At 38.7% G+C, this 243,793-nt stretch overlaps 1 protein-coding gene across 1 annotated transcript; it reads right to left on the bottom strand.

Annotated features, from left to right (window-relative positions):
- Window positions 1-1,880: 1,880 nt before the first annotated feature.
- On the bottom strand, window positions 1,881-150,310 carry MAN1A1 (mannosidase alpha class 1A member 1). Its single transcript, XM_067293796.1, has 12 exons — window positions 149,726-150,310; window positions 113,367-113,463; window positions 102,545-102,660; window positions 91,262-91,342; window positions 64,501-64,595; window positions 32,064-32,187; window positions 30,304-30,397; window positions 26,174-26,289; window positions 13,544-13,763; window positions 12,576-12,748; window positions 6,998-7,113; window positions 1,881-5,520 (listed from the first exon to the last, which is right to left on the bottom strand). Exons 1-12 carry the CDS (start codon window positions 150,308-150,310, stop codon window positions 5,394-5,396), a joined length of 1,944 nt encoding a protein of 647 aa, XP_067149897.1. The 3' UTR covers window positions 1,881-5,393.
- Window positions 150,311-243,793: the final 93,483 nt, after the last annotated feature.

The raw sequence follows: 243,793 nt of genomic DNA, 5'->3' as shown, positions 1-243,793 counted from the left end.
CACATGGCTGAAATGACTTTGGGCTCCTCTGCCATGTGCATTTCCTATGATAAGTCTTTTTTTTTTTTTTTTTTTTTTTGCTTGAGGTGCTCAAGAATAATGGTAGCTTGGTGCTACTCTGATTGATGGTGTGAAAGCAATGCACAATTTAAGAGTGTGTGCGTGCGTGTGTGTGTGTGTGAAAGATCAATAGTGAGAGAGGTCTTTATCTTCCTGTAAGCTGTCACTATCTATCTGAACTGTGGAAGGCAAATAACCATTTACAAATCAGCCACAAAGTGAGTGTAGAGAGTTTGAAGAGCACAGAAGGACTTGCAAAAGGAAGGTTAATGATGGTGGCTTTAATCACAGGATGAGAGCTGGTGCAGATTGCAGAGCTGATACCTGAGAAATGAGGGCCAAACCCACAGCTTTTGAAGGACCATTGGACCATACAAACACCCTCTTGTTATTCTTTAACTGGAACTGTTCTGCAACCATGGGACTTTCGCCATCCACCAATCATGTAAGTAAAAACAAAAACAGAAGGTAGCAAACCCCTGCATTTTATGTGTTTTTTTCCAGTGTTCAGATAGGCACTCTGAGTCTGGGAGCCCATTTCCTGGGTTTGGTAGACTGCTTTTTTGCTGCAAAATTTTTCCTCCAGCATTTGAGATAAACCAGGACAGACTAATCCTAAAATTAGATTAAGGCAGATCAGCTGAAGGGCTGTACCTATAGCAGAGGGCATCACATGAGTGCTGAATTACTCCTGTGATAGAGCAGGTCCATAGAGCAATACAGACAGCGGGGCAAATCCTCATTTTTACTTCACCTAGCCATTCTCAACTCACTGCTAGTTCTTTCCTCCCTGCAGAAGAACAAACCAAAGCATCCAATTACTGCTCAAGCAAGAGACCAAATGTGCATGTCACTGTTTAACTTCTAATCCAGACTTGTATCTACATCTCTTGTGAATAATGGACTTCACTAAGACTTGCATTAGGTTGTGTTTAGTTTGTTTAGTACCACTTTGTGCAGTCCTGAAAAACAGCTACCGTGAAGGGACTGTAACCACTAGAAGGATTGCACTGTATAGCTGCACACGGGCACATACGCTCAAAAACTAGACACCACATCTGACTAATCACTACTGTCAAAAATTTTCTAAGCAGGTCTAATGAGTAAATCCTTTGACAGGAATTGAGACTTCTGAAACTGTTCTGTAAAATCACAGCAGTTTGTTTCACTTTTATCCTTGGATCTCAGTGATGCTCTCTACTAAACATAAAACAAACAAGCTTATCTATGAAATGGGGCTGTCAAGTCACCGTCTAGATCAGAGATTTTAATGACACATCCTTGTGTCACAAAATGTAGTTATAGTTCCTATGACAACTATTCCTGTCTCCTCCGGAGCGTGGACTAATGGTAGTGTTTTGTTATGTGGCCATGTAACAGTGGGCACTGTGGCAGCCTCCTCATCTCAGCCCCAGGGTTTGCTCCTAAATGGCATTTAGCTGAAGCCCACGTGTCTTGTGTGGAACGTGAATTTGAGTGACTGACCTTCGTTTTGCTTATGGCTTGCCACCTCTGTCTTCCTGGTTTCCTGTTCTTTATTAGTAGGCTTACTTCTTACTAAAATACATTCGGTAGGGCTACCTTTATTAGTAAAAATTTCTAGAAATTGATCTCTGTGATAGTAATTCTATACACTATGTGACAAATGTGAACTGACTATTAACAACAGTATCTTATCAAGTAAACAGAGTACTAATCCATATTTAAACCAATCTGCTCACCAAAATTCATGAGAACAGAGGCCAAATGGGACTATGTAGCAGATTATTGCAGTTACTTCTGCAACACATTCACGAAAAAATTATAACAAATTGAAGAGATATATTAAAAGACTTTATTCACAATAGAGAAATTTTTACAAATATAAGTTCTTAAAAATTAAGCATCTTGATCTAATATGTATTCCATAATTTCAGAGTTTATATAAAGGTGAAAAGACTAAATGGACTACGTACAAATCAAAAACAATTTAAATGCATCATAGAAATGGATAGTATGTATGATGAAGTCACCATAGAAACAGTGAACTATTGGGCATTGCAAAAATCTGTGTACAACCAACACATATGTAATACTTATTTCACAAACTATCAAAATGGTGGTGTTGTTTTCATGAAATAATATGGGTGTCATTTAAAATTATTCACCTCTTAGGAGTTAACATATGTAGATTTACCTGCATTATTAGGCTACAAAGAAATGGAAGAAGTATAGGCAGTGTGTTCCTGCAAAGTTTCCCTCCCTCCCCAACCAGTAAAGCAATTTCTCTCGCTTTTATGAATGACTAGGTACATAGAGTGACCATCACTAGCCACTTCCACACAGCTGGTTAAGTGAATGGGAATAGACTGAGTGTTTTCTCAACAATCGAGCAACCACTGCTAAGTACTGACTGTTTCAAAAACAACTGTTCTAACTTTGGTGTTTTAGGGTTGTTTTTTAAAAAAAAAAAAAAGAAAGAAAATCAATATATTCTCAGTTTATGAAAAGATTTTTTTTCTTCTTACAGTCAGCAGATCTACACGCTGTACAATCTTCTCGTCTACTTACATTAGTTTACAAAAAGTACAGTATAGTGCAGTTTGTACATACAACCTGAATACCAATACCAGTCACATCAAATTTGTGCTCTTGCAAATCATAACTCCCAAATTAAAAAAAAAAAAACCATACTGAATGTCTGTATTATGAGGAAACAGTCATGACACTTACTTATATATCTAAGTACACAGGACCCAATGCATACAAGAGTTTTGTGTTTGCCTGCTTTTTGAAACAAGGAAAATAGGTATCTGGTTTTCTATTGTTTCTCTTAAACTTACTAAGTGAGCACAAGATCACTAGACACATCTGGGGGAAGCAGACTGTGGTCAAGAAAACCATATAAAAACAGGCTTACAAAACACATTTCTCAAAGATGATTTTTTCTGAGCTATTGTAGTTATTTAACTGATGTGAGGCCTATAGCAGCATGTGCACAGTTGTGGTAGGCAGCAGCAAATGACCCCAGAGATAAAGATAATTAAGACAAAAGTAAATGTTACTACTTTCTTTTGTTAAAGGGGGAAGAGAATTTAGTTTTATTCCACAGTGATAATTTCTCTGCGGTACCTGGAAAAAAAAAAGCTCCCTTATAAATAGTTTTTGAAGAAACACCAAGAAATATGATAGTCCTCCAATGATACAAATTCTGGAATATCAAAATAAGCAGGAGCCCTGCTTTTCAACAGAGGAGAACTAAGACTTCATCCTCACGAGTTCTCAAACTGTTACTGTGACATACATTGCTCTCATTCCTTTGAGAGAATCCATACTTTCTTCTTTTTTTTTTTTTTAAACTAATCATAGCACTACAGCAAAAAAGTCCTATGTCCATGTGAGCAGGCGGATGCACATGCACTTGTATCAGTGCTCCCTGCTGTGGGCTGCGCAGGCTCCGCCAGGGTCCTCTGCTAGTCTCCAAGGGTGAACGCACAGCTCTGCTGGCCCTGCGACAGCAGCAGCGGTGCCACACCAGCCCCCTACATAAATGCCCCCTATATATGTGTTTTTGGCGCTTACGTGGTGGGTGCTACCTGCTCTGCAGTGGAATGGGGTGGGCAGTGCTGTCTCTGCCCATGCCAGGATGGAAAGGTTATGGGCCAGCCTCCAGCTGCTCCATGTAAAACTATAGTCAGTCATCTTTGCCCTTGGCTTCTACCTAAGAAAAGCCTACACTGCAGACCTCTACCACTACGGAAAAAAGTCGTATTAGCACTCTGTAAAATGCATTCTGTAACACCTAAACAAATGTGCTTCCGCAGCTGTGACTGATTAGCTACACTGGACACGTGAGCTCTCATTAAATAACTTTGAAGAAGACGTTCAGAACCATATTTGTTTTGCTGCAGTTGAATCAGCTGCTAATGTGCTTTCTCAGGATGGGAAGTGAGGTGTTATATCCTCCTACTCAATGTATAAAAGTCATCCTGTCACTAAATGAAAATCTACATGGATGTAAAAATCATGTAAAACACTCTAAGCTGCACTTAAATAGAGAAAGGAATTAATTGTGCCTGATTTTTACCCTTTGGTGATGCCATTAAATAGAATATTTTTGGCAAAGCTGTTACCTTTCTTAGTAAACTGGGCCTCTAATCTAAGGAATATTGTTTAACACACTGCATTTCTGTCACTTCGAGAAGGCACAGTTAGTGCTTTCAAAAATTTTTATTCTGTGCTGGAGAACTTCCACAATGAATGATTACATTTTTTTTAAGGAGATGAGTTTTCTTCAAGGCATCTGAACTCTAATTTTTTTCATGTAAATAAATACAATAAATTACTTTGTGACAATAAACCAACAGGGCTGGTGTCAGTCTGAACTAATCTGAATGTTTGAGAAAGGTACCCAAATCCAAACAAATTGTCTCTGGAATAATTCTCAGCTCAGTTTTGAGAAGAATGTCATTGAGTTTTTATGTTTTTTTTTTTCTTTTTACTCTCCAACCATATGAAAGCTACTGGACTAAATTCATAAAGAAGAAAAGACTCCCTTACTTATTGAGAAATGGCTATCTTATTTTACTCAGTACTAGCCTGACTAAACAGATGAGAATAGCTCCACTTACAAAAGGGAAGAAACAATTCAGCCTATAACAATATTCTAATCAAACCCTGAAAACCAAGGTCTGCTAATGAATGTGCTAAGTTCATAAAAACTGATCTAGAATAACTTCAATGTATACTGCAATTTCTAAGAGAGTTGTGTCTGCATGAGATGAAAACAGTCCAATGTAGACTTCATTGACAATGAAATACATCAGATACTTTACCAAATAATGATAGACCCGCATAAAAAGAGGCTGTCACAGTCACAAGATTTGTCTGGGATGACACACAAACAAAACAAATTAACATAGAACAAACAGAAAAAAAAAGCTCTTTATACTTAATTCAATATGGCTTTTTGCAACATGGCAAAATATTACAGCTTAAAGCAGACATCTCCTCACAGAGGAGGAAAGAATTTTGCAGTCAAATCAAAAGCATAACAGGAAACAAGTAACATGCAGACCAAACCCTTCTGTCCTTTTTGGCCAAGGTGACACTGCAGCCTAACAAAATCTGGAGAGATGTGATGTTGCATTTCTTTTCTAAGAAGTGGTTCAGCTGGATGAGACGAATGAAGATTTATCGTGAGTCTGGGTCCATTCATAAATATTTACTGGTAAAGAAAACAGACTGCAAAACACTTGATTTAAAAACTTAACTCAGAAATTTAAAACCAAATCATGTGCCCAAGTCTTGGAAAGAAATATAAGGAATGAAACAAAATATAACTTAATCATGATCTATTTCTGGTTTTCTTCTTTATTTCCATCATCTTTGTGAAGAACAGGGAGGGGATGAGCCTCTGTGTTGAAGACCCAGTGTTCAAATGGAAGAAGATCATCCTCAGAAAACAGCAAATATAAGTACCTGGCAAGAAAAAGCAGGTAACATGCCTACATCAGGGAGGTGAAACTAAAATAGTTTTCAGGCAAAAATAGACATTCAACTTCTATAGATGAATGTATCAGTGGAAACATGCCTGAATTGACCATACACAATACTTTAGCAAGTCCTAGCATCATAATGGTCAGCACAAAGCGCTGGGACTGCAACTCAGACTAGACTCAAGGGCAATAGCAACTGGAGACCTATGAAAGAACTCTTCTAGCCTCATAGAGGACAAAGAAGTAAAGTTTAGGCTTTCAGTGTTAAATATCACTTCACTACCATTTCATCCTTAGTAAATTTTTTTACCTATTGTTTTGATAGTATAAAACCATAGCAAGTTTTTTTTTTTCCCCCTTGAATGTCCACGTATATCAAGTTGTGGGAGTGAAAATATTGTAGTCCAATCCTGTCTTACTTCCGAAAGCAAGATCTGGCTTAGGATAATTAAAGAATAAAACTAGCATTAGTCCAGTCTTGGATAGCCAGTTACTAAGGAGGACTAGGTCTATTAAAAACAGTAATAAACAAATGCAACATTTTCTTATTTTCACAATACAAAGGTAGTAGTTACTATAGCACTAATATAGAAGTCTGCTTAGGAATGAAAGTCAGCGTAGCAAGTTAAAGTTTATTTTTTTTCAGTCACCAACCTTTTGCAGCTTTAGAGAGTGGTTTCAATCTGTACAGCTGCAAATCAGAAACCTTGCTGGCTTCATGATATTTAAAAGTAAAATCTAAAAAAGCCCTGAGGGCTTTTTGCTTGGTCTAATTCTGATATGGCAATGTAAAAGATATATTGGAGGCAGGTTATTGTCTGCACACTCTAAAAAAATGCCATGTAGGTACATGTATGTATTTCATACATCCCATTTACTTTAGTAATACGCTTTCTGTTGAAATGGCATAATTACTTCTTTCTGTGCTTTCCAGCTTACTGTTGCACAGTAAAAAAGGGAAGAGATCAAGACAAAATGTTCTCTATTTCATTAAAAAATTAGGATACAGTGATAGAGAATGAAGGCTTTTCTTTTTCTCCCCTCTTATCAGGCTGTGTGAGCTTACCATGCAAGCTGACTCCTTTTTTTCTTAGTCTGTAGTTTTAAAATGAAAAATATGCAATACAAACCTGATAACAGTCCTCTGTCTACTAAATTTGTTTCACTAGTGTTGGTGTATGTAATTAGATCCTATCAAAGTTATGATATGTAATTTCTCAACACAAAGACTATCTAATACCTTTAACAGAAGTGAGAATAATTTCCAGAAGTCATAGAATTTAGTTTATTAATATAGAAAAAAAGAAAGGCAATTTGGCTTCCTGTCCCTGAAGAGGAGCTCTACTGTTCAAGTCAGATTTTGTTACCTGAATGTCAAGGATACTAATGATAAGCACTTATCCGTAAAGATGATACACAGAACTACTTTACATTAATGAAAGTCAACTTTCTTAACTTACTTGAGTGTCTCTGAAAGAAAGAAACTTTGCTGCACATCATCATGGCTTTGATGATTGTTATAAACATCTCTGATGCCAGAATAGCCACCATCTACTCTGCAATATTTTTCCAGTGCCTGAAGAGGGATGAAAGGGAAAAAAAACTCAGCAAGTTTAGCAAAATGAATCATCTGTCAGTTTTCCTTTGTTTGACAATAACCTGTAGCTACAAAGAATCGTTCACAAACTTTTTGAGAACTTGAAAATTAGATAAAACTATAGATATAAATTTATTTTTTTTAACGACGCATATATGTTTAATTTCACATTTAGGAAGAGAAGCAAAATGATAAATTAAAAAAAATGAATGAACACATACCAGTTTTCAGAGAGGAACACATCTGGATGTGATATTTTAACTTATTTAGTTTTCCTCTTCTTAGTAGGGTACCCTCTCTATCACAGGCTTGTCTACACACCTCAGAGATCCTGTTACATTCATCTTCCTTGGTCATATTTTATTGCTTAAAAATTACCTTGATAGAGTTAAATGCCACTATAAAGTCCAAAGATTCTTAATACCATACATCTTTGCCTTTAAAAGAGGTAATGATATTGGAAAAGTGATAGCATTTAGCTTTTCAATTAAGAAGTCTCCCACCTTTGCCAATAGTAGTGTGTTGGTCTATTTAGGCCTTAAACACCTTTCTCTCAAAAAGCAAGTGCCCAATTTGTGAAAATTCAACCCTTATGAAAGTCAGCTCTCAATTTGCTGTATAGGTTGTTCAGTTTCCCTTCCTAATTATTTTGTCTTTCAGTGCGAAACCTCTGGGCTGTGACTGAGTTTCTTCTGCAGAAGGTCCTATTTTTTTCCTTTCTGAAAAAGCTTTGTCTATGTACACAGAAGTAGACAGAAAGGTAATATCTGGCTAGACTTAATGCAATAGGTTTTAGATGTGAGAATAAGAGTGTTTTTTCTTTAACTAATTTCCAGATTCTGTATTCAATTAAAAACTTGTAATACAAATGATGATTGATTTCTATTTTACAATAACAAAGAGCGCACACACTGCCAAAGACTCAGGTACACGGACCTTCTCACAAATATCATTTCTGTTCTGCTCACAGAAATCTTATTATATATGACCAGCTAATTTTGAAGGAGAAAACAGATTGATGAAGGGAGTATACAGAAGGGCAAAAATAAGTAGAATACGTATCTGGTGATAGCATAGTAGAAGACATACACAGTTATACATTTTAATATACTTTGCTGTTTTTCTATATTTATATTAGAAAGATGTTTGCATTAGAAAAGTGGTATCTATATATGAGTCTAACTTCTTTAAAGGAGACTGCTACCCAATACTTTATTTGAATGTTAGTTCTCTTATCGCTGCTCTTTGTTTAAAAAATATTCATTCATCTTTAAATACTCTTCATTTTTCTTATTCTGTTTTATAATAAGTATCTGATATGATGCAATATATTAAAGGAAGCAAGAGTATCTAAGATGATTATATTCAAAACACAACTCATTATTCAAAAACAAATCCAGGAAGTGATCTTTAGCCCTAAATTATTCCTCACAATGAAAACAACAGTAAGCATTCTGGATTCCTGCATTTACTCAGGACCACACTGCTCTGTGACATGCTGCTTGCTGTGCAGATAGGTATTAGAACAATAACTTTCAGGCAGAAATAACTGGAGCTGTATCAAAACCCCAACAAAGAGATGAGAGGCTCTACTCCCATGAGACAACTAGTTCCTCCTCTTCTGAAGTTTTTACAAATATCACTGAAGTGATTACAGGATGTATAGCCTTTATTTAGAGAAAGATGTTGTGTTTCAAGCCACATATGGTAAAAAACTATGAAAAGGCAGAAGACAAACAAAGAGGCAGAACAAGATTTTTTTTTTTTTTGAGAGAGAGACAGGAATAAAATAATGATTACTGAGGTATCTTTCACCTTCACCTCCTCTAAAAGATGTTGAAGATCTGTGTCTTGCTGTGAGTATATATCCTATGCTTCCTCATTTTTGCTAGAGTTCCTGTAGCTACTGGCAGATATTTAGCTTGCATGTCAGGCTCTCCATAGTTTTTGCTGGAGAGTAAGCTGCCTATTGTATATTTAAAAGGAACTTTTCTCCAAGAGACATCCTTTTTAAAATATAACAGGCCTATTTGTCTTTTCTTGTGTGTCTTTAGCTTCTCTAATTTTTCAGGACACTTTTAATGAGTGACAAATATACTTAAGGTTAAACAAGTAATTTCCCCTGGCCGGTACTCCTTTCCTCTCATCTACTTCAACCTGCGATGAATTCAAAATGCTGAATCTGTGTCTAGATTTTCAATGTCAAACACAAGATTATGTTTTCCAAGGCACAGCAGAAGTAGAACTTGAACTTGAAGGATAAGGCTTTTATTCAAGGAAACATCTGCATTCTAGTCAGGGTGAGGAAAAATAAAAGCAAATTGCTTTGGGGTTTACGTGCTCTAACATGTAGTTAGAGCCTTCTTTATGAGGATCACTGGAGTTCATTCTAGAGAGATAGACTAGAAGCACCTGAAAAGACTGCTATGTTTTAAACTAAGAAGTTAATTTGCACCATGTAAGCTACTCAGTGGCATCTACCTGGTGCAAACGTGAAGCACCTTGACCCCTCAGAGCTATCTTGCACTTATTAAAGGAACATTCATGTGTGGTATTAGCGGACTATAAAGGCTGTTGGGTATCACCCTCCTTTAATTGGCAACAATGTCTTTTTGTCTCCATACCTTCAATCTCAGAATATGGTAATTTTCACACTTGGAGTCGGGGGGTGGTGGTTGGGAAGAAACAATAAACCACGATTTAAATTAGTAGTTTTCTGAAAATGAGGGTGACTAAGATCAGTTATGCTAGTGATGGAACACATCAAATGGAGTGAAAACTGGCTGATCACAAAGGAAAAAAAAACAGTGCTAAGACTTCAAAATATGTGCCACATTTATAATGCAGAAAGGGAGACTTTCATGAGCTGAGCTGATAAAATCTTTCTGACTCAGTTACAGTGGATATTGATGTCGGTCATAACTGCATTTTCTCCAGCTACTGAAGTGCAGCACAATCTTGGAATTGAGCTAAAGCAGCAAAGCAAGTTTCCAAAGGAAAAATTTAGAGGAAAGAGCACCTAAAGAACAACTTTTTCAGACAAAGGCAATCAGTCTGATTGTTTCCGCTTTATTCTTGTTTCAGTCTCTGCTTCCTCTTCATGAAACTGGTGTTGGTAATTAAACCCCCCCTATTTAGAGGTCAGAGATTTCCCCAGTAACACTGGGATGAGGTCGTGTCTTCTCTGGTACAAGAATAAGGAGGACGAGAGAGCAGAATTTATGAAGTGGTCTTGACATGCTGGAACAAATAATACAGTATCATGTGGAACTGTACAGGCTACAGAAGACATCAGGGATGTCTTCTAAGAGCAAAAAAGAAAAAAAAGAAAAAATATTTGAAGCCTACAACTGACTCTATAACATCTGTGAATTTGCAGGGTTTGTTTTTGTGAAACACTCAGCTGCAGATTAGGACGGGGAAGATGGGAATGCACAGAATGGGGCCAGCTGCATCTCCCACACATGGGCTCTAATCCATTACATTAGAGCCAAACTAGAGTAACTACAAGAATGTTAAACAAGCAACACATGGAGAGTGCTAAGAAGATAAATGAGTGTATGAATGTGAATTAAGTACAAACAAACTGAACCAAAAGAGTAAAGAATAATAACAAGAAAAACATTCAATTGTTTATAACACTGTTATCAGTGTGGGCAGCAAGAATGAAGCAGGAAAACATCTCCTAGAGAAGAAACGTACTATAGCTGGCATTACTGAAGCCTGGTGGGATGACTTGCATAAACAGAGATTTTAAACATTCCAATTATAATCTGCCTGGGAAGATTTCAATAGTAAAACATGTGCCTATGCATGGTGTCAGCAAATAAGAAACTAAGGGAATAGCACTCTAAATCGGAGGGTTTTTTTTTTTTAATTGTTTTAGAATCATTAGCTCAGAACCATGTGGTTTCAGGGCAGATAAAGCCAATACCCAAGGCAAGTAAGATGTCCTAAATAACTACAGTCTACCTAGCTGAATATGGAATACTGAATACTGCTGACAATATTTAAACAATGAAGAGTTAAAGAGTAGAAGTATAGTTAATGCCTTTTTTTTAATAGAAAAGCAGATTTTACTATAAATGTTATTCTTCAAGGGTATCTGATTACCAAACTTACAATGTTCTTTATGTCCAACATTCAACTCAGTATCTCGTACTGTGATTATTGAATACAATTACATATTTTTGTTGTTGTTGATGAGGGAACCAGGTAACTGGCAGATGTCACGCAGTCAGAACTATGAACTCTTAACCCAGTAACAGCTTTCTAGTAAGGTTTCTCAGGGATCAGTAACTGTGTGACAGTCTTCTGCAACTAGTGGACAAGGACCACTCAAAAAAAAAAAAAGTATAATACATGCTCCTAGAAACAAGAGGTGTTGGTCAAACCAAAAAACAGGAATTTTTTTAAAATCCTGGAAAGCAACAACTCTGTAAAAGAGTGAAAGGTCACTTTAAACCAGCAGAAAATAAGGCCACAAAATAAAACCAGTTATGAAATACTGCACAGAGTTCTGTTTTCAGTTTTTTTGTGTTTTTGTTAAGGACGAGAACTCCCCCAAAATGCTCTGCAGCTTCCTGGATCTTACAGTAAGAGCTCAGTCTGCTTAGAAATTCCAAAGGAAGAATGAAAGGTAGATAAAACAGCAACGTGAGAAGAAAATGAGGCTGTGTGAACTCTGGGAGTGTAATAAGAATCCATGCCGAGAGGATGAAACAAGGTAAATCCAAAGCCTCTCAGCTCTAACAATAAGAGCAATTAACCACTGAAATAAGAGAACCGATGGATTTTGCATGCCAGTGTTTTAGTCTAGGGTAGTTGTCCTCTTGGAAGACTCATGTTAGACAAACACAAATTGTTAGATTCAACACAGCTAGTTGAAACTCACAGGCTGGTGGGATACAGAAATTCAAAGCCAGATGAGATTGGTAGCATTATTGGAGTTCAATCCAGATGCCCTAGGCTTTTTAAAAGTGACTTATTCTCAAAATGTTAGGTGCTACCTAGTCACTTAATCTTGGCCCTAATCACAGTAATTAAAATCGCTTTATTGCAATTATTGTTGAGAATATGCTTCATAAAACTTATTTCTGTGTCCAAGGCTCAAATTTGACGCATGTTTGCACCTTCTGTTCACATGTAGCAATACTCAGTATCTTGAGCAGTACATCCAAATGTGACCCTGATCTGAGAAGTATTTAACAAGGAGAAATCACAAGGCGTTTTTCTAAAATACAGTATCAGCAAGACTTGATTTAGTCAAAATGATCTTATTTAATCTATTTAGTAAATGAATCTCTGGATATTTAAAGATGATCTTACTGATTTAAAACAAATATTTATGGTCCAACTGCTAAACAACATCCAGGTATTGTTCAGTAGCTCACTTAGCAAGATATTAGGACTTAATAAGAAAACAATTCTCAAAACATTACCTCTACAGCTTCCCATCCCCACTGCCTGTACTTTGGGTCATGAGTGAGCCTCCACATGTACATGTAGGTCTCTATGACTTCTGGCCGGAGGATGTAGTATTTTTCATTCTGCCTTGTAGCAATGGCCTCAACACCACCATCAAATCTGAAGGCTTCTGGTCCCAGCTTCATGCCTACTCAACATAAAAATAAAGGCAAAAATACAGGCATTAAAAAAAGTTTTAAATGTCTAACCTTCCAAATCAAGTGTCCTTTCATGTGACACCAGCCATGTTATCCAAAAGGTATGTAATTTTTGAAAGGTACTGCTGCATCTCCTGCTTTAATGTTTTGGAAATAATTCACAATGGAAAAGAGCTATTCTTCATCAATGCCTCAGACTGCAGTTCCAGTTTGAATAGTGATGCTAACATTTGCATTCTCAAAGACTTCATATAACAAGCAACATATTAAATTTTGCTTAAAAGATGAGGATATTTACTTTTCTATATCAAACTTGAAAATACACTCTGGGACCTGAAATGCTGCCAGGGTTGTTTTCTTGAGAAGATGAAAGAATCCAAAGAAATTTCCTGCACAGAGTTCCACTTTGTGCAATTCTATTGTTTGCAGCATTGCACCAACAGAACTGAGAATAAAATACTTTTTTTGTGTGGGTAAAACGTGGTTAATAGGTATAGTGATGCATAAATGAACAGAATCCCTCTCTTATTTGTATTAGGCTATATAGAAGTTGACAAAGTGAAATGTTAATTGCTGCAATGAGTAGATATGATTCCAGTACAAAGAAAATATTTGTTAACAGAGCAATCATTCTTAAAGTTACTCGTGGAGCAAACAGTATTTTAAAAAAAAGGATGAAGAGTTTTCAGCATAATAAAACTTTCATTGACCATTATGCAAAAAATACTGATAGCTGCCTTTACAAAGCAGAATTATGAAACTAATCTCCGTAATACAGTACTTACTTGTACGATCATAGGATTCATGACAAGTCCTAGCAATTTCAGCACCAAGCTCAATGTGATGGCCTGTCTTGTCATTAGGTGCTCCATCTGCTCCTAGAGCAAACATGCCTCCAGCAAAACAAGTCAGATGTCCCATCTTGTGTTCAAGCAGTCCACCCTTCCACTCAGCGATGTAGGTCAGCCCCCCGCTTGATTTCCGAATGAGGTGGGTCTCGATGGCCTGCAGAAATACATGGTTTCACACCAAAGGTACCATTTGGTAGAGCATGAAGGACAAAGATGAAAATCAGAGCAGTCTGAAAACTGTCTTACAGGCTGGCTGGCTTGTTTCTCTCAGTATTGGCTTTGCTTATGAAGCAAAATGGGTAATATGAGCTAACATAACCTCACAGAAAGTACAGGCAAACCAACACAGATTAACATACATCAGTAATGATGATTAGTTCTGCTGCAACTCATTGCAACTCACCCATACACCTTGTAAAAATATTGAAAAGACCTAAAAAAAGAAAATCCATTAAAAAATTCTTTTATTCCTTTCCCTCTCTACTTTGAGCAATTTCAGGTAAGGGAGATGCACTTTTAATAGTGATGCTGCATTCAGCTTCCATATTTTCCATTTATTTTAATTCTTACTTAAAAGATTTGGTTATTGATATAATTTAATGTCAGTCATATGTGAACATACTTCATATTCAAAAGATCTGACAGCGTACTGAACACTGTTAGGCCTCTGAGTCTATATGGCATTCCCAAAAAAGTCCAGTGAGTTTTCCCCCCAGAAGAATACCTCCAAAATTATCAATCAAAAGTAGAGCCTCTTCAAGATTTCTGGAAAAAACTAAGCAGAGTAAAAATATATAGATCTCCTAGTCAGAAAGTTATAAGTGGGTGCAGCAAGGTATGGTCACTGATGATTACAAAATTCAGGAAAACAACCATACCTTATGAGAGGAACAGAGTTCAAACAATGAATATGATGCAGAGGAGCACATTAACTAGAAACCCACACAGAAAGTAAGCTATTACTCTTGAAAGGGTATTGGAGAGGAGATGAACAATGCTACTACGCACTCAGTTATCCACCAGTGTTCTGGTTTATTCTATTGGGATCATGAGATCCAGAACCATTAGTGAACATGCATTATGCATGAGGAAAAAAAAAAAAATCAGTACAGAGAACTATTAACAGATAAGCCAAAATTAAAAAAAAAGTGTTAGAAAGTATTGATGATAGTTATTTGTTCCCATTTAAACATCTGTAAAGGTTGTTTTAGAAGCATGAAAAATCCTCTGTAAACTAGAAGCAGCAGCAGCAGAATTCTACAAGTTTTACTCATTAGGTAGTTTTTTGGTGACAAGAACATCACCTTGAAAAAGACTTACACTTCCATTAATATTAGTGCACAGCATTTAGTAAGGATGTTTTTGTGCCTGCCTCCAGAACCTATTATTGGCTCAGAAAGCTCCTTGGGCCCTTTGTTTCCTTCCTGATCAAATGGTTTTAGCACTGGGTACCAACCAAAAAGCATACCTAAATTGTAAAGCAGCAATAAATAATGAAAATACCTGTACTTCAAACTGTACTTTAAATAAATCCCACATAATTTATCCTATAAAAATAGGAATTAAACATGAAGGGGGAAAGGGTGGGGAAAAAAACAAACAGTTTCTTAAAGCATCCAAACCACAGACCCCACTGTGGGAAATGAAAGAATTACAGAGGCTGAGTAGATGTCAAGCAAATCTGGGGGTTGCGTATTCCAAGTTAATCATAAAAAGCTTTTCTGTCATGTTGGGAATCTAATAGTGGAATATCTGAAAAATGTTTTTAAAAATAATGCTGCTTATAACATGTTTTTTCAGTTACCCATTTGGGTATAAAATATTTGAATTTATAGTTAAAGAAATGACAGATCCAGGTTCAAAGAACCTGCTGTAAAATGTCCTGCTGCACAAGCATATGAAATTTATCAGAAGATAGAAATAATTGAAAAACTTTCAGAATATTTCAGACTGCTTTTTGTATTCTTATAAAACTGCTTTTAGATTATAATAGGATGCCTTATTGTTCAAAATACACAATCATTTAGTGGGAAATAGCTTTCAGACTATTCAGGCATTGTGAAAAATGAGCTACCTAAAACCAAGTTCAGAAAGCAAAAACTTTTAATTTCATCATTTTTGGTATTCCCATCTAACCAAATAAAAAATTCTGGTAATAGTTGGTAACTCCACACGTCACTTAGCTGTTGTGTTGGAATTTATTTAAAAATAAGTAAAAATAGATTATGACTAAATTAAAGTATATAGCAAAATTTTTTTCAGTAAAGAGTTAATGAAAGACAGAATGAAGTTTTACTGTACCTGTCAGAAATAACAGTGAACCTGCACCATTAGAACTATAGTAGGTGGACAAGATTTGATTGCTGAAGCTGACTTCTAGTATGAAAATGGATTTTGAGATACCAATAAACCTTTCACAATTTTTTTCTCTTCTGGCTCAAGATTAAATTTCAAGCTGAAAAAAAAGATTACTTCTACTTGGGAAGTTTTAAGTTTAATCTAACTAACCGATGTTAAGAAACGAAGAAAAATTGATGTTAATTGATGTTAACAATTGCACAAAGTAAAAATATATGTTTCTAAATTAATTTTTCATATTTAGTAAAGAAAAATATCTTGGTTTTATAAATAGGCCTTATTAAGAACTAGTGCATGAGTCTATTTAAAGTTATTTTTATTATATAAGCATTTGATGTGTTATGGACTCTCAAACTGCCATGTCATACTTTGTACAATCACAGGTCTGAGTGCTAGATGAGTGGATATATCTGTACCTATGTATAAACATAAAATTACATATAAATCTACTGGAAATTCACAGAAATTGCTATTCAAATTCTTAATATTTTGACTGGATCTAATATAATGGTCTGTGCTTCTGTGAGCAGCATATCAAAATATTTTTCAGTGAGAATTTCACAAAGGTTGTAAGTACCATCAGATTGGCCTGTACTTTCTGAATAACATTTATTTTTTTAAATAAGCTTGATCAGGCCTAAATCATTAGCTGGAATATATGGGCAATTGTTTTAAGAATAAAAAGATTACAGAGTTGAAAAAATAGCAGGATGAGGAAGAAATACTACCAGTTTAATTGAAGATATATATAGGAGACTCTGAACTGGAACAGTAGTATAAAAGATAGAGCTGCAATCCCATATTGAAATGCTAATTGCTATCTGCAGTGCTGTGGAAACAGTTGTGGCAGGGATACTACCAGAAAGTATACTAAAGATACTAAAACAAACATCTTATAAAAGTAGACTGGAGAGTACAGTGATAAAGATCCACTCAAATGAAAAGTTCCACTTGGTAGAATTAATTTTGAATGTCATACTTAGAATCAATTTACTTTTATTTTGATATAATTATCTACAGATCTAAAAAAAGGGATTTTTTTTTTTTTTAACTGCTGCTCTATTACAACTCAATCCCTACCTAGGAATAATTCCTTTTAAGCTTCATGACTTGCAGATCAGGTAGGTGTCATATTTGTCACTATAGAGATTATTACTTCATTTTACCATAATGAAATATTCTCAATATAAGCCAATATATAACATCTACAAACAATCAAAAAAGCTAGAAGCAAGTGGTCTTCAATTAGCTGAAAATACGTTATTGATGGATAATTGTTTGGAACTGGTACAGTTTTCCTTTTAAATAAATGGATTTTTTTTTTTACTGTCTTCTAGAATATATTTCTGCAATGCAATTAGTAATTTCTTTCTATGAAGGTAATGCAAAGAGACTGTGCAACATGAAAGGTTGCAAAGAAAAAGTAGCTGCAATGTATGCTCCCAAAGGGAGTAATAGCAAACACTACCTGTGAGTGACTGAAGGAAAAATGAAATGAAAGAAAAAGACAGCTGAATTTAGGCTGTAGTGGAACAAAAAAAGGAGAGGAAGGAAAGGAGACTAAAGGGAAATGAATGCTATTTGCCAGATCTATTTTAAGAAATAAATTTACTGTATGTAAAGCTAACACAGCACACAGTTTGGAGTGGTACTTGCAAGCTCTTATAGCTTGACTAACTTTTATAGATGAAACAATTCCTTGCAAATTTTTTGTACTTTCATGTGCAATAGAACAGGGCTCTGTTTACAGTTCTCACTGCCCAAAATGCAATAAAACCTTTGATTAGATTACCTTTTTTTCATCTTGTGGAAAATTATTCCTTCTACAGAAAAACTGTAATAACGCCTGAACACTCATTAGAAACAATAAGAGCTCCCTTTGCATTTTGAATTCTGATTCAAGTGCACCTTGCATTACTTCTGGCGTCTTCTCAGTTCATATGTTAAAAAATTTGCCCTTGGCTATCTGTGATGCAGCAAGAACTGCACTGAATTAAAAAATTTGAATTTTCCAAGGTTACAGCATTCCAAATTGCACGTGCGTGCAATCTCCATTAACTGACAGCAAAAAAGCAGAATGGTCCAATTTTTCCCAAACTGATTTTCTGCCCCTTCTGCTCTTTTTTTAAGGTAACATATTCTGTGTTCGCTGTTTAGCATTCTGCTTCTGAGTCTTTACATTACATTGCCAGCCCTTATATTTGGAAAATTAAGCAGAACTGGTCCCTCTCAATAAATACCAATTTCCTCAGTGTATTTCCTCATTCCTTTGGTACCTGCCCTGGGGTCACCAGCAGAATCTGTATTTCAGGGAGTTGGGACCCTCTTATGCTACTGGGTCAGGTCCTCTCAACCTCCAGGGCTTGCGAGGGACAAAAAACCAGCTTAAACACTGTCTTCACTGCTTGCCTTCCTCAATCCCTGACTTGACTGTGATGGGAAAAGTCCTTCCTTAACGCTTTCAGTTGTTTAGGACACTAAACTGGATTACTTAGAGAGAAGCCATAGAGGGTACAGCCACTGAGGTCATCTGAGAGTCCAAATGAGGAGTAAAAACCTGATCAACAAGCTTCTTTTTAATACAGAGTATTGTCTTGGTGGATTATGCTGACAGGTAATAAAAATATTAACAAAGACCCCTTAGACAGTTCAGAAGCAGGCTTCACATTAAAAATGTTCTGCACCTCAGAAAGTCGTTAAATTTGAAACAAACATGCACCATAAAAAAATTAACTTTGCTAAAAGGGCAGGGATAACAATAAATTACAAACCTCAACATGCAGTGTACAACTGCAGTTCTACTTCCTCTAGTGCTTATGCATTTTAACTCTCCTTATACAATAACTGTTTAATTATGATTAATGAATTTCAATGATTACTTTTATTTTAAGAACAAAAATCAGGCATTTTATTTCCACCCTTCAAGACCTCACTGTAGCTGGAGATAAAACTGTCTTGCAAGTCATAATTACACACTTCTGTTCCTTAATTTGAAACTTTAAAAATCTGATCCCAGCTCTAAGTCTCCAGGGTTTATAATGTTTGTTTTGGGGATAATTACAGTACTGCATGTTTCTTTACAATGAAGCACAATAAATTATCTCAGTGCACACTTCTGATATATTTTTCTTTCTACAAGAATCTTCTTCATGAAAAGTATTTTGACAATTTAAAGCAACAGTGAACATGACAGAGATATCTACCATGTGATATTTCCAATGATTCAAAGATGTAAAATGTTAGTTGCTTACTTTTTTTTAATATTCATGGATTGCACCAATACATTTTTATTGCTTTGAATCAGCACAAACCAGACAGATCAGGATTACTGTGGTTTTGCAGACTGTGGGGTTTATAAGCGAATGGCTTGCTATCTTGACTTGGAGTTTCTTCCCTCATGTTTTCTCTGTTGAGTTGATCTAATGCCACAGATGCATTTCTTTAGCCATCTTCATAATTCATCAAATTTATCCTTTGCCCAAAATTCCAGTAAGTTTATTATGAAAAGTGTAAAATTTTCATTGGTCCATTATTACAGCCATTTTATAGATGGCAGAAAAACGTTCACAGACTTTTTTTTTTTTAACTTAATTACTAGTTGATTGTGTTTTCTTGGATATTTTCATACATGTTTTAAATATGTATTACAAGACCCATGCATCATGCAAAATCATATTGTTAGAATAACTACAATGCAGTAATTGAAATAGGCAGCTCAAGCTTTTGTAAAAATGTATTTAAATATTTCTGACAAAGAAAAGTGTTATCTTCTCATCCTGAGATACTAACTGCTTACTGAACTTGGCTTTTCTAAGATCAAAACAGAAATTTGAACATGGAAGGTCTCTTACGTTTGTTTAAGCACAAAATATATAAGAAACATTTTGAAAGCTGTTAGGCACTTACTGCTTCTGGACTGATGACATATATATATATATATATATATGATGACTATACAGACAAGCTTACATGTGAAATGAAGTAAGAATGCTTATAATGGAAATATCTAAGTTTTTAAAACAGAAATGTTGGCAAGCCTTTAACTACCACAACACCTACCCCTCCATTCATTAAAAAGATCATTAAGTTCTAGAGGAAAGCTGATAAAAGCTGTCTGAAAAATCTGCTTGTGTTTTTTTTGCTGTATAGATCTTACTGGTACCCGTGAGAACACTAAATGCTCTTGCACTAAATATACTAAGTGCTGTCTGCTACCAGAAGGCTAAGTTTATCCATATTCTTAAAACAGTGTTAAAGGAATAGCATGAATCAAATGGTTACTTAGACAAGTCACTGTCAAAAAAGTTACATTATGTAATTCACAAATGTTCTAGAAGAAGTATATATTGATCCTGACAAGCTTTTTGCAGCATTAGCCTTTGTGAAGGAAGGGGAAATCGCGCAGTAAGTAAGGCTGCTCAGACAGGCAGGACGTTCCAGCGACAACAGCAAAGCCACAAGCAAAAAGGAGACAGTTTTTCTTGTGGGACTTTTCTTGTTAGTGTCCTCCTTAAAGTGTTCAGGCAACTTTACAGCGTGCTGCTTCTAATCACGATCCACAGACATGCAAATTTTTTATTAAGTACTTTCTATAGCCCAAAACATAGAGACTGTGTAGTTATGAATAAATCATTATGGACATAAAAATCTGCAGAAGTCTTGAGACTTTCTGTACGCAATGGTAGAGACCCTCAAACCTCTTCCTTTAGTTCTGATAATAGGGGAAGTATATCTAAGAGGACAAAAGGGGATGACAAGTCTGGATGTTGTTCTGGTCTGTTAAGGGTAATGAATCTTGTGTTTCTACATAATACAGCTAATTCTATCTCCATGCACAGAACACTGCTGCAGTAGTGTGATAAATATTTTAAACTCAACAGCTGATGAAATGTGTAAATAAGCTGTGTGTTTACTCATTCTTACACATCTAAGGTATAGACATTCACACTATACACATTTTTGGGGGGTAATGTTGGGTCTACAGCACCATTTCCTTCTAAAGATCAGCTCCTATTGCACCACACTACTTGCTAATGCAGACTTATCCTATCATGTATTTTTCAGGATGCTACGAAGTGCTGAAGTACTCAGTGTTCAATTCATTAATATACTACTGGCTTTACACAATATGACAAACTAATCTAATTGAGTTGTTGCAGTTCTGTCATTGTTCGCATTAGTTACGTAGTTTTTAAGATCACTATAATCGCAAAGCAAACCATTTTAAACAACTTAATGGGAACTGCAATCAACACGGACCAGCCACCAGACTGTCACCACAGTTAAATATACCCTTATGAAACTCTGGAGATAAAAAGGGCGTATCTGCCAATATCATGTTTTCATTTTACTAACAACACGTTGTTCTCTCCCTCATTTCAATGAGAAAGGACTCTGCAAAGATTCATTTTATATATCAGAAAGGCTGAAATATCTACAGCTCTGAAAAATATTCACTGACAGTTGAATATTCCTTAAAAAGAACCACACCCAGCTTCCCACAGCCAAGTACAAACTAAGTATATCAAGGCTAGTCTCAGATGGTAGCAATGTGCAAAAAAAAATTTAAATAAAAGAGACCCTATGCATTTTTTATGTGAATACTCAAAATTCTGATGCAAAACAAGATGGCTTTTTATTTCTTTAATGCCCACAAAATTTTGCTACATTCCTTAATCATGTAACCCAGTCTAGCAGTAGACTTTTGGCAGTGCTGTTGAGATCTGGTGGAGAACAGCCGTGCTAATGCTTCACACCACCTTTTTTTTTTTTTGGTATTTATTTCCATTGTTTCTACCTCCATGTCATAGGTGGTCTGGAGATTACTGCTCTCAGGTGACCATGTTCTGAGCAATTGTTACCAGGTAAGAAAAATTAAGAAAAATCTAGATGACTAAAAATAAACTACCATTTTGCTAAGGTAAACTGCAGAAAGGCAACTGCTTTACCTCTCTGCTACCACTGGTTGGCAGAACTGAACAAAGGTGATCAGGAACTGCTGGTCAGGGAGTCTCTCCTTTTCTGCCAAGTTCCTCTGGGGTGAGTTACTGCTCTCCTTTAGAGCTTTTAGATATGCCACTTCTCTAGTAATACACTGAGGAAGGGATGGAGACAGTGTCAGAGAGAGAGAAGAAATGTTTAAGATCAAGAAAGTTTGCAGCAATGGCCATGAATATGTGCAATATGAAAATTAGGAAAAAATAACTAACCATCAGAGCATCAAGAGTGTGGGACAACCTATCAACAGAAGTAGTGGAAAAATCACCCTGCAACTTTTAAAATGAGGGCAGACTCAAGAGGGGAGGATTTGATGTGGTTGCTTCTGACACTGCTCTTGCTAGACTAGATTTAAGTGAACCCAAAAGGTCCATTTTTGGTCTAAATTATCATATTCTCTTACTAAAGCTGAACTACTGAATTGTCCCTCAGAGATCATCTGTGTTAACCAAAACCAGTAGAATCATTCTTGCACATGATGCTTGCAAAGACTGAGAATTTATCCTATAACCAATTACATTCTCAAAACAGGTAACATGACAAAACTGAATACATGCGTGAATGTGTGTTCTGTAACTAAATGTTGCATGCTATCCATTTAAACAAGTTTAAGAAGATCAGGTATTCTTACTTCCTGAATTATGGGAAACAAAGGACATTATATAAAATGCTGCATTGCTTTTCAAAAGAGAGAAAAGAACTTATGTTAGAAATACATTCACTTGTCTCTGTGCAAATTCTGGAGTTTATGAATCTCTCTGATTGCTTTATAAATACATTAAGATTCAAAACAAGAATATCTGTCCCTTCTCCCATTAGAAATAAATTCTTCAGCATCAGCCAAATATATGCCTTATTCATGACAAACAGAAAAAGTTTTTAAATATAGCTTGACATCTTAATTATTGCTTTTAACTTAAGCCATAAAACAATCTACAAATGTTACAAAAATTCTAATAATTTTTTGTTTTTAACATGAGTTACTGAACAGAGTAAGAAATATTCCTGAAGCTTTAAATATTTCTAAATAAACTTCAGCTTTTTACAGTGAAGCGTAACTCACCATACATTTTCATTTGTGGTTTCTGGACAGCAAAAGATATTGAATTAGGCATCAAATCTTTACATCTCAATTTTAGAATGTTGTGGGTATATACTGGACAGAATGGATAGGAATAATCATGCTATTCCCTTTGGCATAGTCTTAGATTCTGAAGAAAGCATCAGGGGAAATTTATCTAAGAAAATATGAAGCAGACTCAGAATGCCTCAAATGTGTAGGCTGTAGTCATAAAGAATGACTGCGCCTTGTGTAGACACTTAAATTGGCTTTAATTTAGATAAGTAAGGGATCAATAGCAATAAAGCCAAAATCAGCATGGATTTCAAAACAGGCTAGTAACTTTGGTGAAGAGCTCAGCATCTCAGTTGGGCCCAAACAGTCTGCAATGAATGCCATGATACTGCAACTTCCCTGCTGTTTTTAATCTGAACTAGCTATATTACAACATCAAGCTATACCTCCATGTGCACTTTCGACTTCGGTACAGATGTACATTGGTATAGAAAATGGAGAACATGAATGAACACCACTACTTAGGACACCCTGGAAGTCACACTCAACCAGCAACATGGTGAAGCCTAGCACATACTGATCATCTGATCCTGTCAAACACTGATATTCTGGACAGACATGATGCCTGGACTGTCTGAGAGTGATCACTACAATATACTAAGGCAATGGGTATATTGTATCTAGTTATATATAAGCAGAGATCAAGCCCTGTCATTGATTTTGCTACATTCAGTGACTGCTCCTGATCATGCAGTTCGGCTCCCGCAACTAATGGCTGAACGGGGAGAACTGGCAGAGCCATTTGCTGGAGGTCACATCTTCCACTCCCTGCCAAGATCTTGGCGTGCTCCTGCAGGGGATGGTTACAGCTTTCGTACATGAGGAGGTTGTTACCCTGACATAGCTAAGGTGTGAGTTTAAACAAAGCTGTGCTGTCACCCGCCTGGGTGGACACACCTGGGAGCTCAGGGTCCTGCCTGTCAAACAGGCTGCAGTAACTGTGCGGCCATTCCCGGCCCTTTCCCTGCATGACCAGGTAATGCGATGAAGCTCGTCACCTAAGTTGCACTGCTGTATGATTTGGGCTGGCTGAGGAGTAACCCAGGCACGCTACTGATGTGTAGCCAACTCCTTAAACCACTTGTGATTCAATGGTCTCAGTGCTTGTACTGTCCTATACGGGAGATTTTCTAATTCACCTTAATCTCCCTTGAGAAGTGAGCTGGCCAGCCCAACACCTCCACGCACATTACGATAAAACTGTCTACGTGGGAATTCCTCTCTACAGTTTAACTAATCTGTTTCTTTTCTTCTGAGGAAGCAAGCCTACATTCAAATACTTAGATCAGGTTGCCAGGGGACAGTGAAGTGATGCTATGGATCAGCGTCACCACCACCCATCTGCAGGCAGAAGAAAGCTGTGCTGAAGCCAGGGGAAGGTGAACCTTCAGCCTCAACAAAAGCAGCCGAGTGTCGGCCATCAGGAAAGTTAGCCATCTTTCACTCTGTGTTATGGGCTGGAATTTACTTGTCCCTGCTGATCCCTGGCAGGGCAGGACGCGATGTGCCTACAGTCTTGGCAGCAAGGGTCATGAGCACCACCATGTTGGAGATATTCCACCTGCAGCAGTTTCCAGAATAGCTATATTAGCAAACCCTCATTTTTTAAGGCACGTGTCTATATACCAACTCTTACCCTGTCTAAGAATGTATTTAAAAGAAAAACTGGCATTATTACATCAGTGAAAGTCTTCTAGACTAGAAGCAGCTTTCAAGTGGTTCAAAATGCCTACCACGGTAAGATGAACTGATATCATATTATCAGACACTTTGTTCTCTCTTTTTGGCTGCCAACCTAATGGCTGAGCTATTACAATATCACTGTTCTTATGTTATAGCCTGAAATGTACTCAAGCCTAATTTAAAAATCCACCTTTTGCTCTGAAGCTGAAACCATGTTAGCAGTGACAATGAGGCTCACTAAATCCAAATCGTCACTTACAAAATTTAAAGGCAGGATTTTCTTTGCATCAGATACACTGTCCCTCGAATGATCACATGTGACTTTTCTCTCTAATGAAAGAAAATAGGCCCAATGAGTCAGGGTTGTATTTTTTTAATGCTATAACTTTTTGCTGCGTGGGAAGTAAAAGACAACTTTTGTCTCTCCCCAGGGATGGTGTATTTCCAGATGTATGTAAGAACAAGCAGATATTGCTTAACATCTCAAAGCATTGTCTACAGAGGCTCTGTACATACATACAGCTAACAAGAGAGAAAAGTGCTGGCCCTGGAGAGCTTACAGTCAAAACAGATGAAAGGATGGGGAAGAAAAGAAGTAATATTATCCTCTCTTTTATATATGTGAAAGCAAAGAACAGGGAAAATAGGTCATTTGCCCAAGACTGCAAGGAAAGCCTGTAAATATGGATTTAAACTTAATACTTCCCAAGTATCAGTCCAGTGTCAGAAAAACATTATTTCTCCAAAATCAGTATATTAAGGAAATAACATCAATAATGAAGCAAACTGCAAACCAGAAGGATCATAAATAGAATACCACATAAAATGTGATTATGATAAATTCCGATTTTTGAAAACTTTCTCTCATGTCCAATTTAAACAATTGGCTGTTTCATAAAAGCTGGAAAATATATCCTTGTTGTAAGAAAAGGTGATTGCACAGCAATAACCTTCTATTTTCATTTATAATTATCTACCATAATATATTGATCCCTCTTTTGACCACAACCAAAATTGACTGAAATAATGTGGAAATACAAAGAGAGGAATTCTCTCTTGGATATAGAGAAAAAGGACAAAAAGTATCTATTTATGGAAAACTGATGAAAAAATTTGAACTTCTATCTAACAGCTTCTTGAAGATCTTTTGTTGTTGTTGCATATTTTATACTTTTCACCCCCAGTATTAGAAAAGACTGACTGTATTTCAGTTCAAAAAAATTTAGCTATACTTTAAGACACTCCCCTTTTCAACAGTATCTGTCTTTTAAAAATTAATTCACTCTGGTAGCAAAGACATAAATCCCTCACACTGTCCCCAGAGCCTGTGTCTTTAGGATTATTACAGATTAGATTATTATGGCAAGGAAGATTTAAATCATCTCATTTACCTGAACAGCGTCATAATACATTTTCCTGCCTTCTTCATCTGTCTTGCCCGACATTAGCCATGCCTTGAGCAAATATTCATAAAAGCTATCCCCAAGCCCTCCAATGGAGACGTGATCTAAAAAGGGAGGGAACAGATTCAACAGCAATTTTATCTTCAATCTGGGCAATAAAATACAATTACTGTTCGAAACAGCGGTAGATTAATGCATTTAAACATCTCGTCCTACAGCAATCTTGTAATAAATGTAATCTTGGAACCTCAGAAAAAAACCTTAACTGGTATACAAAGAAAAATTTTTTTTAATTGATTACTTTTTCAGCAGAATAAAGCATCATATTTATTTAATGTCCATATAGTGCCACAGGACATAGGAAAGAAACTTAAGAATTCATAATCTTAGCATCTAGTTCGTGTTTATACTTTACCCCATAAAAAATGCGTTAACCCAAGTTCTTTTTATTTTAAAAATAGGAAACAAAGTAGAAAATGCACTCTAATTTGACAATTTCTTTCCCTCTTAATTGGCAGGCATTGCTTTTATTTGTTGTTTTATTCACTAAAACTCCATTTAAGTCACTTCATAAAAAAGCCAACATGTTTTAGCTAATTACTGCAGAGTTGAATTTCAGGTTTTTAATGGCATTTGAAAAATTCCAATGCATATGTTTAAAAATAATATTACATTTTTGAACATCTGGCTGGTCTTAAAACTCAGCAGTGGCTCTAGAGAAGAAAAGGATACATCAACTCTGCCACATTTATGCGAGATTATTGCTGTCACATTCCTTTATATGGCCCTATGCTTACTGTATGAAATGATCTGGTACTACAAATGCTGTGACTATTCAACTGCACACATTTAGGACTTGACACTGTGAGCAATAACTACACACAAGTCAGGCCCTTTGATGTCAGCCAGACCACTCACGTGGAAGCTATTGATGATCTTAGCTGTTGGCACAAATTTGCACAAACTTGGTGCTAAAAAAATTCTTGGCAAAATTTTAATGGTCTATCATATGACTTTAGCATAAATCTCCTAAATACATAAAATATTACAACTATAAATTGTGTTTCTTTAAATTCCATTAAACTGAGAACATTAGTTAAGGATTTCCTTTATCAAGTTGATACTGCCTGCTAAAATCAAGGTACTTGGCATTTATTGCATCTTCAAGTGAAAGGATTTCCAAGTGCTTCACCAGGGCTGCTGTTTAAAAGTGTCAATTTTACAGTGGGAAAGGGCTCCACTAATTCCATCTCAGAAATCCAGGATGGAGATGTGGGCACATATATTGCGCAGCAAGTCAGTGAGTCATACAACAAATTTCTGGGCATGAGAAAAGGAGAACACGTATGGGGTGATCCAAGCTGACAGACAGAATGAGATGCAGATGTGTTAGTTGAAAGTCCATGGCATAGCTCATGTCTCCTAACATTTAATTCTGATCTTAGCTCCAAAGTTATGCCTCTGTTGGTGGAATTCAAAAGAAGAGAATTTATTTTTAAAATCCTTAATATTTTCTCTTCGTGGAATACATCCTTTTGCCTACTGTGTGGATTGGAAAGCCATGCAAATGTAGATGATGTACTTTTTTCTCTTAAATCTTGACTACCAGTGTTTTCTTTCCCTCCACTAGCCTGTAGCATACAAACAACAATTTAGTTTTCCAAAGGTATCCTTTCCCTTCACCAAACAAATACATTGCATCATCAAACCTGGATTATAAACAGCTCTTTTCCCTCCTCTTTTGAATGAGATTTATTAAATTTCTGGAAAGAATAAACCATTTATTTAATTAAATGTTCATGATTCAAAAGGAAAAGAGGCTTCTTAAAAAAATGAGAACATTTTCTATGATGGAAGGCTGATCTTTGAACAGCAGCATTTAAATGACCTTTATGGTTTCCTAAATAAATTACCATAGAAACCTCTGACATTTGCAAACTAAATAGCACAAGCACAGTTTCATCAATAATAAGCCCTGTTATTATATACATTATTGCAGTAGACAAATCCAACTGACGCATGCTGCAGCAAACCACTGTCAGTTTACTGTCAGAATAACAAGGACTAAATGAATTTACAGGAACAGTGGCAGTGATCCAGCAGTGTCCTTCACAGTTACAGCATTGCTAGATAAATAATGTTCAGAAACTGCTCTCCCCTCCCACTTGATGTTTGAGGGATAATACTTCTGTCTTGTTCCAATTAAGGGTCTGGGTTTTTTTTCTCTGTTGTAATCATCTGAAAAAAAGACTAGAAAAGCAATCTCAAATAAAACATCCTTCAAGTCTTATGTTCCTGATCTTCTACTTTGAAAAAAGATCAATATCTTCAAACAGAGGCAATTGAACTCAAAGAGGCACAACAAGTATAGATCAAATTTGCTCTTGCTGCTTCAGCATGCTAGGGACTGACCAGCATCAACGTTGTGTTCATCATTTGCACATGCAGAAAGCTAATTTCTATGGCAATACTACATGTTATTGGAAAACAGGGACGGTATAAACTTTAAGTTTTCCTGTGCTTGCCAAGAAAACCTGGTGTTTAATGTAAAAGAGGAGTGCATAAGACAATAATATTAAAGATAGGAAGATGTCAAAGGCCATAAGACTGAGCTGGTATTTGACTGCTTAAATAAGGCAGAGACACTAATGGTGTCAACCACTAGAAAAATCAACTCTCATTCAGCTCACCAAATAAGTTACTGCAAGACCGTATAACTAAGCTTAATGCCAGACTAAATAATGCCCCAGTTCAGCCACATGCATTTGTTGACTCTCAATACTGTTGCATGAAATAAGGTAATTGGATCCAAATTTCTACTTGGGGAAGTTGTTGGCTAACCTACCTCCAAAAAGTTCATTTTTTGTGGCTGATTAAAGCCAAGGAAGTAGGTAACTGAAACTGGTTGAACATGGGCTCACAGACTCTATGGGGGCCTTCTAACCAAATCCAGTGCCTTTTGCTTCCAATGAGAAGTTTTAATGTTTTATAAAGCCATGCTAAGCCAACATAGGTAAGCAGTGGGCAAACGTCTTTTAGATCTGTAAATGTAAATAACATAGCTTATAGAAACAGGCCAACTGGAGTCAAGTGGTCATACATACTGAGTTGCCACCAGCCTGGTGGCACAGTGACCTCAAAGAAGCCTCAAAGTGTAGCAGATCACATTTTTTTTTAAATGAAGGGGACACTTCTAATTCATAAAGGAAATGGCCTTAGTCTTGATGGGACAATACAACTGAGCATCACGACCTTTCTGGACATCTTTTTTCTTTTTTTTTTTTTTAAACTCATAGACTGATACACAGCATTCAAAAAGTATTTTATTCAATAGAACATTTGTCCTTTGCCTTTGCAAAAACTATCTAATATATCCAGACTGCAGCCAGTCCCATATAGACTTCAAAACCTCACTTTCAGCTTAGGTACCTCCTAAGCAAATTATTATATTGAAGAACTTCTCAAACCCTTCCCATCTCTGGTATTTTGTAACCACCTCCAACACTGCTATAATGTTGTTGTAATGTATAATAAGAAAAGGGTCAGTGATCAGGAAGGAGCTAAGCAGTTCAAGTGCTCAAAGCATTTTATTATACCCTTTCCCTTCTAATTTTGGTGTGTCTGATAATTGTTCCAAGGGAATTAATGCCATCACTGTTCTGTTCAGTTTGCTTCCTTAATTGTTTGCCAACAGCATTAAACTTCAACAGAACTCACAGCTGGTATTAACTGGAAAGACTTCTTTAATGTCCGTTGGGCTACGCTAGTCTAAAAATATGAAAACCAATCCAGATAAGCTGGTAATGTTTCCTTAAACAGCTGGTTTAGAGAGCATTTTAGACTCTTCAATAAAAGACTTCCTGGAAAGGACTTTGTAGACTACAAAGCATGCATATTCAGACATTTCCCCATTTATATAAGCCATATTGAAAGATCAAAAGTACATTAAAATACAGCAAGTAGAATTATTATTTTTAAGCATGTAATATTTTTATATTATACAAAAACTCAGAGATAATGTGAGGAATCAACAAAATATGTAACAGGGATAGAAAGAAGTTAACGTCTAAAAATAGCATACTGATATGTTCATAGTACTGAAGAACTGATCTACTTACGCTGGCCCCATTGGCCACTACTGGGATTCAGATAGTTGGGGTAGAGGCCTTCTGGTTTATCCAGTCGATTCAGAACTTTTCGGATGTTCATTACCTATTAGAAGGGTACAAAACACTAAGCACTGATCCAGTTTTCCAAAAAATAAAACAGCATCAGTACAAAAGTCTTAAAGTGCAAATATCCCTTAAAATAAAAATAGTATAACTCAAGACATGCACTGTGTGTCAGAATACTTCTATACACTCACATGATTTTTAATAAAGATCCTCTCAGCTAATGTCACCATGTAAACAAGTTCTGCAAAACCTCCAGAGTTTCTGTGTCAAGGGTTGGTAAGGAGACGGGACACTAGAAGCAAGCTCCAGAATATCTTGCCCCACCACAGGAGACTGAAATTCATGGCGGTTAGTTGCCTTAACTAAGCACAGCTACTTCAGCATTACGTCCCTCATATATCCAAACTAGAAACGGTATTATGTTTTAAGGCCATCACCTAGTTTAGATGCAGCAGTGACCTGGAAAGCTGCTATGACGGGAAAGCAGAGCGCTGCTGGAACTGGGCTTCATGCAGCAACCCTGCCCAGCAAGAGCTGATCGGGCTCCAAGATCTCCCCGGCACCCTGAGGGACCCCGCTGCAGGGGTGGCCCAGGGACACGGTCACAGTCCGCATGCTCTGTGGCTTGACTCATCCACCAGCACAGTTCATCGCAGAGCACATGAAATAATTTAGACTGAATTTTAATATTCACAGAAAAAGCAAATTTAGCAACTTGGGAGAATGAAGATCATGACAAACGCAAACCAGAAATCTCAGCAAAGCTGTTCAGTCCTTTAGGTTGGTGTAAGTAGTATTCATGTTAGTAGCATTCATTAGAAGTAGTATTCATCACTGCTTTTAGAACTACTACTAAAAATTTGGAATCTCAGTATTAATTAGATTTTTAGATAAATAACATGGGCCAGAAGGCATAATATGTCATGTGTTACTTGGAACAGGACTACAAAACTAAAACAAGTGCAAGTTGAAAAGCGAGAAAGAGCGAGCAAGGCAGAGAGAGAGGCAGAGAGAAGGAGAGAAAAAGAAAAGATGTAGCATATTAAGAACAGGATCGACATACTATTTAAGCACCAAAATGAAAAAGTAAAATTTGCTTGAGAACTGAGGGCCGGGGTCAGAGGGGATTAGTAGGTATTACAACTGTCTTATAAAGGAGTTTTTTATTCTCTTTTGTTCTTTTCCCCAAAGAACGTTTGGAGCACATTTTATAAAAGACAATTCAATGGAAGGGCTTTCTGACCTCACTGACAGCAATGACGTCATCTTGCATTTTAAAGACAAAACTTACTGCAATGACGGCAAGGCAGCCCTGGCCCTTTGCTTTCTACAAGTATCACACGTTATCTCCAATATAACATTCATTTTTATTTTCAACACATTCAGGAAAAGTGCTGAAGAGAACTCCATGGTCTGACTGTTTAATGTAATATTAACTTACAATATAAACAAAAGTGATACATGTTATGGGGCCTGGTAAGTGCTAGATACAAGAAGATGCATCACAGTAACTTTGGAACAGGTCTCTCTCTATATAACTAACATAAAAATGCAAAATTGATTAGGGTCTGCCTAGAAAATATCCACCTCCTGTGATGAATATTTACAACTGAGGTAAATCCAAATCTCTCCCCAGGGATATTTAATCTCCCTCTTAACATGTGATTTATCTTTAGATCATGATTTTTCCTGAACAGTCTAACCTTTTCAGCAAACAGCGGGTTTCCAGACAGGTGGCTCAGGTGTATGAACTCCAGGTGCAATGTTCCAAACTCTGCCAAAATGCTGCTGCCGCCAGAGGCCCACGGCCAGTTTCGACCGATCCCACTAAAGCAGGGGTGGAGGGAAAAGAGAAACAGAAAACAAGCATGAGCATCTATAAGGCAATGCTAATAAAATAAATCATGTAATGGCTATAATTTATTAACAGAAGGTAATGAATTTAAAAAGTTTTCAATATCTGCCAAAAGAGTCATGCTTCGGCAGCCTTCCGTGACTTTGTAACAGGACCTTGGACTATTTCAGTCCGCTTCTGCTCTAGGTTTATAAGACCACTTCTTGCAACAAGCCAGTCTTTTAGTTCATGAATAGCTCTATTACACATATCATTGTATCAGTTATGACATCATATTTAAAGAAAATATAATAAAAACATTCTCAAACCTCACCTGCTTTCCCTGCATCTAGCACAACAAACTCCAGTCCTAACTGTCCCCATCCTTCTACAGGGCAAGTGTTTATTACCTTAAAATACGAGATCTTAAGGGGAGTAGAATTCTTAGGCATTGTCTGACAGGGCATTTTTATCAGGATGAGTAATTTCAATTTTAATTAAGACCCAAGGATACTTCACAGCAAAATTAATCCCTGGTTTTGTGCTTAGAGGAGAGAAAAATGAATTTATTGCTAAATCCCCACTAGAAACTACTTCTGGTTGAAATTCAGGAGAAAAACTTTCTTAATGTTTCATTAAAAAAAGCTTTTTTCCCCCTTGAAATTTCCATCAGCAATATTCAGAATAAAAATGAAATTAAAGAAAAGCTAGCCAACTTTCTTGAGCATCTGGATGCACAATGACATATCAGAGCAGCACATTCCTGCCATGAGTGTTAGAAATAAGTAGACTTATTAAATGCTGGAATGTCTTCCTTTTTTATAGTTCTAAATAGCATTAAAAAGCACACACCCACACAGGCACATATATATGCATGTATATGAATTTCTTAATACTAGTTTTGCAGACAAGCAGTCACTAGAGTCATAAGTTAGCACTTACACAAGTATGAAAATAAGGTATTCTTCCCAAGTTAAAATGCGATTCATATTTTGAAAAGAAAAAAAAAAAACAAGAAATCCAGCTTCAGTTCATTATAGTGGAGGTTGTCAATTCTATTAAAATTTCTTCTTCAAAAGGTCAAATATCTATGAGTAAATTTCAATCGATACAAAGAAATGAAATCTCCTGTAAAGTTATTTCCCCACTAGCCATATTAATACATTATTTTGAAATTTCTATCATACACAAAAAATAAAAACATATCATTCAACTTTAAAAGCAAAGTAAAGACTATGAATAAAGAACACGTTTGTGTTTCTATGGCCTGGCTTTAATCCCTGCATTGCCTTATGTCTGTCCAGCCTTGAGCTGAAGGTGCCTTTGGAACCCACTAAGGTACTACCAAAAATAAACCTAGAATATTACCTACTGATAGATGTACTTATATCCTATTTCTGAAGTACCTTAGCATCTGTAAAATACTCCCCACAGGTATACTATGGATTTTCTTTTTTCTAGACCATAAAAAGCATTGAAATGACTAAATTTGTTTTGAGTGCTGAGTGGTGGTGGGAACTTGGTGGAGCAAAAGGAAATACATCTGATGAGGCTCCTCTGACTGCCCACAAAGGTTCAAGAGACTGACACACGTTAAGTCCTCAGATACAAATGATTGCCCAAAACTCCAAAGGAGAATAACCTTTCTAATCTTAACTGAAAACAAAATCAATAATGAACTGAAGGTATTGCAAAGACATACACAACCCAACTTCTATATGATATTTATATGACAGAAACAGAACACAAGCTTTATGGGATCTAAATATCTCATTGATTTAAAAGCAACCTCACTGTGCTTTTGACATTTGATGCAAAAAAAAAAGTGAAGAAAAAAACGATCTGTCTTACAAGCTGTCTGCACTTTAATCTACCTTGGGTCAGAATTTAACCAATTGGTGCCATAAAGCCTTGAATATCATGGAAAATAAGATCAAGGTGAGTACCACAGACAATGTCTGGAAACCTCCCATCTATGGATTGGAGAGCTTACATCTACAGACTGGTCATTCACCCAAGAAACAGGTACAATTTCTGGGGCGTACTGGCCAAAATCCTGCCTAACTGCTGACTTCTGGAACAAATGATTTTAGCTTGTCCTCAGGTCATCTGGGTTAAAAGAGATGACATAACACTCTACTGATAAACAAAGCTGCTTCCCCTCTCCCCCTCCCCCCCAAAGTGAAATATTTCAAAATTCTGAAAAGTTACCATGTTTTGGTGCAATAAGCCAAAACCCAGCTTTTTTTTCTATTAAATTGCTCAGTAAATCTCAAATTGGAAATATTGAGCTGTTCCTGCAGCAATGCACCAACCAAATTTGGCTGAAATTGTAGTAAGTTCCTACTTCGCACTCCATCAGATCTTTTGTTGATATCAACGTATTTTGTCGGAACATTTTGACGTACTGCATTTTGGCAACCAGAAGAATTTCCAAACAGAGCTATTGAAAGGTTTTCTGCATGCAGCAATGTATTCACTACAAGTTTTACTATAAGTAGCAGGTTCTTCTTATGTAGGATGGTGTGAGAAGGTAAACTTGCATTCTTTACTCTTAGTACAATAAAAGTAGGAAGAAACATCCATGCTGCATCTATGTACTTTTTAGGGTGGTTTTTATTGCTTTGATTGGGACAGGTGATCAAAAAGGAAAAGCATGGACATATTTCTGGCAACTCTGCAAAATGATTATGACAAGGTTAGGAGAAACCTGCTGGTTTTGACTCATGGGCGTTGTAAGTCAAAATTGGCAAGCTTGTTTCAACAAATGGCAGAACCAAAGAACTGAAACTTCAGTGTCTTTAGCTGTTTTTCCTGCAACCTCAGCTGTGCAGGTCTGCTATCCCATCACATATTTCATCTTTGGGAGCAGCAAAGCAGCCAAGTTCTCCATATTCCCTCTGAATATCTGGAGGGGTGGAAACAGCAGCCACAGTGCTGCTTCTGGTTCCATTCAGCTCTATCTTTATTTTAAGGTGATATTCCAGAATGCAGGACAATCCAGATAATCAGCTCCCAAAAAGACTTTATGAGACCCTGGGAGATATTCAACAAAGCTCTCAAACATACAGAATAAGAGAGATTTCAACCTTTTCAACCAGGGAAGGCAGGTTTTTAACAGACTCTTTGGCTTAAAGAAAGGAAACTGAAGATGGGTGCTTTTATTTTTTTAAGTGAATTTTCCTAAGTACTGCTGTTTTTTCCAACTTTGTTTCTATTACAGAAATTCATATTAAAGCATGACCATCACTATTTCATGATGAAATTTCCTATTTATTTTATAAACTTTGTTACTGAACACTGGGTTCCACAGACTCTGAAATACAGTGTTTCTAAATCTTTTGTGGTTCCCTCTCACAGCAAATATGAGACCGACTGACCTTGGCTGCTGGTAACTCAGCCAGTATTTTCCTAGTAGACCAACGTTGATCCTTTCGAATGTAGGAACAGAAAGTATGACTGCGGAAGCACTTCTAAAATGTCCAAAATATATGTGGAGAGGGGAATCACAGCGGAAAAATATTTAAAGTTTTTTTAAATTAGAAGTTCAGCAGCACAATACTTACAAGATTTTTTAAAAACTACATTACAACTCCTATATATAACAGCAGCTAATTTTTGTGTGAAAGGAACAGGAACTCCTGGGGGCAACTGAACAAATAGTTTAAAGGGTCAAAACACTTACGTGTCACAACACTTGTTCCTGTCTCTGTGGACAGCGTGTTTACCACCCCCAACCTTTTCCAGAGGGTGTCAGGATGACTCCACCAGCATGAGACTGAGTCACACAAATAGCAGAGGATGCTCTGCTTGCACTTGGCTGGGGAGGGGAGCAGACTTCAGAAAGTCAGTGTTTAATGCAGAAGGCAGAAGCAACTTTAAGGGTTGATATGCTTCTGCAGGCACAGCCAGTATACAAGGTGAAGGGCCAGAAGAAGAGAGACCCACTAGCAATAACTGGAAGCATCTGTGAGCTGCCACTGTCAAAAGTTTTAGTATTAAATATGAAAATAACACTATACAATCCTTTGGGGCTTTTCTAACGCTGATCTATTTTTCAAAAAAGCTACTCAAACCATGATGGTGGCAAAGTGTGACCCTAAGAAGAGCCTGTTTAAATACACGAGTCACGAGACTCAGGCTGCAGTAAGTGGGTCGCGCCTGGTGCTGCCAGGAGTGCTAGCGAGGAAGGCAATCCTCATGCAGGAGAACACCACTTACAGCGGCAATTGGCTCAACTTAATCCTATTTTAGTAGGAAGCCTCACAGACAGAAGGTCACCTGGCCCATCCGATGGCAGCGCCCCGTCCCTGGGCCACCCGCCGCAACTGGGCACTGTCCCTGAGGGAGGCCAAGGACACATAGCCACACAGAGGTTTTCCTGAAACTTTTTGAATCTTTTTTTTCTCCTTATTCCCCCTCCTGCTTCCCTTAGGGTGTATTTCATGCCCCTCCTTGTGGCTCACCCCCAAAGTGTGAGTATCTTTTAAACAGAAAAAAAGTAGAATTATTACTTTTTTTTTTTTAATGAAAGAAAGGATCCCCACCCCACCCCCTGCAAGAGAGACCTGAATTGCCATTCGGTCTTACAGCCATTTAGTAGAAACTACTCAGATAATTCTGCAAGTATAATATGACCGTTTTTCCAAATTTTAGCCTTAAAATTTTAACACCGCAGGACTAAAAAGCACGGCTCATAACCAAGGCTGCATAATTCAGCATACTGACATTGTGTATCCACTGAAGGACTGACCATAACCGCAGACGTGGAAATGAGAGAGCAGAGAGGGTATTCACAGAAACGAACCTCTCCAGGGCTCCCTTGACAAGCAGTGCAGAGAGAGAGCGGAATTAAATCACTTTTTAGAGGAGATTAAGCTAGAGATGGGCTCTTTCCCTCTGCAGAGCAAACCTAGGGAGACCAGACTCACCTACACTTAGTCCTTTCGTGATGCCCAAATCTCCCCAAGATTTCTGTTAGCTTCTCAGATATCAGATTAATTTTATGACTCTTTAAAAAGTAGATATGGAGATTAACACTTTATAACATTATATTTTTAATTCTTGAATTATAAAATAAGATTTTTCCTATCTGAGATTTTATTTTTAATGCTCTCTTTTTGAGCAGGCCACACTTACAATGACATTTATTTAAAATATTGCAAGAAAATTATTGAGAAGATTAAATTAAAAAAATAAAGAAAATCTTTCTGCAGTACTGTGACATAAAAAACACCTCCAAGTCTATGAAACTTGTACACCTAGCCAGTCACAGGCACACAGATGGTGCCATAGGTTGCTCATTACAGTTCTGAATTAGTAAAATAAACAAGTTAACACAATGTGTTATGAACATGTCAGACATTTCCATCATAGATGTAATACATGTCAGTTTTATTATTTCCTCTGCAATATTTCAGTCCAGTGAGCAAAATCTGCAAAGGGACATTCCATTTTGGCTAAACTGGTGATTATTTCTATGCATGGCTCTCTTCTTCTTCTTTCGAAATAAATGTCTTCCTTTTATAAAAGTCAGTATATGTACATAATGACCAGTCACTGCATTTCTAATAAAATGCTTATACAGTATAAAAGCCTTCAGTCTATTTCTTATCTGCCACAACCATTCTTTTATAATAATATTTTAATTAAATTAAGTCAACTAAGTCTCCTTAAAATAAATGAAAGGATGTCAGTACAAAGTCAGGTTTTCACCTATATGCTCAATGTCTATTTCTAATTTTAAACAAAATATATTTAAAAGATTAAGTTTCTACAGAAACATAGATAGCATAAGATATGTCAAAAAGATAAATAAAACTTAATTGCTTTCAGCATTTACAAGGCAAATGAATGGACTTAATAACAAACAATTAGTATGTTCTAAATATATATTTTGTGACACATACTCCAACATAATAATAAGTTAATAATGGGAAAAAATATTTCATTGGTACTATAGTTGCATACTGTGATTCCCTGAGGAATACAGCTGAGGAGTCACTAAGGCAGCCAAAAAGATGGTTCTTGGAGGCCGTTTTCATAGAATATCTAATGTTTCATACATTATTTAGGATTGCCACCTCTGAAAATGCTTTCATAAGAATGATCTTTTTCATCTTGCCCTGAATGGAAGCATTTGTCAATATATATGTCAATTTGTCAATATATCATAAAAATAAATGAAGATCACCAGAAACCAATGCTGATCATTAGACACACATCTCTTGCTAACAATTTGCTAAGAGAGAATTTAAATCAAAAACCATACACCAAACCAGGGAATTAAAGGGTGATCAGCTGTTGATAGTCTAGAGAAGAGGTTCTCTGCAAATGCCAGTGCTGCGTCTTTGTCCTTTTAATACTGCAGCTACATAATGTTAATCATGCACGGTTTACGATTTAATTTATAAAGAAGCCGTGATGAAGAATAAAGTTATTTCATTAGAGGTTCACGCTTTTTGAAACAAACAAAAACAATGCCCATGGAGCACACAAGCAACGCCTGCTGGAGTTTCAACTACTGCATTTGATAAATTACATCCTCAGAAGATATTTCAGAAGATGGTTCCCTTCACACATTCCCCCAAAGGGTACAATATAGGAGATCTTGCTGTAAGGGACTGTTTTCACAAGCACTGAAATCGATCATTTATTTGTTAATGCCTCATAGATACTCAATGTATTTCTGTTTTCCCCATAGCTGGACAATCCCCTGAGCCCATATTTTATGGAGGAAATATGGGAACACCAAGATCTGAGGTGTGCCCGAACCACAACTCAACTCTTCCACCCTAGCCTAGAGGCACGTGCTGTCAGCACAGCACCTTGTGTGCAAGGTCAAACAGGGACATCCATGACGGGGCTGGCACTCTACCTGTGTGCTTTTAGTCTCAGCACCAACTGTGAAACACCTTCCCGTCCAGCTTCCAATAAATTGCAATTAGTTTTTTGCACTCCTCTGTGAACCCTATCTCCCCCCAAACAGCATCAGCCAAGGAAGGCAGAACACCTGCTGGTGTTCTGACTTTTCCACGGTATCTCTTTTCCTAGAAAGGAAAATTATAATAATCTGGTTAAGCATTTCTCACACAATGTCTCAACAGCTGGAGACAGCACAAAAAGAAACTTAAATCAGTCAGCTAGCCTACACAGTAGTTTTTTGATGTCTGCTTTATTCCTCTGTTTTGCTAGAGTCTTTTAGGCAAATGCTAACAGCTGGTTAGTTTTTCAGCTGTGACAATGAATGCGCAACTCCCGCTGCCCTTGCCTAATCATTGCCCAGCTGGTAGCTTCCTGCGCAGCTGAGCTGCCCTCTCTCAACACCAACTGACACCAGCAATTACCTGGTGAGGCCATTTCTAGAGATGCTGACTCAGCAGGAGGAGGCAGCCAGTGAATTAGTATCATCAGCAACTGTGGGATGAGGACTAACGATAAAAGTGGTTACTCAATTTTACAGTGCTACAGGGAATGAAAAAAATTCTGTGCTGTAATGTCAAATACAACGCAAATGGTTTGCATACTGTAACAAATGAGAAAATGAATAGGTATAGTCCCCAAAGCTATCAGTTTGAAAACATTAATTTTGTCTATTTGCCTAGTCATATTCAGTGTCATCACTAATGTACCCTGATCTCCTGGCAACTTCAGTTCTGCCAGTACAGGAGATTCATCAGTTTGTACTGGAGGCACATGCACATCACCTGTGGACTGAGGACTAGAAATGAGAGTAGGAAAAGTCAGATTACTGTGGCTGACCTTTCGTCATGTGGGAAACAATCAGGACAGCTCCATACAGAGAAGCTAATAGGAAATAGCTCTTAAAAGAAGATCTCCAACTTTTCTTCATGAGGTTCGTCACGCCTTTCAAAGCTAATGTACGTGGCACACTTTCCAGTACAGACATTATGGGGATGTCTGTTTGTAATAGCACAAGAGAAGAGCAAACAGTTTCCTTGTGCCCCCATTAATTTTAGGGAGGAAGATGGGACCAGTCAGAATACTTTTCAGATCCTTGAGGATGAACAGTTGTTTAAGAGACCTAGGCACATCAGTCACATTGCCAGAGATTAAATTTTCCAAGAACAAGTTACCCTCTTGCCAACTTTTTTGCTTTCACCTTTGTTAGGAGACCTGTGAAGCAACCTTCAGAGATCTCCTAGAATGGTCACTACTTTCTCATGATACTTGCAGGCAAAAAATGAAAATGCTAAACAATCATGGAATAAATTTCAAGTGGCCTGATCTTGGTCAAGATGACAAGTCCTGCAGGCAGTTTCTCTAGAAACTGGTCTGAACAGCAACACAGATTGAAGAGAAATGTTTATGTAAAAGCAGGAAGGAAACAGAAGGTGCAGTAAAACATTAATTTGAGGAAAAGAAAAGAAAATACAAAACCAAACCAGGATTAGTTCTAGCTGTGGGAAAGAAAAGAAGCTTAAGGCAACCTGCAGTTTTCTTTTCTCTGCTTAGGTTGTTACATCCCTAGTATTTGGTATACTAAAATACAAAGCAGAAAACAGATGGTGCACCTGTGGAGTCAATGAGAGGGAGAGTTGGCCGTGAAAATGCCTGTACGAGGGGAAGGGGCTCTATATTCACAGGGATGGAGAAAAAAGTATGAAATCTCCAATAACAGCCTAGACTATGGTCTTCACCAGGACAAGTCCCCACCTCCCAGAAGGATCCAGTCAGTGGTGAAGGTGTTGGAAGGGTGTGTGTATTTAAACACATAGAGAGGAGGCTAGAGAGTTATCCCTGCTCAACGTCCAAGTCATAGTCCATGAAAACCCACTAAGCACCCTTAGCCCAGTAAAACGTCACTGCTCAATACCATCCCAAAACTTATGGTCATGACAATAGCACCAGTCTCACTATGGTGAAAACTACTTGCTCACCCTTAGGTCAGCATGGTGGTCCCGGGGAAAATACTCAAGTGAGTGGACACTGAAAGGAATGGAAATAGGAGAGGCAGAGGGAGCAGAAAGAACCAAAAGATGGGGGGAGACCACAAGGCCAGCAAAAAACAAGATAAGAGGAGACAATCTCACCTGGCCATGGAGCAGAGCCCAGCGACAGTGTCTGTGGGAAGAGCATGCTTTACCACACACATTCAAATCTGCCAGCTGCTAAGGAAGAAAACAGGACACCTTCTCCGAGGGCTCTGAAAACCATCAGGCACCAACAGATACTTCTTTTGTGATCCATGAGTTTTGAACATCTGGATTTGGCAATACTGTGTTGCTTAATGCTTAAAGTAACTGGAGTATCTTAATCTTACCACTGCATTCAGGCTGTTCAGCTGCTTTGTTTGTGTCAAATTTCTGTAGCATTTCTCTGTGGAAATATAACTGAATCTCTTTAGGACTTTACTGGCAGGGCTTTACAATCACTTCTGAGTGGCTGTCTGCCCTGTGACACTTATAACATTAATGGTACCCAAAAGGAGGATCAAAGCTTGTGGAACTGCCACCGTGAAGCAAACTAACAGAGCAGAAAGCTTAGGTGTATGCATCACATGGAGGACTGTGAGAAGGAGGGACAATTAGTAGCCAAGCAGTACATAATTTAAAATGTCATTATTAGAAGTGGCAAGTGTATAAATGTATTTTTCAGTGGCACCATCTAAAAATGTACTAAAACTGTACTTATTAATGTAATCATCTCTGATAAAAATTATCTATTTAAGCAAGGCACAGCCCTACATATTTCTGCTGCAATACACTAATGAATAAACTAAACAATTCATGTTTCCTATTACTTTATGCGCTAAACGTTTAATTAATCAATTTCCAAGGGCTAAAAAAGCAGGAGGGAATACAACACAACAGAGCAAGGTTCGAGATAGTAAGTACCAGCATGGACTACTTTTAATCAAGTCCCTGAAGTAAAGTGAAAATAACAGGAAATGGAAAGTCATGAATAGAAGTCTACAGCTCTGCCATCCAAGCGATAATAAATTAGATGGTGTAAAAGAAGGTGGTATTAGAATAAAATTCCCTACAGTAACAACTTTTATAATTCAGTGTAAGTAGGTTTAGTGACAGCCAAAAAAAAAGAAAAAAGAAAAACTCACAATCCTGTTCTGGGAAGCCAATGAAAAACACATTCTAAACAGATATTTGCTGATAAAAAAAGTTTTGAGGGAGTCCATAAAAAATACCACTTATATATGCTCTCTTCCTCTCTGACATGCCTTTTAGTACTAAAAAACAAACAAGTGAAAAGTACCAAGGCATGTTTCTATGATGCAGATTCTGCACCAGTGATGACTTCTAGTTCAGGCTAAAACCACTCCTAATCAAATCAAAAATTATAGTGTAATGGAATATCGTGAAAACAATATCTTCTTTATCAGAAGAGCAGGAGTCACACTTTCAAGGAAAGTCACTACTGATCTTCTGGACAGGACAAAATCCAAGTATTGGGTCTTTCTAGTTTGATGAGGAGTCTTTCAAAGCATTCGTTCAAATTTATTGTTCTTGGTATTGCATGTGGCATGACTGAATGTTTGAACTGGGAATCAAAATTATTGCACTAACTGCATAGCTCTGTTGTTAAAAAGAGTTGGCTGATAAGTTGCAGAGATCTGTTTTAAGCAGTTTTGAAGCTACCATTCATATTAAGGCTTCTATGCCACAGACATTCTGACTGACAGTCAATTATTTCTTGTTTTAATACAGCTGTTGTGTCAACAGTAGTTTTAGATACTGGACAGCTTGTCACAAGACTCACAGCTGTGATACTCTTATGATATAACATCGACTTATAAATGCCATAGATTACAATGCATTAACAATGCATATGCATTAACAGCTATGTAAGTCAATCTAAATGCGTATAACAGACACCATTGCTGTCAAAAGAAGGCTGCCTCCAGTATCGACTTCACAGATTCTGCAACAGCTGAATGAAACACTGCGAAAATGGCATTCTGGTTCATCAAAAGGGACAGCTTTTCTAGATATGAAAATTTGAAGCAGTCTTTTTCAGACTAGGGTTTCTAAAGGCATAATCTGTTTTGACAAATGCTTTGAGAAAAGTAAATCGTTAAGTTATTCAGTTGTGGTTCTACCAACCCCTGAACTTCACCTTTGATCTATTTATAACTGCTTCAAGCAATACTTTTACACACTTGCTCTCCATCTTACAGCTGAGCTATTTAAAGGAAATCAGTGATGGTGACTCTCACAGATAGCTAGACACAGCACAGGATAGCTTAATTCTCAGAGATGCAGTAAAAATTGTGGTCCAGGACAACCTGATTATACCATAATGAGAAAAAGAAAAAAAAAAGGACAAACATTACCCCGAAAAATCACTAAAGTCAGATTAGGTAGGACATGTATTTTTAAAGAAAATTGAACTTTGTTCCATCATCTTTTTGCAATAATCCATGTTTTAAATTAGGATACCAGGATACTTTAAAGTAGTGAACATCTTAAAGAAGGGAGTTTTCCATTCAATTACCAAATAATTCAGTAGAGCTGAAAAAGGTTGAAAGACCTATGTTCCCTTGGCCGGGCAGAAAAAATAGTAAGTACAAACATTTCTTGTAAAAGTAATTCTGAAACAAATAATCACGATCCACGCATTAATACTTATGACCATACTTAAGATTAAGATATTTCTTTCAAGACTTTGTAAACTAGATTATTAGATGATAAAGAGGATGGCATTAAGTATTGAATAAGCTTTTCTTAAAAGTAATGAGGCTATAATCAATACAATGAAAATACAAATAATAAGAGATGAAGTGAAATCAGCATGAAAGGATTACTATTTAAAATAATTGATCAAAGGCTCAGAAAACACATTTCTTGAATCCTGCTGAAGACAGTATGTGTATTTTCTTTTCCTGCATCAGCACACACTGTTTCATTAACCATATTGAAAAAGTTTCTGAATATGTAACAGTGTACATATAAGGGAAGCACGTTGCCTTTTTCTTTTAATTCTTGATGAGATCAGTGATGCCATAGTTTTATAAAGAATTTAAGAAAAACAGGTTTCTCTCCTAGTTTGAGAAAAACATTCAATGAAAGTTTTTAAACTTTGTTTGTAATCTGTCACTCCAGTCAACGGCTTAAGCACAAAAATCTGTACTTTAAGCTTTTTTTTTTTTTGCTTTTTTGATTTACAGATGTAAAATAGAATAGTACAGCATGAATAGTAAAGGATCATCTTGCAAGATGTGCATTACTTGTTTTCCAAACTAGAATGAAGACCTTTTCCGGAACAGAGTATATTTTGAATAGGTATTGCACACTGGTTCCCCCTGCACAGGGGAAATCATGCCTATCCAACCTAATAGCCTTCTATGATGGAACGACTGGCTGGGACATGAAGGGAGAGCAGAGGATGTTGTCTACCTTGGCTTCAGCAAGGCTTTCAACACTGTCTCCCATAACATCTTCATAGGCAAGCTCAGGAAGTACGGGCTACATGAGCAGACAGTGAGGTGGACTGAAAACTGGCTGAACAGCAGAGCTCAGAGGGTTGTGCTCAGTGGCACAAAGTCTAGCTGGAGGCCTGTAGCTAGTGGTGTCCCCCAGGGGTCAATACTGGGTCCAGCCCTGTTTAACTTATTCATCAGTGACCTGGATGAAGGGACAGAGTGCACCCTCAGCAAGTTTGCTGATGATACAAAACTGGGAGGAGTGGCTGATGCACCAGAGGGCTGTGCTGCCATTCAGAGAGACCTGGAGAGGCTGGAGAAGTGGGCAGAGAGGAACCTCATGAAGTTCAACCAAGGCAAGTGCAGGGTCCTGCACCTGGGGAGGAATAACCCCAGGCACCAGTACAGGTTGGGGGTTGACCTGCTGGAAAGCAGCTCTGCGGAGAAGGACCTGGGAGTGCTGGTGGACACCAAGTTAAGCATGAGGCAGCAACGTGCCCTTGTGGCCAAGAAGGCCAATGGTATCCTGGGGTGCATCAGGAAGAGTGTTGCCAGCAGGTGGAGGGAGGTGATTCTCCCCCTCTACTCAGCCCTGGTGAGGCCACATCTGGAGTACTGTGTCCAGTTGTGGGCTCCCCAGTACGAGAGAGACATGGAGCTACTGGAGTGAGTCCAGCAAATGGCCGCAAAGACAATTAAGGGACCGGAGCCTGCAGACTGTTACCCTGAAGTCTTGTGGCCCTACCCTGAAGGGAGGATGTAAAGAGGATGGGACCAGACTTTTCAGTGGTGCCCAGTGATAGGACAAGAGGCAACGGGCATGAACTGAAACACACAGGAAGTTCTGTCTGAACATAAGGAAATACTGTGAGAGTGACTGAGCACTGGAATAGGTTGCCCAGAGAAGTCATGAAGTCTCCTTGACATAACTCCCTGCTTGAGCAGGGCGGTGGACTAGATGATCTCTTAAGGGCCATTCCAGTCTGAACCATTCTGTGATTCTGTGGTTCTGTGAAGACGACAGTGCACAATTGTCTTTTGTGAACCAGAGAGACTTTGAGTTCATAAGCCATCAAAACCAACTATTTTTAAGTTTGTTACCAGTAACTTAAAATAGGTGTATCAAGTCTATCAAAACTATTCATTTCTTGACTTTTACAAAATTACAAATTTTGGAATATGAGAGCAGCACCTGGCCCAAGTCAGAAAGAAGATGGCTCTGCTTTCGCAGCCTCATCTCTTTTGGGTAAGCAGATTGAAAAGGGCAGCCTCAAAGGCCAGGAAATCTCAAGGGCGCTATCTCGATTCTGAATCATCTTTGCTGTGCGGGTGAGGGCTAGGCTGGCATACACAAGGCCTCTCTTCCCCCACTGTAGCAGACAATCACAAAGCACGATCTCTGCAACAGCTGCTATCTCTGCAGACAGCAAAATGTCTGCTTCTGATCCTCTGAAGTGTGTAAGGCATGTTTAGTCAATATGGAAATCCAAAGCACTACATGACTGATTAATGAGAAACCAATCTGGCTCACACAAAAGAAGCTATACAAGTAAAAAGGATTGAAAAAGGATAAGAAAAAAAAAAACCTGATTGTTTGCTTCAGAAAGACTCAAGAGATTCTGAAATATAAAAACTCCCATATCAAAGGATTAAGTACTGAACTGTTCTAGAACAACACAAAATATAAGTAATGGTGATGCCATGGTTTTGTCCAATGTTCATTCTCTCTTTCTGTTGCTCTTGAAGGACAGAAGTAAATGGATGTGATTCTGAGCCTGTGCCAAAGGGCTGAATCATCAGTTGCTCTGAGAAGACAAGTATTCTGCTAACTCAAAAAATATTTAAAAAAAGAGGTTTGGAGAATTCATGAAGTTACCTAGTATCAGAATTTGCAACAACTGAACATGTAACGTATTCATGGAACAATTTTCTTGTAGATCTTGAAGAAATGGTTTGACAAATATCCATCTGGAAAATCTCAGGTGTAGTTGCATCACTGTCAGAACAGATGGACTAAATATATGACTTCTGCCTTTTTTTCTACGATTATTTCATTTAGGATATGACTCAGAAATCATCCAATAAAGCAAGAGAAAGCTAAATTTTACATTCCTGATGAATTAAGCTTTTTAAAAGTAGTAGTAAAAGGAATTTTAGAGTTTCTCTATGCATTATAGGGGGAGGAGGAAGCAAGTAAAACCCATAAACATCCCTCGTCTTATTTTTAAGGTGTGCATTATCAAAGCATCTGTGGTATGTGATTCAACAGAACCGGTCTATTATGTACAAAATGAACTGCTCTTTAGCTCAGAACTAAACACAAGTTTAGTTCACTGAGAACCAAGCTTGTGAACTTCTACTACTCATTGGTAAACCTTGGACACTAGTAAACCTCAATTGTATAACAGGCTGAATACTAAAATGGCAGCTTTAAGTCTTCAAAGATAGCTACAACAGCTACTAGCTTTTAAAACAATGATGATTAAAATATAGTTATGCAAAATTCTTTTTACAAAGTTCTGAATAGAAGATAGAGAAAATAGTTTGTTTATGGCCTCTGTAGAATATCTTGACGTGATTTGACAACACTGCTGAAAGACTGCACATTCTAATACCCCTTAGAAGATATTAATTTGAAAATAATTAAAATTCAAATGAAACACCTAAAATCTTCTTTGCTCCAGCAGATTTTGCTATCTATAAAGTAAGCAGAACGACATGAAATGGACAACTTGAAAGGTCAACCAGAAAGCCCGTCAGATTTGCTGCACCTATTGCTATTTGCTGGGATATATTTAAAACACACAAGTCTCACCAAGGCTAAATGTTGAATCAAGACATTTACATTAATGGGCCTTTGACAGACTAATACTCTATTTTTTTATACTACGCAGAAACCGCACAACATGAGCACCATTACAAGATATATAGTATATGGTCACCATTAAAGCTCAGTTATAATGAATACTTGCTCATTTATTCCTCTAAGCACTGCTGCAAGGAATGTAGCAGCAGTTTCACAGATGTCAGCTGGAAATAGTAGCCTTTCATTTAATTTGCTGAAAGATTGTTCCCTCCTATTAACTTCCTCATAAAGATATGTCAGTGTTGTAGCAATAAAAATGTAATTTTAACATGAAGTTTAAACCAATGAAGGCAAATTTCTGGAACAAACCGCTTAGCTGGCTCGCTGGCCTCTCTTCATTTCCTTCTCAGTAGCTCTCAAACTGTCCCACAGTTGTATAAGTCTCATTTTGTCTTTTCCCTCTGCTATTCAGATTTCTACAGTGACATCTGTGTGTCTACGGCAGTTACTGCTGGGATTTTATTACAGCTTGTTGGTGGGCAGCGGACTGCTCATTATAGAGCAACTGATTATTCCAGTAAGTCTTTAAAAATTACATTCAGTTATACCATATTGTCTAAGCCAGGTCTACTCAGTTAGGTAACAGTCTACTACAGCGAGCAAAGTCCCCTGATCAAAAAGCAGTAAACATGAAGTGGCTCATTTTTTAATGCCAGACTACAGTAAGAACATCGGAGACACCACGTTTTGGTACATCCACCTAAACCAACATACGGAACAGAGCCTACATAAACCCTCCAGACTAAGGAGGGAAAGGAAAGACTCCTGGTTTTCCAAAACCAAAAGACATGAGTTCCCACTCCTTTCAGCACTTACGCAAGTCAGCTTTCAATGAGCTAAAGGTCAATCAGACCAGAATATAATAATGGAAGTATTGCTCATTGGGTCACTCATTCTCAGGGCTGACCAGCCAGGCATTAGCTCTTACTACAGCCATTCTACATTGTATGGCAATATTAGGGAAAAAAAGGAGATTCAGCCTATCCAGAACCTAATATTCATCTTAACACAGGCAGCCTCCTGTAGCAAGAGGCATACTGACTTGAAACTGTCTTGCCCACCCATAACATCAATATGATTATGCCATACTGTCAGTATGAGTAGACATAGCATTTCCTGCACCAATGAATGCAAAAAGTATAACAGAAAATCGAGAACAATCTCATCAGATGAAGATTCTTTGATAATCTCTATTCCTCCCGATAAAAGAATTCAGCAACTTCTTTTACAGTTTCTTTCTCAATATGAATATCATACTGGCCATCATAGCAGAAAACCAAAGATATGGCAGAGGATAAACTTTCAAAGTTATCTGTACAGGCATAAATGCAACTCACCAGCAATCAGGTGATTAAAAAGAAAAACCTTAAAAAACAGAAAAGAAAATATAGGCCAACCTAGCAAAACAGAGCAGAAAGATTCAAACTTTGTGGTTAACATTCCATACTTTTTAACACCATGAGAAATGACCACACACAGCTACAAAAAGCCCTGAGGCATTTATATATGGCTGAATTTGCTTTTGGAGAATCTGTTGGACTTCGCTACCCAGCTCTGCAACCATCTATTTTGTCAGCACAGCTGAATGAATTACAGCACCTCAAATCGCTTAGGGTTATATTTTATCCTCCATATCTGTGGACTAATTTTGGAACGTGTGCTCTGTTATAATCATAAGATCTGGTAATACATGAAAGCACGCAAGGAAAATAAAGCTGACCTAACTGAGAAGTTACAGTATAATGGAACTGATTTAAAGTACTGGAGTGCCTAATCTACCACAGATTGACTTTGAAGCATGCATAAAAATGTCTTTTTCTCCAAATTAGCTGCAATTCATGTGACTGTTCTCATTTTGCCATGTGCAAACTGCACTACTATGAATGCTCACAAAAATTTAGTGCTACCATGATGAGTGCAAAGAAAACACCCAGCTAGTAAGAAAATAAAACAATGCAAAGATAGTGATAAAATGGCTTGAAGAATACAAAAATATGGAAAACAGAAATTGTCCACAAACATGTGTCTAAATGGGAAGAAAAAATACCCAAATTTGCTATGTTCTTTCTTCATTTGTTTTGTTTCGAAATGAATAGTTCCGCTCTTTGCTTTTGAGGGTGTGTGTGTGTTTCTGGGAGTTATTTATAAACCAAAACCAACACAAGCGCTGCCTTATTTTCAGTATTTCTACCACAAAAACAGCTGCGTTTCCTAGTAGGTTCTTTATAAAACTCCAATGACTAGATGTAATAAACTGCATTGCTGCCATTTTTCATTTTAAAATATGTCAACTTCGTCAATGAAAGATTTTTGATTTGGATAACACGATGGAATATTTTGAGATCCTAAAAACACTGACATGATGCTGGCTGTGAAACACAAATTAGTAGAAGCTCTAAGATGGTGAACACCATCATGCAGCATTAAGGTCATTAACATCAACCAACAAACATCTGCCAATTTTCAAGTTCTGCTCTTTGCTTTTCAGGACTCTGCATGTGCGTGTGTGCATGTGTACGTGTGCGTGCATGTGTGTGTCTGCATGCATGTGTGTGTTTTTCCTGGGAGTTATTTATAAATCAAAACCAACACAAGAGCTGCATTATTTTTAGTATTTCTACCACTAAAACAACCAAATTTCTTAGTATGTGCTTTTTAAAACTCCAAGGCTTTTTTTTTGACTAGAGCCTCTGTAAATCCCTGAAAAACAACCCTCCCCTCTGCAAATACCCATATACATTTTATCATCATTAAGGAATAATCAAATATTTTTGCGTCTTTCTAAAATCCTGGATTTGGCTGGCTACCTGCTCAACTTGAGCTAGATCAAACAAAGGATGTAGAAGGTTTTGCTTTGCTTTAGGTATCTAAGTCCAGGTTTATGATCCCAATATGTCCTGGAAACATGTACACTAAAGGTGCTGAACTAATATCTCTTTTAGGCAAATTCTGTTTTACCATCAATGTTGTAGACATCTGGATTCTCCTTCTGCATGCACCCAGAACTGCGCCTCAGGAAGCCGGCACTCACTGCCTACGTCCACCTCAGCGAGCAGAGTGGACCCATTAGAGCAACTGTGTAGAGCAAAACAGTTGGGGCTCAGGACCCAACACCCATGGTTTGAAGAGTTCACTTCAGACCCATTCTAGTCTGGTTTCATCACTGAATGCCCGTTAAAGGTTGGAGCACATCAGGTGCACTCCTGAGATGCAACTTCCAGTTTTGTTTCACCGATGAAGAATTCAGTTCAATTGCTCCAGGGCCGCTTGTGATACAAACTACAGCATAGCAAGTGGGGATGACTGGGAGAACAACTTCAGAAGCTTACTCCTGATCTGAACTAACCCGCTAATACAGACAGCCACACTGATTCCTTGAGCTTCATTTTTCACAAGCCTTAAATCATAACATACATATGCTTAAAACATATCCACCGTCCATCTATCAATCAGATCAAACTGCCTTCAACTCTACAGCTAATGCTTTCTTTTAAAAGAAGCAGTAATATCTAGGGAGCTAAAGCACATGTCCAAGCAGCGAGAAACCTCAGTTCAATTCTCTTCCCGCTAAAGGAGTTCAAACATCTGCTAAATTCCAGGAGAAAATCTTAAGTACTGGACAAGGAGCTATTCTTGGCAAGGCTATTCTTTTTTCCTCCTGTTGAAATTATGTCACAAAATGACCATAAGGAAATATTCACTGTGCTGAATACAAAATACAAGAGGGAACATATAGCAATGTATGCAGTATAGCAATAAATAAAGTACTAGCCTACAGGATAAAAAAAAAAAAAAATCTCCTGGGCTTTGGTCACCCAGAACAATTTCTCTAATGTCTTCCTAATGAACACTTAAACAAAAAAAGCCCTAAAATAATACAAGAAAGAACATAAGTCTTATTTTAATAAAGCATTTTTTAAAATTATCTGTTCACTGCCACTCTAAGGTTATTGAATAGTTCTGCACAGTTTTCAGATTCTAATTTACATACATGCTTTGTGTTCCCTTCTATTGTTACAAATAATAACAAAGATAAACCTTATTGACAAGATTACAATATTTTGTTCCCCAGTGTATTTTAGGAGATAGAATTGGATAGTAACAAAAACAGGCTGCTTAAGAATATTTTTTTTTATCAATTCCACTGCTAGGATCCCAGTTCTAAGTTTTGTCCAGTAGCATTTGGTTTCTTAATAGACAAGACAGGAAAACTGTAAGAGACAGAGTGTGGGGTGATTCACAATAACCTTCACACCTCATAAAGGTGGCAAGAAGGGTACCAACACTTCCCCATTCAAGTCACCTTGCCATGCTAATTCAATACACCTAGGTAATTTCTATTTCCTCTTTGTGTTTCTGAAAAACGTGCATGGACAGGTTATGAAAAATGCCAACTCATATAACTGCTACAGTAATTGCATTGGTTAGGTTTATTAATTTGTCACAATTAAGTCAATAAGAGTTTTAGGAACATCATTATATTACTTGATTAGTTTTGAAAGTGATTATCCTAAGAACTCTATTTAATTGGAAGCCTCTCAATTTACAAGGTACATTAAATTCGCAGTAGCATTTTAAGATTATTCAATATATGCAGGTCAATTACCAGTAATCACTGTTTCTTACAGCTGCTTCATAAGAAACTTCAGTAAGACACTGAAAAAGAACAGAAGAGGGTTCTAAATACAGCTGAACTTCAGTTCACATTATTATAATAAAAGGGCAAACCTACCATCTATACTGTGAAAATTGTTCTGAAACGGGAAAGGCAATAAAAATTTGAGCATAGATTAAAAAACAGTTGTCTACCTTAAAACAGATGATGATAGTTTGTCAGGACTGCCAGATCACTGAATTGCACTAACTGCACTCATGCCCAGCTGCACATTAATTACAACTTTCTAATCTGGTAATTAATTTTCTTAATATCACTATATTGTTTTTCTTCCTTGAGCTAATAAAAACAGATTGCAATCAATCATTGTTAATTCACGTTGCAGAGCAGTGCTGTAGCTGTTTCCACATGTGAAAAGCATCGTCTGCATAGTTCTTGGTATAATACCCTGTCTAAAACCTGTATCTTTTGACATTCTAATAAAGTGTCAAAATAAGTCCAACCTCCAAATTGGAGGTTGATGATCTAGATGATCTCCAGAGGTCCCTTCCAACCTCAACCATTCTGTGATTCTGTGATAAGACAAATAAATTATAATTTGACTTAATATAGTTAGTAGAAAGACAACACAGACTTGAAAATGGATTTTAAAGACTCTTCTAATGACAAAATTCAGAGATAGAAAGTATTTCACATAATTTCAAGTATAAAAGAGGTTTGACATGTAGTTACATTATTTGAAAAACTTCTCTGCCGTGATTTTTTTTAAATGATTAAACAATAGTCAAAGTTAACAAAGCGTTTCTTCACCAGTTGACTTTGTCATTAGAAACCACTAAAAGTGTTCCATACCTGTCTGGCTTCATATAGCACAAACTGCAGTATCTATAAGAACTATTAAGGGGAAAACAACTTTATAGAGATATAGACTACTGTACAGTTAAACAGAGTTTTGATCGAGAGTGTCCAGATATAAATACTGCAAAGCTAATTATTGTGAACTATTTTGATCGAGAGTGTCCAGTTATAAATACTGCAAAGCTAATTATTGCAGTGTTCAAACAGCATGAATTTTTCTTTGTCCATATCTGTGTTAGTATCAAAAGGTGGTTTATAACATGGAAAGGATTATTCAAGTATTCTCTTGTGAGGAAAGAGAACTGAGTAAAATGAATGAGACTTTTTTTCATTTTGCATTTATGCCTGAAAGATGTTTTATTTCTCCAGCCTCATTTCTGCTTTAAAACTATTTCTTTGTCTGTCCTTTTTTTCCCCTGCTTTGTGAAAGACAAGACTGAGGGGAGGACCCCTAGAATTGCAGTGTGACAGTTTCCAAAGAGCAGCACTCCATTTTACTCTGAATCATACAGAACTCTTCATGTGGTCAACTTAGATGTCAGAAAGGGAAGACTGGATATTCAATGACTAATGAAGGCTGAGGGCGTGTTCTCTGTTTCTTAGGTTTTCCAAGGTATGGCAAAAAACACAGTTCTATGTTTGAGAGAAACAGGAGACAGGAAAAGAGATTTTTTAAATACATAGCCTTCAGCAGCAAAACCAAGCACAACCCTTTTCTTTTTTTAATCCTTTCCCCAAATTTCCTAAAGCAGTCCAAAGTCCAATCTGCCTTGTGCTTCTAAATTTTTTATAGACATACATATACATATATATACACACATACATATATATACACACACATATATACATACATATACATACGTGTGTGTGTGTGTGTAATGTGTACTGGATTTATGCCCAAGAATAGCTTGACTATCAGAGACAGCAAATTACATGATAATAAAGTAGTAAAAGCAAGATTGGTTGATCTTCAATAAAGCAGTTTGACCTTATGGCATCAGCTGGATTATATGTTCAGTTTTGGGGTTCAGTTTTGGGGTTGATCTGAGAAGCAGATCAACTAGACAACCTCAAGAACAAAAACATCAATGGTAAGAGGGTCTGGGAAAAAAAATGCAATGAATGTTTGAAAGACCGAGGTTTGTCTCTCTTAGAAAGGAAAAAAACCTGATGAGACTATAATCACCCAATAGCAAAAGGGGAAGAAGGAAGGAAGGAGGAAGCTGAAAAGCAGTCAGCCCAAAAGCCTGAGAAGGCATATATGGGACAATACCCTGCAGTTCCCAAATACTAATTTGCACAAACCATGAAAGTCCTGCATAACCACGTTCTACAGATGGACCTCTGAAAAAGGAATCAGAGAAGCAATCTCTAGGTCTGGAAAACGTGGTGCATCTGGGATTTCAGACTTCTCTTATGAAATATGCAGGTGTGTTGTGTGGGGGAAATCACAGTTCAGTAGAACAAACTTCCATCAGAGCTGAAAATCACCACTGGTGTGTTTCTCCTCCAAAGTAAAAACAGATTAGAAAAGGGCAGCAAGCATGGAAGTGGAGTAGCAGTGTTAGAAAATACATAAATTAGACAGGACTAAAGATGGATTGCATTAGTTACTGATTTACAGAGGCCACAACTAAAAGGCATCAGACAATCTTAGAAGCTTGCAATAAATACCAAATACTACAAAGAACCACTTGCAACTTGGATTAGGGACTCAAACTAGGTCTCGGTGCTGCAGATACCTTGCACTAAGAGGAACAAAATAGCTGTGTGAAAACAAAAGCTGCACCATTACACTGACCATCTCTGGGACACCTGAAAGTAAGAGGTACAGCACTTCAGCTGTCTATATTTAATGCTGAGATTATTATTTAACAACAAGGATGTGTTCTGTATTCAACTGGATGTGTGAAGCTGATGACAAACCTGAGGAAATCCAAAAAATAATCAGCAATTATGGAAGCAAGGAAGCCAGTAATCTTTCAAGCATTTTAAGATTCCCCAAAAGAAAGGAAATGTCACGAAAAACCTCAAGTGCTAAACCAGTGCTGGACAATTAACAAATAATAATCTTTAACTTCTGAGAAAAAAAAAAGAAAAAAGAAATAGATTCTAAAACTGAACATTGATCTGCCTGAATGTTCTTAGTACTCTGCAGTTGAGTGACTACTCAGGAAAAATAGGGAAAAATTCAGGTTTAAGAGTATTAATAGGATTATGAAATACTGTAAAAAGTTTAAAATTCAGACAAGTGAAATAGTTATTTCTGATATATGCAGCATCTGTAGTGCTTCAATTATAGGGTTTCAGCTATTCAACTGGGAGCTTATGGTCTGCAAGAGGTTAGGGAGAGATCCTATCATATGATCACTAACAAGAAAGCATACAATCATGAGTAAAGATTTATCAAATATATATTATATATATATACACACATATACACACACACATATACATGTGTGTGCGTGCACACACACACACACATATATAGATATCTATCTATATCTAAATATATATTAAAAATACTTAGAGAAGTTTTGTATGGAGTAAAGTCTTTTTAGTGAGGAAAATGTAGACTTCTTAGAAGGGCATAGCAGCATCTGTTCTCACTAACGATTTACGAAAAAATGTAGTTACCAATTCTTCACACTCACTATTTTAGGACAATTTGAATATATAGTAACTACAAATATTAGTCACCTATTTAAACCAGTGCTTATTTTAGAATCTAAAAAGTACCCTTATTTTTGATGCCGGGGAAAAACCTTGTTCCTCTAGTCTTGTAACACTGAAAGATATCATCCTCTTATTTATGTCATCGCCAAGAGATAATTCAGACTGCCCAAGAACAAGGTTTGGTAGATCTTGATCCTTATTATCTACCACATCATAAGGATACTTAAACCAGAGCAGAAAAATAAAATAATTAAAAAAAAAAATCCTGTTCCTTCTGAAAATAGTATTTTTACGAATGACCTGCTCAATTTGAAAATTTATCCAGAGAGAAGTATTGAAGTAATTCTAAACAACAAAAGCAAACCATACTTTATAAATGTCCCCTTTCCCTTTTCATTGCTGTTTACATAGCTCCCTAATGAGAAAGTAATGAGAAAGGAGTGATGGATTTTGCAGGCAAAATCATGAAAGTGAACATACATAACTTATAAATTTCTTCTCAATCTCATTTAGAAAATTCTTAGGTACAACAATTCTAACACAACTATTATTTTTAGGTGGAGTGTTTCCCTCAGGTGACTTGAATTGTGGTGGAGATGAAGGAGTAGTGCATGTGCTCACTTTTTGATTTATTTAACAAAACATGAAGGCTATGTGAATTGATTCCCTTCCTTCCAAAGAAAGGCTTTTCCGACTGTCACATCTTGCCTATCATAAGATTATAATTTACTAGACACAGATTAAAATTAGGATATTCATGATACAAGCAATTGAAAGGGAAATGATCTCTAACCAATCGGAAGATGAATGTGCCTACATTTAGGCATCTAATTTCCCACCACAGTCATTGTGGTCAGCCAAGGGCAAGTCAGCTGGCCAGGCACTGCGTATTTACTCCAGGACATGACGACTGCTTTCTAAGCTACTTTGTACTGTCAAGCTCCCTAATGACTATAATGGGAGCAAATGCCAGTAAAACATATAAATATGTCTAATCTTGAACTGAACCTCATCCTGTGCATCTTAATATTTAACTCCAACTCTCAAATATATCTGGCAACTCAGTACTGCCTTAGAGATTGAAGGGCCCCTTTGTTTCTCCCAGGCAGCATGAAAGTACCTAATACAAGCAATTCCCAATTATCTTGACTATATCAAAGTGATGGCAGCAATAATCCAGCTAAAGCAAAAACACAAGTAACACCAGACAGCTGTAAACTAGTTTATAAAATCCTGTTTTCAATAAATGCAATTTCAAAATCTTGCAGGCAGATTACTTTGGGGAGCAGGAACAGTTTTAAACAGCAGGGAGCAAACTGAGGGCCTGATGCGACTTCCCCATGCTCTGCAGGTTACCTTCCATGTCACTGCATTTCAGCCACAGCTGGTAGAAAATTCAAAGCACCTGGTTGATACATGATACACTCATTGGTACACACCATTAATGACCAGGGTGAACAGACTTGATATTCCTGATACCTTCTAAGACAAAATACAAAATAGTACAACCTGCTTGTTGTTCCTGACTCAAGTCCCTCCCTTCTTTTCCCAGCCCAGAAAATTTTCAAGTCTTCTTTACAAATAACACACAAAAAAAGCCATTTCCCATTCTTAGCAAGCCATCAAGATAGAAATTCATGATATCCAAGGAAGGTATTGATACCTTGAAAAGAATGTCTACTTTGGAGGTGGCCAAATACCATGAAGCGAAGACTAATGTACACTCCTGTAACAAGCTGGCTTCTGCGGGACTCTCACAAGATTTGTTTTGCTTTATAAAAACAAATTACCTAGTATTATCACCACAGAGATCTCTAAGTGATTGTGATCATACATTCACATGCTGAGAAATCATATTACTGACTAATATTTACATAGCGTTTTACACAGATAAGTAGTATGATAATTCTTAACTTGCAAGGATTTGTACTCATTTTATAGTGCATTGATAAACTGTGGGGAAAGAGTTAGTGTTTAAACTTAGAATTTTGGACAAGAAACTCTCTCCTTTGGCTATGAAAAAGCACTTGAACTAAGAAAGATTCTTTGCAGTAACAGCAATAGGTCACAAATCCTTCCCATGTTATTGCCAGAGGGCAGCCTCCCACACAAACTCGGTGTTACAATATTGAATTGAAGCTGCTGGTTGAATAACACAGCTTAACCTTATGGGTTATCATTGATATATATATATATATATATATGTATGTACACATCAAATATATATTTTTAATATATAAATATATAAATAAATATATATATATTTTTTACACAGCTACGTTTCTCAAACTATATAGCTCATGGAATTTTTCTTATATTTTATAACTTGAGATTTTTGCATTGCCCAATGGCAAATCAGACGTCATTGCAGGTCAGAAGAACCCATCCAGAAAAATGTACTGATGTGCGTTGATATGTAGACTCAGAAAAATCTAAATTTTAATAATACTCTCAGACCAATTTATTTATTTTTAGGTGTGATCATGGAAGAATTGTGTATGATACCTTAAAGGAGCAGAGGAATGCTACTTTTTTCTTTTCAAAGAAACCTAATTTTAGTATAGTTCATTTGAGTCTTGTTGAACAAAAACCACCAGTCACGTACTATAAAACTGGCTACTCATTTCAAATAAGGCAAAGACAGGGTAAGCAATTTACTTACTATGAAGATAACATAATATCTAAAACAATGAAACAGCCAATAAGATGGCCTATAACATGATGAAATCAAAATACCCCAAACTCAAAACTACTTCTTAAGTTTAATTTTGCATTCAGTACCAACCCAAGAAATTTAAAGCTGTTTATGAATCATGCAATGAATCAGTGGGTTAACCAGCATTTGAAACGGTAGTGATCAAAAGATGTTCCCTTTGCTGAAACGATGATCTTTATCACTGGTTACTTATAAATCGGTATGGAATTCATCTTCCCAACTCAAAAAAGTCATTTTTTTCAATTATTTGTCTAAGCTCTTCATTAGCCAATGGAGAAAGATCAAGATCTCTAGAAGGCAATTAATTCCATCTCAGAACAGATGTTTTAACACCAAGTAATAATTTTTAGATAGCTAAAGTTCATCTTCTTCTCATTTCTTTGAGTCCAGAGCTAATACAAATCCACACTGTGATCCAAATGCCTGAAGGAAAAAGTCTGGTTTTAACTGGGCTGTTTTGCTACAGTGGAAAACTCAGTGTTAAACTCAACATCCAAGTCCTTTTTGTTACTATTACTGCTTTAATTTATGCCATCAGTGGAGTGTTTGTTAAAACCATGCACACAAAGCCTGTGTTAAGTGTGCAAACTAGACTACGACTTTTTTTTCTAAGATAGTATCAGCTATCTCCTCCAAAATGATGCACAATTTCTGCATAGACCTACAATGTCAAATTGGGCAGATAGTGAGAATCTTTCCTCATCACAACCCCTTTAGCACACAGATTTATTTTTTGCTAAAGATAACCAAATTTGCGGAATAATCTTTATCCAACTCTGTAGTCTTTTCTTTTATATATACTTTTGACACTATAGTTTAATAGAGAAAACCAGAAAGTTCACATTAATCACTCTGATCATATCTCTGCAAGTTTTTGTGATAAGCTAGCTGAGTCACTAGGACAAGTAAAGGCATGAATCACTACCACAAGTACTGTTATGAACTATTTCTAACTAACGTCATACAGAAAACTTGATGCTTAGCAAAATTTTGCAAAATCATGTCACATTCACAGTTCTGGCATTTCTGATAATGTAAGTGGAATTAAGTTGACAAAAATGGTTTACTGGATTTGCTTGGATCCTTTCTTGCTTATATTTTCAAACTTTCTTAATGTACCAACCTTCTTTTACAAACTATATGGAATATACTTTTAAACACATTGATTATGAAATCTTGGAAGAAGTCCCAGAACACAAAATGAACCATTCTGTTATACACTAAAACCAGTATCTTACCTTAAGAACACTAAAAAGTTTTTTCTAATGAGGAAGGACACTAAAAAGGTTTTGAAGGACAACTTCTATTACTAAAGTGAGCTACACACAAGACCTTAAACATGTTTTGAAATGGGGGATTACTTTGAAATGTCTAAAATATTTTGAAACAAGTTCTGTTGTCTGAAGATCAATATTTCCTACTTTTTTTTTTTAATAAATGAGTCACATTTCCTGCTAAACATAAGGCTCTGACAGGTAAGTTCCAGTTCCTTTAAATTACTACACTTTAAAATATTATCACTACATTGAAATGCTAGAGTGTGAGCATCAATACAGAACGTAAAACCCGTGCCTTAGTCTCCCCGACTGAAACTGTGGCATTTTAGCATAAATCCACCCCAGCAAACAACCAGGCTCTGCAAGGAAATCAGCCTGGCGCAGGAGAGCCCTGCTGTTCTGTGGGCCTGTCATGGGAGAACGGGAACATTATCTGGTGCTAAAAGTTAAATTCCTCTGTCGGAAAAGCAAACAAACCCCCAAACACAGCACGCACTGGTTTAGAAACATGGCCTGATATGGAAGACTAAGGCGGGTATTTCTCCTTGTTACAACGGGAGAGGAGAAAAGAGCATTTCTGAAGCTGTGGCTGTATTTCTTGTTTAGAGTCTCTCTGGTGGCTTCCAGAGCCATAAGCAGCTTCCAGGAACTTTTGTCCAAATATGGAACGCTCTGAGGCCTGGCTAGGCCTGTGGCATAACTAAAATACCCTGTACAGAATGTGGTAGTTAGGGGAAAAAAAAGAAATCAAAAGAGGAGCTTGTTTTAAAAGCTTGCTGACAAGATCCCAATAGCATAAATACTGCAGTTTTGTTACTTTTATCCTCAATTACCTACAAATGTCAAACTAGTTTGTTCAAACGATTCAGCAATTCCTCTGCTATCTCACTTACAATAATGAGTTCAACTTAGATCCGCTGTTTATGTTTAATTAATACTAAAGTGGAAAGCACAAAGAATTCTAGACCGACTTCAGACACAGCAAACATGTTTATGTTGAGTAAATTTATCAGTTCCTGAGGTTTGATTTTATTAATATAAATTAATCAAATTTATTTCAAATTCTTCCTCAGTTTTTGATTTCTGCTAAGCTTCCCTGCTCAGAACTATTGCATCCACACCGCATATCCTTCCCTTCTAGGCAGGACTTCCCAAGGACCATATACCCCTAAAAGCTTAAATGAGTTACTTTTGTCTCTGAGCCAGCAGAACAAGCATAGTATTCCCCTAGCTATAACAACACTTGCAAACAGGCTGGAGGTATCTGCCCTCCAAAAACACTTCCTATTTGTTCTGTTTTCAGAAATAAAAGTGTTATTTAGCACAGTTGAAAACTTTTTTTCACAAGAGTAAAGCATAACTATTTTTCAAAATTTCGCATGCACTTAAATTTTATATAATAGGTTGATTCTACATAAAATGTCAGTGAATTTAATGGCTGACAGTATTGCTACATGCTAGCAGAAAAAGGATAGTAAATAGCCTTAAAATGCTGATTCAGCTGGTCAATTTATGCAGAACAAAAATTTTGTGGCATCTACGTTCTTTCAGAGAAGAATGCTTCTGGATTGTTTATTAGAAAATAGTAAGGTTGTTTTACTGGAACTAATAGGACTAAAAAAAAGATACAAGTCTGCTTTCAAAAGAAAAAAAGGAAATTATATTAAGATACAATTTCCAGCCAAAAGAGAAGAAATATTGTTCAGGATCTTATCCTCAGAGACAGAAGTGGATTCTTGACTGATCCAATAAAGTAACAATCTAGATTCTTCTCAGTATGAAGCCACAGCTTGGTTTCATCACATAAGCAGAACTTCCATACAATCTCCTTTGTAACGCTCACACAAGTGAAAATAAACAGATGCACAGAAAGGTTACTTGGCACTATGATCATGACTCAACTTGAGTATTTTTTACTATTACTTTAAGTCACTGAGAGAGATGTAATTTCAGACTTATTTATTTTTATAAATCTGAGAAAGGCATATTACAGAAATACCTAAGCAATCTGATTGCCCAGTCATAATTTACTTGAAGTTTTAAAAGAGAAAGGAAAATAAAAAGTTTAGCATGAAGAAGAGAGTCTGTCACAGAAAACTGAGGGGGGGAAAAAAAAAGATGATGAACTAATGGTATTTTAAGAGGCTATTGCAGTTGCCTGTTTAGAAGCACTGAAGATTCAGAGAGAGGACAAATGTCTAAAGAAAGGATGTGGGTGTGGGAAAGAAAAAAAAAAAAAAACAGCAGCCTTGCCAGCAAGTCCTTCTTATCCCAAATGGAAGACTCAAACATATCTGGCAAGCCACCAATTTGTATACATTCTCCCACTGCAACCTCTGTTTGTACCACTGTTTCAGACAGAATAGACAACAAGTGATATACAATATTGCTTACCAAAATAAGTGAGTAATCCCTAAAAGGAACTTCAAATTTAGCAGTATAAGCAGAAGTGAAAAACAGATGCTGAAGATGGGCTGAACATGCAGAGTAATATCAGGAACATCAGATATACAAAAATGCAATGAACCATTTAGAAAGAAAACCACCAATCTAATTACTTTAAAAGTACTTCAGAGACAAAAAGAAATTCCAGACAGAAGCAAAAACACCCAACAAATTGGCTAATAACTTGAGCTAAAGAATAGTAGAGTAAACTTTTTAATATATTTGATAATTAAGGTTCCACAAATAGGAAGTAAGTGCTGTGTGGCCATTAAGTCATCAGGAAAGAAGCAGGATGAAGACAAACTATGGAAAAGAGAAAGAGTACAAGACTTCAGGTGTATGCCTTTATTATGTTAAAACACATGCACACAGACAAGCACATATATATGTTTACAGCAGTCAAGGAGAGAACAAGACTGGCTATGATAATACAGGAGAAGCAGAGAAAACAAACTATTTTCTGAAGAACATTTGCATAGTGAAACAAATATCCAGCTCATCTGCTAATCCAAAAATAGTCATTTAAAAATAAACACTGACACCCACAATCTATTGTGAGTGTTCTCCAATTTGAAGCATAAATCAAAATAAAATCAAATAAAATACTAAACAGAAATGAGGCGTATTAGATCTGAAATATATGCAGGCTTCAGTGGCTTAGCATTCCCTAAGCCTGGATGACAGCATATTTGTTTACACACAGTATTATGGAAGAGTCATCTACTGAAGGTCAAATCTACACAGATGCGCAAAGATTCGGAATGAATAACCAAAACCAGGGCATTTAATGTAACACTTGCTATTATAGCAAAGGAAAGCATACAGTTATGTTGGTAGAGATCCTCTTCCATTTTGGTGAAAGATATGGAAAGAATCCCTTTTGGTTGCCACCCGATATTGTTTGTGGCCTACATTTGCAGTGTACCACAGCATTTGTTGTGAGAAGCTAGGAACGAACCCATAAAGACCTACCAAAGAATTTGAATTGTTTGCAAAAACTGTTGATATATTTGGTAGACAAGCAAGGATTTAGATAAGAGCTACATATAAGACATTTTTTTTGGCCTAAATACCTTAATAATGTTTAAATAAATTACATAGCATAACATACTGTTGTGCTGTAATCACGCATGCATGCTAGAGTTTTGTATTCAGAAGCTTTTGTAACAGCTTAGAAACAACCAGCCAAAAAACCCCAGCCATTGCACTAATCTGTTGAGAAGAAGTCATTAACGTGCACGCAAGTAACCTGTAGAAGCACAGGGAACATCACGGGGCGGCAGTTCGCCAGCCTCTTTAAAGATGAGAAAGTCATGAGGAACTGACTCCTTCCTACTCCCAGCACGTGCACGCGCACACTTCTCGTCTCTCACCTCCCATATCCTTTCTTTCTTTTAGGGCAGGTGGAAAAATAAGCCTGTCTAAACTGACGCACCAGGGATTTCTGTAGATCTGGTTCAGACCAGTTTATTGACAATCCTGAAACAAATACAGCCACCCATGCAAGCATGCCAACTTATGTCCCTTTCTGGAAAAAAAGGCTCAAATACAGATCAAACACAATAGTGGAAGATGCTGACTGTCAAGGAGGGGGATCACACAAACACGACACCAACACCATGCCACACACATGAAATTTCTCTTGATTCTCCCTGACAGGCAGAGTTTCATGTTCTTGTGATGGGTAATGCTGTTTTTTTTTTCTTTTTTTTTTTTTTTTTGTCTGCAGTAGTAGGAAAGTTGATGTGTCCCTATATATATAAATATAATCCACAGGCATACCTTTCAATATTCTTCCTCAGACAGCGCAAAGGAAACCTCTTCCTCACTTTATCACTGTTAGCAGGCCTAGCAATCCCGAGACTGACGCAGGATTTGCTGACATTCGTCTGGAGTCAGATATTGGAGGCCAGAGCTGCTCCAGGAAAGCAAGCACCTCCTGCAGCAAACGCCTGGCCGTGTTCAAAGCAAAACTGACCAAACCAGAAACTCCTTAGGAGACAATGCAAGACAAATGAGTCACTTGTAGCAGATGTTATTCTCATTTCTTAGGACACACTGATACTACATATAAGAACAGGTAAAAATAATAGTACTTTTCACAGAGTAGCTTAACTGGCAAGAATCTTTACCCTTCTGGAGTAGCACATCTCCTTTTGCAACTACCCTACCTGTAACAACACTAAAACCAAAGGAGGACTTCAGGAAAAGTGATGAGCAACATGCTAATTAACAGAAAAGCAGTTGGTTCTGTGGTGAATAAATGCATTGCTGTGTGCACAATGTGTATTTATTTAAATTTCTTAACTTAAACTATAAAACCAAGGAACTTATGTGAACTTTGGCCTAGCTGGAAAGACTAAAATAGTGAGGCAATTGCAATAGCTCTGTGGTTGAGACAGGATTTCAACTAACTTTTTTATACGCTCTAGTCATCAAAAATTAGATATTACCTCTTAATATTCAGTAATGCCCAAGGTATCCCAGTGGGAGTATTGAAAGCAGGCAGCAATTTCTCTCCAAGTTCCACTGCCTTCTTTCGGAATATCTGAAAATTAAGAAGAAACAAAGTGTTGGAAAAGACGATGTTGCTCCCACTGAATGAATCTGAATGAACCTGCTGCTGAATGTGCGGTACAAAATCATCTCAGCACAATGAAGCAACCCTGTTTTTCAGTGTGATGTCAAAAAAGCAAAGTACAATTATCTATCCACTATGCAAAGTAACAGGGGTAGCGGACACCACAGAAAATGGAAGAACTCGTGCAACAGTATTACTCAGGAAAGATACCCAGATGACATACATCTGGTATGATCAGCATCAAATCAGAGTCATAAACTTGGCTAGACCTGCTGTGGTTTGCACAGAACAGCTTGTGCGCCGCCCTGTCTGGCTTGGTTGACATGTGGCAAAAGCAAAACAAACACAACCCACAAAAAAGCAACAGAAAAAGGCAGCACAATGATATTTTTGCAGCACCGCAACTGAGTTCCTAAGTAGTCTTTTGGGACTCAGCTGGCTTTGCAGGAAGACAAATGGGTATCGATGCCATGATTAACCCCCCAAACGGAATATTCCCCTATAGATAGCCGAGACTTTACTCATCTTTAGCATTCAAAAAAAATGTTTCAGCTCTCATCCTAAAAAGATGAAGGAGAAAGACCTCAAATGCTTAACATCTGCCCACAGGAATTACATACAATTTAACATAAGGAACTTTCATGCTCTGGGTAATAGCTGTACAGCCAGAACAAAGAGGATTTTGCTTTCCTTCAACTGCCAAGTTAGCTTAGGTTACATTAACCTGACTTTCAGAGCAATGACTGCTCTAGTAAAGAGAGTTTCTAATTAGAAGCAAAATTGTTTCAACTTAAATATAGAAACCTATTTAGTGATTACAATGTGTGGATGTTCAAGTCCTATTTGCTTGAAATTCCACTGAGGTTCGGTGCAACACTGAAAGGAATTATCCCAGGTGTATTAGCCAAAATGGCAAAGTCACCTTCGTCATGCTCTCATTTTAATAATGGCTCCCTTCAATTCATTTTTTTCCCCCTCAAACATACTTATGATGAATTATTTATTTACTTATTTATTAGAAATCATCTTGTACATGTAATGCATGTCACAGTATAGGAAGGTATAATAGAGCAAATTTTCACAGAAGGAAGGAAAATACACAGTAACTCAGTTTATATTTACACATTCACATAAAGATATTGCTGGTCAAAACAACATAACGGAAGAAATTTCTTTCTATACAAATAATATACAATTTATAAGATCACACTTTCTAAAAGTCATTTTGTGTAAAGGTTTTTATAATGTATTTGATCAGGAGAAAATTTGAAATTCTGGGACTACCATGTTACCATAACTACTATCCCACAACCATACATACTACTATAACTACATATATTTTACCTTAACTGCTACCAGCTACCATAACAGACTATCCCACAGTCTCTTCGTATGACACAGGATTTAAGATTTCTGTGACAATAGTCCAGGATTTGGAATTACAGTAAAAGAGATTTGGAGATTTTGAGTAAAGTTTAGTAATTTGTTCCTGCTTCTGGAGCCCCATTATGGCTGGAGTCAAAAAAATGAAGCTACTAAATCCTCCTATCTTAGTACCTTTGTATTTTCAAGTGGAGTACATATGAGTGCTGGGAGCAATGTGAAGCAAAGCAGTAAGGAAAATAATTTGCTTGGAAATCCTTCCATAATCCATGTTACTTCTGACTTCCCAGTGTACTGACTGCGTGGATTCTGTCAAAAATTAGTTATGATTTGTGACCTTCACATAGTACGTAATTCAGTCTCCTCAGGGGGTAACCTTGAAGGACACTCAGAAACAATAATCTGAAGAACTTCATTATCCCTAAGTAGATTTACTTGAGAAGAGCAAATGAGAGTAACTCCACGAGGAAAACCCAAGCTTTCTATCTGTTACACTGAGCAGTCGTATTTATTCATGTCGATCCATCAAACCCAAACCTAGGTTTTGCTCTTCCAGCACTAGAGAGGCCTCCTCAGCCTTTCACAGCATATGATGTGATCAGCTCAGCAGCTCATCTTAGCATCTCTACTTGAAACACTGAAGTATTAGCAGGAAAATGTTTTATGATGAACTTCCTGAGCAACGGACATATCAGGAGCCTGAATTCCAGCAGAAGCATCTATGGCACCGCATAAAACCCATCCTTTCTCATATCTGAAGGGGGCAGATATTCTGTTTTACAAAATGTGATTAGAAGTGGAGATTGTCAGTGTCAGATGTAGTCTTTTCAGACATGTGATGTACTTTGGGACAAGAGGAGAACTCCCTTTCAAAAGACACACAAATATTAAATTGTAGTACTGGCAGCGAGGCAATGACCAAGACTCAGTAATTGCTGAACCTTACGCTTTTTATTAATCCTCCATCATTAAAAAGAATATATGCAAACTCAGAAAGAGCAATTATAATAATTGCTAATTGCTTCTGGACAAAAATGTAACATTTTAGTATCTTAATTAAATAAAGAGTCAATGTACAGCAAAAATGCTTTAATTTCAAATAAACTCTCACCAATTCATTTCTATTGTATTTATTTGACATACTAAATCCTTTCAAAAGAACCTTGCCTACTTCCTAAACGTGCCAAAACTAATGGTCATCCAAAAATAAACAAATCCAATACCAAGCGGTAAGGAAATATTTTTCCATTTATGGATAGGCAAGGAAACCATAAGTCAGTCCTGATAAGGACAGTAGTTTGAAAAAAAATGTTACATCTTCAACATTAGAATACATAATGAAGTTGGATTTTCTAATTAATTTCTTTTCCAAAATGCATGTCTTCCAATGTAGTAAACAATTTGATATACAGGAACCATAAAGAAAAGCAATTAGAAAAACAGAACTAAAAAAGTGATTTTTAAACTCTCATGCGATTTTGGAACAAGTCTTGAGCTGAAAATGCACTTCTTTTTCACATGAGAATTGCAACAGCTTATTATTAAAAAGCCAACTCTGGATATTATCCAATTTTATCTCTAGGGCTAATTTAATGAGAGCGAACTACTGACTGCTAAATTACTACCTAATGAGTAAAATAGTATAGGCAAGAATGACAAACATACAACAACACTGTGTGAATGACTGAACATTCTAAATAGGAACATCACCTAGAAAAATTATCATCTTTCAGCAAGGGAAAGAGGGTGAAGATTAATAATAGAAACTACTTTATTTTTCAATTCACAGCTTTAACAGGGTTAAGCAATAGTAATATGAAAAACTGGTATTAGGTGTAATTACTGCACACTAACTTCAATAATAAGCATATTTTTTTCATTAGTAAACCATAAACTTCTAATGTTATACATGAAATAAATGCTGTACAGGATAAGATTTTTTTGGATAATAAAAGCAAACAAGCAAACAAAAAAAAAAGAAACTTATACTTAACATCTCTATTGCTGACATGAATCTTAACTTTTTGCTAAGTCCTAAACTCTTCCTGCTGATACTGAGTAGTCATTCTTCGGTAAGCAAAAAGTATGATAGCTATCACTTAGACATATAGGGTAAAGGTGGAAAGGACAGAGCACAGAAAAGAGACACCATTATATATGAGAAAGGAAAAGGTCTACAGCAGAACTTCCCATCAGACCGGTTATCTCAAGAGGCCTGAGGACTTTTTCTGGCCTCTCCTCCCAGCTGCTTGGCCAGCAGTAATAAGGGCCTGCTTACACACACGACTGCAGCCGGATCAGACCTGGGACAAGTCATCGTTGTCCCACGCCGGCTCTGCAGCTCCTCTTTCATCCCATAGCCCCCTGCCCTCAGCTCTCCGGGTTAAAGCATTTCTCTGCTCAGTCCATAAACCACTTCCAAGACCACTATGACTTGCTCACGCTTCACCTGCTTTATCATATCCCCTGTCTAGATTGCACACTTTTTTAGGGAAAAGGGACTGCGGTGTTGTTTACTTGACCCATTAGCTGATCAGATAATACAATAAGTGAGCAACACTGATTGATCCCTTCTCTTAGACGGAGCAGCGAGAGGAAAGTATTACTGCTACCTTTAAAAAGCAACAAAACCACTAAAAATTGCACTGACATTTAACTTGCTAGATACTATGCTACAGTAAAGAAAATTATTCTAAGGGAAACATGGTGATTCAGGAAAGAAAATGAGAGTTAAAAAGGGTCAAAAATACATGATCACTATATGACATTGTAAAGTTAGGTAGGATACTAAATGCTTTTTAAATCATTTCTCTCTAACATTTTTGTCAGAAGACAGACCATGAATGTGACATAATCTCTTGTTTTAAACTCAAAGTGTTATTAATATTTTTAAAAAGGTTTATGTAAGATTCCTAACAATTTTTTATGTTATTGATTCTGTGTGAGGGTCCTATGTGAGAATGATTCTTTTCTAGAATAAGTGACTCCTTCACACTCCGCAGTCCTACTCGTAATTAAAACTAGCACTAAAGTAAATTAGATACTTACTATAGTCTATATAATAGATTATACACAAAATAGAGTAACTACATTTTCCACTGAGAGGCCTGTTTATACTAGTAAGCTATGAATTATTAGTTAAAATAAGCTTGATGCTCAGTAAAGCAGTGTTGTCTTTGCCCTTTCAGCTACCAATCTGAGGTGCCTTAAAAACTCAACCCCTCTCTTCCCCCATCCTGCCACCATAACTCCAAGCAAGCAATTCTTTGAATGACATTTTAGGACAGCAATGCATAAACAAGAAATCAATGTCACTGCTATGCACATTCAGCTTTCCTGTTATTGTCTGTTCATCCTACAGCTAGCACACATATCAAGCCCAGTGAGCTCATTTATCCAGTGAGCAAAGTATTATTTTCTCACTCCATTAAATGACGTTCTTAATTTTTTTTTTAAATACATGTAAATATTTTTGGTCTTCATAAGAGATAACAAACTAACACAAGCCTGGAACTAAGGCCCTTCTTCTAGCAGACATAAGCTAAAGGAGGTGTGCTTTTGCAGGACGTAGTATGCATGCATATCATGATTCCCAGTGCCAAGAAGTCATCCGCTTCCTCAGTAGCTATATTCTGCATCTTTCATTCTAGTAGCACTGCTATACTACTACTGAAAAAGGTAAGGAAAGTAACCACATTTACATATACAGTACCTCCATCAGCAGTTTTCCTAAAGTCTTTTTTTTTTTAATAAAAATTTCCTCATTTCTCTCTCAAATGTGACCTTAACTCAGTGAAGTGCTCTTGCTTAGAAAAGCACTTTGGGTATGGGGTTTTTTGTTCTGCTTATTTTGCGTCACTGATGCAACAGCAGAGGTTTTGGGCATAAACCAGCAGACAGAGAAGAACTTTGAATGAAACCTTGTCATGAATTTAATGAACTACGTTTTCCAAATGCCAGCTTAATTTAAAGCAGTTACTTGCATTCTCTACACGATCATGTGGAATGCAGATATCAAAAGTGTGTTTTGTGCAACTTTCTTTTATAAATGGTTTTAAATGAAAGGTCTTTCTCTTCTAAAAGGGAATTTTAAAAGAGGTCAAACATTCAGAACTGCACTGCTTATGTGAGAAGACCCAATCCAATAATCACTGAGATTTACTCTTATTAGGGATAGAGAGAAATAAGGATTTGCCTGCAAAAACACAACTGTAGGACTGAGTCCAGAGCTGTCATTTGATGCAGTAGTGACTTTCATTATAGTGCAGGAATATTATCTCTTCTGGATAAACAAACACATTTCCAGTAGCCGGAATGACAAACCCCTATGAAAATGTTAGATTACCTCATCATAGATGTAATTGCTGTTGCTAATCAGGAAAAAAACAAAACACAGGACACAACAAAATATATTAGAATTTTGTATGAGGCACATTTAATTAACAAATAGCACAACATGGTATATTATCATAAAATAAAGAACATCCATAATTCTATCTAAAAAAACATTCATATGAAATCTAACTAGAAATATGGGGTAATTGTGTCCTTCAAATCCAGATGGGTATAAACCCATTGTAGTATTTGATATAAACAACATTCACAGAAACATTTACAGCATAACAGTGAAACCAGAAGTCAAATTTTAGCATCAATTAAAGGAAACAATCCTAATCCTTTATTATTTTTTTTAAATTGACAAAGACATTTTCTCCACATTTCTAATTCTGTCAAATTAAGCATTTTTCACTTTTGCATTATATTTACAGATAAAAACTGACAGGGCAGTAAGTAAGATTTATTGCTTTCTTTGCTGTACCTGACTGCCTTTCCCAGTAGAGTAAGGAATGAATATTTCAGTGCAAAAGCAGGAAACGAGAGCAGAAAAATGAACAAGGACAGACTGCTTTGCTTCTCTTCAGAACACTAAATAGAAATTCTTTCAATCTAACAAATGTTGATTTAGGTTTAAAATGACCTGTTAACAATGAAGAACTCTTAAAAGAGCTTGTTCTAATACCTTCTTCACTGAAAAACAATCCAGGATTTTTGTTATCATTGTATCTTATTTTATTTTTACCATGGAAGATTACAAAAGCTCTAAAGATTTTCGTGCTGCACTTGAAGTATCAGAATTTTTGAAATAGTGTAAGCTGAACTATTTGACAAGCTTCAATACTAAATGGTATAACACTTAAGTGTTATATTATTTGAAATCATTTACTGTAACATATTTTCCAGCGTTTACGACACCTTTACAAGTTACCCAGTTGCTGACATTAATTCAGCAGCAATTACTGCTTTTACAATTACTATTACCTTGACAGGAACAGGTGGTTTCAAATTTAATTTCAGTCAATCCTCAATTATCTCTGACTGAGCCAAGTCATTTATGGATTAGCTGTGCTATGAGGTGAAAAGGTGGTTAATAACATCCCTAGATCCAAGCTGAGGTGCAGCATTGTAACTAGCACTAACAGAAGGAGTCCAAGTGGACTTCATCTAGGACCTTCTCAGCTGTAATTGTATTTATTGCACTCCCAGAACCAGACGTGCCGGAGAGTATATGTTGAGCAGTTTCTCCGGGGAATACATTGGGTCCAAGTCAGGCTTATTAGTTTTGGGTCAGCCTTGGTCTTGCTGGACCAGAGGGGAGCACACGTGAAATGCCACAGAAATGCATGGGTCCCCCTGAGACCCGGATGTCCTCCTAAAGAGGACTGTGCAGAAGTGGGTGGCTCTGCCCGAGGGTAGACCTAGGGCAGTTAAAGACGGACCAGAGCTAATCAGCATGATTGCACATGGCGATGCTAGAGTCAGCCCTTGGCAGTCCGAGTTTTGGGAAGGCTTTCTGGTTGGTAAGCAGAGTCAGACCTGCATTGCCTGGGCCATCCAAGCCACTCGCAGGGGCATCCCAGGCTTCTCTAGCCTAAATAGCAAAGAGCAGACTTATGTGCCGGAAGTTTAAATAGGCATCATTTCCTTAAAAGCACGAAGAAGGAAAGAAAGCACACTTTAGCTTCTTTACAAATGGAGATTTGTCACAGCTTGACACGAGAATTTTGACTGGACAGAACAGCATTTTATTTTAACAAGATTTTAAACAAACAAGCCAACCTCCCTGAAAATTAGCAAAACGGAGTGGCTAGGGTTTCTATCCCATAGGAAAGCCGGCAGAGGGAGCACAAGTTAAGCTGTTACACAGGTGCAGCGGAGGGCCATTTTGGTGTTGCTAGCAGAAAGAAAATCCCAGCAAAAGGACTAAACTAAAAAGACTTTGTTTCATAAGTGATCTCTATCATTCCTCTCTCGTTAAAATCCTCGTCAAAGCAGCACTGATTTTCATCCACATATCTCTTACACGTAAGAACAGTGTCAACTGTATTAAGCAGGAAGAACATTATATTTAAAAATAACTATCATCTATGGTCATTTCTACAATCTTTTTAAACATCTACTGTCATACAGTGCTGGGCTGTAAAGGTGTTAAAAGACAAACGTGCATACTGGTTTCCAGGTAAGCAAACCTAGAAAATATAGATCCGATAGGGAAAGGGGCAGTTATCTCAATCTAAGGCTGAAACAGGCAGAGCGTAATACTTTTAACAAGATCTTCAGTACAGGAGCCCCAAACTTGTATTTGACACATGAGATCAAAAGGCATTAGAGAGCTCAAACTCTGGGCGCTTGAGATGACATGCCTATTCGAGAAGGTGCACAAAAGTTTCCAACTTTTGAAAACCTTGATCTTAGAAGCATGCAAAAAACCTCACTGGACCCTGTGATTATGAGAGATTTAGGAAACGTGAGGTAGCTGTGAGCAGGAGCTTCCATCTCCAGAACACGCCAGGATGCTAGGCTCTCGTATGTAGAGACTGTAATACAGGATATACTAATCTAATGGATGGAAAATCCAAAATTGAAGAGCATGAAAAATATCTATTATCTCACAAAGTAAGCTAAAACATACATCAGGCTGACTACTTATTGTTCTGGAGAAAATCTAATTAGAAATAGATAATGCAAAAAAATGCTTACAATTCTACAAAAAAAAAATCTATTCTTTCTTTTATTTGATTAGCCTCTTTTTGTTATGTTTTCACCGATGGCAATAAAACTGATTTTCTTTCTAGCTGCTCATTGTACCAAAGAAATCACACAGTACCATGAAAGACACCTCCTCCACCCTGAAAGACTGTATAGAACTTAATCAAATGGAAGTAACCGGATTAGTTAGATTTCCACATTTAATCCAAACGTACATAGCAACAAACAAAAAAATTAAAAGTTATCAGCATTAGCTAATATATAATTACTTCAGTTGCTTTTTAACAGAAGAACTTTTAAGAATATATATTGTGTTCTAAAATGTTATGTTAGGAAAGCCAGTAATAAATGGTACAAAATCTCACGCAGAAAGAAGGCAAGGCATAAAACTAAGAAATATCAATGTACAGTAACACATGCACCTCTGACTTGTACTCGTAGTTGAAAGGAGGGAAGGAATTGCTCAATACTGTAGAATTAAAAAATCATAAGGGAAGAGTTTGTTCCAGTTATATTAATTTATTTCCTCATGTGTTACTTATGCAGCTGTGTATTTAAGATTGCGTATGTAGCTATAAACACCAAGAACAATTTAACAGGAAGAACTTTTAGACCAGAAATGAGAGTAAACTGCTAATGAACGTACTAATTTCAAAAAAGCATTAACTTTTCTTTTTTTTAAAGTTTATGAATACTTGCACAATTAGAAGTTAAGCAACAACTCATTAGTACCTAGAAAGCACATGAACCGATCATTTAATATCTCTGGTGCAATTAAATTCTGGAACAGGTGGTGATGAATGAAGTAAGCAAACCTTAAGTATCTGTAATAAAAGTAATTCTTTAAGCACAAAAGCCTCTGAGAATTCGTTACCCCAAATTCAGGGCTGCCTTATTTTTTCAAGAGGTGTACGCAGCATGTATGAACTGTAAAGAGCTGCATTTGCTGCGTATGTGCAGATCAACTGTGCACTGGCAGCTGGCTCTCAAGGCCCAGACCCCAGGTATCAAAACTCATACCGTCAGAAAGCTATGCTCAAATTTTAAGATTCTAAAAACCCCACACAATTTATTTATAAATAAATTATAAAATAGTTCAGTGTTGATTTATCAGCATCAAAGATTTGGGATGCCATTCTTATGTCCTGTCAGAAATAGCAATGAATCACTGAAAAGTCTGTAATCCCAAGTCTCCAGTCCAATAAAGCACATGTTTCTAGCAATGGCGGGTGGCAAGCTAGCAGCCATTAACACTGTCAGCAGCCCATGACTGAGGACCGAGCCTAAACCTGAAAGCTAGTGCAAGTTTTAAACCTCTGATTTTGCCTGATATCCAGATAACTGGCACAGGGTCTTAACCCACTGTTTATACCACAGTACATCTCACTCAAGAGTCCCTGGCAGCACGGACTGAAGCACTGTACAATTACACAAGCAGAGGATGAACAGACTCTGTCCCATAAAACCAGCCCCCCACCACAAACACCCCTCCCCACCCAAAAAAAAACCCAAACCAAAAACAAAACAAAAATGCCCACAACATGCAGAAGTCTGATATTTAAATGCTTGGATACTAGTGAGAGGCATGGAGCATTGTTAGTCCTAGAAGCAGCTACAGGACTAACACCAGGCAAGTATGTCAAAAGCTCAAAATATATGGCGTATATTTAGAGATCAGTTCTTCTACAGTTAAGGAAGATAATACATGTATTTGAAAATACACTGAATGTAACGTAAGTAAACACAAATGGAATTAAAAATATGGCATATACAATGGAAAGTCATTACATTGTGAAGCGATACAGAAAACATCTGGATGTCATCTTAGAGGTTTGTGTTTTTCCTGATTAAGGAAACAGCTGCCTTAGTAAAATTACTCATATCCACCAGTAATGAGGAGTATCTTTTAGCACAATTCCTCTGTTAAGCCACAAGCATCTGCTTCCTAATTTTCTTTTTATTTAATCTTGTGTACCCAGCCCAAGTGCTGTAACAACAAATTTAAATAGCTGCCTCATTTTACGTCTTGCAAGCTATCATATCTAAACAAAGAATAGCACTTTGCATATGAAACTCTCCTTTCAAGCAGGTGACCGTTGAGAGATGATTTGCAACACCATCTGTGTGAAAGGGGGGGGTGGGCTGGAGGAGCCTAATAAGTGTTGCATGGTGAATCTATAATTACATCCTTAATGCAGCATAGAGTGCTAACAGAAGATTCATTCCTGGCCTTGTAAATTTAACTGTATCTTTTAATTCCAATACCATTAACTAACTGATTCACCATAAAGTAAGCTCCTAGACCACTGTAGCAGGCACATAAAAGGCTGAAATCACTTTGTGCAGGTAAAGCATGTTCCATTTGCTTTTCAATGTTACCTCAATAGCAAATGGAGAGCTGCTGCTTAAATTTGAGGCCAGCATTACCTGACACTTGTAAGCTTGTTCCAACTGCTAATGGGAAGAGTTTTAAATGATGCTTATTAAATATACAAATACAGCACATACGGGATACTGACTATTCCTACTTTTATTGTGCTTCCACTCTGGCTTTCTTTTTTTTTTTTTTTCTAACTTCATTTAGTTATTGGAATATTTCACTCCAAAATCAGAACAGTAGTTTAATGAACTTACTCCTCAACTGGTAGGTCTGTGGTGATCAGACCAGTGAGCAAGCAGCAAAAGTGGAATTTCTCTGTATGACTCACTAGATCTAATGGTGATTACTTACAAAAGGGTCAAGGTGTCCCATATTTTGTCACCTTCCTTAGGGTGAGTACTAGCAAATGGGAATTTGCACAGCAAATCTTACCAGATTACTAAGCCAATGGAAAAAAAACTAACTACTTCATCTCTTCATTCCACTCCTCCTCCACAGACTCTTCCACCTGAGTCTGTGATCTAAATCAAGATTGGTCAAATTGACCAACTTGAGAGAGTCCAGTGGAGGGTCACTATGTAGGTGATGGGGCTGGAGCACATGATGCACAAGGAGAGACGGAGGGAAGCAGCCTTTTGCTTAGCTGGGAGAAGAGAAGGCAAAAGGGAGATCTAACAGCAGCCTTCCAGCATGGAAAGGGAGGTAGCAGAGAAGATGGAGACACGCTTTTCTCACACAATGAAAGGATAGGAGACAATCATTGCCAGTTGCAGAGGGGGTTAGACAGATAGAAAAAAATTCTTCCTCATGAGGGGTCAAACACAAGAACAGGTGACCAGAGGGGCTGTGGAACCTCCATCCTTGGAAGTATTCAAACCTCAGAGGGATGGGGTCTAAGCAACTTGATTTAGCTTTGAAGTCGACCCTGCTTTGAGAGGAGGTTGGACTAGATGACCAGAGATATTTCCAACCTTGAATCTCTCTATCCTTCATGTGACAAGGCTATCCTGACAAACTTACCCCACATATTAGTGAAAAACACCTGCAGGACTTACGATATAGAGACCCCAGAACTGAAGTCCCATAGAGATGTTCACATAAGGTTAAGCACTAGTGATTTAGCTGAAGATCATTTAAGCTGGGAGAAAAACAAAGCATCTTCAATGACTACATATTCCACTACTGCTAACAGCTGGGGGAAGGGATAACAAAACATTTAAAACAAGGCAATTTTGTTTGCCTGCTATTGTCACAAGTATTTTAAGTCCGGTACTGATATCAGCTGTCTCTCTCAACTGGTTAAAATTTACACTGACAATGGCTGCACTGTCTTTGCCACAGCAAGGACCTCAGCTTTGGCCCTCAGATGAGGTAGCACAGAGTAGTTCTTGGCTGAGCTCAGGACTCACTACTGCAGTGAATTATGTCTCTGCTGCAAAACACTTGTCCTGCACCACTGCCCTGAAAAATTCAAGTTTTCTCCTGTTGTTTTTACTCAAAGTGCTCCAGACAGCCACGCCAAGGGGCTGTGTTACAGTTTGTCAGGATGATGTTTTCATGAAGCTGGGGGTGCAAGTTATATATGTTGTGGCACAGCATGAGGGCACGTACAGGACAGTGTCACAGGACAGTCCAAACAGTGGACCAAGAGTAATATGACATTTGTCCAACCTATACCTTCGGTAGACACACGAGTCTGTGTCCAGAGTCTCCTCTTGTAGGGAAGCAGTGACTTACTTTAGAAAGGAGCAAGCAGTAAACTAATATACGTGGAATGCAGCTGATAAAAGAATTAGTGCCAAGGAGCAAAACAGGAGGAGTCCAAACTGAAAAATTTGAATACCAAAGTTTTAAAAATAAGTCATGATGTCAGGCACAGAATTACAGGGTTCCATATTTTACACAGTCTTCACTAAACAAAAAGCTTAAGTACTCTCATTTGCTATAGACAGTTTAATGCTCTTTACAGAGATGCTCTGTTCCCCTTGATGCATGTGTAATTCCACTGACCATTAATTTGAAGTGTTCATGCATTCAGAAGAATAAATTAAAAACTACTCCTTTACAGTTTCTTCTACTGTTTAAACGTCAATTGAATATAATGAGTATTCAGTGGAAATTTATTTTTATATTAAGGCTGTCTCATATTTAAACATTATTGTTCTCTCTGATACTGGAAACATCATAAATATCTATAAAAAAAGGTTAAATGGTCACAATTACAAAGGCAGTGTTACCGTTACTGTGTTAGATTTATGGCATGGATCACTTTGGAACAAACCATTTGATTATAAAACTGTCATTAATCTTTCTCTGCTTCTCTGCCACAAGCAGCTAGAGATTAGCTTCTGTTTCACTTTTTTATTTATGGAAAGGGAATCAAGAGTTTTTATCTGTTCCAACTCTAATGTTAGAACAGTAGTTGCTCAAATTACAAGTGGACGTTGATGACTGTCACACCAGCTAACAATGTAGAAACTATTTTTCTCATTTGTTTTGGCAAATTCCATTAAAACAATGGGATTTAGAAGGTGTCATTTGGGTAAGCTCAACCTGTATCTGTAATTCTATGCAAACAGCAACCGAATTAGCTTGATTCTATGACAAGTGAGTTTTGTAATGCCAGCAGTTTGCATTGATTATGCTTTTTTAAGAAGTTACTTCTCAGAGGAGAGGAACATGTTAAAGTTTAGCTTATTTCTTAAGAACTTAAGTTTCTTCTCCCTAAGATTTCTGGCACACTACTTTGCTGGATATTTATAAAAGTAATACAACAAGAAAAGACTTCTTTTGTACAGTAGGAAAGGAACATGATGATTTCTCAACTCAGTACTTTCCTTATTGTTGAGATTTCTCTGAAAGACGATAGTTGCTGAATTGTCTGATGAATAATGCGCACATCCAAAACAAGCCTAAATAAAGTGTTTGTATATTTTCCTTAAATTAGATATAAGAAATATGAAGTCTCTTGACTTTTAATGTAAAGCAAACAGAAGGCTTCAAGAGAGGAGGACTAAGTTAGGAAGCTGCTTTTATGTGGTAAGCTATATCATCAGGGAGACTAATTCACTTCCTTTCTGTTTACTGTAAGACTGTTTCTCTTACTGGACAAGCCATAAAAATGACTAAAATATAAGGTGGCAAACAGACATCTCCAATTCTTAAGAGTCAGAAAGAAGTGCTCTGACTGAAGAGTAGTGCTGCCATAAATTTATAGTCATAAATTTATGAGCAATGCAAGTGCTTTTCTGAATTCCCTACAGTTAAGTTTTTCTTACCGTTAAACCGGAAATTCATTTCTATAATTAAACAATGATGAAACATTCACCCCAAAGATGAACATTACATGATTTTTGAATGCAGGGTATATTGGGAGGAAACGATAGTTAGAAGTAACCATAAAGATTTCAAGTACTTGTATTAGCATTTACAGATACTACTACGTTGCTTCCCTTCCCCACACTCAATGCAAGTGTCCCAAAACACTGCCACTTACCATCTCCTCTTTGACTATGGAAAAGGAGAGCTCTTTTATGTACATTGTCCTTTTATATAAAGGATTTTTAATGTTAAAAAAAAGTGCATCATGTTCTCAAATTCTACACATTCTGTTATAAAACATGCCTGTCAGTCAAAAGGAATTGGGGAGTTTCTTCCTGAAAGAGGAGGAAAATGCATTATCTGGCAAAGAGAAAAGAAAGGAGAAAAATAAAGCATGACAGTCATGCAAACTCTTTTTGGTTTTCCCAAAACTCATTGCACGGTTCTACTTATTGTTTGACTGAACACTTTACATGACCAATTCTAGACAGAATACTTTGCAGATTTAACTAAAAAATATATATATTTTTTATATATGATGGTATGTAAATTAAAACATCATAGTAATTTAACTATACTTTCAAGTTGGGACTAGACATAGGAAAGTCTCAAAAGTGGGTTATACAAAAGGGCATTTTAGCAGCAGCTAAACTCAGTCCTTCTATCACCAGCTGACACAGTCCTTTAAGAAGGAATTGGTTGAGCAAGGAGTTGTTCCTGCTGTCTCAGAAAGCCTCTTGGTAAGGCTTTGGGTCAGCTAATAAACATATTAACACACATCCTCCAAGAAAGTCAGAAAAGCTGATGGCATTTGACATTGGAGCAAGTCTCCTCAGATGAACTGAAAGCTTAGGGCCATCCCCATGGTTTCCTGTAGCAGTGTGGCACTGTTTGCCTAGAACATCCCAGCAGGTATCGATCCTGCCTGGAATCAAGATGATGATTTGTTCTTCCCTCTTGAATATAAATGAAAATAAAAGCGACTCTGTAGAGAAAAGACTGAGCATAGGCTGAATGATGTTTGTTATAGAGATCCTACAGGCAGCAAATGCTGATGAGAAGGTTTGAGTTATTCACTGGTTTTGCATAATAAAAGGCAAAAGATTGAAACTGTAAGAACAAGTTGGGAAAAATAGCATCCTTTAAGAAATGGAACTGTGAGCTGCTGACTTTGTTCTGCAGCTGTTGGTTTGAAGGAAACAAAAAAGGGTTTTTAAAGAAAAAATGGAAGAGAACGAGTTTCACATGATGATCCTGAGAATCTACTGGACTGTAAAAATATCTGCCATATCTGCAAGCCATGCCTGCAAAAATTAAGGACAACATGCCCCCCAAGGGACAGTATGACTTTAAATCACTAACAGGACCGAACCAGCTTCCAAAAACAACTAGCCTGGTTGTTTTGCTTAGCCTGCAAAAGCAGATGACTGCCTAAAGGCTGGAGAAAACAAACAAACCAGACACATCCAGTTCCTCAGATTAACTAGCTGCAGAGCTCTTGTGGTAGTTAGATGCATCTGAGTCACAAGAAATGATGGAACTGGCCCACGATGCCAGAGGGAAGATTGTTTTTGTTAATTGAAGGTTGACTCTGCTCCAGTAACACTGCTGCTGAAGTGATTCTTCCTTGTTTACTGTCAGGGTTTTGTCAGTTTACACAGGTTTTACACAAGCTTTTGAGCCTTCATGTATCTGAACGACCGGAATCCCACAACATTATACTATCTTAACTAATTATTATTTGAATGGCTAATCAAAGTCAGGTGGGTTAACATAAGGAATCAAAGGTGTTTGAGTGGAGAATACCACAGCTGAACATGACATCAGAACATAAAACCCAAGTCCTTCAGAATATCTTACCATCTCCTGACCTCTCATATCTTATGTATTACTAGAAAGTTAAATGGTAAGATAACTGATCAGAAAACACCTGTGAAGTACAAAAGTATAACATGTCCACGTCAGCCAGCTTTTTCCACACGTAGCTTGGTAGCAATAGGTTCCATAAACTAAATCTATTTAGTTAATAAATTCTGGTACCAACACTGCATGTGACAAGTGCAAAAGATGCCTTCTCAGCCTATATAACTCTATACCCATTCAAATGCAATAACCTTTGCTGACCAGTACCTCCATGATGTAATTATGTTCCTAATGGTTACACTACCTCCATATGATAGTATTTTGTGCATTATAACAGCTAAGTCTTTCATACTTATTGACAAAAGGCTTGCAATGTAAACAAGGAATCAAAAAATGAATCTGCTATTTAAATATATCCTAGATTATTTTTTCCTTGATGAAAGCAAGCTAGATTTCTATGAAGCATTGGCACAACATATTACTCTTCTTTTTCATCCTTCAAATCTCAATGGAAACGATCTTGCTCATCCTCTTCTCAATCTTCGGCTTTAGAAAGGTTTGCAGTTTGCTCATTACTGTGCAGTCAAACCTATATCTAACAAGCACATATATTCATTGACTTGAGAAGAACAAGATTTGCCTTTTATATGCTCCATGACAGCTCTAGTTAGGAACTATCACCTGCCAAATGCCCGAATTCCCCTTGGCATCAATTGTGCTGGAAGTGGCACAGGATTTTTCATGTGAACATCTTTTCCAAATTCCTAACTCAATTATTTGCACATAGGGTGCAAATACAGTCTGTGTATGGCAGAGGCAAGCTTTTGGCACAGAACAGACAGGAACTGCACTCATTTATCAACCACAACATTAATCAACATTACTCAGTTGTTGCATTTTTACAAACAAATGGCACAAAACCAGCACGTGGATTCCTACAATTACTGGAAGCCCTGGCAAAAATCTCAATTCTTATCTTTCACAGAATCACAGAATGGTTGAGGTTGGAAGGGACCTCTGGAGATCATCTAAGTCCAACCCCTCTGCTCAAGCAGGGTCACCTAAAGTACGTTGCACAGGATCATGTCCAGGCGAGTTTTGAATATCTCCAGAGAAGGAGACTCCGCAACCTCTCTGGGCAACCTGTTCCAGTGCTCTGTCACCCTCACAGTGAAGAAGTTTTTCCTCATGTTCAGATGGAACTGTCTGTGTTTCAGTTTGTGCCTGTTGCCTCACGTCCTGTCGCTCGGCACCACTGAAAAGAGTCTGGCCCCATCCTCTTGACACCCTCCCTTCAGATACTTGTACACGTTGATAAGATCTCCTCTCAGCCTTCTCTTCTCCAAGCTAAACAGGCCCAGCTCTCTCAGCCTGTCCTCATAAGAGAGATGCTCCAGTCCCCTAATCATCTGTGTAGCCCTTTGCTGGACTTGCTCCAGTAGTGCCACATCCCTCTTGTACTGGGGAGCCCAGAACTGGACGCAGTACTCCAGATGTGGCCTCCCCAGGGCTGAGTAGAGGGGGAGAATCACCTCCCTCGGCCTGCTGGCAACACTCTTCCTGATTTCAGATTTCTGTTGTTTGAAAAAGCACCAACAATAGATCCTGCCAAAAGATATACAGGCCAATTAGCACTCTCCATAAATCAATCTCAAGAGTTCATGCTAACTTAATGCCAAGAGCCTCGTTTGGGTCTGTTTCAGATTTGATCTTCTGGACAAGATAATAGCTAAATCCAAAGGAGACTAACAGGATATCTGTTTCTTTGGCAGCAAACACGCTATTACCCACACCTTTTGCTGAAGGCACAAAGTGCATGCAAAAACAGCAATGATGTCTAGTTCTGATTTGAGGCATTCAATTTTCTCAATGATCTTCACTTAGCTTGGAGCAGCAGGACTATATGTGGCACAGAATGTGGTGTTTTGTAATGAATGTCTAATCTGATCTTTCAAGCAGCAAATTTGATGAGGTTTAACCTCTTGCTGGAGCTTCATAAAATGAGTGTTTGTTGTACTCCAGTACCTTTTCCTGACATCTCTCGATGCATGTCACAACATCCCAGGGAAAATGCAAGACTCCTAGTGCAAAGAACTATTTCTTTTCTTAAAGCCCATCAGCAATAAAAAATATGCCAGTAGTTTCTCCCTAGGATACTCTAAGAGTTATTGTTTTTCTGACAAGTACTCTCTGTGTGGGACATTACCAGACAAAAGAATAAAGCATCTTTTTTGAAATCTCTCTCCAATGTATATCCACATCTCATCCCACAGTCCAAAATCTCATGCCCTCATTTAGGAATAGTAAGGCTCTACTGAAATACCGTTTCCTAACCATACTCCATGACCTTTATGCAAACAGACCTTCTGCCAATTTTAGGTTCAGATTCAGTTTTTTAAATGAGAACTTTCCCCATTTCATCATATACTTACACGTCTATTCACTTGATTTATATTTAAAATACTTAGAAGTAACTCTCACATATTCTTTAATAAAAGTAATTAAACTTTGCAAAGAGATTCAAAAGTTGAAGGATTCTTTAAGAAAGTCAAATTTGGAAATCTGATGAAACATTTTAATAGTTTCCTACAGAATGAAAAAAAACAGAAATCTTCTACTGAATGGTTCACACTTTTATCTTCTCAAAGCTAATAAGGAGAGAAGGGCTATATCTACCTAATTCTCAACTCAATTAAAAATAACTTCTGGATCAGAATCAGTCTATGGAGACACAGCACAGAACAGAATCCTACAAAAAGTGGCTAAACATTAAGAAAGAGCTAATCTACTTTGTGCTCAGAGTTAAATGCAAGTGCACGTGATTTTTACCAGTACTTTTTGGAGAAAAAAAAAATCACCAGTACAATGATGCAGTATGATTTGTTACCTTTGAGACACCTAATTATCCTTTTATTATATATCCACAGAGAGAATATAAATATGTACTTTCCCAAACCATTTATTTTGCCTATAATTAAAAAGGCTAAATTAACGCTGATCTACTTCCACTGTCAGCACCAGCTGAGATATTTTGCTGTTCCTTTCATTTGCAGAAATAAGTCAGATTCTTGGTGTGTGTGTGTGTGTGCGCGCACAGTGTACATATATATAAAATTCTTTAGATATGGATAGTATATTTGCGACAATCTCAACATTGCTTGCAAGTGGCTCCACAGAGCCAGAAATAATCTACTTAACCATATCTTGTGCATTTTCCATTAAACTTGCAAGCAGGACTATGCCACTAACTCTTCAGCAACACATTTTTATTCTCCTTTTACTCGGCTTTTTTATTACAATAGTATTTGGTGCTGCAAAATGACAGAACTGAATAACGAGATACATGAAAGAGATGGCTGTCTTCAGGACTGAATTTCTTTGTGGGTATATGTTGTCTCTGGATAGACTTAATAACGTATCATTTCTTCTGTAGAAAATATTAGCACATATGCAAAGAATTCTTATTTCAGGTCTATTTAGAACTGCTGCTCAAAAGGAAAGCACTGGCACTAGGATTTCTTGTAGTCATGCCCTCTCCAACTGTTCTGTAGAACCACATTCAAGTGAAACTGCAAGGGCTGGTTGGGAGCCAAATCCTCAGAACAAACAAACCGGCTTCCTCTCAGCTGCTTGAATTCTACTTAATATTATAGCTCATGAGTTCATGTCAAATGCACCAGCTGTTACAATCAGAATCAGATATTACTTAGCTCTCATTATCATCCATTCTCCTTTCTAACCTATCTAACAATTTACCAGCTTTAGCATGATGCCACAGTAGTCTGAGGTGAGCAGGGATTTTTTGTTAAAATTAATGCGATGAGTGATGAAGCATTTCTATTTAGTTATTTCTAAACTCAGTGCATGAATGCAAAGACATGACAAATAAGCCTGTTTTGGGACAAATGAAAAAAAACCTCCCAAAACACACACAAACTCCATTTAGTTACGCTAAGGGAAAACCATTAGAAATGAAGATGGTGGTCAGAGTTCTAAACTCACGTTTTTCAGACCAGAATCAGGGCACTGGCTCCTGGTTTTACAGTGGGCTTACATAGGGCAGCTGAAGCAGGTATCACTGTAGCTCCTTTCCCCCCCCCCCGCTGTAGATATTCAAGCTCATGGCAGACAGCCGAAAGAGACACATACCCACTGCTGAGCTCCAGCAGTTAGCAATTCACTGAATTAGTGTGAATTGCCACTGTTTTCACTTTATATTGATACAGTTGGCCTGAGGGTCTTTATTACAAGGCAAAAAAATTGTTGGTAGTGGCAGTGCCAGCAGTGTATTGCTTGCCTGGTGTAGAGGTGACAGACTCCATGAGGCTTTGGATACTTTCCTTACAGCCTGGTAGGATTCCCAGCCATGGTTTATATTTGTGGATATCAGTAACCCCAAAGGAGAGAGGGAAGAGGTGAAACAATGAGAAGCAAAATTTAAATCAAGTAGGAGACTGAAAAAATCAGCCTCTCTGTGTTACTGTTCTTTGCAACTTCCTCAGCATTATGTGTGGGGCCAGCTTGAGAGGCAGACTTGCGCAGAGCAGCTGAGCAAGAAGCACTGGCAGAAGGGGGACAGAATTATTCGGAACGAGGCAGCTTTCAAGACTCCAGGAAACCTATAAAGGAGGGATGGGTTTCACCAAGAGCCAGAGCATAACTGCACTGTAGTATATTTTGATGCAGCTAGCACAGAAGGAGAACTGTTAGGTCTATTAAAGGTCATTGAAATATTCATGGAGATTACACAGACTATAACTGTAAGAGACAATTACTGGAGATTTTACATCCTTCTCTGTCCCTGAGTAGACTTAAATGTTGCATCAGGGTGGGATATAAATTGTATTTTTACACATTGCAATGACTGCTTTTTGCAGAAACTCAAGAGTCTATAAGAGAAAGAGTTGCTCTTGGCTAAGTTCAACATGCTACTAATCAAAGAGAAACTAACAGTGACCATATGATCCAAATCAACATCTTATAAACAAAGGGTCCACCTCGGCAACATTTAAGAGAAATGAAAGAGAATTGAGGATACTAGCTGAAATGAACTTAGAAAGGAACAGCTGAACAGGTAGAGTGCTTGGAGGTGACATAGAGGTCACTTAATAAAAGAGGAAGATTCAGAGTCAAAAGATTCTTAAATCAAAAGACTCAGATGACTACTGTCTTATTTTGGTCTGACAGTAAAGGCAGCAATTAAAAGCAAAAGTGTATTTTCTCCAAATAAGGAGCACAGAAATGAACAAAGTCTGACAAGTTAAATTAAAAAAAAAAAAAAAAAATCAACCTAAAGGTGATTTTTGAGGGAAAACTTTAAAAAGTTACAAAAATAACAACTGGAGGGGGGAAAAAAAGTGAGAAACATGAGGCCTGCCAGTGAGCCAAGAGGAACAATTAGAGATATATATATGTAAAAGGAGCACTGCATGAAACAAAGACATTGCGGAAAAGCTAACTTTGCAGTGTTTAGTCTTGAAGAGCGTGGGCAGGTTCCCAAGGACAAGCCTAACACATTGTCCTAATATTGAGGTTGGACTAGATGACCTTTTGAGGCCTCATCCAAGCTGAACTACTTTAGGGTCCTATGAAATAGGGGTGGAAAGGAAAGGGGAAAGGGGAAAGGGGAAAGAAAAGGAATCAATAAAACCACAGCAAATTATCAGGATCATTTCAGAACTTTAAAGGAACTAAAACATTGAACTGGTGAAGTACTGATGTATCATTTAAAGTGGCAGCAGATGGATGGTAGGTGGCAAACATGACCCAAATTTTAAAACAGGGCTGTAGAAAACTACAGGCAATTGCAGTCTTCTAGTTTCTACTAAATATGGACAAATATGGAATTCTACTGCCAGTCTGAAGATGGTTAAGGAGGGATTAAGTAGCATGCATACAGAAGTGATCAAGCTGATACAGTATGCCTGGAGCTTCAAGCAGCATTAGAAATCAAGCTTTCAGGACATAAAAGGAAGGTCCTCTTGTTCAATTAGCATTAAGTTGAGTGAAAGGAAGCAGAAGATAAAACGTGGTCAATTCTCACACTGGTGAGATAAGAACCCCTAGGGATCTCTATTGGAACTTACATTACTAATTTGAAACAGGTCAGTACCCTTCTGTATGTAGCAAACTTCATCCTACTACTCTTCAAGATTTAGCAAAATGATGAGTTATATATTTTTGTATTTATTGAATTAAATATTCCCCATAAGAGAAACCTCTAGAAGGGAAGAAGAGCCAGATAAAAATAATTACAGGCAAATTCTGTAGCATCTAAGTACTCTCTGAAGTCAGCAATGTTTTGTGGTCAGCCTGGCAAAAGCAGCTCAAGATCAATAGCATCTGCATCATTATTTCTTGTCTACCTCTCATTAATAAGACAGCACTATCATCACTGCTAGATGGCTGTTTTAAGTGGGCAATGATTAGGCCTGAAGTCAGACAGGAGGCCAAAATCATCAAGCGAGGTCGAATAATTGTACTGCAACACCTATTCTAAATATAGATATTCCTAAATAAGGGATATGTAATCACTTTTTTCATTTTTTGCTTTGACTAAAAGTTGGTAGAGAGCGATATATGAAACTGATAAAGTCCAATAGCTATCAACAGGAAGAATGTATTTTTGCTTCATCCTGATCAGGATAAATTCCCATTCCTTCAACCGAATATAGTGCCGGAGTAAGAAATTCTGTCACATTTCTGCTTCATGCCACGAAAAGAAGCAATACAAACTTCAAGTTGATCATTATCAAATTTATTTCGTCTTCCTCTAGTGAACACAATTGTTTTTATTCCCAGAAAAGAGAAAGTTATATTATGCAGGAAGAACAGCTGCTGAACCCAAAATATTTTCACTCAAAAAATATTTTGTCACCCCATTTAGAAAACAAAAAAACTTCAAAAGAATTTGGGAACTTGTCAACGTGATCTAAAAGTCACATACACCTTAGGCACCTCAGACCACAGTGGATTTACTTTTGGAGCTAATCAAACAAACAGCAATTATCATTGAAAGCTCCTTCCATTTCTGCCTATGTAACATAGCCACTGACTGTGGAACCAGCCTTCAGTAAAACAGTCCCCTTATTAGGCAACAAAAGTAATTTTAACAGTACCTATAAGAACAAACTATCAATAAAGCAGAGCAAGTTGGATTTTTTTTTTTAAAGTGTCCATATACAAGCATCAGTGTCACTATGAAGACTGCAGTGCTACAGAGAGATAATGTTCATGTCATCTCCATGACTTCCAAGAGGGGTCTTAGCTGCTGTCGGAGGACATAGTGTCGTCCTCCTCCAAAAGTTAATACAGAATTATCTCCTTATATGACTGCATATAGAAGTGTGTTACAAACAAGAGGAAAAAATATTTTTTCTAGGTTTGCAGAACAGGGGAACTTGTTGCAGACAATACTCTTCACTCCTTCTGGCATACCAGAAATTTAGCATCAGACTGGAAAATACTGCAGAGCAGTTCTAAACACTCTTCCTCCTTACCAGACATCTTTCTTTGCAGTGCAAATATGAAAAAGGTCATACCAAGTTGCAAAATAACTTTTCTTGAAATCAAGTTTTCTGATATTTGTAGCTATTTTACAACCAAAGTTTGGTATTTGACTGGAATTCTTTCTAGTTTGAATTTAAATAGCAATCATAAAAAAACACATTGATTTAAAGTGTATGACACTGTTCTAGGACTTTTATACAGTTCAAATTAATTCCAGTAAGGCACAAATTCTAGGAAGTTTAATATAAAGCAGTTCATAGCTCTATTTGTAAGTGAGCACCATGCACTGATCAGCAGGCAAAGTATTCCATTTGTTCATTTCTTAAATTAGTCACATTGGTGCCTTTATCTGAACGAACTATTATGCGAGCAAGATGTTTTAGAATTTTCTCAGTATGATAAAATATTTTCTAATCATGATTAGTTAGACTTACAAATGATTATGGGACATACAATATGGTGCAGCTTTGGATCATTAACCACGGAAATGTAATTCAGAAGTCCAAACAATTATTTCTGTCACTCCTTTTACTGAAACATCGCTTTCTTTAATTAGGATATTGACAAGTGAGCACAGCGAATATAAAATTTTTAAATAGTTAATCTGGTAAAGAGTATTACGAACTTTTTACAGAGAAAATTAATCCTCCATAGTTTACCTATGCACAGACTGTTCCAATTTCTTAGGGAGGCCCACTAATATAATGGACTTAAGGATGATGAAAGACACACTTTCTATGCAGGCAGCCAGACTCTGGGGACCTAAGCCCTTGCCACCCTGTCAGCAGCACCGGTGAAGGACAGGCTTATGCAACAAGGGGACGTCATACCGCTGCACGGGTGCTCTGTCATCAGAAGAGCTGCACTCAGCTCTTCCTATATTCAGCAGCTGGTTATTGCTTTGGTATCTTAGATGTAGGAAACAAATCAAGAAGAGAGCTTCCCTAATTTTGAGAAGGGCAGAAGACTTTCTAAGAGGTCCAGGAGGAAGCATGCAGAGTTACGTTCTCTAAGCTGCTATTACAACTACTAGTTTAGGAATGTGAAGTCCGGACCATCATTCTGCCTTGGACAGTAGATGTCTATGAAAGAGCATAAAAAGCAGTGGCAAACATGGATGGTATCTTTCCCAACCTGCAGGGACTCAGGGCCCTCCTTACTTAAACATTTCATCTTCATTTTCAGGAGCTCGTTTTCCTTCCATTAATGAGTCCATTCATTTTGAGAATTGCCATTAACATCCAGTGTCAATAATATCCCATGGCAAAGAGCTCCACTTAATTATGTATGGTGTGAAACACCTTCTTTTGTTTCAAATGTGCCATTTCCTCATTTCATTTGTACAACAGAGTTTTATTTAACATCAGTATGGCTATAAATCTAGTCCAAGATATAGCGGTAAAACTGCCTCACTAAAGGTGAAGGAATGGTTGAGAAGCAATGACAAGGTATTAGGAGAAGCTACATCCATTGATTAAAAGTGAGACTGCACATCAACAGACACAAGATATAAACCATCAACGTATAAATGAACTTAACAGCACTGATGACAAATTGTTCAGGCATTTCTTGGCAGTCAGTCACCACTTAATTTAAAGGTCTTAATGTCCTCTACCAGCTCACTGTTTGCCAGGAAGTATTTTCTATATCTGTCACAACCAGTTAATCAAAATTTAGCAATAGGTTATACTGAAAAACCCCCTACAGTTTATGAGAAGTAGGTCTGCAGTGAAAGAGACAACTGGTGGAATACAACTATTTAATCATAGAAGCAAGAGCCTTTAATTCTAAAGCTACTCTTAGATATGCTTATTTCTTGGTTGGTGAATTACCGTAGGAATACAACTGATTTCCTTCAAAAGTCAGAGATGAAGCATTAGGTAAAACAATATATAGTAAAGATGAAACCAGCTACTAACCCTTTTTCAAAATTTTTCATTAATGTTAAATGTGAATTTGAAATGGGTCAAAAGTACAATTTTTTTTCCAAAATATTGTAAGCAAGTTAAAACACGAAAAACTATACATTTTAAAACATTTACATCTTTTCAATACCACTTGCACTGAGAACAGAATCATGAGAAATAAGCAGGTAAGTCTACTCAAGACATACAAACATTAGAGAAATATTGTCTCCTCAAAACTGCTTTTTCAAGTATATAACTTTGACATGGTAATGAATTTTAACAAAAAAACAACACAAAAGCTATACAATTTAAGATAACTTAAAGCGACAGGTTCAAAACAGAACTTTAGCTAATAATTATGAAATTTATATATAAAAGAAAACTATACAACTTTAGGTTTTTGTGGAGTTTGCACAAATAATTGCTTTGGATTTAAAGGAATCTGATGCTAAGTTCAACTTGTGATTTAAGAGTTTTAATCTGCGTTATTCCTACAAAAAAAAGCTATTATAATCCATTGACAGGAATGAGAATTTAAATTAGTAAAATTAAAGACCAAGTGCCGAGCCAAAAATTTGAAAAATCATAGTACATGTGACAGTGTAGCCCTCTCTAAATTCATTAGAAAAATAACTGCATTAATCAAAGCTCTTAGACAAAATTGCTTCTTCATCCTCTCCAGAAACCATGACAGGCATTGTGATAGGACCTTTGAAACTCATTATTGAGAAGGCAATAGAGATTAATTGGAGATTAATGCTCTAATGATATTCACATGCATAGGCTTACTAGTTATTCTCTTTCTTAACATGTCTTTTCCTTTCAGCTGACGTTTCAGTCATATCAGAAAGGCCAGTAGCTTTGCCAGAGGTGTAGTTTATTAGTAAAAGAACATTCTCCAGGATGATTCGAGAAGCAGGTACCCACTGCATCAAATCTACCACTGCCACAGCATTATTGCACATTCCAACACAAAGCCCAGTAAGAACACACTAGGTGTGATTTGAACTGAGATAAAAACAAAACAAAACACTAAACACTTACACAAAGTGATAGTACAGATAGAAGGAAGAAAATCTAGCAGACAGGTCTTCTCTGGACAAGTCAAATTTTCAAAGATTTAGACAAGTTTATTTCTGATAAATAGAAGAGATTAACAATCTAAGAGCTAACTACCTATCTAGATGGTGATATTTCAAATAAAACATATGAAAATATCTTACCTCTTCTCCTGAAAGATAGTAAGCTGAAAGAAGTCCACCAACAAAACGGATGTTCACTTCAAAAACTGAAATTTCTGCATTCTGGTGAAATAAACAAATAGGGTTATAATCCCTATCTGATACTTTATTGTAAGAAATATTATCCTTACTGCATTTATAGATGCTAATTATATTTCCATAAAGTGATACTTTCAGCTAGAAAAAGATTAAGCTTTTTTTTTTTAATATATACACGCATTAAACTACAACAGTACTAAACAGCAAAACACAGAAGATAGAGGGAAAGCCATCATTATAAAACTTAAAGCATTTTAAAGAATTTCCTTCTCTTCCACTTAAGAAAACCCCCTGCTTTATTCTTCTCATCCTGTTTAACTTTTCATCCTCTCCACTTGGATATGAGGCATTCTATAAATCCACGCATCTGAGCGCTTCCCTACAGGCGATTCAGAGCCCAGGCACAAAATATGTGTAAGACTGGTACCCAGCAGTTGGGCTTCTAAGCTTTCAGCACATAAAGAAGGTGGCTGACTTTCATGTGTTCTGAGTTGCTCTTGCTTCTAGTTGCTTTTCCATTTGCTGACATACACTATAGATATATCCAACATAAATCAATGCATGGTGGGGCTGTAGGATGGTCTTCTAAAGGGCTTACAGGTTTTATCCTCTTTCAGCTATTTTTTGTACTTTTCTCCAGTTTAAATGTCAGTCTATATAGGAAGGAAGAGGCTGTTCCCAGTTTTCTGTGAATTTTACATTTTAACAAACTACCTTTTTAGGTACCTCTAGGTACCTCTAAGTAACCTCTACGTTACTGATTAAAGGTACTACTTCATGCCTGTCAGTTTTCAATCCACTCTGATAAGTAAAGATTTCTAGACATATTATAGAAGATTGCTCAGTGTTTCATCAGTTGTGAAGACTTCAGAAGCACTTAGTGGCTTTCTACAATGCTTGCTACTTTGCCTTAGATTTTTACTTTTCCTCCTCTTAAAATCTTTTGTGCAGATTCCCCTCCAAAAACTGGAAATATAATTTAATCCACAGAATAATTGCTCTGATTAATATGTAATTCATATGGTATGCAAATACATTCTTGTGTGGTTTTTTTTTAATACGCAAATATACAACTCATATGGACAAAGTAGCCATCACACACCTCTGCCTACTGAAAGCTCACACTAAGCATCAAGAGCTAAGACTGCAAACTGAAAAAGCCATCCTGCTAGTGTGCAGCACTTTTCAGAACATGACAAGTTTCTTCCAAGAAGATAATTTTAAGTATACCAAGATTCTGCTGTTTTTCCTTACTAGGTCCTCTCCCAATATTGGTCTACTGTCTCTTTTTTTTTCTTTTTTTTTGGGACGACGACGACTTAATTCTGGTTCCAAAATTCATCCGATACTTCTAAGTGTTCAGTCACTGTCCCAGTAAGAAGTGGAATGAAACAACTAGAAATAGGTATTCAGTTCAGCTTTAACGAGTGTCATTTCTGTGTATTTCTACTTTTTTTTTTCATTATTATACCATTGAATATGGTTAATTTGAGGAGACAAATAAAACATTTAAATCCCCTACAAATCTGAACTACTAGACAGTACAGCTGTTCACCTACCAAGCAGACTACCTTTGTAAGAACAGACGTCTACGTTAACTAAATTCAGCGCAGAAAACAGCTCATAGACAACTGATCTGACTTAAGAAAAGCTGATTTCATCTACTCAGGGAAGGATGTATGATAAAGGAATGAGAGGGGCAGCTTCCCTGGAACTTTAGCTAGTCAATATATACGCCTTTAAGAACTGTCTGTAAGTAGTGTTTTAGTTGAGAACTTTCTTTCGAAGACTCTTCCCATCAATCCTGAGCCTCGGTATATGCCAAGAACTTTCTTTTCTTGGATGTGGGAAAGTTGAAGCTGTTAAGAGTTAGATATTAGACAAGGGAATGAGTTAAATAAGTGTCCTAGACACTTGTGTTTCCTATAAGAATTGAATTAAATTACTTATCAATTTTGAATTGCTTGTCAAAGTAAATCCAGTGGTAGACAAGCTCTTCAACTAAATATTTTTGCTCCAGAACCTTACATTTTACCTGTCTGGATTTAATATTACTATTTAACTCACAAGGCATTGTTATCCTTCAAGGAATTCAAAGGCCCATTAAGAAAAGCTCAGAATATATGCACTGACATCTATTTTTGGAATTCAGGTAGAAGACAAAAAGAACACTTTGAAGTAATGTGACAATAAAGATTTTACTATCAAACCACCAAAATTAACTCTGTTGTAATTCTGCATGTTTGCTGAAGTGGCGATCTTTCAGGACACTTGAAGGTACTCATTGTTTTAATGTTATCAGATTTCCAGTACTTCACTTGCAGACATCTCTGAAGCTTTGTTTGAAATCCTCAGCTCTTACTAAAATCTTTATACGAGTCACTGAAGCACATGCAGTGAATGAAACAGACATCTCATTAAGTGTAGATTTGAAAGCTGCATGTTTAATAGGATCAGTATTCCTAAACTCATTATACCAGGCTAGTATCATTCTGGGAAAGTGCACAGATTATGGCAACTTGTAAAACATTTAAAGAGGTTTTATAATTCCATGTCAAAGAAGCATTCATCTCTACAGGGAAAGTTTTTATTAGGAAGTAGTCTGTTAAGGAAAGTGGATGCGTCCTAAAAGTAGTACATTACTGCTACATCAACTTTACCTTTCTTTCAGAAATTTAATTTTTAATAGCTTTTTGTATTACACATTTAAGATGCCACATCCTGTCCATTATCTTCCTTTCATATTTTTAAATCATCATCCACATACAGTTTTGCACAAATAAGTCTCTACATTTTTATTCAGAAGTTAAATGCCAAATATGGAACATTATTTTTATTTTGCTGTCAGACCCAACTGCGCACAAATATCTTATGATCAGCTTAATAGTGCTAAATACATAGGAAAAAACTTTATCTTCGTCTCCCAAAGTTTTTACTTCCTCAACTGAAAAGGCCAGAGGTGTTTTTGTTTTGTTTTGTTTTGTTTTAAATTTCAAGGTTAGCCTTTTCTTTCAAACCTTCATTTTATCATTACATAGCAGGTCTGAGAAACACTTCCAATACTTCCATTAGATCTAATGGAACTTCTCTAAGGAGATGTGGCTGGACACTCTTATTTTAAAGTAACCACAATGTTCCCATTGTAAGATCCCGGGTAAACTGGCTCTGCCCAAGTGGATGTTCACCCTGCTTTGAGCAGGGGTTTGACTAGATGATCTCCAAAAGTCCATTCCAATCATAACTATTCTGTGATTATAAATAATCTCTAATTTCACAGTATTTTCATTAGGAGTCCAGCTTAGATTTTATCAACATATGCTGTGCACAACAAAATCTGAGACGCCTTCTGTTAGTACCTGTCTGTGCTAATGTCTTATTGTTACTATGCAAAAACATCTTGCTGTAGCTGCCGATTTTGCAGGGCTTTCTTTCATTAAGCATTCTGAATATACATGGATGTTTGAGAAAGTGGTATGCATATTGGGAACAACATATTCTTGTTCTACTTTCAGGGCTTTTAGGTTAATTGGAGTATGTGAATAATTTAGTCTTTCATCTTACAATCAGTTGATAATTTATCATCCACTATTTGATCTTCTGATAAGTAAATCATAAATGGGATAGTCCAAGTACTACTTGAAATCCAGAGAAATTGTGACTGCCACTCACTGTGTTTACAGAAATAGAAAATCAAAAACAATATATGTAGCATTATGTGATACAGGAGCAACACTATGACAACTTAATGGAATTCCATCTGGTTTCCATTATTAGCTTCTGAAGACAAAATTATTAATTGACAAAGATGTAACATCCTTTATATCACTGGCTAGAGACACAAAACCAAAGTGAACCTATTTACATATGGTGGAGACTGCTTTACTCAAGCGGGGACTTACTTTCTCAAACTCACGCTATGCAGATAAGCTGGTCTCCACATTCAAAGGATGAAACAGCTGAGCATACCACGTATTTTCTCTTGATAAGCAGAAATGATGAAATAATTTTTTTTAAGCAACAAAAGAACCATAGGTAAATACTCAGAAACACTGTAAGAAATTGCAGAACCTGACAGTTTTAGCTATCAGTTTGTTTCAATCCTTTTTTTTTTTTTTTTTTTTGAGACTGGAAAAGAAAGGAGGGGGGGCTGACTGTACCTGAGGAAGCTCCAACTCCAAAACGCAACAAATATTATCAAACAAAAAACAAGTGTCAAGCATAAAATTAGCTAGTCTGTGTTACTCTGCATTTCTATTTTATTTGCAAGCCTGTGACAGGGCCAACTTGCCCTCAGCTACACCTCTCTTTCCTCACTTATGTAAGTGGAAGGACTAAGTCTACGATTGGTAAACTGGTGATGCTTCAGCTACCTGTGGTTAAATTTAATGCCTAAAGCACTGTTCAGACAAAGCTACTGTCAGCTGGGCTCTCTTGAGGCCCTTGTCCTGTTGGAGCTCTCCAGCTTCCTAAACATCAGTATGCTCACCCTTCTGGGTCATTTCCTTAGCACACCTCTTTCCTGAAACTTTTCCTCTCCACATATTCGTAAATGAAGGCCAAAACAATTTCCATCTATGTTTTTGCATGGGAGGTCACCCTCAGTCATAAATGCAACACTTGAAATAGGATACAATTTTATTTATCTAGTATCAGCTTCCACCTGGCACTCATCAGCATCGGTACTTGCTCTGCCATTCATAATTCAGTTGGAGAAAACACTGCATGCTCTCTATGCAACTGATGTATTTGGAGTAATTGAATCACCTCAATTTATATTTGACAAGGAATATACTCTGCTAGTCTTTATAAAGAAGTTCCAAATAAGACTCCAATCCCACCAAATAATTTCAGTCTTCTTTACTGGACAGATTCATTCCAGAACTTTTTTCTTTCGGTTCTCCTGTACTTGTCTTGTCAAGAGCATAATAAAATTTCAGTCACCTCATTTCCATTTCCACCTATTGTTTATATATACACAAGGAACGTAGCAATACCCTCCCCTGCATATCATACTGTACCAGCATAAACAGCCTATAGCCTGCAAGCATGGCTCATCCACCTTCCTAAGTAGTTAGTCATCGTAAAAAAAAAAGTGTAAGACAAATCCAGGGACCCTATATTAAATAATACTGAACTATGCTGGATAATGCCCATAATTCTAAACAAAAAAATGGTCATAAGAGCCTAAAATATCATCGCCCCATTTAAGCACAAAGGCTGGGAACAAACCGAAAAAATCTTGGCGTTACCAAGCAGTGTAGAATAGAGACATGAAGACTACTACAACAGCTTACTTTAAGCTACTTTAATTAAGTCACATTTTAATTACTTGTAATATTGGAAAAAATAAATTTAATTCCCATTCCATAAGTGAAATTAAGCAGCAGTTTGTTAAAATATTCAGTTCCCATTGATCAGGAAAGCACTTTTAGCAAGCTTTGCTGCAAGTATCAAAGCCCGGTTATTGCACCTCCTGTTATTTAAACTTATTGAAATCCCCACATGGCAAACTGTAAAACCTTAAAAGGAAAACAAGCACAAAAATAGTGTTACAGACGGCATGAACCAGCTCTAGCAGAAAAAGAACTGCATTTAATAATAAATTTACTCAAAATCTCCTTTTAACCCATCAGAATCATTTGCTATTCATACTTATAATCCATACAAGATTAAGTCACTTTGAAGTTTATCATTTAGAGTGTACTAGCAAGTCCACTTTGGCAAACTAGTAAACAAATAGTCCTACAGATTAAAGAACCATTTTCAAGTGCTGGCTCCTTAAGCTTCCTCACAGAGCTATTATACATTTACTTGAAGTCCATTTACTCGCACCTCCCACACACTTTATTTAGGAAAGCTACCTTATCACAAGTTTTAGAAAACTTTCTAATTTTTTTGTTTAAAGAGAAAAAACAACAAAAGATAAAGTGCCAAAATCTATCTGTTCCCAAGCCAGAACATTAAGTTATGGACTGTTAAAGATAATTATTACAACTGAATCACAGTACCTACAGTTTGAGAGCAGTAGGATTTAGAATTGCTCTAAGATGTTTCTAGCTTGAAATAAACAGTTTGGTGGATTCTAGAAGTCTGCCCCTGTTACTGACTGCCACACCACAGACAGATTTGGACTACAGCATGATTAGTAATTAATGCTGGAAGCATTATCGATTAGATCTAAAGAACATTTAGAATTTTGGGCTCTTGGAAAAGGGATATATTAATCTATATAAGACAGCAGAGATAAATGTAATTTCATTATCAAATTTATATACTTTTTCCAGTTTTTCTTAGTCCCCCCAAAAGCAGACATAATAAACGCAAAACATCTATGTTGCATGAATCTGCATACAAAGCTACTTTAAAAGATACTTACATTTGCAAATCTAAGTACAAAGATAAAAATCAGAAGTGGTAAGTAAGCTTTCAAGCTTCATGGTGGCTTATAGAATCAGATGCAGCGACTCACCTCTGTAAACAACTTTGCTCAGGAGTACTGGCAGGACACAAGTCTTAACTTATGCTTGCTGCATTACTCATCCCTTCTCTGATTCTCTGATTCACTTAGTACCTATCTTTGACAACAAATAAGCAAAAGCTCTTCATACTTTCCCTACAGCATAACATCCACTCTTTCCTAAGCGGATTCATCCTGTGCAGTTAACAAGGAAAGGGGTCTATGATTAGATAATGCACAACAACTCAGTGCTTGCACAAAATGTCAATTAAAGTCAATTAAATTACATCCACACAGGTAGAGCTACTGCACAGGCTACTACCACTTTCCTCTGACTAGGCAATCATAACTTCCTGCCATCCTCCATTTTGGCCAAAAATAGAGAGTGATGAGGTAAACAAAGCAAAATCCACTAACAAACAGGAAAATTATTTCATTCAGGTGTCCTGGTTTCTAAATTCAGCTCTGAGAAATTTTTCTAGAAGATGAGATCATTTTCCTCTTTCCCCAACAAACTCATTGCTTTCTGCTCCGTACCTTGTCTCCACTCTGGTCCTGTCTGACCATGCCCGCATCAGAAGGCTAAGCAGACCAGGGGATGAATTCAAGCACTGTCCCACATTTGTTTCATTGCTAGCGTTTTCTGCTCTGATTTTGGGACACCTTACGAGACAGTGCAGGCCAGGGACTGTTGCTGGTATGCAGTATGGGCAAATCTGCCTTTCTAGGGGGGAAGGGGAAGGAATTCAGCAGGGCCAGAGAAGAGACTCTTGAGCAAATAATTTACTAGTGTTGACTCATCCTCTCTCTCTCCTTTGACTTCTCAAACTAATCCCACCTTCTGTGTCCCTAATCACAGAATCACAAAATGGTTGAGGTTGGAAGGAACCTCTATAGATCATCTAGTCAAACCTGATCAAGCAGGGTCACCTAGAGCACGGTGCACAGGACCCTGTCCAGATGGCTTTCGAATATCTCCAAGTCATAGCTGTCTTCTGCCTTTGCCTTCTGTCCCATCAGAGAGGAAGAACAAACCCAAACCTCCAGGTAGCTCTGAGCCTTCCCCACACTAGTGCTGCCCTTTCTGCCGCCTCACCAGAGCCTCCAGCTCCAGCCGCATGCTGGGGAGAGACTCTGGGCAGATCAGTTAGTCTCTCATCTTAAAGAAATTGGGCAGGGAGGTCTGTGTGTAGAAGGTAAAGACTGTCAATTCCAGTATCCGACAACTCCTGGCTGTTCAATGCTGTGCCAAATGGCTCAGCTACGCTACTACTATTTCTCTGACTTCTGACCCCTTTATCCATTTCTTTGAAAACCCTCTTCCAATCTGTCTTCCTAAGTATCAACTTATTTCCCCCACGTGCAGCAGAGTCTGATAGCTTTTTCCTGCCCAGCGTGGAGCAGCAGTTGGGCGGTGGTACAGCAAGTCTTTCGAAAAAGCACTGAACGCTCAGTGTGTGCACACTTCCTAACACAAATGATGAAAAAATTAGAAATAAAGACACACACAGCAGTGTGCGGTTGCAGCTAGGAAACACTCAAGTTCCCTAGTGATCCCATGAAAGACAGGCTCCCTTTTCTCAGTTGCGGTGCTGGTATTCAACCTGGCCCAGGGCAGCCTTGGGCAGGGTCGTGCATAAACACTGCAAAAACAGCACGCAGGCAGCAGCACGTGTGGCGAGGACAGACCAAATCCTCAGCTATATTAACTGCTTAAGATCAAAGATGGATCCGAACACATATGAAGCAATACCACACAAAACAAAAAGTGCACATTCATGATGAAAAGACTATTGATTTAGTCACTGCTAGATGTCCAGTCTCTTTCCATTGGGGCTAAATTTCTTAAAAGACCAAAAGAACCAGAGGATGCAAACTAATTCTTGGAGAACTACTCAGCCAGTTTGGCTAAAACATCAGCAAGGTATCAAGTGAGAGGAATTTCAGTAGTTATGAGGGAACAAGCACTGAGCATTACAACATGGCTGTCAGTTTTAAAAACAGGGCCACCAGCTCCAGTTATAATAAAAGTAGCCTAAGTGTGTTACACTTCAAAAGGGGAAACTTCGAAACATTTGCACTCACAAGTTTACCAAGAAAGGTGACATTTACTTGTCCAAAATTTTCCCCCTAAAACAAAACAGCTTGTCTTCTTCAGAAATGCAAACAACTAAAAGTAATACTCGACAACTAATTTATTAAATTTCAGTCCCTCAATTCAACACATGAAGAATTACTAACATGGCACCATTACTCGTCACATCATCTTTATTCTGTAATTCCTTTTGTTGGGATAAGCTAATGGCTACTTCACAAACTGAAATTTGGAAACCTTCATCATCAGGTAATGAGAATGATCTAGTGCTAGCCAAATAGCTCAATACATACACTGAATATCTGAAGTATTATAAGCTTCTGGAAAAGACTATTTATATTCTATTTAATACAGCTGGCTAAATTAAGTAAACAGAAAAGATTCTGCCACAGATTAGTCACAGCTATGTTTTGTAATGAACTTCTTAAAGAAACTCAAAATTTACATATTACAGTTCTAAGATTAGATGTGTATAGAAACTAATCCTAATTATTCAAATAAGGACCAAATATGCTTTCTAAAAAGCTGCCTGATTAAACTGCCACTGCCCAGCAAATGATCAGAAACATAAAAGAAACACATTTCATACAATTTGCAAGAAACAACACTTAAGGCTTTGTTGAGGTGTCAATTATTAAAGACTAAATTGCTTTCATAGGAAAAGGGTTTCTAAAATAGGAGCAAGTAATAGTGTATAAAATGTTAATGCAGAAAATGCTACATAATGCCTGATAAATGACTAGGTTTGGGCTTTAAACGCTTAAGCACAAAAGAAGAGAGGGCCCTGCTGTTCTTTGCATTGAGTAATTTCCTGCTTTAAACTATAAGATACAGATACAAAGCAGCATTTTAAACTAGAACTTATATCTAATGTGGAAAACTAAACAAGAGTTGAGTACAAGTTGAACAGCTTCAGACAAGTTAAATTCTGCCAATTTAACCAAACAAGCAGAAGTTGATTATTAAAGCTGGTGTTATGGTTGTTCATTTTAATTTCCTCATTTTATTTTGGGAAAGTTCATTTAGTTAGCATTGATGCCAGCGCAAAATTCAATTCTATATGACTACTACAGACAAAGTATTACGAAAATAAATTTTGTGAGGTGTTGAGCTCAAGGCAGCTATTTAAGACACTGACTGTTGTTTCAGATGCATGTCAATATTATCTCTGAAGCAGTTTTGCTAAATCTGTTTGATCATCTCATTGACTGATTAATACAATACAAAACTTCAGAAATTTAGAATGACTTTATAATTTTTATTCACTTTTTCTGAGATATACTTAAATGATACACAGTTTTTAAAAACAGTACACAAATTAACTTGATGAGCAGGAATTGTAGACAATACCATCTACATGGAGAAGTTTGCAGTACACAGTTGAGCAAGATTACGGGTAAAACCAAAGATTTTAGTGTTATTAATGTAAATCACTATGGGGCTTTATAATGCTCCTCCAACTACAGCTCAGCTTTTCCTTTAAGACAGTGTTTGCTATTTTCTATGACATTTTGTTCTTACATTTTTTAACATCTTAATGCTATGCTAATAAGACAGGAATTTAATATTACAAAAATTCCTTTGGAAAAAATCTTACACTGAAGATAAAACTAGCATGTCTTTCAGACATCTGAAATGACCCAGAAGTACAGTTCAAAGTCCCGTATTTAAGTTATTAATGTAAATATAAATGCACACTAAATTGTTGCTTATATAAACTATACAATATCCACTCTTAACTCCTTCTTCTTAAAATGATAACTAATTCTCAAGTATGTAGGAAAAGATATTTAATCCTGACTTTTTGCATAACATATTAGAAAATGTACATTTTTTTTTCCAGGAAGTGTTTCTACCATTACACACCATAACTACAAGAGCTTTAAAGTGCTCAGTGTACCATGCCTACAATGCTTTACTGCTTTACTTTAACTATACTGGTCAGTACTCCATTAGTTCTCTGTGCCCAGCAATTACAATACATACCCTTGCCAAAAAGGGGGAAAAGACCAAAACCAGGACTTCTAAAATTTAATTTTTAGCAATTTAATTTTTAGTCTGTTCAACACATTTTTAGAATAAAAGCCTTATAAATGAACTTTGCTCTCACACTGCTTATTTCCCAGATAATAGGATCAATTCTACATGCAGTAGTGATGACCCAGTGCTTCATATGGCTAAAGCAACTCAGTTTGTGCCATCTAGTTCAGCTTAACTCATAGGATTCAACTCCACTTTACTATAATACACAAAAGAGTTTAATTGACACTTCTGGTATGTAGCTTTCTCTAATTGCAAGTCTAGTTTGTGGAAGATTTCAGAAAGCAAAAATGCAACATGTTTGTACAACTTAAAAAAAAAAAAAAAAAAAAGCTTACATTGAAGTGTCCCGATTCTTCCATCCAAAAGGCTTGAAATGTTTGTTGTTCACTTTACAGTAAGTAATACTCTATTTCTTCTTTCTTCCATTCAACTGAGTCTCACCTATCTATCTAAATCTCTCAGACTGACAAACTGCATATAAGTAGATAGGAAACATCTCTGTTTCCTACTTTTTCTATCAATAGTCTAAATTCTGTAGCCTTATATAGGGCTTGGAATATTAGAATCCAAACCTCAGTTGGTCCCTGGATACTAAACATAGTGTTAAGTGTTAATCAGCAATGCTACTTACCACATTGAAATCTAAGTTTTTTTCAACCCACTCCTTGGCTTCCTTGAATTCCTCTTTCATTTCCATGACATATAGTGTATCAAGGGCATCCACTATTGTTGCTCCTTGAATGTTACCTGAAATACAAAAAGACCAAGTGATTTACTTTCCAACAGAAGTCTTTTCAATTAAATCTAATCAATTTAAATTAATTTTAATTTCAAAATCCAATTTTAATTAATCCAGTAAAAAATTGGATGCATAAGCATTGAAGTGGTAAACAGTAATTCACAGTCTTAACTTTGATACCCATGCTGCAACACAACACCATAATATTGAAATATTTTTTCCACTGATGAAGTTCTGAAGAGTGGCTCTGATGCACTGCATTTTCAGTGTTGCTTTTGCATTTGTAAACACTGATTAAAACAGGTTACTGTAAAATACAATTCAAAGAAGACAATAAATCTCTTTGGGAAACGATGACTGATTCTTTGGTTTAGATTTAAAAATCATTTACTTTTTTGTTTTTACACTCTGCTCAATAGTATACATAAAGCTTTAAGAAGCTGATAAGTAGTGACTACACTGCGGTTAAGCAACCCCTTTAAGAAGTACCCTCTCCAGAAAATAATTTCTCCGATACTGTGCATCACCATACAACCTGCACAAGATAGCATTAGGGGGAGGAAAAGCTGACTTGCACACATCAGAATTCTTTGGCTTCGGAGAGACTGCCTGACACTGGTTTTCAGAGCTAGCTCTTGCTGTCTGTACAGATGGCATCCTTCTAACTCTAATATGCAGACTGATAAAAGTCAGTTTACCAGCCCTCAGTGAAAGCTGCAAGATGAAATATCACCAAGATGGTAGCTCTGGCATGGACTAAGTGTTCATGATTCTGTACTGAAAGGGTAATACAGAGGGTAGGGGAGAAAGTGAAGCCACCCAAATTACTGTCCCATGCTTCCTTCAAATTTACAATGATCTTTTCAAAAGATCCAAAAATTGGTTAAAAAAAGTTTAAATTCCTAGTTGATGAACAGTGTCAAAAATTCAATTTCAACTACTTTACTTAATTTTATATTTCAATACTTGCATTTTTTTCCTCTACTTATCTTAATTATGATGTTAACATTCCTTAGAAAGGGTCCTAGATATGGAAGTGAACATTCAGAACTGCAGAATAATTTGGGTTGGAAGGGACGCAGGAAGTCACCTCGTCCAACCCCTCCGTCCCTGCGGGACTAACTTAACAATGCAGGTCAGTAACTGACTGCTTGTTCAGGAACACATTTCACTGGCTGAATAATATGTCAGTGGTTAGTTCCAACTTTACAGAATTTGATTATCGTCCTATCTATGAAATGCTTTACCAAAAAGGTAAGCTTTGTTTTGTAGACTTTTATCCAGTATCAGAATTTAACTGTTTATATTTGACTAGGAAAGCAACTATTTAAGTGAACCCTTTTGTGGTTTACTAGCATCAAGGTTTTCTGCTTCTTCATGAAATGGATGAGAGACTAGAATCCTCCATATAGCAGGATAAACATCACTTTCTCAATTTAAGCTTCCAGGTGGAAAATTTTTTTCCATGTATTACATCTTAAACTAATAATACTTTAAATTATTGTAACAGTTATGTTGCACATTTAACAAAGAGGGTGCTTTCTCTGTTTTACTAACTGCTAATTCCTTATGCCACCCCTTTTAGAACATCCCTTTTCTTCTCTAAAGAAGTAATCTGTGTGCTTTCTCCCAGATATTCTACTAACAAAACTGCGGAGTGCTTTGGTAAAGAGGACATGTTATCTTCCCACACCTTACCTGGAGCTTGGCTGCTCTCCTCTCAAAAGGCAAAGCTTTGCTTTAAACTTGGCAAAGTGACTTGTATTTTTCCTGAGCTCGCAAGAAAGTGAGATGGACAACTGTGGAAAATTGCTCGAGGACATGTGCTCAAGAACATTAATGCAAAGAATCTAGAGATGTTTAATAACTCTGTACAATAAAAGCAGCTCGTAGGCAAATTTTACAACTGAGTTCCACTTACAGAAAAGTCACCTATACCCTGCTTTGCTTCAGCGGATTTTGATAGGCTTGCAAGTGCAATGACATTCTTTGTGCTAATCCTCTTGTAATACAGCTAATGCCACCTCTAAAGTGTTAAACTTTGAATTTTAGGGATTATTACTTAACTCACTACTAAGTCAGAAGAAAAAGATGAGAATTCCACCCTGTTGGGAAATTGCCCTTGGAATCATCCACTTCCTGTGTGTTTTTTCTGCATCCGGCCTGCACAGAACCAGAATATGGTCTACTTTGAGCATAAACCTCTCTCTGCAGAGCAGAGAGAAGAAAATAGGAGAATCTGAAGTAGATCTTACTTTATTTGAAACAACATTTGTCGTTATTCTGAAGGCTTCAGCAGACAGTATAAAGCAATTTATGTAAATATTAAATAGAGAAGTCAAGTTCTTTTCCAACAGTTACACTTCAAAATATTTGATAAAAGGACACAGAATTTATTTTTAAAGTGTCAGTTTAGAGGCCAGAGTTATGACTTGTGAACAACTGCAGTTAATGCTGAGTTAGCCAACAAGATAATCCAAATTCTTTGGAAGAATTTGAAGAGTGTTAAGAAAATTGTGCAGCTGAGCAGTTCATTTATAACCAGTCAGTCAAACAAATGAGGAAGAGAAGAAAATTTCTTATTATGGTGCAAGATCAACATTTCATAAGCCTGTATACACTACGCTTCCTAAAGTGCACCAGATAAATTATTCAGTACAGCATCATGCAAGTTTCTATACAACAGACCCAGTGACTCAGCAGTCAAGGACTGCATCAGGCAAAGATTATTACTAAGCAATTACATTAGAAGCTTATTTTCATAATGATACAGAATATTTGGACAGGAGGATTATTTCATTATAAGGAGAACTCGCCTTAGAAAACAACTATAAATTTGATTAACAGTGAGCTTCAAGCTACAGAAAAATCCCAGAAAAGTTACAATCCCTTTAGTAGAGTTTCACAATTATCTTAGGCAGGAGGAGATCACAACTAATACTCTGACCAAATTCATATACCTGAAATAATAAGTTTATTTATCAGATAATATGAAAATTAGTACACTTAAGATGGAGAAAACAGACCACAGTTCAAAAAACAAACCTGAAATGAATATCTTAGATAAAAGGGATAATGAAATGCACAAGCTCACAAAACCAAGTGAAACATATTGCTAATCTCTTCCAAAACCTCCAAACCAAGTACTTATATAAGTTCTGTATTAGTTGCTTTGTTAAACATGCTTATGTTTCTCTCTCTCCTCTTTACTACCAGCATCATTTGTTGCTGTGAGTGCTTAACAGAGCATGTGTGACACACCTTACAAGCTAGGTAACTGCAGAGAAAGCAAGAGAGATCACTCAACATGAAACTTGAAAGGGGACTATCTAGCAGAGTTTGAACAACAGCCTTTCAAATTTAACACTGACAATTTTTTAGTAATGATCTGGAAGAAAATAAAAGGAAACCACTGTTTCTAAGACTTGTGGATGATGAATAAGGATGACTAATTACCCAACATTTCTGAAGAGCCTGGTCTAAAACACAGAGCAGTCTGGATCGTGCCTGGGTGATACACGGTGGGTCCACTTAAACAATATGCTTTTTAATACCTCCTAACGCAAAGGAACACACACACACACAAACAAGAAAAGGAGGCCTGTGTTAGAAAATGGGGTAGCCCCATTGGGGCAGGAGGGGAGAGCGGAATAAAAAAAATAAAGTGATCAGAGGGTGACTGGCTCTGTATGAGTTTCCAGGGTGACACCGCAGGGGGAACCGCTACAGCTGTCCCCAGATGACAGGCAGCTTTGCACTGCTCTGTGACTGAGCTGATGTGGCCATATGGTTGAAGAACCACTGCTGGCTCCCGGCCAAGCAGTTTGGAGGCGGGCCAAAAGGAGCTTTTATTTGTCTAGCCTGGCCTTTTAGACATGGTTTATATCTTTGCCAAGAGTCTGAAATAGAATACAGTCTGTTAGCATGCCAGAATCAATGCATGTTAGTACATTTAATAGTTTGTTTATAGCTTTCCATTCCCTTTGGTACCAAGTTTGGTTCTCCAGAACATCCACATTCCTCGCCATTAAATGTATTTGGATTTGAGAAATAATTAAAATATATACACATATATGAACACACACACACATCATAGAGAACATAACATAAAGAAAAGTTTGAGCTCTGTTGTAATGCACTGTTTATAATCGAATGAAAGCCAGGCAAAAATATTGCTCTCCCCTTTCCTTGAATTTAACTGCTTTTCTTTTTCTGACTCACTGTCATACTCTGAATGGAAGAAAACTGTGGCAAAGTGTAGAACACAACTGGAAGATAAGGAAAGATGAACTATGAAGTGGTCTCAGGTCATGCTAGAAGTTAGCTCCCTTGCCCATAATAGTTCACCATCGAAAAAGCATTATAAACTAGGATTTCTTGGCTAGACTAAAATTCCTTGTCCCTGCATGACTGTAAAAGATGAGTAGAATTTTTTTTTCCCCCCAGAAAAGTGGTTACATTTTTGGGTTCCTGAGATGAAAAAATACAAAAATTAGTACACAGCATATTTATATTTGTAATTTTTTGAATGTGATGGAAGTTTGGTGCATACAAATAATGGATGTTCCTTCAGAAAAAGTGCAAGTGCTCAAAAAAGTTTCCTCAATTGTTGTCACAAGAATTTTGACTACTTTGAACTATAGTGGAAAAGAAAAAAAGTTTTATACACAGCTGTCTATATTCAGATTGCATTCAACCTCCCTCCGCCCCCCATGATCTTCTAGACTCTTCGTTGTTTTGGTACTCAGTGAGGCAAACTTGTCTTGTCATTTCTAGCTATTTTATGTTGAAGAAGCTCAGTTCAAGCAGATGGATTCTATGAAACATTCCTACAATTTCTAATTTGAGACTCACCAATATTCCAAAAATATAGAAACATAATCCGGCACAATTTTTTATTTTATCTAGCCATTAAGAATAATTCAGGTTTTCTTAATATAGGGAACAAGATCAGAAACTTCATAACTTCAAATATCAAGAAAATCAATAGAAAGTATCCAAATTTTTTCAACTATACGTGCATACGTGTTGTACAATGATAACTCTAAACTATATATTCAATATACCAAAGAATACAAATAGGTTTAAAAAATATTAACGTTTTGATTAGAGCTTAGGTTTCTTAGAGAGTTGTTTCAAAAGCTGACTCAGATTTTAAAACAGTGCTTTCCTTTAAATAAAGTTCACTGAAAAGGTTGCTGTCCAATATCATTAGCAATTTAAAGTGCCAAGAGTGATTAATTATTAAAACATACTATGCCAAAACATGAAACTCTTACTCAAGTACTGGCAAAACCCCAGCAACACTAAGATTTTTGCACTTCAGTCACTGTAACCATCTGGTAAGAGTGAAAAAAGAATGCTTTTTTTTTTTTTTTTTAAAACAGATCTCGCTTTTCATGTACTGCTACATGAAACAATGTAGTGATACTTCTCAAATGCTTTTTAATCTCTAGCATTTTGTAGTTTGGGGCATTTTAGAGCCAGTTCTGGTGTCTTTGTATTTTTATAGCCCTCGATGAATTTTTTTCTCCATTAGCTTGTCTGTTTGCTTTCTGTGTAAGCCTTTGGCACCCACTATACTTCTGACACCCGCACAGCTCAACTCCGCATATTGTTATGAACCATCTCCTTTTGCTTGTTTTGAACATGCCACCCACTGATTTGATCTTTCAGCTCCATACAAAGGATATGGTTCCCCACAAGGAACAATAACTCCTTATTCACCCCATCTATGACACTTTTTATAGACCTTCATACAGTACACTGAAAAGTTTTCAGTCTTTACTACTTATTTTGCATTGAAGGCCCATTGTTTTGCATGCAAATTTAGAATCATCTCTGGTGCCTCTATGTGCCAGTTTAAATTTATGTATATTGGATTCCATTTGCTATTTTACAGTGCAGTCATCATCTATCACAGAATCCTTTTGGGTTCATGGAGTTGTTTGCAGTTTGCCATTGTCTTTGCCACTACCTTGAATAACTTCACGTCATTGCCAAACTCTGCCACATTATTCACCTACTTTTCCAGGTCTGCAATAAGTAATTTGACAGCATGGCCTCAGCACATGCAAGAGTCCAGTAATAACCCTGATAAATACCTTTTGGAAATCTAAGGATATGATATAAACTAAACTTTCTTGTCTTAATACTGACCAACGTGGGGCAGGGAGGGGGGAAGGCATTTGTGAAGCTTTGACCTCCATTCACAAATCCCATGTTGAATCATTCATCCATGTCCGCTAACTCTGTTCTTCAGACGACTTTCTACTCATTTATCTGGGAAAGATGTCAGACTTACTTCCAAAATTAACAATACATACTGAAATCTATAATTTCAGGGAATGCAGAAGCAGCAGAGAAGAGAAAAAAGGATTTGGGAGGAAGGGGTGGAGCTTAGAATATTTTAAATTTAAATTCACGTAACATTTAAATATGTGTAAAATTACTTTTCTAGAGCTACATTAATAAACTTACAGTTTAAAAACTCACTAGAAGAGAGTTTTAAATAGGAATTTTGGCAAGCTTCAGAAGTCTTCATATACCTCAATACTCTGAAGAAGAAACTACAAAATCAGTTCAGATTGGAAGGAATAGGATCTATAGTACTTTGGCTTTGCAGATTTTGATTGTGCTTTAAATGCCTCCCCATTCCTATCCAGAAAAGGTCCTTTTTCACTAACAGTGAGACTAGTTACACTATGCCCACAAATTACAGTATTATTTCCTGCAATGCTACACAGGAAATACAGTTACAGATAATTGAAAAAAAACCCTTTACTAACACTCACTTAAGTGCAGAAGGCATTTCTAGAAAAAGTTCTCTACTAGTGCAGCAATGCTCAGTAGTTTTGTGATTAGTACAGAAGGCTTCGGGGAGGAAGAGATCCTGGCTTCTAGGAGTATTTGGAGGGGAGAAGGAAGTTTGTTTGCTTTTTAATAATGCTTTTGCCACTCTAACTTTCTTCCACACTAGGAAGGTAAATGGATATAGCTGTACTTTAGCAAACATTATTAGCAACCATCTGAAACTTAAAAGGCTAACATATAAAAGGTTAACAACACTTACATAGGGCCTAAATTCTATGAGGCAGGGAGCAATTAGTACACATAACAAAAGATATACCAGTATAAAAGACATGTCTTGAAAGGGGTAATAATCTTATTTTGCAGATGCAAAAGCATGGTACAAACAGGTGTTTAGCTATTCCAATTTTCTTGATTAGCCTAGAAACAGTTGTACATGTTTAACTTCATGGAATTAAACTATTATGAATGCTACAGAGACGACTAACGTCCTTTTCAGTTCTGCCTTCTCAAGAAGGTATTATCGTAACTGAATTTTTTGTAGTTAGTGAAAACTGTTAAAAAAACCAACACAGTAATGTTAGTTACTTGCCAAGATAACATGGTAAAAGCTAGAGTGGCAAATAAAAGGAAATCAAAACATTACATGTATATGCTGAAAAGACTGCAATGGTCAGAGGCAAGCATGAGGCTTTGGCTTCATCTTGAAACAAAAATATTTCAGTTTATCATAAGTTTAACCTTTTTCCTAATAGTTATTTTGAGCATGTGCATGTGAGAAGAAGCTCATAATAAGAATATGCCTACAGTCTACCAGCTTAAGATCCCCTCACGCTTATCAAGCACACCCTCCACTGTCTACACAGGCTGCTCACAGCATATCAACAAGTTCAAGTCAAGTCCTTGTCTTGTCTTAAGTCCTTGTCTTCAAAAATCTCTTTCATGGCCTGGGATTAGGACAATAAAATGTCATTTCAAAGTCCATCAAAAAATCCTCAGCCACAAAAAAGCTCTACAAAAGCTCTGAATTTGGACAAGAGCTGCAGCCGGATGCTTTCCCTCCCTCCAGGTCAGAACCATCTGGGCTTCTGCCCAGTTTTCTCCTGCCATCATCCCATCTTTTTCTGGCACTATTCCTCTCCCCTCAGCCTGACAATAACATCACATCACATTAAAAGCTTTGTCAAGTTCACGATGGTATTACCTAAGTCACATCTATGTTTAATTACACTTGTTAAAGGCTCATCCTTTTTTCTTGTGTTTCAGAGACTTCAAGATACACTAGATATGGCAATCTATCCACAAAACGCCATATTATTCCAGCTAGGACTGAAGCACTTACACATCTAAAATTAAGCTTAAAAGAAGTTTCATTTATCAGCAGCAGGGGAACTGCTCTCCCCTTCCATGTCAGGAGAGCCATGCTGTCTGTAACCTACACAACATACAGCACCAGTGAAGCACAGCTTTAGAACCTGTTATTCCCCACAGTAAGATATTTAAAGTCTGTATCCCTTAACTGACACTCCCAGTATATTCAAAGTACCTTAATGGCACCAGTTAATTCATAGGAGGGGAAGTATTCAAAATTAAACAGCTGGCTAATGAAGTATGCTCCATCTTACTGCTATTGAGACAACCAGAAACTTGTATTTTTGAAAAAAAAGAGATCTAGAAGCAGGAAGAAAAGACAATCATGGCAAACTGGAGATAGTTATGACAGGTGACAGGGCGCTGAAGGTCTTACTTGACTTCTGAAGGTTAACTGGAAATTCACTGGACTCAGAGTTGGAGGTGAGCTATTCTCAACTAATTTAATTCTGAACTACCTTAAAAGCAGTCAATCAATCAGTTGCAACCTAATCCTTAAAACAGAAGAAAAAAAAGTCAAAGAGGAAAGGAAACTTTTTTTCCTCCTTTCATTTAAAAAAAAGGATCAAATATTTGACAAAAAAGGCAAAACCAATTCAACTGCTTATTGCTTTATGAAAGAGTAAGAGAGGAGGCATTTGATGAATTCAAACATGAAGGTACAGATCAGATCTAGTGATCTGAAGACAATATTACAGAAACAAGGATTTGTTTCATTAAAAAGATTATTGATTCAGGAAAGGCAGAGTTGCTGGCAGATATGCTGCTCTTTGATATTCTGCAAAGCAATGCAACAGAAAGAACCAATATTTATTTTGATTTGCCATCAAGATCAATGAGAGTGAAGATGTTTCTGAAGAAATCTTCTCAGCAATAAGATCTTATACTACATGACTGTGATGAGGAAGTGATCTGCAGTTTGACTGCTTCTATTTTTCCTTTAAATGAAGTTTTATTTTCAAATTCAATATTTTTCCTGTTTCACATTGAAGAATGCCTGCAGTGATCTATTCTCATGCAATATCCACAGCACTCATGCTAAAGAATTTCACAGGTCAATACATCTATCACTTTTTCTGCAAATCCACTCAATATCATGAAGAATTCAAAACTCTTAAATTTTTATATCACTTCTGATGTCAATGAGAACTAGATTAAGCATTTTAATTTTCAAGACATCATGTACCATTTTGTTGTCCTTCAAGAAAACAAACCGAACTGGATTGCATGAAACAGGTTTTCAAATCTAATATTGTCTCACAACTACCACTCATCTGAATGAGGATATTTTAAAAAATTTGGTTCTCCACAAGAAATCAAAGTTTCACCCAACATTAACTCTGAAGTTCACCCAAACTTCTTTGGTTTCTCATATTTAAAGTCCAATAACTAACTGTACAATATTTATCTAATAACTTTTTGGATGTCACCTTAGATGGACAAAGTAATGCAGCAACATCAAATATGACCCATATACTTTCACAACTGTTTTTGTAATCACAACTGCAGTCTTAGCAACTTACAAATATAGTTGAGGATTGGGTAAATGCTCTATTAAGGCTGTTTTAGAAACTGTTTCTACTTCAAACTATCTTTTCCAAATATTTAACTAAATAAGTTTCTGTTAAAATCAAAATAAATATATTGATTTTGTCAAGGCTATGGAAATTAGTTCATTTTTCAGCTTTCTATTTGGAAAACAGAAATTGTTTGAATACAAAGATTGCTGTCAAACAGTTTAATTGTTCATTTTTCTGCAAAACTGAAGATGATGACAGTTCATCGGACTGCTTTCTCATGCTTCCTCTGAATGCTGCTGCTGTTCAGCTGCTGTTTAGCTGCTGTTTATCCTGAGCTCTGTCCCACTTGTATGTTAAAAAAAGTCTTGCCTCATTACACGGGATTTCTGCAGTGTCCCTCTCATATTGGAAGTTTTCCACCTCACATTTGTTCTAAAGTTGTGACTTTAGAATAACTGGGGTGTTATTCAAGCATCTCCGCTGTAACATCTAGAGGTGCAAATAATGGTTATTTTCATGAAAGAGAAAGCCTGTTAAAGAGAGCCTGACTGAAATACATCAACAAGTTCTTTTAAGGAGTGGGAAAAAAACCTGAGAGCTGTAGAGAGCTTCAGCTGCCTTCGTGACTGTAGAGAATATCTAATAACTTTTGTCCCTTATACAGGTTTTATTTTTCTTCCCTTCTTGCTTGCTTCCTGCTTATTGAGTGTGATGCCAATGAGCTCCACATCAATAGGAAAAGTTTTAAGGCAGGGCAGTATTTAATGCAACAAAACTAACTCTATATGATGCAGCAATGAGATGCTTCATTTATCCTCATTCAGAAGGGAATCTTTAAGAGTCATTGAAAGCATCACCCTCATTTACTGATATTTTCTACATGCAGCATAAGCAAGAGGTGCCACACCACAACATAAAAGCTAGGAAGAACATATGTTTATCACCTTTAATCTTTTCAGCTGATTTACTGTTTTATGTTAACGTCACTAAGCACAAAAATACACTCTACTCACCAAATAAATTGCTTGAATGTCCTTGCTTAGATATGGGTTTCAGTTCATTTAATCCCCAAGCGTAACGCTTATAATTATCCCAGGCATGTTTCATCATCTGTAGGGAAACGAAAGCAGGATTTTAATGTCGATTTAGTGAGAAGCCACAGCAAATATTAACTTGAGAATATACTCAATATTAAACATATTTAATTCAATGCTTAAATACATGTGTTGAATGCATTAAAACTAAGAAATATTTAGAAAACTAACAGTAACACTGTTTTCCATATGGTTATGGTAAGAATTCTGTGTACGTCAAGTCCACCTCTACTGTTATTTGCATGCTTATAAGGAAGTCATAATAAAAAATAATTACTTTTCAGGAAAGAAATTTATCATGTTATATATTAATTCATGTAAGGTTTTTTTTCCCTAAAACCTTTCAAAGAAATAATTATGTCTGTCAGTTTCAGTAAGAAGTCAAAAGTTTATTCTCCTAGAGCAAGAAGATTTTTATTTTTTTTTAAGGTCAGAAGTAGGAACAGCTCACAGTAACCTTTAGTGCCTGGCAGAGTTGTGCATAAAACTAGCTTATTCAAGCTCAGTACAGCTAATAACAGAAGAAGGAAGCTAGAATGGGTAGACAAAACATCTGGGAGAAAACATAAAGACTACAGCCTACTTTTTCTTTTTCTTTTTTTTTTTTTTTTTGACGTTATTATGATACCGTCTTCTGTGATGATCAATGCTACTATATGCATCATTAGCTACTTCCAGGTGTCATTTTGCAGAAATAGCCCAGAACTTTTACAACTGAACATATAGCTACCAAAAATGCACTTTCCATAAAAAGGTGCACCACAGAGCCATTCACACACAGACACAGAGGACCTTCGTGTCAGAATTTGGCAGCAGATGGACTGAACCCATCTCACCTCAAGGACACTCAACTCAAAGAACTCAAGGACACTTTGCACTTTCCCTAACACCGATTAGTTAGACATAGCCCAAAATGATGCTTTTTGGGCAGAGGGTTTGCCAAACACCACCTTTAAACCCTACTCAGGTGCCTTCTTTAGGGATCAGCAGAAGGAGCCTGACTTTACACAACAGCAGGAATGATGTTGCCTCGGCCCCTCTGCTCCTTCCTTCCAGGAGGCAGAGCAGGGCTAGGAATGCCAGGGGTCATCTTCAAGACACCAAGCGACAATTTCAAACCTTCTCAAAGATGCTGCTCCAGGCTATCAGTTGACAACGCTGTGCTGCCCTTGTTTTCAGTTCCCTCTTTGAGGCCATGTGTGTCAAGGATAATTTTGTTAAATGGCAGCTATAATCCTAAATTTAAAACTAACAGCTTTAGGGCATGCTGATAACAGTAATCCTGCACTGTCTTCCTTCCCTCTTCCTTTGACATAATTCTTCTATGTAACTGAGCAATTAAGGATCTGCATTATGCCAGTCTCTAATAAATGACAACAGATCTTACAGAATACTGTTACACTTGTGGGAACAAGCATTTCTTTCCTATTTATAGAAGCATAAATGTGCATCTATCCTGCAGGAAAATTCAGGGACCTTGATTTACTCTAGAACCTTTACAGACCCAACTTCACCAGTGCAAGAATTTAACATATGAGCACTATTCTCATCCAGAAAGTTAGTCAGGTGTCAGATCTCAGCTGAGAGAGAGTGAGAAGTTGTATGGAAATGTTGGTAAGCCACAGGTGGCACTGATATAGCAGATGGCAGGAGCAGTGTCCCTTGCTTGACTTTGTTCTGAAACGACTTACAAGGGCTCAAAGAATCGGGCATTTTTTCCTCAACACAGAGCTGGTAACAGGAAGTTAAGTAACAGACTTCATGTCTACATGGCATTTCCTGGCTACAGGGATCAAGATCATATTCAATCAACCATTTAGGCACAGCATAAGGCTAAATGATTTTCAAATTTACTAATCAATTTTCCAGCTATTTTGCATACTATACAAGATTTATACTGCCCTTCAGTCATGTGCCAGACCTGTAGGTTCTGCTTTAGATATTAAAGCACATGTTCTCAAAGAGTTTAGCCAGGCTAAATCCTGATCTGAACTGAACCTGCCATGTTGTATGCTTGTCAAAGTTTATTTTCCTCAAAATCTCATCTTTGTTGTTGTTGTTGTTGTTGTTGTATTCAGTAATAATCTAGGAACACCACATAGAAGGGCTATCTTATTTTTTAAGATCAAAGTTGTCATTAAGTGGTCTGAATCAAAGTGCCTAAAGATGCAGTTTCATAACAAAATTAGAGCCGTTCAAGCCAGTATTACCACAGTCCCACCCTTTTCCCCACCTTTTCTTCTAGTGCATCCATGCTCCTTCTCTTGCACCAGACATCTGGTGCTCATCTGTCCCCATATCAAGTGACTTCAGGGAGCAGAAACTTCTGCAAATTAAATTTTTTTATTTGGGAACATTTTTGTCCTGTCTAGCTCCCCGAGTCAGATTGCTGTATGATGAGTATCAGAGTTAGTGAAAAGGAAAGAAGGGTACGGCTCCAAACCCAATTCAGTTGAGTCAAAACAGGCACAAAGTGCATGACATTACAAGATGTCCCACATGTATTCAGGTGCCTTTAGTTCTTTCAGCCGATCTACATTTTGATCATATTGCATTGTAAATGCAGATGTCGCTCTTAACAGAAACACTTCAATTACCTTATTGCTAGTCAATTCCTAGGCAGTAAGAGAGGAAGCTAACCCAGACTGTAGACACTATCTTCTAATAATAATTATTATTACACATTAATGAACAACAACTCTTGTTTTTCAGATGACCTCCCATTTTGCTTCTGTGCCTACTTGGATAGCTTGGACTAACCACTTGACAGGACATTATAATGCATAAATCCAAGAAGCTAAACAAACACACAAAAACAGTGATTGGGGAAGCAGGAGGGGGGACACCCCTTCCTCCAGCCCCCTCCCCTTAGGCATTACTCTGAAAAATAGAATCTACTGATCAAAAGATTTAATTCTTCAAGTTTTTTAGCTAACCAAATATTTAATTTAGAACTCTTTAAGAAAGTCTAGATTTAGATAAAACACCAAGCTTACTAAGTACATTTCCTCAGCAAGGAGATGCACCTTTAGCATAATTTTACTTTAGACATTCAGAGATTATGGACATAACAATGAAAGCAAAATACAACTCCAAAAACTGTCATTGAGCCCTCTAGTGTTTCAGGAAGGCAGGAATTACTTCAGCTAAACACAAACGCCTGTGTCTATTTAGCAAAAGGTTACTAGAATTCAGTGTTACTGTATGTACTGTGCAAAGAGCCCATAGATATAAGTAGGCTAAAAATCATTTTAATTAACACTGTCTGCTTGGAAAATGAGTCACAGTTTGTGCTTCTAACTTAGCAAGAAGTCTTATTTGTTAGAATTTAATACATCAAAGGTGCTGTATACGATTTTCCGTCTGTTGAATTTATGGTTCTGTACTAAATTTCCCACTAAAATGAATTTGCTAGTTGGTAATGGCTTTATTTTCTATGTAAGAATGAAAAAGTTTTAAAACATTGAGCAACAATTTGAATAGACCCAAGTCAGAGATAATTAAGCCTTTGCTTCAGCCAAATGCCTAGCACTGAAAATTTAGGAATGAATTTTAACAGTTCTGTGGATAAATCCATCTATCTATGAGTCTTCACCATTGAGCTGGCATAAGACTTCCCTAAATCAGTATCTCCAGATATTTTTAATTCGCCGGTGAGGCCCTTTTGATCACTTTGCTGACCACTTGCACAAATACTTTTGATCACTAGAGTTTTCTGAGTAAGTTCCACCTTTACCAAGAACATCTATGTTTCAGCAAAATGATAACGGTCTTGTTAAAGGAGGAAGCTCCTAGTGGTGAAGAATGTACTACAGCTCTTGACTAGATGACTCCAGATAGGCTACAGAGGAGTTTGAGACTAACTAATAAAATGATTTCACTTGACTGCTTTCAAATAATCCCTTGGTATTCCTTTAGGAGGGCAGAGTTACATTTGCATATCGCTCAATTCTTCTAGCTTTGCTAAGATGATATAGTTCAGTGAATCTAAAATTGTAGAAGAGCCTGACATCTCACTGGGAAGTCCTGCGTCTACATCAGCAAAGTCTGTCTCCGACAGAGATCTACCACAGGCCATTCAGAAGCAGCATCTGAATGCTTGACTAGCAAGCACTCTCTCACTAGTAAGCAGACTGCTTTTAATCTTCAGAAAAACATGAGGCACTGATTTTTACTTATGAAGAAGTCAGAAAGGGCTAAAATACTACTCCACTCCTGAGGGACAAAGAAAGGTGCTATTATAACAGATAGCAGCAAAGGTGCTTAAGCATGTGTGTGTTTATTTTGATGAGAAGAGAAAGGAGGTGAAAGTTGGACAACCTTCATAAAAGGACCTGTGCATTTCTCTCTTTTGCAGCTCTGCTGGAAGAAGTTTTTCAAAAAGATAATTTTAAAGACTTTCTCAATCAGCTGAACATAATCAAAAAAAAAAAAAAATTTGTTCTCCAGAAACAGAAACAAAGACTTTTACTACAGCTATTATGCTGGCCAACCAAAAGATGATGACCATACACTCTAATTTAACAGTATTTTAGTTACTCTTATCTTCCGAAGCACTAACACAGTGCTCTGTGGGTGCACAAAAGCTGCTTGAAATGTAAGAAATACAGTCCTATTCCAACAGGAGTACCCAAGATTTCAAGTTTGAAATGTTGCCAGAAAACAAGACCAGTGCTGAATTAGCACAGTAACAGTGGTACTGAGATGCCAACTACTGCAGCACCAGGTGGAGTGAAAATAATAAGAGGTTAACAAGATCTATTTTTAGCAGTTAGATAAACCTGGGGAGATGTCCAAGAGGATGTCAGAAAAAAGAATTCAAGCAGATTTTAGAAATGAGATATTAAAGAAAAAAAAATCTCAGAAGTAGTATCATCCATATCTTCAAAAGAGTCACTTAAATCATGTCAACACAAGAGAGGGAAGAAGACTCAAATGGTACTGGAAGCCTAACAGAGTAAGACAGACAACTAAAAAAAAAAAACAAACAAAAAAACCCAAACCAAAACCCACCTTAAGAAAACCTGTTTGTCTAATCTTTACTAATCATTCTTTGTTTTAAATAACCTTCTCCTCCTCAGTCCACATTGAACCTTTTTACAAGTTCAAGGTTTTCTCCCCTGTTAATTTGGTGCTTACCAGAACTCCCTGTTCACTCAGTCTGGCTTCCCCAAATCTTCCCTCCCTCCTGTTGCTGTGACTAAAGCTTCATTCTTTTACAGTATCAGTGAGGGAAATGAAGAAGTTCCTAGAATTAGTAAGAAACCTCTAGACATATTCCACTTAAACTTTCCTCCCATACAAAGCAGCTAGCACAGTTGATGACTTTCATAGGGCATCTCCAGCACTGGAAGTTTGTCACTACAACACCACCCCCAGCTAGTTTCTTTGCTCTGACCACAATATTACATCAGCCATTAGCAAAAACACAAGTTTTAGGAAGAGAAAACTGGCTTATTTCCATTCCCATTACTATTACTCGACAACTGAATCTCAAAAGAGACCTGGGAAAACAACTATTCTCAACTGTTTTCACAGTCTCCAAGTTCAAAAATGGCCATATTCCAACACAGCTGAGAATCTTCACAACCTCTGCACATTTCTGGAAAGTGATCAAACAGGATTTTTCTATGAAAAATTGTATGATCACCTTAAGCTGATTCAGGAAGCAGGGTTTTCTTAAAATCATGCTGCATATGTAAAGAGCTCTCTTTCATAAGCTCATATGGAATCTACAGTTTCTTACAATGAGTAATTTTTAGCAGTTGGGTTTTCTTTTTCTTTTTTTTGAAGTTATCAGAAGTACTACATTTGTGTTTCAGTATATTTCACTTCATAGTGGCATTTAGCATACCACTGCATTTCTAAAGGATTAAGAGTTATTCGCTGAGTTTCTTGATATCTTGAATAATCTGTATCTTAGACATGAAGTATAGGTTGATTTTTCTCTAGATCTCCATAGATAGCACTTTTTTCTAGGTTTAGGAAGCACAGTAACATTGTGAAATCATTTGGCAATTTCCTTTGTTTCAGAGCATGACTTTTGCTACTTCTGTCTTTATTTGCTATTACTATTTTGGTAGTACTTTAAACCCGTCGTTTCAACCTTTTCTTGCAGCTCTGCTGGTAGTCCTATCATATTCCAATGCCTTTCCATCTAGAACTGTTTCAATTACTAATAAAAGATTTGGATTACCTTAAAAAATCTGATTTTTAAAGTAATTTAAAACAGTATTTGCATCTTTCTATTCTGCTCAGGCTTGCCCTACGGTGTAAATTCTAGGGAAAGATGTAGGGTATTCTACTGTAGTTACTATTTTACTAATTAGTTCATAATCATATCTAAGCAGACATGTACTTATGCCTACAGAGTAATACGTCTATTTTTTTTAAAAGCTATTCTATGCCTACTGTTATGCTAGAGTGCTACTAACATTCGGTTTTAAGTGATTCTTTAAAAAACAAAGATTCAAAGCTAACTTCCTGACTGAAGACCAAGATTTACTAGAAAACCAGATAAACAAATCAAAGTGTTAGTTTATATTCAGCCCTTGTTTTCTGTAGGTAGAATTGTATTTAGAGTTTCACTTAAAATTAAAAATCAGCACCTATAATCAATGAAATTTTACTTTAAGCTCTACATTTTTATTTAATATTTTTTATTCCAGAAACAAAGCTGCAAAAATCTCAAATACCCTAAGAAGGTTCATCTCAGTGGACACTGCTTACATTTTGCCTTGAATCTTACAGATAAAGACACAAGTGACAATGTATTCCATTTTTCTACTGGCATCAAAAATTTTTCTCGTAAAACATGTAAAATTAATCTCCTGTCACTATGAAACTTAATATAAATCACATCTTATCTGGCAGCAAGAAATTATTGCAAATCAGGAGCTTGACAGATTCCTGGCATTTATAACCTCATTTCCTAATGGCATCATCCTGAGTTAAGAAGTAAGTTACATGCTGTCAATGTTTGTTTAACAGCCACAGCCAAGGTGTCACTGTTTCTACCTTAGCAGATGGATGACAACCATGCTGCGAAGACGTTCAGGTTTGAGTTCCTGCGCATACTTTGGGACATGGGTCTTTCACTCCAGCCAAGGAAACCCCTAAAGCAACCTTTTGTATTAGTTAACAGACCAGTTTAAAAAAAAAAAAAAAAAAAAATCCCAGTTACTGCTTTCCACTAAGAAGCACCTAGAAATTTCAGGAGCATTTAGGTGCTTCATATTGTCACAGGAATGAAGGACGTTAAGAACACAAGTCTTATAAGTACTTTTGAAACTTCTGCCTACAATATACAACATTTAGTACTGTTTTGGGAGGAAGATACTTAAACTCTGAAAATGCCAACAGAGCTAGGTTAGCCAAACTCATTTACAGGATTCTCCATCAAATATTAAATACGCATATCATATCATGAAATATTTTATTTGGCTCCATATTTAATGTTCTACATTAAAAGGATAGATGAGCAAACTCCTGCTGTACTTTAGGAGTTACCCCACAAATAATCCATTTCTGCCCCCTCTCCCCCCAAAAAAACCCTAAACCTAAAAATCTAAGTAAGTTTACAGATAAAAAAAAAAGGAAGTAGAAAAAAAATGAACACACTAAGGACCATTGTGATGATTAATTCATCATTTGTATTGCAAAGCTCTTCAAAAATCCTCAAATGGAAAGCCTGACAGAAATGTTAAATATTAGTCCCACGTGCGTTGTTACAAATACACTTCTGTTCTTATACTTTTCTACTCCTCACAGTGGCTTGTAAGCATCTTTAGTAGTGCATTAAACTATCCAACTAATTGTACAACATATCAAGCTACTCAGTGATGATAAAGCTATGTTTTGCTCATTTTTCAGGTATATCTCTCTTTACTAACAGTAAAGGATTTCTAAAGTTATGAGATTAATGAAAAACTGAAGGTATCACAATATTTTACAGTTAGGTTACAAGCCAGAGCTGTGCCTTATTACTTTATTATTGCACAGTTCATTTTAGCAGAAGTTGTAGGGTGGTAAGGCAGAGAAACTTGAATGAAGACCAGAGTTCACTTCCATACTCCAAATACTAACACCACTCAGTACAGCCTGATAACTAAGGTCCACTTCCTACCTGCCCATTGCAACGATGCTGAGATAAGAAAAAAAAAAAAGCTATTTGGTGTAGCACAGAAGCATCCTAGTCCAGAACCTTTTCCTGACTAAACAAAAACTAGGAAGGCACGAACAACACACAATCCTACACAAATTACAAAGAACATGGTCCTTGCATTTTCTGAAGCCTGAGATCCAGCTAAATTCAACCAAATGAAATTATCATTTTCATGGAAAGGAAAAATGTGGTTCAAAAATCTTGCCCATATAGTTACTCAAATCTGCCAGACCAGCCTTTGTCCTACATTGAACCATCCAAAGCTGGGTGAGTAGCTCAGTTTTAGCTCAGTTTTAGATTCATTCACTCAGCTTCAGCTTTCTTTCGACCAATGTACAGAAAGCAAAGTAGACATGAAAGAAAACTATTTTGTTTAAAAGCTGAGGGATTTGGATGATGTTTTTGTTTGTTTCTCCCCCCAAGAGAAATGGGATTTGAATGCATTCTGTAGGCATTTTAAAAGAGTTTTTCCTAAAACTATTTGCCTTGAAAGGGTCGATTAAGTTGCTATCATGCTGCTTTTGCCTCCAACTCTCAATTATTGGTGGAGGAACAAATTGCACATTCTCAGTAATTACACTAGTAGAAAAAAATGCAGATACAGTATTGAAGTATAGCAGTACATAATTGAACATAGCTGACATTAATGTTGAAGATGCTCTATTTTCAGATTGCTTCAGTTTCCATTTACATCTGTGGACATCTACAAGATGGAAACATTTGATGAACCATTTAAGTCGACCAGAAACAAATGGAAGAGCACTCTAAAGAATAAGGAAAGAGATCTCATATGGCCGCTATCTTACAACGTAGCCACTGTTGCTAAGATCTGCATTTGAGAAAAAATCTGAAGCCTAAAACTTGTCACCCAAGTTCTTTTTCTTCTTCCAAAGCAAAATCCTCTTCAAACACTTGACAAAAAAGTCAGGGTAGACACCCTAACATAAAGACAGAAAAACAATTTCCTTATCACTAGTGTAAAAGTTAGATGATGTTTCTTCAGAAGATCTATGATTTCACAAGTTTGATTTGTCCACCACGATTAGAGATAAAAAACAATCCAGGGATACTCAGATATTTTTCTAAGGAGAGTCATTAATGGCTAACTTTTAAAGAATCCAGTCATGTAGATGTTTTGCATTAGTGAAACATCCATTAGAAGAAAAGCATATCACATCATAAGGAAGTGCCCAAGAACTCAGGAAAAATCCTTGTTCACTATTGACAATAACCAGAAGGAAAGCTCACGTATTTTCACTCAAAATAGAAAAGTATTGCAGAATTGTACAAATAAGTAGTTTATTCCTTTGATCTTATGCAGAATTGGAAGCAGTATCTTAAGCTGGTGCTTATTTTTGACTAATGTCACAAAAAGGAAAGAAGGAAAGAAAAAAAAAATTGTGGAAATACTGCCCTTAAGAACAGAGGCGCACGCAGACTCATCCCACTCATTAGGAAACCTTTTTTTTTTTCCGGTCTACTTACGACTTGTTGCAGGTTCCAAGAACTCCCAGTACAAACAGTATGAACAGCCAGGCTCCCGTAGCTACAATCATGCTTTTGTTCTCCTCTTTTTCCTACTGTTCTTTAAACATTTATTTGATAAGCTTTGCTTCTAATTAGATTATGAATTATTCATGGCAGGGACTTTATCTCCTACACATTTGTTAAGTATCTGGCACTACATAGCCATGCTGCTACTGAAGTTCCCAATCTCAGCAGGAGTAATGTAAATAAAAAATAAGCATGGTGCTATGCAGTACAACATGTCCAGATGAAGTGACTAATATCAAGGTGATTTAAGGCATTGTTTTAGAGCATGATTAAAGTCACACACACAAAACAGTGGGCTTAAAGAACTCTTTTTTTTTTTTTTTTCTTTAATACAAAAAACCTCATATAAGAGGTTAATAACAGTGTACCAGGAGACTACAATTACTGGTGCTCCTGCACATCTCCATAGACACGAATTTGTTGGCAGGATAGTCTGTGATGTCTCTTGGCATGTCACATCAGGGACTTACCTGTCCTGCTGGCATGCACCAGGTTGACACTTCTATCCTAAACAACTGAGGCATAACTGTTTCCTGTACCTCCACATAATTTTTCCTTTACTCAAGGCTGTAAGACTTTGATCTCCTTTCACCACTATCATTAGCCAACCCTTAGACCAGAAAAATCTAAACAGTGACACAGGTGGTGGAGGCACTGGAGACGGCTCTATGACTGAAATCTACTTTCTTGTAATTCTAGCACCAGATCCCTCCTAAACTCCCTGAAAGGACATGGTATGAAGTACTCAGCACCTCACTTTACTATTCTCTTTCTCACATTTTGAACTTGCAGTTGTCACTCCTGCTCTTCTTAGTTTTACTTTTTACAAGCAAAGTCAGTAAGGACCAGGCTTTCATCCACCCCATTACATAGAAAGTGTTGGTACGTTTAGTTCTGACTGAGCAGACGGACCTATCCAGGACCTCTTTCCAAACAAAAGAAAACAAAACCAACCACAGAAGTTTTCCATGTTCTTATAACTTACAAAGATTCTACATTCATTCCACAGTCCAGCTTCACTACCAGGCTGCATTTGGGAATTGGTGGTCTTACTAGTGGAAAAACTATATCGTGCTACGCAGGCACTGAAGGGTAGAATTTCAGGTGCATTTTCCTAGTGCAGTCTTAACATTCTTTTGACACAATTATTTTTGAATTATTACAGAGCAGTTTGGTCTTAAGGAAAAAATAACCAGAGTGTCATGCATTATCAGTAGATTTGGGACCATTACGGACCTAGTTAAGTAACTAGTAACAATAAGTAAAAACACAAGATAAACCATTTATAAATACTGTATTAGATATGAGTTAATGAGAGACTTACTACGCTAGACATTGAGGCTAAATTCAAAGTGCTGGGCACTTTGAGCTTTCCAAAATGCTGGGAGCTGAAATAAGTACTTTTCCCATCCCTCAAACAGTCTTGACAAGATGCCAGACCAGACCATATCAAATCCTTATCCACGTGCTACTAATTCTCAGCTGTAAGTATTTTTTCCCTCTTCCCCTGCTACAAAATTCACCATTCCCTTCCGTTACCTCTCCAGTGTCCAGTTAAATGCTGATGGCAGTGTCAAAAGAAATTGAAGTACTCTGCTATTATTGTTACTACAGTAAAGTTGCACTTTCAGAAGTCAGAGAGCCTATTCACTGAAAAGTATTTACATAGATTAATCTGATACACAGTTGCTGCATGGATCAACAGCTAAGTCCACATCATTATCACTAAGCACAGAAAAGTGTCTTCAGCCTAATAGTCTGAAATTGGAGCAAAAGGGTTGGACTGTTTCCCAATGGCTAAATACCACTTGCACAGAGGTTAAAAGCAGATATTATTAATTCATCACCTTTTAAGAAAAACAAACAAACAACAACAACAAAACAAAACAACACTTCTTTATCAGTGATCTGGAGGGCGTGATGCAGTGCACTCTCATCAGCTTTGCAGGCGACAACAAACTGGAGGGATTCCAGGCTGGACGGCAGGGCTGCTGTTCACAGAGACCTAGAGAGGCTGCAGGAATGGGCCAACGGGACGGGACCTTCATGAAATTCAACATGGACAAAAAGTCCATAACCCGGCAGTGACACCGGCTGGGACAGACTGGATGGGGAGCAGCTCTGTGGGAAGCCCTAGGGACCAGCAAGCTGTGCAGGAGCCAGCAGCGCCTGGGCAGCAGGGACGGCCACCAGCGCCTGGTCGGGGCTGTACGAGCTGGAGCATGGCCAGGCCCTGGAGGGAAGGGAGCATCCCCTGTACTCAGCACTCATTAAACTAAATCTCAGTGCTGCATCTGGTCTTGGACCCCCCAGTTCAGGGGAGACGTTGATAAACTGGAGCAAGGTCAGCGGGGGCCACCGCACTGGTGGAGGCTGGAGCCCTGGCCCCATGCGGGGAGGCCGAGGAGTTTTCCAGCTCCAACCGGACACAGCTCTGAACAGCGGGGTCTGACCACACAGCTGAGCCAGCTTGAGCAGGGGCTGCACCAGAGACCTCCTGAGCTCCCTTCCAGCCCGAACTATCCCTTGATCCCCCTAAACTTCAGTAAGGATCTCATGTTTACCAGAATTTTGCAGGACAAGTATACCAACCTCCCTCTCCCCACAAGCAATGAGGCGGCAACTCAAATTCCAGTCTGAGATTTTGACCGAGTTTAACAACTCGTAGCTCCAATCTGGAATATTTTAAAGGTAATATTCCAGCCTTCAGAAATATTTCAAGGTGCTTTCAATATTGCATAAACTGCTTCACCAGTGCAAAACACTGTTGGGTTATTTCAGACAGCAAGTTAAGAACTATTTACTTATTGGCTCAGTACAGAAAGATTCAAGAACAATTAAGAAAATCAGACCCTAGAGAAATATGATGAAGACCCAGTGTCACGTATATTTTCATGGTTTCTGCTCATTTCACATTTATACATACTTATCTTGGCTAGGACTGATCAAACAGCTTGCTCAGCACTGCATTTGATTGTAAAAGAAAGTTATTTTGAGAGAGATTTATTTCTGCAGCCCATGAACTTTCTCTAGGAAATACAGGCTACAATGTAACAAATTTCCTGATGCGAAAATTTGTTATTGTAAATTAGTCATTACTTTCTGTATGAGCACTGAAAGTACTATCACCACAACAAAAAAATGCAGACAGGTTATTTTACTTTAACAGCTTTACCATAGCATTTAAAATTTATAATTTTAAACCTTATAATTCTTTACATGTAATTTATTTTTCCTCTTGAAGCATTTATATAATCATCTGGCCTGTGGATCTTGACACAACCAGTGTTTGCAAATTTCCTAAAATACATGGCACTCCAATCTTAAGTTTTTTGCTTAATTACACTACCATGATATACACTTTACAGAACAGTGACCTATTTTTTAAGTTAAGTTAGCTTTCCAATTCACACAAACTTATCTGCAGAAAAGGAATAAGGCAGTTCCCCTCACGCCCAACAGATGAAATGTGCCTACTGGTACTTACAATGATTTCCTTCATTCACACTGGAGTTAAACATAACGGCTTGGAAGTGGCACTTTTACAGTGAGAAGTGTATATATACAGTGAATCTTTTTGTGGAGGGATACAATTTAAAGACAACTTTAAATTTGTATTTATGTACTTTAAGTTATTTAGCCCTTAGGCAGCACCTCCTTCAATGCTATAAATAGCATATAAACATTTCACACAGTTTTTTTCCTATTTATCCAAATGTTCCTCAGCAAGAAGCCTTTATCATGGAGATACCAAAGTATAGTCCTGTTAATATTTCATCAGATCTACACAGATTTGATAAGAGCTGTCATAGACATTCTCTACAAGCCTATGTTCATGCTATCACAACAGGCAAAACAAATCAGATGTTCAGATGTACAAGGAAATGAAAGGAAAAATGCAAGACTGATGTGCAATTAATACAACCAAACTGAATACTAGAGCTCTGTTCCAATCATCTCCTGTCAGTAGAGGATGTAGCAGAAATAGAAAGAATTCAGTTATGAGGCATGGGGGTATTTTCCTCAATGGAGGTGCTGAATAATTGACTCTATTTATTTACAAATGAACAAAAAGAGAACAAGATAAAATAATGGTATATAGAAAACAAGGGCTTCTCCTTAACATCTTGTACAAGACAAAAGGAGAAAGTTAAACACATAAATCTTAAGCTTGTTACTGAAAAGAAAGGAAACACTCAGGAATCACTGCCATAAGATGCAGTGGAGGGTAACAGCTTAGCTGGATACCAGATGAATTGAAGGAGAGGATGGTCATTATGGCACAGATTGGGTATTGCATTTCCTAGGTTCTTAACAAAAATCGCTTCAAATGCCTTACAACTTTTGCAGCACAAATGGAGCATCAATCCAGTCTGCATTGTCTGCACTGTAGCTCACACCATGTCAACTTTCACAGTGTCATAAGGGGGAGACACCTTCCACCACATCACTAGAGACTTATTACCTTAATGGGAAAATATTTCAGCTTTGCACTGGCATCTAACCTTACCAGTTTCTCAGCGCTTATGGTACCTTACACAAATATAAGAAGTACAACAAAAGCATACAGGAGACAGGGTGCTCCTCCATAACACAATGAAATCAAACAGGGCTATCTCAAATTCCTGCCCATACTTAAGGCAGGAAGGGGGTAGGGGGGGAGACAACTGAGAACTACACACTTAAAAGATCGCAAGTTTTGAAATAGGAAGAAGAAAGGATGTGACTGGACTGGTTCTCCACTGTCTCCTTCTGCTTTCCTTCTTTTTGTTTGCCTTTTTTGGAGTCAGGCATGGAAAACCACACAGGTTTCCCAGATCAGTTCTGTTGATTCCACATTTTATTTCAAGTTTCCCTAAATGAGACTGATCAAAATATTTATTGTATTTATAACTTCAATACAGAAGAAAAAGGCTCTCATTTAAAACATGATTTGGATAGTTCAGCCTAAACTATCCAAAATAACCTATGGAGTTTCCTGCTGCTGCTGTTCCTAAAGAAAAAAAACAAGCCCTATCACATGGCAAAACCAAAACCAAAATATTCAAATTGTCATAATAATTTCCCAAAATAATACCTATGTCAAATCACTTGGAGCTACAAGGCATCTAGTAAACTAGAGCTGGTGAGAAGTTCCTGTTAAAAAAAGCCCATGTTTAAAAACAAACATCAACTTCACTCGTTACTTCAGTGGACAGAGAGCAGGATTTGACAAGTGGCTTCCAGGCAGGCTGACAGGCGAGGGACAGAGCGGGCAGGGAGCTGAGCTTCCCTTGCAGCCTGCTTGACAGGTCCCTGTCAATTCTCATTTCTGCTTTACTGGCTGCCTGTGAACAAATTTTGTAAATTCTGAAAACAATATTCTGGGTGAAACATTTCTGAAAAATTTTAAGTTGTTCTTTTGTCTCACGTTTCCTCCCTAAACCTCAAAGTTTTCTACCAGAAATGTTTTCTAGCCAGCTCTGGGCTCGATCCTAGCAAGCCTGCCCTTCTCCTGATACCAAGTCCCCTAATCCCCAGTACAAACAGCAGTGGTTATCCCGATACAAAGACTTTAGGAAATCCATAGCAATGTTAAGTCATGACTTAATCCATAGCAATATTAAGTTATGGCTATTAAGTCATGCAGACATTGAGGCATAGGGAAACTATATTTTTTTGGAATCTGTTCTGAGGCCTGAACACCAATAATTCTAGACTAAAAGACTCCATGCAGAGATATGTGTGCAGACGGCCCACCCTGACAGTGGTGCCTCGAACAAGATAACAATGGGAGTAAGCACAGCATGCAACAGATAAGCAAGGGGACAGGGGGTATGGCCCATCCTGACTTGTGGTGCCACTAACAAGACAGCAACAGGAGAAAGGGATGGAACAGAGCTTTTCCTATGTTTACAGCTCATTTACTGAGCGTTTGGCTAATAATAATGTAGTTTCACTTAAGACTGTTAGGAATTTTATCTGTGCCATTCTGAAATAATTTCAGCATCTATCTTTAGGGTCTTTGTTGTTGTTGTTCATCTCTCAAAAACAGCTTTCTCTGAGTACAAGCCAGGCAACAATTATTCCAATTCTCGGAATATCCCTGTCACAGAAGAATGATTGCTAAATGAGTACAGAAGGTTCACCTACTTCATCATCCTATCCCTAACAAAGTTTAGGGACAGGACAAGCAAACAGAAATACTTCCAGTGGATACATTGAGTCTTCAGAGTTTGAGTCAGGGATCTTCCAGAGCCAGATGAGGTATCTGTACAATTAATAATCCCCAGTAGCATTTTCTCCCACAAAATTACCCCAGTGTTTCTTGAACTCATGCAAATTTTTAGTATTCACAACATCCTGCAGCAAAGGCTTCACAGCTCAATGCTTTTTGTAAAGAACAGTTTTGATTTTGTCACCTAATAGTTTCATTTGATATGCCCTATAATGGACAAAGAGGAACATCTCTCAGATTACGCTTAAATAAGACCTCTAAATCCACCATAAAAATTGATTTCTAATTATTACCTCTTTCTCCAAATTATATTACTTACCTGGAAGATCCTGAATCCTACTTAAACTGAGAATTCTGAAACAAAGTGTGCTTTTATTATGTCTTTTGGTAGTCGTTTTTGTACTGGAGAACAGATTGACTTTCAGAGATGTGCAAGTTAGATTCTTCCTAATCATCTACTATTTGTGTCTTATAAGCAGCTGAAGTGCTTTAAGTCTGCCCTAGTTCTTGCAGACTAAAATGGGGAAATGGTTCTGACCTTTTCTGTAATGCTTCATGAGATCTATTGATAAAAGCCAATTGCATCAAATAACAACACGCTATCACGGCATCTGGTTTTTACACAATGTTCATGACTAGCACCCTTTTTGTTACACTAACATGAGGATTACCTGTCTGTGATCGCACTGTCTCCGTACACATATTCATCTCAGAGAATGAAACTACATAAATCTAGAGCTTTTAACTTTTAGGGATTCGCATATAAAACGTTTAGCACGCTAAAGTAACATGCCCCAGAGAGGATAGTTTAGGACAACAGAGGCTTTAGTCCTTCTAAGATCTTGTTTCCCCAGAGCTACGCAAAGCTTCCTGGTTGAGCACACAAAGAAGAAGCTTGAACATACAAGCTATTTAGAGTCTTCCCAAAACTGTAAGGTTTCATTCCTAGAAATTTTTTTGATAACTTCTTCCCTCAAAAATGAAATGGGAAGAAGTATTTACTATTAGAATTTTTGCTGTGTTTTTACACTTGCATGAAAATGTGATGTATTTCACTCTTCTCTCTCAAATTTATTGATTTGAATCAGACATTTCATTTCTTCCAAATACTTCCCTGCTGCTATGTTTAGGACTCTTAACAGGACAAAGCTACTTTAGTTTCTAATTCCAAAAACTATCTGGGCTTTCCATCCTCTAATGGACCCTTGAAAATAACAAACTTCTGACACGTCCATAAAACCATCATGTCTGCTTTCTTAAATGCTGAAATTATATTTTCCACATGCACAGTTGATGATTGGCCACACATGCAGAGTTCATCTACACATCATGACCTGAGTCTATGATGAGAGCACTGACTTTTTTCCGCAGGACACTTTAGGAAGGTCCTGGCATCACTTCTTAGAGCAGAACATAACGTATCCTAGTTGTTTTCTGTTATAGCATCACATAACTCCATAAGCATATGGAAAATTATCAGGACTCTCTTCATCTGACTGTAGAGGCATACAAAGGCAAACTGGAGATCTATGTTCTCCAGATCCAACTTCAATTTAATATTTAAATACCTCAGTTCATTGCTTAAAATTAAGAGCATTATTTCATGGATATATCTGCAGATACACTGATCTGGAGAAGAAGTAAAATAAAGTACCTTTCTTAGAAAGGTAGAAATGTCTAAAACTTAAGCAATCTACAGTCCACTACAGACAGACAGAATGGGAGACTTAAAAAGAGTCCACTGACTTTTGTTTTTACCTTTTTCATATACTTATCTGATAAAACTGTTCCATGAAGTAGCAAACATGTATGTATTTGTACTAGCCCATAGTTCAAGGAAATACATGCCACAGTCAAAATATATCTTGTCTATTTATAATCAGGGTGCTAACTCTAAGAGGGAAGTGGTTGCTCTAACAAACAAATTACCTTCTAAAATAGTAGTTAAAACACAGTATGTTGTGTGGACAAGGGTATTAGATTTGATAAAATTAACTTGTCACTTAAAAAAAAAAAAAAGCTTTTGGTCTGAAGTGGCACTTAAAAATTAGTACATCATTTGGTAAGTAAAACTATGCCTATCTCCAAAGGTGGAAACTTTTATTACAGGTGACTGAATAAGCAATGTATCACAGAAAAGGAAGGTGCATTTTGTTAAACAACTCTCTACTCTAGAACTCCATGACCTGAGACTCAAAACCATGCCCAACACTAGTGTACTACCAGTGACTTTGCTGCCACAGTTATAGTTCTTAACATTAACGGCTAGTCCCCCAAAAGATTTACCTGTAGTTACAACCTGGCTGGGTTACGCCTCTTTACAAACTTTTAGCTGACATAATTAACTGTGTGTTAGCATTCATGTGCACTAGATAAGATGTCCCCTTAAATATCCACCTCACCAGTCCACCGTCTTCCTTCATGTCCCATCTAGCAGTCAGAAAAACAAACCAACCAACCTCCACCACTGCCTTATGCCACAGGGCAAGAGTGACTCATTTCCTTCTATTCTATTTGTAACCATTAATAGCCTATATTCTTGTAAGGTTGTCATTTCTTTGAGGAGAAATCATCTTTTAGTCTTGTCCTTTTACAGGAACTAGCATAGAAGGTTTGATTAGAGCTCCTAGGCACTGGGCTAATCTACTACTGACTTTGAAATAGGTAACTAACCATCGTAAGGTAGTACTTGCTCCAACTAAAATTAAAGCCGATTCCTCCAGAAGTGTCACACAAGTCAGGGCCCTCAGCTGAAGCGCTAAACCCTAGAGCTCTTCACATCCCATCCAGGAGCATTGACATGTGGCAGAACAGTCTTTGGGTTGTGCAGTGCAGGAGAGAAGGCTCTGCTCTGGTGCCTGCTGCTACTGGACTTGATCTCTCTCATATCAAAGCCTCTGGCCAACGACTGAAAACCAGCTAACAGGTCTGCTTGCTGGTCCCATAAATATATCAGTGCAATTAAAATGTGCACTAGCTTAGAGTTTCAATTTGTCTAGTTGATTCCAAGCCTACCTTGCATATGATGCTACTGCTACTTGCTAACAGGTAGTAACCTGAACCCACAGCAAGAAACTGAGCAAGTATTTTACATTTTTTTGAGTAAGTTTCAAAGTCAACATCAAATGTACATGCTTGCTTCTAAAAGTCAATAATCCTTGCTGGTGCAAACTAGTGCTGTAATTAGACTGCAAACTAAAGTCAAGGAGCTGTCAAGCAGAATGGAGAAAGAATGGTTTGCATGGGAGGCAATGCATCAGAAGAAGTGCATTTGAACTGCATCACTTGAACTGCATTTGAAGTATCCTGACAGTATTAAATAAACTCAAGTTCAAAAATTACAGTTATCCAAAAAACACACTCTGAAAAACTCATTAAATATCTGCAGTCTGGTGTTTTTTTCACTGATTTTAACAGAAGTTGCTTACCGCTTTCTTTCTCTGGAAGAAAATGGCAGTCCCTGAAGAGTATCATTTACTTTGTTTGAAACTGTCAGATACGGCCATTAAAAAAAAAAAAAAAAAAAGGAGGCAACCCATTCTACTGCCCAGATTTTTCACTGTTTCTTTTCTTAATATTGAAGAAGGGATACTAGAATGCTTTAAGAAAGCATGTGAGAAGCCAGTTTCATGTCATCAGTCATGAGTCTTCTTAAAAGGAAGACAGTGTGAGGGTTTAATCCCTCGCCCCAGTCGGAGGGGTGTGCTGGTGATCCAGTACATGCACACTAGTATCTTCTTGAGAGCAAATTACTTTAATCAACTTGTTCATACAGGGTAAGTTTTTACAGATCACTTGAAGTGCACTATAATTTTAGTTAGCTTGGCTTTCCTCCAACTTATAAAGCAAACAGAGGAATATGTGTTAATCACAAGACCAAAGTTTCAAGAAAACAGTGCAAGTACTCCATAGTCTGCACTTATTTCAAGTTATTTTTGGCCCATGCGGTCCAAAAGGCTTGGCACCCAAGTGCTCTTCCTTTCCTATGATCAACAACATGTAACTGGGTTTCAGGGAAAAGGAAATTTACAGAGGCAAGGCGTCTGCCAGACCACCACTACCTTTTTGCGAATTTGCATCCAGCCTGGATCTGGCAGAGCCAAGACTGGTTAGATTTTAAAGCGCACTGCCAAAGTCTAAGAGAGGAAAAAGGAACATAGGTTTGTACTGATTTGGGGAAAGTGGTTGACTGAGTAATCTTAAAAGTCTAGGAAGATGTAAAAATGATTTCTCCCTAATGATGCATATTTTCTGCCAGAACAAGCAAGTATTTCTAAATTCACTCAGAATTAGTTACTGAGATTCAATAACACTAACCATACCAGCAAAGTTAGAGAGCATGAATGAAACTCAGTGATGTCCCAAAGTGGGAGGAATTAATTATACAAATTAACTGTTATCAAACTCCTTGCTTAAGAAGCTGATGGAGAAGTGCTCACTAGGATTTTCAGAAAACTGTCAAGTGCTGAATAAAATATATATTTTAAACATAATGCGACTTGCAACCAAATATTGTTCTTATGAAAAGAGGACTATATTTAATTAGTAGCAGCATTTCTGAAGATCAAAAATGTTACTTCTCCCCAGTGGTCCAAAACGTCAAAGTTAAGAAGTGTGAATAATAAAATATTAAGTCAGTCTTTACACCATAAAGTCATTAGTACACACCTTCACGCAGTCATACAGCAAGTTTCAAGAACTGCCGCTTATCATTCCAGCTGCCAAACGCTTCCTTGCTACTCACCAGCCAAAACGAGGGCCCTTCTCAGGTTTCAGTCAAATATACAAGCCATAACAGCTATGAAACATTCATGCTAACTACAGTAAGAGAGAACACAGATAGAAAAGCATGCTACAACCCCAGCAGCGCAATCTTCTTCATATTTAAAAAGATGATAAAGATTACAGATTGGAAATATTACACGGACAATAATTCTACATGTTCAGGTATCAGCTTTTTCTTTGGTCCATCTGATTGACATGCATATAAATACGTGGGTGTGCGTGCACATGTGTGTATAAGAATGTATGTAATTTTTATGGTATGGTATAACTAACATTTCTCTAAAATTTCTGAGGATCAATTACTCTCAGGTTCCTTCACTTTCCTCCAGCACTCCCCCACACATTTATTTCTTTGGTAAAACATGGTACATCTGCCACTACCAGTAATTCCCAGTTACTAGTTTTCAAATGAAATACTAGTAAGTATTCTTTAACATACTTCTATTATTCCTTAATCCATCAGAAAACAGACAAAGTTTCTCTCTTCCTCCTCCTATATAACATCTTTGGGGAGTTTAGATAAGTTCCTAATTATTTGCTTTTAAGGAAAAGACAGAAGCTGAAATTTGTGTGGAGGGGATTTTTTGTAGAAAAATAACATATGACAAATTATGAGTTATTTTGATTTGGCACTTAAAATGCCATCCAGGATGTTTTCTGTAAGCAGCATATTTGAAACTGAATATTCAAGTACAGCAGAAATACCCAAGAGAAATTATGAATAAATTATTTTCTTTCTAATTACAGCATACTCACAATTCTCATTTCACAGCCTGCAGAAGTTCCCACATAACAGAGGATTAACAGCAACAAAAAGTTACTCAGTACAAGAATCATTACTGGTGAAGCTGCAGTAGTACTGGCCACAAAGTTCTTAGGGAAACGTTTCTGGTTTTGTGGGGATGAAGTATGGTCTGTAAAACAGACACTGGATGCGTTTGACATTAAGAGAGAAGATCACATCCCCATTTGTTTGCACTGTGGTCTCACAAACACAGAGGGTTTTTAAAGCTCTTTTTGAGACTTGTCCTGGCATCAGCTGCTGGTCTTGTTCCTTCCTCAGGAAAGAAAACATACGCCTTTTTCACAGGGTGGCATGAATCTGAAGTGGAAAAGGCTCCCTATAGCAAATTAAGAGTTAAATAGGCACCACAAAATTAGTGTGTTCAAACAAAAGGGAAGACCACCCCCCCCAAACACGCACATAAAATGCCCCCTCCCCCCTAAAACCCCATCACAGAATGTGGTAATAGTTAATTAGCCCATCAGCAGGCTATAATAAAGTCACTCTAAAACAAATATGTTAAACATCTTAGTGTACTATTATGCGTTCAAGACAACTTAGTAGTAGTTGTGTCCTTCTAGGTTCTCATGACCAAGACTTTAGCAAAAAACAAAAAACACAGCAAGAAAAAATTTTTCTTTCAATGCCCAGCAGATACAGACCAGGATGTTCACCTGAAGTTTCTCTGGGCCCACAAGAGACCCAGACTATCCCATAGCCTAGCCTACAGGACCTGCTTTATATATGAAAGCAGAATGCTGGACTTTTACCTCAAGTTGCAGATCAAAAATGTAATAGTGGGGGCTGAGCCACTGACCAAGCTTTCAAATGCCAAACAAACCCAAAATAACTTATTTTCTGGATGAAATGAAACTTCCATACAGTCCATCCTAGACAATTTAGGAAAACATTTCTATCCAGAAGTTAAAGCAAGCTTGACTTCTTTCCAGAACTCAGAGGCCCTTACTTGGTTCCCATAAATAGTACTCATGTAGGCTTTATGGCTACTTTTTCATACTTTTGCTTTAAATGCTAAATAAAAATTATGGGTGGTCACTGTTCCCATAACAAAGGATCAAAAGTTGGCACAAAATGAAGATCATATAGTCACTGCCCTAGCTGGAAAGAACCTAGTTTCTCTCATCACAAAATCAAAATAGTTATGTCAAATCGAAGGGTTGCTCATATATCACTATAATGCTGGAAGCCTATATTTTCGGAAGTGACCAGTGATTTTGGACAGTGAGCACAAGAGACTATAAAGAAAGACTTCATTTGCAAAACCAATCTTCTGGAAAAGCCAGACTTCATTATGATATATGATGTCAAAAGTGACAGAAAATCTAATATGCCAAAGTTGGACTATAGGAATTAGTAATGTAGTGCAAGAGTACAATCTTACTGTAAAAATATTTACAGTAAATCATAAATAAACCAGACAATAAGTCACACAACAGGTGCAAGTTTATGAAAAAACAGGTTTGTAAGCTAGTCATAATTATTTGCTAATTTTAAATGCTTACAGATGAAGTAAGCAGTCTCAGAATTCCATATATTAACTATACCTGTTTGTCCGGGAAACATTTTCTCATTTTTAAAAGAAATTCAAAATATCAGAGCTAACGTCCAACTACCTACTATGCTTACCAAGTGAAACTGAGAAATGTAGCACAGATATAAAGGAGTCAAAAAAGGCCACAAGCCATCTTCCTCCACTGCCTCACTTCCCATAATAAAAGTTTACTTCAGAACCATTAGTTCATGAATGAGGACTCTCTAAACCACAAGCTGTAGTAAGTCAGATCATTTAAATGCTAGACAGGAGAGTTTAAGATCCTGGAGGAAGTAAGGAAGGCAAGTAACAGACCCTGCGTTTCAGGTGAGCAAAGCCAGTTTGTCCAGGGACCCAACCATGGGATCCCATGGGAGACTGCCCTGAAGCGCAAAGGTGCTCAGGAGAGCTGGTCGGCCTTCAGGGACAAGCAGGGTCCATCCCAACACATGGGACAATAAGTGGGCCTGTGGCAGGAGGCCAGCTAAGCTGGATGGGGAGTGCCTGCCTGAGCCCAAACCCCCGAGGGAAGGGTGCAGGAGAGTGGGCAGGGGCAGAAGTGCTGCCCAGCTGAGGGGATGCTCAGCTAGAAACCACCATGGAACAGGAAGGGCCTCTACAGGTACCTCAGCAGCAGAAGGAAGACCTAAGAAAACAGGGACCTGCTGCTGAACAAGTTGGGCAAACTAGTGACAAAATACATGAAAAGGGTCAAGAGCTCAATCTCTTTTTTCTTTGGTCTACCTGCAAGGCACGTTCTCGGGGCCGAGCAACAGAGCTTGCAGAGAGAGGTGTTAGCTTCCAGGAAACTACAGCCTTATCCCAACCCCTGGAAAGAATATGGAGCAAATCCTCCTTGAAGCTATTTCCAGGGACATGAAGGACAAAAACATCTTTGCAAACAGCAAGCATGATTCCCAAAGGCAAACTGTGCTCAACCGACCCAATTACTTTTTATGATGAAGCAATTGTCTCTATGGATGAGAAAAGAGCAGCAGATACTGTTTATCTTGACTTTAGCACAGTTTTTGACACAGCCACCCTTAGCACTACTGCAGCCAAAGCAGAGAGGCATGGACTAGATGGGTGAACAACAGGGTTAGTGAAAAACTGGCTGGACAGCCAAGCTCAAAAAGCAATGGTAAATCAGTCAAAGTGAACTAGCAGCCAGTTATCAGTGACATTCCTCTCTGGTTGATCTGGACAATGGAAGACAACATGTCAAATTTAGGGATAATGCCAAAAGGGGAGAGCAATTGAGAAGCCGGAGAGCAGGAATCCTGCTCAGAGGGCCTCAACAAGCTGGAGGAGCAGGCTCACAAGCCTCATGAAGCTCAGCAAATGCAAAATCTTATAACTGGGATGGAATAACCCATTGCAACAATACACACCGGGAACTTGCTGGCTAAAAAGCAGCTTTGTAGCTAGGGGCCTGGTGGACAACTTGTTGAACACAAGTTAGCAAGGCATCCTTGCAGTGATGAAGGCTAGCTATATAGTGGACTTCGTTAGCAAGTGTGCCTGCTTGTCAAGGGAAGTGATTAACACCTTCTCCTTGACATTTCTGGGGCCTCAGATGTAGTGTTGTTCTCAGTTGTGAGCTCCCTGGTACAATAACATAGAGAGTTGGGGGGGGGGGGGGGGAGAAAAAAAAAGGAGAACATATCATGTACGAGAAAAGGCTGAAGGAGCTGAGTTTGCTCAAACTATAGAAGACTAATGGGGAGGAAGGGGGGAGTTTAATTGCTGTCTTATCTACCTAATGGTTGTGTACAGAGAAAAGGGAATCAAGCTCTTCTCAGTGGCGCATGGTGAAAGAAGAGGCAATGGTCACAAGTTGCAGCAAGAGAAATTCAAACTAGGTATAGTAATAATAATAAAAAATATAATAAGGGTCTTTAGAGACAAGAATAGGTTTGTCTAGAGAGGCTGCGGAATCTGTGTCTTTGGAGATTTTCGAAACTTGATTGCACAAGGCTCTGAGCAACCTGATTTGATTTTGGAGTCAGTACTGCTCTGAGTAAGAGATTGACCCTGTGCCTCCAGAGGTCCCTTCCAACTTAAATCTTTATGGTTTTCTTAAATGATGACATTACATGACATTATTAATATATCTCTATATACTGGTGATATATTCCATAATAACTGCTATTATGAGTAATATCTGCCCTCCACATGGAAAAAAATGGCAATCACAGGGTTCAAACAATCAAGAAACTCCTAAAAAGGAGTTATATCAATATCAAAATCAAAAGCTGTACGTGTGAAAAATAAAATTCAGTCTCTACAGAAATGGGAAGAGTTTGAAACAGGAATCCCTACAATTCATAAAATTAGTATTTCATGATTAGAAAGTTAAATTTATAACATCTTTCTTCATAACAAGCAGGATCTAAGTAAGGCAACGAAACTACTTTTTCAATGAGGAACCATCCTGACTATCATAATGCAATATTATACATGGGATCTTCAAGCTGACTGAAGAAGACTGCTTTCCCTCTATATAGGCTAGAAAAAATAATTAAGTGATTCTGAATTGCACGCACGTTCTCTCTCTCTCTCAATAACAAAATTATATGGTAAGCAGAGCTTGTGGGAAAGAACAAACAAAACTCCAGAGTACACAAATGCAGAGCAACCATACCCCCGTAATGTTTAGAGATGATCAGGCTGCATAATAAAACTGCATTTCCATGAAGTCTGAAAACTTTTCTGCAGAGCATCTACTTTTTCAAGGTTTAGATTTGTATAACAAAATAATCTGTGCAGAACTGATAACTGCTGAAATTCAAGAATTTCTTTGCTCTATCCCAATGCTTTGGATTTTGCTTGCAGCATATATATAACTACCTTTCAATTTAGATGACTGTTTGTAAAGTCAATGCCTTTGACTTTAGTCAAGGTGCTTATTCAGATCAGTGCTTGCACCCAGCAAACTACATCCTTGGGGACAGATAAGAGAATTCATCCTTTACCAAATGCACAAAGTATTTGGCTCTAATGTAAAACATTTTTATACAGAGAGCTACGAATACATCTCTCTCTCTCTCTCTCTCTGTATATATACACACACATACACACCCCTACACACGCACACACACCCACAAATACAGTGAATTTTTAAAGAAACTGCATGAAGAGGCTTAAGGGCTTTTCTTCAGAAAGGCTGTTTTTTGAAATGCCCTTTTTGATCTGTGATGTCACCTTAGCCCTTGGCAAGATCACAGACATTGCTATGAAGATTCAGTCCTGGTTCAGTGCCACGCTTCCTCTAGAGCACTATGGAGTAAGACATAAAAATATCACTCAACTTGCAGTTTGGCATTACACAGCACAGTTTTTTCCATGGTGGTTCTTCAGACAGTCTCACCAGAACAAAGCAAGCAGCATACAGCTTTGAAGTGTTATGACTTGTTAAATACATCATGGTTATAACTCTCCTGCTCTCTAAGTGATAATTAGGTTTTCTGTTACATGATGGAGGGGAGGGAGGACAGTCACTCCAAGTTATTAATATCTCTTTCTCTTCTTTAAGCTCTAGTTTAAAGAATCTAGTATTACTATCTAGGTCCAAGACAAAATCTGGAGTGCAGTTCTCAGAATCACAGATGGGTGGAGAACTACAACCACAGTAACAAGCAGCAGATTTCCCTACAGACAGCAGTATGGGCAAAGCTTTATTCCGAGTATCACCATTCAGTGTATCAACAGATGTCAGTACTCAAAGGCAGCGAGAAAACTGACAGTGGAGTTAAAAACTGGGTCTGCATCTGTGTGTGCATATCAGTGAAGAGTAAAATTGCTATCTCCTTAAGCACTACTCTTCCAAAGCAATTTTTTTTTTTCCAATCTTGGTATTCTTTTACACAAGCTACTTCCTATTTCCTTACAAAAAAGCAGTCCCTGAACAAAAGATGTTTATTATGCAGGGAGCTAAGCAAAAGGAAAATATGCAGATATATTAAAAATAAATACATAAAAGAATAAAAAGGCACCTCACAGTGGTCTGAATGCAATTAAAGAAGCAAGTCATACTGGTCTAATGCAATTTTATGAGAATGTTTTAAAAGCACACTCTGACTTTGAATAAATAATTGAAAAAGGTTTCATGTTGCCAAGCAATAAGATCATCCCTACACAATTTAGATAATGTAAATTTCTGGAAAAAAAAGTATCAGATATTGTTCCTTGCTTCTCTTTCCTTTCTACTTTAATCTTATGGATGAAGCATAATACTGCCTCTAATGTAAATGCAAACAATACATACTGTCACATGAGAACTTCAAGAAAGCATGTTTTTACACAAAAATTGTAACTTCTGCTTCTATCCAGCATCAGAGAAAAAAAGTCGATTCTTCTGAGGGAATTTTCAAAAAACACACAGGAAGTCTTTTAAGAGCCGGATGTTCCAAATCATTAGCTCATTCCTTGTACAGCAGCTTTTTGGCCCTTCACTCAATATTGCCTTCTCTGTCTCTTCCGATTTTCATGTCTTTTCTTACCCTCTTAGAGCTCCGTATTTAAACAAAGGGCCCAAGTTTCTTAGAAGTCAGACTTCCATCCACTTGCTTTATTTCTTAAACAATATAAAAGCCAAGGTACATATAGTTTCCAAGAGAGAGTGGGAGGACAAATGAAAGTAGATTTTACACTTGTAGTTACCTTTGCATAAGAGACTGCGTATCTCAATGCTCCCACAAGGGCTGTGAATGTTTAAGAGTTTTAAGAATGTAACAGCAGGTTATGTGCTCATCCAATCTGTTTGAAAAGCTTTTAAAATTAGAGGCATCAGAATGAGCAATACCTGTATCTTCATAAACACTAGCTATAAAATCCAATCAGCTTACTAAGGAGAATTATAGCAGGCTGTCATGTTATTTCATACAAGCATTTATTTGGTTGCAACTGAGTTCAAACTGAATATTCTGAGATGCAAGAAAGGCAAGGCTGGAGTTTTACCACCCCACTCGCCTTCCTTCAAAACAGCATTGGACCAGAGCATTTAATTTCAAGTATTGTTTAAAATGCTTAAGCTGGTGGCCTAAACACACTATCAAGGAGTCTCAGGCTCAGTCTGTCCCTGTAATAAACAGGGTGATTAACCACAGTTCAGCAGCAGCAGACCACAGCTGCCCATGTGTGGTCTTGAACTGCACTCCAAAACCCAGGTTTAGACTGACCCCAGCGAGCTGACATGCCCAAGCAAGAGATTCGCAGTGGATAAGAGCGACGACAGCCTTCATGCAGCACGTAGCAACAGTCCTTGGCTTAGCCGAGAGCAATTTGACCGGAGCCAGGTAATCAGGGCCTATTCTTAACCCTGCCACTGATACATTGTGTGATTGCCCGCAAGTCACTAGACCCCTCTCACCCCTAGAAAAATACACTGCTTTCTCACAATGGTGAAGTCTTCTGAATGCTATAGGAAAGGCTGCCAAGTACTCTGTTATGACAGTAACCGTTGTAACACAGTTCTGTAAAAGGGTGTCATTTAATCTGTTTCAGGTAGACATGTGCTTTATTACTCACCAATTATGTTTGCATGAGAGATTTGCAGGTCTGATTATAAAGAGTCAGGGAAAAAGAGGAAGCTAGAGACACTTCTTACAAGTACACACACACTCTTTATATTAGATGCTTTAAAAACCTCACTTTTTGGATAAAGAAAGTATTCACACACAGAAAAAATGATCCAGTATATTTAGTAACTGGTACATTGCCCATGTTGCTTAATTCATAGGCCAACCTATATAATTACTTTCTGCAAGCTTACAATGGCAGTTCTAGAAATAACTTAGACCACAAAACGCCTCAAAACTGAATGTCTAAAACACGTTAATAGTACAGTTTGTTACCAGAAATGCACAGTACAAGAACATTTTATCATCATTACACCACCTTAGACTACAGTTTATTGCCAGAGAAGTGCTGCACTGGCAGACAGCAGCGAACACCAAATGAAAGTCACTTTCTCAAAGTATTAGACTGTTGTTCTGCCAAATAAGTTAGGAAGATGTATATTATTTAATCTGTAAATAAAAGAATTGCATGCTAAGATATTCTATTTAAAGATGAAAACCACAGAAATTTACATCAATGCTGGCTCCACAAACTAAAATTGCAGAAAACGAACATACTGGAGCATTCTTATGGCAGTATATTTCAGAGAGCTTTCAGGGAAAGCGTATCTGTCCAACAGTCATACATGTTGTAATATAATGAATGAATGAATATAAAGAATATCTTTCATAAGTAGTGCTGTCTCCTGTCTGTCCATGATTTGCTTTCATAATTCTGTGCCTTCATTAACACGCAAAAAAGCTACTGAAGCCTGCCTATCTACCACACTAGCATTTTTCCTCTGAATGAGAGGCATTTTTCAGCCTTAATAGTAGATTTTAATAAACAAGTGGAATTTTTCTGCTTCAGTTTGCCTGAAGCATAGAACTACAGCCTTAAGCAGTTGTACTCACCAACATTATGATTTACTCCATTTCTCTAAGCTAACTGGCTGCCATAGGCTGCTATATAAATATTAAATACAAGATTACCACCATGGGAATCTAACTTGTGCCAAAATACAGGAGACATTCTATTTTAAGCTTTACCTCACCCCTTTTCATCACCTTATTTAATTTTCACCAAAAGAGTCTTGTGTGTCTGGAACTTAGGTTTTGCCACTACCTAAAACATGCACACAGTCTTCAATTAAAGAATAAATCATGTGCTTGATTTTTTTTTTTTTTTGAAAGCCAGATGTTTTCCAGTGAACATCTAAAGCCTTTTTATTTCCTCACAGTTCTAGAGGATCCAGTTACACATGACATTCAGTTAGTTTTGGTAAATTTACCCATTGAGAACGTAGACCAAGCCCGAACATATTCCCTTACATAAGAAAATGAAATATTCCTTTTAATCAGCTCACAGAGAGCAGGTAAAGGCTGACAACATGAACTAGCCATGGGAACTCACCCGGGTGTCAAAGTTTCATACTCCTGTCAAATGTGCACACTGTCACAGGCTGAGATATTCATCCATCTCATGATGGCGGTTCAAGTGAGACAGGCATTTTGCCTACCTGACAGAAACGTCAAGTCATTTGATTGAGGCTACCAGGTCCTCAAAAAATGGGGAGAACGTGGCAGGCCACCCAAGAGATTCACCTGAAACAAGGGGTTCCCAGAAAAGAGGACACCAGGAAGCAGATGGGACACTGACTTGGCAAAGGCTCTTCACTGCCACTGTAGCTAATTATCCATTACTGAGGCACTCCTGTGTCTCATGGCCAAAGATGTCCCAGTCCCACTCTCTGCCACAGCCTCCACTTTGCACCTGCTTCCAAATGCACCAGCCTAGCAGGGGTCAACTGCTCCGGTTGTGCCCCACAGAACCCGGTTGGCTCCCGACCCTGCCAGGCAGCAAACCCAACATCGGTGTGGGTGGGCAGCTTTCTATGGGGCTGGTGGGTTGAACTGGCTCTGCAAAGGGTCTGGCAAGTGCGTAATGGAGTCACTGCATCGTAGTCTCAGTTACTTGGAAGAAGCTTCTCTGCATCTTTGCTTAGGATAATGACAGGGAAGCAATTCAACATTATCATTTTGTGACATTTTAGATGCTATAAGATATCCTACCCCACCTCCAGCTGCCACTTCACAAGAGCACAGATCTTCCAGCAAAGCCTGGGAGAAAGTCTACAAGTCCCCTGAGGATTGCCATAATAACTTAGGCATATAAGATACCTATGTGCCATTTTGGATACCCTATATCTAGGCACCTAACTCATCTCCTTAGTCTTTTTTATAAGATCATTATTTAAAAAAAAAAAAAAAGTGCATCAGCAATGCTTTGCAGGAAGAAAGGCACTGTAAAACTCTCAAACTCAACTAGCAGATAAGAAAACACTAAAGATAATAGATAGGTGAATAAAGAGTTGGGGGGAAAGAAAACCCAAAGCCAAGATTCATTTAAACTTCATTTTTAACTCCTTTGAGAAACTGGGTGAAAGCTATAAGATGTCAACATTAAGGTCAGAAAGTACATTGAGAAAATGTAAAAAAAAAACCCCAAAAAACAAAAAAAAAACCCTTGCATCATCAACATATTGCCAGGAATCACTACCTCGCTAACTCATTACGTTACTTCCTTTACCTGCATCTTATTCTTAAAGAAATATACAATCAGGGAATGTGTCCTTTTGCATTTGAAACTGGGAACCACTCAACAGGTGCACAGCACCCTTTTTAAACTCTTCCCCTTCCCCTCCTACAGGGGCCCCACAGTCTTCCTCCCAATAAAAGCACTGTGAATTCCAGTAAAGGTGTTGGGAGCTTCAGTAATTACTGCTACTGTATTTTTTTTCCTATTCTCTGTTCCGAGAAAAGGAGTTGGGAGGCAGCAGCCTTCTGAAGTGCGGTGCTCTCACCTGCCACAGAAGGTCAGCGCAGTAGATTGAACCTTTGCTCTGCAAACGTCACATGGTGGAGATTCAAATTTAAGGGCAAAGGTAGGCCAGATCAGCTCCTTTAACAACTTCCTCCTTTCCTCCTGAAAGGAAGGGGTTTGTTCCTCTTTCTCCTTCCACCTGTTTCCGCCACACAGTACTGCTCCCCCACTACAGCCAGAACGAGCACTGAGTGGACCCTTCCATTAATCACTTCGACTCACCAACTTCGTAAGAAACCATCCAATTTTTTTTGCTCTGTTACTTTCCTGCTGGTTTAGTGAGTTGCAATAGCTTTACAAAGAGCTCTAGGGGATTCAAATCAAAGCAAAAAGTCATGTTTTTCACACCTCCACTGTCCGTAAGACCCCCAGCCCAGCAGCACCAGCCTATCGTCCAGCAGGAGAGCAAGTAGTGGAAGCGTGCAGGAAGAAGTATGGGGCCGATGGCCTTCTTTTGGTGGTGAGCCACGCCATGTTCACATCACAAGCCTCCTCCCTATTATCGGGGAGCTCCGATCACACCCACGTGCTGCTAGGTCAAGTGCATATTAGATCTCTGATTATTTTTTATTTCCATGCTCATAAGCATTCTTTTTTTTGTTTTGTTTTGTTTTTCCCCTTCAGATATTTCTGAACTTCTCTGCACATTACTAAGACTTCTTGCTTAACCCAGTGATTTCCAATTAAACTGCCACCACAGAAAACAAGTAATGTTGAAACTAAACAAAACAAGCATGTAGGAAGCTCCAGAATTCATGCTGCTAATGCAGCCTCAATTGGGTTCTTGCTTTAAAGACCGCATGAGGTAACTTTCAGCTGCTGAATCTGTTTTGCTGCCTCATGACTGCTGCACTGACCAGCTCAAAGGACTGATGCTCAGGAATGACGGTACAATTAGTGAATAAATCTCTCCCCTCCAGGACCTCTACCTAGTTGACTGCAATGGTTGAGAGGCGTGGAAGCAATTGGAGTGCTGGAAGGAACACAGAGCATGATCTTAGGCCATCGGATTCCAGTTTTCCAAGGATGCTTTTATCCTAAGGACATGTCTGAACAGCACCATACAATAACGTGTAGAGTATCCAGGCTTGCTGTCTGGTTCAAGAGCAGCACAGCTGCATTAGTTTGGTGCTCCACCAATGCCAATAGCTTGCTGTTCAGCAGGATTAATTAGCCTGAGCAGAGTGCTGCACTAATGTGATTATATTGCTTCTAGTACCTGAGCTAGCTCATTCATCCTTTTCAAGACCTTTTCTCTGAAATGAAAGAGTTCAGTTTTTGTTATTTTTCTAACACCTAAATAATTCGATCACTTTTTTCCCCTCTCTTCTCAAAAGAGAGGGATTGGACTTGGAAAAGATTCAAAGTCAGATTTCCCTAAATCAAACAGTGCATCTCCTGCCTCCTTAGCCTGTTCCCACCATCTCTGTCCTCTGCTAATCACTGCTTTAGTTCACATCAAGCTGCCACCTTTTCCATACTACCTATGCACTTGCAAGTCATCCCTGGTGTTATTTCTGATGTCACTGTGGTTGCAGCTGGACAACGGCAGAGGCTATTCCACTCACACGCCAAAATGTTGCCAGAGTCTCCATTTCCTCCCATTTCCCCTTTTTACAGATAGGGAACACGGGAAGCACTTGCTCGAAGGAAGGGCCTTCTAGTCTCTCTAGTCAGCGACAGTGAGTGACTGAAGGGGAATAACAACCACAGCCTCCTCATTAAGGTCCAGGGCTCCAGGCAGGACACAAAAACAGAGACTAGTGAGAGATGTTCCAGGTACCCAGACCCTGCTCCAAGGCTTGGAGATGTCAGAGCATTGCTGAACCTGCCTGAAGAGCTTAAGGACTAACAAAATACAACTCTTCACTGATGCTTGAAAGTAGCTGTATCGCTTTGTTGAAACCTTCCCGAAACATTTGGCCTGAGGAAGACAGTCAGTACAGGCAACATCAGGTCAGCCAGTAAAAAAAATTAGCAGAGTCACCAGCAACTGACAGCAGTTTTATAACAGGAAGTATTGGGCAAACTTCATTGCAGGCAGTACTGCCAGATCTCCTTTCAACGTCTGCGTGCAATTTATCATCTGAAGAGAAACAAAGCACGCATTAGTATCTAGTCTCTGGTCTGCACCCCTGCTCCATCAGGAGAGGCCCCGGGTAGCCCCGGAGGCCTCGCAGGTACACCGCTGGGAACACTTGCGACACACACATTCAGAACAGTGGCATTGTCTTACGGAGTGGTAAGCGGTGGCAGCGGCGCAGTCTCCACTGCCGCGCATTTCTGCGTCCCACTTCACCCACTTGTTAAACTCTTAGCAACTTTCTTATTTTTCTAGTCATTTGTGATACTACATTGGTCTCAATAGTAAAGAAAGTTCGAGAATTTTTTTTTTTTAAGGGGGAAATCTATTAAGTTTCACTTTTTTTTTTTTTTTTTTTACAAAAAGTATGCCACAGAAAAATAGCTAAAAGTTTTATAACAAAACTTAGTCAAGAAATGCCATGAAATAATAATCACAATCCATATTATCAACCACAAAACATATTAGTTAGCACCGGCTAGACTTCTAAACACTTAATTCAATTTACAGTTTATAATGGTATATGAACAAAACCTCTCTAAGCTCTCTCCTCCCCTGTGCTTTACACCAACATGTTGATGACATGGAGCTCTATGAGGACAGGAACGCAGGGCAGAACAACCTTTCTTCTTGTCATTCTTTTCCTTTAGAGTAGTCTGCTCCCCTCTGTCAGAAATACCCACAGGAACAGATTCAGAATTTGAGTCCTAATTATACGACATACATTATATAATTCAGACTCAAATTCCAGGCTCAAGAGTCTACAGAAGCAAAAAGATTCTTTAAGTTTGCACCACCAGCATGCAAATACAAGGCACAAGGAAAGGGACTTGAACTGGTAGTTTCCTCAATTTGCCTGCATGTACAGTTTAGTACAAAGTTCACACTTGTAGAAGTTACAGTTTAAAACTATTTCTAAAAACACTGCAGATTAGAATTACAGTTTGCCAGTAAAGTTACAATGTAAAAAAAAGTGGACAAAGGATTGGAAAGACAGGGAGAACAGCAACAAAAATGGCAATATATGAAACAATGGGTAGCTAAGAAAACAACAAGTTAACACTGAATAGGAAACACTGTTTTAACATCGGGGGAAAAAAAGAACAAAACTTGTTCTTCAGAAAAGAAAAAAAAAATCAAACCAATCAAGAAAGACGAAGTAAATGGTATGTTAAGTTCAGATACTGAATCAAGAGGAAAGGAAACTCCCAGAAGCAACAGAAACAATATTGAAGGAAACATACTGAGACATGAAGAAAATAAAGATCTGAAAACTAAGTGCAGTCTTTTTGTCATTTCCTATGCTTACACTGCCAGACATCTGGTTTTGGGTGTTGCTATATTGTCAGTGGCTTCTAGGGTGAAGTGGGGGAGAAAGAAGAGCAATGGGATAGAAAAGGAGAAAAAAAAATTGAAGAGGTACCAGGGTATGTATGTAGATAAGTATGTATATGCGCAGACATACACATACAAACATACAAATATATGCACACATACACACATATCTACATATACTAAAAAAGATAACTGGACTAGTCGGCACAGTGCTAGACCAGCAAAAGCAGTGGTATACTGAAGTTTTACCTTCTTCCTCCAGCTTATTTACTTGTTGCATCTGAGCGTTCCTCCATAGGGAAGCACCAGCTCTTTTATGCTACTGAATTCAGCACATCAGGTCTGGAGTCTCACTACGCTAGTTTTAAATACTTCTAGCATGGCAATTCAAGAGCACTGGAAAAATACTTTACGGTTACTTTTAATTGTTCTATATGCCTCAGGGAGGCTGCGTGTGGCTACAAACAAAAGAGAAACACTTTTAATACGTGGTCTGTAACACACATGCTTGAGAGTTTCTCCCTTCAAAATACCTTTGCATTGGCATTGATTGCTTATGACTGCTGCACAATTTGCTAACTCAGTTAAACTGATGAGAGGACTCCAGAGTCCAGATCACAACTTGAGATCTGTGAGAGCTTATTATTTGACATTTGGGTGATGCCAGTGCTCACTTTTCATACTACTGAACACGCAATAAAAATAAATTAGTCCAAATAAGGCTAACGATGTTTCACAAACACAGAAATACACACAAGTTTCAGCCTCATTCCTGTCTCATTTCCATCACCACAGAGCAGGAAACACGCGCTAGTTATTAATTCATAACCCCTAATCCCCGCAACCAGCTGAAATTGTCAGTTCGATGAATAAAACAGCCAGTAACGACAGGAAGTTGTACTATGCATCAGGCAAACTCTTCTGTCAGAAGAGGCCGATCAAGCCCCACTCCTGACAGTCTCACCTACGCTTAGTTTGGGGAACTGCTGTAATGAGAGGCTTGAAAACGGCCTCTGAACCAGCCGCGGGCGCGAACGGACAAGAGGTTCAGGGAACGCGTCACGACGCGTGACACAGCGCGGACGCTCTGCCGCCGCGGCCCGAGTCCACCGCGCTTCGCCGAGCACCGTCCTTCTTCAGACGGACCTTGCAGACCGCCGCGGCGCCACGGGGAAACCCGCGCTAGGAGCCCCCGCCCCGCGCCCCCCCGCAACAGCTGGGCGCAACAGCTGGCGGAGGCCGGTCGCGCGGCCAGCGCCGCCGGTGCGCGAGGCTGCGGCCGCGCCGTCGGGGCTGCGGGGCGCCGGTGGCCCCCCCCCCCCAGGCTCGCCCCCCCGCGGCGCCGCCGCCGCCGCCACGCACCTCTTTGATTTTGTCCCTCCGCTGCCGGACGGCGGGGTCGGCGGGCTCCTGCCCCACGGCGCCGGCGGGCTGGCGGAAGGGGCGCTGGGGCAGCCCGGGGGCGCCCGCCTCCTTCCTGCCGCGGGCGTCCTGCAGAAGTTTCTCCTTGTCCTGGCGGATGTCCCTGCGGATCTCCTCGGGCTGCTTCTGCAGCGTCTCCTTGGCCTCGCGCAGAGCCCGCTCGTGGTCCGCGCGGATCCGCGCCAGGCTGCCCGCCGCCGCCGCGGGGCCGCCGCCGGGCTGCGCCGGGGCGCGGGGCTGCCCGCCGGGCGGCGGCGGCGGCGGCGGCGGCGGCTGCAGGGCGGCCGAGTGGAAGAAGACGCCGCTGAGCAGCTTGGAGGAGTCGGGCAGGAAGAAGATGGCCCCGAAGCAGAGGGTGATGAAGGCGCTGAACACCAGCAGCAGCACGAACTTCTCCGTCAGCCGGAACGCGCCGGGCCCCGCCGCCTTCCTGCCCCCGGCGCCCGCGCCGCCGCCCGCGGGGCCGCCCAGCGCCCCCGGCCCCGCCGCGCTACCGAACAGCGGCAGCAGGCTGGCGGCGGGCATGGCCCCCGCGCCGCCTCAGCGCAGCGCAGCGCCGCGCCGCGCAGCGCGACCCGCCGCCGCGCAGGGACCGCGCCGCGCCGAGCCGCGCCGGCCGGGCTGGGCGGCAGAAAGTTTCCCCGGGCGGCCGCGACAACTTTTCCCTCCCCGGCGGCCGGGCTGGCCCGCTCGGCGTGTGCGGGACGGGCGCTGTCAGCTCCAGCCCATGCTGCTGCCGCGCTGCCGCTCCGCCCGCGCGGAACTGCCGGGCGGTCGCGGGCGGGGCGCGGCGCAGCGGGCGGGGCGGGGCCGTCGGGGGGGCGGGGCCGCCGCCGCCGGGGGGGAGGGGCGGGGCCGCGCCGCGCGGCGCGTGGGGGCTGCGCGGCCGCGGGAGGCCGCTCCGCGTGCCGGCGCGCGGAGTCCCGGGTGCTGGCGGCGCGGCCCGCTCGGCCGCCCGGGTGTTGCCTGCCCACGCTTGTGCACACGTGTACGCACAAACGCGCACGCCCCCCACCCAGATGTGTATGCATGGACATACATGCCCCAGACAGATGTGCATTCCCACACACATGCACACGCACATATGAGTGCCCCACACTGATGTGCACACACACGTGTGCATACATGCACACATACACACTTCCCTACACAGTTGTGCACATGCACATGCACACACACATACATGCACACACAGACACATGCCCCCACACAGATGTGCACGCGCACCCGTACATGCACACACACAGGCACACACAGGCACACACATACACATGTTCTCACACAGATACTCTGGTGTGCACACGTACATGCACGCATGCCCCCACACATATGCACATGCACGTGTGCACACATGCACACAAACTTACTCATTTCCCCACACAGATGTTCAGGTGCACACATGCACATGCACACACACACACACACACATATGCCCCCGCACAGATGCACATCCATGCACATGCATGATCCTGCACAGATCTGCCTTCACGCATGCATGCACATAGACACACACACGCCCCCATACAGATGCACACTCACAGACACATGTACAAACCCACGTGGAGACACATGCACATACATGCACAGGCACAGCCCCCAGACAGATGCACATGCACACCCATGAATGCACCCAGGCACTCATGTATGCATGCATACATGTGCACACACACACACGCACGCGCACACACATGCACATGTGTATACACACAGGCACAGACGCTCACACACACCTAGGGGCAGCGCAGGGGGAGGCAGCAACACAGCACCTACCCAGGTGAGCAGGGCTGGGCAGCAGAGCAGGGCTGGACGTGATTCCCTACGCACTATTCTAGAAGGAGCTGTATTTTTTATAAGAAAAAGGTTTTTTCTTTTTTCCCCTGCTAGTAAAAAGGTATGTTTTTTGATAGGAAGTAGGGGGAATTTATTCTCAAGAGTGTGAAAATTTGGCTTTTTATCTATGCTGATGCAAATGAAAAAACAATGCACATCATTGGCACAAAGAAGTGTGGTATTCGACAGCTGATCAAATTCTTGCATCCAAGCTCCCCAAGCTTTGCATGAGTGCTAACGTTTCCAGAAAAATTAAGATATGAATTTATTATTTTGCTCCTGTTACAGAGTTAATAGAATGAACAGGAGGGGTATGGTGCTGTTCAGACAGGGGGGGATGTAATAAGCAAGGAAACAGAGCTGCAATAAAATGCTGGGTTGCTTTAACTGGGAAAGGGAATCTGGCCAACACCCAGAGGTTTATCTCAAAACTTTTTTTGAACTTGTTTGGCACTTACCTAGACTTTGACACAGCTGAGCAGCAGTAAACTTATTTTAATGTTTCCTCCAGAAGGTGAACCACAAAATCAGAAAGAAAACAATGAGATGGGTTGTTCCCAGAAGTTATGGTGCTGAGATTGGTTTGTTTGTGTATTTGCATTACTTTATTTTGCAAGGGGGGAAAAAAACGGTAGAGGGAAGTCTGTGCTTTAACAAGGGCAGGGAGAAGGCATTGCATAAAGCTGTAAAGACTCAATTTTGAAAATGGGCTTGGCATGGGCCTAATTCTGCTCCCAGTGGAATTAGGGGAAGTTTTACCATTGACTTAATAGGAATAAAGCAAGGCTGCTGCCCAGTGCTTTTCTAAATCCCATTCTTTAGAAGTTAGAATATGTAATAGATTAATTAAAAACAGGTTTAGGAGAGACAGTTACATACAAATGTTGGACTGAGTCCTGCAAAACTCCCTTAAGTATACCAGCAAATGCTTGTGTAAAATTTCAGGATTATAACCAAAATTAAAGGAACAGGGGCTCCATTTTGCATCCAGCAAAATCACTATTTCTTTTAATTTTTACTCTATTTTTCTTTTAAATCCCTCCCCCCACCCCAACTGCATTTCCCCACTTTTAGTTATGAACTGAACAATGAACACAGTGGTATTGACACGCATTTCCCAGAAATGTGTAATGTAGCCTGATAGCTGTGCCAAGATAAAGCTGTTTAGGATTGAAGAATTCAGACTGCTTGGAAAAGGAGATAAAAATCTATGTTTTTTTTCTTTAAAGGAACATTTTAAGATAGCAAACGTGCACTTCAGCTATTGAAAGGCGGTTGATGAATGAAAAAGCTTCCAAAATGGTGAAATACCACTCTCAGCTTCAGTTAGTGTGTTCTGTTTCAATCACTGCATATGTGGGAGTATAATATTTTTCACAGATTGCCCTCAAAACTCATCACTACTTATGTGATAATATTTTGGGGCAGAATTTATTGCTGGAATTAGTGCCTTTCTTCAGTGTTTTGAAGTAATTCCATAGGCTGCCATATTTCTCTAGCGCTTCATGAGTGGATGTAATGGTTGAAAATGCCATCACATGGGATTCTGCTCCTGTGCCTCATCTTCCTAAACCGAAGCGCTCAGACTCACCTGCCTATTGCTTTTTCTGGTGTCCAGTGGTGAGCGCTAGGGGTTAAACGTAAATCCGTGCGGTTTCACTGCCACCCTCGTCGCTATCTTTGGGACACCCTGCTTGTTTCCTGAGTGTGTGGGAAGCAACATCAAGTGTGTTCTGTGCAAAGATAGAAATCATTAAAATAATCCAGCCTGTGTGGGGAGATGATCATTTCAAGGACAACAATAATCTAGGCCCTAAAGGGAGACTCCTCTTTTGAGCAGATGCCTAAATTCCTTATGCGGAGTTTTCCTGTTATTAACACCTAATGCTACAAATAGTTACTGGCAAAGTCATGTGGCAACTATTCAGCAGGACTATTCATGCATGGAAAGTTACTCGCACACATAATTGTTCATGAGATCGGGGCAGTGGAGACTAAAAAGAAAAAAAAGCCTCAACCCAACATCACTATACAGGTCCCTTGTTTTTTCTTCAACAATTTACTTTAGTCAAAATATGGAACCATACAAAATATTCCAAAGAACATTAAAATATAGGGTGTAGTTGAAGAAAAATGCGTAAAACAGGTAGTGGAACCGAGAGTAGTGCATCCTCAGAGTTTTTGCTGGCTGTGTCAAACAGGTAATGGAGCTATACAGTTAATCCACATCGGTAGGTACTTAAATAGTGTCAAATAATCAGAATAAACTGTGAAAAAATTAAGCCTGGTGTTTGTGATAATCTCCTAAGGATGGCAGTGAAAAGCTTAGCTGTCTGCACCCAAGGTTTGCACAAGAAGAGCCTTGATATAACTTTGTTAGTATATCCACCTAGGGGAAATACTGAGCAGGCTGACAAGGTTTTTCTTTTTCTTTTTCTTTCTCTTTCTTTCTCTTTCTTTCTCTTTCTCTTTTTCTCTTTTTCTTTTTCTTTCTCTTTCTCTTTCTCTTTCTCTTTCTTTCTTTCTCTTTCTCTTTCTCTTTCTCTTCTTCTCTTTCCCTCTCTTTCTCTTTTCCTTTTCCTTTCCCCTTTCCTTTTCCTCCCCCCCCCCCTTTTTTTTTTTTGCTAATTGAGCTGCATTATTTCCTGGATGACATCAGCTAAATGGGGAAAAAAAACAAGTCTTCAGGCAGGTTTTTTGCTCTGCTGGGTGAGGCTGGGCCCTATCCAGTCTGGTTATGCCAAGAAAATGCTGCGCTCTAGGTCTGCCTCCCTTCTGTAGAGGCAAATGCCTGTCCTGCGGGTTCGGCAGCAGGATCGGGAATCATTTTCCAGCTGTCATGCAGAAGTTGGACATTATAGGAAGGCATAACTGCTGTGTGAGAGGTGGTGAGAGAGAAATTTGAATAATGAAGGGAGAAGGCACTTTTCTATAAATGGGCAAATTGGCTGCATATTGACTGAAAGGCCTGGAAAAATACCTCTAATGTCTCTTTTGCTGTAATTATTTTTAACCAGCTATATCTAATTCAGAGTGTTTCTAGCCTTAGATCTTGCCTTGTGATAGAAAATTAATTAGATTGCAAGTTTTAAAAGATACATATAACAGATATAGAAGGTACTAACATTTGGCCCAATTTTTAATCACATTTAGCCGAGGCAGAGATATTGATTCCTTTCAGATGAGGGGTTTGTAATAGTACCACTCCCTTACAAGGGGTGTACAGTATCAGTTCTGGTTTTAAAAATTAATTGACACCTTCATTTAAAGCATAATACTTATGTCCATATCTTCAGAGATGCTCTTAATGGCCTTGCCTTTGGGAATGTAATTCTCAAACCCAGGTTATATGTCCAGTTCTTTATAGAGTGACTAGCGTGACGCAGACATGGGGTTCACAGGGCTCACAGGTGGGTTTCATAACTTCCAACATGAAGTTTTGAAGGAGGCTTTGGCCATCCAAAGACCAGATATGTATGAAATACTCTCTGTTTCTCAGATTTTGACACATGGCTGCTGTTCTGAGTTCAATGTGTGAGGAAAATGTGATTCACAGCCTCAACAACATCGCTTGATCTTCAGTCCTAAGAGTACAAGGACTGTGTTATGTTTTTCTTTAAGATCTCAGAAGAAAGAAATATTGACCATTTACTTAGCAGTCCTGTGGTCACAACAATTGCTCAGGAAGTTGCTCAAAACCTTTCATAGTATGGAGGGTTCGAATTCACCTCTTTTGTCTTGCAGTAGTGTCCTAGACAACAAATGCATTCCCCACCCTTCCTTTTGAATCACAGAATCACAGAATCACAGAATCGCTGAGGTTGGAAGGGACCTCTGGAGATCATCTAGTCCAACCCCTCTGCTCAAGTAGAGTCACCTAGAGCACATTGCACAGGATCCTGTCCAGGCGGGTTTTGAATATCTCCAGAGAAGGAGACTCCACAACCTCTCTGGGCAACCTGTTCCAGTGCTCTGTCACCCTCACAGTGAAGAAGTTTTTCCTCATGTTCAGATGGAAGTGTCTGTGTTTCAGTTTGTGCCCGTTGCCTCGTGTCCTGACGCTCGGCACCACTGAAAAGAGTCTGGTCCCATCCTCTCGACACCCTCCCTTCAGATACTTGTACACATTGATAAGATCTCCTCTCAGCCTTCTCTTCTCCAGGCTAAACAGGCCCAGCTCTCTCAGCCTGTCCTCATAAGAGAGATGCTCCAGTCCCCTAATCATCTTTGCAGCCATTCTCTGGACTTGTTCCAGTAGTGCCACATCCCTCTTGTACTGGGGAGCCCAGAACTGGACACAGTACTCCAGATGTGGCCTCACCAGGGCTGAGTAGAGGGGGAGAATCACCTCCCTCCACCTGCTGGCAACACTCTTCCTGATGCACCCCAGGATACCATTGGCCTTCTTGGCCTCAAGGGCACATTGCTGCCTCATGCTTAACTTGGTGTCCACCAGCACTCCCAGGTCTTTCTCCGCAGAGCTGCTTTCCAGCAGGTCAACCCCCAACCTGTACTGGTGCCTGGGGTTATTCCTCCCCAGGTGCAGGACCCTGCACTTGCCTTTGTTGAACTTCATGAGGTTCCTCTCTGCCCACCTCTCCAGCCTGTCCAAGTCTCTCTGAATGGCAGCACAGCCCTCTGGCGTATCCGCCACTCCTCCCAGTTTTGTATTGTCGGCAAACTTGCTGAGGGTGCACTCTGTCCCTTCATCCAGGTCATTGATGAAGAAGTTGAACAAGACTGGACCCAGTACTGACCCCTGGGGGACACCGCTAGCTACAGGCCTCCAACTAGACTCTGTGCCACTGATCACAACCCTCTGAGCTCTGCCATTCAGCCAGTTCTCAATCCACCTCACTGTCCACTCATCTAGCCTGCACTTCCTGAGCTTGTCTATGAGGATGTTGTGGGAGACAGTGTCAAAAGCCTTGAAGATGTGCTACAATGCAGAAAGGAGTGCAGGACTCGAAGGGCAAAGAGGAGAGAAGTTTTCCACGAGGGATTGTAACTCAAAAGCCCTGAAGTGAGGACACTCCACTCCCAAAGGATCTTTGGCCTTAACCGCAGAGCTGCAGAGACGGTAGCTTAGCCCCTTCTTTATGGGATGAGTGTTGAAGTTTGGCCTCCTGTTTTGAGGATGAAAAGCAGAAGGAAAAAAAAAAATTCTGTGACAGACTTTCCCAAAGATTTCCTCTAATTAAATGCATGAGATGAATGTGGCTAGTATCCAAACTTTATAAAGACTGTAGAAATGTAGCAGGAGTATGAAGCTGTAAGCTTACAAAACTTCTTACTCCACTCCTTTGACCCTTTTCTGGCATGGCCCATTAATGCCATTGTTACCAAAGGCTGATTTTGGTGACACTACTACAGTTCTTTTTCCTCCCAGCATCTTTGGAATTACCCTTCCTAGCTCTTTCCTTTCCCCCTTGAGGGAGGTTTCTCCAAATGAGGGCAGCTCTGTAAATGTTTCACTGCCTATCAGGAGGATTCACCGAAACTGTCCGGCTAAGCATCCCTTTACAGGGGCTCTGCCTCTTATCTCTTCCCCGAGATTTTGGATGTTGCAGGACATGACCTGTAAGACATTCTGCCACAAAAAGGTATTTGACTTTTTTTGCTAGAAAAACATGAAAGATACAAATCATTTTCTTCAGTATCCAGCTAATCACAACATGTGTGAGTCCAGGATTTGAACTCTGATCACTCGAAGAATAGTGTACAGTACTACCAGGAAGCTAGCATACCCCAGGTGGTATCTTTGATACCATCACACTTGAGTTGCTACTTGCTTTTCATCTCTCTCTCTCTTTTTTTTAAATTACTTTTGTAACTCTGTCAGAGCAAGCAACCAAAGCCACGATGTTTCATGTGCAGGGGAGTGGCATGAAAATAATGGCAAGGAAAAGAGTTACAGGGTTTCTGTGTCCTTTCACAGGTATACAAATATATTTGATATCTGTATATCTCCCTCTTTCTGGAACATCTTTCCGCTGTTCACGTCCTTTAAAAGAATTTTAGCTACTAATCTAGGAAATGGGAGGTTAGTTTTTTATGGTATTTCACCATTTAAGACTCAGATAGGCATCTCATGAAATTTTTCTTATAGGAATTAAGGACAAAGGTGTTTTGAGACCTCAGTCCTCTTCCCTTGCCCCTCAGAATTTAGGAGACTAGTATTACATAAAGGTTGATATGTTCTTTTACTTCCATTCTCCCATTTCTACATGCAGAATCCCCAGCAAAGGTAGAAGCCCCCAAAATAGCCCCCAATGTACTACTATGTTTTCATTTAGTCCTAATTATCTCCAATAGAGTTAAAATGCCTTAAGCTAGCACTGCAACTGTTTGTAATACCTGTTTTCTCCCAGCCACCCTTTCCTGGCTATCATGAAGTTTGTGTATCACATCCACAGGCATAAAGTTGGAGTTTACTCTACCAAGATTAAGTCAAGAGAAGGAATGAAAAAAAAAGTTTATGAGAGGGCCCTTGGGAAACAGACTTAGTTTCTTCTCCAAAGTGGCATCATTTTCCTGAACCAGAGCCACCCAAGAGGGGAGAAGTGTTTGTGGAGAATGAGACATGGGCATTGGAGCTGGATTTTATAGTCATTCGACAGCTATATTTGGCAGACATTTGATGGGAATATCTGGACCTCTTGGCTGCAAACTAGAGCTGGCTATTTTAGTAAATACCCCAAGGAAAAGTGGTAATTATTCTTCGGGGTAGAGATTACTAACCTGCTGAAGGGAAGTTATATAACTGAATTACTTTGACTTACTGTAAAGGGAGAAAAGTATACTGTAATAGATGATGGAAAGAATCAGAGAAAGATCTTAAAAACAGAGGACACTGCAAATTATTCATTAATTTCTTTATATTAGAAGTGGTTGGTTTGCACAAGATTTTAATTTCACATTTAATGGCTCCTTGGCTATTTCATAAAACATAAAGCTGAAAATATTCCTGAGCTTTTATCACCCCTTACCATGAGAGATGCCGTGTGGATTATGTAAATAGCCCTCAGTTATTATTTGAAATGGTGTCTTTGTGCTTCTTTCTTCCCAATGGCTATTTCCCTAACTAGATGAGTTAATTCTGCTCAGCAGCACATTTTAGTAGGACAAATACAGATGAGGCTTACTGACTGTACCCTGATTGACTGAGGCATCAGTCCAACTTTATTTTTGAGTCTTCTTTAAAAGCCAGTTTCCCCTTCTGTAAGTCTTAAATGGCTTTGGGGGTTAAGAGCAGTAGAGGTTATACATTTATTTATTTACTTACTTAATTTTACCTATTGAAAATATTCCACTTCTAACTAGCTCTGTCATATGGGAAAAGTGATGCAGCTTTTTCTAGTGCTTCTAATTAAGATCACTGCGTGTTTCCTCTTCATAGACTGTTGTTCAGAATTGTTAAAGCTAGTTCAATCAGTGCTTGACAGATTTTCATATACCAAACCATAAATGTGTTTAGATGATTGAGAGGGTTTTTTTTTATTATTATTATTTTCCTGTCTGTGCCATTTGTGATCTGACCTACCTTGTCATGTAGTGATAATGGGTCAGATGTGCCCAGCTACCGCCTGACTTGCTGCATGAGTGTTATTTGGTACAATCATTCACAGAGCAGGAGCTCTTAGCTGGTATGTGTATGTGTGCGTCTGCTCAGGCCTTACACAGTTGGGAATTATTTGTCTTTTCTAAATGAAAAGCCTCAGTTCAAAACTGATTTTTTGTCCTACTGGAACTCCGTTGTTTGATTCACTGCTTGGACTAAATGATGCAGAAAAAAAATCACAGCTAATCTGACCTTTGCTCTTGCTGTTTTGCTAAATCAAGTTCTTATTGAAAACCTAGATAAGAAGAATGGCTTTCACAATATTTGTCTGTGTGATGGTGAGCCTTAGTTTCCTCAGCTGTATAACAACGGCTAACCTATTTCACAGACCTAATGTATGGAATTTGCTTTGATATCCTTAGATGAAATGCGTTTGGGTGCAAAATTTTGTTCAGTTTTCCTTAGAAATTAAATTCTTCTCCTAGTTTACAGTTCTCAATTACTAATCCAAGGACTTGTAGCACACCACTGACAATCCCTTCTAGACCAGTTCTGGTTCATTTCATTTCTCTTCCACATATGTCCAATGGTCCCTGCACCTTCTGCTTTATGAACAGCTGCATTGCCTCAGTGTCATCTCTTGCTCTGGTCCATTGTCATAGCCCTGAGCTTGCAGTATGTGTTGCTTTCCTGACTTTGAAGCATCTTGGATCGTTTATGTACCCCCAAAAGCACCAGGCGGCATGGGATCATAGACAGACTCAAGAATGACAACAGTGAAATAGCAGCAAGTAGCATTAGGGCAGGTGTATTTCTGTTTAAGATGAGACTCAGGAAAATATCCAAGGCTAAAAGGGGAAGATAATTGAAGATATTCAGAAGCAAATGTTTCTTGGGAAAACCCTCATGGCTCAAAGAAACTGATGAAGACTGGAGAATGGCCTTCTCTGTTTTGAACTGGTATCTGTGGTGTGAAGGTCTTGATGTATGCAGGGTACTTAAAGGGATAAAGAGAGACTGCATATGAGCATTATCTGGAGAGAGGGTGAGTATTTCTATCTAAATCAAATCTGCCAGCTGGGATACACATGGGAGAAAGTTCTCTAAGCTTTTCATAGCTTTCTGCCTTTTTGCATGTTTTTCTATTTCTCTTTTATACTGTTTCTTTTAACTTCCCTGTCAGCAGGATGGGAACCTGCTATTGTCTTTATGAATAAACCTACAGGGTATCTGCAAATCTGGAAAGTGAATATTTGGTCTTTCTGACAGTGGCTGAACATCAGCATATTTAGATAATATGCAGTATCTATGGTAAGAGATAATATCTAACATTTTCTGAGATTAACCAATAACTGGCTGCACTGTGAAAAATCATATTCTGTTCCTTATTATCAAAATTATTTTTTGATTCATCATTGGCATCAACTATTTTGCTCAAATGAAAACAATTTGGCGTGTCTTTCTCCCTGTGTATTTGAATCAACAGACGAGACATGGCAAAATAAGTTGTTAACGTATGTACATGAACTCAGAGGACAAATTCCAAACAGAGCAAAATGAAGCATCTGAGTAAGGTCATTGTGCTCCTAAAATCAACCATTAAATCTATGTTTTATTTTGTTGCTTCACTTTTTTTACCCCAAAAGTTAGTGCAGAGGCACACAGCTTAGTGTTTGATATATGGTAGAAAAGCATTGATTTGCAGACTGCTGTGGCACAGATTTTTAAAATTAGAATTTTTTTTTTCTTTTTCTGTAAGGTGTATTTCCTGAGAGACAACAAAGTTAACCACATAGCATTTAAGCAGCTGCAAGTAATTTATCCTTCTCTCTAGCTGGAGTGGAATAAAGAATAAATCTATCCTACCTAGCAGGTAGGGAAAAATTGTGTTTCTGTAATGATTCAGGCTGACATGACCTATCTGATGCTTTCTATGAGAGCTGGAACATACTGCTTTTAAAAAAACAGATGGAGTTGTCCTGAAAGAACTTTATTAGAAGAGGCTTGGTGTCATTCTGTCTCTTACTGTGACCTTGCCATCTCTCTTTAAAGACAGATTTTCTGCCTCCTTTAACCTCCCTTTTTACTCTTCTGTTTCAGTTTTTTAGTGGTGATTTGCTAATGTGGGACTCAGGTGGCCAGAAAGATTGATAGTCAAATGCTTGCCTCAGAATTTTAGCAGAAAACCTTTTGTACAACACCACTAAAAAGTAACACCCTATTTGCTGAAGTTGTGTCAGAATATTTGCAAATTTCCAAAGAACTCTGAATATAATTGAAAGAAAGTTAAGAACTTACTTTCTGACCAAGGCTGTGCTGATTTGTTAGGTCCCTCAAATGGGTTGCTGCACTGGGGAAATCTTGTGCTAACTCATCCTCTCGCCAGTCCTACTGTTGGCTTTAGGGATACCTCCATAAGATACCTTGAGGGCCACACCTGTACCACGAAGGTCTTTCTGGAAAGGCCTTAGCACTCACTGACATGTCTGTGCCATCCTGTGGTCCCATGGAACAGCCACAGCCTCATTTAAGCCATTGCCCATCAGCACCTCCTATCTAAAGTGGGAGATTAAGGGATCTAGTGCCATATTTGCGGGTTACAGATTGCCTACAGCCTCAGAGCCAGTGCACGCCTATATCCAGTCATGCTGATAGGCCAGGCTGCCGACACCCTCCCATCCTCGTGTAGCCTCCACAGAAGCAGACATTGCTGGAGCTGCCCCCATTGGCATGTCCTGCAAGGGTCATTGTTCCAGCTGCTCTCTTCCATGGGGCGAAACAACAGGCTGGACCCAGAATCATTCAAGACTGACAGCACAAATATGGACTATTCATCCATGGAATATGGACCATACAGAATATGGGCTGCTGGAAGTATGAAGATGGAGGGCAGTTCTTGGGGCTATATGTATGTGGAAGGAAAAGTAATGAAGAGAAAGCAGGCATCTGGGAACAAAAGTCCGTCCCTGAGGCATTGTATCAGGAGATAAGACATTCTCAGAAGATATTTATTGCCAGCTAGAGTTAAAACCCATCTTATTGTCCAGGAGAAGATACCTTTATAGTTGTCTCTTGAACCAGCCATAGGGAAGAAGGAGGTCTTAAAACAGCTAGTCCTACCTCCCGCCACACACCAGCATTTCTTGGCTTCACTGCTCTGCGGTCATCTAGATGTTGACCAAAACAGTGCACAGTGACCAGGGAAAGTACACATAATGTAGTCAGGACAGTTCATCTGGGCAGCTTTCTGTTTGTCCTTCTAGGAGCAAAGCAGACTCCTTCTCTTGCTGTCATTGCAAGTGTAACAAATACTGACAGTCTTTCCTGGAGAAGCCTGGAGTATGTTTGTGCACAGTGGGAACTAGGATTAGGAAAATCCCCCCTGTGTTGGTGCAGCTGGGTAACCAGTTTATAAAGGCCAGCTAGGCATGAGGTTGCTCTACAGATTTCTAGTGAGGAAAGTCTCCTGTTGCCCTCCATGGCTAAGACACGGTGAGTGGTCATAAATTTGGTTGGGGCAATGTAATGAGACTGGGTAGCTGCAGCCCTGCAGACCAACAGAGCAATGTGAGTATAACAGGATGACCCATGCTCCCCAGTTCATCACATGGCCTGCACTGAAGTAACTGAAAGTCAAGCATATGCATATGAGGCATTGCAAATGATATAAACGTTTCCAAATTATGATTGAGGTCTTATTTAGGGCCAGTTTTATTGCCATTATTGCTGTTTGATACTACCTAATTCTGCCCTATTTTAGTCAATTGGATTACTTACTGTGATGTGGAAATAATCTGTGTAACGGAGTGTCAGGCATGTGCTCAAGAAGCCTTGACCAAAAAATTTCAAATAGGAGTAGTGCTGTTCCCTACAATTGTATCTGTTTATAAACATGGCTTGGAGGTTAAACCATCAGGGCAGCAGGGTTGCTACCAGGCTAGTCGGTGAAGTGACTAATGAATGGTTAATGCATTGAAGTAAATAATATGATGAATATGTAAATGTATATGTAAAACAGACAGATAATATTAAAAACAAGGAAATCTGAATCAGCTACTTTTGTTTAATGCATTAACCTAAAATGCTACTCTATTGTCCTTCCCAAAACAGGATGGGTGGATATGGAAAATGAATCCATAAATAGAAATTGCTGGGTTGCGTTCTGTGTCAGGTCAGTCTAATGCTCCTTATCCTTTCTTTTTTTTTCAATTTTTAACTGAGGAGATTTAATCTGAACTCCCTGTCATTAAGAGGTAGAGAACTAGACCTGGTAGCAAAGAGAGTCTAAGCATTTGGGAATATGGGAAATAACCAGCTTTAAAATTAGAAAATACCAGCCAGATATTAATATAACACTAATAAAATTATATATGAATAATTTTACAAAATTACAAAGATATATTTCACTTGAAGGGCTATTATTAACCCAGTCATATATTTCCAAGTTACCTTTACCACTTCATTGCCATATTCTTTGCCTTTACTGGATGTTAGATTGATACTAGTGAAAGACTCATGAGGTGACAACTGTACAGTACTTAAATTTCTCTCTTATACTATCTATACAAATCTGACAGAGACAGTAAGTCCTGCTTAAATGTTTCCCACAGGAACAAAACAAAAGCAATTGGAAAGAACATCGCTCCTTGAATGAACTATTTGCTCAGCAAAATATCACTAAAGAGATTGAAAGGGTTTTGGTTAAGTTTAGGCTTTTTCTTAAAACAGTTTTGAGGGATTAAATTAGTCTTGCATGACCATAAGTAAACTATACTAGATTGCCTTGTCTCCAAGGAAGGTATTGGCCTCTCCTAAAATGTCCTTTTTTTTCTTGTTTTTTCCCTCTTTTCCCTTGACTTGTCCAACAAATTATTTTGTCATAAAGCAATACACTGCAAAAAATTGATTTTCATTTGTTTTCTGTTTTTAATGAAAAATGAATAAAGGATTTAAATAAGTTATCCTATACTATACTGAAAATTATTAGTTATAACTTGTCACTAAAAAACTCCATTGTAGACATTATTCAAAAGCATAAAACTGTGATGAGTTGACAAGCAAATTTTTTTTTTTAAGCGCAGAATTCAGATATTTATAACATAAATCTAACTCTGCAATCAGTTATAGTCAGGCTGACTGTAGTCATCAAAAGGGATCAGGAGGCTGGGCTGTGATTTTCTCTGTTGACTGAGAATATGTGTCTGAGTTTCACTCAGCTTCAGGTACTGAATGAGAGGGGTCTGACTCTGTCTGGGCCTTGATGAAGATGAGTTTTCAGGGTGTGGTACAATACAGGACTGAAATAATGCTGATGAGTGAAGAAACATATCAAGAAGAGGAAAATTTATGCTCGATCCTTTTTTGAGCGGTTCTGAACCAAGCCCTGATCTGTGATCCCACTGCTTCTTCTCTGTGTCCATACAGGGGTGGTCAAGAACACTGCTCCCCCCTTTCTTTGCCTTGCCCTAGTGTCCCATGCCTTTGTTGTCTTGACACTGTTCTACTAAAATACAGTAAAAGGCTGCTGAGAAACTTCAGTCAATGTGGAATGTAATCAAATCTAGGGGTATCTATCACAGGAAGGGGTATCTATCACAGGAAGTATTCAATTGTACTCCATGGTCTAAAATAACTTCTAGCTATTTTTAGGTGAATTGGAAATGATTGGTTTAGAGCCTTGATTTTGTAAAATGGTGTGGATCTTGGTATCTTAGGAAAATTTGTCTCCTATGGTGATACTATTAGTTGTTAATTTGGCTATTAAAATCAGCTGAAGCTTCTTTTGTTGTTTTCTGTTATTCTTCTTGCCTATAATTTAGGGGTTCAAGACAATAAATAGTCCAATAAGATCACCCCCCCAAATGTTATCAAGACAATTTGTTGCCATTAAATTTCATCAAAAATCTTCAAAACTACAAAACAAGATACATAGTGGATAGTCAAGCTTTCCTATTTTGGCTGCTCAACAAAGAAAATTGAAGTAATGGAAAAGGATATGCCTTAGAGGCTATTCTCTAGAGCCATTTCTGTGGACTTCTCTGCAGTCACTGGAGACAAATAAGCCCTTTCAGGTGTGATAAAGAACAGCCACCCTGAGCTTTTGTTCTGAATCTCTCCTGGAAGAGATGATCTCTCTCCATCAGCAGTAGAGATAACTCCACCCTGAAGTGGTGAATACCACTCTCTATCTTACGATGCAATCACTGTGATAATCACAAAAGGCAGCACATAAGCACCTATGGTTTCTTCCGGAGATGTAGGGAAGCTCTTGAGATTTCCCTTTCTGAATCAGATGGAGAAGCAGGCAAGGAAATGAGCTGGCATATAATATCGAGAGAGACCACTCTGACCTGACCACAATATGTGCTAGTAGATCTGTATCCTTGTTCATAAAGCATGAACTATTAGTGAAAACAAGCTTTCCTCTCTTACAATCCTCTCACAAGCACTGAGTAAAACATTAGGTCTTGTATGTGGTTTCCAGTCACCACATTAATGAAAAGTAACTGAACTGCACTCTGACAGGTTCCCATCACAGAGCTGGTTCGAAAGCTAAGGTGAGGTGCACTGAGAAGAAAACCTAGCTGCAGCTCATTACCGGTATTTTTGACTGTACTGCTGGTAGATGACCTTTCTTCCCCAAAGATATACATCTGACCCTTGTTGGAGATGAAGCCTATTGTCCTGACCACCTTTCACCTTTGTAAAGCTTTTTAACCCTATAAAGATGTAATATAACACCCATAGTCTGGTCTGGAAGTGTCCATGTGCTCTGAAATATCCACGCTGGGTAGTAAAAGTCAGTACAATTAAGCTTTTTGAAAACTGATGTAAGAAAGTCAGCCCCATGATACCTGGCGTGTTTTCCTTTCTCCTTGAACTACTGCTTCTTTTATTACCTGCACAAAATAATTTCTGTCTTCAACAAAAGCCATTTCCATAAAGCCACTCCTGCGCGGTGACTCGGTAGAACAGAAGTATCGTACGCAGGGAAACTCCTTCCTTATGGATTGTTGCAAAGAACTGAGATAATTTAACACAATCAAACAGGAAAACGTCTCAATTTATTCAAATGTAATACTGTTATAGTTTTACAGTTAATGTGGGGAAAATTATTGATGTGTTGTGACTAAAGTCAACACAAGTGTCTTTTCTTTTAAATTACTGGATTCACAGCCTAAGGACTCCCCCTGTTCTTGGGGTTTCTTAAAGACTACCTCTAAATGTACTCTTTTTGCTTGGTCAAGAAGCTATCATTAAATAGCAATAACTTTATATTACTGAATTTAGCTTGATTTTAATGGGTGATCTAGAGATTAAAATTTCAGACTCTGCTACTATTTAACAGTCATTTGAATCCCTGATGGATTTATTATTTAGTACCTGGACCTTGATATTTTTTTCTTTGAGTTTACAAAGGTGATTTTCACATGCCTTTTGTGATTTGAAAGTTAACATTTATGGCAGAGTAAATGTACAGTGCTTATTCATCACTTCACAGCAATGACTACTAATCTTCTTGGCCCCGATTCATGAAAACATTTGATCATGTTCTTCATTTCAAACACAAAGTCAAGTTTGTTCCTAAAGGTTTGGCTGAGGTAGGAATTTATCAGGCTAAGCTTCCGCCTCCCAGATGTTTTCTTGGGAAAGTGCTATATGTTGTTTTTGCATTGGGTGTGGAAAGGTAGAATATTTATTAGTACAATATATCTTTTATTATTTACAATTATAATGACTTTATATGAAGCACAAGGCATAGGTTTTCAGTGGAAGAAATTATTTTTGTAATATATAAGATAGTAAAACACACTGAACTGCTAACTGCTAGAATATCTGACGCTGTTTCACTGGAAACCAGTGAGCAGCTAAGGAGGTTTTGGCAAAAATTGGAATTAAGAGTAAATAAACTCCCCTATAGTATAACTATGAACCTAAATGTGATTAAATATGATTAAAATTGAGATTTAAAAATTTCAGAAGTTCTTTAAGAATAAACACTGGACCTTGTGTGAAGTTTCTAATCACTATATTAATGAAAAGTAATTTAATTTCATTCCAGTAGGATCTATTCAGAAGGTAACTTTGCAGAGCTTATTCTGAAGCTGAGGTAATGCAGTGAAAACAAAACCTAGGCACAGCATCAGAATCAGGTTTTAAACTTGTAACTAATTGGTCAGTCTGTTTTTCTCTTGCATTATAGGTCTGTGGAGAGACAATACATTTTTTTTTTTTAAAGGCTTTGACTGAATGTTTTATTTTAAGAATCCAACAGCTCAGTCTTCAGTTTGTTTTAATTTACTGTTCATTACATTACCATTCTGAATGAATTATAAGGAGGCTTAATGTTATCAAAGTATTTTACTGAGTCTTAGGTCACAGCTTTCAGCTAAGAAAACCAAGTTAAGTTAGATCTTTTATTTTTAACATATCTACAATTACAGAGAACAGATTTTTCACTATCAGGCTTAACGTAGCCTTAGCAATATCACAGTCCCACATGGGTTAAAAGAACCTTTGCCTAATAAATTATTGTTTATTCTTCCTTGGTATTCTAAAAAACAGTGAAACACATGGAAAGAGCAAGCCCGGGTACCATCCAAGAGCTCTTCCCAGCTCACTGGTTCAGGCGTGAGCTGCCGGGCAGGATACTTCCAGGGCTTGCACTTCACCCCTCTTTTGCTGTAGTCTCGTTTCCAAGGAAATCACAGCTCCAGCACACCTATAGTATTTTGGAAGCAGGAGTATGGAGCACATAGGAAAGACCCCGCCATACTATATAGATAGAGTGAGCACATATTGTTGTATCTTTAAGGTACATCATTCACGTATCCAAATAAAGATCTGGGAGGAAATAAACTGAAACAAACAGAAGCAGAAGATTTGAACTCCTTTTATAGCAGTGGGGCTTATATGGCCCGGGTGTATAGGATTCAGAGCCAAAGTGCATAGGAAGGAACAAGATCTAAGTTTTGGGGGGATTTTTGTTTAACAGTGCTATTCTGGTTTTGCTTTTGAAGAAGGAGTACACTAACTACATCTCTGATGCAACAGCAGCCAAGAAGTGGCTACTGTCAGATCTGTCATCTGTGTCTTCAGCTACATATCTATTTCTATATAGAGAGATATATAGTTTAAATACAGCCTTGCAGAAAAGAGAATTCCTAGCTGAGCCAAGTAATTTTTTTAGAACTTTGGAGTGGACTCCTGAGAGTTGTTCAGCTGTTTTGTGACAATATAATTAAAAGTAGAGCATTGTTTAGGGCAAATGAGACTGTCTTCATGAATAACTTATAGTCTACATAAGGCTGACTTTGTCAGCATATATAGAATGGCTAGAAAATAAAGTGATGGATGCCTCTTTTACACAGTTTAAAACTAGTGGTCATTCCTTTTTTTCACATGTTTTTCTTAATCAGAAAAAAAGATTGCTAAGAAGCAGTTATTCTAAAGAAGCAGGGCGCAAATGAGACAAGATGGCATCAGGAGAACCGGAATGAGAAAAAACTTGCTGATCTAGAAGTACTGGTGTGGAATTAATTTCTGCTTTTCACACAGGTGAAATATAGATCTGCATTGATATATTTCTAGAAAAGGCAAAAGTGGCTCTCTGAATGTCTGAAAGTCTCATGAGAGTTCATCTTTTTGTTAGTCAACATCTTTTACTCAAGACTACCAAAAGTTTCAGTCCCCAAATGGATTTTTTTGCCTATATTTCATGGATTTTGGTTGCTGCTTTGCCACTGTGCAAAAATCCCCAGTAGCAGTGCTACCCACCCCACCTCCAAAAATGCTGATTTATGGAAAAAATTTTCATCCCTATTTTCCTTTCTAGCTTGTTTTGAATGCATTTTCTATTTTTACAAAAGTAAAATTTATTGCCAGATTATGTTTCTCAACCTTTCTGATCCTCTATAAATGTAAAGATCAAAATGCTAGAGAGCAATGGGAAATGACAAAAGGACTTTGGAAAGAGGAAGAAATTGGAGTATATAGCATTAGTTAAACAAACGTGAGCAGGAAGATTATACAAAGCCCTCCAGATTTTCTGTCTACATTTTAACCCAAACTTTGGAACAATGCAAGAGAGATTTTAATTCAGAGCAACTTTCCTTGATGTTTGTTTAACTCCAGTGAATGATGGGACAAGATCTGGAGGGTCTTGCAGGTGCTACCCTGATGTGTAATGTGGGCATGCTCCATGAAGAGCATAGGCATGTTGCTTATTCCTCAGTCTCAAAGTTTTGATTTAAGATGCTCTTGATAATTGAGAATACCAAGAGTTCATGTTTTACGTTTGCAGGTTGAAGGGATGCTGAGTTTCTCAGCAGTGGAAGAAGACTTGCTTTTAGCTACATGACATAACTGTACTTTCTAATAAATGTTTTAATTCCAGCACTACCAATCTCTTTTCCTAAACTTAAGTTAAAACACTTTTTTCTTATAGCCACAGTCAGATCAGGATGTAAGACAGAAGGCCATGTGTTTCTTGCTGTCTACCCACAGGTAAGCAGCAACATGTTAGTAAATGCATTTGTCAGTGCGCTGCAGCATAACTGCCCTATCGTGTTGGCTGCCTTCTCACCCTGTTCCCACCTCAGCACCTGCGTGACTGTGGGAGATGGCATGGAGCATCCCGCAGCTCATTGCACGGGAACTCAGTGGGTCACGTTTGTTTGCTGCAAGCGGTGTTGCAGCATGGCGTTGTGGGGTGGTCTGTGTGCTTTCAGGCTGGAGGAGGAAAGGGGTAGGTGTGAGAAAAACAGGGTACTGAGAGTGAGTGGAGGCAGGGAAGGCAGGGTGCCTTCTGCTCCTGCATTAGCTGCCTCCTGCTTCTTGAAAGGCTGGTGCAGAAGCCAGCAGCTGACTGCCTGATTTCCGCTGCTGGGGAGGCATTCCTGTTGTTGTCTCACCCCAGCAGTGAAGTAGGACCAAGGTGGTGAAGAGAAGCTCTTTCCCGTCTGTGTAAAGAGAATTTTTCTGTGTCTTTAAAGATAGCTGGGTTAGTGACAGGATAAAAATGACAAATTACAAGGATAGTGCAGAGAGGCTAGCCTTAACAAGAAATTTCAGGGATCACCTATAATTTTTACTGAGCAAAACGCATGCTATTTTATCACTTTCTGATAGTGCATCAAACTGATTTCAGCTTCTCCCTGGGAGAAGGAGACTTAGATGACTTGGTATATGGGTGGCAGTGTACTTAATATTGTTTTATGGCATATTATTTTTTACAACAAGCATAAAGCTTGTTATTTTTACTTCTTTACCCTAAGAAAGATGATATTCTGTTTGAACACTGTAAGACTACAGTTGTGGCATGGCATTTTTCCCCTTGTCTGCATCTTCAACATAGCAGCAGGGGAAAGGAAGCAGGCAACTAGAAGTGAGCTGACAATGTACTATTTGACCACTTAGGAAGTCACAGCTAAAATTAGAGGGTAAAACCTCACCTAAATCTTTCATAATAATACCTTTTCCTGCTGATGTGCTTTATTCTCCCTTCACTCCCCTGTGCAGATCATCTTCACTCTGCTGTATTCTGAGTCAGTCCAAGGAGAAGAGCTGATCATTCAGGAGTACGGGTATCTCTGAGATGAGTGTCATCCCTGTCTGGACTGAAAATGGGGCAGACCAGGTCTTCTCACATCTAAGGTCTGCAAGGTTCCTGACCCCACAGATGAGTTTGTGTGTGTGTGCCCAGGGCAGTGCTCAGAAGCTGGGTAAGTCTACCATGACACAGAGCTGCTTCAGGGCAGCTTTAGGTCCAAAATTTTCATCACTGGGCTCCCATGCCCTCACTTTGCATGCTCAGTGTTTTCTGGTCTGTCTGACCCTAGGTGCTAGCTAGTGAGGAAGGTTGCTGTACTCTCTGTTTTCTGTGTCATTCGACTGAAATCTGTGCTGACAGCCTGGTCCGATCCTGGGCTGGGTGGTTGCAGGATGAACTGCTGGGACCTGTGGTGTGGCATTAAACACAAGACAGGAGTGAAGCCTGGAAAACTCGGAGCAAAGTGTGGTTGAAGAGGCTGAGCAGAGATGTGTGAAGATAGATCATTTGCGGCCTGAGATGACAGCAGAAGTGTGAGTGTGATAATACAAAGGCACAAGTGTCAAAGAGCCCGGGGGGAGCAGCTGGGAATGCTATCAACTGTTCATTTGCGGTGACATGCCTTGCCTGCAGTTTCACTGAGGTTACCTTGGGTTCTCAGTATAAGCTAGCTCAGGTCTGTCCTCTGCTGCAGGAAGTTACGACTGGATCACCACTTCGCATGGACAGAGATGTATGAAAGCAGAATATGATGTGGAGAAAACCCGCAGCTGAAGGGAGGTAAGTCTGCAGAGAAGAGAAAGCCAAAGTATCTCTGTGTTCCCATTGATCTTTGGTGTTGTCCCCACACACTTTTAGCTTACACAACTGACAATTACTTGGCAGACAACCCATGGAGACACCAAACTTGACAGAATTAGGATTTGTGTGTTCCAAGGTTGATGTGTCCTTGAGGAAGTTCTGGGAACTGTTACATACAAAAGTGCCATCCTTAAGCAGTGTCCATGCATGCCTGCTTTTTCTGCTGTCACAGCACTAGGCTACAAACAGGTTGGTGTGGTCAGCGTAGGAGAACACTGACACTCGATTTACAGCTGAGTACTTTCATGCCATTTTTAAAGCAGAGTATACCATTGACTGAGAGTAGTGGTGTGTTGTATAACGTGTATTTTTTTTTAGGTTTCTCCCCTGAGAGTCCAGTAACAGAAGCAACAAATAGTTTACTGAACCTCTCACCAGTCTCTCCAGCTTTTAAACACTGAACGCTTGTTACACATTGTGTTATTTGTTTAAATACAGCTGCGATTCTATGATTTAATTAAACCCATGTCTCTGTCACACTTAGTTTATTTTTGTTAGGAAAAAGTTTTTGCTAACCATAAATAAGCCGCTTGCCATGAATGCAATTTTTAAATTATTTAGGGAGTCAATGCAGGAGTCTGTATAAACTTTCTTGAATTAGAGGCTTATCCATGCAAGGAAATACATATGGAACAATTTAGGCTTCACCTTTTAAAATGTAGTAGCTATTTTGCTTAGATGCCATTTGTGGGTGTTCTTATCGCCATACTAAGATTCCGTGCAGTTCACCTAAGTGCTACAAAGATACTTTTTAGGCTATATCTGTATTGTATGGTATATTGCAATGTAGAGCCACCCATACAGCTTGTAAGCAGAACAGCTCTTTTTCTCAGCAGAATAAAACAGGCTTTTTGGTGTCCTGTGTTTCACATGTTGACTACTTTTAGGGCAGAAGGGAGAACTCAGACTTTGGAGCAGAAGGTAGCCTCTGTACCAAAGACATATCTTTAATGTGAAATGAGAAGACTGCATAAAAAGTTAGTATAAAATTGCTGTTATACTGTAAAATCACAGTACCACTTTCTCATGTTGATGTCTCAGCATACTTACATCAGGGCATAACTAGGAATGGGCTTTAAATAAGTTGAAGTAAGACTGCTACAGATCTCTAAACGGAGTTTGCACTAATTTTGGCTAAAACAGTTTTGAAGTAAAGTGGTACAGTTCTGAGTGTAGATGAGATCCAGCCTGATGCAAATATGTGTGAAAATACCTCTCTACACTATTTGTTGGAAGTGGCAATAGAAAGTTGAAGCAGGGCATCAGATTTCTGCTGCATGATATCTTCATTCACTAAATTCATGGAAAGTTCTTGGCAGTGAGTTTGGCAGGCAGGAATTGTGGTGGGTCTTGGTAGGATGCAGGTGGGAAAGAAGAAGGCAGTGGCCCTTGAGCTGTGTTGGAAATCCCAGAGGTCCAGATCTTCTGTAGGGGTTTCCAGCCTCTGGGATTTCCAGACAGGAGTTTGTTTTTCTTTTAATGTATGTTTCCTTTTATTGGTAGGCTATTTCATATCAGTTTATGATTATGGTGGAAATTTCTCAAAGAAACATTAATGTTTTTCATGGGAAGTCAGCTTTTCTGTGTATATTTCAGTTATTCAGTTATTCTGGTCATTCTGGAGAGTTCTGGGAGCTCAATTCATGCAAGCTCCTGTGCTGGTGTCCACTGCTGTGGAGAGCCCAAGGCAGCATATTTGTCTTCGAGTAGGTTGCAGCACATCGCAAATACTGTGTGCACTGTGTTGGAGCTGCAAGAGTGGCCAGCAGAGTCTTAAAATTGGGAGGTGTTGAGTCAGGGCTTCTAGACGTGATGATTTAATGTATCCTTCATCAGCAAGCACAAGTTTCAACCCACCTGCTGTAAAAAAAATCACTGACAAGGGCATTAATGCCAACTTGTTTATGCTTTTCAGTCTCCCTTGAGTGCATCAGCCTTTAGTAGGCATTAAGATTTTTCAGTTTGCATCTCTCATGCCAGTGGGTGTGAATTACAGCTACTGTAATTTAAAATAACAAATACATAGTATGCAGTCTGAAATAATGAGAAATCTAAAACAACTGTATGGACAGATGGTTTTATAGCCTAGCATTCAAAAGACAATATAATGCTATTCAGTCATGAATTAAAAAAAGGCAGAGATCATCTGAACTCATCCAGCTATTGGGCAGTCTTCATTACAAACAACAACTTTGGGATCCTTGCCAAAGTATTAACATCCTTCTTCAAAATGGATACAAATAAATGAACAGAGAGATCTTATGGGTTTTGGAGAGAACTATTTCCGCAAGACTGTACAACAAAAATTGATGCTAGCAGCATGACTAGATCTCTTGTTTGTGATAACTTCAGTCAGCACTGAAAACACATTTGACTGTATCATTTAGAGGTGTTAGATTAATTTTGCTTTAGGCAGACCTTTGTTCAGTAGAATAATTGTAGAACAGTGTGTAGCATCTAATTGGTTCCAAGAGAATCAACTTTTTCATTATAATTTCAAAAGAGTTTTCAGTCAACATTTTTTCTCCTATCCTTACTGAGATGTCTGGAACTAGGAAAAAATAAGACATTAGAAATCATCCCTAGAATTCAAAAGGAAACTCAACAGTTCAAGTAGTGCAGAGGACAATTACTGCAATTTTTTTACCCTCAGTGAACCACAGCACTAGAGAATGTGTAATGTTTTTCTTTATTTCACCTTGCCAGACCTGAGCTCTTGATTCCCAACACCTTGGCCATCAGACCTTTGGCTGAAGGCTGAGGCAAAGTGCTGAGTAAAACATACTTTTCCCAGAACAGAGTGCATTGCTCACATGATTAATTATTGCTTTTATCAGAATTTCCTTCTTGTGATGTTTTTGAGATAATAATGAGGTAGTGAGAAAAGTGTGGTCTAGGTGTTATAGTGCTGAATGCTGGCTGGGGAGATGTGAGTTTGTTTCTCAGTTCTGCTCCAGATTTCCTATATACCTTGTGCAAGTCATTTAAGTACTCTGTGCTTTAGCTCTTTGTCTAAGAAACATGGATGGTAAGCAGCCCTCGATTCACATAATTCTTGGCCAGAAAACTACCTGGAAATTCTGGATCCTCTAAAAGCTGTGGTCAGGCATAAAATGATGGAGCTGAAGGAATCGGCTAAGCTCTTTTAATTCTACTGTGCTGGAAAACAGGAAATGGAGAATGGCAGAGGAAGAAAGAGATAATCAAAGGCATTTTCTAATGACAGGCAGAAATATTTTTACACCTACAATACATTTTCTTTCCCTTCCTGTAATTACATACAGCCCAGTTATTCTCAAATGAATCCCATATTGCTTTTTTATAAGCCGTTACGAATTGTTCAGCTTTTTTAAGGCATAGATCTAAGGAAACCCTTGAGAAGAAATCAACAAGTAGAAGAAAAGCTGTGACCTCTTCTTGTTCACAGTAATATCTGTACATGCCTCTTGAGGTATTTCTCAGCCTGAATATGTTTTCTTTTCCTTTTACCTTGAAAACTAAATTTAAAAATGTTCGTCAGCAGAAAATATGAGTTTATTTTCAACATGCACAGCAATCAGGGAATATAATTTCTCTCCCCAATAACAATTTGCTCTCTTGCATAAATGAAGCATATTTCTACTAGCCTTGGCAGTATCTGGGCCCATGGTGAGGTAGGTCACTAGATCATCATAAGGGGCATTGTAGTGTAGGATTGTTAAATGCCTTCCATATCTCCTACCTGCTTTAAGAAATGTGGAATATTTTTTCTAAATACATTTTCCTTTCAGGATTTTCTCCCACTGGAGATATTCTTACTGCCTTATGGCCTGATCTGTATTCCACTGGGTGCTAGACTTGTTAGGAGTCTTTCCACTGATTTCATTATTTACTTTGTTTCACTTTGCATTATTGATTCATACTCACTTTACCTCAGACACCTAGGCTAAATGTTTCTAAAATGTGAAACTCCTTCTGTCAGTCAGGAACACCTCACTCTCAACAAGAGATAAGATTTCTGAGACCAGGAACATGAATGTGGACTTGAATCAAGGAAAAAAGAAATCCACACATTCCTGCTTGTTCTGCACTTTTTCCACCTCCCAGAAAAGACATACGAACCCAGATTTACATTTTTCTTTAACCATCTCATGATTCAGTCCCTCCTTCCTTCAATAACTTAAGCGCAGAATCTTTCCTTGTGTTTTTCTTCTCCTTGAGCCTTTCTTCTCTTGTTTCTCCTCAATCTCTGTAGCAATCTAAACACAGGCATCTGCTGCTTCAGGGAATATTTTGTGGTTTTCCTAGTGTCTGCAGATGGCTGCACTTGGCTGCATCTCCCAGCCCTGCTGCTTCTATGTTGGTCTAATGGGAAGATAGTCCTCTGTAGAAGTGGTATGGAGAAAGAAATACGTGACTGGGAGTCTATGATTCCTGAATACAGCTCCCTGGATATTTTCCCTGCCTGGAAAATTTTTGACATTTCTTCTTTTTTCATGGTTTAGGCTGAGAAGAAACTGAGACCTTTTTATTTTGTTTGTTTCCTTGGAGTGAAGACACTAGTAGTGAGCAGCGGCTGAGTATTTGGGACATTCACATGGGATGCTGAAAACTATCCCTTATCTACTTTAGCCCAGGTGCAAGAGCCTTTCTTTCCCACCTCTGATGTGAGTTTCAGAAATGCGTGGCCATTCTGGAGCAGAGCTCTCTTCTGTCTCTGAATTTCACATAAAAATCTATCACTCCAACTATCTCCCCCCCCCCCCCCCCGCCTTGCCTATACTGGAAGACCTTTCCCAATATATTTCTACAACATTTATGCAGTTTTGCTTAAACTGGATCTTATGCTTTATTTTTCTCCCAATCAGGTTTATGCCTGAATTTTGTTTCTGCCTCTAACACTGGTTCGTCTTGTGCCTTGGGGCTATTATTTGAATATTTCCATCTTTGCTACTCCATCATCTGTAAAATAGGGATAAGACATCCTTGCTTTCCCTGGCTGCATTATCTGTATTTTGATGTAAGCATGTAAATAGATGGAAGAATGCTAAATATTACTCAGAGGAAGAATATAGATATAAGTGCGCTGGCAGGTTCTGGGCTGAACGGAATTCTGTTTTAAATAAGGACGTATTTATTGCTTTTAATTGCTTTCCATAGTGGGGTAAAGGTGATATTATGCTTCTTTGTGAATTCTTTGTGAATACAAAGTGAGAAATATATAATCACATGTTAAACTACATCATATATCATATCACTAGATACAGATAGATTCATGTATATGTTTGTATGTATGTTAAATATGTTTTGGTTCTTTGTGGAGTTTGTCTGACTAGTTGTTTTTTCAGGAAAAAATGCAATGGGTTACTTTAGGTTGGGAAAACTAAGAAGAACCTCACTATCATTTGTGTTTATTTTCCAGATGGCATACTGTGAAGCTGTTACCAGATAAAATCTTAATATTCCTGTAGTTTATAACTCTAGATATTAAGTTTTGGTTGGTTTTTCAAATTCTCTTTGCAATGCAGCTTAGTGATATTCATATGGTTTACTCAAAGTTATGAATCTACATGCATTTTTAAGGTTTGATTGCAAGGCAGGTCTGTACAAAAAGTAATAAAAATAAAACAAAGTCAGTGTAAGTTAAATTGTGACTATGTAAAACTATATGGACATGAAGTATTTCATTGTACATGGGGTTTTGTTGCATTTGGAGGCTTTATGTTGTTCTTTGCACTAAAAGCAGAGAGAAAGTTAAGGCAGTTCCTAACTGCTGTGTGATGAAACATGCTGTGAAGCTTTTACCAGATGAACCATTAACACTTCATTTTTACAGCTGCATTTTCTGCGAGAGAAAATGTTTTTGTTTCAGGAGTCAGTGCATCATCTGTGGTATTGCAACTAAACAGAGTGGCCAGATGCCCAGATGATTTCCAGGAATACTTTCCCTCTGGTACTGCACCATTAGAGTCAATCAATAGGAATTCTGCCTTTGATGAAATGTAGGCATGAAGGTGGTGTGAAACCCAGGCTGCGCGCCAGTGATCAGCAGGCTCTTCCTTTTGGGCAAAAGTAAGAGCAGACTAATCTCATGGCATGTAGCTATGAAGCCATTACAACAGCTAAAGAGACCTGAGATAGCATGATTTTACCATGCTTTCCCTGGCTGTCCTTACTGCATTGGGAACTTCAGCTGGGCTGTTGTGATGGTCCCAGGACAACTAAGATGTTGTGTACTTGTAGGTGCATGTGTCTTCCCGTTGGTGATTTACACTGGAGGGGCAGCTAAAGGCTGTCACAGTGCACCCAAAGATCTGGAGCACAGTGACATACACTGTGATACCTCTACACTCTGATTTTCCCCAAGAAAGACTTAGTTGCTAAAGCTACCACAGCTGTAGCTACAGTTGGTGATTTGCCTCCTTCCCACAGTGCTTCTGAGCTGCCTATAAGCTGGCTATTGACCAAAATAATAATAAAAAGGGTTTAATCCATGTTCCCACTCAGAAAAAAAAGCTTGTGTAAAGCCAGTTCCAGTAGGTGCAATGGATTGTTTCCTCCAGTAGACCAAAGGTAGGCATCAGCAAACAGATTTGGCCGTACAGCTGGCCAGCTTGGACACCCTGTTATGTGTCATGTTTTAACAAGTTGCTGCAGTGTGATATTGGTTTAAAAAACAAAAGATGACACAGCCTTGGTCTCATAGGTATCAAAAATTACAGAGTTTGGTTCTGTTTGGCAAAATGAGGGCAGCCAAGGGTTTGGGTTACAAATCACATAAAAATTCCATAAACAAATACATTAAAGTTTTAGTGTCCTTCTGATAATATGACAGTACCCACATCCTATTCATACTGTGTTTTTTTGCTGACCCCCTCCTAGCCTCCTTTCAATATCTCCTTTTGGCCTTTCTTTCTAATGCTTAGGCCAGAAGAAGGTGAGCAATAAATATGGAAAGGCTCTTAAGGATTATAAAGATTATGCAACTTTTTCCATGTTTTCATGGGATGACATACCCCACAATTCACAAAGATTCCTGTGGTTAGATCATACACTCAGGAGTTTGCCTTGTTCCCATTAAAAGTCAAAGGCATGTCTTTAACACCTCCCATGATTTTAGTGGGGCACTTTCAGATCCTAATAAAATACAGTATCTTTTCAAAATTTGGAAGTATCTGGTTCTGATTATGAAAGGTTAATAACATTTTAAATTAGAACTCCAAAATATTATTTGTGGTTCCTTCTTAAGTCAAATGCACTTTATGTCGATTTCTGTGGCAATGACAATTAGGACAAAAGGAATGGTAACAGGCTGAAATGGTCTGGACCCTGCAGTGTGCCGAGCGGCTCCTGGAAGGACTGAGGGGCCTCAGCTCCTAGCAGCAATAAAAAGGAACATCCCACAGGAAACACACTGCATTTTGCAGGGTCAGGTCCCATAATTCTTGACAATTAGGAGCAGAGTATTTTGTACAGTACTGCATAATCCTACAAAAAGCAATGAGATCTGACTCCACAGCAAGTGGCAGCACAGAATACAAAACATCAGTCCTGTGAGGTGCAGCAGGGTCTCAGTCCCTACTGAAGTTTGCCCAGGTAGCTCTTGTCAGATTAGGTCCTTACTTGTATGACACCCAAATTGCTATTCAAAGCACTGCCAAATCATTCCTACCAAAGAATTTCAATATCTGTGACAGAGAAGAGAAAATGAATAGTATAGGAAATATAGCTAAATTGGCATTTAGGAAGTCACAGAGGAGAAAGTGATTTTATTTCTATTTTAAAACAACTGGTAAGTGAAGCTAAGATAGTTCATAAACTGGTTTTCTCCTCCATTCCCTCTCTTCTCCTCCTCATACTTCCACACATGGCTAGAATTTGTTTTTTAGTCAAGTATAAGTAAATAAATTTAATGAAATAATTTAAAAAAATCAAATACAGAATATTTCCTATATGTGTGGGTATAGTAAGTTTGTGAACACATGTATTACAAACTCACCTCAAATATTTTTATACATGTCTTATACACACGTTAGAAGCTCATTTCTCCTTCCTCAGAATACAGAAAAGGAAGGTTGGATAGCAAGTCTTCAAAGGGCCGACCTTCCTTAAGAATATTTTTATTTTAGTTCTCTGTTAAATGAAACTGTGAGTTTTCTAATATATCAACTGTAATTGTGTAAATGCTATTAAAATTAAATTTATATATGTCATATTTATGACAAATGACATTTTTACGTTTTTTCTTATGTCTTACATCTTAAGTGATATTTTATATCTTTCAGTCATAAATGAACCAAAGGTCCAATTAAATCAAAAGTCAAATCTGATTTAAGAAAATACTGTGTACAAAGTAGCTCATCCTAGTTTTAATCTTTCTGTGATTAGAGGAAGGTTCCTCTGATTCCCCTTTAGAGAAGCCTTGCACCCCAGGCCTACCCTCCAAATCAGTATGAACATTTCAGAAAATCGTATTTCTCTCCTGTGCTTCTGCTACAGCGTAAGCTACAGCAAGACATGCCTGTGTTATACATAAGGATAGGTTAAACTTCATTCACTGAAAGACTTTGATTAGATTCACCTGAAATATTAAGATAGCATGCTACCTGTTAGAAAGAAAAAGACTCATCTTCTATTTTCTGTTTTAAAAGTTGTTACAAAATGCAGAAGTAAGAAAGTGTGAAGGTTGGAAAGGAGTTTTTTCTGAAACAGACATTCACCATCTTAGTAGAAAGCAGGAATGACATGTAAAAGTATTAAAGCAGACTGTTTATCACAGGGAACGAAATAACAGCCTACTGAGTTCTATATTGCAAACTTGGTCAGGAATCAAGTGTTGGACCTTGCCTTTTTAATGCTCCTAAAGGTACAATATGCCTCAGTGAATACAAGTGTCTTAGAGAAAAAAAAGATGCCATGCGCTGCTCTGTATGGTTCTTGCGCAGGAAAAACAAATACACAATTAAAACCTTTTTGTTAGCAGGGAACCAGCATCACCTCTACTACCTGGTTGTACAGACCTGCTGATCATTGTTTTTGTATTGCCTTAAACCCACTGTTTCCTGATAGAGAGACTCAGAAATGAAGCCTGTGCAGCCAGTTTGTGGCAAGCCGAGGCTTAGGCACCAGTAGTGCTCACGCTAATTGAGCTATGGCCTTATTCAGCCAAGTGACAAGTAAAGGAGACAACAGCATACCAATTTGCTTCGTTTTTCAAGCCTCTAAACTCTGTCTGTAATTAAAGAGACTTTTCATATTTAATAGCATTTATCTTGTGTGTCAGACAACACTTGTTAAAAGTCATCAGCTTTTCATTACTAAGATCATTAATACTATTGGCAATACCGTGACTTGAATAGCTCTTCACTTTTTTGTCAGAGCTGCAGATTGACTTTCTAATGAATGATTCAATTGTAAATTTGTCTTTTCAAGAACAAACCCAGAAGCACCAGACCTGCTGCTTACCTCAAATTCTTAAAATTTATTTTTAACATAAAGCAATGTTGAGCTAATGGTTTTAGAGGGAAACTCTCTTCTGGAAGGTCATATTTTGAAATACGTAATGTTCTGCCCTATGGAGCAGATTTTTTGTGCATTCAAATTTTGCTGATTTTCCCATCTGTTCCCCCTGCTGTGATAGGACACCTGGTGAAAGGACTGACTCCTGTTTGCTCCTGCATGTGCACACCTTGGCCTGTTAACCTTTGTGTTACTACTACTGTGTGCTATGGAAAGGACAAAATTATGCCAGGCTGGCAGGGAGGAAATCCATCTGCTTTGTGCTTTCACTTCTACTTGCAGACTGAGCCTATGAGTTACTGGGAGGTGTCAAACTGCATTGTGCTGCTTTTTCAGAGCACAAGGACAGGTTAAGGAGTTTGCTTATTTTTTTTCATCTTCACATACAAAAGCTCTCAGCATGAATTTGGTCTTATACAATACTTCGTATTGGCGAAGATGGATAGATTTTAGATCTTAAGGCCAAAAGAAATCAATAGTTTGCCTAATCTCACCTCTTATGAAACATAAGCTGTGAGATTCCTCTAGTTCTTTAGCCAGCCATATGCATTTCGTTAATGCATAGCTTCCAGAAGACATCAAGAAATGGAAAACACACCACTTTCCTCTTCAGTTTATTGCAGTTGTTCATCACCTTAATGCTATTTATTTTTGCCAGTGTGAATTTTGCTGCACAGTTCCTGTACTTAAGAGACCACCTCTGCATTGAGAGACTGATTCAGTCACCATGCCCATGCATGTGGCTGTCTCTGTGGAGACAGCCAGTTGTGAAATTTGTTGATTGAAGATGTTGGTGAATAATATTTACTGATGCTTTTTATGTATCATCACCACCAAAGGCAGTGTCTTGTTATATAAGTCTTGTTATAACCCGTGCTTTCCATAAAATCCTATCTTCTGGAGTCATTAGAAGTTTTGAGACACTCAGCTTTTATTAAAAATAATAAAGAAAGCCCCCTCTTTAAGGTCTGATTATGAAGAAGAAAAATCAAGTAAGTGCAATGCTCCCATCACCTGCCAGTGTAGTCAGACAAGGCCCAGACAAACAGTTTTGACTTGCATGTCTGCCCCAGCAGATTGCTCGTATTGCTTCTGCTTTCTTAGAGTGTGAATTACCTGTGATAGGCCTGTATAGAGATCATTTAGTCCTGATTTAAGCTTTTAACAAATAAAAATTAATAGGGAACTCAGAACCTCTGTTATAATACAAGAGGCTGAGGATGTGTTTGCAGTGAGTCCCAAGTTGGATGGTGGTGTTTTGCCACATGAGGCTTGTCACGGAAAATAAAGTGCTATGAGAGACCTCTGGTGGGTGCAGATAAGCCAGTGTATTGGCCGTATCCTCAAATTTGGCTATGCTAGATGGCAGTTTAATAACAGCACTGAGCCAGCTTTAATTGTTTTTTATGCTGTCAGCAGGCATGAGGTTATATAACAGCAGAAGTCTATTTTTGAGGTTGGAGGGTCAAATCAGAAAAAAAGCAAAACAAAACCAAGGCAGCTTTGTAGTCAGAAGGTAACTGATAGAGGCAAAACAATTCACTGGGGTGGTCAGCCCAGTCCCTTGGTGTGTGTGTGAACTGGAGCTGAAACTTCCCAGAGGCATCCTTGCTCAAGGTGAGAGCAACCCGGAGAGATCAGCCAGGCTTGCAGCTGAGTCCTGCACAGGACTAAGCACTGCGGTCCTCACCCAATAAAGCCGTCAGGACCAGACTTAATTTTATAGACCTTGGTAATCCTCTGTCTGGGCAAAGGGGAAGGGCTGTGAACTGCAATTATCTCAATGTTTGCTGTGGTTATGTTGGTGCTCCCATCACTTTCACCTTGCACAGGGGATCTAGGAAGGGAGAGAACAGAGGGAACCTTTCCTCTAACACATCAAGAACAAGTCAGGTAGGTGGAAAGCCCCGGGGGAATGAGGTCTGTTACTCAGTTTGCTTGCCAAGAAAGCTGGGGGACTGGTTTATACAACCATAATTCCTGTCTTTCTGGGTTGTGCAGAAGAAATTTCCTTCTCCCTTTGTCATCAAGACATAGTTTAACTTATTTACTAAGATCCTCTTTATTCAAAGGACTTCACATTCAATTCAGACAAACATTATCATTTGGACATTAATTGTATTGGATGACCAGGTAAGATGCAATCTTACAGTGTTGCTGAATTATTTTACTTGTTTTTTTGTCTGTTTTTAAACCAATCTCTGTAGCGAATCACTGTTGAAAAGCTTTGGTATACTTCATATATCCCCACATGCACTATTTGATGATAAAGTGAGATATTAAGGGAGTTCTACAAAGAACTCCATGTATACAAAGTTTTATTGAGTATAGGGAGATGGAACTGTAGGAATGAAGTCCCTGAGGATACAAAAGCCTGAGAGTAAACTGAATGCTGAAAAGGACAGTGCAATTCAGAGTAATTTTGACAGACATCTACTGTGGGGAAAATTAAATGTTCAGTGTAGGGAAATGGAGAAGCATTGGTAGATTTTCAGTCCAGTGGCACCTTGACTGGGAAGGTTGCTGCATTTGTTGGGTCACATTAAAAGAATCACAGGAGTTACTAGTTGCTGAGATAATTGGCCCACTGAAAATGATAAATCAATATGAAAACCACGGCCTTTGCAGTGGGAGCAGCAAATGTTCTCTTTTACAGGCAGCAATTTCTCTATATGGGGAAAGAGAGTGCTGTGCTTCCACTTAACAATACAAAATAAGATGTGAGAAAGTTATATGACTCTGGTAATTTTCTCTTGCAAAACCACAAATGATTTCCTTAATATCAAATAGTGAGCATGTAAATAGTTCTGTAATCACAAAAGTACTTTAATAATAACAGTCATTTGAGATAAAATGAAATAGAGTACCTCTGACAGTGATAAATCAACCTGTTACAACCTTGCTTCTAGTGGTGTCAGTGGCTGTTTGCAAGAGAGATGGCAATAGATGTCCATGAGAAGGATACAAACAGCACAGACAGAATATGACAACTAAAGAGAAAAAGTTGTAATGCCATAGTAAAGGTATCTACTACTATCACCCACTCCCATGAGTGGAAATAAGAAAAAACAGAGGTACATACTCAGTTTAATTTTATCATTAGAAGGAACATGACTGAGATACCCACCTTCAATTTGTGTATGTGCTTGTGCACACTCAACATGCATACCCACATATGCACTTGTTTGTTTGTGTACAATTGCCTTCTAGAAAAAAATAAGGATTGCAGGAATTCACCATACACATTGTTAAAATATTAACAGATTCCCTTGTAATTCCACTAGTGAGGGTTTAGGGTGGGATTCAGCTGCAGATAAAGATAACTAAATGAAGATGTCTATATGTGAGCTTGGTGGGTGAACTCCAATTATAGCAAATGGAAGTCTCATTGACACAGGCACCTACCGCATACTGACACCTATATTTAAGTATCTTAGTCTGGAGACAAGATCTGCCCCTACTGCTCTGAAACAAGATAATCAAAGCTTAATCTTTGGCATTATCAAGAAGCTCCAAGTAACAGTCGTGATAGTTTGGGAAGCAGCTGTAGTTGCATGGCTTGGTTACTAAACTGATGGAAACTGAGAAGGATGATGGTGTAGCAGCTTAAAAACATGGCAGATAATAACAAAATTATCAGTAATGAAATGGAGCTTTTGTTGCTAACTCCTCATTTCTTAAATAGTGTGAAAAAAAGTTATATCGATGCAGCGGAGAATTTGTTCTGTATTAACTAATAAAACTCTGCAATAATGCTGGGAAATGGAAGATTTTAGCTCCCATTTTATGACTCATTTGTGCTTTCTAAGTAATGAGTATATATGAATATCTACATTGCTTTGGGCTGTATGGAAGCTTAAATAAGTGACCTTTATACCTCATACTTTAATGCTAATCATTCTCAAATGTACACACATAGTACCATCTGTAAGAAGATGTAAAGGTCTTCTTGTTCATATCCCCACCTTTGTCTGGTTGAGGATGCACAGTTTTCCTTGATATCTTTGTGTTCTTCTTGGGCAGAGTAAAACTCTAATTTCTTTCTATGCTTTGGAATTCTTGCTTGCATTACATTATCCTAGATGTCGAAGTCTCCTTCTCTTATAAATCTCCCATGACTGCCTCATTCCCCTCTGCCTTATACCCTGCATACTAATTTACCTTTGTGTGACTGGATTAAGAAAAAGCAGAGGAAAAAAAGGATGAGATGCAAGGGCACTTCCCTCGGGATAGCTTGTGTGCCCCGATGCAGGGTGAAAATAAGACTTCTTGCTGAAGTATGAAAAATCAATAAATCCTTTGGCTTCCTCCCTTCCTTCCTGGCCTTGCTTCCACTTTGGGAAGGAAGGAAGGAAAGGCCCCTTTGCCTGCCTCCAGGAGCTCCCTGGGGAGCAGTAGGTCTCTGAGAGATGGAGCCTCCGGGCACGCAGCAGCCTCCTTGCCCTGGCGGGTCCCACCACAGGGCCCTGCCTGCTGCTCTGTGCCCCCTCTGGCAAGCAAGGCATTGCCCCTGCGAGCAGTAGGGCCTTACAGGTCCTGCTCTGTTTTCAGGTTAGGATTTTTCATTTTTAGCTGTAACCCAGCTCTTGCTAGACTGGTACCATACTCTGCACCCTGTCTCCTCCCTTCCCCCAGTTAAAGGACTGTTTACATCCACACAGGGTGGAGAACAGAGCAACAGCATTGCTGTGAATATTTTATACTAGTATTAGTGACTGCGCAAAGAATAAGAGAGCAGCGCCCTAGTTCATTGCTCCTACAAATTGCTGCAATGTCTATTAAAAGCGCATGATCATGCGCTCTTCTCTACAGGAGATTCCAGTCTCCCATTTTCCATAATTTTCCATATTGCAGCACACACAGAATGGTACATCCCTTTGCACACGTGTATAAATGGTCATAGTGTCTCCTGCATGATTAGATGATTTTGACTCACCATTTTTTTAATGTCAAATTTACACTGCTTTCTTCAAAATTTCTTAGTTTCACAGGTCTGTATATCTTCTCCCTTTGTGCTCTTTTCCCCTTTCTCTCCATCTTTTTTTTTTTTTTTTTTTTTTAAAGTGGTGAGGGACTGCCAACATGTACAAACTCACCAGCATGCATGGATAGTGAAACAAGCTATTCTGGAACAACTCCCTGCATGAACACCCTCCCACAGTACTACAGAATAATTGCCACTTCCCCAAAGCCCCTCAATACGTCCTCCAGTCTTGAAGAAAACTTCTGGGAGTGATTCTCCTCTATACAGCTCCTGTTTTATGTCAAGGAACACCAGAAATGTCTCTTTGGATGACATGCATTGTAAGATCACTGCTTATCCTGATATAAAGCTTGTGCAACGCTGTAGAGAATGAATTACCTGTTTCTCTCTGTCAAAAGAATCATCCCAATTATTTCAGATTTTATCTATTCCTGGTTTGAATGTATTGACTTCATTCTCTTCTTGCTATCATTTAATTTTGTAGTTAAAAACCATAATACCCTTTATAAATTTGGAGGTGTTTAATCTCTCATAAAAACAGCTATACTGTAAATGCTACAACTCAGTGAGAACAATAAGATTTTGTTACTTTCACAACTGCATCCTTAAATGATCATAACTTGACTTGGAATTAGCATAATAATTCTTTAAAAGAAATGAGAATTTATAAAATGAATGTGAAAAAGTATTAAGTTTCGCATAAAGAAGGAAATAGATCCTAGGGCAGAACTGGAAAATGTTTGGTGGTGTGTTAAACAGCAGAAGATAACGTAATGACTAGAAAATCCAGGATGTGTTAATGCAATGAATGACTGTTGCCTGAAATACTATGTAAAGGATTAATGGAGTCAGTCCTAGCATACCAAGAACATATTAAACACAGTGCTTTTCCATTAGGACAGTTTGGATCCTTTTAATATAAGCATTTGATTAAAGAGCACTTCTTGTGGTGTCAGCGGCTGTCGTGGAGCACTAATTAATGCTGAAGCCAGCCACTGAGCTGGGGGAATCAGTCCTTGGGGGCTGCAGAGGCGGATTTGAGGGGCTCAGTAGGAAAGATGCTCCCATCCTCAGGTCTGGGAGGCAGCCAGGCTTTTCCGTGGTGGGGAGCCTTATGTCTCCCAGGCACAGAAAGAGGGAAGGGAGAAAGGAGCAAAGAAGAGAGGAGAGTGAGTCTGAAGGGTAAAGCACTAGGGCAAAGTGTACAAGGAAGGAAGAGGAGAAGACTAGTAAGATAGGAATGGAAAGGTAGAGAAAAAATATAAGGCAAAAAAGCATGGGGATAGAGGGTCTTTCTGGTCCCCACTCTCCTGCCAAAACCCTCCTGTGAAGGGATCCCAGATCTTCCATCGTTCTCCCTTCCACATGTCTTTTCTCCCCCTACCCTTTTCCAGGATGTTTTCACTTTAAAAAACTATCATTCTCCTCATCACTATTAGCATTATCATCAATATTTATTTTTATTAAGGCAGCTCAGCAGCCATACACAGGCTGAAGTCTCCTGTGATATATGTTGTCTTCTAATCTATACAGTTAACATCTGTCTGAGGCAGAAAGGCAGCTGAGGCGGAGAAGAGAGGGAGCAATTGGGAGAGGGTGAGGAAAGGAGGAGGATGAATGTGGTATGAGGAGATGAAAACACCAGGTGTTGAGTCAGCCAAGCTGACTCAAGTCTCTGAGTCTGACCCTTTTAGAACATTATCCTGTGAAATGGCCTGGGTGTTTGCACAAGCTGTCAGATTGATGGTTTAGAAACTAACCATAGAGTGGAAGCCATGAAGCACTGGCCCCGCGGGTCCCCCGCCTGCCCCACACCAGGACCTTGGCCCCCGGCGGCAAAGCACACCCTCCTGCGGAGAGGGTGGCTCTCACTCTAGAGCTATTTACTCATTGATTTTCCTCCTGAGCTTGCTGACAGAGATAACAATTGTGAGGAAAAAAAAGATTTGGGTTTTCATTTTATTAAAAAGGATAAAAACTAATAGGACCCTCTCTGTATTTTTAGGCCACTTGCTGATGTTTGTCTACATTGCACCACTGTGCAACAACGGAGCACTGCTTACTGTAAGCACATCTGGAAACAGTGGGCTGTGTGCTTTGCCCAGGAAATCCCCTAAAGGAAACTGAAAGATTAAATTTTTTTAATTTTATTTTGATTTTATATTATTTTGCCTAAAACAATGGGCTGTTTTAAGTCAAATGCTTTTGTAGCATAGATTTGTGCGCAGCCTGCATTAAAGTTTGTTGCAGCTGACATTAGATTTAGACTAAACATCAGTTTGAATTTTCTAAAGCAGCTAGCTTTATGATACAATTAAATATGCTTTGTTTTAAGAGCTGTGAATGTTGTTAAATAAGGGAATATTTTGCAAATGAGTTTGGGTAGAACAGAAAATGCAGTTCTTGCACTGTCCCTTTAGTCTTTGAGGTGGAAATATAAATTATAGCTAGGGTGCTTTTGAAGTTTTTAGGATTCCACTCTTATCTTGACAAGCAAAGATTTGAATATATCTTTCTTCCTGCTGGTGTAACTTATACACATCAATCACAGCACACTGAAATGAAGACAAAAGCTTTGTTTAGGCCGAGAAAACTAAATGTGTTAGCTGGCTGTACTTTGTTTTATATTAGAGAATATTAATTTTTCTTTCCAAAATCAGAAAATTTGCATGTTTCAAAATTGTGCCTGAGATTTAGCAAATCCCTGTCTTAAATTTTGTAGCAAAAAAACCCCAGTCCCAGCAGAAGTGACTTGCTGCTCCTTTGGGTGTTATTGTTCCTGACCCTTGACTTGCTACCTTTGGAAACTGTGCAGATTGCCAATAGGGAGAATTTACTTCAGGAAAGCCACAGCAGCTCCTGCCTCCGTGTGCCCATCCCGCACTTCCATAGAGGTTCTCACATCTGCTGGTGGATGGCTCAGCTGTTTGTTTGGCCCCTGCAGTTTGTAGTTGTATTGAGGCAATGTCAAAAGAGTGCCAGCTTACCTTATTATGTGGTGCTAAGCCTCAAAATGAATGTCGCGGTCACCCATACGGTGGAGGAGGAGAGGTGGAGCAGGAGGGTGGAGATGGGAACCACAATAGCTGTCCCAAGTTAGACAGTCCCCATTTGACAGCCTGTGCTCTGAATCCCAAGGAGTAGGCACAGCTCTGGGTCTGCCTCAAGCATCTGGACACAGCACTCCAGATGGGGCCTCCCCAGGGCTGAGTAGAGGGGGAGGATCACCTCCCTCGACCTGCTGGCAACACTCTTCCTGATGCAGCCCAGGATACCATTGGCCTTCTTGGCCACAAGGGCACATTGCTGCCTCATGCTTAACTTGGTGTCCACCAGCACTCCCAGGTCCTCCGCAGAGCTGCTTTCCAGCTCTAAACCAGATCAAAGAAAAATGTATCTGGAGGTTTTGTCCTTGAAATTTAGGCAGTGCTAGATGATAGGGATATAGTGATTATTAGCATAATGAGGACAGCACAGCTATATGAAATATATGAAACTCTAGGTGTGACTGTGGCTGGAGGGAAGGAATCACAGTGGCCAGAATTAGGGTACATTTATCCTGTTGGTTGCCTCTTTGCAGCACCTCGTAAGTCATTTCAGTCAAGTGTGGGGCAGAACGAGAGGCTTATTGCCGCCGAAGGGGCTGCACATGCTTCGTGCTCTCCAGGTCTGCTTCCTCCCCAGTGCAGGCTTGTAGTTACTAAGCACGATTTGGTGTGGGTACAGAACTGAGTCAGATTTAATTTGCGAGTTTACTGCCCAACCCGAACTAATTTCTAAGCCAGCTGTACAGCGCTGTGATTTAACAAGAAATGGAAACCATTCAAAGCTCTGTGAATTTGGCAGAAATTAACAATTTTGGCTGAGTATCGCTGTGGAGTTTGGACTAATTCAAACCTAAAGCTCGCAGTGAAATTCAGGAGGCTTGAATCCATGCCAAGAGAAAGGTTTGCACAGATCTCTGCAAACTGGAAGTGTCAAGGTTTCAACAGCTCTGCTCCAAAAGCAAGGAAGGAGAGATTTCCCCGGGAAGTCTGCATCTCTTTTGGAACTCAGCATGAATGTGTCATGGCAACATACCACACCCGATAACATATCTCCCTTAAGCAGCTTTCTTTGAACGGGTTGTTAAGGATAGAAACAATAGCAATTAACAGTATTGATATGATATTGACAGGCTGTGAAATGCTTTGGTGATTCATTCTCCTAAATTAGCTATTTGCTGCTATGCAGTGTGAACACTGCTATTGCTGCTACAGAAACAAAAGTAACTTAAGAAACAAACGAAAAAGTATCTTGGGGGAACTCTATTTGGGGCAAATATTTGTGTTTGGATTGGAGCTGGGTGTCTTATTCCTTGCAGATATGTTATGGTTAAAACTGGCCTTTTTTGTGCATTCATTTTTGTGAAAGTATTTATTAATTATAATTAGTTGCCAATTTGGTTGGATAGTTTTTAGGTACAAGGGTTGTTTGCAGCCTTCTTACAATGAATATTTATGATGTGCAAAAATTGCAGTCACATGGTATTATATCTGGCCTTTAGCTGGGTGACTGAAACATTATAAATCAAAGAAAATGAAACAGCAAAATTATGAAAGGTACAAAACAGATAATGTTCACACATCAGTACTCATGCATGCAGACAGCTGTGAATATTAGTGTGTAAAGCAGCCACTTTCCAAACATTCATGTCTACATAAAATTATTTTCAGGATTTTTTTGTGAAAATGGTACAAGCATGGGTCACCTAGAAAAGCTGTTTAAAATATGAAGGGATGAATGCAAGTATAAAATCTGCATTTCCACACCAGTGTCTGCATTGAAAAATTAGGACTTTCAGTATTGCTATGAAAACCCAAAGGTCAACCTTTAAAAAATGAGATTTCAGTACTTAGCTGTAGACTCCCACTTTTTAAAATTAAGATTTCCGCTTCATCTGCAAAGAACTCTATTCTGTAGCCACCAATATGTACCACTGGAAAATATTAGGGCATGGAGGAGAGGATAAGGGAAGGAGAAGGATCTTCAGTGGGATTCATGGAATACAATTCAGTACCATTTTATTATTCTGTAACCCCAAATTATACCACTTAATCTGGGCAGCCGTCACAGATGGCAGGTTGCATTAAGTTAAATTAGAGCAATTTGTGGTGTTGTTTTAATATTTAACTCAGGCGCATAGTTTTTATTACCACAGTCCCATCTCTCCTTTTCTTATTCTTTTTGGCACACCTGCCTGCAGTGGTGCAAATTAGCTTGTAAGCTCTCAGCAAGCATGGGGGGACCCTGTGTCAGGACACTGGGTAGTGCCATGTACTCTGATTCTGACCCAGGCCTCACACATGCACTAATAAATGCAGTCTTGGTTACACTTCACAGGCACTAATAATTGTACTTTAAGTAGCTTTAAACTGAGTAATGAGCTACCTGAGCACCTAGGTAAGAATGTTTAACAATCATTAGAAAAATAGTTAAAAACGTGAAAAATTGGCATGCCAGAAGCTGTGTAATAAACCCTGTAACATTAGATATTAGAAAGATTAAGCTGCTTTTCACTACAGCAATATATATCTATAATGAGATGCAGTTGCTTCTTACAAATGCGCCGCAGATTAATTAGTTTCAGAATACTGCAGCTGGGTCACAGCACCTTAAAGGCTCTTGAAAAAAAATGATACATGATAGGGGAACCAAACTGACTATACAGCAGGAACATTGGGAAAAGCAAATAACTTTGGCTCTCTTCACTGCTCTGTTCTGGGGAGACAATTCCTCTTTAATCTGTCTTTTCATTTGGAAAGGCTGATAGGGTGTTACAGAGGGGAATGTCACCTGTAAATCTTGAGTTTGAGTCATTAAGTTAAGGAGAAACAAGATGGCAGAGTATACATTTTGCAAAAAAAAAAAAAAAAAAAAAAAGTGTAGTGTTCGAAGACCGTGGAGTACATACTGCTTTCATTTCTCTCCCTCCTGTTTCATGTATAACTTTTTAAGTGGTTCTAATACTTTAAAACACATGTGTGGGCCCAGAATTATTCAGCTATTGCACAGGTTAAGATAAAGAGACCATGTGCTGCGTGTGCTTGCACAGGTAGGTGCTCTGCCACGCCAACACTTTCCCTCTTCTGTTTGCATATCTTCTTCAATCCCCCTCCCTCAGGAAAACATAAGACTGTATCTAAAACACATAACATAAAGTCATGCATGATGCATTATGTAAAGGGAATACATGATGGTGTAATATAAAGAATTTATCAGTGTGAGTATGAGATGCCTGCATTACTTAAGAGAAGGAAAAGCCAGAGCTAAATTGTGTAGGTCATCCCTACAAATACCAAAAAAGCCTTAATCAGACATTGTCCTTTATGATGTGCTACACAGAAATTGTTTATATTAATTACTGAGGTTTTTTTCTGCTTCTACTTAAGGGCTGATATTTTAGTTACGATAAGATTTATCTCTGAAAGCAACCTGAAATAATTATTTTCAGATCCATATAAGCAATGACATAGATCCAAACAAACTGTATGCCAGGACATGGGAGAAACCAAAATATTGGGGTTCAAAGACAAAGCATTACAATGAATTCAATGGGAATCAGAGGGAAAGACAATTCCTAGCAGAACTACTGGATATTTGGATCTTTAATTATCTGTATATTTCATAAATTTGTAATTGGTCCAGAACTGGATATTTTTATTATTGGAGAGGAATATTCTTTAAGGGAAGAAGAAGGAATTATTTCAGTGGCAGATCATTTTTGGTTGTTTTTTAATGACACTGTTTGAGTCTATTCAGTGCTTTTATTTTGAAATGATTAAGAGAAAGAGTGCAGGTGGCATCACAGGCAAAAAATGAAATTATCAGCTACCTACCACTTCTTACATGCATATATTATTGTTTGAGCTCTTATGTTTTGTAGATAATCCTGAGGAACTACAAGCTCATTTTCCTTTTCCTTTGACTGTGATAGTTATCGATCATTATACATTTCATTTTCTTTTACTCACATATTATACATTTTGGGGAAACAAGAGTTATGTTCTCCTTGCATTTTATTTTGGAGATTAGCGAAGAATTATGAAATAACTAATGTTTACCTGTGAAACACTTAGGCTAAAAAGTGACATTTACGGGAAAATAAATAAATAAATACTTTAAGCATGAGTGCATCATTTAAAAATAAGCAGAAAATTCTGAACATTTGCATTTGAAATACTTTTTTATGCACCAGTTTTGTCCCATAAATTTTATCCCTTTCAAAGTTCATCATATTCTTTGCTGATGAAGTGAAAAATAGTAAAATAAAGAAATCTGAGCTGACCCAGACTTCTTCCTTGCTGTGCAACTCAGGGACGTGGTTAGTCAGTCACCTTTATAAGCTTTTAATGCACTACACGTGTACACTACTGCCTATGGAAAGCCTGAGAAAAAAGATAGACTAGACTTGCAGAAGATACAACTTAACACGGTTTCCTTGGTAATAAGATTAGTGAATGGTTTATTCCTATTACAATTTTATTTCTCTAGTTCTGCTATTGTGACTACCCTTATGGTTACAATAATCTCACTAATATCTGACAGCAACGTGCACTACGCACTATGCACTATTGCCAGAGGGAGAGATGGCTGCGGGGGCACCATGTGCCCCGTGCCCCAGGGAGGGGTTGGGACAGCGGAGTCAGGGGTTCAGACGCGATGTACAGACAATTCTTTTCCCCTTGAGCACAACCTGGCAGTGGAGCTGGTTGCCCCCAGAGGTTGTGCCAGCTCCATCCTTGGAGGTTTTCCAGACCTGGCTGGATGCAGCCCTGAGCAGTTGGGTCTGATCGTGCAGCTGAGACGGCTTTGGGCAGGGGTTGGAGCACAGACCTCCTGTGCTCCCTTCAAACTTGAATTGTCCCATGATCCTGTGATCCTGTCTAGGGACCTAACTTTAGGAAAAAAAATGCAGTACTAGAGAGCCTTCTATTTTGTGTGTTCTGGATCCTCTCAAATAGTCAGTTCTAAGAGGTTGTAAATATGTCTTCTCCCTAAAACTGCAATACTTTTCCCCAAATAATTACCCTGCAAGACTAGAACTTGCATTTTCCACTTCTTTTTATATGTATGATGCTTTGACACTCCTGTTATCTCTTGCTTTCTAACCACAAATAATACATTGTTGATGGTACTCTAGTTGGATGACCTAAAAAAGATTTCAGCTTGGTTTTGCCAGGCACTGTATGTACATACACTGTTCCAAACAGCTTATAGTTCAGTGAGAAAACATTATGGAGAATTACTGACCCAGCTGCTGGAGGCAGGACAAGCTATTTGTTCGGGGTCATGGTACGGTGATCCTGCTCTTTTGTGCTGTGTTGCAAACTCATGATCCTCTGATGAAGAGTTTACAGGTCTAGCCCCAGTAAGTACTCTGAACAATGGAGCTAGGGCCATGGTATACCAGTCTCCTAGATGTCTGGGAGCTTTTGGTGTGTACTGAAGGTTTGAGGGCAGGTGCTGGAGAGCCTCAAGGAAAGAGTTCTATCTTCTGAGAACTCAAACAGTTTTTCCTACTTTTCTTGTGCTGTGGGAATATATGGTGTATATAAATTGGATGTGAATGGTTAATAATGACAACAAAAGCAGGAGCTTCCTGCACAGTCTAAAGGGACTCTTCAATCCTGATTAGCAGAGTGTTTGTGGACAAAATCCGACAGGAGGTTGAGGCTGCTCACAGCTGTGGACTTGCCAAACGACTGAGGGGCATCTAGCCTCTGTTGGCAGTCCCTCTTTCTTGTTCCTCTGGGCATGTTTTCACTTCTTGCTATCAGTCTTCAGGTTATTATGTAGCTCTGGGAAGTGTTTTATGGACTTTGATGTGTAGGGGTGATTGAAGTAGTTTTCTGAATGCACTTCTGAACTAAATATCTATTACATGGTTGCCTGCAGTCAGAGAAGAACTGACCCACTGAGTCACTCAATACTCTTTTCCCATGTTTCTATGTTCTGTGTGTCCACCACAGATCAGTGGGGAGCAAGGACTGATAGTACTGATATTTTCCAAAGTAGTTGATTTATCACAGTTGGCCTTGTTGTTCCTGTCACACAGAAATGATGCAGTGAGATCAGTACAGAGACCCAGTGGTGGAGTATCCATGAGGGGGTGGCCAGAGAAACAGGCTGATGTGATGGGTAGAGCATGTGTCCCATAGTTATTGCACCCCTATGGTTCTGTCTGCATTGGCCTTTAAAGATCTTGAGCCTGGTTAGCACATGGTTGCTGAAGGACCCACTCCTGAGTTCCCCCTAGTGGGATAGTCACTTTGTTAACTAAGAAACCTAGCACTGGACATGTACTATTGCACATGGATGTGTATGCACATACACTATTTGTATTTAAATAGTGGTAGTGTTCTTTTACATTTTATAAGCACTTTAGCAATCTATTTTTGTCTGATGTTAGAATGTAGTAGATCTTGATATCAGTTTTCTCAGTAGATTTAATCAATCTATTAAATCTGAAATCATGGCTAAAACTGTGTTTGGGTTTGAAACTTCTCTGTGGTTTGGTATTGGATGTTCATCCCTATAGATATATCTGTGTTTCAGTGTATGCTCTCATCACAAATTGAGAGCTCGGTAAAACGTAACACCCCATAAGAATACAGATCGTATGAAGGCAAACTTTATTCCATGAGCCCAAGGGGATAATTTGCTTTTCATCTCTTCCTTCTCTCTCAAAACATAGAGCCACCAATAAATGGTATGTAAAGGAGAACAGAGCAAACAGAAGAGTAAAATTTTGCAATTTATTAACTCAAGCATGAAAGCACAGAAAATAAGCAGGGGCTCAAGTAAGTTGAGAAAGAAATCTGAACCTATTGCATTAAAGCATGGTGTGCACTTGTCTAATGAGTTTCCTAGCAAATGAGGCATGAAACATATTGCCAGAATATAAAGTCAGTAAAATATCCAAATTACTGTATAATGTCATTATATGCTTTATCTTATTGGGGAGCTGGTACAGAATACATTATCTTTAAGCTTGCACTACCAGCAAAAAATGAAAAAAAATGTTATTTTATGAATGTACCATTCAGAAAAGTTGCTAATAACAGATCAAAACTCCTGAAATCCACAAGAAAAATATAACTCTTCAACATTTGCAAGAACACATTGAAAGAATTGTTCAATAAAGGTGTCAGTTATGTTATATTTGAGGTCCTTATTTATTCATATCTACACAAACACATACAAAAGAGAAGTGTAGCTTGCACAGAAAATACTTCTTTCTAAAATCTTTCAAAAAAATTAAGAACTGCAATATCATGATCCTAACGTTGGCACATGTCAAATAATATAGTATGATTTGCTTCAGAAAATGAGTCTTGACTATTTTAGAACACTATGTTTTGTAAAATATTTATACATGGAGGACTATTTTACTTAGTCAGGAATTCTGCTAGGTTGCAAATGATTAAAATAAAGAAAGGAAAAATAATCTCAAATGTTTTGTTCAGAGTCCAATTTCTATTTCTGTCCGTAGGGGACCTCTTTGCAACTGTAAGACAACTGGATGCCTTTGAAAATAATCGGATTTCTAATACATCTCATGAGTGTAGAATTTGTCTGCTCCAACCTCCTCAGACACGAGTATATTGTTTGCTCAAGTATTCTCCCTTTTACTATGCCTAAACTCCATTTTCTAGTGTTTACGTTACAACCTACACCCAGAAGCTGCATAGAATTGACTATAAGCCAGACAGCAGTGTGACGAATTAAATCTTCATTTATCCTAAAAGCCAATAGGCAGTCCTGAATCTTTCCGGCATGGTCAAACATTGCTTGCATCACAGGCAGAGCCTGGCCAGCTTTGTCTCTCCTGGGTTTCTCTTTTACATCCTTTTGCTGTATCTGATATTAAAACAGTTGTGTGTGTTTCCTCTCAAAGTGCTGTTTAACAGATGACTGTCCACCAGCCTCCTTAATGCTCCTTTATCAGCTCAATGATATATGGATATTGTCAGACTCTCTGCCTTCATTTTTAACGTGTCCCAGTCCCAGGTACTTTCCTTCTAGATACCTTTGGAAATACAGTGCTGTTGAACTCTGTGGCCGGCTTTAACATTCATTAGAAATTAATTTCCGGCTTACCTGGTATTTTCCTGGGTTATTTGCTACTGAAGGCATTTTGGTGCCTTCTTGTGCATGGGCAGATTTCCAGCTTTCACATCAGTATGTTAAACTGGAAAAAGGAGTGAGCGTCTGTAGTCTGACCTTAGCGATTAGTAACATTTTTCCCTTCTGGGTATTCCTATTAACTTGCATGTCATTTTCAAAGTATATAATCTGATTTCTTCTGTTATATGGGTTTGTCTTAATGGAACACTTTATCTTGGGAGTGGATGACAGAGTGGAAGAGCAGGGCAAGGATTTGGACCAGTCTTTCATGTGAGTGGACTTCAGAAACAGAGGGACCTGCTCCTTCTGGGTTGGGAGGAGGGGGGAGAAGTATTTAGGTTAAACTGTTAGAGACCTAGCAAAAAGTCCTTTCAGGGAGAGAGGACAGAAGAAAAATTTTCTTGCAAATCTCTGTGGGCCTTTTTGCTTAAGTTTTGTTGGAATTTTAACCCTATATTTTTTGGCTACAGCTTGCAAATCAGCTTCTCTATTCCTAGGAAGAACAATGTCTGTATTTAAAATCTAATTCTTCTAATGTGCAATTTAGGTAGGCAATGCCAGTGTTGTATCTATCTACAGTTTGTCTACACTCTTGCTAACAGTGAAGTCAGTGGCAGTGTCAAACAGAAATGTGACCTTGTTTGACACCATTTTAAAACATGATCAAGTCTGCATTTGCTTTGACTATGGAAACTTCACCTTGACATAAAACCCTGATGATAGTAATTGTTTTTATTGGCATGCTATTTTGCTCCAAGATGGACCTGAGTCAATCACAGTGGAGGCTGCCAAATGTTTCTTAAAATCTCTGACATTTGCGGCATGTGGTTTTTGCTATTTGACATTCTTGTTCATATTTATTTTTAGAGCAAAAATGTGATTGACACATAATCTTTTGGGTCTAAATTCAGCCTGCTCTTCCCTTAGGTTTGCCTCAATTCCTTCCTTTGTTCTATTAATGAACTAAGTGCAGAAGGCTTTGTTTATCACTGAAAAGAGAGTAATACCTCACAAAACATAGGCATCACTAACTCATGTTTCTTTGGTCTTATTTTTCAGTCTTCCCTCACATAACTTGTGGTCTCCTCTGATGTCAGGGTTTCCCTTTTCTCTGAGCTTCTGGAGATGATCCAGAAGTCCTTCCAATACACAAAGGATCAATGTGGCTCTGGGGGAAACCGTACTGGAAAATCTAAGTAACTTCCCAGATAACTTTGTGGAGGAACAGCATCTGCTAGTTTTGCAGTGGGTAGGGAAGAGCTCTCTGAGCGTGCTGATTTCCATGCTCCGTTGCTTTTGATCTCAGGCTTTCCATAAAAGTCCCTCACTACTAAGTATATGTTGAAGAACATTATGGGTGCTACAGTTCCCTGCAAACTCTGAGTTTTGATCATGCCATCATAACTGGCTGTTGATATTTAACACTGTAGATTCATGATTTTCATTTATCATGCTTGAAATGTAGCCCAGAGCAACTGATTGTTTCCCAATGTGAATGACTTCTCTGCTTTGGAAGTCCTGACTTTGCTCTAGTCCTTTTACTGAAGTCTTTTTAGGATGCTTGTCTCTCAACTCTGAACTCTGTCTGTGTGAATGCAGAGTCTTTCAGACTTCAGAAATATCTGCTGGAGAAGAGGCCTTGCAGCAAACACTGGACTAGGTGGATTTTGTGGCATGTACAGGGAAAGGCTTAGAAAGGCAGCTGTGTTGGATGGGAAGGGAGCAAGGTGAGTCCGGTCAGAAGGTAAGACCTATTCATGAGATGTCTTTTGTGGCCACTGCAAGCCAGTAATTGGGATTAAATCTCTTGCCCTACAGCTTCTTCCTCCTCTACTTCTTCTAGGGAGATGCAATGGGAGATAGCCTACTGTTTATCCTTGGGTTTGGGCTGGTGAAAGACGATATCTTCTCATTTTGCAAAAGTGGTGGGAAATCTGGCTCAGTGGGTCTAAGATCTGGCACAAAGACTCTTTACCTCTGTGCATTGCAGCAGGACTTCCTTCTCCACTAGGCAAAATCCTAAGGGGATTACACCAAACAGGCCCTTCTACAGCTTTTTCTTCCCTCAGAAGTAGCTCACCAACAATTTAGGAGGGAGTTCATCTGTCTGTCCTTTGAATCCTGACAGCTATTAAAATGGGGCATGCACAATGAAGACTTTAATAGTCTCCATTTGTCCATCCACTAAAAAAATATTTCCAAGTGCAGAAAGATTCTTTTTGTGAATTAGCTACACCAGCAGAAATCCTTTTATTTGTGCATGCAGGTGACTTAGGTGCTACTGAAGGCTGGTTTTTCTTTCCCAAATATTCAGAATTAGTTAAATCAGTCCTGGTGCAGGTTAATGGATTTCATATACAAAGTTGTAATTTTAGAGAACCTTAAGGCTTTTTCTGTACTGTAGTTTAGAATCAAACTTATTTTTCACAAAAGCTTAATTTTAGAAGATAACTTCATTTTTTTCTATTCAGCAAAATGTAAATTGCACTAGGTAATAACAATAATTGTCTGTGAAAAAAAAGCTTTTTCATTTGGCACAGTTTACCACATTCTAATGAATTGTGGTAATAAAGGCATCTTTCTTTTGCTTCATAGTATATGAAACTAATGCCTTGAAGGGACAATACAAAGAGATATAAAATTCGTTGCAAGCAATATCTTCTGTAAACATTTTTAAGGTAATTACACAGTAGATCATAATGAATATCAATCAAAAAGACAGATACTATGTTTTTCCTCTTAGATATGATTAAGACATGTTTAGGTTCTAAATAACCATAAATATTTTCAGGGAAATATTTTGTATTGGTAGAAGGTTGAGGTTGAACAGCTGATGGTACTGAGCTTTCCACCTCTAAAGGATTAAAATTAAGAATCCTAAGTCAAGTTTTATAGCTAATAGTTAATGGGAACACAGGGGAGACTCCAGATATGTAAACTGTAATATTTTTTGCTTCCTTGTTGTATATTGTAGTGGGAAATATTAACTGGGGGGGGAGCGGTACACATGACCTAGAAATGAACATTTGTCTCAGCAGGATGAAAGGGCATAAAAAGCATAATGAGCAGAGGAGAAGCAAATGGATGAGGTCAGGATCTCATTCTTTATTTCTGTACTATTATTTTATCAATAGACAGTATTCCATGAGGTATTGAAATACATCTTGAGTCAAAACCTCAGGAGTATGCAAACTACTTGCTTCTAAAGTTCTGTGCACTGTGCAGCTAAAAAATGACTGCAAATGTTTTGAGTGTCTTGAAGTTGTTTACAGTGATTTTAACAGTGTAAAGACTTTTTAAACAACTTACAGTCCCAGAGTGTGCTCAATGGGTACGTATGTTGATAATATGTCATTGGGAGAATATTGCTCAGTGGACACAATAGAATAATGTTCTATTCCAAATGAGAAAACAGAAAGATGGAAATTGCCTTAGGGGATCAGACCATCAGTCCAGTATTTTGTCTAAGAGTTGTCAGTGCTAGCTGATTAAGTGCCTAATGCTCTCTCTACCAACAACAGTGAAACAAAAACATCAGAGAAAAACTTGACTATGTATATAATTTTTGCATAACCACCATTACACAGAGATTGCCTTGAAGTACATACAAATTGGCATTATATTCATGGCACTGTCATGAAATCCTATAGTGGTATTAAGAGGAGCCCTTTGGGAAGATGATTAGATTCAGCAGTGCAACAGAAGAAAGCAACTGAGCAGCTGTCAGTGGTGGAGATGCTACTCAGCTGTGAGGTGGGATGTGTGGCCCGTCTTCAGAAAGAGAGGTTGGAGCAAGGAGTGCGAGGCAATCAGTCTGTATTAGTCCCAAATTACTCCTCTGTTATCCTTGATTTGTTTTAGAGTGGTACATTGGGAAGCTGTTCTGAGGACTAATGTATGCATAGTGACCAATAGTTCAATTCTCAGTTAGAAATCAGTGTATAGTCATTATCCCCTTTTTAACAATGGGCTTCAGACCAACAAAGACCTACAAAGATGCAAGCTGTTTTGGATTAGGATGCGGAATCTGCACTACAGGGACATTACTCATATTTACAGAAGTTGCTGGCAGCTCTAAAGTATATATTCTATATTTTAACAAAGAAGTAGAACTAGCAAAGAAATAGAACTAAATTAACATCATACTTTCCTGGGTTTGAAAATTTAATTTTTTCCTTTTGTCAAGGTCATTTCCATTACTGACATTTTAGTTTAATGCAAAATTGACTGCATCCTACCAAAAATTCTGTATTTTATAATTAAATCACCAGTAGGCACAGTGGTGGTTGAATATATTTGGCAAGGAATACTGATGTGGATTTCTTGCTGCAGCAACATGCATGTGTATAAAGTTCAGCAACATGAGTTCTTTGTCTCTGAACATTGTACAATCAATATTCTATTACTGCAGTGCGAGTTCTGCTGCATTGTAGCTAAATTAGTGTGTAAGTCTCTAGAACACGATGCAAAGAATTCTAATTTCTAGATATAAAATGCATGTAAACTGTGTATTTTAGCTTTAACAACTCTGCTTTTGTACCTGTTGCTTCAAGTTTTATTTACTTAAATTCATTAAATAGGAGTGTGGGAAGTTTTAATTTTTTTTTTCATTGGGATTTTCTTCAGTAATGACAATTTCAAAGAAGCATCATATTCTTCTTGATGATTTTGTCCCAGTTTTGCTTGCGTGTTTGTTTTGCTTTATACGAGGAAGATGCCTATAACACTGGAAGCTCCATCATGCAGCCCTTTGCTACAGACAGACGCTCTTTTCTGGTTAAAAAGCAAACCAAAATTAGTGTTTTGGGAAATGAGGACTGTCTTTATGAGAGTGAGAGAAGCTGCTCCCTGAGCACAAAGGGAACGACGCAAGGCTGTTGCACTGCAGAGCCTCTAGGCAGCAGGTACAGTCTGTGGGTTGCCTCCATGGACAGGTCAGGATGGGCTTTCTATAAGTGCTGCATGGGCAGCAGCCTGCAGGAGCAGCCTGCTGGAGTGGCAACTGCTCACCCAGTTTCTCTCTCCTGCCTGCTGGGACCATGTCGCTCCAGGCAGCCCAAATTCTCATTTCTCCCTGCTTCCTTCCCTGCTGCCCTCGTCCGAGCAGAGCAGTGGCACCCCCTGCCCAGCCTCTGAGGCCCGAGCAGGTTGGCTGGTGGCCCCGGCCCCTTCCTCGCCCCTGGCCGCACTGCGAGAAGTGCAGGAACTGGGGGGACCTTCCAAAAAGCTGGGGGTGGTGGGAGTGGGAGCAGGAGGGAGGCTCCTGGGGGAGGAGGAAGATGGAGAATCGTTTGGGATTGATGGGATTTCAGAGGCCAGTAAGGCCTGATTTAGCTCTTCTTGCTTTAGCTAGTTAGTGCAGGTATTTCACAGGTGTCTTTCAAAACATCAGCATGCTCTTCTGCTTTGCTCCTTCCTCCCTTCTAAATCCTGAGAGAAAATCTGAGAAAAATATATTTTATTTTAAATCAGGATATACAGGCCCATCTCTCTTTCAGTGTTAAATTGTCCAAATGCTGCAGCCATAGGTTCAGTATTTGAGTGGCTTTCCCTTGTAAGCCCAGAGCTCCCAGAGAGAGGAGTAAAAGGGTGGTTTCACTGGGCATGCTGTTTGGAGGATAGCACTTGGTGTTCTCCACTACCCTCTTACAGCCTGGAGAGCACAGGTGGAGGCAGGGCTACAGCTGCAATGTTAATTTGTACTGATGAGTTTCATTGATCACAGAACTGATAAAGATATGGTTAAGAGAAATTGAAAGGCCAGGTAGTACATTCCCCTGTTCAAAGGTGGATAATTTCTGACAGATGCTTGTCTTTCCTAAAGCTTCCAGTGAGGAGATTTAAGATTTAACATATGCTATATTAGTGCTTTACTGTCCTACCATGGCTTAACAGAAGAATTTCTTTATGCTGATAGCTGATACTCATGTTTATAGATCCTCGGATGCTATTTGCCTTTTCTGCAGTTTCACAGAATCACAGAATCGCTGAGGTTGGAAGGGACCTCTGGAGATCATCTAGTCCAACCCCCCTGCTCAAGCAGGGTCACCTAGAGCACGTTGCACAGGATTGCATCCAGGCAGGTTTTGAATATCTCCAGAGAAGGAGACTCCGCAACCTCTCTGGGCAACCTGTTCCAGTGCTCTGTCACCCTCACAGTGAAAAAGTTTTTCCTCATGTTCAGATGGAAGTGTCTGTGTTTCAGTTTGTGCCCGTTGTCTCTCATTCTGTCGCTGGGCACCACTGAAAAGAGTCTGGCCCCATCCTCTTGACACCCTCCCTTCAGATACTTGTACACATTGATAAGATCTCCTCTCAGCCTTCTCTTCTCCAGGCTAAACAGGCCCAGCTCTCTCAGCCTGTCCTCATAAGAGAGATGCTCCAGTCCCCTAATCATCTTTGTAGCCCTTCGCTGGACTTGCTCCAGTAGTGCCACATCCCTCTTGTACTGGGGAGCCCAGAACTGGACGCAGTACTCCAGATGGGGCCTCAGCAGGGCTGAGGAGAGGGGGAGAATCACCTCCCTCGACCTGCTGGCAACACTCTTTCTGATGCAGCCCAGGATGCCATTGGCCTTCTTGGCCACAAGGGCACATTGCTGCCTCATGCTTAACTTGGTGTCCACCAGCACTCCCAGGTCCTTCTCCGCAGAGCTGCTTTCCAGCAGGTCAACCCCCAACCTGTACTGGTGCATGGGGTTATTCCTCCCCAGGTGCAGGACCCTGCACTTGCCTTTGTTGAACTTCAGGAGGTTCCTCTCCGCCCACCTCTCCTGACATTATTGACTCAAGTTTAGATGGTAGTTCATAATAGCCCCAAATCCTTTTCTCCCCGGTGACTGCTTATATGGTTATTGTACACTCTTTATTTATGTAGTGGATTATGCCTACTTAGGCACAGAACTCTATTTATTTGTCCATACTGCAGTGCATCTTTTTTCTTCCTGACCATTCTTCATATCTGGTAAGAGGCTTTCAAATGTTAATCCTGTCCTTGGGTGTGTTTGCAACTTTTCTAGCTTGGTGTTAGCTGCACATCCTTCATCCAAATCATTGGGGCAAGCATTAAGTTGTGTAAGATGCAGGGCAGACCCTTCTGGAACCAGCTAGATACACCTCTTCAGTGTGGTAGCACACCATCTAATCCATGCTTGCCTATGAGAGCCAGGGGAGGCAATGTCAAAAGCCTTACAGAAATCAAGGTGTTTCATATGTAGTGCCTGTCCCCTGTCTACAAGAACCATCACTGCGTCATAGGAACAAATCAGATTAGCTTGATGTGATTTTGTTCTTGATGACTATTTATCCCACTATTATTTTCCAGGTGATTACACACTGATTATTTCCTTCATTTTTTTCCAACGAAAAAGCTGTTTATTTTCTTCTTCCTTCTCGCCCTTCCTGTTTAAATATAGGCATTGTATTTGCCATATTTTCTGGAATCTCTCTCCATCCTCCATGAGATCTCAGTGACAACTGCTAATGCTTGTGAGATTGTTGAGATAGTTCTCTTTCACACATGAGAGTGAAATTCATTAGATCCAACTGATGTGAAAAATGCTAATTTATCAAAGTATTTTCTGGGCTGTTCTTTCATTGCTGTATCTGAGTTCTTAATCCTCTCTCACTGGTGCTGGTTATATTAACTGCCTGACACAAGAATCACATTTTTTCTTTCTTGGGAACCCGGACCCCAAACGCCTGCCTCCCACAGAGTGGGAATCCTTTCCCTGGGCTTCTCTGTCTGCTGTGCTTGTGGCATGTTCCTCAATATGCTTGTTTTCTCTTGCTAGTGATATCTCATTTTGGACCTTGGTCTTTCCATTTTTTCCCTTTGCTTGTGTGTGCTATTTTTCATACTCATCTGTATCAGTTATGCCTAATTTACATTTTCTGTGTGATTGGAAATGAAGATCACCAAAGGATTAATAATTTAGCCACTATCCTTATTCAGTTTATTCTGCACTGCAATTGTATCCCTTTCTTTAAGGAACTTTAGATTTATTGGTTCTTAGCCATCGGTTCTCAGGATTTCTTAAAATTTGCCTTCTTGAAGTCTGTTGGACAGATGCTGGACAGCCCTGTTTATCTATTATTTTTTATATGCTCTCACCCAGCTTGCATTTCACCTTCCCATTCTCAACCAGTTCCTTCCCTACTGCTTAAAATCTAATCTATTGACACCTCCACTTCAGTTGCTTTCTCTGTTTTCTGTATACAAAATAATTATTCCTGTTCTATTTCAAGAATATGCTGGACTGGCTGTGTGTTGCTGTAGTTATTAAAATTCTTAAACCAAATCTTATGGTTTGGATAACTCAGAAAAAAATGCTTACCCATCCTCATAGTCCTGATTTGGTATTGCAAGACCTTGTGTATATTCCATTATCCTTATATCATTTCCTAGAGATCTTCCATTAGTCTACTCCTGCTTTCTGATTTCAGAGCAAATGTATACATTCAGTATATGCAAGGTAACATCTATTGCTCTTTTTCCCTGCACATTTATCTTACAGAAACTGTGCTTGTCTGTATGTTCTAGCCAAGTGAACTAGTTCACCAGGTCTTTTGCAGCAATTAAGTCATAAGCGTAATCATATTTAAACTTCCTCCTCCTGCTTATTTACTGCATTTCTTGTATTACTGTATAGACATCAAAACTCATTCCTCGCATAGCTTCATTATGAATAATCCTGTTCCCTAAATTATGAGCCCTTCCCCTGATTGCATTTGTTTTACTTGCTCATAACTTTCATTGCAGCTAATAATTCCTTTATTTTTGTCTCCTTTTCTTTGGACTGGAGGATGGCATGTATTTCTATGCTCTTCACAAATGTTATTCCTAGAGCCTTTTTCCTAATACAAGGTGGGATTTCCATGAAATGACCTGACCAAAGTTCTGAGAAACATGCTACTTTTGTGAGAACTGCAATGAAACTGTGAATTTCAGTAGCCCTGTGAGGCTGTAATGAAAGTACCTAGGCTTAGAGGTATATCCTGAGGTTCTGTTGTATACCGCATAAGCCAATTACTAATAGGTCAAGAGTCAGAAGAGGTACTGAAAGTTTTGTTAACACTTGTTTCAGGTGATCTGACTAAATAACTTCATTTCACCCCTCCCATGTTCATGCTGTAGATAATGCCTCTCTACCATACCATTATTTATTTATTTCTATTGATTCACTCACTTCTCACAGTTCTCACCCAGTAATTACTGTGTGAGAGAAAAACACCTATGTGCAATCTAATTAAGCAAGCAAACATAATTATAGCTACCTGCTATTTCCTTGCACGCAGTTGTCATATCTATCTTTGCCTTGATTGTTTTCTTGTTTGCTAATCATAAATTCAGGGGAAGTGAGCTGTAATTGGACCCCCTCCCCAACCAGATGCTAGACTAAAACCTTAACAAAAAAATATAACAACTGAGACCAAAAATCATCACTTGTCTTTATGTTATATGTCTACACAATCTGTCACAGGGTCCAGGCACCAACCAATCGACAAGCACTACTACAGTAAAGTTATTTTTTTATGTAGATTTCAAACAGCTATTACTTAATAGACTGGTAGCTTTTAAAACTACTTTGCATGGACTCTATGACTACTTCTGAGCTATTTAATACAGCAGGCCAGGGACTGTCCTCTATCCCTGAGACCAAATTCACAGCACAGCTCTTCTTTCCATTTTTAACCTCTCTTCCTCTCCAGAATGGGTTGGTTGTTGAGTCCAAAGTACCTACTAGAAATAGTTCCAAGCGTGTACCATCCTCCAAACCATGTCTGTGTATTACCTAGGAGAGTACTAGCTGGCATGGGACAGAGCCATGCCAGAGGGCACTTGAATAATTAACCATAATAGACACTCACGGGATAGGAAACATCTTATAGGAAACACTACTTTCTTTAACTTGAAAAAAAAAAAAGTTTTTGCCATGTTATTACTGAGAATGATGAATTTTTGATGCAGGGGAACCCAGGAGATATAGACCAAAGCTACATATTGCCTGGTGCAACATTTTGGTCTCAGGAATTGTTTTGGTTATGGGGCACTTTGCCTAAAGCTTAACAATATTGATGGAAATGCATGCAAGCCTGAAATGAAGCACAAACTATTAAAATACCTCTTCCTCTGCTTTAGTTCTTTCTCTTGTGGTATATCAAGCCAAACCATTTTTTTTTGATTAAAAAAAGTTCTCCCCAGTTTGGCACCACTCAGTCTATTTCTCTTGCCAGTGTGACATTAAACCCTGCCTTGTTCTGCAAGTGGTGTTAACTCTGATCAGCTGCTCTTCTTGCTTTTCCCTGTATGTGAATATGTGTGTACTTGGTGCTATGCTGTCCCAGCACTTAAAGGAGAAAAATCCCATTATGATTTTGTGATTCCAATGCCATATTCACCTTTGTCCATCCCTGGAAATCTCCATTGTGTCACTTGCTTGTGGTTAGGGGCATTATGAATTTTGATTGCTGGTTGCTAAGGATAAAGCCATGTGACTGGGCTGGAGCCAGTCCAGAGGTTCAGTGCTGCCCTTGGGGCAGTTTGACCCTCTGGCTCCCTGCTTTGTCTTCCTCCCTTCTACCCACTGCTCCTCACAGCGCAATCATGACCCCTCTGGTGAGCTGGCTCTGAGGTTCCTCTGATCTTGCTCCAAGCCAACACAAACTGGCTAAACTAGTAGAAAATCAACCTAGTGAAAAAGAAAAATAAACATTTTCTCTTGTGTTACTGAGTCGGTTACTCATGAGATGCGTGCTAGAGGTAGCTTGGTGGGGGCAAGAAAGACCACTTAGCCAGGAATCAATAAAGGAAGTGTGTATTTTTGCTTTGCACTTCATTTTGGGTGACAGCAAATATTAAATAGGCTCGCCTGTATCATGTAACCCCACCCTCAGCACTGACTCAAACATACAGGCAATTTACTTAAGGGTAAGACATTGCAGTGAAACAGCTGAACTGCAGTAAGATAGGATAAACTTAGCCATGGATGAGACCTTTGTACTGGCTCCCAGTTATTTAAATAATAACTCTCTGATAAGTGCATCACTTGAACTTTGGTCAAATTCCCTGGATCAGTAGGTTATTTGGAGTTGTAGCCCTCAGTCAGCAGAAAAATCAATGGATAAATTCCAGTCTATGTAATTTAGCTAACAACCTTGTGCTTTAACTTAGGTGTCCCTAATGCTTAGGCAGATAAAATTTGCTGCAGGAGGCATTAGCCTCTTTCCATTGATTAGAGAGGGAACTTTAACCTTTACATTTGGAGGACTGAAGTAAGTGCAAGGTGGGTGCCTAAGGTTGGGTGTCTGGATCCTACTCACTGAGCATTCAGATAAAAATAGTTCACAGAATCACAGAATGGCTGAGGTTGGAAGGCACTTCTGGAAACTGCTCAAGCAGGGTCAGCTAGAACAGGTTCCCCAGGGCTGTGTCCAGTTGGGTTTTGAATATCTCCAAGTGTGAGACCTCCACAACCTATCTGGGCAACCTGTTCCAGTGCTTGACCATCCTCACAGTAAAAAATTTTTTTCTTATGTTTAGGTGGATTTTCCTGTATTTTCAATTTGTCCTTTCACTGTACACCACTGAGAAGAGTTTGGCTCCATCTCACATTTATTCTGTGATTCTATAATGTCCTTTACTCTCCCCCCCCTCCCCAATCGGGTATTCAGGTCCCTGAACGGTCCAAAGCCTGCTCTCCTGAAGTCCAGGGTTGTGATCCTGCTTTTTGTCTTGTTCCTTCCTCACAGGATCCTGAACTCCACCATCTCATGATCAGTGCAGCAAAGGCTGCCCTCGACCTTCATATCCCCAACTAATCCTTCCTCATTTGTAAATATGATGTCCAGCAAAGCATCTCTCCTTGTCAGCTTCTTGATTGTCTGTGTCAGGAAGTTGTCATCAGTGCACCCCAGAAACCTCCTGGATTGCTTGCGTCTTGCTGTATTCAGCAGATATTGGATTAGTTCAAGTTCTTCATGAGGACCAGGGCCTGTGAACGTGAGGCTTCTTCCATTGGTCTGAAGAAGGTCTCACCCATTTCTTCCTGATCAGGTGGTCTGTACCAGACATACACCTCAACATTAATAATTTAGTTTAGATATTAGACTGAATTTAGATATTAGAATTTAAAAATAGTTAATTTCAGTGCAGTATGGAAACATTTTATGTGTTTCTAGGAAGCATTTCATCCTCTAATCATCAAAAAATTTATAACAGGCAAATTGAAGAATGAAACATGAGTGGCACGACTGGACATGAGGCCCCTAAGAAACCCACTGATTTGAGCACAGGCTATTTACTGTATGTTATGGTAATATATCCTTAGTATATCCTAACTATATTGTTGATTTATAATTTTAAAGAAAACTCTTCAGGGCAAGGAACAAGTCTTCTGTTGTGTGCTGTATGGGATGTGTATTTATGATGTAAAATACTAATAACTCTTTAGTTGCTTCTGGAAAAAATGACTGAATCTGTAAAATAACTTTGTGCAAACTCTGCTTGTCCTTGAAAATTTTCTCATTTGAATATTCTATGTATGCAAGATACTCCACAGAGGACAATGCAAATACATGTATAGTGCATAAACAGTTTGATATAATAGAAGCTAAAGGCAGGAAACTAGGATAAAAAACCATAGAATTTAATAGAAGGTGGTAAGCAATATAACACAGGACAATAGAACAAGGATGATGAAATACTGTGCTAGGAAGGTAAAATAATCTGATAGGCAGGATGTGGTTAATGAGGAAAGGCTTTATAACTGCAAAACTAAAATAATAGGAGAGGGCAATGGATAAGAAGGAAGTAGGACAGCAATGAATGAGAAGTCTTAACAATAAGGCTTTTAATTCTTCACTGTGGTACTAATAATCTTTGATAGATGTTGCTCTGAGGTTCATGCATATTTGAAAACTTGAGCTCTAATTGCTTGATTTGTGTGGTTTGCTTTCATTTAACTCTCCAGAACAGTGAAATTTTGTTAAACTGGGAGCTCAATGCCATGACAGATTGGCTGTGGCAGATCTAATTGCAGTGGTTTAAGACATCACTGTGCCCAAGCCCTCCGCTGCTCTGTGAGCAGTTCCTTGCCTCTTTCTGCAGCTTGAGAGCATCAAATGTCTGTAAGGGTGGTCACTCTGTGCCTGGCTGGAGGTCTGGCTGTCTTCACCTCCTCTTTTTGGCAGTGGCCAAAAAAGCAGAAAAGAATGTGTGCCCGCACCTCACTATCCCTGTTCATGTCCCAGTATGTGATCTGGCATAGCTGCTGGAGACAAATTTGCATTCGCACATCAGGCTTAGCTGCGGCAAGGAGCACAAGCTCCTGTGAGCACCACTGTGGGCAGGGACATCCCGATGAAGGGCAGGCAGGATAGCACAAGGAGTGCCGGTAATGTTTTAAAACATTGCAGATTCCTTTAGAGCACAGGATGTAGAGTGCCCAGATAGAAATGAGCCTGGTTAACACAAGGGTAGCCTATGCTGATGAATCTTCTGTTTCAAACTAACAAGAGATTCAAAACCAAGCCTCTCTGAGGAGAGCCGATCATGAAAGGTGATATTACTGCAAATGAAATAGTATGGGTGACATCCTGTCCCTGCAAAAGTCAGTGATAAATGGCCTTCTCCCCACCTATAAAATCTATAAGGAGGATATACTAGCATGCAGCTCTGGTTCTGAAAACATGCAGGTGAAACCTTTTAAGTACATGATTTTTCCATATAATTCAATGAAACTGGTTTTCTTAGATGTGTAAAAGTTTTCAGGATTGAAGTCCAACTGTTTATTATATGGGATATGTGTTAAATTAGTAGAACAGTGGATTTAATTTTACACTTACATTAATGTCCATTACAGAAGTGTAGGAGAACTATGTGCCTCTAAAGGTAAAAAGGGATATGAGTACCACAATACTGTGTAATGATAAAACAAGAAAAGCTGCATACAGGTTGATTAGAGGTCTAGTTAAACATGAAGGGATCTATTTTGGTAAAGCGTAAATGTCAAAAATGTTGAAGGTTCGGTTTGGGAAAACACTTAAAGAATATGAATATATTTTCCAATCACCTAAACTGACTGCAAACTCAAATTCTTGGGACTTCCTCTTTCAAAAAGTTCTGAGAATACTGTTGCTTTATTTTGGCTCTGATCTTGTTTTTTTTCCAACCCTAGAAAATACTGGAAATTAAATGGAAACTAAAAGCTGAAGGAAGGAGCTTTTTAAAAAATAGAACACAAAACCAAAGCTCTTTTTCAGTTTTGGATAAAGACTTAGGTTGTTTGGTATTTTACGTACTCTCAGTTTCTAGTTCTCTTTCCTATGTTGTCACACTGCTTTGCGCTAATTATTAAAATATGGAATATTTACAAGGAAGTAGCTTGTGTTTTTGGGGTCTGGAAGACATTTTCTTTACATAGTGGGAAAAAACAGAGAAGAACTGAAGAAGTGGATCATGAAAAGAAGCGCTGTTTCTGGTAGCAATTAGATAGAGAGATCAGGGAATATGGGGAAATTCTCTAGGAAAGATGATAGGAACCAGTATATGGTAATGATCTGCACAATCATTATACATTCATTTGGAAATACCCAGGTAGTAATTATGCAAATCCTTTATTTCTCTCTTCACAATATTTCTCCATGAGAGTACAGGGAATGACATAATTTACGAAAAGAGGTGCTTATTTATGATTTAGGCATGCCATCACAGCCCTCCATGCTGCCTGGTTCAGGAAATGTCAGTCAATAGAGGACTGGATGAGTGAGATGTGTGAGGGCATTCTCATCTGTAATTATGTGACATATATGGTGTTTCACAACTGTGTCTCATACCTATAGCCTCATGCCTACAACACAACCAGCTTAGTGCCCTTGGCATTGCTTGACCCATTTAGTAAGTTTTAGTCTTCCTTCATTTAGCCCAAACAAGGAACACCTATAAAATTGTCAGATTCTTCTCCAGTATAAACTTATAAGACGGCAAGCAAAACTTTGATCTGCATCACCTGGCCCTGGGACTGAGCACAGGACTAGCCTTGAATTTAGAGATTATGGCTACAGGTAAAATGGCAGAGGGCATGTGTTAACATATGTTAATAACGATTGCAGGAATAACTCATTCTACATGGAGTAAGGGCTGAGCCTTTCTTAAAAGCAGGGATCAACAGAGTATTTTATTTGCCCTTTCTTTGGCAAATAAATAAAGATTTCTTTGTCCTCTGATTTCTAAACTGGGACTTACCCAACACTGGGAAAGGTTTGCTGTTATAACTGTACTGGCAAATGTTCTAATGTAGGCGTAGTTTTATCAGCAAAGGGAGGCTGCTTGCACTGCTCATATTAATTCCCTGAAGAAAAAAAAAAAAGGTAACCCATTATCTATCCATGTTTTTGGTTCTATAATTAATCTTGTGCTTGGATTTTTGGGCATAGAAATGAGCACAAAGTAACACAGCTTTAACCGGTAATCTACACTGACATTTAAGTTTTGCCTTGGAGGAAAGTACCTCCTTGCCCTCCCACCTTGACTTCTTAATCTGAATTTCATACAAATATAGAGAGAGCTTCCACTGTTTTCTTGACATCTGCTTTTTTTTGATGATGGGTATTGATTTTTTTATTTTAACCTTCAGCAAGTGGGAAGAGGACGGCAGTTAGGTCTATAGCACGAGGAACAGGAAGGAGGCATAATGTTGCCTTATCCCTCCATACTACTGCTCCTAACAATTTCTCTTTTTCTGCTGCTTATATAAGCTATAATCAGGAGTGGGAACAAGATTATTTCCTGCGAAGCAGGAGCAGAGGAGGTATATTTAGAGACAGACAGACATATTTCAGAGTAAAGAAGTTTAAAGGTGCTTATTTTGGCCTACTAGTAACCAGTATTCTAAGCCTTTTGTCAACAAATTTATGTTTAGCAAAAATACAGCCATTGCCTTGAAAACAAGCTAATCTTTTATCTTTCAAATCACATTTATTTTATCATTTCTAGGATTTTACTGTAAGGAGACTGAGAGAAAGTAGAGGGACTCCATCTCTTTCTAACAAGATCAGGACAGTATGTTCTCCTGTCCTTTCAGATCAAACATGGATTAGTCTCCTGCATTCGCTTCAACCCTCTATGTAAATATGTAAAAACGCAGGCTGGATTATTAGGTTACCTTGTTCAGTCACTTCAGTGACACTGATCCATGTGTCAGGCTCCTAGAGTTCTGTAAAAGATAAGATTAGTAAGGAAATAAAGTTCAAGGGTCAGAGCTTTGGTAAACAATCAAAGCCAAAGAAAGTTCATTGAGGTGCGATTGCTTAATACAGACACGTCAAGTAGCCATCTAAATTTCAGACATTGGATTTATAGCGCAAATAGGCACAGAGAAAAAACAAGCCAGGCAATGTGCAGCTAATTCAGACATCCCAGTGAGAAAGAAAATCTTTTATGAGACTTCTAAGCTTTCCAACTGCTGTGCTCTTGAGACCTTGTTCTGTCCTTCAGCTGGCGTCCTGCCTTCAGGCTTTTAATTATAGGGACACCTCTTTTGCCTCCTCTAGTACTGACCTGAGCAGGGTGCTTGCCCCTGCCCTTATTGCCACCCTTCTCTGATTGCTGCTCTTCTCTGAGAGATTATGCTAATGTTATTGCATGCTTCCTCATTGCCTTGAGGGAGAAGCAGACGGGCTTGCAAACCTTTTCTTCTGCCAAATCTTTTTCAGAAGCAGAAGGAATTGCAGGGCCGATGCCCATGACTGCAACAGCTATGGGAGCAGGATGAGCTATAGGAGCATCTCTGGAAGTAAGGAAAGTCCCAGGGCTGGGGGAGACAAGAAGAGGCTGGCACCCTGACTGGGACTTAGCAGTTGCCATGCTCCGCTGTTCACTTTGCTCCTGATTATTTACCTTCTGCGATTGGCTTTTGAGTAACTGAGGAAAGTTCCTTGCCCAGTGAATAGCTTTCAATTTAAGAAAATGCTGAATATACAGATTTCCAAGGACTGCATCAGGTTTGAGCTTTCAGAGCAGCTTCTTTTTGAAGCTCAGGAGCATAGACAGAACTAGCTCCTGTTGCTGGCAAGAGTCTTCTGGAATTTCTAGCTAGTGATATAAAAGTAACTGAGGATCACAGGAGGCAAAGAGGAAAGAAATCCTGTCTTCCTTTCAGAGCCATACATCTCTAATTCCCTTTGATCTTTTGGTCAGCATTTGATTAAAGGTTTGGATGTAGACTGGACTACCTAATCACAGGCAGTTTGCAATAATTCTGTACTGGTGCTATGTGCTTCAGTCTACTTCTGTAATCTTGCAAACCAGAATTTAAGAAACTGGTAGTGTTATCATTCATAAGCAGGAGGTTATTTAAGGTTAGTTTCATGCTCTTATTAAGATTTTCAGAGGCAATTCTCCAAGTACAATAAATTCTATATCAGTTCATTGTACCAAAGCAACACCGTAAAAATAGTCCCTTAACATTAATATTTACAATTGTGGTTACAGGGTGAGAGCACCTTATTCTCATTAGCCAAGGCTGATGTCAGTGGAGTGTTTCAGTTAGAGATACACTTTAACCGCAATCTCAGACCCAGATAGCCTAAATCTGAACGGCTCTGAAATGTCAGGATATTTAATCCTGGTATAACTTTCACAGTTAGTCTCTTTTTTGTAATGAGTCAGACAATTGTTTTAGCTCCACATATAGCCCATATATAAAAGTCCCAGATGCAGCTCCCTGCATCCCCTTACTTCCAAGAATTTAAAATCTAGCCCTGATTTGTGAGACTTAGGCTACACCTGTACCAGTGAATTAAACAATGCCACAATGTCCCCCTCACTTGCTGGAATAGTCTCTGATGCTCTTTTTGCCCATGCTAATTAGCATTTCCCCCCCAAATTTCCAGGCACAGTGTGGGAGTTAGAGCCAGCCAGGGACTGCAGTCGCAGTGGCACTTTGGATGACCCTGTTCTGGAGGCTAAGAGAGCTTAATAGCAGAGACATGGCTACATTGTGCCAGCTGATCTCAGAGCCAGAAAACAGGCCCTGGCATGTTTCCTTTACTAGTATAGATGTAGCCTTAGGGTTTTTATCTTTGGCTCTGTGATTTGTTAGGAAATGTTTTCCTTCGGATGAGACAGGAAGATGAATAACCTCCTTATGTGTTCATTTATGACTCGGAACCAGCCACAGATTTCACAATACTTTTCAGTAGAAAAACAGGAACATCCCAAGTGTCTCAGCTTATTTTTGCTGTCTCAGTTGCTAGTATCTGAAATGTGAACTACTTTTCTTTGATCATAGTGCTGTTACTATTTGTTTTTCTGCTTTTTGAGGTGATTTGCCATATTAGAAGCAAGGCAGGCCAATGAAAAAAATCTAATAAATTCTCTTCAACTCTGTGCCCACCATTTGTTGTTTTCATAGGAAATTTAATTCCAAAATGGATATAACAATTTTACTGAGTGATCTAATGAGAACTGGTCTTAATACCCAGTGGATATGTTAGAAAAGAGATGAAGATCCATTTTTTCTCATAAAGAGATACTACTGCTATACTGGAATGGATATCTGTATTTGTACCTCTGAGAGATCAGAGGGCCAAATAGAAAGTTTTAATGTTTATGGAGGTGAGTGGGGCAGGCAAATTTAAATTAATCTTTCGTGATCCACTGTGAATTGGGGTAATATCATTTGGCTATTTGGAGAGCCATGACAATCTCACCGATTTGAGGAGAGCACAGCACCGTCTGTCTGGAGACACTGGAGTGGTCTGTTGCTATTGCTTGAAGCTGATGAAGGACATGCTGGGGAGGAGGTGACACTTTGGCCTAAGTCATTTGACAGCGTAGGCTGAGCTGTGGCAAGCTAATGTGAGCCCGAGGTGTGTTTCCTGTCTGGGGGAATCTCAGATGATCAGATTACAAGGACACATAATCTGTCCCCTTCTCCTCAGTTACAATAATGCCCAGCTGAAAGGTTAGGACACATATACTAGTGTGCAGAGGGAAAAAAATGGCCCATAGCAAAGGGAAAAAACTTTTGGTCATATAGCCCATCATTCTGCCAGTGTAAAATTGTTTCTCTTGAACATCAGTCTTGAATAGATTAACTGGCTCAAATAATAGGACTTCTGCTCCTTCCTTTTGGGGGTTATCCCATGGTCAGAAGAATTTATTTGATAGCTTTCATTTGATCTTCTTTAAATATTAGCCTGATTTTCTTAATTGTATGCCCTTATCCTCCATAACTCTTTCTGCTCTGTGCTCTCCAAAACAGAGACAAGGGATCCCAAACCAGCCCCTTCCCAAATCTGGACTCAAGACAAGATCTGTATTTCACAGGTTAGTTTGAAATGCTGGGATGCAATTGCATCCTAATCGTGTCATCACACAGCTTGGCAACGCATAGTTAGATTTTTCCCATCTTCATAATCTTTTCCAGTTCCCTGTTACTTACAAGGAGAAGATAGAACATGTGGGTTGTTAGAGCTGCTCAAGCCTGTTTGGTGTTATTTTAATTTGAATTTATTTGGGGGAGGGGGAGTAAAGAACATTACTTTAAATCATTAGATTAATAGGAATAGTTATGGAAGTTTCCAAATTGAATTCCACAGATTCTCCCCTTCTTTATTCTAACAGTTGTTTTTCTTTTTTTAAGTGCATATTTCTGAATGGCAAGGATAATGTCAGGCAAACCCTTCCTCATTTAGTGAGGCGAGCAAGACATAATTGAAAAAACTGTCAGTTTAAGATAATATACAAGATTAGTGGAAAGGTCTGTACTGCGAGTTAGTAATCTGTCCATGCTTGAACTTCAAGACAGCCTTGCGCTGAGCACCAGCGATCCCATTGCAGAGCTGAGACCTTCAGTTTTCATCAGCACTCTGATGACAGAGGATGGAGTTTGAACAACTGAAGCACTTAACATATGTTTTATGGGAAATAGTCAGTCGTTTAAAGTGTCATACTTGTCTGGTCTATTTTACAGTATTTGCAGTCTCCCAGTGGAAGTTTTAAACTGTTAACTATACAGTGGCAAGCCAGGGATGCTCCATGTATTGATAAAAGTATAGTAATGAACCAAGGGTATTTGATTTTTTTTTTTTTTTAACCCAACAGGCCTGGTTAGAGCAGTCTTCTATTGCCTACAAGTGTTAAATGCACATACTTAAAAAATAGAAAGGTGGCAGTGGGTTTAAGACTCATGGAGTTGGGACACCTCATGCTCTCACCTCCCAGTGTTGCATGCTTGGGCACCTAGAGGTGACTGGTGTACCACCACACTCATTGCTGTAGAAGGAGCTCTTATACATGATTGTGACTTCAGTGTTATATCTGTTCCTTTCCTGTGGCCTTGTCTGCACAACTAAAATGTTTTTTGTTTTGTTTTGTTTTGTTTTGACCTGGGGGTGACTAATGCACTCAAGCTATCCTAAGGTAGAAATGCAACCCAAATCAGGTCCTTTGATTTCATCTCCAGGAGTAGTAGGTAAGGTCACTGCTCTACATCAGTTAGCGCATTGCACCTTGCATTTCTGACTAGGTTGCAGGCACTTGCAATTCCTTGCTTCGGAAAGACTGTGATTTCTGACCAGTAGCCTTCTTCATACAGAGCCATTGTCATTGCAATAGAGAAAAGCATTAGAAAGAAGATTTCTGAAACAACCATGTGAATATTTTGTCTAATCTAATCTCATGCTTCACTGCGAGTGGAGCTAGATAAGCTCCCCCTTAAAGCGGCAGAGCAGAACCCACTGGCAGTCTCGGAGAGGAAGGAAAGGGTTTCTGCATGTGAGAGAGAACCTGACCTCTCTGAAAGACTCCTTTGCCCTCCCGTTGTGTTTTTAAATATCATTTTACTCAGTTTACCTGTTTGCTGGCTCCCCTAGTTAAGCTGTTTTAGGTGCTGCTAGGGCCATAATGAATGAAAGAGGCTCCCTGTTTTTGCCCTAGGCTCTGCTGCCTAATTAAGACAGCCCATATGCAAACACTGGGAGACTGATGGCTCTGAAAGCTGTATGGCTAGTTATTAATGGACCTCCCCTGGCAACATTACTTTTCTTCTCTAATTGAGATGTCTCCCAGTGTTGAAACTTTCAGGTTGTTATGGTAGGTTAGTCAGTTCAGAAAGTGTCCAAGGTGAAGGCATGAAGTGTCGGTTTCAGTGTTGTGCAAGACATGCACAGTTTTCAGGAACACCTCCCAAAGCAGTCGGTGAGCTATACGTTGCCAGTCTGGGTGGCTCTGGACATCACTAACCTTATTTTTGTGAAGTCAGATGCTGACAGTCTCTCCTAGATCATGACATGGGGTGAAAAGAGAGCAATTGTTTCATCCTTTCATCTGTTTTCTTCTGTTTAGTTGGTTTTCCCCCCTTAATGTTAGGTGACAGAAATTGACAGTCTCTAGCAGAAAGGTAAGAGCATCAGGTAGTAGTAGTATCATTTGATGCTCCCAAAGGCTTTGATTATCTGGCAGCAGTTTAAAGTGCAGCTCTGCTCTGAAAAATGATTCTAAAAATGGCACTGTGGGGTTCTGTCCCTATCATCTCTTAATGATGTCCGTATCAAATGTCTTCAGTGTGCAGTGAAAAAGATGCTTAATTTTTTTTCCTGCCTGCCAGCCTCTGTGAACTCAACCTGGACTTGAAGTTCACACTGGGTTCTTTCTTTCTCCCATGTAATTGCCAGTAACAAAGCTCTCTATGGGCCAAATTAAGCCCTCAGTCACACCACAGCAAGCCTGCTGTCTTTGAACTAGACATTCAGTGCCACCTGTAAAGCCCCATGTTTGCCACAGTTTTGTTCAGGTGACTGGAACCTATTAAGCAGTTCTGTTGATGCATAGCAAAAGGAAATATAAATCAGCTCCCCGTGTCTTTGCTGCTTTTGGTATGTGAAGAGCGGTGGAAAGCAGAAGTTTTATATCTTTTGTCTCTAAAATGGAATGCATAGGGAGCAGGTCTGTGTGGGAAAATGTCACAGTTTTTTGCATGGCATTTTTCAGACCAAAACTGTACACTAAAGAAGAATAAGCCCACTTCCCATATGATACGTTCTTAACTAAGTTTCTTTGCTTTCTTTCATATTTTGCATATATCATTCTTGCTCAGCAAAATTACTCAGTCTTGTTTTTCCTGTTATTCTTGTTCTTTTGTACTCTTTTTTACTCTTTTGTAGTCCCCTCCAATCTTGTCACAAAATATACACCCCATTTGATGAATACACCCTCCCCTCTCCCTATGGGTTGAAGAACATTTGGTGTTCAATCTGTCCTGCACTTTATTTCCTTACTTGAAGTACTAAAATATGCTTTATACATATATATATAATATATACATACAGCAACACGTTACACATGTAGCAAAAGTATACATGCTGCAACATCCTTTTCAAGATAGTTGTTTTCACAAACTGAAGTCCCAATATTCAGAAATAGTGAAATTGGCAGCAGATTCCTGCAGGAGTACTTCAGCAGTCAAAAAGAGAGATATGACAGGAACTGTATGCAATTCAAAATACTCTTTCTTTATTGGTCAATAGTTTGACCAGATAGCATGAAAGAGAAAATAAAAAGCTCTTAAAAATCAAGTAAGCCCCATTTTTGAAAAAAGACTTCGGTAGCCCTCATTGGGCTGCTGACTTTCCCTGTTCAGGATGGCCAGATAGGCTAATATATACTGAGTAGTTCTCTGCCAAATTGCATATACTTCAGGACATGTGGAACAGCAAAATGCAACCTGAATTCTGGCCCTCAGAGAAACCCACCAAACTACTTGCACATAAAAGAGACAAATGCAAAGTACAAGCATAAAAGAAAAGATGAAGCCATCTGAGCAAATCATGCTTGCTTTGAACTCTAGAGGTTTAGTTTTTCTTGCTTCAGCTAACCAGCTGCAGTCCCTCCATGGTGGCCTCTAGGCTGGCTAACTTCCCAAGCAGTTCCTTGAAGGTGGCAACTCTCCTTTAACATAAGAGTTAATAGTTCCTGCGTATGTTTCATAGCACTTCCTTTTAAGTAGTGCTTTGAGGAAGTGCCTGAATGATAACATTGCCCAGTGGAAGGTGGGGAAGGGGACAGAGATTAATTAGCTTCTATCAAAGTCACTGTGTAGCCATGGAGCCCAAATTTGTAGAGCGGGCAATTTTGTCGTAGTGAGCATGCTTTATATTGGCTGGATAACATGATATACAAAAAAAAAAAAAAAAAAGAACAATCTCCCCCCCCCCCCCCCCAATCAAAGCACAGAGGTTGTCAAAAAGAAAGCAGAGAAATGATTTGACCTCCATTTTGCAATGTGCTCACAGAGGTGCAAGAGACTATGGGAGAAGAGGCATTTAAGCCTTCCAGGATAGCGGCCACTGTTGTCTTCCTTACCTCTCCTGAGCACATGTCCATCACATCTGTTGGTGGCAATAGCTGAGGCATCTGTAAATCACATTTCAGCTGTACAAATGGAACTGACTGAACTTCATTATATAAATGGCTGCTATAGGGCATTGTTGATGGAAATGAGTTCTGCCGTTCCTCATACAACATTGCTTCTAACCACTGCACTTCAAAATGGACCAAAAAAAAAAGGGGGGGGAGAACTGAAAAGGTCCATCCCTCCAGTTATTATATGAGTTGGTGTGGAGTGCTATAAAAATGTTTATGGTCTATGCCACTTGTCTGCCAAGACTTGCATAACTCACTTGTGGCTCCACCACTTGTGAGCAAAGCACTCACCCCAAATGCATGGCCATAAAATCTTTATAGTGCCTTACAAAGTGTGGTGTGCTATAAAGTTTTTATGATCATGCATTTGGGATGACCGCATTACATCATCACATATTTTCCCTATAAAGATGTTGGCTTACTGTTGCTGTAAGCCAACTAACCTTTACAGATGGTTCCTAGAAAAAGCTGAGAGTTCCCTGCTTTGTTTTTTGTTGTCAGCATGAATTTAATGTACTCCTTTTGTTTCATTAAGTCTCAGAGTTAGGCTGCAGGGGAAGCGGAATAGCGCAGTCAATACATGACTGGATTTGCTTTCTAGTTATATCAATCACATTGTCTCACTGCATTATTAAACATTCATGCTTTGGTAATGTTTGTATAGTACAGCCGATATACAAGCCCAGACGCAGCTGCTGTGTGCATGGGGTGTGTATCATGGGATCCGGTTTGTGCGCTCTCAGCCCTTGGGGAACATGTGTCACTTGGAGATTTCATTGTGCCAAGCACTAATACATGCTAAATGATACTTCCTGTCTTAATTTTTGTTTACCCTCAATTCTTATCTGGGTTAGTTTTCAGTCAGATGAGTTAGCTGCCTCTCTCTGTGCCCCTAATGAGCTCTCACAAACAGGGAAGAACCCAGGAATATACGATCTGGAGTGAGAAAAGAAATGAAGGAGCCCTACATTCACAGGCAGCATGAATTTACCTGGGCTTAGCCGGTTGTGAAACTGCACCCTCTGACTATGTTTCACCATCTATAGAAGGGAAATAACAGTGCTGAGTCATTTTTAAAAGTCAGTTGAGGTAAGCTACCAGAGGGCTTCTTACCGTCTTGAATGCAGCAACACGTATGCAAGTTTGAGCTGAAGCATGGCTTTTGGACAGCAGGGTAGTGATATGCAAAGGGGTTAAGAATTATGTAAAAGAAATGTGCCTATTATAGCAAGTGTGACATACTTAAAAGTTCGCACAGTGTCTGAAGCACTTTGGAAAAATGTGAACTAGGTGTTGAACATGACAATTTTTAAGTGAATAGATTAAGAGAGGAAACCTTGAAATATAACTAACTTTAGAGAATATCTCTGTGCTTAAAGTAATTTAAAAAGTAAACTAGGTTCTGTATTTTTTTAAATAAATAACACAGTTCCAGAATAACTACAACAACAAAATAAAAAGCTATGCACTGAAGATTTAGAACAAAGTGATGAAAAATCAGTTTTCACATTCAAGGCAGGTTATATCAGAGAAGGAAACAATCTCTGTATGAAAGTATTTAGACCAGTATCCTGAAATAATAAGCCTTCCTCAGCATTTACCCATAGTCTAATGAATGATATTAGTTTAAATTAGTCCTTACTACTGACCTAGGAGATGGGGAACTTTATAAAATAGTGCCAAAATTCACGAACTAGATAGGGTAGAATGAAGTTTCAGTCTGAAGTTCTGCTCCTTTCTTGGAGAATTTTATTATTTGTTTAAAACTTTTTTTCTTGGTTATTTACTCATGGTTTTGTTCCCCTGTTATTATGGGATCAGGTCTATAGGCAGCTGATTACTCCTGGTTTCTTAAGCACTCTTCTAAAGCAGGTTTCAGCAGACTTTTAGAAGCCCCAGACTAACACAAAGTTATGATTTTAATTTTGATGATGTCAGCATGTAAGAAAAGGGAAAAAAAAAAAGTCACCCACTGCCACCCATTCATTGCTGTCTGTTTCTGACAGCAGGTGGAATCTGTCTGAGTTACAGCCATAAATTTTCAACAGCTGAATGAATGGGAGACTTTGATACTCTGCAGTGCTAACTTACATATGGAAACAGTGTCAGCATAGTCCCCCAGGCAGAATGAAGAGCAATGTATTTGTACATGATGGATTAAATGACCACCACCTTCTCATGAGGAACAGCTCTAGTCATCAAGCAGTTAACATTGAATGTAATTGAAGAAGCTGGAGAAGGGAAAGTTTTAGACTTAACTGATCTCAGGCAGGAAACTTGCAAATTTTCCACAGAGTTAATAACATAGATCAAAAAAAAAAAAGGTCATCCTTGGCTGTATGCACAGTGCTGTCTGATGCTGAGGACTTTCTGTTATCAATGCTTGGGTCTTAATGAGTAGCTTCTCTGTATGTTTATTTATGCTTTCAAGCTACTGTTTATATGTGTCTTGTAAAGGTGAAAAATGTATTCCAGGTGCAGCATAATGTAAACATGAAAGACAAAGCTCTGAGGGAGAGAACTGAGTTTTGCAGCTGACAGCTGTACATGTGATGTCCCCTGCTGGAGCCGTTTAATACAGCCTACAATCAATTAATTCCGTTTATAGTTTGTGGAGAGCATTGCAAAGACTGTCAGGTGCAGTAAAGAAAGTAGTTTTGGAAAGGCATAGGTGGAAATATATATATTCCGTTCTTAAAATAGCTGCTACCTATATCATTAGGATCTTAGATTGTCAAAATGAAAAGAAATGATATGACCTCATGTACTCTTATGCATCTTTGTACTTTTGACATTTAAGTTGGCCCAATCAGTGGAAATACTTTGAGTGCAGTTCTTCTCTGAATAATGTCCGGATGAAAAGAGCATTTTAGAGTTCACTGCTTGTGTCAGTGAATTCCACATCAAAACCGATCCAATTCATACAGAAAGTTTAACGACCAATTAATCTGATGTGGGTTACACTATTTATTTTCAGATGGACATGGCATTACACATCCCTGTAAAATGGAAGGACCTTAATCCTGATCCTGGAAAAAGTCATTCATATGTGGAGTAGTATTCTTCCTTTCCCCACAGTTTTCTATTTTGCCTGTCTATCAATGTCTTTTAGCAAGGAATTTTGCAGACAAAATGTCCTCATCATTCTGATCCGACTTAGATAACTCTTCCGACAGTGTTGAAAACAAGGGAAGATGCTCATTCTCTCATAGAGTGTTAGTACTAATGTGTTAAAAGAGGTTTAAACTAATACAAACAACAGCACCCAGTTTGCAGGCTTTGCAGGCACTCAACTGAGCAACTAAGTCTCTAAACATGCATAGATTTACTCCTCTTTTTCAAACAATTTCCAGCTATATATGGTCTGACAATAATTGTTTTCTCTCAAACCATTCATATGTCAGTCTATATACAGGAATTAGGGGTCTGAGACTCACTTGAAGACTCGTCTATGTACAGAAAACAACCCAGGTGTGCTGTTTTCAGAATCAGCTGGTTTTTGTTCAGGGAAAGGGGTCAGAGCAAGGGGAATGACCTGCAGGGATTTGAATTCCCCACACAGGGACACAGGACTTCTCAGTTTGAACTCAAGCAAGGCAGAAAGCAGGGAATGCCAGAGGCTGGCTCACACAGCTGATTTGGATATTGGCTGTTGTGTCAACAGTTGGTTTGGCCAAACTGGCTCCAATTCAGTTCTGGCCTTGAACAGCTATTGTGGAATTGCTTCTTTCAATTAGCTCTCTGAAGGAATGCTTCATCCCACACCGAGAACCCATTTGTGTAGTCTAAACTGCCGCTCCTTCAACACTCTCAGTGTAGGAAAAGCCCAGAAATAGCCTAGAGTAGCTGTTGTGCTTATAATTCAAACCCAAACTTATTTCACTCTAACTTCCTGCCTTGATAGCCTTTCAGCTTAATCAGAAAAAAAGATGGGAAAGGAAAATCCATTTTACAATCATTTATATAGTCATTATATGAAATATAGTCATTGCAAAATATAGTTTAAATCAATATCAAAACACAAATAAACAAATAAAAAAATAAAGACTCTCCAAACCTGCAAACTCGTCTGAATTGCTGTTCTGTACAACACCACAGTCAGTCTCCAGACTTGTTGTGGACTATCAGGTCCAAGTCCTTCTCTTGACTTTATTGAGCACTTTCATCATTCCTATTTTACTTTTTCCCCATTCATGCTCCTTCCTGTACCATAGTTTATACTTTTGTTTTTGAGGATATTAGCCTTGCTGCTCAGTTGCATTCAGTGGAATACTAACACTTTTCATCTATTCAGATCTACGACAAACAGAATTGAAAAAATGCCCACAAACAATTACCTGCAATTTCTCACTCACTGTTCACTGCAGTACTGCATTCCTGCCACTGCGTAGCATTATGTGAGACTCTAATTTAAACTAATTAATGTGACTTAGGGTGATGTCTGTTTATCAATCAGCAGTCACAGCCAGCTTCTTTCATCTGTCTCCAGGAATCTTCCTTCCTTCCAGGTAAGTGTCTCTTTAGTGCAGTGGGCTGGAGAATAGAGAGCTTTTCACTGTGCTTTCTGTAGCTGTGATAAGACAAGAGGAAGGCAGTTTGTTGTTTTAAGTGCATGTGATGTAAACCTGCCTTAGGAATCTGGGAGGCCCTGGGCACAAAGGTAGTATGTGAGCCAAGACTAGTGGTTGCTGGTTGGTAGGGCTCCATAAGAGCTTGGGGCTTAACAGCCTAATGAGTTAGATGGGCCAGTTAAGTTTATTGACAACTATTGATCTGAGAGGCCTTCAGGCACAGGCTTTGTTTGCACCTGTTTAACTGTGTTTTTTTTTTTTTTTAAGTATTTTTGGAAGAATCAAGGAGCTGAAAGTTCCCTTTCAATTCTCTCTTCTCTCCTCAAAGAAAAGCTGTGTTTCCATTAAGTTATATGCTTCCTTGGCCTAGCCCTATTGATAACAATTCCACTTTCTGATTCTTCCTTGGAGCTCTTCTTTTACTTTCTTGGGATGCCTTGGATATTCTTTTTCTGGTTAAACTTATCACACCCTCTCCATTTTAGGTTATCCTTTCCTCCATGGGAATTCACCCTATCAGTATTTGCAGTTTGGGATAAGTAAATAAAGTGTCCTGGAAAGTCACAAGGCAGTGTCAAGCATTAGGTTGTTCTGCTTCATGTGGTCTGTCTTTCTTGTTTATATTCTGTTTTGAAGGTCTGCAGGATGAGGAATTAGTCTGTCTGAAAAGTACTGTGCTCACCAATGCTTCTTTACAAACAGAAGCAGCCTGATTTGATTTCTTGAAGTTCCTACAATTGGTTTCCTGAGCTTCCTGCATGAAGCAAAAGCTTCTTATACTTAGATTTTTGAGCATAGTGCAAATGAATCTTTAAATCAGAAACCACTCTGTCCTTACTAACATGGGTCAAACCAAGAAACTACTTTCTTTAACCCTTTTAAAGTGGGAATGGATGTAGGACCTACCTTAGTGGAACAGTAAGGTGCAGGGATGTGTGTGAAAACAGAGTGAGCACAAAGTGATAGTTGTCCAGATTATGCCCTCAACCTGTTCCGGCTCATGCACTTCTTGGGCCACATGATGACTCTGGGGTTTCTTCTGTGTCCAGTTGCTCTGAGAGTCAATGTGGACTTTTTAGTTTTGTGCATTCTGCTGCAAGGACTTCCACAGCTTTACTGCTCTTCCACAGAGACGGTTTCTGGCATGGTTACTTTTAACCTGCCACCTGCTAGCTTCATCTGGTGACCTCTGGTTCTTGTACTGGAAAGACAGCGGACCCTTGTTCCTTGTCCACCTTTTCACTGATTAATAGATCTCTACTGTAGTCCCCCCTAGATGGACTCTGGATTAAGGCCTAGTAATTTCAGTTGTTCCTTATACAGAAGCCATTCTGTAACTGTGATCATCCTTGTTTTCCTTCTGTGTTATCTTTTCTCAGCCTCTGTCTGATATGGGGAGGGGGACCAGAACACCCCAGAATACATGGTATTCATGAAGACTTCTATATGGTAACATAACAGTGTTTCGGTTTAGTTCTCTCTTACTTTTCTAATGACTCTTAACATCTAGTTTACTTATTTGTCTCCTGTTGAGTGTCATGCTAATGTGTTTTTTTTGAATGATTACATAAGATCATGATCTCAGTCCAGTTGGTAGTCAGCTCCGAGTCTATTCCTGTAAATGTAAAACTTAGATTGTTTTCCGCACTTGCATTATTCTACATTTATCTATATTGACTTTCATTGAGAGTTTTTACTGAAAGTTTTATTCAAACAGCTTTAATCATTTGTTAACTATTAAATCTATATATATGTGTGTGTGTGTGTGTATCCATATCTGAACCTATCTTTCTTGATGGAACCTGTTTAATATCAGCTTGCATAAAGAGGCATGAAAACTGAAGAGCAGTTTAACTGTGCTTACATAATACTAATAGTGGCCTACATGAGGGTTTCAGGCAGCAGAAACTATTGAAATGTGGGATAGAGGTACAAGAGCCATTATAGGAGAGTTGTCATGCTAGGAATATGGATGTGCCACAGGAATATGGAGTGCCATACAATTTGCTGGAGATCTGAATGCCTTCTACCTTATTAGGAGAAAACATAGCACTGATTTTGTGTTGTTAATTCTCTTTTTAAATATCATCTATTCACACGCCTTCATTATGTGACTCAATGTAAGACAGGATGGTGGCTCATTGCCAGCAGACTGTGGGAATTGCCATGCAATATTAAGGCTATATGACTGACACATGTGAATGCAGAGAGGTATGTTTTGAGGCTCTGATGGTTTCAGAGGCTCAGAGTTTAAGTTTCTGTTTTGAGCCAGACTAATTCTCCAGAAGCGTGCAAACCTGGGGGATTAGTGGCCTCCCAGTTTATTGGACAATAGCTTGAATAAACTTTAAGATGTTAAAAGCTATTTCTGTGTGGCTGAGGCTTCCTGTATGCCTGAGAACACCTCTGATGCTAGCAGAGTGGCATCTGGCCTTGGAAATGTGCACAATAAATTGGAGTTTGTATTACTGACATGGTAACAGCTTAATGGTGTACAGACTGACATGATTTGTTGGTACGTTCTCAGAAGGAGCTGCTGCAGATATTGTGCTCAGACCTACTTATTAGCCTGTGTCTCTCACTGATGCGATGCACAGTAAGCAGTTACAATATCTCATGTTGGTGCCTCTGTTATTGGTGCTGTGAGGTCTTTCCATTTCCGTCCACAGTGCTAGGATTTGAGAGTGCATGCAGAGAAATGAAATCTGGAGCACAGCAATATATAGTAGAGTAATGAGCCTAAGCAGAAGTGGGAATGTGGTAACGGTCTAACTTGCATGTGGTGCTACAGATATGCCTGCTTTCACATGACTGTTCAGATAAAAATATTAAATCATTTGGTTTTAAATGTTAGACTGCCTTAAACTGACAAAGGAAAAGCTCTGTCACAGCTGCTAGGATAGTCTCCTGTTATACTCTCGTGTCTAGTTGCTAGTGCACAAGAAAAATCACAAAAGTACCTAATAAAAAGAACAAAACTGGCCACCTGTGGGTGCCATCTGGTGGTGAGCACTCTGATCCTGATCCAGCAATGTTTTGGAATGCATGCTTACCTTTAAAGGCATGAACGTTCTTCTGAAGTGTGTAAGCTAAATCACGCACAGCCTGCTAGGCACGTTGGAAGAATGAATCCTAATGCAAGTCCTCCTGTGGAGATTCATTAGAAGGGCAAATATTTTAAGAACTAAGGCTTGTAGCAACCCTGAGAAGGAAAAAGCACTTCTTGCTCATGGGAAGACTGAAGAACAAGGCAAGGAGATCTGTTGTGATGTCACAGGACACATGAGAAAGCATGGAAGGGCTGGGAACAGAGCTCAGCAGCTATCTTCATTCTGCTGCCTTTGCCACAGGTACGTATTTTTGTTCTCATGAAAACTCAGAATAAGATTTGGAAGTGTTTAGGTTGTAATTACACACACGTGCAAGACAGGGCTGTGCTCCAAGCTGCATTAGCACAGTGTTGTGCCAGGGCTTGTATGTCCTTTTGCAGTCCATGAGCTCAGGCATGTACTGCCTGGGAATGCAGGTTGCTCTCGCATAGACTCATAGTTTAGGTCATAGGTGGTAAAGCTCAGGTCTCTCTGCACCTGTTTGTGGAGTCTTGAAAGCCAAATGAAATACCTAAGTGTCTACAGCTAGCCTTCTCCTGTCTGTGCTTACGTTGGATCAAATGGAGCTGGTGGGAGATGCTGCTACCTCTTGTTTCTCGTCAATCTCCAGTGGTGGAGGGGCTCTGCTTTCGTAAGTCTGCTCCCGGAGGAGGTGAGATGCCATCTGCAGCTGCTAAAGATACCTTACTGACTTTGCCTGAAGCTATCCTACCATCCCTTCTGCTGGCAGACCTTAGGGACAACAAGATCCAGTGAAAGGATTGCAGCCCTGAGGCAGGGAGAGGGGCCGTGATGTCCTCAGCGGGCACAGCAATCTGTGAACATCTGTCTGCAGCATTCTCCTTAGTTCACAGCTTAGTTATCCATTGCTTGTGAGTTCAAAGGCTGGTGTAAAGTGCTACCACAGACACTGTAATGGAGATCTAAAACAAGGCATGAGAATTCTTACCTCATATAAAGCAAGCAGAAAAGCATGGGATAAGATCAGAGCTGAGGAAAAGACTCAGAATTTCTTTTCTTTCTCTACCAGTAAAGCAATTTTTTATCTTAATTTTAGCTCTACATGCATATGAGGTTAGTATTCAAGCAAATTGTTTTCCTGAACTATTATCTTGGTGCTGTTCAAAATCCTGTAAAACAGAAAGTACTAGATATTGTTCCCCCACAGAAAGCACAGTGGGGAATAAGCAGATAAAGTTGAAACAGATAAAGATCCAAGTATTGATCTCTGTGTGTGTTTCCTAATAGTGAGTAACTCCAAAGGAATATTGTAGTTATTGATGGAGGAGAAATCGAAGTGATCTGGCTACTGCTTTACATGTCTCAGTGTTAGAAGGGTCACGTAGGCTAAAGAGTGCTAGGGATTTACCCAAAGTAACAACAGATTTTCATGAGATATATAGATTTACAGCAGCCCATCAGGACCATCTTAGGAGGAGCACTTCAGCCTCTTTACCAGTGACCTCAAATGCACCAGCTCAACTGTGGTTTTATTACGAACTAAAGCTCCATCATGCTTCTCTGCATACTTGAAATGTGCTGTTATCTCACAGCTACCAGATGTTGGGTGTCAGTGTTATGTTTCCCTCCTTCAAAATGATTATGTTGAAGTTAATACCAGGACTTTTCTGCTTATTTTTAGTGTGAAATTAGTACCAGAGACCACACGTGAAAGACAATATTTTTCTAAAGCGACCATTTCACAGTATTTTCAAATATTTATTTTAAATTATTTGTGATCATCACCTTCATTACGCAATTAGTTCTTGTTAGTCCCTGGAACTGTAGCTTAACAGCAGGTGGTATCTTGAGAAATAAGAATAGAAATGACATTTTCTGACTCAGCATTGATGGTTATCACTCTCGTTGATAAAAAGGTTTTATTATAGCTTTACTCCTGCTCAAATCACAAAACCTATAGTTATAGGAAGGCAAAATGGATTCCATCTGGCTCATACATTATCAACAATTGTTAACTGAGCTTCAGGTACAAGGACAAATTGCCAAGGCAGAAACGAAGACCTTGAGGACAAATGCAGTTTCATACCTGTAATTTAGAATGCAGTTTGGCTCACAAAATCTTTGCAATGTGCAATAAATGGGAACCTTGCTTGACTTTCAGATGAACTTTCAGTTGAAGTTTTCAGAGCTAGCAGCAAGGAAAAAAATCATTTTGTGCTTGTAAACTAAGAAAAATTTTATCTGAAAGCCCTCTGGACAGTTTGAATACATGGTAGCATGATGCAGTTGCTTTTCAATGTGCACAAACATCACTCTCATGGTTTATATTATTCATACAAACAAGATGCTGTAAATGCTGTGTCCGCTGGAGCCTCTAAGCGAGGAGGTTTCAGTTGTGCCTTGAAAACCCTACAGCCTCCTGTCTTGGATTTGACTTGCAAGGAAATACTAAGAGGCTGCCTCTGCTTTCTGAGGAGGGAAGACATATTCCTGCAGCCACTTGTAGGAGCCCTGCTGAAGGCACAGGAATTCAGTCTGGGCATGAAGGACTACCTACATGTATTGGAATAGCATATCAGGACCTAAAAATATGTCCACCCTTATGGCAACAGAAGCTGCCTGTAGGATTGCCTTTTCAAGCTGAGAGGCATTCAGGAGAAAAACTTGCATGTTTTATAAACTGAAACCTGTAATAAGTGCAACAGGTTGAAGGTGTGCATGATAGGTGAGCTCTAAATTGATCATACTGGATTTCTACACCTTTGTTATATATTTGTATTTTACTTAGAGCACTGGAATGTCACCCCCATTCTGAAAGCTCTACTTTCTAAACTGAATATATGTGTGTGTGTGGTGGGGGGGCAAGGGGGTCAGGTGAAGAAGGGGATGGATCAAACAAGTAGATCTTAACCTACCTCATTAAGTGCGAAGGCAGAAATAAATTTACATCTACCAATTCTCAAAGCCCTTTATCAGGGAAATTATTCTTTCCTTTCTTTTCATTTTGTTTTTAATTCATTCATTTTTCCATGCCAATTGCAACAGCACTTGAATTCTGTCACTTCCTCTGGACATTAGCAGCCCCATAATCCCTAAAATATCTTCCTATTCCGTCTTCCTCTTCTCAGTGTTTTTTGACCTGGGAGAAAACAGTGGGCCTTAAAGATGAAGTGACTACCGCACCAGGCCCCTCAGGAAAACACTTTAGTGAAAGCTTAAATTTAAAATTCTGCTTAAAGCTCGTTGATTTAACGTGTTAAATTAGGGTGTTTCCCTGCTTCTGGCCCTATAAAACAATCTGTTACTCCAGTAGCCCTTTTCTCCCTTCTCGCTTTAGACGTGCACTGCGATAGTGAAGTCTATTTTTTTTCCTAAACTGATATTGAAAGATAGGTTATGGAATAACCAACTTTTAAATTGTATTTCATACACCATTGACTAGAAATTCTCATGGCTTCATTGCAATCCAGATCTCTTTTATTAAAAGGCATTCTTTCAGTCCCAGTGTGAGATCCCTCCATACTGTGAGTTATTATACACTAAATATGTGTGCTAATCCAAATGAAACTAACTTCCCTTGAGTATTTTTATAGCCTACAGTCAGCTGAATCTGGGCAGAAGCTACAGAACCATGGATTAATGTACCACTGTTTAGACTGACATAAATAATTTACTTATTCTGCTTCAAAACAAAAATATTTATCCTTAAAGGAGGGCTAGAAAGGACTGCTTTTAATGAAGTTGCAAGCTTTTTTCTAGTTTCCACTGAAGAAAATAGTGATTGAATTTTTGTGAACATTTGCTTATGTTCTATGAAATGGTGATGGCATACTGTTGTCCTTTACATACTGTAGCGAGATTTCTGTACCTAATCGGAGCCACTAAAATGTTATGGGTATTAAATTAGTATTAATGATGCATTCATGAATGCAGGGAAGAACAATAGCCTGCCACTTCTTCATGAACTGATCTGACAATTTGCTGTGCTTGGGGTATGAAACAAAAAAGCCGTAGAGATGTTGTCATTAGTAAGATTTATAGCAGCAAAGGCTATGGTGCCATAGGTCTGTTAGGATTACAATTAGATGTAAAAGATCATCCAAAAGACCAAGATTGCAGGCAATTTATTTAATCAGATATGTGGAGGTGACATTTTTCAGAAATAAACTGGGGAAAAGCAATCCTATTCTCTTGTGGTATTGTTTACATACAGCGCTGGTGATCTTGATACTCTTTCCATAAATACAAATATACTTTGTTCTTCTGCAGCATAAAATTTCTCCTCTGTGATTTTTTTTTCCTTTAGCCTGTAAATAAAATGGGTGTGTAAATGTTAAGAGTGCGTGAATCAGTTTATGCTGGCCCTTACATTTCTAGATATGTCAGCCTCACGCTTGCCCAGAGTCCTTGATGAAATAAGGGAGTCCTTTCTCCTTTAAGAGTAGTTCTGCAGAGTGTTTGTTATCTTGCTTTTGTTCATAAGGATTCTCTATGACCAAAATTATGCATGAATGTGGATTCTAGCATGCCGACTGACAGTCCACTTCCCTGAGAGCTTTTCAGAAGGGAGGTACATTTTACATCAAAAACATAGCCTAGTCTGGACATCTAATTGTCTCCGAATATTGAATATTGAAACAGTTATTGTAATCCAAGAAGGTTAATTGCTTCTGCGAATAGGCAACTAAAACAACTAAGCTTGTGTTAGAAAGAATATGGGGATTATCTTTTTTCATGCTTCAGGGCATGGACTAACCAGTTGGGGGAAAAATATCACTCAGTGACATACTGATTCATAATTATTTCCACTTTGGGTAGTTTATTTTTTTCATTGGAAACATTCAGTAATTGTCAAAGCTGGAAACAATATTCTAGTTAAACTACTGATTTATTCTGGTGCATTTATGTTTTTTACATATAAACTCGATTTAAAGGGACAGCGTTTCATCATGATGTTGTTGCATGAAACCTGGTTTTGTATCCTCTAGTGTAGGGAATGCATATTTCTCACTGAATGTACATCTGAAAGGTATGGGCATATGAATATTGTTTTTGAAATAGCCTTTTATAATAAATAGTTCTATGGATTTCTGGTCTTTTTAGATTAAAACAAAACAAAAAAATACATATGGGCTTTTGCTACCAAAATCCAAAGACTGTGTAATAAGTGACTGGAAAGCAGAACACTGGACTATGATCTAATTCAGCTTTGATTATAGTCAGTAAAAAGTTTTTCACTGTCTCATTGCCATTACCTTCTGTGGTAAGGAAGGGATATGAAGATATTTCAGAGTGAAGTACTGCAGTCTGTGTTAAACGGGACACCAGATATGAGAGTGTGAAAATTTAATCCACATTCCATTCAGAACTGGGTAGAATAAAGACATGCAGGTCTGTTTTCTCACCCAGCAATAAATTTTGAGGACCCTGTCTTAATGCTTTAGTCAAAGTACTGCATAAGACTGCGCATAAGACTGGTACTGCATCCCTAGAGGGGATAGATTACCCATGATGAAGAAGCTTCTTGAGGCATCTATCAGGAGTTTCAGTTTTTGAGAGCTTCAAGTTACCTTGGAAAATATATGCAGATGTGATAAACTGTGATTTCTCTCCCTTGAGTTGCTCCCATCTTTTCTTCAGACCTTTTCATTTTTTTTTTAAACAGTTATGCCAATGTCTTTTTGATTTCTTGTGTGGCTGCTCCTCCTTTTCTATAAGACTGTCTTTCTTCTTCTTCTTCTTGTTTTTTTTGTTTCATTTAAAGCTCTTTGGAAGTTGGATAAACTGCAGATTAGCCATTTCTAACATTAGCTGTCCAGAGGTTGGATACAACTTCTTTAAGGTTGTCTTGAGGTGTTCTTTATGGGGGAAGATTGAATACTTTCAGAGAGATGTTTATCCCATTTATTTTGGGGTAAAATGAGTCACCATTGGGCATAGACAACCTTGGCCCTGTCTGAATTATGAAGAGACCATTAGCATCCACTGTGTGCCTACATTTTAGATGATTGCAAAATTTAGCTGAGAGGAATCCTGTCCACCCAGTCCATGTGCTTCCTAAGGCACTCAGTAGGCACTCTGACTAGAAGGCCTTATTTTTCTTAGGGTTAATGCTACTTCAAGACTGTAATTTTAAACCAGGGTTTTGGATCACCTAAAAACAAAGTTAATAGCAGTTAAAGTTGTTGTATTGAGATATAACCTGCCCTCAGTGGAAATGTATGGGAATCACTGGCAATGTAAATTACTACAGATCAGCATTTCATCTTAAAATCTAACTTGGGCATCTTGCTTTTACGGTCTGTGTAGTAACACCCTTTCGGAAAATACCTTTTTATTATGTGCAAATGCCTCTTTTGACAGTGATGATCGAGAATAGCCACCAACTTAAAAATCTTTCTTCTGTCTTCATTATTTTATACTTGATATTGTTACAGTTGATATGTAAGACTGCTACAGGGATGTGATGAGAGAGGGATCCTTCCCCTCTTTCCCTGCACCCCCTTTCTTTTGGTCTGTGGTCCCATTGCCTCTACATTATCATTTTCAATGCCCCCTCTGCGTGGTCAGTTATATCCTCAATCTCTAGCAAGCTCCCTGCAAGCTTACGGGTTTGTCTGTGCAAAGGCCTATTTGCACGATGAGAAGTTTAGGGATCAGACTGCTGGGATCTGTTTGATTTAGATGGCAATGCCTGAACCCACTATTATTAAATGTGACAAAGCCTAACAGAGCCTTAATCAATTTCTCCTGTTGTCTTTTTCCACAGTGATCAGTGAAAGAGAAAAAAATTAATTGAAAAATGTGGTCATCAAACTCATGGAAAGTGGCAAGATGAAATATAGAGTGTGTGTGGTATATGAATTTGTTTTAATTCCTGTTTTTAAGTGTAGAAGTGATCGCGTTTCAGATCAATGATGGTTCTTTAACATTATTTCCACTGCATGGGTAAAAATAAAATAAAAATGATGGCCTTTAGATGTTCTGTATTATAAAATATTACTCTTCATTTAGTAATACATATAATAATAATTCAATAAATAATATATTCACCTAAAACTGTTGTGCTTTCTAATACAGCTCTTCATCTTTCCAAGTTATTTATCCAAATTATTTGCCTGATGGATGAAAGTGTTTGACTGTGGCAATAAATATGTTCTAAGAAAGTTATCAACAGCGTCCAGCCTGACTACACTGATTAGGCACATGTGAGAGTTATGATTGATAGGTAGGGTTTTTTTTAACATGAACATATTTTTAAGAGACACGAGTCCTGTGTTGCCAGCAAAGTTGCCAGCTGTGGGACCAAGCAGTGGAGCATCATCCTGTGTAAAGTTTATATGGAGTCATTAAAGACAGAGTTGGTGAAAGCCTGTTTCTTTATCTTTGGTCACCATGCAGGTCAGGGCTGCTTGCTGGAGACTAACTCACGAACTGGTACTCTTTTCTTGTAGGGAGGCACTCAGTAATCCCCAGCTGTCCATAGGAGGAGGGAGCCAGTAGCTCTCAGAAAAGCTTTGCAGCCTTCTCCAATTGCCTTTCATGCATGAAGCTGTTCCATGCATGCACATAGGTTTTTATTTTTGTATCTGGAGTAGCTGTGGGCTGGAAATCCTGTACTTCAAAAATGAATTGAACTGCAAGAAAGCCCGGTGCTTAAGATAGTCTGTAACGTTTGTCATAGGAAGGACCAATTTCCAGAGTGGTATAAACCCACTTTGCCTAGTGCTCCAAATTCACCTGGTCCAAAAGATCATTAATCAGGTGAGATTCCCAGTAGGACTTGCTTCCAGAAATGAATGGTGCTTGATTTAATTTATGTTCTGTTTTAGGAATTGCAATTTCATTTTCTTCTGAGGCACTGTTAGATGTGTGGCACTAAGGAAATCCGGTTATATCGGTGGAGAGATGCAAAAAGTATTGCATGGTGTCTTGGGGCATGGCAGTCTAATTGACGCTTAGGATGACCTGTAAAATTTGCTTGAGGTTTTGTCACTCATGAGTAATGTAAGCCATTTCGAACCCAAGCCTGCCAATTCTTTTATATGCATCATAGGTCTTTATTTTTTATGCTTAGCTTCCATCACTTCAATGAGCAATTAACTCCTTCTCTCAGAAAGGCTTTGATGCTCATAGAATGACTGTTAATAGGAAGAGTGAAAATAGGGATCTATAATACAGGTTTTAAAAGATCTTGGGGTTGGTTGTCTTTTCTCATTCTAAGCTAAGGTTTTATCAAAAATATAATACCAAAATCTAGTTTCTCCTGAAGTGTGGCATGTCACACTTCAGAAGTGTAGTCTATTTCTGTAGTTGGTGTATTTGAATATCTCCCCCAGGTGTAGCTTATGTATTTACTGCCCTGTGAATGTTACTGTCAGATTGTTTTAGCTGCAGCATCTCATCTCACCTCAAATTAGGAAGGCTCCTCTGCGGAAATTTGAAAAGACTGTAAGGCTGATGCTTAGAAATAAAGAACATAGAGCAATCTTTTTGCAGTGATTGCAGTGACCATCAGCGCTGTGTGAATGAGAGCAGCATTACTAACTGCAGCAGCGAAGGCTTGTGCTAAGGACACAGCTTGTGGCAGGCAGATGGGCTACTTCGCTGATGGACAACGCAAGGTTGGGCACCCTTGTTGATTGTCCCCTTCCCTCCCCCCTCCCCCTTTTTTTTTTCATCATAGGGGTAATGTTCTCCATAGCTTTCCTTTTCTGCTAAGCTTGTATCGTGCCTGAGGCAGAAGGGAACTCCGGTAAAGCATGTGTAGTGCAATGCTGAAATCAAGTAATTTCTCTTTTACTCTGCAGTAAGCGATAGGCAGCTGGGCAGGAAACAGGAGAAAAAAACTTTACTGGCAACTATGGCTATTTTTCCTAGTTTTAATTCAGGGAGGGGGGGCAGGAGAGGGGGCTGGATAGTGTTTACTACTCAGCAGTTAAAATGCTCCTGTCTGTACTGATAAGAGCTGTTAACTATCACAGCTGCAGCAGAAAGAGTCCCCGTCTTGGACTGCAATACCTAAGTGAACTCGGTTATCGGTAGCTGGACTATATTATAAAGCACTCGTGTCAGCTCTCAGAAAGAACGTGTTTCTGATCTGCTTTGAAAAGTCTTTTGTTTTCATTGTTTGAGGAGGATGATCCCCAAATATTGTGTCAGCAGTTAGGCTTTTATGTAAAGCCTAACTGTGCAAAACAAAGTTTATGTGAGATGTAGCCTCAATGACAGAACACAATGACACCCCTGATTAAGTTTTATAAATGTTAGTCTTAAAAGACTTAATACTGTCCCTAGCTAATGTCGAAGACAAAACCCATGACTGTATTTTCAAATGAAATAGTGATTGACTAAAGTACTTCAGCATGTATTAAAGAAAAACAAAATCAGTCTGAAATACTCAGTCTTTTTATTTTTAGTAGCTCGTACTTTCTTAACTTACAGTTAAGAGTTTGTTTTGCATTAACTTACAGTTAAGAGGTCATTTTGCACTATCTGTCCTGTATACAGGTGCACCAGTAAAAGGTTGAAGGAGGGTGAGTGTCATCTAGAAACCGGGGAGTGGTAAAAGACATGCATATGATTAAAATCACTGCTGCCATGACAGAGAAGGGTGCCTGAGCCCCCACCTCGTGTATAAGCTTTTCAGGATGTGTGAGCATGGTGAATGTGCGCTCTGTACAGCTCAGGTGGCCCTCGTATGGCAGGGGGGCTCTAAATTTGTTCCCAGCTCACCCTGGTGCCCATGGGCCAGTTGCTGACAGGAGTGAGTGGAGTGTGAAGTGCAGTAGCTGTGGCTATTTCATTAAAAAATGTAGCAGCTAAGAAGAAAGAGTAGTGATGCTTCTGTATAAACCCTTTTATCCCTGGAAGTAGGAGATGTGGATCAATGCCCTCCTCAGCCTGACAGTATTCAAAGCTGTCTCCTGGGAGAGTGCCAGCAGGGTGGGATAGTCACAGGAGAGAGATGAGCAGCTCCCCAAGTTCGACCTATTTTAGAATAAGTTGAGTTGCCCTTAGATCTCTTCTAATTGAGTGCGAAAGGAAGCCAGATGTGGCTGGCGTTCGTGTCTGGATTGTGCAGCCACACTTGCAAGATTTGTGAGGCAAGAGGGAGCAAGCTAAGGGGTCTGTCTTAGCCCAGTGCTAAGGGTGCTGAGTGAGGGGAGTAAGTTCAGATGCTGCTCCTGCTGTTGTTTATATATTGTACCAGTGACTAGTGCAGGAGTTGACTTAGGCTGTGACGTAAAAGGTGCATGGTACTGCCGTTATTGACATTACTCCCTTTTCTCCTTTCCTAGCAAAAAGTGACAGAGACAGAGAGCAGGAAGCTTACTTCTGCACAGAGGTGCCCTGAGCCCCTGGAGCCTCTTCCCTCCAGTGGCTGGGGATGCCCAGGACTGGGGGGACGGCGGGGTCTGGGATTAGGCACGGCCATGGCTGGGAAGCAGGATGCTGGTGGTGAGGCTCACCCTGAGTCTCAGTCCTCCGAATGATTTCGGGTACTGTGGGAGTTTTTGACCTCTTTGTAGTGGGGATCATATTTTAATATGGAAATTATCTCTTGGACTACTTGCCCTTCTCTTCCCAACCATGCAGATCACATGTGTCCCTTTGTATTAACATAGCTTCTTTGTGACAATTTTGGCAATTGTTTATAAGGAAACAAACAGCAGGAAGATAAGACTGGTAATGGGAGTGATCTGTGCTCGCATGTGTGCCTGCAGATACAGTCCAGTATTTAGGATTTTAGTCCTTCGATTTAATGAGCATAAGTTAAGAACATACTTAATCAAGCAAAGGGAACACGGTTTCAGCTGATTGCATTTGTCATGTTATCTAATCAAATTTCTAGTTCTTCTAAAAAACTTATTATCTGTATCAGCATTAAGCATGTGTAACATTATTATTTATTGTTTGTAATGATTGGTGTCCAGGGGCCCCGTTCAAGAATGGGACCCCACTGTATTAAGTGCTGTATAAAGATGCACAATTTAGGGAAAGATGTGACCTGAAAGGGATTCAAAAGAGCAATGCAATAAAATAAATCTATTTTGAGAGCCCATGCTGAGAGCACTGTTTAACTGTTGTTGTGAGTTGGTAGATGTCCCCATTTATGCCTCAAGCCAGCATTAATTATCTGATTCCTCTTTTTATAGGCAAAACAATGGAGATGGATTTTGAACAGTGATTTGGAGGAGAAAAAGATATTAAGGTTTATCTTGGTTAGGGAATTCAGCATTGAAGAATATTCCAGGTGGGAAGCTGAGAGACTTCTGGAGCATCAGGGGGCCTGATCTGCTGCATCTGATAGAACAGGAAAGAAAGGGAGAAGTGTGTCAAGACACACGATTAGGCACCCAAAGGAAATACTGATTTTGATTTAGGCACCCAAAGGAAATACTGATTTTGATTTACCAAAACACTGGGAGCCAGTGGAGGAGTTAAAGGATAAAATCCAAGTTGTTGTAAGTGGGGAGAGGGGTAAGAAAGATGATTTTGAAAGCTGATATTTTCCCTTGGGTGGAGAAATATTGCACAACACATACAGATCCCTCCCAGAGGAGTGGATGAGAGAGAAGAGCTCACAGGTCGGGTGTGAGCTGTGTTACGGTGCATGTCTAGAAGGAGGGTAGACTCAGTGATGCAGCTTGCAGCAGCGGTAGTAAGAGTGAAAGGGAGTGTTTTGAATTTTTAGCAGTCAGACAATGTGGGGACACTGAGGTTTCTGCTTTGGCTGTATGTAGCTGATGACGAGTCATTGAAGGGAAGGTGTTGAGTAGGCAAGCTAGCTGCAAAATAGTGGGGAATGTGGATGATCAAAAACAGCCATCTCAGTGCTTGAGAACTGGTATTGTATCAAAATGAAAAATGAGAATAGTGATGGCTCAGTTGCAGACAAAAACACCAGATTATTGCTAAATTTTGAGATGAATTCTGTTTTTCCTTCTGATACTCCAAGTGTCAGCAAACTCATTAAGCTGGGAAATTTATTTTGTTGCTTGCTTTTAAAACCTTTAAATGCTTTATATATTTAGATTCTGGAACTGAAAGTACTTGCAGACCAATATTAACTGAGAGCAGGGACTATAGACTTGAGTGCAGAATTTGGAAAGTTTTTGCAAGAGTGTTTGTCACCACAGTAACTGTACTATCACAAAAGGACAGTGTTTGCTCTGTCAGCGTGGCTTGATTTTCAGGGTTAATCTACCCAACAGTTTAATTCCACTGTTTTCCTACAGCAACAGAGACTAGTTAATTTTTTGCTTTGTCCCATCTTTCCTTTTGGCTCCAACTGCATCTCAGAGGGGCTGCCAAAGTTTAAATGTTTCTGGTGTTGACAGGTGATTTCTTATTTATTGCTTTTTTTCTTTTCCATTTGTCTATTCATTTCATTTCACTAATTTGCTTTTGTGACTCATTTGTTCATTTGTCTCAAAGACAGGAGCATAAATAAGAGGAGAAAACAAAACTCAGCTCTTTGAAACAGAAATCGACGGAGTGCCTTTCTGGAAATGTGGGAGAGAGGCTGAAATACAGGGACATAGAATCGCTATCAGTCTCTATCAGTTGTTCCAACTGAAGAAATAAGGCCAATATATAGAATTTGCAATAGAAGACACTCTTCTGTCATTTTAACATTTAATGAGGCTGCATCAAGCTGAGGTAGGAAAAAGAATTTTGCTGTAAAATCTACAATATTGTTGAAAACTGAAACTAGAAGCAGAGATGCAGAAAGAGCCACTGACGATACAGGAGTTCTGCTATGGCTAAACAACTAACTCCTTTTTCTCATCTGTGGCACCTAGCAGAGTAGATAATTGGCTTTCTGTATGGAAGTAATAACTTTTCCTGGAAAATATTAGAAATATCATCTTCTGTTATTTTAGATGAGGAAGCAAAGAACATTTCTCTGAGAGTGACAGTGTGTGAAGAGTCAACAGTATACTTGAAATATGAATACTGAAAAATGTAGAAATGCAGTACTCCATCAGTATCAGTTCATACTGATATCACCCAGTTACCTTTAGCAATTCAGTGAATGGGAATGAAGTTGAACAGACAAACAATTTTGGTATTTTTAAAACATTATTTGATGTATCATCTGAGATTTTTCTCATGGAAGGTCTGAAAGCTAGATTCATAAAGAACTTTGATTTTTTTTCTAATGCTTAGGAGATTGAAGTCTTCCTGAGCTCAGCAGGTTAATGTAGATTAAGGATTTATTTGTCCTTGTAAAGGCCTTTGACACAGTCTCTCACACAGTTAATAAAAGCTGCTCATCTGCACTGCCATCATGGATCACAAATTAAAGACAAAGGGAGATTAAAAGACTAATTTTCAACATAACAAAATGTTACCAATTGTTTTCCCTGGATGTCTGAGGACAAGTCAAAAGTGGCCAAAAATAAAATGTAAAACATAAATTTGTGAAAAGAACAGTACAGAAAATACAAGTGATGGTGATGCATTATCCTTCATTGTCTGCAATACTGTGTTTGGCTCTGGTAGCCTCGTTTTTGTAAAGAAATAGGAATATGAGAAGGTAAGGAGATCTAGAGGTTGGTGATAAGTGAGGTGATATGAGAGGAAAAGACTGTATTTTCTTCTTGTGTTTTAGATGTGTAAAACAAACAGAAGATGTTTTCTTAGTTTAGAAAGAAACCAAATAACGTGGTAGAAATAGCACAGTAGAGGCATACCAGTAATGGAAGCTACAGGGAAGATAAATTTGTAGCTCAAAATGAAAATCCAGGTCAGATTCATTGCTGTAAGTCATCACTGAGCAAAATGAACAAAATCCTTCTCTTCTAGGATATGTCTCTGAATAGCAGTATTGTGAAGCCTTTTTCTTTTATTTTCTCCACAAGGAGGGAGCTCTTTCCAAACTTGATATTGCTCATATATATTTCAGGGAAGGGTCAGCATTTGGACCTTGTTTCCAGGAGAGACGTTTCATCTTCTTTTAGCTGTGGGCTTTGTCCATGTGATCACAGCAAATTTTGGCATATTTATCCATACAGGGTGTCTTGTTTCTCTGAAGCATCTGGTATCAGCCACAGTTGGAGATTAGATGATGTTTCTCAGACTTGCCTGTGATGCTTTTGAGCTCAGAGGGGTAGGGGGCGAGCTTGTGAAGTCTTAGATGTCAATAGTCAGCAAGAACTCATTTCTCCCTGACTTGGCAGCAGCTCCGTTCCTCCAGCATACAGGACCAGCTGCGGTTACTGGCTGCGAGTGTTCAGAATAGGCAGCGATTGCAAAATGTATGAGAAGCACTGGCTGACATGGACAACAGGGCTGACCTAGTTTAGCAGGAGGAATGAAATGCGGGGATTTGGGCAGAGAGCTGAAGAAAAGGATTCATGGCAAGGAGGAAAGGTCAAACAAAAAGGAGTGGAAGGAATAAAATCTGGGATGGGACAAATTTTAAAGAAAAGGACAAAGAGAACCACAGAACTGAGGGAATAAGCAGTGCTAAGGAAAGGAGCATAGGAAGGGGGGAGGAGGAGAGATGATCAGAGCATCAGTCACTGTCATTGTGTGCAATTCCCATTCAGTGAACCCCTTGTTCCCCCACACTCTCTTATTTTCTAGAACTCACTGGCTGAGTGCTTTGAACATGTTTGTATAAGGTGAGGGAGATGAAACATGACCTAAGCTTCTGTTCAGATATACTTTAAAAATGTTTAAAACACTCAGTCAGCTGGATCTTAACTGATTCATCAATAGCTTCTGGCTCATGCTTAGTTTAGTAGCAATCAGTAGTGCAAGGTCTAAATTTCAGATAAACTGTTCCTGAGATTAGTTCATGAACTGTTATACTGTATTTTGTCTTTTACTCAAGAAGAACCAAATTCCAGCTTTTCTGAATAGAGTCACTCAATGTCACAAGCCTGTTTCTGAAATGATGTAGGAATGGCTTATCTGCTCACCTGTATGGTAGGATTTCAGATACTTGCTCACCTTGTAGGTATGAGTGAATCGGGTAAATAGCTGAATTGATATACATTGTCTCTGAGAAGCACTTCTTGCATTATTTACTTTGCAGTGCTCACAATTGATGGTGCTCAGAACCTGCAGATTGCTGATTGTATGCATCTTTTTCACTGGCAAGCAAACTAACAGTAGCGGTATTTAATACATATGGATGTCATGGAGGACAATTAGGCCGTGATACTCATTCTATTTCTCTTATTGATGACTCAGTCATAACTTTGAGGGAATACCTCCTGTTTAGCCCTATGCCTGCAAACACTGTAAGATGTAGTCTTTGTCATATTTTATGTACTGGTTGGTAGGTATATCCACACAGGAACATCAGTAGTTAAGGGGGAGTAGAAAGGGAGGGACAGACTTTCTGAATAGCTAATATGAAGCAATGACAGGTGAATAGCTGCTAGATGTCTTCTTTCCATTTCTTCAGCACAATGCCTTATCTTCCTATAGGAGACTCTAGGACCTGTTAGGATATCATTGCAAATTAA

This window comes from Apteryx mantelli, chromosome 3, assembly GCF_036417845.1.
Source record: "Apteryx mantelli isolate bAptMan1 chromosome 3, bAptMan1.hap1, whole genome shotgun sequence".
NCBI classification, from domain to species: domain Eukaryota; kingdom Metazoa; phylum Chordata; class Aves; order Apterygiformes; family Apterygidae; genus Apteryx; species Apteryx mantelli.
The sequence above is the reverse complement of the archived record's forward strand: the minus strand, read 5'-3'. Positions and strand labels throughout refer to the sequence as shown.

Bases quoted from the DNA above. Each gene is read 5' to 3' on its own strand.
- MAN1A1 (XM_067293796.1), bottom strand. From the start codon at position 150,310: ATGCCCGCCGCCAGCCTGCTGCCGCTGTTCGGTAGCGCGGCGGGGCCG. The intron at 32,188-64,500 runs GTAATATCTAAT...CCCCTGCTTTAG, and splicing joins GCATTACTGAATATTAAGAG to TGGGATCGGTCGAAACTGGC. The intron at 13,764-26,173 runs GTAAATGAGATG...GTATTTCTGCAG, and splicing joins TGTATTATGACGCTGTTCAG to GCCATCGAGACCCACCTCAT.